Genomic DNA, 288,358 nt, shown 5'->3' on the forward strand with positions numbered 1-288,358 from the left:
GATGGATGGACAGCCTGGGTCTGGTGACAGCAGCAACATTAACAACAACAGCAGGGTATCATCTCTTGGGCAAAGGCTGTGGCAGGCTGAGAACAAAAATAAGTTCAAGGAAGCTTAAAAAACATGTCCCTGGAGGTTGTTGTTGCAGCTCAAGTCCTTATGTCTGTAGCCATGGGCCACATAACAGAGCTGTGGGAGCGATCACCCCTTAAGAGAGCTGCCGCTCACCTGCTCGTCTGGGGCAGCTGCTCCCTTACGCCTGCACTGGGGCTACCTCTGCCTCCAAACATCCCTCCTGCGTAAATGACCAGAGAGACCATATTGATACCTATGTATTTTGCTACTGAACTCTGCACAGGTAAAGCAGGAGAGCTCCTCCTGTGGTGATGTAACGGTGCCGGCAGAAAAAAGTCCTTGTGCTGGAAGTTATTCGTTTTTTGGTTAAAAAAACCCCTAAGCTGCTGTTGGATGGAGGGATGTACAGCAGCAACACCACTATATTGCTGCTCTGGCTTAACTGTGTTGGCCACAGGAAAAGTACAGCACACCTCCTGTGCAACCATGAGCTGTGCTGGTGAAGCTTTCATGCACCAGGCACTGGGGAAAAACTGTGAATTGCAGAGCCGTCAGACTCCCTGCGTGACCACCGTGTACTTGCATTGCCTGGGCTGGGGCCAAGCAAAGCCATGAGGAAAGAGCTGCTGCCACTGCTCACGGCTGCATGAACTCTGCCGCTTGCTACCTGTCGCCACGGCAAGGGCAGCTGCAGCCATTGCACTCTCACTTTAATTAAAGCCTCTCGTGCACATACTCCTGGGAGAATAGTTGCAAAGCTGATTACATTTTGAAATCAGCCCCGTGGAGAAGGAGGGGGTACTTCAGTTGTCTGTAGGGGTCGGCGTTCAGAAGATCTCGCGTTGTCACGGAAAGTTAGAGGGTTAGTCGCAGCCTTGTGATGTACCTGTAACCCCACCTCCCCTTGTTAGTATAAAAGGAATTAACTGCGCAATAAAAGGCGGAAGTTGGCGCTCACACTGCGTGTGTTATCTGTCTCTTTCCCTGGTCCGGGCCGACCAGTGATCTAAGCGTGGCACCTTGATATGTAGCGAATGCTACAGTTGTCCCTTCATCATTTGTTCCCCTCTTTGTGTTAACTGCAACCAAAAAGAGAAAGAAAACAGTAAGGTAGAAACAATAAGCAAAATGCATAAACCTAAAATCCGTCCTTTGCTCCCCAAACAGTTCTGCACCAAGAATGCAAAAAAGCCACCAAAATGCCCAAGGCTGCAGGTGAAGGTCCTTGCTCTGAGGGCATTGCAGTCAAGTGCACACCCTGCGAGAGGGAGGAACTGTTCATGTCACTTGTGCGGTGACAGCAAGTGCAGTGCCGCAGCACATTTGCTGAAGGAGTAACACTCTTGCTGTTGTGTTTTATGAGGCAATGAAGCACTTCCCAAGAGGGTAAGCTACAGGGTAAAACCCCATGTTGTAGCTGTGTTCTTGCTGGTATTAACTACAAGCAAGTGGGACCATGGTGTGGCAGCCATTGCACCAGGGCACATGCAGCTATCTCAAAAACAAAGGGCATTTCTGACTGGGTTTTTTTCCAAGCATATTGCAGGTGTGTGATATACTCAAGAGTTCAGACGCTCCAGGATAGATATGCTGACTACTGCAAATCCTGAGTGCAGCCACATTGCTCTGGGCTGTTCAGCCTCACGTTATCAACTTTTTTAAATGAAGGGAAAAATCTTTAGAAAATACAGAGTTTTCCTCACAGCCTCACTTTAGCCTTCTACAAGACCAGTGGAGATTTCCTTTACAATGAAAGGGAGAAATGTCTATCTCTTTCCAGTATCTATGCTGCCTGACAACAGCCAAAGACACCTCTGTGGGAAATAGTTGCGTGGAGCAATTTGGACATCCAGGAGCAGGCGGGAGCCAAACCGCTGCTGTGGTAGTCTCCTGGGGGTGCAGCATTTTCCTCGAGAGGCCTCCAAGGACTCTTGATAACACTCTGAGGCAGAGCCTGGAAGCACCTCTCAGCCAGGCCAAGGGAAGTCCTCCAGCCTCTGTGAAGCCTATGACCATCTCGTTTCCATAATGAGGAAACCCTCTTCAGGAAAACCTCTGATCTCACTGTGGAGAGTAATACTCATTATGTAGACCTTGCTACAAAGGATGAAGAACTCTGTATGGGATTAGGATGGGTACACTTGTAATAAGAAACCCTGGTCCTATTGAGCAAGTGCCTTGGGTCTGCTTTTGGGTGCTCAGCCAGGAGGTCCAGCCAGCAGAGTGCTGGAGGCTGGACATTTGCAGCCCTTCAGAAAACTCCCAGGGCTGAGAACCAATGTACTGACCACCTGTGCTCACCCCTCGACAGTGGGCTGCTTGCTTATTTCTCTTCTTGTCTGCCTTATGGATTATGGCACAACGAAAGCTGCAGTGAATTAAAATCTATCTAACAGCTTGGTCTGCAAACAGGGCGGGCTGGGGAGGTCTGGCTGGTCCCCAAAGCATCACATGATATTCAGGTCCAGCTTTAATTATTTTTAATTCGCAAGAGCAAGTGTTTCTAGTTTAACCACGTAAAAAGCCTCTGAATTACGTTTACAAATCAAATAGGTACCAAAAGGAATTCCTGCTGGGCTTTTACAAGAAAGCTTTCTGCTGCTCCTTGCTAAAGGCAGTCATCTCTCCATCTTTGCAGGACTTGTAACCTCAAAGCTCAAAAAAAACCCAACCAACTCTTAGTCATATTTTTGTCCCTGAAAGAGTTTGTTACTGAAAGCCATTATCCTGCTTTTTCCCTTTTACCAGGAAAAGTTTGTGATTTCAGACCGCAGCTGGTAGCCCCTGTACTTCTCTGGGCTCAGCCCCTTTCTTCTCTTTTCTTTTGTGTATGAGTTTCTTCCAGTTTACCAGCTCCATCGAATAAATAGATGACTGTTATGATTATGCTCCATGCTGAGTTAAATGTTACTAACACTGTTAAAGGATTGCTATAGAACAAAATGCCCCCTGGGTGAAAATACAGTAGTTAAATGCAGAAAACATGGGTCTCTCCACGCAGTCAAAACACAATTTAAAGCAGCCGGGTTTCAAAAGTGCTTTAGTTGGGCAAACATAATGCATACTTTTGTTATCAAAATATATCTAGATAGATATTGCTCTTTGAAATCACACGGGGTCACTGCTGGAAGATGGAGGTAATGAAAACTACTCTGTCTAGGATTTCACATTGGGCTTTGTTTCCTCTCTAACTGAGGGAGAGGTTAGAGAAATGCTGATGCTGAGGGTACTGGGCTACCTCTGAAAGTCCTTCAGCTTTTCTTTGGCGTTTGCTAGCCCAAGGATATAAGGCATTGGAAGTCAGGCACAGCATTTGCTTCAGGGCCTGCTAAGTCTCAAGACACAGGATTATAAAGTTAAGATGTTATTGAGCCCTAAAAGCAGGTTGGTTTTGAAAGTAACATTTATTAATTATGATTTTCTTCTCTCCTTGGGATACTTACACTTGGATTCGTGGTACCATGATACCAACTTTTCAGAAAGAAAAAAATGGAAGGAAGTGTTTAACAGTGCTTTAACACTGTAGAGTTTTAAGATCTCTTTTTTTGGGTGGGGCGGAATTGTTCTTTGACAGATGTGTGTGTTTTGCAAAAATCTAGTAGGAACATGTAGATATTGGAAAAAAACATGCCATTTCCAACTGTTAATGTCCCATCTGCCTCCCTAAGACTCCAGGCCCTCTGCAGTTTCTTATCTCATCTCAGTCTTGATGTGGCTTTTTATATTATTGGCCCTGCAGGGCTGAAAACAAGCGCCACTGGTAAATAACTATATGTACCACAAAAGTGCAGCTTCTGGACCAACCTCCCCATCTGTACCTTGGGCCAAGGGCCAGGTGCTGGGAGATGGGACAATTCCCTGAAGGACTCGGATTTATTGGTTTTCTATACACCTGCGTGCAAGTGGTTGCAGAATTTCCTTGCCACGGTAATGCAAGTGCACATGTTGTCAAATGATTTGAAGGATGGATAATAACTTCCTAATTGCCTTTTTAAGGGAAGTGCATAAGTTTTGCAACGCCTGCTAACAAGCTGTAGAGAAGTAGCATGGAAATCAGCATCCCCCTGCCTCCGTTGAGCCTAGCAAATGCTATTCAGAGCAGTTTGTTTTAATTTTAGTGGATAGAATTGCTTTAAAAGCTTATACTCTCTATAGTATTATGAAACATATGCCCTGAAAAGCATGTTATTTAATCTGTTTTCTTGTTTGTGTACAATTTAACGCAAAAGGGAAAAAAAAGGAAAAAAGGAAATGCAGAGGTTTTCTGCTGTCCTCTCCTTAGCAGCTTTTTGAGGAGGGTTGAAATGTGAAAGCAAGGGACATGGCATTGCTGCTGCGGTAGAGATGGCAACTGGGGGGATGCACTTTGGACGAGCAGGGAGGAAACGTGAAGGTGAGGAGCTGAGCTCTGCCCAGCTCTGCATGAGGAAGGAGAATTAGTGCTGCCAGTTAACACAAACAACAGAGGGGTTGTGCTTTTTTGGTGTTTCACAAGCATTCCAGGCGTTTCAGGGTATGGCAACAACCTTACGGGGAAAACGCTGTCTGGTACCACTGACAGCAGCAGTATGGGCAGAGCTGGGTCTCCTCACACCTGAGTGATGGGCTCGGTCCAAAATCTCAACCAGGAAGTTGCAAAACTTGGGAAAAAATCTGCTTTTTTAGACCAAACTAAACTGCAGGATTGTTTCTATTCCTAACCCACCCGCAGAACAAATGGCTCAATAAGCCCTTTCTGTACCACTTCATGAAAAGAAATCCAGGGCAATTTCTGCCAGAAGGAGACACTCATTTTTGGGGGGTGAGGTGCTCACCTACAGAAAGCACAGCTTCCTTTCTTGATTCAGCTGCAGGCTTTCTGCCTGGTGTACGGCTTTTGGCCTCATCCTGCACTTCTCCCACAGGCTGAACTGAAATGGTAACATTCACACAGGGCTCTGGGGAGCACCCTCAGCTCTGCGTTGAGGCATGGCTGCTGAAACATCGCCAGGGTGATGTTTCTGGGTTTAAAATACCCTTGCTCACAGGAAGGGCAGCTTCATTTTCCCACCTTTTGCCAGCAAAAAGACAGTGATTCCCAGAAGGGCTCTGATGGGACCCCGAGTGATTCCCGGTGCTAAGGCAGCCCTGCCTGGGGCAGTGGGGTCCCTGCTCTTGCTGGGGCAGGCGGCTGGGTGGATGCTGCAGGGAAGCCAAATCCCTTGGAAAGCTTCAGAAATACTGTAAGCAACAGATGGGGTTAATTTTCCTCTTGCTCCTCACTGTGCTTTCCACTAGACTTTTTCCAAAGGCAGAGCATAAATTATCTCACAGTCCATATTGCTAGAAAGGATGTATCTGATCGCTGTCTCTAGATGCACCAAATCCTTCCAGTAATTGTATAGCTAGACGAAGATGAATTAAGTTTGGACACAAAAAGAAAATACATTAAAGAAAGGCTGAGAGAGTTGGGGTTGTTCAGCCTGGAGAAGAGAAGGTTCTGGGGAGACCTTATAGCAGCAGCCTGCCAGTACTTAAAGAGGGCCTGTAAGAAAGATGAGGACAGACTTTTTAGTAGGGCCTGTTGTGATAGGACAAGGGGTAATGGTTTTAAACTAAAAGAAGGTAGATTTAGATTAGATGTAAAGAAGAAATTCTTCCCTGTGAGGGTGGTGAGGCACTGGCACAGGTTGCCCAGAGAGGCTGTGGATGCCCCATCCCTGGAAGCGTTCAAGGCCAGGTTGGATGGGGCTTGGAGCAACCTGGTCTAGTGGAAGGTGCGCCTGCCCATGGTGGGGGGGGTGGAACTAGGTCATCTTTAAAGTTCCTTCCAACCCAAACTATTCTGTGATTCTATGATTCAGGAAAGAAAATAGATTAAAGCCCTGTCGGTGGGGGTATTTTCCCAGGGAGGGTGAGGGGATGAAGGAAGGTGAAGAGGGAAAAGAGTGTATGCAGCTTCTGGACAAGTATTATACAGAAAAATTTCCCGTGCCATCATTGGTCTCTTCAGCAGCCAGCTCTTTGCCAAGGTGCAACCCAAGCCTCCAGGGCAGGACTTAACCTGGATGAAGCCCAGAGACCCAGCAGGTTCCCCACCACTGGCCTTAACCTCATCCAAGCCAAGCAGTTCTCCATCTTAAAAAAGCACAGAAAAATGAGAACCCAAACTTCTGCTGACCTCCAGACCTTTGTGGCAAGTTCCTGGTGGTGCAAGCAGGCACAGGTCCAGGCCCTTGGACATTTCTGGTCACTGCAGGACTTTCCCTTGGGTGCAGAGCAAACACCCTCCCAGGTTTCCTAATGCAAGCTGTGCTTTTGCACAGGGACAAACTGGTGCATCCCCTGCCCTTCTGGGCTCCCCAAAGCCCTCACACATCTCTGGCTGCTATTTGCATGGAAAAAAACCAATGCAGTGTGATAGTGGTGTAGATTTTTTGAGGGTCACTTCAGGTTCAGGAGAAGGGAAGGAAAGAGACTTTTCAGTCTGGACATGGGAGTCCTGGCACCCCTCACACCGCAGCTGCCCAGGGCAGGCACACACCCTGCCCTTTCCCCAGGAAGGAGATTTTTTTGGTGAGGTTTCTCCAGGACCATGCAGTTCCTCTGCTCTTTCAGCCCACAGTGGCTTTGCAGGGGGCAAAGACAAGGAGCTGCCTCCAGCTCCCCATGGGTCTGGGGACACAAGCACTTCTCAGCCCATCCTGGCATGTTGCCCTCCCGGCAAGGGGAATTCCTGGCTGTATTATGTCACCAACATACTGTAAAAATAAAATAAAAAAAGGCAAAAAGCAGTGTTTCCCACAGATTTCCCTGGCTGCATGATGTAGTTGTGATCAAAATACCTGAGGCAGCATTTTCAGAGCTTCACGTAAGCACGTAGGCTAATTAAAGGATTTTTCTTGGCACAAAGGACCCTCCTCTGGAAGTGGCTGAAGGAAATAGGACAAACCCAGACATCAGGAACGGCAGTGCTTCAGCTCAAGCCTCCTAAATCCCTTATCAGTTGTCACTCGGATGATCCATCTGCCACAAGTAACCATACTCTGAAAAACCTTTCTTGGCAAAATTACTGATAGCAAAATACCTCTTTAATCTACTGGGCAATGCTGGTCTTCATCATGCTGCCAGGGCGTCCCCAGATAGTGATGGTGCCCAGGATGATGTGAGGTGCGTAAGAGTAATGGCAGCTCTGGTGAGGGAATGCAAAAAAAAAAATCCAAATTTTAGGAAATATTTCCCTGGAGATGCAGAGTGCTGCCCAGCGGAATAGGGATTTCCCTGTGGAGCAGGGCTTGGACTACAACTTCCTACCATGAGAGGCCAAAATAAAACAGATTCCTAATTTTTTGAGAGCATGATGAAGGACCCACTCCTCGGGCAGAGGTTTTCCTTCAATAAATGAGTCTGAGAACAGACCCAAAAAAACAAAACAAAAAAGGGAAAAAGAAGGGAGCAGCCAGACTTAAAAGCAATATTGGGGGTATGTTGCATTGCAGTCACACACTGCCATGTTCTGGGTTCTTGATCTACATCCTGGTTGTTTTATGGCCAGTAACTCCAGAAGTACCTCAGCTAGAAAATAATAATCATGATGATTAAAAAAAAAAAGCAGCCCAGAAATCAGCTAGCGCCTTCCTAAATGAATACAGCTGACAGCAATCAAATTATGGGAAAGAGAAAGTACTTGATTTGCCTTAATTGCTTTTTGATATTTTTTAGGGAAACAAACACTTTGAAAACTTGATGGTCTTTTACTCAGTAGATGAATAAATAAAAAGAAGCCTGGCTTGTTCCTAGATAAACAGACCGTGTTCCTAAATTAAGCAATGCACCTGAGGAGAAGCAAATTAAAGTGCTGGTAGTTTAATAACAGAAGTCATACAACTTTTTAAGAGTTGTGGAAGAAACTTGTGGATTGCCCCCAAGTGAAGGCAGCCTGTGGAGTGACAGGAAAACAAGGGGTTGATCTTTTCACTGTTACTGTTAGTGTTAGCAGCATTGTTGAAGCAGCGTCCCTTCTCAGGTTGGGAGAAAGAGACGGATGGTTGTGGAAACAGAGTGAAAACAGGGGTGTAAAAAGAGGTGAGGGTGAGTGTCTGGAGCTGCCTGTCTCCACAAATGCTGAGCGTAAAAACTTCAATTTTAGGGTAGTCTCAATCTGCATGCGTAGCCCAGCCTTTCTTTATTTTATTTGTGCCAAATCCCAAGGTGATGGTCAGAAGCAGGTCCAGGATCTGCTTTGGTACCAACCTTGTCACCTTCTCTGAGCAAGCATGTATGGAAGAAACAAGGAGGGGCCGGTGGTGGATGCTTCCTGGAGGGGAACTTCTGGCTGCAGAGGTGGTTGGGGCTTTTTGGCAGAGGGGTGGGAGGTGGCACAAGAGGTGGGAGAGCTGTTCTGTGCCCACTGGGTTTCATTTTATGGCTTGAACAGGAGCTGTCTGTCAGTTTTCCTCCCAGGCCAACGGCCAAAACAAGCAGTGAGCCTCTGTCCTAGTAGTCTGATAGATGATCAGTTCAGTCTGTAATTCTTACACGGCCCTTAAGGCAATTCTCTCTGGCCTGTGAATACAAGATATAGCCACACTTGGTGCCAAAATGAGATGTCAAGTTACTCTTCCCTTTTGAGTGAGATGAGAAATACTCCTCGGACATTATTGCATTCATCTCGGAGGCCTGCCTGCAAATCCCCTGGGTTTTTCCACCAGGGAATAAACCCAATGGTTGTTCATTGAGCAGACTTTCAAACATGGGCATGTACTCTGGGCTTTTATCTGCACACTAGGAATTTGCAAGAGGAAGCCAGCCACTGCCTCCTCATGGGTGACCTCCCATCCCTACCAGCAGCGTGGTGAGCCCAGGGCAGCATCTGTGGCACAAGCACATCTTGTGCCCTGCTGGGTCCCTGTGCATCCTGCTGAATCCCACTGCATCCTGCTGCATCCCACTGCATCCTGCTGCATCCTGCTGCATCCTGCTGCCCTGTCACCAAAGGAGAGCTCATTCACTCTTGCCAGCTGTGCTGGTCCAGGGGAAGGATACTGCCTTCGTAACCAGCCTTCCCTGACTCCTATAGAGATGGCACCTAAATGTAAGCAGTGTGGTTTATTCAGTTTATGCCTTTTGACTGAATGTATGCCACAGAGGTAATTTAGGCCAGGGAAGTGTCTTGGTCCCCAGTCAGTCTATAAACATGTCTCCATTTTGGTTGCAAAAGACCAGAGAAAGGGATGCTGAATGCCAACATTTATGGAGCCCTACCAAGGAGAAGAAAAGAAAGAAAATGCCTTACTAAAAATAAGCAGCATTGTGGCATCTTTGTATTTTTTTAATGCTAGAAACAAAATTAATTCCCCCCACTCTTTCTCTGCTGGTTTGTGTGTTGTTTCTTTATTGGGTCTAAAGCCCGGCTGCTTACCTTGCACTGCCTGGGAAAAGCTCTAGAAAAGGCCAGACCTGCATGGGAAACTGTTAATCACAAGAGGGAGCAGACAAGTTTGCTTTTGTGGGATCGTTTGTTTTGGAGGTTTGTCACAGCCTGATGACACACACCAGCACCCACCATGCCCAGGCACCACCCAGTACCCATTGAACTCCTGCACCCTGTGAGGACCCCAGGGATACTTGGTACCCGGGGGTACCCCCCGAGCTGGGGACAGCTTTCCCAGAAACCCACCCCACCTTGAAAACTGGGGGGAAAAAGTAGTAATTAGGTATAGGGTTAGCTAGCAGTGTGTGTGCTTTTTTGGGAGGCATGAAAAACAATTTTCAATATAGCAGGGGTGTTTTTCCAGGTTAACAGAGGTTTAAAAATACCCTGACCTTTTAAAATGTCTTCATAAACCTGTCTCAAATGTGTTTCTTAAGGATAAGCCTCACATAAATCTGAAGCAAATATAATTGAAAATATGCCAGATTATAGTTCTCCCTTTCTTCTTCAGTTTTGTAAGGGACAAAATATGATTTTCCTAAATGGAGACCCTTGAAGCTGAGTTTTTGTCTCAAGGCACCTTGTTACAGGTTTAAAGTCTCCACATTGCTTTCAAATAAATGATACAGTTTTTGCTTTTAATTAACTTTTTTTTTCCTCCCCCTGTGCAGAAGCTCTTTCTGTTTGTAGCTAACAAGTGGCTGAAAACAAAGGCCAGTGCCGGCAATAGAGGGATACAAGGGCTTTTTTGGACTTCAAGCAGTTGATTAAAAAAACCCCAAAACTATGCGGTGGTAATACATCCACTTATATTTCTCCTTTTTTTTTCCTGCTCCCAACAAACAACAGAAAATGTAAATTGCTTCTCTCTTCAGAGAACACCAAATTACCTCCAAGAAGTGTTCAAGAGCTGATTATTTAAACCTGAAGAAGTCTGCGTGCTTCATCCTGCTTGCTTCGAAAAATAAAAGTTTTCTCCTCTTCAAAACCCAGCTGGTGGGCTCCAATGGCTCCCAAGAGAAGAGCAGTCCCTGGCCTTGCCTGGCTGGAGGTGGTGACCTCTGGGCTGCGCTGGAGATGCCAGCTGTGGACCCATCCTTGAGGATGGAGGAGGATGATGAGCTGAATAGCTGTCCCTGGCACAGGGCTGCCAGGCAGGAGAAACCCCGCACTCAGAGAGCAGAGGTGGAGGAGACAAGGGGATGGACTTAATTTTCTTTTTTTTAAGCAGCATTTCCCTCCATCCCGTGGTGCACCTATGTCTGTAAAATTATTTATGCGGTAAAGCATGTCCTGGTGCACACAGCCTTAGGAGAACTCATGTCCCAGAGCTGTGCCTTGTCAGCCACCCTCCCACTTACAAAAATGTGATATTTTGTATTTTATTTTTATAATGGACCTCCAGGACAAAGAACGAATCTCGGCCGCAGTACGTGAGATGAAATTGTGGTAGTGCTACGCAGAGAAGTAAAATTGGCTGGAACAAGATCCCAGTGAACGGTTATATCAGACCCTGGCAAGGGGGTGGTTGCCAGTGGGCTACAACAGCAGCCAACTGAATGCAAGAAAACCATATGGGGTATTGCTTTAGAAAAGCCAGCATCTCTTTTTCTCTCTTTAGCACCGAATAATCCAAGAGCCTGGCTTTCTTGTGCCATGGGCCTTAGGATACCACTTAAAGCAACACTCAATGGGCAGAAAATGCTGTTGCCTGGATTTGACAGTTGCACACACAACCAGTACGTTTGGATATAAATGTATTAATTCACTTTTAACCTTCAAAATTCAGACAACTTCAGATGAACTGCAGCTCTTGGTACCTTTGTTGATCTTGATCATTTCCATGGGCACCTGGGGAGAGGAGCCTTTGCCTGCAATGCCTCCTGTGGTGTCATTGTTTGCCCTCGGTTTCCAGATGACGCCAACCCAATCTTTCTATTTCCGTCATCTTACGTGCAGCTGAAGATTGAATCTCTTTCAGCTATAATGGTTTTATTGAGTTCTTGGGAGTTTAGCAAAACAAACCAGCTATAAAGTTAATTGTGTCTGCAAAATGACAGGGATCTCACAAACTGCAAACACCCAGCCCACTCGGGATAAAATTGGTTCATGCAGCTCTAACAGTACACACAGCTGATTTGAAAGAATTTGTCGGAAATGTGGGTTTTTAGTAAATATCACCCCCACATTTTCATCAGCAATTTGATTTAAAAAAAAAAAAAAGCTTTGCATTTTCAGGTTTTCACAGTGAAAAGTTCAATATCGCCCTTCTCACTTCTAAGTTTTGAAGCATTTCCAAGTAAAGAATAGGAGGAGAGCAGCAGCAGCTGTCGCTGAACCCCCTTCAGTGGGTAGTTGTGCAGGATGCAAAGGAGGTATCCTACTTAAACGAGAGGCGTCTCTGCTGTTTTCATTAACAAAAGGGTCCTGGAAGCCACACTCATCTTTTGTTTCCAGGCATGTAAATGGTGAGCAATATCTCTGTTGTGGTTTGGGTTTCTGAAGGTCCAAGTGCCTCTTTGTGGCCTCCATGTTTTGGGGAGGAAAGCGGGGAAGGGCGGAAAGGTGGGAACGGCATTCACACAAGCCTGGCTGCAGCGATAGTTCGGTGCCTTCATGCACATAAAATGGGCCATCTGGGAGTAAACTGGAGACTTTAAAACCTACAGCTTTTGGAAAACGTGATGAACAAGCACAAGCAACATACCACTGGGAACTTTGGGCCAGGAAATACTAACCTTAGCTACAGCAGTGCCTTGTCAGGTTTTAGCACCCAAAGGGCTACAGGGCCAGAGGGGCCCCTTGCTCCAGCTCTGAGTCAACATTGCCTCTGGAAACCCACTCCCTGCCCTGGCTTGGGGGCAACTGCCCAGGTAATAAAGAGGAGTCAAAGTCCTGGGGCATCTCCCTGCAGAGGAAAGCAGGCACTCCACCTGGTTTGAGCAGCTTTTATTTGCCTTGTGCCAGCTCTTCGTTGACACCTTTTCCAGTCTCTCAAAAAGCTCTTTCAAGCATTTTGTGTTCACTAAGAGACTATTTCCATGCATGGGCTATGCAGGCTGCAGCAACACCAATGATTACGCTAAATGTTGAAGTCTTTAATCCGCTTTTAACAAGGTTCTTGTTTAGTCATACCTCTCAGGAGGCTACATCACAGGCGAGTGTTATGCAAGACAAGCTGATGAAACAGGACTTTGAGAGCTGAACCAGCTAAAGTCCTTCCAGCAGCAGAGCTGGCTGCAGGACCTGGCTGTCTTTGCCCGCCCTGGCTAGGATATGCTAAACCTCCTCTTGGAAGGATTTATGTAGTGCTGCACTTCATGTATCAAGGGAGACATTATTGCACAGAGCAAACAGCCATACTTAAAACCACATGGAAGCTGCTGCTCAAAATAGAGATAATTTCTCATGCAGCTATATAGAAAAGCCTTCCTTAAAAGTTAGTCCTTTCTTTTAACTGCTCTTTTTCCATGTAAATAAAACACAGTCCTCACAACACAGTTACCATTTTCAACAGTGGCTTCTAATTCTAGATTTTGGGATTTTGGGGTGGCTGGCCCCCCCAGAAAACCCCAGAAAATTTTGAATCACATAAAGCACCAGAGATCCCTCTGAATGTGTGATGCACTACAGGGTTTCACAGCCCAGGACAACTGGAAAACACTTGCCTTGATCTGGGTGTCCAGAACCAGAGACATTTGTAAATCTTTCCCTATTGTGAACCTCTGAAGTCAGGGCAAAAGCATTTCGCTGTTGTTTTGGAAGATACATGGGCTGTGACCATGCAGTGCCTCCTTCAGCATGAAGGAGCCTCAGCGAGCGGCACACATGGTGATCGATGGAGTTATTGCTAATGGCGAAGGTGCCCATCACTCCTGGTGCAGCGGCCCTGGGCACAGGTGCTTCAAGGGGCCGCTTCTGATGGCAGCAGCGAACTCCCCGTAGGGTCTTCAACTGCAGGAAGCGCAGCCATACCAGGGGCTTTCCGATGGCCAGGATGCGTATTGGAACGCATGGGAGAACAACATGGAGACATTTATGCAATAGCTCAGGGGATTCTTGACGAACAGGAAGAGTTTCCATGCCATGTTACCTGTTGCTTGTCTTCCACGTCACTAACAGCCCGAAGTTGTCCTGGACACTGCAAACAAATGTGCGGTCTCAGTCTAATGAGCAGTCCCGTGTGCATGGGAGGACACGGGATTCTCCCCTGTTCTGGCTCCTGCCCTGGTTTTTGACACAGGGAGGATCCCAGGGACTGGTACTGGGACCTGCCATGGTCACAGGTACTGGCTAGGGACTGGCACACAGCCAGCATACTCATGTTTGCAAAGCGAGTGCCAACCTACCTCCATGTGAGTCAGCACAGCTGCGTTGCTTGACGTCAGCTGGGCATCAGTCCCTGTTATCGTGCTTGGCTGCAGACAACAAGCCAAATTCAGTCGTTGTGTAGGTCTAGTGAAGTGTAAGGTCAGTACAAGTAAGCCTGCCAGCAGGCAGAGAGGGAGATGTGCAGAACTACTTTGCAAAACCAAAGTGGTTGGAAAGCTCTGAAGGTCCCCTTGTCTCTCCATCTACCTTCCAAGTGGCATCTAGCAGTGCCTTTCCTTCCCCACTTTGCTACATCTGCATAACCCTGTCTCTAGCGGCTTTCACAGTGTCTTTGACACATACCTGCTACCACTCCACCACAGTGCACGGCCTATTGTATCAGCATCATTTTTTCTGAACTGCCACGTGCACTCTGTTACAAAAGCACACTGCTGAATCTAATACTGGACTGAAAAATGCCCAAGGCACTGATCAGTCTGAATCAAGAACTAGCTGCTGCAAAAACACAAGGCTTTCTTTTTTTTTTTAAGTTTAGGTTTTGATGCAGATTTTATGATTAGGGCAGGAATTGTCACTCCCAGATGATTCAACCACATGCAGTTCTGATGAAGTTTATTTTTTTAAGCTGAACAACTCCACATACTGCAACTGGTATTTGTGCAAAACCCTTCTATGCAGCACCTTTAATGGCTAAACCTCCCCAAATCCTCCATATCTGCTGTACGCCGATCGGGTGATCAGCCTACAATGTTTGGGATGTATAAGCCTGGAGCAGAGCCAAATGTGAGCATGACATTAGGAAGCTGGCCCAAAACGAAACGTAGTGGCACTCGTTGATTAAGTGGGCAGAGCCTGCAGGAGATGTACTGGGAGCAAGCACAGGCTGTGGCCCTTGGCAGGATTGGGTGAGAATAAATGACAAGTCAAGGTTCAATGCAAGGTAGTTGAGAAAACTGGATAATGGAAGCAAAAGCAGTCTCTGGTTGAATAATTTGAAAGAGTCTGAGGAAATTTTACTAGGTAAAGGATGTGCTCTCCCCATCAAGGAAGCACTTAAATCAATACAGGGTACCACTGGATTTTGCCACAGTGAGAAGTCAGCACTGTCACCAACTTTCCAGTTTATGAAAAGCATAAAAGATCATTTAATGGCCATCAGGGGTTCCACAGCTGGCGCAAGAGATTGGCAAACAGGTGCATGACTGTCTGAGCACACAGTGATGTATAGCTAGAAAATCTTGTAGAAAATACCGGAGTGTTGTTTTGTTCCTGTTTTGACATTTGTATGCCCAGTTCCAATGCGCTGGCATATATGGGAGATACAATTTCTGAGATTAGAGTGCTAACCTGACAGAAGAGTTCTGGCTGTTTCTGAAAGAGCTTTATGCATCCAAGAGAAATTTATAAAATAGATAAGTCACTGGGAAGTCAGTTCCCATAAATAAGAGTAAGAAATATGGAACGCTATGATGCTTAATTCACAACTCTCTTCTCAGTCAGTAATTTCAGCTGGAGTACTTCAGCTGGCAATGTTGAGCAGATGCAGAAGTGCTTGCAGAGTTCAGTGCAAATATTTGAAAGAGTGTACAGGGGGCTGTTGTTGGTAATAGACTGAAACCGGGCATTGTTTTAATTGCCTTGTGGAATCTTTTAATAAACAGTTGCATGCTTTTTGAGCATTGGCCTCATGAATTTAAAGCTTTGTTTTCCTTGATATGACAACTGCTCAACTGCAGCAACAAGAATAACTTTAGAAGTTTATTTCTATTTTATTGAAATCAATGTATACAGATTAAAAAAGCCATTAGTATTTGTTTAGTTAAAATGTTTCAAATATTAATAGCAGCTTCAAAGTGTTGACAAGCCCTAAAGCCCAGCAAGTAACATGCTTTGATGTGTTTGTCTTCCGGCAGCTGAAGAGAGAACTTCTATTTTGAAATGAAAAGAATTAGTTTGCTTAATATTTTATTTCCAAATGTGAAATCTGTTTAGGCTTTTTTCTCTGAACTGTGGTTTAAATTACATTTTATTTATATTTTTTACAATTTATCTCCCAGATTGAAACGGAGACATCTTGCTTACTGACATCCTACTGACCTGGTTCTGTGCCCCTGGGTATCTCGTTTTGGCACATGGAGGCCTCAGTGTGGCACATCTTCCTATCTACTCGAGAGCACGCAATCAATCCTGCTGAGGTCACTGCTCCATTAAGGTCAGCGGGATTATTTGGTTTATTTAAGATTAAACTCATACATGTTTGCAGGATTGCTGCCATAATAAGGTATGTTATCCTTTAGTATGAAGGGAGCATTTATACTTCATGCATTTCAAAATGTATCGGTAAGGATTTTTTTTTTTGCAACAAAATACAGCAGTTGTTGAGGCCTGATTCCCAGCTGGGGTAAGTCAGCTTGAAGAAATTGAAGGAGCTACGATCGTTGTAGCAGCTGAGGATCTGTAACTACAGTCATGGTGAGTTTCCCTAAATATATGACACAGATGTCCTACTCTCACCCTCACAGTGGCAACTTAACACAACTATCTGGCAGTGCATGTGTATCTCTCAGTCCCAAAGGAACACTTTTATCCCTTACCTAGAAAAACAGTCTTTGAAACACTGAAAGCACAACAACTAAACCGAATCTTGCATCACAAAGGCATGGCTAGTAAGGAATTTAGGTTCTTTTTGATGAGCGTATCACCAAATACAGCTCTGAGATGAAGCCCAGTGATGTTCCAGCCCTTTCTGCTGCCAGGACCGGACACATCTCATGAATGCCTGCAGGACACCAAACACGTTGTGGAAAGATGCAGAGGAGTCAATGAGCGCAAGCGATCCCCACCTGCCTGCTGGGGCTGCTGCAGTAACTGAGAGTGAGCACACATGCATGACATCCATGGGAAGCTCCTGCTATGACTCCACGACACTCTTAGACTGAATTTAAGGTCTTGCAAACCTATGAACTCTGCCTACCTGGTATCTGATACTGTGTCCTGCGAGATCCTGCTTTACAAGCAGAGGAATATTTCTAACCAGATGGCAACATTTACACATTTCAAAGTGTCATCCGATTTCCCCTTTGACATTAAAAGACACTGCAGCTCCACACAGGTGAGTTGTTTACAACGGCAATCTCTGCACAGTTTGTGTTAAATACAGCCAGCTAACCTTGCAAAAAATTACCTGCAAAGTCATCCCAACAGAGACTGAGAAGGCTGGTAGAGAAAGTAGAGATGTCTAAACTCAGAGCTGTCTCACCCAACTAGAAACACTTGCAAAGGAGGTTTCTACACCTGAGCTGAGTCCTGCAGGCTCCCTTTCCAGAGAGCAAAAACCAACAAGTGCTCCGAGGGTGTGGAACTCTGCCTTGCTTTAGAGGCATGTGTCAGGACACACACCCCCGTGGCTCCTGGCTTGCGTTGGCACCGACAGCGCATATAGATACCCTCCTACCTTCGTGGAAACCAAGTGCTCACTTACTGCCCCATTTCTATCATAATTAATACAAAGCAGGGAAACGTCAAGATGTGTTCAGCCAGTAAAAAATGAGTCAATAGGTGTGCTTTCTTCCCCTAAAATCTACACACATAAACCCATGCTCCTCTTTAACTAGAGGCTAAAAGAAAGAAATTGTGCTTCAGGCACACTTCTTTTTAATCACGTGCTTAAAGCCGTTCACAGGAGACTGAAAGAGTGAGTCCCTTCGCGTCTTTGCCCTGTCCCTAGTCATTTCTAATCCCCAAATGCAGTTAGTTACATGTAGATGTGTCATGTTTCATGAGGGTAACGTATTTACAGGGTCACAGCTCTTATTTAGATCGCTTTCTTCTCTTCCTTTCATTGGCATTTTACAGTTTCATATTATCAATTCTGTCTTTGGGAAAGAGGCCAGTGTATAAATCTTGAAAAAAAAGATCCCGAGTGGATTAGCAAGTGTCACAATGGCGGGCACTGTGGCGTAATGGGCTGAGGCAATCGATGCGGGAGGCAGGTTGCCTGGCACAGAGCGTGGCATGAACAAGTTCTGGCCTTACACAAGTGATGGCAAGCAAGGTAAAGGCCATCTGAAAACTTGTGATGAGGAAATGAAGAAGTGCAGCAGCTACTTCATACACGGTCATGGTGACTAGGTATGAAAGATCCAAGCAGCCTTCCAAAGCTAAACCCCCTGGGATCCATGCGGTTGGCACAGCACAGCCACATGTTCATGTACCCGAGGCACTTTGTGGTGTGCAACCATGTAAGGTCGGCTCAGGCATAACCCCAGAAAGTAGTGCAGCTCCCTACTTTCCGGACTGGAGCTAGCCTGTCTTAGAGCGGGCTCAAGTACCTCTGCATGGCATTGCACCCTCGCAGCTGGTCATGCCCCTTCTTGATCACCACGGACTTGATTTAACCTGGCTGAAAAAACGGTGAAGGTGCCTAACAAAACTCCACCCTGCCTGCCCTCCATGACTCACTAGCAAGCAGGACTGCCTCCTTCAGCAAAACCAGCCTACGCGCGGTAGTGCTTCAGCACGGAAGATCACAGACCCTCCTAGGTCAAACTCTATAGCGGACACCATGCACCAGCTCTTTGCCACCAAATCATTCCTCACAAACAAGCAGCAGCTTTTCTTCAGAACTTGAACAGCCTGATAGAAGGCCATGAACAGCCAAATGCTAGCTGCTCCAAGTGAAGGGCTGATTTACCATTAATGCCAGACTGGGAATTCACTTTGCAATATGGATGGCCATTTATTTATTGTTTTATCATGACACATAAAATGCTAAGGCTGCAACATCAAAATATGGTGTCACTTATAAAATACCAGTATTATTAATGCAGTGGTAAGATACTGTTAACATTTACAGAGACATGTATAATAATTCGATAGTCTTGCCTAATGGTTTGCTCCAGTGACAAAACAACCTGGCAAGCAGATGATGGATGGAATACAGTGCCTATTTATTATCATGGTTTTTCCTCCTTGATTACTGAATGGCCAGAATGATATCAATAATTGTTGCTGAATCTAATCCTTTTGAATATGGCAGATAGGTCCTTTACTTTTACAGTATGTGTCAGAATAAAAGAGAAGCATCTGAAAAACAAAGAGACAGCATTTCCTTACAAAATGAGATGAAAAAATAAAACAATATACATGGAAATTTCAAGTGTTTCTTTTTATATTTAAAGCTCTTATTTCAATATACTGTATTTAAACATTCTTAAATAATCATACTGTACCTTTGATTTTCTGTTTCATCTTTGGAAACATATAGAGTAATCTCACTATAAATGTGTGCAAATAGAAAATATATAAATATATTTAAAGCCCATGTCATAAAAAGGTGGTCTCGGAATTGTCATTTTTACAATAATCAGCTGGGGTCCCTTTCATTTTGTCCTGCAAGTTATTTGAGCTCTGTTCTTTTAAGCCTTTGAAGTCCACATGCAAAGAAGAGCCAAGCACACACATACTGTCCTGTGTTTCATTTTGTAAACTGCTGGATGACACCTGTAAAACAGTCCCAATGCGACTGAACAGCGGAGTTGATGTGATCCACTTCAACAAACTGAAGTCTGCTTGGTTGACTGCTGAGCTCCATGGGAATGTTGCTCCCACAGGCAATGACTCCATCCCTGAAGTAACTTCATGAAATCCTGTGGACGTTTCCAGACTACTTGCTGATGAGGGGAGTTTGTTTTCCCCATACAACACAGCACCCTCAGGAGAGGCAGCCACTGTCTGATCTGTTGTATGTTCTGCCTTTGGGTGCTCTTGGAAAAGTGACTCACTTGTCTGAGATGTTGGCAAAGTTGTGCTTTGGTTACAAGCCTTATAGCAATCACTAGCATTTGAGCCAAGGCTTGGTGAGAAGCTGTCTGCAAAGGATTGTGTCTGACGTATTGTTTCCTTTACATTCAACTTGGTCAGAAGCTGGGTGCGATTCTGTGGGGATAGTTTACTCAACTGGCGTCCAAGCTGCAGCTGGGTTGGGAATAGTGTTCCCTGAAGGGTTCTGTACAGAAATCTGCAAGAGGAGAATGTGCACGTGAAAAGAACTGAAAGAACGAAGTAGCCAAGATATTATTAAGAGAAAATATCCAAGACAAAAGTAAAACACAGAAAAATAAGAGAGGTTTATGTGCCTGCCTTATGTTTGACACAAGAAAGCTTGCAGAGGAAAAGCTCTGAATGCTGTGCTAATATTTTGATTAATAACAAGCAGCGTAATAGAGCTGCAGCTTTAGCCAGTGATCCACCTTGTGATTACACGTGGTCTTTCATTCTTCCTGATAAGGAATCAAAGGCAACGGGAATCAATCTGCAGAGCAGGCCTCTTACATCCATAATAGGCAAGTAAGTCCACAATACACTATCAGAATTTCTGTACTGTGCATGCTATGGGAGGATGGGTTGAATCTGGAAGCATCACAGAAAACCTCACAGGGTAGCAAATATCTGCATGGCCATGAGGTTTGACCAACAGTCTACAATCATCCCTCTCCTGTGGTCTATGGACAGGACCTGTGGTCTGTTCCTGTGGTCAGGAGCACAGAAGAGGTTAGGCAACCTGACTTCATATAATTAGCTGCTGAAAAAAATTGACTTGGCTGGTAAGGCAAAAAGAAAAGGGGGAGTGGAAAAAAAAATGCTTCTTGCCCTCCCAGCCATAGCCATAAAGTGCTTTCATATATGAGAAAAGACATGAGAGAAGATAGAATACCTGGGCAGCAATGCAACAACTGGTGATATAATGCAAGTGAAATAGAACATAGGGTCTCCCATCAGCCTTTCCATAGTCCAGTAGGGATTGGATGGAGGATGGCATACTGGGCAGGAAGCATTGTAAACCAGAGCCACAAAGAAAAATAAAAGGATACTGAAGATGCAAGATGACCAGTGGAGAAAAGTCTAAAACAGAAAACCAACAAAAGAATAATGACTCTTTATATTCTGAGAAATTTGTTGTGATTCTGAATTAAAACTTCTAAATTTCTTGAGCCAAATCCATGCACAGGAAAGAGTTTGGAGCCTCGTATTTTCAAAAATTCTTATTATAGATACAACACTACAAAGCTGTTAGCAGATCACAGTTTAAAACCTTTTTCATGTTTGCTTAAAATGCTTGCTAAATATAGAATGTGCTGAGGAAACGAAACAACCATCTTCTGATTTCGAAGAACGGCACTGAGAAAAGAATTATGCATATACCAATAAGTTTCTCTGTAGGCTGTGGGTACCTTACCCAAGTTTTGGTTTCAATAGCCAAATGTAGCATGATGGTGAAAAGAGCTATTGTGGTGATGGGAGTTCCCCAGGAGAAGATATCCACATCCGAATCATAGTAAGTCTGTAAAGAAAGAGACCGAATTTAGCCAAAGCTGTGCTGCCAGTTCTCTTCAAAATGCTTGAAATAGAATGGCTTTTAACTAAACACTTACAAAATAGGGGATGAAGAAGCAAACCAGGCTTTGATACATAGCATCAATCATGTTCATCCAAAACATGTGTGGTTGGTACTCCTGTGGCATAAAAAAAAAACATCAAGAAAATCAGGGCCTAATGAAAATGCTATTTGCTGGGATAGGTATTTTGAGGGGGATACTCCAATGGGCACTTTTAAGGGCTTTTGCAAATAGCTTCACAGCTTTGCCCATCAGTTAGATACCCTCGGGGATGAAGTATGAAGAGTCCACTTGCAAGTCACTCTGTTCTGGGAGGACACCTCTGCTGCTTTTTTTTTTTCCTGGCAGAGGGTGTAATTTGAATCTGACACTCAGGTCAGCAAACATTTGTGAAGGTGCCCGACTTTGTGCACTACAGTTAGACCACTGATTTCAGGAGGAGCAATCTGAGGTGTAAGTACATGAGTAAATGGGTTTTACATCATGTACATACAAGTACAGGGTAGTTATTCACAAGAGAGAAAACAGAAAATGCACACATACTTAGAAAAGAAGATCCACGACAATGACATTTAGCAGTAATTCATGCAGCAATGTATGCTATGATATAAATTTGTATATAAAACCTATATATACACACACACATATATCTCTGTGTGTGTGCACAAAATTGCTTGCTAAGAAACAACATTAAACTAACATTTTGTTTTAAAGAAATATACAACTGCAGGGGTATGGATAGTCATATAAAAGACCTAGATATAATGAAAAAGAGTTTGTAAATGGCAAAATATTTATTTAATTTTGGGATAGAGGCTATATCTCCAACCACTGGGTTCATCAGGGCTCCTTCCCTCAATGGAGAATATCACTGCAGCCTAAAAATGGGAATTGAAAGCTGCTTAGAAAGAATTATGGTGTTCCTTGGCCTACTGAAATAACATGTGGTTAAGCACTGGAACAGGTTGCTCAGAGGGACTGTAGAATCTCCACTGTTGGAGACATTCAAAACTGGACTAGATAAAGACTTGAGTAACCTCATCTAGCTTTGAAGCTGTTTTGACCAGGCATCTGGATCAGATGGCCGCCAGAGCCATCTAAATTATTCTATAATTCTGTAGGCTTTGAATCAGTGATACCTTTTTGAAAGAGATCCTACCTGAAGCAGGATTTTTGGCAAGTTTTTAAAATGCCTTTTTAGGTAACTATTCAGAGAATACGCTCACTAGATTTCAAACAAACTTAGAATGGTTCCTGGGCTTGCCTATGAGAAATAATTGAGCTGTGAACCCAGGAGACTTCTCTCCTCAGTTTGCTAGCTGAAGACAGGCAGACAATTTCCTAATAAGCTTAAGCCATTACAAGGTTATTACCACCTTAAAAATGTGCAAGAAAGGAAGGCATTAATGTTACAGATCTTTAAAGTGGAACAGAAGAAATAGAGCAAAATGGAAAAAAACAGCTGGGTGAAAAAGAGAGAATTTGGACTAAAGCACTAAAAATAAGTTGCACTAAAATTCTCCTTCCGTCTTTCCAGGACAGTGTCTAGCAACGTCACTAGATGTGTGGGGTACCAAATGCAGGTGTACAGTTAGAGGCAAAACCCACTCACTGTCTCCTCTCAGAGGGCACAATGTCAAATACTTTTAAGAGAGGCCTTTGCCTTGGAAGCAATGTCTCAATATGGATAGTTTTGCCAAGCAGAAAGATTTTCCCACAGTACACGGTAGGTGTAATTACCAGAAATGGTTTGGCTCGAATCCCTCCTGCAATTCCTTCTGTTTTCATTGTACAATTCAAGCAGATGGGGACAAGGTGTTTTCAATAGACATTTCAGCTGAACCTGTCATCTGCTGGTGACTATCTCCCTCAAAGTCCAAGTCTATCAACCTCCATGCTTACTCCTAAAGCCATCTTTCTCTTCTGCCTGTTTGTAAAGGGCTGGGACCTGAAGTTTTGAGTACATACTATGAGGTTATTCTGTGAAAGTCTGCACTAGTCGACAAGGTATAATCTGCTTTACTTTTGTGGTTATTTGTGAGCCTGGACCATGAGGGAGGAGTTCAGCTTAGGCTGACTTAAAGCATTCAGCTTCTCTCCTGTTACATAGTTCAAAATACAGCTGGGTGGGTTTTTTTTGTTGTTTGTTATAAATGTACTTTTGGCATTTAATACTTTGACTCAGATGAGAAATATCACAAAATAATAATAGTGACTTCTCAGACTGTTTTTATCAGTCAGCCACCCTTCGGGAGCAGGGTTGGTTTTCAGCTGAAACTAAAGATGTGTAGGAAAAAATTACAAAAAGCAAGAAGTTTTTACCTCCATATTCTGTCCGCTTTTATAAAGCTGAGGTACAGTAATTAGCACTTCAGCTGGTACATCCTTATCCAGCACACCAGTAATCAGTTGTGGAAGAGAAGAGAAGAGTAAATTAAAGAAGATGAGATACCACTGATCAACCATCGATGAGCCAGAGAACCCGCAGTAAAACTGGTACCAGAAGAGAAGGGCCACAAACATCTGAAACAGACCAAGCAATGCTGTAAATATGACAATATAAGCAGGATCATCATCCCATTGTGTTCTGAAACCATTCTGCTTCCAGTTCTGTAAGGACTTGTCTATGAATGCTAAACATGTGAGCAATCCTTCTAAGGATACCTAGTCTTTAACTCGCTGTTCCTGATGCCTGGACCACTTAGCTAAGCTGCAAACATTTGGCACACCTGCAAGTCTTTGTACTGCTGGAATCTCAGACCTCAGGTGTCAGGGATGACTTCACACAAATTTACTCTCAGTTCAAGTGAAACCCTGAGATGCAATTTAACTAACCGCAAAAAGCTCTCCCAACCATCATTGACCTCTATGTATATGAGTACTTGCATTACTATCATAAGAATAAGCATTTCCATAATAATATCCTCTGCTGGCTTGAGATGTTTTGGGAGGCTCTGCTGGTCTACAATAGGTAAATGCACAACTTTTTTGCAAGACCAACATGAGACTAGCAGCAGCAAGGGAAGTGAAACTGTAAGGTCTAGCCAAGTTGTCTTAACTAGTCTATCTCTGTGCTTTGAAATTCAGCAAATTTGCAGTGTTCTAAAGATTTCTTAGTCTCCCTTACACTTCAGCTGTATAAAGAAATCAGCTGCATACACAGCTGCAGTGGGATTGTTCATGTAGTTGGGTTGGAATCACCCAAAAAGGAACAAACCACACAACTCGTTTCTTCTACAGTCTCTGCAGCATGGAGAATCCAGAGGTTCTTAGGGCTCAGGAGAGGTGCTGATCTCACCTGGTGAGGGGGGATTTGAGGCCTAGAAAAAGATGGGCAGCTTCCTAGGGAAGGAAATATATTCCCAGGCTTGGTCCTCCTAAAATTGCAATTTATATTATTCTTTGTAAAGTGATTAACACTAAACAGAAGGCAGCCAGAAAAACCTTGGCAACTGTCCCTATAGCGTTTTCCCCATTTTAACCACAAAGAAGGGAAATGATGTGACCTCTCCTTTCACTTTCTCTTCTTTTTGTATTCTGTTCTCAAAAGCTTTCAGTCAGCTGAAGTATGTTGACCCTTCATCATTTTTAGATATATAGAGGAAAATACAGATCTGTTCTATCTGTATGCCAAAATGTGGTTGAAATTTAAACATAGGAGAACAAAAAAGCTATGGTCTGCTTAGTGAAAACTGCTATAAGGAGAGTAAGCCTATCTTGTGAAGGGGAATTGCCACAGAATAAGGGGGTCAGTCCTGCTGTACATAACTGTATACATATATGTGTATATATATAGATGTATTGTACATATATGTTCAGGCAATGTTTGCATTCTATGTTGAAGTGGCTTGTATATCAGCAGCAACATACGTCTTGCTGTTTGTGAGCCCATACTATAAACTAACCTATTAAAAGTTAAATGGCAGTATTTTTTTAAGGATCACCTCTAGAAATGTTTCTGTAAATACATTTCAGGAAAAATATCTTCCTCTGGCCAAAACAAGACTGAGTTACCAGAGCTTACCCTCTTCAGTACAGTTGGCTGGGAGATGGCAGTTTCATTTCAAAACTGAAGAGATTTTGAAATTTATTTCCTTTCCACACCAAAAAACTAACAAAGCTTCCTGAGTGTTTTCTCAAAATGGAATTGCAATAAGATGTGAATTTAGATACTTTTCTCTCACTCATTTGAAATAAACAAAATCCAGCTAATCCTGGACCTAAGAAATTTTCCTCTCTAGAGCCTTGCTATAATTCACCTGTCTTGGAAAACAGTCTGGCTCTGACAAAAATGAGTAGTTTGATGGAAATACAGTCAGCTGAAAATTTTCCTACCACCTCTAGTATGGGTCTCAGCAGCGCTGTCAAAGAAAGCTGTACAAATAAATGACATTTCAGTAACCAAGCTTAAATCAGACTTTTTTCCCCTGAAATTTTATTTGGATTAAACAAGTGTTTAATTTAATTTCAAATATAATGCCCCCTCTTGCTTCTGTGAATTACCCCCCTGAAAAAGTAAAACCAAACTTACATAAAAATTGAATTAGATTTTAAATAAAAAAGGTTTCCTTTTTTTCCCCCAGAGAAGACTGTTTTATGTATGTGGCCCCAGACAGAATTTCTCAGTGAATGAAGTATATGTCAAAAAATGTCCAGTGCTGTCTTGCAGAGATAATGCATAAAGGGGAAGAAGCAGTGCATGCTTGTGCAGGTAGAGTTTTGTTTACATGAAATCCCTTTTCATCAAGCTCTGATATTTCCACTCATGTTATGTCTTAGTTGATATTTTACTTGTATTCCTATTATCTTCACCAAGCCAAACATTTTCTTCGATAAGTCATCTGAATTTACAAATGGCTTCTGCAGCAATGTGGAGTTTAGACTTTGAGTTAGAGAGGTTCTAGTGAAGAATGGAAAATTTCGTAATATGAGCAAATGAGGAAAAAACCACTTGAGGAAACAGAAAACTTACGGAACATCTGCAGGGTAGCTATCTTGACTCTCTGCAGAGAATCATCTAGAACAGTCTCCTTGCAAAAGGATCAGGTGCTCACATCTTTCATTTTTGAATATTCTTTCCTTAAGGGCAGGCACTGTGTCAGACATATTCGTGTCTATATGCTGGATACCCCACTACAGTTTTAGAGTCAGTAGCAACAAGTATTGCTCAGAAAGCTCTCAAGGCTGCCAAAGCAGAGCCAACACAAAGAGATTTTTTCAGTTATATTCTAGCCTTGAGGCAGCAGCTTCTGAAAATGTCTTACTAAAAATGGCATAAGAAATAATACACATAATCAAGGGTAGTTGTACCAAAAGAAATGGAAGATTTTACAAGAGCTGAACAAAAATGTAGATGTATAAACAACATCTCTGGCTGCTGATTGCCGGAATGTCTTATGTGTATTACTTCTTTTTTTAATTTATTTTAATATAAGATGGCTCTGCATACACTTCTTGGAAGTTCAGATTCAATACTGTCAAGTCAGAGCATATCTTGGAAACATACAGCACTGGGGGTGGGAGTACAGATATTCAGCATCATTCAGGATCCAGCCTGCAAACTCAGGTATTTGAACACCAGCACATGTTTCACTGTTGTGCTTCAACAGGTGGTTCTCCACTCAGTGCAGCACTATTTAAATCTGCTTGCTATTTCAGGCTCAGGCAGCAGTTCAGACTGTCCAAGTTCCTTCTTTCTTTTGTGTCTGGAAGGGTGCTTGCATGCAGCTTCTGATCAGACCACAGAAGGTATTTTAACATGCTTGTCTGTCCTGGTTTCAGCTGGGATAGAGTTAACTAGTAGCTGGTACGGTGCTATGTTTTGAGTTCAGTATGCGAAGAATGTTGATAAAGCTGATGTTTTCAGTTGTTGCTCAGTAGTGTTTAGACTCAAGTCAAGGATTTTTCAGCTTCTCATGCCCAGCCAGGGCACCTGACCCAAACTGGCCAACGGGGTATTCCATACCATGTGACGTCATGCCCAGTATATAAACTGGGGGGAGTGGGGGCAGGGAATTGCCGCTCGGGGACTAACTGGGTGTTGGTCGGCGGGTGGTGAGCAATTGCCCTGCGCATCATTTGTACATTCCAATCCTTTTATTACTACTGTTGTCATTTTATTAGTGTTATCATTATCATTATTAGTTTCTTCTTTTCTGTTCTATTAAACCGTTCTTATCTCAACCCAGGAGTTTTACTTCTTTTTCACAATTTTCTCCCCCATCCCACTGGATGGGGGGGAAGTGAGTGAGCGGCTGCGTGGTGCTTAGTTGCTGGCTGGGGTTAAACCACGACAGTCCATTCTGGCGCCCAACATGGGGCACGAAAGGTTGAGATAACGACAAACCTGACCAGAGCTTGTTAAAACAAATTTGTTCTAAGCATTCATTATGTTGATTTATGTGTTCTTAGAGTAGTTGCTCTGGTTTTTAAAGCTCTGTTATGTATCACCTCGCTTGCTGTATGCAGTTCCTCTTCTGCTGCTTATCATCTGTGGGAGGTGGATTAAGGTTTTTGCTTTGATGTATGGTATAACACTGGTTTATGGTATGATAAAGTCATCGGCTGTGGGATTAATCCAGTGTTTGCACTTAGCATTGTCACCTTTATACTGCGGGAGCTATCTGTGGGAAACTATTAATAATTATACCATTTACCTTTCCTCCATGGAAAACCAGTCTATGGGTGGGGTACCTTTTTTCCCCTCTCCTTTCTCCTTCAGTCCAGTTACAATGGTGTTTGAGAATTTTGAAAAATTTGAATACTCCTGGGATGTTGGGACTAGCACGGTCCTAGCCCTACTGTTAGGAATTAGCATGCTTCTGAATGTGGTTCAGCTCTCGTTTAAGGTTAAACAACTATTTAAGAAGATCATCCAGAGATCTGCCCCAAGGCTGGGTAATTATGGGTGGCAGGGTGTGTGGGGTAGTATGGGCAAGTACCTAGAAAAGTGGGTACCTCCAATGTTTTGGAAATTCACCCCTGAACAAGTGCAGGATCCAGAAGAACTAGTAAAATATTTGGAAAAGGTATGCTGTCACCCCGGCAGCTCCAGAGAGATACAAAGCACTGCAACGTGCTGGGGCCTGGCCCATGCCTATCGAGCCCTGTTCGACACCACTCAGTACCCTCAAGGGGAAGAGAAGGTCTCTGAACCTAAACAAAACGATGAGCACTGCAGCCACCCAAACCTCGGCAACAGGCGCTGCGGCCTCTCCAGCCCCGACAACGAGCATTGCAGGCACCCAGACCTTGGCGACAGGCACCGTGACCCCTCCAGCCCTGGCGACGAGAACTCGGGCTACCCAAACCTCAGCAACAGGCACTGCAGCCCCTCCAGCCCTGGCAACGAGCACAGCAGCTACCCAAACCTCAGCAGCGGGCACTGCGGTCCCTCCAGCCCCAGCGATGAGCACTCCTGCTACCCAAACCTCGGCGACAGACACTGCAGTTATCCAAAACCTGGCGAGCGATACTGCAACTGAACCAGCGGACCAACCTGCACCAGTATCAGTTGCCCCTGTACAGAAAAAGAAATATACAAAAAAATCAGTTCGCTTAGCGAAGGATGAAGATGAGCCAGGGCCATCACGGGAACCGGAGGAGGAGGCAGAACCAGAGGTAATAACCCAGTCCCTATCCTTGAGTGAGCTGTGGGATTTGCAAAAAGATTTTGGCCACTGTATAGGTGAGCATACTGTCACCTGGCTCCTCTGATGCTGGGACAATGGGGCTAATAGCTTGGAATTAGAAGGTAGGGAAGCCAAGCAGCTGGGATCGCTTGCCAGGGAAGGTGGAATTGACAAGGCAATTGGAAAAGGGACACAAGCCATCAGCCTCTGGAGGCGACTCCTGCCAAGTGTGAAGGAAAGGTACCCCTTTAAGGAAGATGTTATATGTCAATCAAGCAAGTGGACCACCATGGAAAAAGGTATTCAATATCTGAGGGAATTATCTGTGCTAGAGACGATTCATCATGACCCGGACAACCCACAATTACCCAAAGATCCAGACGAAGTCCAGTGCACACGACCCATGTGGCGGAAGTTTGTACGGAGCGCACCATCGTCCTATGCCAACTCACTGGCAATAATGGCCTGGAAAGACGAAAAGGCACCGACAATGGATGAAGTGGCTCGCCAACTCCGTCAATACGAAGAAAATCTCTCCTCCTCCCTACAAGCCTGCATTTCAGCTGTGGAGAAGCTGTCCGAGGATTTCCAGCAATTCAAAGAGGATATGTCCTACTGCACACTTGCAAGGACCAATGTCTCAGCTATTAGGAGTGAGCATTCTTTTGCCCAAGAGAGAGAATATAGAAGGTACACACTGCGAGGTCCCCTGTGGTTTTACCTATGTGATCAGGGAGAGGACATGAGGAAATGGGACGGAAAACCTACCTCAGTCCTAAATGCACGGGTACGTGAGCTGCGAGGAAAAACCACCACAAAAGGGGATTTACCAGGAAAAATGCCGCTCCAGTTTCCAAACAGAGTAGAAGGGCTGATCTTTTTTCTGATCCTCTTGAAGGGAATTCTGAGCCAATTTTACGAGAAGTGAATACTGGATACTCTGACCAGAATTAGAGGGGTCCTGCCTCCAGCCAGGTGGAGGAAAGGGATAACCGGGTCTATTGGACTGTGTGGATTCGATGGCCTGGCACGTCAGACCCACAGGAGTATAAGGCTCTAGTAGACACTGGCGCACAGTGCACTCTAATGCCATCAAGTTACAAAGGGACAGAATCCATTTGTATTTCTGGTGTGACAGGGGGATCCCAAGAGTTAACTGTATTGGAAGCTGAAGTAAGCCTAACTGGAAATGAATGGCAGAAACACCTCATTGTGACTGGTCCAGAGGCTCCGTGTATCCTTGGCATAGACTATCTCAGGAGAGGGTATGTTAAGGCCCCAAAGGGGTATCGATGGGCTTTTGGTATAGCTGCCTTGGAGATGGAGGGCACTGAACAGCTGTCTACCCTGCCTGGTCTCTCTCAAGACCCTTCAATTGTGGGGTTGCTCAAGGTTGAAGAACAACAAGTGCCAATTGCTACCACGATGGTGCACCGGCGGCAATATCGCACAACCAAGACTCTCTGATTCCCACCCACAAGTTGATTTGCCAACTGGAGAGCCAAGGAGTGATCAGCAAAACTCACTCACCCTTTAAAGTCCCATATGGCCAGTGAGAAAGTCTAATGGGAAGTGGAGACTAACAGTTGACTATCGCGGCCTGAATGAAGTTACGCCACTGTTGAGTGCTGCCGTTCCAGATATGCTAGAACTTCAATACGAACTAGAGTCAAAGGCAGCCAAGTGGTATGCCACAATTGACATTGCTAATGCGTTTTTCTCAATCCCTCTGGCAGCAGAGTGTCATCCACAATTTGCCTTTACTTGGAGGGGTGTCCAGTACACTTGGAATCGATTGCCCCAGGGGTGGAAACACAGCCCCACCGTTTGCCATGGACTAATCCAGACTGCACTGGAAAAAGGTGAAGCTCCGGAACACCTGCATTACATTGATGACATCATCGTATGGGGCAACACAGCAGAAGAAGTTTTTGAGAAAGGGAAGAAAAGAATCCAAATCCTTCTGGAAGCCGGTTTTGCCATAAAAGAAAGTAAGGTCAAGGGACCTGCACAGGAGATCCAGTTTTTGGGAATAAAATGGCAAGATGGACGTCGTCAGATCCCAATGGATGTGATTAATAAAATAGCAGCTATGTCTCCCCCGACTAATAAAAAGGACACACAGGCCTTCCTAGGTGTCGTGGGGTTTTGGAGAATGCATATTCCAAGTTACAGTTTGATTGTAAGCCCTCTCTATCAAGTGACCCGGAAGAAGAATGATTTTAAATGGGGCCCTGAACAACAACAAGCCTTTGAACAAATTAAAAGGGAGATTGTTCATGCTGTAGCCCTTGGACCAGTCCGGACAGGACAAGATGTTAAAAATGTGCTCTATACTGCAGCTGGGGAGAATGGCCCTACCTGGAGCCTCTGGCAGAAAGCACCTGGGGAGACCCGAGGCCGACCCCTGGGGTTCTGGAGTCGAGGATATCGAGGATCCGAGGCTCGCTATACCCCAACTGAAAAAGAGATATTGGCAGCGTATGAAGGAGTTCGAGCCGCCTCAGAAGTGGTTGGTACTGAGACACAGCTCCTCTTAGCACCCCGACTGCCAGTGCTAGGCTGGATGTTCAAAGGGAGGGTCTCCTCTACACATCACGCGACTGACGCCACGTGGAGTAAGTGGATCGCATTGATCACACAACAGGCTCGCATAGGAAACCCCAGTCGCCCAGGAATTTTAGAAGTGATTATGGACTGGCCAGAAGGCAAAGATTTTGGAATGTTGCCAGAGGAGGAGGTGGCACATGCTGAAGAAGCCCCGCTGTATAATAAACTGCCAGAAAATGAGAGGCAATATGCCCTGTTCACTGATGGATCCTGTCGCATTGCGGGAAAACATCGAAGGTGGAAAGCTGCTGTATGGAGTCCTACACGACAAGTTGCAGAAACTGCTGAAGGAGAGGGTGAATAGAGTCAGTTTGCAGAGGTGAAAGCCATCCAGCTAGTGTTAGATATTGCTGAAAGAGAAAAGTGGCCAGTGCTCTATCTCTATACTGACTCATGGATGGTGGCAAATGCCCTGTGGGGGTGGTTACAGCAATGGAAGCAGAGCAACTGGCAGCGCAGAGGTAAACCCATTTGGGCTGCTGCACTGTGGCAAGATATTGCGATCTGGCTAGAGATTCTGGTTGTAAAAGTACGTCATGTAGATGCTCACATACCCAAGGGTTGGGCCACTGAAGAACATCGAAACAACGAACAGGTGTATCAGGCTGCCAAGATTGAAGTGGCTCAGGTGGACCTGGACTGGCAACATAAGGGTGAGCTTTTTATGGCTCAGTGGGCCCATGATACTTCAGGCCATCAGGGAAGAGATTCAACATATAGATGGGCTCGAGACCGAGGGGTGGACCTGACCATGGACACTATAGCGCAGGTTATCCATGAATGTGAAACATGTGCTGCAATTAAGCAAGCCAAGCGGTTAAAGTCCCTGTGGTATGGAGAGCGATGGCTGAAATATAAATATGGGGAAGCCTGGCAGATTGACTATATCACACTCCCACAAACTTGCCAAGGCAAGCACTATGTGCTTACAATGGTGGAAGCAACCACCAATGGTGGATGGCTGGAAACATATTCTGTACCCCATGCCACTGCCCGGAACACTATCCTGGGCCTTGAGAAGCAGGTCTTGTGGCGACATGGCACCCCAGAAAGAATTGAGTCAGACAATGGGACTCATTTCCGAAACAACCTCATAGACACCTGGGCCAAAGAGCATGGCATTGAGTGGGTGTATCATATCCCCTATCATGCACCAGCCTCTGGGAAAATTGAGCGATACAATGGACTTTTAAAAGCTACATTGAAAGCAATGGGGGGCGGAACTTTCAAACATTGGGATACACATTTAGCAAAAGCCACCTGGTTAGTCAACACCAGAGGATCTGCCAATCGGAGTGGCCCTGCCCAATCAGAATTTCTACATACTGTAGAAGGGGATAAAGTCCCTGTAGTGCACATGAAAAATATGTTAGGGAAAACAGTCTGGGTTACTCCTGCCTCAGGCAAAGGTAAACCCATTCGTGGGATTGCTTTTGCTCAAGGGCCTGGCTGCACTTGGTGGGTGATGTGAAAAGATGGAGAAGTCCGATGTGTGCCTCAAGGGGATTTAATTTAATTTTTATTTAATTTAATTTAATATCATACAGAATTAAACTGTATGATATTAGTTGCTATATAACCCTGCTACTGTATGTTATCATTACTATAATTGTTATATGCTATATCCATAGTACCATAGTAAGAATCACTTAGATCAAGCAAGAAAGAACTGTGATAAAACTAAGCAAAGTGCAGTAGTGATGGAACCAGAACTGACTCCAGCATGTAACAATCCAACGGTGTACACCATCCGCCTGCTGCGTCAAATGTCACCTGCTCGTCACACTGCACTGAAGCCCAATTCTGCTCTACCGACTGAGAGGACTTTGCACCATCCCTCCTGCCCAGACAGACTGGTATAACAGATGGAGCCCAGAGTTGGAAACTAAATGAACTCAACAAACATTTCATGAACATAACCCATGAACTAAAGGAATGATATCTCTGTGTGTGTATACATACATATATATATATAATTGTTCATATGTCTCAAAGGGATGGAAAGGTGATGATGATTGATCAGGATTTTACTAAAGGTACGGGAACTGAGCATGACGTCAATGGTATAGAATAAGGGGTGGATACTGTCCTGGTTTCAGCTGGGATAGAGTTAACTGTCTTCCTAGCAGCTGGTACGGTGCTATGTTTTGAGTTCAGTATGTGAAGAATGTTGATAACACTGATGTTTTCAGTTGTTGCTCAGTAGTGTTTAGACTATAGTCAAGGATTTTTCAGCTTCTCATGCCCAGCCAGTGAGAAAGCTGGAGGGGCACAAGAAGTTGGCACAGGACACAGCCAGGGCACCTGACCCAAACTGGCCAACGGGGTATTCCAGACCACGTGACGTCCCATCTAATATAGGAACTGGGAAGTGGGGGCGGGGAATCGTTGCTCGGGGACTGGCTGGGTGTCGGTTGGCGGGTGGTGAGCAATTGACCTGTGCATCATTTGTACATTCCAATCCTTTTATTACTACTGTTGTCATTTTATTAGTGTTATCATTATCATTATTAGTTTCTTCTTTTCTGTTCTATTAAACCGTTCTTATCTCAACCCAGGAGTTTTACTTCTTTTTCCCGATTTTCTCCCCCATCCCACTGGATGGGGGGAAGTGAGTGAGCGGCTGTGTGGTGCTTAGTTGCTGGCTGGGGTTAAACTACGACATTGTCTTAACACAAAGACGCTTTATTAATTCTTTAGCTCCCTTAGGTATTCCTACGATGTTCAAAATTTTGAGCAAATGATGGTCTTCTCCTGATAAAATACCTACTTTCAGACTGAGATCAGATGGGGATTAGTCAGGCCAAGAGGAATTTGCATTAAAAAGTTGCCACTGATTAAAAACATTGAGGATTAGATTAAATCTGGAAAGCAACTTTTACAAAATTGAGAGCTACTTTTTTTCTGATATTGAGGATAAAATCCAGTCCCCTGCTCACAGTTCACACATTGCCCTCTGGAGCAAACAGAGGTCTGAGAGCTCTGGCTCTCCTCTTTTTCCTGCTTCTTCATATCCCTTGCTCCCAAGGTGATTTGTAGGTGTCACAAGTGAGCAGATCTCTGTGCCTGCCGGTGACTCCCACCCAGCTGATGGAATTCTTGGTTGTCTTGTTAGGCAGTTTTCGATTGTATTGGGTGTGTGTGGCAAGGTTTTGGTAGCGGGGGGGGGGGTTACAGGGGTGGCTTCAGTGAGAAGCTGCTGGAAGCTTCCCCTATGTCCAACAGAGCCAATACCAGCCGGCTCTAAGATGGACCCGCTGCCAGCCAAGGCTGAGCCCATCAGCGATAGTGGTAGTGCCTCTGGGATAACATATTTAAGAAGGCAAAAAAGTTGCAGGAGACACGGAAACGGCAGCCGGAGAGAGGAGTGAGAACATGTAAGAGAAACAGCCCTGCAGACACCCAGGTCAGTGCAGAAGGAGGGGAGGAGATGCTCCAGGTGCTGGAGCAGAGATTCCCCTGCAGCCCGTGGTGAAGTCCATGGTGAGGCAGGCTGTGTCCCTGCAGCCCATGGAGGTCCATGGTGGAGCAGATCTCCACCTGCAGCCCGGGAAGGACCCCACGCCGGAGCAGGTGGGTTCCCAAAGGAGGCTGTGACCCTGTGGGAACCCCGCGCTGGAGCAGGCTCCTGGCAGGACCTGTGGATCTGTGGAGAGAGGAGCCCACGCTGGAGCAGGTTTTCTGGCAGGACTTGTGACCCTGCGGGGGCACCCACGCTGGAGCAGTCTGGGCCTGAAGGACTGCAGCCCGTGGGAGGGACCCACACTGGAGCAGTTCGTGAAGAACTGCAGCCTGTGGGAAGGATTCACACCTTGGAGAAGTTTGTGGAGAACTACCTCCTGTGGGAGGGACCCCACACTGGAGCAGGGGAAGAGTGTGATGAGTTTTGCCCCTGAGGAGGATGAAGTGGCAGAGACAATGTGTGATGAACTGACCGTAAACCCTATTCCCCGTCCCCCTGCACCACCGTGGGAGGGTAGGTAGAGAATCTGGGAGTGAAGTTGTGCCTGGGAAGAAGGGAGGGGTGGAGGAAAGGTGTTTTGAGATTTGGTTTTATTTCTCATTACCCTACTCTGGTTGATTTGTAAAAAATTGAGTTAATTTTCCCAAGTTAAGTCTGGTTTTGCCCGTGATGGTAATTGGTGAGTGATCTCTCTTGTCCTTATTTGGACCCACGAGCCCTTTGTTGTATTTTTCTCTCCCCTGTCCAGCTGAGGCAGGGGAGTGATAGAATGGCTTTGGTGGGCACCTGGCGTTCAGCCAGGTCAACCCCCCACATCAATCAATAATTTTTGCACTCCAAGATCAATGCAAAGGGCCTTTGTTAGGGCCAAGGAGTCAAGCGGCTACTGGCTCATTGCCCACTACTGGACCAAGTCCCATTTCATACACCAGGGAGGAAATGCAGACCCATAGTTTGTTCTTTACCATGGTGTGCTTCCTTTCTAATGAACTCTTTTGGTTAGTTGGGAGTAAGATGAATGAAGAAAAAACCTTCCCAATCTCTGCATCTGAGACACAGAGAGGACTCAAATTATCTCAGGTGACTAGGGAATATGTACAGTGATTCATAAACAATGACGAGATAGAGTCAGGAAGAGAAAACAACACTCAACAGCTACTTTGGGCCAATGCTGGATGGCTTTGGCATTAGACTCCTGTGTCTAGCCAGCTGAATTCTGCAAAACTGCTCTATAAAGAAACTTTTCTTAAGCAGTGCTTGTTATTTCTGTTACCTAATTTGCACATTCAGCATCATGCTGTAGCTGTTACGGAGCAGGTCCTGTATTTCTGCAAATGGCAGCCAGCTGCCTTTCAACTCTGCAAATTTCTTTGCAGCTTATTTATAAACCATTTGAAGGCTGACCTAATACTCACTTAGCACAAAATAAACCCTGGAAACATGTGGTGGCATAAAGCTGCCAAGTCAAACACTTACTGCATTTTTGTAGAAGAAATACAGCACCATGTTGGCGAGTCGGGAATAACACCAGTGGCCATGAACAAGCAAGAGCTTCTCCAAATGCCGGAACCTTGGGATTGCAAAGTCACTTGCCATCACCGCCTTTAATGAAAGAAAAGTTGGAATCATTATTGTAAAGTGTCACTTTCAACACCAACAGTGAATCTAGTCATCTTCTCAACTCATACAGTCAATGGAAATTGTACCGATGAAGAATGAAATCCATTACAGTGAATCTGAAATGCAACTATTCCTGCACTGATTTGGAATACCCGTGAGCAAACCCAGCAGCTTGGCAGAACATGCAAGGTGACCCGGTCCTCACCCAAAGGAGATTACAGTCTGCATTCCAGATGGTGACAAGCAGCAGCAAAAAGTGAGAGGTGGGAGAATGGCTGGCAATTGCAGTTGCATGAGCATGAAGGCTCAGGGCCTGCGTGTGAACATCTTGGTGGCTGTAACATCTTTCTCTGTAAAAACTACAGGGTACTTACAGGGCAAAATGAATTTCCAGAGAATAAATAAGAAAAGCACAATTAAGTGGTTGCGTCATAATTACTGGACTTTGAAAGGCAAAACAATGAAAATATTAGTTTTAATTACATTTGCAATCCTGGCTTATAAAGTTTACTGAGCTGCCTGAGATATCAGTATTTTGAGGGATTTTTAAAAATGCATGTTTCCGAAAACTGCCTATGAAAATATCACACTAGATGAGACTCCTCTGGGACTGTGCAGGCTGACAAATCACCCAGTTTCTCTCTACTTCTGACTAAAATTCAGGGTACTGTACATCTAGATGAGACCTTCTTGTAAATGATGGTGTTATCACAGTTGTTTCATGGTTTTCCTTATTCTTAGGATCACACTAAGATTTCATTTAATATTATTTTACATTTCCTTTTCTATTTTGGTATCACCTTTCTTCTCACAGTTCAGCAAAAACATGAGGAAAGGTGAAAACCTCCAAAGGAGCATTGTCTTCTTTACACTCTGCAGGGTGTATTTTGGCTGTATTTTAAAATGAGAGACATCTTTCCTTTTAATTTTTCATAATTCCCTTTCTTGGTAAATCATCAAAAGGGCTCAATTTTCCCAAGTAAGTGCTTGTAGAAGCTATTAAAATAAACTCTAAAACAGTATGCAAGAGAAGGTGTAATAATGTAATTTAAGCAGTAGATGTATATAAGCACTGGGATATTTTTTAATATGTTGACACATCCTAGGATTTCTCAGGTACTGAGATATACTTGTTATAACCTCCCTGCACAGGATAGTCTGACTTGTCTTGCAGACATACAGCTACCTTGCAGTTTGAGGGGAATAGGGCTGTGTTATGTCTGCTTTCTTGTCCTTCACCCCGTCTCAGACTATTCCAACGTTAAAACAAAACGGTTAGCTTCTTTTCATTTGTGCTTCTAACATAGTACTTCACAACACATTGTGATAAGTGTAGGGTTTTTTTTTTTTATTCCATTTTGATTACAGTGAGGAACACAGCAAGGAAGATAGTGTTATCCAATTACATTTGCATGTTTATTTCACCTCAAAATATCCCCTTGATTTTCACATTTTTATTTTTTTCCTCCATTTTTTTTACAGGAAAAAGTGATTCATGCTCCACATGCTTCCACAGAATGTGGAAAGAAAATAAATCAGAAAGTATTGCTGGTTTAGACATCTAAATGCTCAATGCCTTTTGAGTACCTGCATGTGTAAGATTCTGACACTTGTTTACGGTAAAGAGACCTGCACAGTTCCTTAGGACCTTGCAGCAAAGGAAGGGATCTATAAACATTTTCCACTCTGTTGAACTTTTATTTAGAAAATACCAGGTAGTTTAATGGGTTAATGATCAAATAGCTTTCAGATTTGAATACACCTGCAAAAGCCAGGGGCATTTGAGGACTGGTTACTGGAAGTGTATGAGCTCAACTGAAAGTGACATAATTGGGAGAGGAGTAAAAAAAGTGCTATGAGCACTATATGCCTGCATTAGGAAAAAGAGTGATCTGAATTAATACATAGATGATAGGAGCTGGTAAGTTCATAAGAGATGGTAAGACCTAAGGAGTTTGGGGCAGACTTTTTTGAACTGATAGGCTTGGAGGGGACCCCACAAAAACAGTCTCCTCTGGGCTTGAGCCTGGACTGCCTGCAGAGTGATACTGCAGAAGTTATGCAAAGCTCTTGGAGCCTGGTGAAGGCTGTGGAACAACAAATACACTTGGTATCAGCTTAATCCAAGACTTTCTTTTCTCCTGCCCTGTCTGGCCATCAAAGTCACACTCCTAGGGTCTATGGCTGGGATGCCATATGCACAATAAATATCTGAATATTTTTGTGGTAGCTTCTTTCCAGTCTAATTTACAGCTGCTAACAGTTTGGAGAAGCATTTTTAAAGGATTGCAGGCCTGCAATCTGTCTGTTTGAAGAGCACCGATGGACATCCATTTGTCCTGGAGATTACTTTGACTGAACCTACTGGATGATTACAAGAAGGAGAACAAGTGTAATAGTTCTGCTGGGTCAGGCTGAAGCCCATCTTCCCTAGTATCCTGCCTCCAACAATGGCCAAGAGAGCATGCCTTCAGAAGAGTATATGAATAAATAAGAAAAAAATCTACTGACTTTTCTCCAGAGTACTGTCCTAGCTTCTGGTGATCTGCATGTCAGAACATGCACAAAGTTGACATCTGATTTCATAGCTCAGTTAAATTTTTGTTTCATAAATTTGTGTGTTGACCCAAATAAATTACAGCATTCATGAAATCCCATGCAATAATACTCTATAACCAACTTGCACACTGTGTGAAGGAGGCCCTTCTTCCCTTTCAAGCAAAACATCCAGCCAGTGTTGCAAAAAATGCAAGTGGGTCAGAGAACCACACACCGGTAAGTAAGTTAAGGAGCATGCTCATCTACTCAGGTCCTCAGGATGGAAACACTTGCCATCTTCTCTGAAAAGCTCTTTGACATATACTCAGCTACTCCATTATCTCCCACAATCAGTCTGCACCTACCCCAAATACAAGGTAGGTTATGAAAATGAGGTATCTTCCTCATTCTCTGTGTCTTACTGCTACGTCTGATGCTAACAATGCAACTGAACTGCACTAGCAGTAGAGTAATAGGTTATACGGTAGGTAATACATCCTATACATATACATTCTCTCTTCAGGGGATGGGAGAAGTTCCTCTCATACAGTCGTAAATACAGTAATGACAGGCTGAACACATCCAAAAGACTACAGGGCAAGTGCCCTTATCTTGCTGTTCCCTGTGGCAGGCAATGGGGAGAAAACCAAGGCTTGGAAGAGTGTGTAGAGAGCAAAGGGCTGCAATTTTCTCTTTCTTCACTGTTCTTCCGTCTGACTAGGCTGAGTGAGTGAGATGTGTGGGTGGCTGGGCTAGGGGTCACCACCATACCACGCAAATAAGCTGCATCAGCTGGATGGGCTTGTGCAGCTACTCCACAGGAGAAGTATACCCAAGCAATCCAGGAGAGAGGAGAATAAAAGCCAGAATAAGGCAAACCTTTATTTCCTAAATAATGCATAGCTGAGCTTTTTTCATCCTTTAAAACAGTATTTAATAAATGACTTCTTAAAACATATTGCGTAGAGGGATCTGATAAGTTGAATTTTCTGAGAAGGTAGCGTGTTTAAACTCACCACAGATCTGAGAACAAACACAAGCTCAAACTCAAGTTGAAAGCATCCTTACAACACACAACTGGCACTCCTGAGCACAACTTGACACTTCTCCTTTATTTGTGTTGGCTATCCAAAGGCAGCTTGGTCAAGCTGACATATGGGAAATACCTATTTCACCCTTTCATGGGAGTGGTTTTCAGTGAACGAGCAACATTACCTGCATGCCTTCTTGACCAGAGATCCCCACACCAACATCTGCCACTTGGATCATGCTGACATCATTAGCACCATCACCTAAAGTTGACAAGATACAGTTTTATTGTCACTAGTAGACCAGGAACAGTTAGCAGCAGCAAAGCAAAGGAAAGCCCATTGTTACCGAGTGTTGGCTGAGTATAGTAAAGGAGATGTGTACTGAGTGTTGGGTGAGTATAGCAAGGGAGATGTGGGGTAGGAAAGGATCCATCTTTGGAATATAAAGTTCAAAGCTTGGCAAAGCTGCCAAGACATTCATATCTTTGTAGACTTTTTTTATCATGGAAAAGTAAAAATAAAGCAAACCCCTTTTTTTTAAGAAAGACCTAAGATTCCAAGTATCTGGCCTGAAGTGCACAAACGCTAAAACACTGGAAGGCTGAGAAAGAGCTTCCCCATACTTCTGCTTCCTGATTAACTCTCTGCCTGCAATTAGGTATGACTAAGAATGAAATGTGCAAGGAGGTCTAAAGCCAAGGAGAATGTCTACAGAGTAAAAAATACAATAAAGTTAAAAAGCAGATGAATTCTTGACTCAGGTTGACCAGTCCGAGAACTTTAATACACCCATCACAGGCAGATTTAACTGGAATGGTTGCACAGTCACCATCCCTTGCTCTGCTTCCAATCGTGATACCACAAATGATAGGTGCCATAGAAAGGATACAAGAATGGGACATGTATCTACTTCTTAACCTTTTAAATTGCACCGAGTGTGCTAGTGGAAAATGAAACTGTATTAGCCGATGACAATACACTTGGTTTTAACCTTCAGTGGCTACAGCATACATTCACACCTCACTCCAGTTTCCCTGCTGTTGGCACATATAAGAGTGCTATCTGCTTACCTGACAAAGCTGATGTTTTTGTGACCGTGCGACACAACCCCAAGTTAGCTCATGTTGATTAAAAGGGAGGATGTATACAGCTAGGCTTTTAAGGCAGAGCAGGAGCTTGAGTTCAACTCACAGGCTTGAGATGCTCAGAAAGAATGAAAACACAAGCAGCCCAGTCTCCACTAGTGCTTTTAAGCATTCTGGATAATTCACACTAACCACCCATACATTTTTGACAACATACACAAACAATTATGTCCACAGTCAGTCAGACAAAGATTCAGTAGGAGGAAGGCAGATTTGAGCTGATATAATATAGTGAGCATGAGCACTACTATAATCAGCACACATTTGGTGATGTGGACGTCACAGGAGTCTGGCAATTATTATATGTACTTAGGGTTTCTCATGGGGTATGTCCAACCCACATGTGTTGCTGCTATGATTAACCAAGACAGGTAGATGAAAGTGTGTTTGTGACAAAATATGCTGCAATCATGTCTTGTAATGCAACGTAAGCCTAAGCTTGAGATAGGGAAAGAACAGCTGGTTGACTTTTCCTATGTAAAAACCATGCAAACATTGAAGAGGCTGCCACGTTTAAAACAGGGTGACTGACAAAATCTCCCCTTTGCCAACTAAGCGATTAGCTGGGAAGAAGTGAAAGCAGTGGCACAATGCCAGTCATAAACCCATTCTCTATACTGACAAGGCCAACTCATATCCGCTGTATGGCTGACTTGTGATGAAAAACGCAGAACCTTGAGTTTAAACATGATTGGATGAAACAACACCGAGCACAATGTTGTTCTGTGTAATACAGTGATTGGAAACTGGTGTTCTGCACAGCATCAGCTAGCCCAATTCTTCACAGCTGTGTTCGGACATGCCAAAACCTCATAGCATACCTGGGTCCTGATTACCTAACTTCTGTAGGAAGAAATCCCAAATACTACTCCAGAGTTCTATCTTGATTTTGAGTAAGTATGTTAGAGTAAATATGTTAGAGTTGTCCAACACATTTTCAGGCAAAACTGGAAGGCTACTTGAGTTGTGAGGCAGCTGGAAGGGTCCCATTGCAAGTCAAAAAATCAAAATTCTCAAGGCACAGTATATATCAAAGCAGGCTAGTTTAAACTGAGATATTTACCTATTGCCAAGGTCATTGCTTTGAGTTTGTCTCTGACTAGTTTCACAACCATGCTCTTTTGGAGTGGGGTAGAGCGACAACACAGTACTGAACGGCATCGCTTTGCTAGTGCAAGAAATTTGTCTTCTAGTGTAGGTTCCAGGGCATAAGCTAGAGTCCTTCCATCAATCACTAGGCCCAAGCTGGAAAGCACAGGGGAAGAGGGTGGATAGAGAGGGGTGAACCCAACAGTCATGTTTCCAGCAGCTTCGTCTATTGTGGTGTTTGAAAATTTAGACTCTACACATTGCAGACACTGTTCCAGCAAGACAGCACATGTCTCCTGAAAAAAAAATTCAAAATAAATATGCTTGAGAGAAAAGAACATGTATTCAAACATTTGTGTTTGCTGTATACTTAGGCATAAGGAATATGGGGAATGTGTTACATTTGCTGCACTGTTAAAGTTTTAATTTCTAATAATCTTTTCTATTTGCTCTAAACACTTAATTCTTGCAGAAGATATGACAGCAATGAGGTCTCATAAGACTTAAAATCTAATTCCTCTTTAACACGCAGTATTGTATGCTAAACTAATTTCTTTTAGCTCCTCAGAATAACAGTGCTGGGAAATGATATAATCAGTATCAGTACCAAGTTAAGTATGGTGATGAACACCATGTACACGCCTACAACTCAGATCAAATAGTTATGCATTGTTAAAGGCCAATTAAAGGTTATTTAAGCTGAATTCTCTCTCTAGCCATACTCAACTAAAAGATGTAATATATGAACTTTTAAAATGAAATGTCGTTGGTTTTACAGCAAAGTATGACAAAAAAAGAAAGATCATGGAAAATCAATTTACCAGTTCAGTTGATACACTCAAGAACGGAAAATGCTGTTATCTTTTCTTCCTTTTTGAAAGAAATTGGAGCTGGATACTGCTGGCCTACCTCTCCTCTGCTGATCTGAAGTCCAATTTTATCAACCCATTAAAGGACTATAGCACTATCAGTCTGGTTCCTTGTATGTTAGACCGTATCAGTAAACTCTTTGTGACTGCTTGCAACAAGTTGAGCACAGGAAAGATCAGTAATTCAGAAGAATTAGAAAAGGTCTGTTAGGAAGCAAGGCATTACTTTAGATGTGGTTTTTGAACTCTCAGTGTTAGCATCGAAATTTAAGTATTGCTTCTACCGCCAGAGAAAAAGCCACCTGAGAAAACATGAATGACTGCGTTATCTAAATACTACATTTCAGTGGTGTAAAATAAAGCACAAATTCTCAATAGGTAATCAATTGTTTTCTTCCTCAACACATGTTTAATAACAGGTTGCTTTTGGAGACCCACTAGTGCCAATAAGCAAAACTAGGGATGTTTTGAGAATGCATACCAAAGAAAGGCATTTATGCTGCTATGGCATATTTTCATTCATGGAGCCCACTACACACAGTTACATATCTTCAGTAAGTTTATGATACATGACACTATGACTTTGAAGCATAATTCACTGAAAAGTATTCAAAGACATGTCCTACCTGAATATTATGGAGGAAGCAGGAAAAGAAGAAACAAAAGAGAGGGAAAGGAAAAAAAGCCATCAAACTTTTAATTGTACAAGTTGAAAATAAAGCAAAGCTAGTTCACAAGTAAACTTGTGTATTGGATCTGCTTACTGGTGATTCAGCATTCAAAGTGATGATTTCTTCATCATGATCTAGTAGCTTGCAGGCATATGCAATATTAACAGCTGTTTCTTGCTTGTCTCCAGTAAGAACCCAAATCTGCAACCCAGCTTTGCGCAGGTTTGCAATGGTTTCTGGAACACCATCCTGCAAACGGTCTTCAATGCCAGTTGCACCTAAACACATAGAAAAAGCAAAGTATTCCACATTAAATGAACACTTAGGGTTCACCTGAAATTGTAAGCTTGGATTTTTCAAAAAACCCCAGAAGTTTTATTGGGAATTAGCTAAACTACCAATGGTTGCAAGACTCGGGCAGCCTTTTTGGGGTATTGAAAAAGACGAGCGGAAAGTAGATGGGGTAAACATCTGCATCAACAGCCAACAACAAATCCAGAATTCAAAACTTCAACAGCAATCTGATGACACTTCTAGTCTCAGAAGTTCACAATGCTGATGTATCTTTGCTTATTGTGTCCCCTTTGTATCTTCACCGTTTCTTCTGAATCTTGCTAGAGAAGATATTGTTGCTTCTAGGAGATCGTTTCATTTCTTAAGGGTCTTAACTGCCTTTCCTCAACTAGAAGATGTTGCATCACTAGAGATTTCTCCCTTTTGAAGGGGAACGACAGCAGGACTGCAGCTTGGCAACAGCACATTAGGCTGCAGACATAAACCTTTTCCTGCCTTGTTGCTGCTTTTTGCTCTTGCAGAAAGACACTGGTTGCCAAATGAGATATAGCAGAGAATAAATCATAAATCTGTTGGCCATGATCTGAAAGTAAAATGTGGCTTTTTCACGCTTTCAATGTATCTTTCTACCTCTTTATAGGAGACTGAGTATCTTTTCTATGCTTTCATAAATCAATAGAGAGAGACAAGATTTTCAAATACTGTAGCAAAAGCCACTCGGGACCAAGTTCAGTGTCACCACTGATACATCAGGGCTCCACTGAGTTTCAGAGAGGCTTCAATGTGAGGAAATGTGAGCCCTCACTACTAGAGAATGAGGAGGTGACATGCAAGTTACCTGAACAACAGGGAAAGCAAAGTAAACTTTCCTCAGTTATTTATTATTCCTATGGTTGTTCCTTGAAAAAAACATTTTAGCAATAGAAGTCCACGTGAAGTCTGAATACCAGTCAAGTAGGTGGAAATACATTCTTAGGGCAATGTCAGGAAAGCTATTACTATCCAAAAAGTGTACAAAGGAAATGATATTCCTTTTCCAGACTCACTTTTTTATTCCCATTACCTAATCATAACTGATAACTGCAAGATACAAACCATGGCATGAGGTTCTTGGAGAACGACTGAATGGGTGCTTTACTGCTGGCTAGAGCTCACTTATTTGTCCAGCAGTTCAATTTCACTTTTTTTTTTTTCTCCCCCGGGAGTGCAGCCAGAGCCAACAGGCACAACCATGGTGGAATCTTCCTGATTAATGTAGTCCAAATTAGTCACCTCATGCTCTCCTTTAAGTCAGAGGAGAGAAACAGATGCTTCAAGGGCATCATTCATCTAATCCTAAAGTGGGTATCTAAGACAGACCAAATGAACTGCACTTTCTTTTTTTGTCTCTCTATTGGTTATATGGGGACCCTTAGAGATCTGTAGTAGATAAATCAGAAGCTGGGTGAGGTGGATCTCATCTCCCAGAGACAGGCACGTTGGCAGCTATTGAAGGTTGTTATCTCCAATAGTGTTATGGCTGTCCCAGTTTCTTTGCCAGAGAAAGCAGTTGGATGCTTGGAGTAATAGTGAATATATATACATTTTAGGATCTCAGTGCTTTCAGCATCTCAACTCAGCAGAGGAAGAATATGACTTAGTTCTTGGAATACATTTTATGTACACTGATTTGAACTGCATCATTATGAAGTACTGCAATCTCCTTCCACAGAATACACAGGCCCTGAGTGCATGTGCTGAACCTGATGTATATGAGAGTTGATGCCTCTCACAAATGCAGTTTATGAGCTTTGCTTTATGGGTGTCTCTGGTGCCCCTGGAGTCATGAAAGTCTCTGACATGTTGAAGTGGCACTAAGCTAATGAAATTCTGTAGACAGTTTGGGCCAACTCCTCCTCCTATTTAGAGCAGCAGTTCCCATTTATGATACTGTGTCAAATTCATCCCTGGTATTACTCCACTCATTTCACTACTGATAAAATGATGGCAGGAGCAAGGAAAACAGGGTATATCTCTTCTGTTAATTATAACCCATTCCTTTGTGGTGCTGCACGTGACAGCCATGACAAAGTCCAAAAGAAGCCAATTTCTGTACTGTCAGAAACCATTTAAGGGAAAGAACAGATTTCATTGCCAAGCTTTCAGAATTTTTAATACATTTTAATTTCATGTCCAGCTCTCATTTCATTACCTAGCAGATGCAGATTCTTCTCTATCCGCAGTGCTGACTGAAACAGAAGTTCTTCACGATTTTCAATAGAGGATTCTGCTTCTAAATGACTTTTTAACCAACAGGCATACTCTTCCTTGCTGAGTACCTATTAAAAAGAGTATGTGAGGACACAGTCAACGTGATGCAGAGGCATTCATACTTTATTGAATAAAATGAAAAAGAAGTTATGAATCAAGAACAACAAATTAATAAATGCCTTCAGTAATCTTTGTTGAGACTCTCCTTAAAAGCGAACTAAGAGTTTGCATTTACTTACTCTTTTTGCAATACAGAGGGTCCGCAGCCCATCTACAGCGTACAGATTAAGGTAATTCTGGGTTTTGCTTTGGATTTTTTTTTGATGTTTGCCCCGAGGGTCATCTAGATAAGAGTAAAAAAAGAAATTAGTGATTGAAAACTAACAGCAGCTGAATGGCCTCAGAGAATAAAAACTTGTCTACAGTACTCATTGTACCAACACTTTATAACTGATACTTTTAAAGAGCTGCTGATGTCTCCTGGGAAACTCAAGTAAAACATTCCTTTTAGGAAAAAAAAAATAATCTTGTCTTTTTGTTCTATCTTTTCTGTCTTCTCTCTTTAAAAGTCATTATGAAAGTACATTAGAAAGACCTTCTTTTTCTTACTCCTTAAGTATTTGTTTGGCCTGAATGCTTTAAGAAATCATGATAATCTTCACAGCAAACAATAATGTCAGAAAGAGAAGTATGATTTCAAATACACTACTAACAAATGCTTCTTCAAATCTCATCATGTGCAGAAAAAACACTTAAACATAGCACTTCATTTTCCCCCAAGGTTAATATCTCAGAAGAACCAGAAACAGTTCTCTGCTTTGTATGTCTAAGTGTATGAAGGTGCTTCTGTTACTGCTGTACTGATACTACCTATTGGCCTGAGTCAATGCAAGAAGTTCTGGGTATGACTGTGATTTCATTTAGAAGACAATTTACACTTGTGAAGACCTCACAGCTAGTTTCTGCAGCAGCACAACTTCCACTTAGCTTTACTCTTCACTTAAAGCCATGTGTAAGAACTCAAAATCAGGACTTAGCATCTGTTCCTTTTCTCTTTTTAGCTGGGATTGGTTCAGTGTGCTCACACTGTGTTCAAAAGGAGTAATGAATATGATGGTAACACATTTTGTTCCATCTCTTTACCTGAAATGATGTCTTCAAAAGTTAAAAACAGGTGATACGCATCTTTTTATCATCTAGGATCAAGACAGGTTCATGTACAATGTACTGTAGTAGCAATCTTAAATAATATGAATTGCAAGGTTAGTACTAAAGTAAATGTACAAGCTGGTAAGTTTTTAGATTGGAACCATTGAGTAAGAATGACCAGTACCTTATGGCAGGTTTTCCTATTCCCTGATGTTATATAATTTTTTTTTCTAAAGTCTGCATGTTTTTTGGGAGTGTAGAATAATTTCAGAATTATAATTTTGTAGTTGGAGCTGTTCCTTAATGCAATATTTGTGTTACTAGTACTTGCACAGTAACCAGTCAGAAAGTCAGGTGAACACCACTCATCACCAGAAGTCTGACCACCTGAAGAGACCTACTACGTATGATCTCAGTTCACCATTGGATGTGCTCACATCTCTCAACTGACCATACTGAGAAACTACAGGCACTATACCCTTATATTAAGCACTTAATCCAGGTATCTAAATTAGATGACACAGATAGCTTACTGTTTATACTTTTTGCTGCCCATTTTCCCAGTGTGCATTTATACCCAATGTGATCTTGCTATGTGTGACCACGTATATACATGTCTATTTGTCTGTCTATAAACTCACAGAGCATTCAGCACTTTCATATTTGTACAGCAGCACCATGTCTAACCAGGCGTTCAGAGGCTCCAGCACAAACATGTACAAGTATTGATGTTGTAGGAAGGAAGGAGCTGGGAGCTTGGAATCCCAATATTCTGGTTTTTGTTCCTGTTATCTCAACCATGTATCAGCACATTTTACTCACTGTGTAGCTATTTTCTCACCTTTAAAGACTGTCCTATCCTCTCTAGGTCTATAAAACTGGGAGTGTACAGACCCAGTTGTTCCTAAAGGAATCCATAAAGACAGTGGTATTTCAAGCATTCCTTCATTTTAGTTCTATCTCTGATTAAGGTCATGTGGTCAATACTGGTAGGGATATTCTGGTGGGCCTGTCCACCTATGTATTAATGCTACCTATGCTATCACTATAGATTTCCTCAAAGCATCAGTACAGATATGTTATTCCAGAAGAATATCCCTATAAATATGATTTGCAACTGGAAAGCCCCTTCTTGCACTATAGCTTGTGGCTCCAACAAAAACACCATGAGGTTCCTTCAGAAGCTATTAAACCAGCTCACAACAAGATTCAGCTGCAAAATGAAGTAGAAATGTGCATATACTAAACTGGCAACCTAACAGTTTCATTTAGCTTCCTTTCTATTTGTGCATGATAATCTTTTTGGCATATGTGACTCGCCTGTGTAATATAAGAAATTTTTTTCTGGGACAAATACTGCAGCAAACCTTCTTGTAGGCTTCTTGTATTAGGGAGTCAGCTTTTTTAACTTTAGAAGAATAAAGTAGGCAAGCACTCTTCCTAATTTATTGTTTTATATTACTATTCCAGAGAGAAGTGCCATATTTCTTGCATATCCCCCACAAAACTGTGTTATGGGAGTGGCTATTTGTCACCCACGGATTTCAAATGGTGCAAACTTGAATAGGTGCTTAAACACACCAAGAGTCATTCCTATCACTTTAAGTGTTGTTAATCACTTCAGATCTGTCTGAGTGCCACGGGCACTAATGCAGTGATCACAATGTTATATGCTTATTCCACCTTCAAGGAACAAAGACAGTATTTCTCTACAAGTAGAGATGCGCACACCATTTTCCACATGAATTCTCAATTCCCGCGTGGAAAAAACTGTATCTCCCTCCTCCACCAGCACATCAATGAGAGCTAAACCCCTTCTAGCTCTTCATGTGCCTCATCAGTCTTGCCCTGAGATTCATCTTGTGCTCAGAAGTTAAAAGGAAGAAAGGAATCTCTTGCAGACAAAACACAGTTGTGGAAATTCTTTTTAGCTGGGATGCAGTGTCTATGCTGAGCAGTGTGACCATGTGCACCATGGAAGTGAAAATCAGCAAATAAGTCTTCTCCAGAGGAATGATAGAGTGCTAGTCGTGTTCTGCTTGCTTCACTTCCTTCCATAATCACAAGCTGCAGAAAGCCAGCCCAGTCATTGTTTTCTCAATGACTTATGTTCACAGTTCCTGTGTGAGTTGGTTATTGACTCAAACAGTGACTTTATTTATGAACATGGTGACTCTTGAGATAAAGTAAAAACAATACACTCTTGGGAATAATTTCAAGGCTTTTGGAAATATCTGTAAAGCTATCAGAAAACATCACATTTCACAGTCTCAACTAGATATACAGGCAGAACAAATTGAGTCAATTCAGAAACTTTTTAAGTTTTGAAGCTTATGGCGATTTCTGATTTTCTACAAGACACAACTGAAGCTACAACATAATACATTTGCTTCTGGCGCTTCCTCATGTCATATTCTAAAATGCTCTTCCTCTCAAACAAACAGGACACTTGTGTCTGATAAGACCCAGTCATGCAATGTGATGTTAGAGTTGGGAGATTAGGGACACAGTGTTGCCTTAGTCTTTCAGTCTAAGAGCACAAGTACCACAAAGTCTCAAGATGCACGCTTGACTGGTGTACAATTTACATGTCCCTGAGGCACTAAGATAACAAAGAGCAAGCACTGGGATTAGCTGTCATGTCGATTCACTTATTGGTCAATTCCTTGAAATGATAAATGCCTGAATTCTTGTAGTATTACATCTCCTCTCACAGTCATGTTCCACCATCACCAGAGAACAGGATGAAACCACCAACAGGTCCCGCAGTATAGATAATAGCCACAGCACAAAATTCCTGAGGCTCCCTCTACCTGGGGAATACCTCCCTGTAATGGGAAAAAGATGCCATTCCCTCAGGAATTGAAAACATATCCACTGACATTAGGATACTGCAGGCAGAGATCACGAATTCAGTTCCAGGAGTGAAGCCACTCACAAGAAATGTCAAACTTTTTCAGACAGATCTGTTGAAAGGTACAGAATTACTGAAGCCAGCAGTGGCTTAGAGGGCTAGCTAGAAAACAAGGGAAACTGCTTATGAGGTTCTAGCGGCTGCACTTTATATTGCTTGCAAAAGCAAAATATACTAAAACTCATAGTTCAATTTGGGCTAAAAAAATTAAAAAAAAAAAAAAGGCACAATTTCAAAGCCACTTTCAATTTGCCTGCCTGTAGAGATGGTGGAATGGCTGTATTTGTCCAGCTACAGAATCTGTTCACTGCCAGCGCCGATCCTCAGGAACTTCACTCCCCCTTCGCTGATATATACCACCTTTTGTAATGTTGCTGTTTGGTTTCTAACTGGCCTTGTTGGTTTTACCTAGGTGGGTCCTAGATCTGCCTGGAATTTGCCTGAAAATTCCTTGATCCGTTGAGTCTACTGTGAACAGACACAGCAGCTCCAAACATAGTCTGTTATATGGTGACAAAATATTTGAGACTTGGCATAAAATAACCTTTTTTTTTAATGCTCAGTTCTCATTCTGAGAACTCATTTCCAAACATTATTTTCTAGGTAGGTTATTAGAAATTCTCAGTACTACAAATTCTCTGTTAGTACTTTGGAGGGAAACAAGTTTCCACAGATGCTCTACACACCTTCTGTGATATCAGATCTTTACTAGAAAATTATTCATGAATACTTTGTTGTTAGTTAAGGACAAGTTGTTCTTAATTTTTTTGGCTCAGCTTTGATTTATATGGCTGTAAACAGAAAACTAATGCCTACATTTTTCTGTATTTCATTAAACTAAAATTACATAGTATAAGCCTTTCACAATTGTTTACTCCAACTAATGTCAAAGTAACCACAAAGTCAATGCATTAGTGAAACATGGGAAGTACCTCTAGCACTTTTGGGCTCTGTCCATTTATACTGGCATAACCTTTAAACACTGGATTAAATTCAGTGTTGAAAATATGGTAAATTAGATGCAAACTGATTCATGCAAACTGAAACCTGTGTGTCTCGTCTAACTTCTGAAAGCTTACAGGGTTCTTCTTGAATCCAACTGATTACAATTAGCAGCTATTTAAAGTTGTCCCTGTTTCATAGACATCTGGGTGCTGGAGAAGTTCTCCATGCTTTTAGGGAAGTACCCCATGTTCACAGCTACATGTCTGTTCCCTGCTAGTCAACTACATATTTGAAGCCAAGATTTCTTGTCTGAACAGCATCTCTCCTTCTTTTGCCACAACCTTTCTGTTTTGATGGCTGACCGATTCACAGTGGCCTTTAGCGTCATAGCCAAACCAACATAAATGCGTTGATTTATGCAAACGTGTTGCAGCAAAAGGACATAAAAATTCACAAATGAAACAGAGAGGGGAGCTGCAATAGGAAGTACTTGGGTTTCATATAAAATACTCAAATAGCTAAGCACTGCGAGGCAGTTTTTCATGAAGAAATGTAAATTGCTTTGGCAGAGTTTCAAGAAATTCCTTCAAAATAAAGTTTGCTAGTAGAAGATCTTATACAGAAATTAATTTAACTCATTCTTGCAAGGTGAGGAACCAGTCATTTGTTATGGAAAATTTGCTATAATAACAAAGTATTATAAAAGAAGAGAGACGACTGCCATTCTACCATTCCCTATATTCACAACAAAAGCAGGCAGGTCTACTTGCTAGAGAAGGCAATAAGATATGATGAGTTTTTCAGCAGTTAACCAGAACTGCCTCCCTCCCACCCCCAATCCCACAAAGGTAAGTAAGAGATGTACCTGAAGAGCAGGGTAGAAGAAGATCCATAATAACTGAATCTGCTCCTTTAGTGTAAACATTTATTTCATCTGTGAGAGGATGTCTGACGACTACCGACATCCTCTTCCTGACAGAATCAAAGCCCAATGTATGTAATACTTCAAAGCTTAATGTTCCCAGGTGAGGTAGCTCCACTGATACCTGGTCAGACAGCCTTCCAACCAGAGAACAGTTATATGCCCTTGCTGCATAGACGAGAGCAGCTTCATCTGGACTCTCTGCTTCATAACGGAGTTCGCCTTCCCCAGGTCCACTCCCCACAGCTGTTCGGCCTTGCTGGGTGCTGTAGCCATTGTTATTCATCTGCGCAGAGTATGTCAGCTTCTCTTCCAGTTTTAATAAAGTGCTATCCGTAGATGTAGATGAAAGCACACTTAAACCAAATCTGTGCATTGATTTGCTTGTAGCTAGACTAGATGAACTGCTGCTGTTAGATCCAGAGGTCAAGCGACTTGGAGTGAATCTTCGTATGAAGTCTTCTATGGTTTTTACTGGAGATTTTAGTTCAAATCGATCTCTAACCTTGAGAAGTAAAAAACAAACCAATGAACAAAAACCAAAGAAAAGCTGTACAGGAATTCTGACATTGATATTCAGTCTAAGCAGCTCCAACTAAAGAGGAGTATTTCTTTGAGAACAAAAAATAATGGCATTTGTATTTTGAGAAAGGAAAGTAAATGGACAAAACTGACTCAACAGCAAAAAACTTAGCAGAACTTTAGAATTGTGCCTCCGTGTGAAAGCACGTATGTTTGTATTAAAAACATTTTTTCTTTTTTCACCTCCTCAGATATGACTAATGGATAGACTATCAAAGTTGCACCATCACCAGTAGTGCATACTAAAACCTATCGTTAGTAGGAAACATTGGCATTCTTTGTGCATATTCAGTGAAGGTAGTAAAAGAAAGTTGATGGAAGAGCTTTCTATCGAGAATGTGGTATCAGAAAAGTTTTATGAGAATATGCCAATGTCAACAACATTCTCAATAGGAACATGTTGAAATAAATAATTTCCGCTCTCTTCTCTTTCAGCATCAAAGCATTTTGCTTCAGTTTTATCACTCATCTCTGTTTACTTAAATCTTTTTACAGATATAGTGCTATTAATAGTAATAGCATACTCATAGTGATATATATTAAATTACTGTATAACAGTGTAGCATTCCTGAAACAGCAGAACTGAGCATTCTCCAAATGTTTCCCTGGCACAAAACCATGTCATTTTGCAGACTAGTTCACTTTTTATTCCAATCTGGAACAGAAACAACTCCCAGAATTTTCTCCAGAATGGAAATTCCAGCTGCTGGCTAGCTTTAATACTACATTCCATTATATTTTTGTTTTACAGATCATCTTGGGATTGCATTTTTGAAATTCTCATTCATCAATGACACTGGCTTAGGCCGATTTAAGCAGTAATGATCATTATTTCTTATAATGAGCTTAAGATGCATCTTTTACATAATTTGAAAGTTTTAAGCGATGCTTTTCAAGTATATTCTCATTTTGAACTTTTTAAAAATGTCTCAGCCTTTTCTTAATTTAATCCATATGTTCAAAATATCCACAGACAGCTTATATTCTTTTCTGGAAAGTCTTGCACATTTGCAAATTAGTTCCCACACATACACGCATATTTACATTTATTAAATTGTCAATGAAAGCATATTTTACCTTGAAGGTAAGTGAAATAGTTGACATACTCCATTTAACTAATGGTTAACTAAACCCACTCAATCACACAGCAGTTCTAAGAGTTGTCTTATAACTAGTCTACTTGTTTCTCACTAGAACAGGAGGTTTTCATTTCTCCAATTTACAAGATAAATTAGCATCAATGCAAAAGGGGCTTAAACTCTGTTTTGCTGTTTCTTTAACCCACCTTCTGTCGGGGCTGATTTGGTGCAGTTACCACAACTGTATTACATATAGTCAAAGCGATGAAGAAGTCAAAAATGTCACATAGTTCTGGACTCAGATGGGATAATGGCTGTTCGTGGCTCCTCATGACCTCCAGATGCTTTGCACATTCATTCACCTTTTCCAACAAGCTTGGGTCAGGTGTGATGTCCTTCTCCTAGTAATAAATAGCAGTGATTAATATCTGTGATTCTGCAAATTTCCAAAGCAGCATGAAGCAATCAAAGCATCCAAAGCAGCGCCAATATCAAGAGTTTTATGGTGGCCTTACACCACAGAATGGAGGTGGAGAGGGCTTTAAGAAACTCATTCTAGACAATAAACAGTTAACAATGAGTCTACCAAAAGAAATGGAAAGGTGAGTAACTGTTACCAACTATTTCATTAGAGATATTTATAGTGGCAATATTAATCTACTTTGGGTGCAGTGGATGGGAGAAGAGTTACATACTAATATTCCTCCCTCTCTCCTGTCTAGTTCAAGACATTCATTATCTATTACTAAAGGGTGGTACACTACAGAGACCAAAACAGTGGAAAAATTAGACAATGACATTCAAAGCTCGGCCTTACATCAGTACAATAAAATTAAACCATCTTGGATTATTTATTAGAGAACATCAACCATCCACACATTTGAAGGTAATTCATGTGTTTTTTTACACTGAAACACAGAGCACTTTCCACTCTATTTCATCAGTACTTTCCACTTACTTAATCTATTGCTTGTCAGAGCAAGCTCTGGTACTTCTTAAGATAGGAGGATGCAAGGATACAAAAGATTAAAAGATAAACTGATCTAAGGCTCTTTCTTCAATAGAATTTTATCTGCTGATGCTCAGCAGCTGATGAATCTGAGAAACCACAGAACTCCATGTGTAAAAACTGCAGCTTGGAATTGTACCAAAACAGCTTGCTCTTGACTGAAATCAAGAAGTTCCACCAGTGTAAACAGCATCTTTGTGCCTCTATTTGCAATTTGTTTTAAGGGTGAATTTGTGTCAACAGTGCAACAACACAAAATCCCTAGATAGACAAGACTTGGCTTCTCTGCTCTTTTATTATCAATCGGCTCATGTGAAACTTCCGCTGAATTACAATAGTATAAAATAAACTAGACAAAGTAAAGTTGTAAGGACATAAATTCACCAACATTTTGAAGTAAAGTTTTTTATTTTTTTTTAAATAAAACACATGAAATCCACTGATAACCTTCAATCACACTAAAATTATGCTACGGTGTATGTCAACAGTGTCTAAGAATTGGAATACACATTGTCCAGCCCAGCACTTGTTAGTTTTAAAATCCTCTGACAAAAAAGAAAAGAAGAGGCAGATGCAGAGCAATTAGAATCTTTGACCTCAAACCTTATGCTACTTTCAGCTTCTGTAGATAAACAGAAGGCATACATTTTCTTTTCAAAATCAAGGTATAAATAAAACAAAGGTTTTGGGTTGTCTTTACCTTTAGCTTGTTCCCACAAGAAGATATTTAGATAAGATCTATGCCAACACTTGATTATTTTTGTACACACAGCTGTGACTACAGAAGAAAAAATGCCATGATGCAGTCTATAAGAGGTACACAATGTGCTATAGATTTCTCTACTTTTCCCTTTTCAGGACATTGTTCTATTAAAAGATACAAGACACTGTGCATTAGTTCTCATGACTTACCATTGGGCTACTGAACGCAGTGTGCTTCGAGAGTATGCTTGCTCTTTTTGCTTCAGCTCTGCTACCTGTGCGCCGGTGGGTTTTGGTGCTCTGGCTTCTGTGGATTACTTTGATGCTCTGATGGCTGCAGATACTATCACGCTGGGATAGAGTTCCTCCTTTTGGGGCTGCCTCGTCTTCCTCAGAATCAGGTTCTTGGTACATCGCTAAGCGTTTGGCTATCAGTAAAAATACAGAGGGAGAAATGTTGCATATGTTAAATGTGGCTGAGAGAGGGAGAGGGACATGGTGAGTTTGTTAAAGTGATCTGGTTTTAATATTATACTGTGCTTTCATGGTAATAATGAATGATTCCATTATCAGGAGATAGATAACAAAGTCTCATCTTAATTGAATGGTAGTATCTAACAGAGGATGCAGATAACATAATTAGAAATGTAATGCAATACACTGCCTCCCTCATCATGACGCTCTCTCTGAAAGGCAGTTAGACTCTGCAGTAACTCACTACATTCCTGAAGACTATTCTGCAGTTCAGCCTGATGAAATCAACCAAATAATTTGGTCTTCACTTGCAGTCTGAGAAGGAAATACACAATCCAGGAAATTTTCTTGTCATTTCCAACAGAATACAGAAATTTCACAGAAAAGTATGCAGAATACAGACATTTCACAGCAAAAATGTCACATCTACCCAGCACCAGTTAACTGACATCTGAAATGTTCTCAGAATGACACATCTACAGAGCACTGCTGCCTGTATTTTATATACAGAGATGAGGTACAGACAGCATAAAAGCCTTGCTCAAGGTCAGGGCCATCTGCTGCAGAGTGGAGACATGAACCCAGATTCCTGACTCCTAGCCTAGTGCTAAAACCACCCTGGAGTCCATCACCTCCTCTCTGGACAGCATGATAGGCAGGACAATGCAGCATGCAGTATCGAAACCAGGGTACCCTCACCTGCTGCAACACTTGTTTCTATCAGTATTTGCTGCAGTGAGCAATACCTAGTTTACACAGAATGAAAGAGTTTTTCCAAATGATATATTTTAGATAAATGCTTCCCCAGTCAAGAATCCAATTACAACAACTAATGTTAGAAACCAATCCTGGCAGTTTGATATACTGAAGTTAAAAAGGAAAGGGAAAGAAGAGGTGTGAAACAGCTGTGGAATCCAGCCCTTCTAATGGCAGGCTCTAACTGATGTATAACATATTATTTCACTCCTAAAGACCCTGGGCATTTAAGAACCTGGGTTATTCATTAGGCAGGCAGATGCCACTCTAACAAGTATCTATTTATTCCTTCATTAGGTATTCATTGAAAGGCTTTTCTTTATACTCTCAAAATAATCCACACTATCCAGATATACAATACAAGTTACATACTTGTGGCTTGGCTTTGTTTCGGTTCTCTGGTGTTACAGATCAGATTTTCCTAATGTCAAATGATAAATCACTAGCATGTAAGTTAATCACTCAGGCATTTAAAAAAAAAAAAAATAAAAGAAGATGATTTTTCTTCCAAAATGCTTCCTGAGAAAAATCTTGCATTACATATAGTTAGTTTAGCATGGGATCACTTTTAACGTAACTAGCTTTACGATCAAAGAAAAACCCATCCTTGCCATCCGCTGCAATTTTCAAAGATGTTTTAGCTGTCAGAAAAGTCAGAGGAATTGAAATCAGACCACACACAGTACATGGTGATAGCTCTATCAGTACAGTATCATACATCAGAGGTTTTTTCAACTCCCCTTGGAACACGTATAGGCTCTGTCTGAAATGTGGGAGCTGGGAGAGTTTCCCAGTTCTGGCTGTGAATGCACACCTGGTCCTTGGTCCAGCTGCATGCCCAGGTATGCAACATCCTGTGCTGCACTCTGGCTCCTGCTGGAAGAAAATTCAGGCCATGGAGGTAGAAAGTGCCACAGTGCATTTGGAGACACGGAGAAGAGACTGCAGGGCACACTGCAGATCACTTCTGCCCAATAGCTAGAATACAGACATTACTATGCAGCAAGAATTAAGAATTTTGAAGAAATAATGAAACCTGGTTCAATCGTTATGTTACGGCTAAGGTTCACAACGCTTCAGCTGTGCAAAGCGTGCTTCTTTGGGAACACGCTGTTCTCTCCACCCACTCAGCTCTCTCCGATTCAGAACCTTTTCCTGTGAACATTATAACCTGAAAGACATTGTTGCGGGATGCTTTTCAGTTTCAGCAGTGAAAATTGATGGCCTTGATCTTTTGTCTGATAGAGGGGGTTTTGTTAAGGGCAAAGACACAAACAACTTTGAGAAACACAGCAATGCAATTCATGAAAGTCAAACTGCACTATCCTCTAGTTCATTTTATATTTATGGCACAAAGAAGAAACAATAATTAATACTTATTCTATGAACTCTCTTCCATCTTTCAGAAGACACCAGTAAGCTATAAATAAAACTCCTGTAGTAGCTGCTAAGTATTTGAAGAGACATTCTTTTATTTTAAAAAAGCTTTTATTTCATTATTTTTTGTTTTTGCTTATTTTTGTTTTACCTTCCATGCTACCTATGTTCTATGATGAGGCATCCATTTTGCAGGCTGGCAGAGACACTGCTGCCACACAGCTAGATATTCCGCTAACTAGAAAAGTGGGATCAGGAAACCCTAAATAACTTCCCTTCAAGCAGAATAAAACTGCAGACCCCTAAACCAGAATAACTCAGCTGTCAGTGTGTGTGCCCCGATTTCACCATGGAATAACTCAATTTCGCCCCAAACCATTGAATAAGGCTGTTACTGAACTATCATGAAGTAAATCTAGATGTGCAGTACTTACCACACCACCTTATTTCCTTACTATGAGTGCAAGCTTATTTCACTTTGAAGTGCACTCTGGTGTCTGCATAAAGAGTCAGTAGAGCAGCTAGCATGCTATAAATTTGTACAAGTGTGCTAACATAATCTTAATTTACTTTGCAAAAACTTCCCCACAAGGACAAGTCTTGAGACTAGAAAACACGAAGATTTTCCTTCCTCTCCTCTCTTGGCATCCCCAGGGGCTTACAATGAATAACCTTAAGTCCTTCATTAAGAACTCTTTACTCCACTTAGAAATGGAGATCATTCCTACTTTTCTGGAGATTTTCCAGAGCAATTCTGAGTGTAGGTATATGCTTAGAAAAAAGTAATACCTGTGTCTAAACATTAGTTATTCTGTCTTCTATAAGACTTAAAACAGGGCACTCACAATGTACTGAGTTCCACATCTGCTGGCACTGGTTCTTTCCTCAGTTACCAATTAAAATTCTTCAAAAGGCAATAACAAATGCAAAGAGAAACTACAGACAAGCTACACAGAGGGCTTGAAGCACCCAGTTCTGCTAAAGGTTTTGATCTTTCTGGGGAAGGCCCCCATGGACTATCCTGATTTCTGAAGATCGTCCAATTGTAAAGGTGGCAGATGAGAAGTCCCTTTGGAAGCAACAGCTGAATTTACAGAAAGGTTTTACTGATTTTTATGCCTTTTTTTTTTAAAAAATAAATCCAATTCTCCAACATGGCTGGAATGTGCAGTCTGTGTTCTCTTGACTACATACAAAAAGAGTAAGAAAGTCCCACTACGAAGCAGCCCCCCAAACTAAGAAAGAGATTTTTTTAATATAATGCACTTTCCTATGAAAAGTAGTTGCTGGCTATTCTTCAGCAAGAAAAAATAGAAAGCAGAAATAAACTCCTTTCTCAGATCTAGTGATTAAGAAACTTTGCTAGGCAAGAGCAAATCACTGAGGTTTTAATCATCTGCCTTCACCACCATAAACATCTCTTAGTTTTATGTTGTCTAGATTTTTTTTCACAGTCATTGGAAGGAAGAGGGACGAATGCAAAGAATGAAAAATTCAAATTTTTCAGATTTGTGTGGTTGCATTCGTGGAGATTCAACTCGTGTTTTGTCAAAAGTTCCATCCAATGGATGGCTAAAACTAGAAAAACAGACATCACACCCCGTAGGCAAGAGTGCAATTAATTTGGCATTTGGAAAACAACTAGGACAAATGTCAGGCCAAGAGCATCTGGTTGTAGCTACATCATATAATGACTTTCAGAAGCATAGTCAGCTTTTGGGCACCTACTATCTCTGGGATTAGCAGACTTGGGGCATGGCCGGTTCCAAGAATTATTAGAAGCTGGCTACTAGCCTGAAGGGAAGAGCTATGGTATCGCAACGTAATTTTACATATAAGGAAACAATTCCTTTTTTTTGTTTGTTTTTGGTGCTAACATTCTTTTGGGCTAGGAGGAAGTACTGATTGGAAGAATAATTCTGGGATTTAACCAGAGTATAGTGTCAATGGGTATTTCATAAATGCCCAGGACATTTATGAATGGGACAATCATTCTTCTACTTGGAGTGGTCCATGACATACCCTGCTCCTGAATTAACATTCTGCGAATCAAGAATATTTGAAGGAGATAACAGAACAGATTTAAGAACGCAGGTCACATAGACATGAGGTGGGAATTCTCTGACTATCTTTGATACAAATACCTAAAATTAGGTAACAACAATCCCATCCCTATCAACATAGTCTCCACAAGGTCCAAAGAGGCAGTGCGAATTCCCGAAGTTTGATCCCAATCACTGCATAATCCATCACCAAAATATTACAGGTGACCTCAACAATGACGAATACTTGATAGACCTTGCATCGTGGAACTGCTGCTGAGTACACTTACACTTTCCCTCACCGCCTTCACAAGCATTCCTGGATTCATCTTCAGTGCTAGGCTCTCACACAGCAGTACCCATGAGTAATACTTTGTACTACCTCCAGTTGGCCAAGAGATTCTGACTCGTGCTGGTGCAATTTATTGGCCTCTATTATTCATGTTTTTGTCACCTCTTGTCTAGACTAAAACTCCTGGGCATAGCGCCATAAGCCTCATAAGAAACTTAGAGCTAATAGAGAATTCTGGAGGAAAATGTTTTCTCCAGCAAATTAATGAAAACTGCCCCTTGTTCCCTACACTACCTAAAAAAAGTATTAAGTCTTGTTCAGGGTTTCAGTTTTTATTTTAGAAGCATTTAATTGCTTCAAGCCTGCTTAAGGTCCACATAAGCCTCTGTGATGAAAACCATGATTACATGTCCACATCTGATGCAAAACAGAACTCTCCATCGTAATCATAAAGCTCACCTTTCACATGGGGAATTTACATGGCTTTGTGGAACAAACTTCCAAAGAAAATAAGGACAATCCCACCACTCAATAAAAAGACATGCTGCCTCAAATATGCCAAACCTAACACAGCGTAGCGTATGGCTTTTAAGCAGCCCCCAAACCCAAACAAATTGTGCACTGCATGCACAGCGAGAGGAAAAAGGGGAAAGACCAAGCTATGCATAAGGAAAGTCACACGCATTGCTTAATGCACTAGTGGAAGGAACTCAGATATTATGATGACAAATGCAGTATAACAATCCCTGCAGAACAGAAAAGAATGGGATAAATGCTTATAACTGCGAACAAATTTTAGGGAGAAAAGCTTGTAATGCAGCATAGAGAACATTTGTGAAGGCTATGCACAATCTGTTGATTTGAGTGATTAACAGATATGCAGCAGTCCTAGATTGTCCAGAAAAAATGCTTCAACAGAAAATTAAAGTTCCAAAGTGAGGAAATTTCAGACCTTAATCTGCCACTGTAGGCATAACTTCCCCACTCTGTCTGTTTGCATGGCTGAGCCCCAGAATATAGGGCCTCTAGACGACTTCAGAGGAAAATTTGCCAAAACTTCTTAGCATGGGAAAAAGTGTGGTACATCTTAGCCTTGTTCTTGGATACGGCTGAATGGAGCTGTTCTGACTGAAATTTCGCCCCCAGAATTCATGCCTGAGGCAAACATCTGGCATGGAAAACTTGGAACCAAATAGTTAAAAGTTTTGTAAAACTATCCGTAACTGAAAACAGGATCTTATCATGAGAAGGGTCAAGCAACTGGAATAACAGGCACTGCTACCCAGCCACAGCAGAGTAACAAACTCAGGCCAAAGAGCTCAGAACAAGGATTCTTCTAGTGTGAGCTATCTGCTTTTACAGTAGAAAATGACCTGTTATCTTCAGCTTTTGAATCTTGACTCGTGTACAACAATTTTATATTCATTTTTTCATCTAAAGTGCTACTCAAGTTTGATTCCAAGTAACAAACCACTATGTCTGAAAAATTATTCAGATAAGTGAAGAAAGACATAGACCATCTTTGAAATAGATAAGGCAGATGCATTTTCTTCCATATACGGTATATGGTTTTCTTCCATATATGGCAGCCTCAGATCACTTGCCAAGTGAAAGATTTTAGAATTTTCTAATTCATGAAATCTTCAGCAAAACTTGAGGTGCAGAGCAGGATGGTATCAGTTATAACATATGCCCCAAAACCTCGGAGGGGAATTCAGATACTCTGGTATAAGACATAGAAAAGCGGCTGACAAATCATTTGCAAGTAAGCACACAGCAATGAAATGTTGCTGATGCACTCCCTAAACCCAGAAAGAGCTGTGATAGACATTTTACCACACATCAACAAGTAGGTTTCAGTAGCAGAAAAGATAAGAGATGGTTAGAAAATCAGACTGGAGAACAGACCTAACAAAAGACTTGAATGAAGAATAGTTTTTACTGTGTTATTAATCCTGATTATAGGGAACAAAATAAATAGAAACTATCACCATTATATGTAGAATGACAGAGAAAGACCTATTTTCTGTAGAGGAGAAAAGAAAAAGAATAAAATACTGTGTATAAAATATTGTATATAAATTTTGTGTCAATTTACGAATTACATTTCTCAGAAATTTTATACTGACTAAAATTACAACAAAGCCCAACCACAGCCATACATGAAAAGAATGACAGAAAAAAAAAAGAGTTTATTTTATGTATTTGACACTTTTGTTTGTAGTGAAATTCACTCTGCTTTCATTAACATTTATATTGCAATCTGAACTCATAAAAGGAAAGCATGCACAAACTTAGATTTCTGTTAAATACATTACATTTGAAGAAAAAATATCTGAAACTCAATACTCAAATTCCAGAGCCTGAGTTCAGCCTACATATTAGCTGATGATACCAAGCTCATAAAAATACCCTTTCTGCACAGTTTTAGTTGGCAGTAGCATCATCATTCCTGCAAACAACACAGTATACTCTGAAATTAGTGTAAACAAGCAAAAGATCAATGGCAATGAAGAAGAAAAAACAAATGAATAATCAGACTGTCACAAGCAGAATTAGGACTCCAGAAACACACTCTCGATTCTAATTCTTCTCTCTTTCTTACCTATAGTACAGAGGTAGGAAGTCACAGCTTCTCCCTGTTTAAGTTCTTCTTTCTGTAACACTGGGATAATAACACTACCCAAACACCCAGTTTCTTGAAAAAGAGTGCCTTAAATGTAAGGTCTCAGTACTACTTTAAAGTAGAAGAAAAAAAGAACAACCCTTGCATAATCCCAAACTTCAAAGTATCTTTTTCCAATTTGGAATCTTATGAACTCTCTAAAGCATGTTTTAGATTTTCCAGTCTATTTTGATTATTTCTCTTACCCTGTATCTTATTCATAAGCTGACCTTCTGTAATGGTCTTTGAGAAAACTTTCTAATCAGTGATCTTTGTATGTTATGTAGATTAAGAAACTTATTTTTTGCAAACAGGAATGCAATTCTGTAGCTATCAATATTTTCCCCCACACAGCCAATGATTTGAAGAGTTAAGATCTGTTATGTAAAAAATGGTAACAACAAAATGTTAGAGGAAAATAGCACAAATTACAAAAAAATCACAAAACAGGAAATCACTTCATAATTTTAAAAGGTTGATGAGATGACACAGGGATGACAACCATCACATGCCCTTGTGACAAAGAGTGACTTTTTAGTGTTTCCAGAACCTGATACCTGGGGACATTCTCTCAACTGCAATGTTCACATAGCAGTGAAGATACCTTAACACAGACACCTGTCACACAGGAGCACTGAAAAGAATCTGACAAAGGTAACATAAAATATGCTATTAGATCAGATTATGTTTCTTGCTAATCTGAAAACCAGCATGTTTGTTTACATTTATTTTGCAGCACAAAAGGATAATGTCATTCGAGGTATTCAATCAGACACTAGTCTGGCTGTATGCTTAAAACCGACATTTTACATAGTATATTTCAAACACACCAAACAATTGTGATACCAGTAGCACTTTTCAATTTGCTTAAATTAGCCATGTGCTCAAGTGCTTTACTATAGCATCAGCTAAAGCCAGGAGCTTTCACTGTCTTGACAACATACTGTAGATGTTACAGAACACTTTGATAAGACTGTCATTGCTAGCTGAACACAGCCATCAAATTATGCTAATCTAAAAACAGCTATTATGGAGTTTGCTGAGTGGATACATGCAATTTCTTTTGTTTTTCTTCTTGATTTAAGATTACAGTAATTTTTATATCTACTTCAGATTGTCCACAGTACAATTGTTAGACAGAAAAAAAAGATCATGAGCTCACCATTATCATCATGGGAATACTCTATTCCAGAAACAGTGCATCTTCGGAAAACCATCTTGTTTTCAGTAAGTGTCCCAGTCTTGTCTGAAAAGATAAACTGCACCTGACCTAAGTCTTCTGTGATATTTAACGCTCGGCACTGCAGCTGAGAGTCTGTTTCTTCATCATAAAAATCTTTATCTTGATGAATAAAGTATACTTGGCAGATTTTAACTATTTCAATGGATACATACAAAGAAATTGGAATCATAACCTAGAATACACAAAAGGAAAGAGAATTAGGAGAAAACAGAAACAAGGATACAATGACTTAGTAAAATCTAGTTAACTTGGTACTAGACTAGAGCATAGAGAGGCTATGTACTTTAAGAATTTACCGTAAAGTTATTATCATGTTTGAAAAGAGTTTATGTACTGTGTTAGGTGAGGAAAACCTATGGTGAATTGCAGAGCTGAAATGCATTAATGTGTCTAGAAGGGTAATTATCAAAGCTAGGACAGAAGCAAATCTTTTTTAGGCTAATAAGGCGAGCTTGAAACTAACTGGGAAAGGAAAATAAAAAAAAAAACAACCCCAAAATAGACGGTATAGTCAGAACCCTGTAAATGTGAAAGAATAGGATATATTTATTCTGCATAAATAATAGACTGTTTGCAAATTCACTTTGCAGGAATACGAGAAACAAAATCAGAAGCGTTCACCTCTCCACAGGTACAATCTTTGTGGCCTTGGCTTTTGCACTGCAGATTATTTGAATGCAGAACACATTTTATAATTGCTGAAGAAAGAGATGTGAGAAGAAGTTTCTCCAGAAAAGATTTTCAACTGTTTCTTCAGGATTGTCAAAACTCCGTGAAATACCTAATTTGTACCTGAATTTTTCTCTGCATATGTTTTTCAGAACAGAAATTCCTGACTGCATACATTATTTAGCTTGCTGAATTAGATATGAGGGATAAATTATAGCATGTAGGTAAGTGGCAAATGTGGTTATTTAAACAAAAGCTACAGTTAAAGTTTAGTGTTTAAAGAATTCTGTGGTGAATTTTTTTAACCAATATCATAACCCAATACCTCAGAGTAAAAAGTAATTTAACATCCTTTTTCATTCCTTTTTTTAAAGGAGTTGCTGCCTCCATGTCCCACTGGGCATACTTCCACATGTCCCAGTGACATGAGTCTCTGTTACTTCTCTTAACTTACTGCCACCTTCACCATTCAATACATTTCTCTTGAGGACCAAAAAACCTTTAACAGAGTTTGTTATCTAGCTGAGATATGGAGGTGTTAAGAGCCGTATCTTTGGAAAGTGGTTAAAAGAGTATACAACTCATGTTCATACCAGGACACTGTACCCAAAGTGGCACCCACAGTCTTTGAGGTGTTGTTCCACCGTGGGTGGATATGAAGCATAAAGCTTGTTTCCTCCCAGCATCCTATCTCTTCCTACTTGTTTAAAATGAAATAAAATACCTGAGTCTTTTGGGGAAGGTTCTTGGACGATTATCTTCTCCAACACCAAGGGAGCTCTGACAGCTTACTCTATGCATCAGTTAGTTTATTTTTTTAGAGAAGTTATCATCTTTTTACCACCAGATAGACCACTTTGTTTATTTAATTTAGCTTTCTGGTTATATATTATCACAGTCCCTATAGATAAAATTTAATTTTAAAGAGACTAAATTTACTCCTTTTTAGTGCTTGTTTAGCTGCTTACATGACTTAGTGGTAGAAGGGGTACTACACATACTGCACATTTATAGCTTTATTACAGCAAACTATGAACAGGTGACAGCATGTACAACTTGATTACCTGGAAAACTATGATCACTGTCAGAAATAAATATACTGAAGCTAAAACAGGAGACAAGTATTTGCCATCAGGCCCTGGAACGTCAAAGAATGGTTTCTTCTTCTCAGCATATTGCCATACCCATAGGCCATGACCTGCAGAAGAGTTGAAAGAGAGAAAAATGCAAATTAAGTCCAAGGAAAAATGCTTACGGTATGAATTTGTTCTTAGAGTTGAGTTAGCTGGGAAAGTGGTATTTGTTTTCAACTATTCTGCATGACTTTTGAAAAAGGCCCTAAACCCATAGTTTTTTCTGCCTTTGGATTTGGGGTTTGAGAAAGGGGTTTGTCTGGCCTCAGGGACAGCATGCAAGTGTCATTTCGCATAACTTTATCCAAATAAAGTGAGCTGGCTAGTCTAAATTAGTAGTTTAGGCTCTTTCTGTAATCAGCAGAGAAAACCATATTTCTTCAGAAAGTCATTCATTTCAATAATATTTGATGTGTTAAAATGAAAGAACTCCATTGATTGCACTGGGTATATCACTAGCCAGCTATTACTAAACTAAACTAGTTTCAGCTAGATAAAGTCAGAAGAGACTTTAATCTTACTGTGTGAATCTTCACCACCATGCCTACAGAACTAATGAAATAATAGTATCAGCAGAGTCAACAGCATGGAAGCTGAGGAACTAAGAACAGAAAAAATTCTAAGCCTTGCTCAGAATGTTTTTTTTCATTGATTGTGCTGATAACTAAATAAAGATAAAGTGGGGTTTCTTTTTGGTTTGGGTTTTTTTTGGGAAAATGACATTCTTGTTAAAGAGATGGAAAGTTGCCTTTTTAAGTACAGTGCTAGTATTTGCAGTCCTAAAAGTCCTAAAATGGTATGCCTAATGTTTTTAAGGTTAAAAACAAGGAAGAATTCCCCCACAATAAGAAGCATTCAAACTATCTTCACTATATGTCAGAAATCAGAAAAAAAGGACAAAGGTCTACTTTAAAAGTAATCTTTCGTAAGCCACATCTAACAAAGTCCTTTACATCTTGATACATAAACTCAGCCTCGAACTCTTAGAAAATAAAAATACTTAAGTCAAGTGAGAAAATTATTTTGTCCCTATACTACCAATATGAGCATATCACCATACTGATGTCTTTATTGATGTCTGTATTTTTATTCTTGAGAGCAAAAATTGGAAGCCCCACACTAAGAATGACCTACATCAAGACTTGTTCTGTAAATATCCTGACTCAGATTTTCAAAAGAATTAGTTAAGTGTCATACTTCCACTTTCTTGACAGAAGGTACCAAAATTGCCTGACTCTCACAGAACACAGCTTTGCAGGTCTTGAAGCACCAGGCCCCTCTGCTTTCCAAAGGCTCAAGAAAATTTCTTTCCAGCTCTTTTTGGTTGTTACCACCTCCAGCAGTTTGCTCTGTCCCTCTGCTGGTGGTTTCTAGCCTTGTAGCAGAAGTGACAGAAGGGAAGGCGCATGTGTCACCTACTGTGTGCCACCTCCTCCTGTTTACATTCATGCATCTCAGGAGTTTCAGCTAAACTGAAGCCACTGCAGTGCACACCCTGCTGCTGCTGCTCTAGGGGCAACACCTCAGATGCAGTGGCAGAGGGGACAGCTGCAGGCAGTGACTCCTTGCAATTAAGCCTTCCATGGCACTTCAGCCCTGAGGACTGGGCTCCCGATCACTGAGACACTATAAAAGAGTGTCATGAACTCAGTGGAAACAAGTATGCGGCTGATTCACAGCTGGAAATACTCATCTTTAAGCAGCATTTAACAATACCTGGAAAAAGGCACACAGAGACTTATTAAAATGGCATAAGATTGTTATTAAACTACACCATGGTTGTTAGGAAACATTCTGGTGTGTATGCCATATGACTCACACACAAACATTACAGAACACACAAACATTAAGGATATGGAATTCATATGCCATATATAAAGAATCATTTTGGGTGCCAAACATAAAACTCAATTCTTTCTCACAAATGAACAGAAAAAAAGCCTGAAGAGTATTAACCTGAACCTTAGCATTTCCTTAAACACTCCATGAAGTCTAGAGAGTATTCTGCTTGGATTTATACAGATTTAGACTTTCATTTATTTCTTCTATGTCAAAGCTGCAGCCTTAGGGACAGTGCATCAATGTTGTGCACTGTGCCCTTGATTTATTAAATAGTACTGGGGAATAGTGTAGCGTTTGCTACATATCAAGGTGCCACGCTTAGATCACTGGTCGGCCCGGACCAGGGAAAGAGACAGATAACACACACAGTGTGAGCGCCAACTTCCGCCTTTTATTGCGCAGTTAATTCCTTTTATACTAACAAGGGGAGGTGGGGTTACAGGTACATCACAAGGCTGCGACTAACCCTCTAACTTTCTGTGACATCGCGAGATCTTCCGAATGCCGAACCCTACAAATAGCACTGTGCTAATTATGTTTTTTCTCTCCTCATAAACTACTTTGTTGACTGATTAATGGCATGTTACACTCCACCACCTGTAATTTTGAGGGGACTACATAGAAAATGGCTTCTTTTGGACTTGACATTTTTGGATGCTATCAAGGGTAGTAGAATCTAAGCCTTCAGATCCCTGGTACTAATACCATATATTTGATTGATACTAAGAAGCTGTTTAGATGACCTTATGTATCAAGACATCTTGATTTCAAAGAAGAAAACACAACAAAAACTAGACAGTATGGAGGCAGCTTTATGGATTTCATCTTTTGGCAGGCACATATGTTTTTGATAAAGCTAAGTGCATGAATCCCAAGACAGTCTGATACTTAAGTTTCTACTTTGAAAGAGCACTTACCGATGGCAGAAAACAGACACATGATTAGAAGTATGAGGACACACCAAAGGACGTCGGCATTCATCTGCCTTTCAAGCTTACTGCGTTTGTAACGGGGTCCATTATTATTTAACAAAGCTTTGGTCTCATGCCCTGCAGAAGCAATTACATCAAATTATGTCATATAGATTTTTGTTATTATTTTAAGAAAACCTTAAAAAGGCAGTATGCCTCGTCAGACAGAAAACCAGCTTTTACCTGCATAGATTACTATTCCTGCAACCTCTTCTGTATTTCTAATGGTACATCCACGTAACAAAAGATTTTCTTTGAACAGTCCATCCTTTTTTCCACTTTTATGTACACTGCAGAAAATTTAAAAACAGAACAAAGCATGGCATGACAAAACATTAAGCTTGTTAAATCATAGTACTCTGTAATATAACAAGCCCAGGAAACATCTTCAAAGTTTAAGAAGTTTTGTCAACCTGATAGTGAAATAGTTCCTTAGATCTTCCTCCTGGGAAGATTCTCTGCCACACTTTGAAAACTGAGAATACCTATCCAAGAATCCAAGACATGTAGCAGCCCAGCTGGAGCAGTACCAGTTGCTGTTGGATATACAAATGTACTGGACAAATGCTCACTAGAGGTATGCAGGCCAAATCTACAGCATGTGTGCAGCCTATCTAATGCTTTGAAATGCATTGGACTTTCTGCGCATGTGCAAATTGACTGTGCAGTCACAGTTAACCCAGTCCACCTAAGAGCAGCTGTGTAGTGCATACGATCAACCCACTAGTCACATGTTCTTACCAAATAAATCCTAGAAAGAAATACGGTAAAATTGGGAAAGGACTGTGTTTCAGAAGCAGTGATACTAAGGAAGATGTGCCAGGGATATTATGCATCAGTTCAGTGAAAAAGAAAGGAAAAAAATACCATGTGTTCATCAGTAAGAACAAGAGAAATTCCTTTCAGAAGTGTCTCACTGACTCTCTAAGAAAGACGAAATGGTCTGTGCCCTGATGAATCTTGTTGAGTAGCACCAAAACACATGAGAACAACGGAACAAAGTAAGTTTCCACTACAAGCTGTTGTCTGCTGTGTATGGACTGACTCAAATTTCAGCTGACAGAGAAATACAGAAAACAGCCTTATGAGAATTAACAGGCATCAGGGAAATGCTAAACAATAATAACAACAATTTAAAAACAACATTAGAATGTTTTATTAGGCAAAAAAGACAACCCAAATAATAATTTCAAACCTTTTCTAAATAAATAAAATTTAATTTAATCAGCTGTAGCATCCCAATGCCTGAGAGAATATTAAAGCAAAGTCTGAAACGTTTAAATGCTCTGCCTTCACTTTCAGAGCATCAAAACTATCGCACTTCCAAAGTCTAAAAAACAGACTGCAATAAGAAACTGGTAAAAGCTGGGAGTTCAAGAGAAATCCTGGAAAAGCACATGCACTATACTAAAACTAACATTGTGCGGTTGCAACATCAAATTTTATGGCTACCTGGATTTGAGCATTTAAAATCCTGTGTCCCCTGAAATCTGCAAACTGGCTTAAAATTGTGCCTTTTACAAAGGTGGAGTTGTTCTTCTTTGCCTCCTATTTTCTAAGCCTTCACAGCTGGGTTATATCTTCGTGCTTTTCTGATTGTTAAAATCTTTTCTTTTTCTAAATGAGGACCAGAATTCTAACTTTAGCGCATGCTTCTAGGATCTCAGGCCTGAAGAACTATATCAAATATCCTGAGATCTGCAAGAAGAAAAGGTTCATATTGGTGAATCCTTTGTACTCTTCCCCAGTCTAGTAGGACTACTTGCAGATTATGCTGTTACGCTGGTTATGCTATGTAGCCTCTAGTCAATGCTCTTAGTTAAGAGTAGAATACGACTTCTTACTATCTTAGCTTATACAACAGCTCCAAAGCAATGGTGCAACATCGGAAGTTAACCTGTACGTTCCAAGACCCCAATCTACTGCCCTCACCCACAGGCTGAGCCTTCTCACTACAACTCATCCTTACATGCGTTTGGTACCGCTTTTTACTTTTCCATGTCTAAATGAAGTCAATCAACTCACCTGCTGCTCACCAGACCTTTAGAAAACATGGATGAACTCAAAATCTAGGAGAAAGAAGCTGGCAGGGGCTGGAGGAAACTCACTGTTTCCTTCATGTCTGCACTCACTCCCAGTGACTCACTAACAGAACATACATGTAAGGCAATTGGGCACTGATGATAAAAGGGAGAAAAAATTAGAGATATAAAGGTCTGGATTAAAAAATAATGAAAACTAGAGTTGAATAAAACCACTCACTTTGATAAAAAAACCTGCCAAGTCTATAACTTTATGTCCAGGTGGAGAGATGGCTTAGATCCCATTTCTAGCCCTGCAGAGTTATAAACTCTAAGCTTCTTACAGAGGCTGAACAGTCTGTTTTTCCCCTTTCTGGATTCAGGCCAGTATAACTTTGGAGGCAAAGAAGGAAACTTTTCTCTGTCAGTATTTAAAACAGTGGCTGGCTGAAGCCACTCAGACGCCTGGAACGCGAAGGCTAGCCCACGAGGAAACGCACTGACAAGTGCAGGTGCAATGTTCTTTTTCTCCGCAATTTCTCACACGGATGACACCGCAGATATGCACTATCTAAACATCTAAAACATACATGCACCACGAATTAGGAGAAATGGGCGGACAAGATGCAGTTAGCTACTACTTCGCTACAGCACTCTGAAAGTGTTTGTGTAGAAATAAGCCTCCTGGTTCAATACAGCAAAGCAAAAATAAGTCCGATGGTAGCTCACTTCAGCCTTTTATTATATTTTTCCTTGTTACGTGTTTGCCAGCATTAAGCAACAATGTGACGTATCAAAACTGTATTCAAAAGAGTATTTTCTTTCACTGTCTGGTTTCTCAAGTGTCTTACAAAGCAAATTATAGAGCTAGCATTACTTTCCAAGGCTTGACACTCCCAAAGAAAATATTCAACAATCTTAAACATAGTCTCAGTGCACATCATCAGTCAGAATCTTCCTGACTCTCAATTCTGATGCAACTTAGTCTAGGTTATTGGGGTTTTTTTCCCCCCAGGATAAGTGGTGTCACTACAGCACATTAAAGAGACATCACTGTATAGATTTTAAAATTTGTTTTCTTAAATAAATTGTAACATGATTTTGTATTTATTTGGTTTTGTTATCTTATGAAGAGCTTTGAAATAGAAATACAGTCATGTATTCATATTATTATTATTATTATTATAATTCCTTGCTATACTTATTTTGGTAGGATCAGATAAAGCTTTCTATTCTTGTCCAATAGTAAAATTTTTATTTTTAGGGAAAAGCTGAAAAGCCAGAATGCCAACTACTACTCCTCCTTTTCCCTTGTCCATACACACACAAAAAACCTAGAAACAAGATTTTAAAGCAATTTTTTTTTAATTTTTGGAACCTAGCATGGGATTTTTGAATGTTTGCCATGCATACTGTACATAATCTGCCTAGACCCATACAGGCAGGGGGCATGTTAGGTTTTATTCTATTCTTTTTACACAGAAGAATTCTTATAGGGGAAATAAAAATGAGGAAATATGCTTGGGATATCTGAGGATACAGAAACTGCAAAACAGTATTAAAGCAAGCACCTGAGTAGAACCAGTAGTCTGCCTGTCTGTCTGCACATCCAGAGTGTGTTCAATGCAGACTGTGCCAAAGTAACGGAAGAAGTCATATGTAGTAATGTGTACACTACACTTTTGCAGATATAGAAACATAGAATCATAGGGCCAGGCCCCTCAATGCATTTTGCAATATTTTTGTGATTTTTTTTATTACCATGTCTCCTTTTACCCTCACCTGCCTGTGCTACATTGGTTACCTGTAGTGATCACATTTCAGAATAACTGTGGGGAACAGAAGTTTTACATGTTTACAACACACACACACACAAATATTTCTATTACCCAAAAGATTTGTCAGCCCAGACATTAGAACCAAAGGAGCTCTTCATATTTCAAACACAGAAAAATAGTCCTAATCAAAACCGGAAATCTACCAAGTGGTCAAAACTTCAAGTACACTTTGACAGTAATGTCTCAGCACAGCTTTTACATATGGATCTCTTGGAAGTCTATTATTTCATACCATCCCCATTTAAATATCTCAGTAACATTTCTTTTCAGTTGAGCTAGTATCAGCTGGGAGCGACCTGAACCTTTCTTTCAAGCAGTGACTGCTGGTAAGATTTTGAACAAGAGTTAAGATTTGAGTTTGACGTGGCAATGACATGTTTCAATTCATATGTGCTAATTACTATTCATCTTGCTAATGTATGATTTGAAATAGACCCATGATTTCATGATACTAATGAAGGAAATCTAAAAAGAGGGGAGAAAAAGCCTTCTTCCGTGATAAATTAGGAGACTGAGAGTTTATTTGTTGAGGGGTTGGTTCCTGCTCTTTACTTCAAACACCCCGTGGTCCTTTAGTTGTAAACTTCTTGCAGCATAGCTGATGAGACCTGGAAATCACCTGATGCTTTCTGCCAGATTCAAAACTGATGTCTTGGCTTTTTGCTGTGCCAAAATATATTCACATCATTTGTGAAACACTGAAGTATAAAGAAGATTAAATAGAATCAATATTGAACAACAGTCTTCCAAAAAGTACTACCATGTTTTCTGCTACATAATCCAAACGGTTCTGTAACTTACAAGCTACAGACATTTTCCACATGGAGTATGTAAGTAAATATATAATGAAAGACAAATTTATGGATACCTTCTACAGTATTCAACCTCTGCTCAATATTTTGGGGACTAAGATTCACACACATGAAGTGTGCTAGAAAAGCTGCCAAGCCTTGCATTTCCATATTGGGAAATGTCATTTCTGCAGTAGAGCAGGCTCTCGATTAATGTAGACACTCACACACCCTCTTGCAGTAATGTCTAATACTAAACTTTTATCTTTAAATGAACTGTAGGGCTTTGTGCTGCTAAATAAAGGAACACATTTACCCACACTACAACCTGATGTAGTTTCAAAAAAACTGTCCTGATTTACACCAGTTGACAGTACATCCTACACAATCTGTGACATCTGAGAGTAGTAAGTGAGGTGGTAACTATAAAAAACTCCCCAAGCTCCAGTAATTTACCTTGTGCCATTTACGCAATTCAATACTGCTTATCACTCCTAATTACTGTGGGTGATAAATCATTGTGTTCTAAACAGAATTAGTGTCTGTTTAAACTCTCTTCATTAAAATTTAGACAAAAATCAAATAACCTGGGGTCGCACTCTGCATGTGGTTACAGACTGTAGAAAAATAAGTCATGCAAGAGTGCATCTCCTAAGTCACCACTATCGGCACGACTACACACCACAGTCCTGGCTATGTTAGAAGCAAAGTGCTTTGCACATACTAAAACATTTGCTTCTGAGCAGGACTGATTGGCCAGAGATGAGCACCCTGTTAATGCAGTTCTCTTTGTTCAGAATTAAGTCAAAAGGCCATAGGTGATTCTGCATGGTAATAATGTACAAGCACACCCATCGTGTGAGCCAATTGTTTTATTTTGTCTGAATGAGAGGAAAGGAATACTGTCATAGCTGTAGTTTTGCCTTCTGATTTTCCTCAATGACACTTACATTAAAAGAAACATCAAACAGACCCATCTTCATAACAGCAGTTTACAACAGATTGTGTTTGTTTGTTGGCTCTTGGACCGGTCTTCTATTTCCTGCCACTTCTAGATGGGCTTTTTTGATCCATGGAGGGAAGGAAAGGGAGAACGGTGTCTGTAACTGCACTGCTTCATGCATTCATTTCTGGAGTGTAAACTCGTCAAAGCTAACAACTAAATCCATCCTAAGGAATGGAAACGTGAGGCTCCCATCTCACCCTGAAGTGAGGATCCTCTAAAAGAGCCTTAAATATGCAGCTGCAACTTACAGAACACAGCCCCAAAGAAACCAGCATTTAATTTATCCTGTATTAGAGAAAAGGAGTGTATACTGAAGGATATCATATGAAATACTCACATGTAACCTTGAAACCTACTTAAGTCATTGTTTGGCTTCTCGCATTCAATGACACTGGTGAACTTCAAGGGGTCAAATTCTGAGTCCTGGAATAATAAAAGTGTTAATTACTTAGGGCAAAGACTTGAAAATTATAGCCAAAATCACTTTCTTTTCTAGCTTTCATCATGTATTAAGGTCCATTTTTTTTCAAAGGCAATTAAATGAATGACACTGTCCACTGGCACTGAAAATCAAAGGGACCTGGGCACCAAAATTCCTTAGATACCTTCCAAAATCTCCCTTACAAGGATGACTTTTCTGTTCTGCAAGTGGAAGAATGTGAGTTTCTAAAAGCATTAGATAAAAGATGCCAAGCTGAGAAGTCAAATGAATTTGGTCTGGAATGGAAAAATGAAATTTAGCTGGGAAGGCTCAAAATATTCAATAGTATCACTATACTTCATGTTCAGTGAAGCTACTGAAATTCTAGGACAACATAAGTCAATACACTGCCAATTATGAAATAGCTAATATGAGCTTTTGAAATATGAGCAAGCCTTAATTGCTTTATGCCAACACAGATAAATTAATCTACTGCAGTAAATTACACACATATAGCAGAATAACTTTTTCCTAATTAACACTTAAAAACCTTCTTGGTTCTCTAGCTCATTAGTCTGAAGCTGGTATTTTTGCTGACTATGTATGTTTGCCCGTAGTTAGGACCTTGTTGTGTCTGAGGAAAAACATCCCATCACAGCATAATTACTTGATTTTCTTAAATAAAAATCAAGGCTCTCCCTCCTTTGTCAGACCAAACAAACAGTGCACTGAAGTCAGAGATACCCAGTCTTGGTGCTGCTAAGAAGGCTGTTTGTCTCCATCAATGAGGACTACCTTTAGAAAACTGCTTTGCACACCATTTGAATGAAAGAACCAATTGTGAATTATCATATTATTAAGTTTCAGCGCTGCAAATGTTATGTTTTATAATGGTTTTGCTGAGCAGCTGTAGACTCCAACCACTACTTTTTAGAACACACTATGGGAATAGCCAACCGAGAATCAGTAACCAAAGGACAGACACAATCTTATTGCCAGCTTCTCTGAAACACACAGGTGTGTCTGGTTTTTTTATACTGACTCTACTCAGAAGAGGTGAAAGAAACTAGATATTAAATAAGAGATAAAAGAAACTAGGGGATATGTCAGCATCACCATCAACGCCCTCCTTCATTTTTCTGCCAGTTACACCTGGAAGAAAGACAGACTTACAGTATATAGGAGACAATTCAAACCACCCACACCTGACACTTTTGGGAACCTTTCCTGTATTTTTGAGAAACAAGAGATGATAAAGAGAACTGCAAAGAGGGGCTGTCACTTAGAGACAGCTACAGCCCACTGGAGGAAAAAAATCAGTTTTATATGCAGAATTCAGCTTGTAAACAAAGGGGGAGAAAAAGGACTACAGCAAAGGACAGCTCCGAGCAAAGAAGAAGATTGCTCTGCTGAGAATCAGACTCCCTAAATTAGGTCAAATTTGGCAGTCAAGTACCTGAGCCTCAGCAAGAAACCCAGATGATCTCAGCACCAAATACTGTTGGTATTTAAGCTCATTAGATATTTCTCCTGGTTAGCCTTAAACTTCTCTAGGCGACTGAAGTTTGATGCTGGAAATGCTTGGACGTACTCAGTTCTTCAGAAGCACCTAAGACATCATTAGGCTGTAGAATGGGGCAGATATGGTAAAGCCACACGGTCACCCCCTTTGACCCTCGTTCCTCAGCTGCTCACTTCAGACAGGCACAGACACCAGCAGTCACAAGGAAGGAATCACTGGCTAGAACAGACATCACGAAGCTTTCTGGCCTTGGCATCTGAAATCTGTTACTACAGCTCCTAAACTATACACACTCTGCCTGTGTCCTTGCCTCCAGCAGTCAAAGGTTCACGTTACAGAGACACTACACTAGTAGCCAGTGCTACCTGGCAGCTGGCTTTACTTAAGCTTGTTGGAGAAGGTGAAGTTCTCCCAAGTCATGCCAAAACTTGTTGTGCTGGGAAACCTTGTGCTGTCTACAGAACACCTGCTCTGCTGCCTCAGAAGATGATCATTTTCTTCCTTGCCCTGGTATGTTCCTTGGCAAAAAAAAAAAAAAAAAAAAAAAAAAGTACAGGGAAAATAATCTGTAAACATTGTCCAAGGTGTTTCGATAGTATACTGTCTGTCTGCCCAAGGATTGTGCTAAAGAAGAGTCACCACTGTAGCTTGAATTGCATTTGTAAATTGGAGGGAAAAGACTGGAAAGGGAAACATTACTTGCCTTTTTATTATAACATACTATATATAATACAGTTAATTTAGCACAAATTTTCATTCAGTGGTCTTAAAAAAAGAAAAGAAAGAAATCTTAACATCTTTGATGAATGCCCCTGAGGGAACCCTAGAGACACCTAATAATAAACTCCATTGTAATCAAATGCAGGTTTTCTATGGCTGCTGAACTCAGCAGAGAGAGCATGGTTTCTAGTGCTGTACAGACACATTAACTTCTAGAGCAATTCGAAGTTTGCAGACTGAATCCCATTTCTGCTAAGAAAGCCTGCCAGCAAAGCCAGCGACTTTACAATTAAGAAAAAAATCTACTTAAAATCTAGAGCTAAAGTCTTCGCAAAAAGAAAGATCTTGTCAAATAAGAGAGGACTAAACCTACCCAACCTCCCCATCACTACCATGCAACATAGTCTTTCTCCCTCCTTCGTTTTTTGGATTCTTTTCATTTATGAACTAAAAGTCCTTTATTGTTGAAGCTAACCGTCTGTGTATTTGTGTTCTGTTACAAGTAACTTGAAATACGTGATTATGGTCTTTAACCAGATAATATCTGGGAGGAGAGAAAATCCAATTAGAATAGTAGTTTACGTAAGGAAATGAAGCTGCTGAATTCTGATTTATGGCAAGAGCTCTTTGGTTTATTAATAAATCAAATAACTCCATCTCTTTCCAGTAAAAAGGAAGAGTAGATACACACTGTATATTACAGCTGATGACACTGTTTTGATGTGAAAATGTCTTTTGGTAAATGAATGAACAAATAGGTTAAACACTGCCTGCGTGTAACTGCTTTCAGTGGTTATAAAGAAGCACAAAGTTAACATAAGATTTCACAATGATCGAAGTTTTGTTCCTTTTTATGCTGAAACCTAACTTCCGCAGCAAATGAAACATGAACTGTGATGATGGTCTCATGTAACATGTTTAGCTGCAGCCAAATAGATGTTCAAGCCCAAAGTGTTGCTTTTACAGTGCATAAATCGTGATTTGTGCTGTTTTCTGGGTAAAAGTCCATGAAAAAATTACATTCTCCACTACTCCCTTTAATTTTTCTCTTACAGTGAATTTCTGCATCACTGTTAAGACACAGAAAACACGATCAAAATATAGTCAAAAATAGCACTTACCCAGACCTTTGTGCAGCAGTTATCTGATGTGCCTGATTTTCAGTGTCTTACTTTCCCCATACAGAACTGCTGGGCATTAAAGCTGTCCCAGCCTCAAGAGGGATTAAAAGCTCCATGCCTAGACAGACTGCAATCTCTGTTAGGCTTTCCAGTGCCTAATTTCCCTGAAAACTTGACTTATTTGGTGCTCTCATGGTCTCCCAGCGCACATCAACAAGGCCAGGTCACTCACAAAAAGCAGCTGGAGGCATTTTTTTTTATTTTCTGAAGTTATGTGTCATATTTATCACAAGGTACCTCTGCATGTGTCCCAAACCTGTGCCTTGTGCACCACTAACTTTAACAAATGACCTTCTGGTTGATACAAACTTGGGAGAGATTCACTGATTGCAAGTAAGTTCCCCTGAGTATTTCACAAAACTGTTGGATGGCAAAGGCCAGGACTAAATTCTGTTCACTTCAGTCAAATTTTTCTGTTAAACAACCTGTTCTCTTGCTACAGTGTACATTTACCTGCAAAATACCTTGCTTACGCTTAAGGCAGATGTCTTGCTACGACGTAGTGCCTAATTTGGAGCACAGACTGGTCATTGTAAGAGACATTACAGAAAAACTGTGCTTGAAAGGATACTTGAAGGTCACTTGGAGAAACAAGAAATCTAAAAGAAGGGCCAGAAATGATTTTACTAGTTTCAGTGAGTGCTGACTTTGAAAAAAGTCAACATGAGCACCACATATGTCAAAGTCTAAGCAAAGTCAAGCACATTCAATTATTTTAACAGATAAAAAGAAACAGCAACCATAACTCACAAGTTTTTACTCCTGCATTAACACTCTAAGGCTGCACACAATCATATTGCCACTTGTGCTTCTCTCCCTTCAGGCCAATCAATCTTGAATTCTCTTTGAAACAGTGAAAGAGCACCAGTATGAGATATGGATGATATTTAGCAGTCAAGAAATGCAGATTTGCTTCCATGAGGCTGAAAATAGAACTAAATCCTTGTTTCCCTTTGTCTTGAGCAAATGGGACTAGTGTAAACCCCTCTGCCCATGCTATTCACACTATCTTAGCACTTGCAGTCTCTAAAAGATTAGGACTTTCATTCTTTTCCTCATGTTAGGTCTTGCCCCTGCTTTTTTGACACAGTAAGCATGGATATAAGCATGATCCATACGGGCGCCAGTTTGGTTCTCTGCTGGTCTTTCAGATGGATGCCGTTCTTCCTGTTGGGTTTGAATTTCACATCACCATCACAGTATCACAGCAATGCCACTCTGCAACAAGGCTCCCATGTTGTACTGTCTGCACACTGGCAATAGAATGCAAGTTACTTCAGAGAGTAAAACCACAAAATTTATCTCACTGCCTTTGCTCTGGAGAATGTAGGCAATGGTTGGATGGTTGGTAAACACTGCCTGAAAAACCGAATGACCACAGACCTGCACACAGGGGATGAGAAGGTAAAACTGGTGGCATGCCTTATCCAGTGCTGCCTGGCCTATCAAGACACCAGGAACCTGTTGCTGTGACCACCATGGCACAACAAGGTTCTTTTTCAGTGGGTAAGTCATAACAAGGTCTTAAAAGATATGAAACCTCTGTTTCAGTCATTTCTTCCCATATGGTTTGAGAGTTTCAGAAATACAGAAATAAAGAAGTACATCACTTTGTCAACCATGAATGCATAGAATAATTCAGATATATCCCCACATCGGGGTTGCTCACACCCTGCATTCAGAAGCCTTCAGTGACTAAAAGTTATCCACTTCACCCTAGCAGTAAGAATTCTTTCTTACCAATATAATATTAGAAACAGGTCTTGAAGGTTTCTGCATGTATGAAATGATACACAAGAAACATCGGAGGAGTGAAGACTACTTCTTGCTTCACTCTTCTGCCCTATCATGTCATAACAAAATGAAAAAAAGAAAAAAAAAAACAAGAGAAAAAAAAAGAAGGGATTTAATTCAATCATAAGAAACTGACTTTCCTCAAATACCTGACTTCACCTTTTCATTTTGCCAAAATAGCCTTAGTTCACTGCCTTCCTCTGAAAAAACTGCTGACTTTTTAGGAACTCATAGGTATTTCTGAAAGCTTGAAACTTATCAAATGACACACAGTGATACTTATATTAGGTATTTTATGTACTCGGTGATTCCATAGAATGTTTTTCATTTCTTCAGGAGTCTTCTTGCTAGGAAAATGTTTAACATCCTATCCATAAATCCTACTCCTTCCAGTTTTTTAAAACTTCAGGAAATTCATTCTTACTCTAAATGCAGCAATGAGAAGGCTTATTTTCCTTATGTAAGCAGACTTAGTCAGATTGCAAACACCTGCTAAATATGGATTCCTTCAAAGCTGAATTTCAAATTAAAGTTAAATTGCAGATGTAAAGGGTTTTGTGACTAGGCTTTAACAATGCTCTACCTATTAAACCTGATAATGAGTTTCATTTAAAACAATAACTTAGGTCTCCAGTAATTGGACTGTGTCTCTGGTGGAAGCACAAATGTACACAGGAGAAAAAACCATAATGGAAAGGTGTTTTCTTTAAAATTTTTCTTGAAATAAACTACTGTCCCTTATCTCTAAGGTGACGATTGATGTATCACCATCTGAAAAACTTATATCCTAAAAAGGCAAAGCGTTGAGGGGAAAAAATGTTACAATACTTCTACAGAGTTGGAAACCAACAGGTAGAGGGATGAAGGAACTACAGAGATCTGTCAAAAAAAAGAAGACTGAATTTAGCTCTCTCCAACATGACTTTGGAGCTTAAGCTGCAAGATCATTCTGAATCTCTACAGTGAAATGCCAACCTTTTTGACTCTGCTGGTAACCTCATGAAACTGTCATAGTTCAGGAAGCAAAGCATGCTGCTCTGCCAGATGAGTTAGTCTGACAATTACAGTGTTCAAACAACATATTCCCCTTCATTAAATGCGTGTCGTATGGGTGATTTAATGGCCTGCTAGTGATATTAATAATGCATAGTTATTAACATGTTTTCATTTATTCATCTGCCCTACTTTACTGCTGCAGAAACCTGAGTTTCATGTTCAGTCCTTCCTTCCAATAGGACAGCATGAGTATCCCAGGCTGCCTTTAGGTGACAGGGACAGTTACCCGCTTATTGCATTGTGTTTACTGGCTATGCTGGGGATTTTATCCAGACTTCTCCCTGCCGTACAATTGCTGGATGAAGGCTCTGGGATTTGTTTCGGCATGTATGTCTGGAGGAAACAAAAAGGGAGAACTGGAGTCATGGGGACAACTCAGAGGAAATCTTTAATAGACAAAACCCTGCCTCAGCCAGAAAAATAACTTTCCAGTTTAAAAGCTTTTAAGTGCAATAAGAAGGCATCCTCCTAATGCATTGGTCCATCCTATTATTCCTTTATATAGCAGTACCCTGCATTTACCATAGAAAATGAGACTGACCTTTTATTAATGTGCAACTGGAATTGCATATTGATTTTATGTATCCAAAGCATGCAGACTGTTTGTATATGAAAAGAGTGAAATGTTTTAATGTATAAACTGCATTAGTCTCTCTGGCAGAATTTATCTGTGCAACTAATTCACAAGTAAAGGAAGAAACAGTTTATCTATGCTATTTAGAAACTAAACAGATCCAGCCATACATCAGAGTTTAATAGCTTTGTTTTCCACACTGACAACTACTACTATAATTGGATTTTTTTCAGTACTGTTTGTTTAAATGGAACAGAGATGTTCAGTATTCAGAAACACTGGAACAGCTGAACAAGCCAAATACATGTTAGGGGGCTGATCTTCCTCTGGCTGACCTAAGTAAAAGTTTTCCCCTTTGTAGAAAATAATATGAGGGAACAGCGCAATACCCAGCCTGCAGGAAAAGAAATGTGTTGCTTGCAATACCTAGGAAGACCTCACTAATTCTATGACAGCCAGCTGAAGCAACTGCTGTTAGTCAGTCAATCATGGGACAAAAATACAAAAAAAAAAAAAAAAAAAAAAAGTTAGCAACGCTGAAAATACACATATGCAAGTTCTAATGTCCCTTGGGATGATGGCCATCCTTAGCAAAGCACTGAAAATTACAGTGGTGTGAGTGAACTCGTTCGTGGACTATAGTAGCGCTGGAGAGTGGTAAGGGAACAGAGTATGTCAAGGCTGAAATATGGACCCAAACCTGGACAATTAAAAAAGTGGTATCTGCCTGTTCCAAAAGTCAGTCACTGAAATAAGTGAATGGGTTCATATTCTGTAAGAACCAACCTCAGCATTGGCTCAGTGCTTTAAATAAACCACAAACCAAGCCTCTCAAGGCCTCACAAAACTCTGCATACAACCCGCACTGCTCCTCCAGAGGCTTTTCGCTTCATGCGCACAGACACGTGGTAAGATGCAACCCTCCCCACTCTCCAGTGCTTTCTCCTTTCTGGAGAGATTTCTAGCAGTCTTTCGGCTGCATTTTGTAACTGCTGGCAGAAAACTTCACTTGATTAGTGGCAGTAACATTGCACAGTCATTTTAATTTGGTAGCACAACAGCTCAGGTCAGCTTCCGAATATACCTTAGCCTACTCCTGCTCTAGTCCGGGCTGCTGGCCAGTCTGACTTCTTGTGGGATGAAGTTCTGCCAGAAGAAATGGGAATGGGAAGACCTAAGACCCTTCAACCAGAAAAGGGAAACGCCAAGCACCTCTCTGACACCATCCCACAAACACAAACCAGAACATCAGAGTCCTGACAGGAGAGAGAGTGGCTGGTAATGAAAGGTTTTCCTTATGAATGGTAAAACCTAACAGAAGCAGCTGTAGTCTCGGGATGCAGTAAAACACAGCAAAGCTTGATGAGCCCACCTCAATGTGAAGATGGGGAATCTGGATAAAAACAGCTTTACCTTGCAAGGCATTACATTACATTTAAGAAACATTTCTAGGATGTGAGGGAAACTTGTAACATACAGCAAACCACCCAAGGAACTGAGAGACTCCAGCCACTGCCAGCTGCAGGAGAGCACAGAGGGAGAGCAGCAGTCCTAATGAAAAGGCACCTTTTATTCTATATACTACTGGGCAGCATTCATATCAGCATGATCACAGGTTTGTCAGCCTTTCCACGTGCATCTCCAGCGTGAGAAGGCTATATAACCAAGTAAAAACTCCCCGAGCTGGACACTCGCACACCGTCTTCACTTGGAATTGTATCTCGAATCAACATCCACCATCATGTGCCTGCCCTACTAAGGCTTCTAAGGCAAACGCAGCATTTGTCTGCACCTTCTCCGCTTAAGCCCAGCTGTTTCTGTACGTCCCTCATAGCTTTGTGGAGAGGGTGGAGGGGCAGCTGTGAAGGTTAACAGTCAGTCTGAGGTCAGCAGGGCTGTGGTTGGCGTGCACGGTGCATGGGGGAAGTTGTGATGGCTGCAGAACACTCTGGCTAAGAGCTTCGCTCTCAGGTCTGTCGAGTCTCATCTACTACCTATTTTACTGAACAAGTTCCTTTTCAATCAGCAGGCTAAAGACTCCGGTGGCAAAGTGAAAAACATCTTTTAAAAAACTCAAGGAATTCAAGGGTGATTTTTTTCAGACACCAGATGATTGCATAGATCTTATGAAAAGAAATTCATGATGGCCTTGCCACTTCCAAAACTGGACAGCAGAGCTGGGAAATGGGCTGAGGGGGACGAACACATATCGTTGAGGTAGGGATTGAAGTTTGCTTCCCTGTTCCACGCTCTAGCCAGCCTCATGCTTCAGGCACGCACAATGGTTACAAAGTTCCTGCATAGTCTTGTCTTCAGTAATCTGTATGCTTTGTTCAGTTAAGTGTAGAATTAAAACATACACGAATACGACCTGTTGAATCAGGACACAGAACAGCAGAGTCTACTACTCTTGTGCAGGCTTCCCTCACCAGCTTTATTATCCTCTTGGGCAGATGTCATCTACCTGGGATTTCTGCAAGGCCTTTGATACGTTCCTCCACAACATTCTTGCCGCTAAATCAGGGAGATACGGGTTTGGTGGATGGACTGTTAGATGGATAAGGAATTGGCTGGATGGCCATGTCCAAAGAGTTACAGTCAATGGTTCGATGTCCAAGTGGAAAACAGTAATGAGTGGTGTCCCTCAAGGGTCTGTACTGGGACCGGTACTATTCATGAGTGATGTAGACAGTGGGATTGAGTGCACCCTCAGCAAGTCTGCAGATGACACCAAACTGAGTGATGCAGTTGATACACTTGAGGGAAGGGATGCCATCCAGGGGGACCCTGAGACAGTCTTGAAGAATGGACCTATGTGAACTTCATGAAGTTCAACAAGCCCAAATGCAAGGTCCTGTACTTGGGTCCGGGCAATCCCCAGTATCAATACAGACTGGGGGATGAATGGCTTGAGAGCAGCCCTGTGGAGTAGGACTTGGGGATACCGGTGGATGAAAAATTGGATATGTGCCCGCAATGTGCGCTTGCAGCCCAGACAGCCAACCGTATCCTTGGCTGTATCAAAAGAACCATGACCAGTAGATTGAGGAAGGTGATTCTCTCCCTCTACTCTGCTCTTGCGAGACCCCACCTGAAGTACTGCATCCAGCCCTGGGGTCCCTGGTATAAGAAAGATATGGACTTGGTTAGAATGGGTCCAGAGGAGGGTCATGAAAATGATCCGAGGGCTGTAACATCTCTCCTGTGAAGAAAGGTTGAGAGAGTTGAGGTTCAGCCTGGAGAAGAGAAGGCTCCGGGAAGACCTTCTAGCAGCCTTCCAGTACCTAAAGGGGGCCTACAGGCAACCTGGAGAGGGACTTTTTACCAAGGCCTGCACTGACAGGACAAGGGGCAACAGTCTTAAACTGAAAGAGAGTAGATTTAGATTGGATATAAGGATTAATTTTTTACTACGAGGGTGGTAAGACACTTGAACAGGTTGCCCAGAAAAGTTGTCGATGCCCCATCACTGAAGTGTTCAAAGTCAGGTTGGATGGGGCTTTCAACACCCTGATCTAATGAAAGGTGTCCCTGCCTATGGCAGGGGTGTTGGATTAGATGGTCTTTAAAGGTTCCCTTCCATTCTATTCTATGATTACATGATTCTTATGCAAATATTCATTATTATAAGCATTCAATAAATATGAGATGTGGAAGTGCAACCAATGAGAACAAATGTCAGCAATAAGACCAACAGGGAGAACATCATTTAATAAAATAGTTTGTGTAATTTTTCTTCCATGTCATTATCAGTTATCTACTTTAAACAAAGACAGCTGAAACAGCTTCTGGTGGAGCACCAGGAGATACTCCATTGCTTTTTGTTTCTTAACAGCTGACATGACCCACCTCCATGTAGTTAATAGCCGTACAAAGTCATTTTTATCCCCTCCTGTTACACTGCAGCAGCCTGTAAGTCAGATCCCTGTGATCTCAGCCATGCAGGCCACATTGCTATACAGGTATAGGAGAATACTAAGCCATCTGGGGCATGGTTTTGAATCTGGTATTTAATCAAGTCAGGCCAAAAATATAATGAGCAAACAAGCTTGGAAAAGTTAAGTAGAGGCTGGTAAATGCTTATGACAAATTATATGTGCTTTCTAACCATGCTGTATCTTAAACTTCAAATTCTCTTTCTCTTAGAAGCCAAAAGGCTAAGTGTTTCCTGCTTTGATGTAAACCAGCCCATTTGTCATTAAGAAAGCTGAATTAGTGTATTAGCACTGTTGTCTATAAATCTCCATGGACTACTGATGTTTTTAATTCAAAACCAAATGGAAGTATAAGGGCTATAGTTCTGTGTGGATAACAGTATCTCCTCCAGACACGTACCTACAGGACAATCATAGCTTTCTCTCTCACAAGCACATACACATATATGAAGTGTCTGACCATCACAGAGCCATAGCAGAACTTGAAAGTATGAACCCGAGTATAACCAATGAATGGAAATTTTCATGAGTTTATTGAAATAACAGTTTTGAGACATACGGGCAGCCACTTCCCATGTAAGTAACATTTTAATGCAAATTTCTACTGGCTTCCATGGCCTTCCTTATCAGTACTAAAATGTGTAAAAGACTTGGAGGGGGGCAGGTGAAGAAAAGAGAAGTGGGATGAGGGTTCACATCCTGGATGCTGAGATAAATACAGGAGTTCCTCATTCTGATGCTCTGCGTTTTCTGGCAGAAAAGCAGACCCCTTCTCTACCTCAGTGCTCCCAAAGCAAAGTGAGACCATACCATCATAGCTGGGGTTACACGTGGCTTAATACTGTGAACCCTCCCACTCTGGAAAAGAAGGCCCTTCCATCCTTTCCTAACCACTGATACTGCCAACTGGGGTTATGGTATCAGAGACAAGTGTAGCGTGACATGTTTCCAGCTCAGAAATCCTGGCCCTGAAATCAGGAGTTCTCAGCACTATATTACAAAACCTCATTTCTGAGAACAGATATTCCCGATATTTCCTGTTCCCAGCTGACAGGCCAATGTATGGCTAAGGAATAAACAGTTCCAGAAATAAACTTTTGTTCAGTAAAACTGAATTAGGCTAGGAGATCAGAAAAGTCATGACAAAAAAAAGAAAAAAAAATTAATTGGAAAATCCCTTCTTAACTTGCTTTAAATGTAAATGTTTACTTCTCTGTAACAGGAAAGCAGTATAGCATTTTTTTTTTCTCTACGGACCTGAAATGCTCTCTTGTTTCCTAATGCATTTCAGAAAAACAGCACAACAGAAAGATGCTGGACTATTGATACAGAGAATGAAATGTCCTGCCTGTCTAGAGATCAGACACAGCACAAGCACTGGCATAATACATTTCCTTACATGGATTTACCACTGTTCCACCGGTGCTGGAAGGATTACCCTAGGGATGGGAGGTCCTTCACAGCCAAGACATTCAAACTTAGATTCATCAATTTAGCCCCTTTAATCTATATTTAAACACAAAACCAAACAGCCAAAGCCAATGGCAAAAGTCAAGTACTCAGCACTCTTCAGAACTGGACCCCTCCTCTGTCCCTTCCCACCTCCCCGCCCCCACGCTTAGATTAAGATAACCAAAATTTTCTCTTACAGTTATTCAAATTCTTTGTCCCTCTAATGAAGCTCTCTCGACAGTCAAACTTGCGGCCTGGACACCTGCACAATGGAAACTAGAAAGAGTTTATAACCTTGCTTAAAGCTGACCAAGGAGGAAGTGAACCCTCATTCTTGAGTTTTTTATTTCCCTGTATCTCCCAGTGTGAGACTGCTGACTAAATGCCATGGTAAAATGATAGAGTGAAAAATTGTTTTCAGCCTTTCTTTAGGACTTCTAGCTCGCATAAGAGTTTGCCACAGCACTGACTTGGGTCCTGCTCTGCACCAGGCTGTTCTGCACGCAGCTTCTGTATGTTTGTTTCTCTGTTAGAGAGACAGTAGTTGCTTCCTCTTTAAATAGACATGTCCACGGTTTCTACACAAGTCATCTCTGAACGTGGTACTATCCAAAAAAAGATACAACAATATAGGTGTAGAGCTTTTTGTAACGATTCAACGCTCATCAAAGAAATCTACTGAATGTTCAAGGCATGACTTCAGACAAAGGTCTTCACAGGGTGTGACGAGCTTGCATTTTGCACTGACAAACACAAGTCTTCTTACAAGACTTGCTTCCCTAAAATCTTCAGTTAAACTCTAGAACTAAAAAAATAGTTTTTAATTTAATATTCTGGTAGTGTATACGGAAAAGCATTGTTTTATTTTGCTTGTTTGATAGGTTTTTTTAACTCTCTTTTCCCTCAGGGAAATCTAATTTTGGCAACATGTGTGGGATGGAGCACTAATCTGCTGTTTTAACATGTGCGTATCTGGAATTTTCGAGCCACTTTCCTAGCCTTGTGAACCTTCTAAAAATACTGCAAAAAAGAAAGGCACAAGGGATAAGCCCCAAAAGATGCTAGAGAGACATTCACTGTTCTTGTGGCCTGATTCTACCTTGTTGAAGTGCAGTTTAAACAACACTAAATATGCTGACTAGTTCACATCTACTTGATTATAATAGTGCAGTATTCCCACTAATTTCAGGGTGTGATAGCCTGAGAGTATTAGTGGGACAAGGAGCAACAGGGAGAGTATAGCTATGCCCATTTATGTGTTGCTTTAGAAGACTCCATCAGACTCTTTGAGATGAGAAGCTCCTATCAGCGGATGAGTTGAAATCTAGTCCGCCTGGGAGTTGTGGTCATTTAACTTCAGCTCTTCTCTCAAACTGGGCTAGTTTAACTGATGCAGATGGCTGTACAAGAAATCTTAGCTCAATTTAGGCTAAACCAAAATTTGAAAATTGCTTTCTTTTTTTTTTTTACTTTTTTGAGGGAGAAAATGTGAATGCAAAAGGAACACCTACATTAAGATACCATGGCTGCCCTCTGAGCTGTTTTCATGCAGTTAGCATGAGATGCCCTTCCCAAAGTATCTCATACATAGAGCAGCCTGCAGCCACCAACCGTCAGGCTTACAGTGCAGCCCTTCCAGAAAGCTGTCTTGTCTTCTCTTCTGGTTCAGTTTCTGCCTAGGACTCACAGGGCAAGAAAGAGATGGTATAAATGGCTTAATGCTTGGAACAGGAAGCTGTGGGACTGTTCCTCTAAGTCCAGCTGTACCCAGTATGCTTCCAGCACTGTGCAAGAACAGGTAGGGCTGGAATGCAAGCTGGATCTGTCAATTCAGCCCAGCTTCCAGGCTGGGACAGATGAGCAAATGTGCCTGCAGTAAGCAAAGGCTCTGAGTTTATACATATTCCAGAAGGGTTCACATACGGACTTGTGAGGAAATCAGACTAATGAGTTATTTTGATGCTAGTCTCCATTCAGATGAACCCTCCCAAACAGGCAGACACCAAATTCAGACGTGCTTTTTAGACAAAGTAAATAAGGAGCCACAAAGTCACTTGCAAGACTTACCTAAAGCTGTTTAATCATGCTAGTACAAGCTTGTTTTGAACAAAGGTCTACTCTTAGGAGAAAATGATAGGGGCAAAAAATCTATCCTATACACCCACCAGCTCTCAGAGGGATACATGCACCTTCTCACAGGGGATGGCAGCTGCTACATTTAGCTTAGCTTTCAGCTGAACTGAAGCTTTCCACATAAACATCCAGGACATGGCCAGTGGTTAATAAACCATAAGCCGCTCCAGAATCCACAGAGAGTCTTTGTGGATTTTGTTAAAAGGCATACTGAGTAAAAACAGTGGAGTATTTTGTTTGTTTCATACTACAAGGCAGCAAGAAAATGTAAATGTTTTTCATGAGTCTAGATTCATACTATCAAAATATCCTAAATCAAGTTTATGAAACCTGAAAGGGAGTTTTGAGCTTTCACAGCCCAAGTTATATCTGCTTATCCGCTCTCTGAAGAGCGGCTGACACTGAAAACATTCCATAAGCAACTGCAGAGGGTGTGGTGGCACAGCAGCCTGCAGAGTAGCACAGAAAACACATTGATTCCTTCTGCCTACTGTGTCTCCTATTAGATCCAGCACACCAGAAATGGCTGCTGTGACTCGGCAGCAGCGAGGGTGGGTTACAAATTAGAATGAAACTGGTGGAATACCAAGAAACACTTGTTTTTTCCAAGTGATGCTTACTGGTCACTGCTAACACTGTTAGATCACTCACAGTGGGATTTAGCACAGTGCTTTCTCCCAGCTGCATTCGCCAGCGTGTCACGCTGCACACATGGATCTGATCCATGTTTCAGTGTGAAGACAGTCCACTATCCTTTTGACTTTAAAGACAGAGCATGCAGAAGTACATTTCTGACTATTTTAAACATTTCTAGCACATCCTGTTGCTGTAGTAGCTGGATAACAAGACCACAGTATTTAAAGTCTCAGAGGAAAAAATGTCAAGGCCTTTGAAAAATCTCCTGTTTCCTTTTTTTCCTTTTTAATCTACTCACTGAGTGATTTCTTTTTTTCTTGACTGACTGTTGTGAGCGTACAACAACAAGTTACACATTAAAACTGGTATGTTCAGACGTACAAGCCACAGAGGAATATATCTGTGACTTCTCACAGCTTGTCTAAGGATAGGTTGTAGAATCGTGTACAGAAGGCACAGGTTTGTGTCAGATAGATCACATTCGTTAACAAACACAGAAAGCTAAGAAGCATTATGTTCCCAGTCTACTATAAATTGCTCAGACAAATGAAAGCAGCACTAAAATAAGCAATATTTCTGGTCACTTGCACTATAAAGGAACAGAGTTTCTTGGAATTCACAAGCAGAGAGGTCCAATCCAAGCCCACAAATGCTGATCTTGGATCTTCTGAGCATATGTTTAGAGTATAATAATGCCTGCAAAGCACTGGAGACAACGATACAGAACTGCTTCTATAATTGCTCATTGCTGCTTCAAGAGTCGGGCTAAAAAGAGATCAGAATGGTACTTTTCTGAATAAAGATTTGGAAGAAGGAAACTATAAGACCTTTTACTCTCCGAGACTATGGACCTTATATGCTGTTAATGCTGAAGAGAGACACAGAAAGATCGTTCAGAGCATGCTAGCAGAATGGCTGCCCTTCCAGAGGACTGGTCTATTCAATGTAACAGCGCTGGGCTTGCTGACCTGTGGAGAGGATTTGGAGAGAGTGCTGTGGTTGCAAGAGGACTGCCTAGCACACACCCCACTTCAGTGACTCCAAATTGGCAACCACGCTCTCTATGGCAAGCAGCTCAGCGCAGACCTGTGGGACTGTAAATTGCATGGGTGGGCACAGGGCAGGGACAGAATAAGGAAAGCATAAAAGTGGCTTAAAACAACTGTTCTTACCCCCACCCCCGCTCATTTCCCATGCCCAGCAGAGTGATGGGTATAGAAACAGCTATCCTGCATTGATCTGCTTCACAGGCATGTGCTCAGAAGTTATCAGTTCACATAAGAAACACAGAAATGCTGAGCTTTGTAACACAGCTTCTTTTAAATGTTTGAGATACTGCTACAGAGACATTATTCAAAGACAGCTATGAGCAGCTGATATTTTAAGAAGAAGATTCAAAAAAATCTGTGTTTCTTGTCCTATGATAAGCCACATGACCAGGCATGTCATTCTGTAAGGGGGGTGGGGGAAGAGTTTAGCAGTGTGGGAAAGAGAGGGTCAGGACTACATAATCTGTTTGTTTTCCTGCTTGAACAACAGGGCTGCAGAATGACACAGAACCAAACAGCTATAAACATAACTGAGAGTTGTTCTACTGAGTACAATGGTAATATAAAAATGTAAAAGCATTCTTGTCCAATGCATACACAGGTTGGGATGCAGGTCCTATAAGAGATTTGGGAGTGAACTTCTCTGGGGTTTGGTAACAGGATGGTCAGCATTTGGTGCAAGAAAAGTTTGGTCTTCCAAAGTATTTTATGAGATCTAACAATAAGCTCTCTCCAGTTGTGGAAACCTAAGACATACCCAGATAAGAACTGAACTGCAGTCCAAAAAACGGGCATCACCTTGCTATTCCATGCTACTTGGCTGTGGCCCTGCTATTCATTCAACATTTCCCAAGCAGCTCGCTCTATCCCACTGCTGAATGTCTCTCAGCAGGGCAACACCTTCAAGAACCAGTAAGAATCTATCCCTACTAGTCTGAAGTGAGGAAGCTAATGCTGCTGCATGAATCAACAGCATGCTCAGACAAGTTTTGGCCAGGACTTTAATGAGGATGGCAAGTATTCTGTGGGATAACTTACGGGATGCTGTTACAGAGAGGCTCTGTGATGCTGCAGCTGCTGAGGACTTGGTACTTGCAGGTGTGCACTTTGCCTACAACTTAGTTGACACAGGAACCCTGGCTTGGATATTTCCTGCTTTCTCAGCTATTTTAAGAGAGGGGAGGTAGTCACATGTGGTTCCCTTACAAGCTCTCTTTCAATACTTGACTTCTTGGGGCCCAGTCCTGTTTTCATTGGAATGAATGAGCTTTCTGTCACTGACCCCAGTTTAACCTCTGACAATTTATTATGGACCTCACTGCTATTGTAGCTAGGCATCTTGTGATCTAAAATTTACTTTTAAAAATTATTTATCCACATATTTTGGAGCAAACTTCTGAGATAGAAAAGTTCCATAATCATCTTGTAATAAAGAGAACTAAGATATGGAAGGAGGTTGGGCTGGAAATGCAAAGTGTGTTAGGTGTCTACAAAGCTGACTGTAAGTATCTATATGATAACTGATTTGCTCAGTAAAGGTGGCTATACTGAGCAGGTCACGCCACGTGTACCCTGAAGTGCTGAGCTGCTTCGCACATAAACCTAGCTTTAATTCCCTAGGTAGGCACTGTTTCCTCAGACTTCTTTCCTAACAGGGCCCAGTTCAGTCTCTGATAACCTTTAACCTGTTTGAGGAGGAAATGGCACTGCCACTCACTTCCACACAACAGTCTAAAAGTTATAGGTCTTCCCAACTGTACAAAACCCAGACTTGAAGTCTTTAGCTGCCTGGTTTGGATCAGCAATTTAAACCTCAGTAAGTATGTCAAACATGAGATTGCAGGGGTACTTCCTCCAGGTTTTCCTGCTGTATTAATGCATGCATGTGTTCACTGGTTAAAGACAGAAGAGTGACTCCACAACTGATGGCTCAGGCACACATCTAGGCATCACAGCTCCCAGGAGCAGGAGAGTCTGTAGTGACAGCAGGTCCCCTCTCATCCCATCAGCTTCCAGGAATCACACTCCCAGTGCTGAATTGTGACTCTGCTGCCAGGAAGCTATGGATCCTGATGCAGTATAAGGGACTCCTCTGAGCAGCAAGGCTCTTGAAAGCCAGTCTTGTGATGATCTGTACTTGGACATATCAGTTCTTTTCACTGTGTTTACCAACACCTCCTACTGTGTGTCAGATGGTCTTGGATCACAGAACTCCAACCATCTGCTGTGGATGAGTAGAGGAACTGATGCCGTCCTGGGTCTTCCTTTGATATAGAGCTGGGACATGCCCTTAGCTTATAACTGTACCCACAAACACAAAAGCATCCCTGTATTCAGTAGCTTATATGCAATCTATATTTTTTGTCCTACATAATGTGCCTGAGCTCATGTAGGAAGTCTACGCTGGCAGAGAACTGCAATACATCGTCTGAGTACCTCCCTGGAGCTCTACCCACCGGGAGAAATTTCTTCTCAGTGGGAACAGGATGGGATGTTTGAGAAGCGATTCAATTAGCTTCTTTGAAACAGTCCGAGTTTTTGAAGCATTTGACCTGTAGCTGATTAAGCTTCTTGTTGTGGTGGTAGCTGCCGTGTCATGTCTAAATTCTATGTGGAAATGGCTGATGATTAAACAAGTCTTTATCTCACATTTTTACAAGCTATTCAGAGAAAGGCTCTATCTACCATGAAGAATTATTTGGAAGGCACATCATTGATTTTTATCCTGTCAGTTGGAATGCAACTTCATTAATGCTGATCTACCTCTGTACAACTATAGGCTTCTGTAGTTACCTTTAATGACAGTGGTTCAGGGCAGCAGCTCTCATTATTTGCAAAATCTCTCAAATGAGAAGAGCTACTAGGAAAATAGATGTAGCTGAGTTCTAGAAAATAATTTCTTTTTTTCCTGACAAAATACAGGAAACTGGGGTTAGCTGGCAAGAGGGGTGGGAGAGGAGGGCAGAGAAATGAATACTATTTCAGTAAGATTATTAAAGCAAGTAAAACTTCAGGTAATTTCCTCTAATTCTGCTGACAGTAACTGATCTGGGTTTTGTTTTGTTTCAAAATAGTGCTGTTGGGGAGAGATAAGCACAGTGAGAGAGCAGTAAAAAAACCCAGTTTTTCAGCACAGACACCTCCAGAATGCGTATGCTGTCCCTTTAAGTCTTACAAGCTTTAATGCTCCAAGTGCTGGAGGAATATTCTGCAACACAGAGTTTCAGGCAAAATTCCTAATTGAAACTGATCCGGTTTGCAGGCAGGAAAAGTAGTTGTTTATATTTAAATATCTTCTCACTGGGCAGTTAAAATGTGTTTTCAAAAATCAAGCTACAATAGAAGCCATTAAAAACCCCCAACATTTTCCAACCGCACACAATTGCCCCAAATAATTCCTATTCAAATTCAGGGGAAAATTATGGTAAAACTTCTGATACTATGATGAGGTCAGCTGTTGGCAAGTGCTAGTATTTTAATGACAACCATAACAGTAATTCATTAGCACTACTAGAACAAGCAGATTTAGCTGGTGTGGAGTGGATTGGTGAACATTTTACTTACCTGAAACAAATTCTTATCTTAAATGAGAGTTACAAATGGTGACTTACCAGCTCTAAGAACCTCCTCACCACCTGTCTTTGTTTTAAGTTAGTTTCACCATCCAGGTTAGCTGTTTCTATATGGCACAGTCCATCAGGATCACTTGAGGAGAGCAGCAATATGTCAGCAGGTATAATTTCATTACAGCGAAGCTGCACAAAGTCTCCAACTTTAACTTCTTTCCAGTACCTGCTTATATATTTCTTCTCATTTCTGGAAAAAAAAGACATTTACAGGACATATATAAAAAAAAAAATTGCACAGACTGGGGTGCTTCTGATAAGATCTGGTTTGATTTGTAACAGGAGTACCGTCCCTTTGGAAGGTCCTCAGGTACTCTCAAGTTACTTTGGGGGAAGGCAATGTAGAGTGCCAGGAGGCCACTTCCCGCTGACTCAGAACCAGGTCTGAGTCCCCAGGACACTCTTTTAAGGCCCAGAGGACAACATGTTGATGTTAGACCTAGCTAAGCAGGGTTAAGCAGGAGTTTCACGTACTCTTCTTTCCCTCCCTCCATGCTCCAAGCCATCTGTCTGACCCCATGAAGGAGAGGGGGCTGCTGTTCGTAGCGGGTGAAAAGGAGTCACTTTCAGGGCAAAGGGAGAACTGAGAACAAGCTTGGGTGCAGGACACCTGCTTGGCACGGCTCCTGAACATGCTCCATCACAAACCATCCTCTGATGCACCCACAAATAACTTCCCCTTGTTCCCTCTTTCCAACAGGGACAAACTTTACATAGTGCTGCATGTGGTATTTGGATGAAGGAGCCAAAAGTCCCTAACTGAAAGGAATTTTCACTATTCATCACTAAACCTAAAATTACAAGGACGTGTCATGTGGAAAAACACAGTCCCAACTCCTCTACTGGGAAAAGACACTCATTTCTTTTAAATATTTCTGCTGTATTTTAGTTCTAGCCATAGCGCTGTCTGTTACATAGCTAATTTCTGCTTAGTTAACGCTGAGCCTTTTATTTTGGAGTATACTTCAAAGACTTACCCACATGAAACACTGATGTGTATGTTGTTCATTTAGATACAGCCACTAAACCTCTCTAGTTCTAAAGGTCATGCTAGTTTGATATTTTTTTCTTTTTTAACTTTTTCTTGAGAGCAACAGAAAAAAGAAACAGGTGATTGCTTAATTAATTCTAGCCAAAATTTAAGGTTTTATTTTCATGACACCCACAGACTCGTGCTTTTTTGGCATTTGTGTAAATTGCTTTCTTCTGTTGTGTTTTTGAAAGAAATTAATTTCAAAACAGCCACAATGTTTACTTGGTAAAATACCTTCTGAAAATGGGAAACTGCTATTCTGACACTTTTCTAAGCTGTCAGAAGGCCTTTTGCCATGTAAGCATCGAGATGGCTGTCAGCACTGTCACTGTCACCAGAGACAGGCTCCTGTGACAGCACTTTAACCGGCAGAATGGGATTCTGATGGGGGGTGGGGAGTGGTGGTGGCTATTTCATGTTCTTGAAAGTATATTATTTTAAAATACATCACTTTCAGTAGTAATGTGAATACATTTATAACCAAGTGGAAACACGCAAGACCTGCCAATGTTACTTTGGAGTTACTGATAGTCATGCCATGTCTAATTCATCCTTATCATGCCTTCACTGGTGTTACAGGAATTAGTAACTTAACTGGCTTTTATTCATGTATTTAGCCTAAATCCTGAACAATAATGTGTCAGGTAGCACAACAAGGATGTATCAGATCAGGTTTTACCTCCCAGAATTTCTTCATTGTTCTTTCCGAACATCCAGTTAATAAAGAGAGCAATGAAAATTATGGCTGTGATTTCTATTTTGATAAAGCCTGAAAAGGATTAATAAGAGCCAAGTATAAAACATGATAGTGCAACAAAAGCAGCTAATATGCATCCTAGGTGCTAAAATTACCCATTCCCTTCACATTCAGGCCAAACCCAACATTTAACTTTTCCTGCTAATAAGTATGAATTACTTTGAAACCCAGTGTGCCTTAATGTAGTACAAATCACTGCACCGCAGACCTGAAGGGTTTGTGAGCCATGCAATCTGTATCTCCAAATCCCTTCACAAGTGGCCATTGCTCTTCATCCTTTTTAATTTAACTGTGAAACTGCATGATGTTCAAATGCATGTACAATGAGTAGCAGTATAGAAGTATTATCAGGCTAAAAATAGTAAGTAGTCCCATACTATGCTATAAGCACTACAATTTTTTATTTAACTTCTATTGTTTGAAAAGCATTGCTATTTTAGCATTTCCTCATCGCTCACATGCTTAGCAACTGCCACAACTATATACACTGTGGCAGGAAGGGTGGGTATCGAGCAACACAAGGCCAGATGGCTCTGCTGCCACAAATGAAGTTGTTCAGCCTGGAGAAGAGAAGGCTGCCAGGAGATTTTCTTGCGGCCTTTCAATATACTAAGGGGGCTTATAAGAAAGACAGAGACATTTACCAGGGCCTAAAATGACAGGACAAGGGGTAATGGCTTTAAACTGAAAGAGGGTAGGTTTAGATGAGACATAAGGAATAAATTTTTTATAATGAGGGTGTTGGGATACTGTGACAGGTTGCCCAGAGAAGTTGTGGATGCACCATCATTGGAAGTGTTCAAGGCCAGGTTGGACAGGGCTTTGAGCAACCTTGTGTAGTGAAGGATGTCCCTACCCATGGCATAGGGATTGGACTAGGTAGTCTTTAAAGGTCCCTTCCAGCGCAAAGCATTCTGTGATTCAGTGGATCTATGAATGCAAGACCTCCTGCACATGCACCAGGGCCCCAGGGCAGAGCCCCCTTCATCAGACACACGGGAAAAATTTGGCCCAGTATTCCACTTGATCAGCTCTCTGCTAACAAGGGCTAGTAGTGGATGTAAAATTACAGTCTGCATGGAAAATTACTTTCTAATCCTCTTCAGCCAGGGTTGCTCTATGCCTTCTGGCACAGCTCTGAACTCAGACTTGTCTCATTGCAGCCAGTGAGTGGTCACTGCAAGTATTCTCTGCAGAGTATGGCATGATACTGTCTTCAGATGGAGCAGTTCAGATGCATACATCAGTCCTTTAGGAGCATTCCTTTAACATGCTTAGCCTTGAACACGCAGGTTAGCTCACCCCCAGACAACTGTCATACTGCTAGCCACTAAAAACACACCAAGTGACCCTGTTGATACAGTTACAATTTCACCACTGACTTCTGCAGAGACACAACTTCATCATCCAAGTTTTATATCACCTACTAACTGTTTATTCTTGCTGTTATATTGTGCCAGTAAATTGCAGAAGTTATATGGTATAGAGTAAGGAATGCCAGACTTCTTATAAGAGAAAGGCTGCCTTTAAAATTTATGCCTCTCCTTTCTGTTTGTAAGGTGTGGCATACAAGAATGCTTGATTTAAATTTTATTTGAAGTTCAGGGATTTGAACAGTTTTGCCTCAATGTGTCCTCACAGACATTATTCTTCCAGTCCCTCTTCAGAAGGGGCCCCTTCCACATCTCTAATGATGTACATTGCATTGGCCTGCTGTGATAGAAAACCTGAATTAAACACAGTATATCTATGGGTAGGCATGTGTGCATCATTACATGTTTGGTATTGTTTTCAAATGGTTCAGTACACTTTTCAACTTCAGAGCAAACATAACATTTAAGCAGATGCTTCAGCTGAGCAATTCACAGTAATGGCCAGAGCTTGGAGGATACCAACAGTTCGACACACAGGACTTGAATGAATACCAGATCCCAGGGACCACCTCCTTGCACCTGCAGGCATTTAGATAATCTAGACCACACCCTATGCACTCTTACAGAACATCCACAAACTGTAGCAATGTGGGTAATTGTTACTCACATGGTGGATGAAAAGCTGGACGTGAGCTGGCAATGTGCACTCACAGCCCAGAAAGACAACCGTATCCTGGGCTGCATCAGAAGTAGCATGGCCAGCACGTCGAGGGAGGTGATTCTGCCCCTCTGCTCTGCTCTGGTGACACCCCACCCGCAGTCCTGCGTTCAGCTCTGGGGGTCCCAGCATAAGAAAGACATGGACCTGCTCAAATAGGTCCAGAGGAGGGCCATGAAGATGATCAGGGGGCTGGAGCACCTCTCCTATGAGGACAGGCTGAGAGAGTTGAGGTTGTTTAGCCTGCAGAAGAGAAGGCTCTGGGGAGACCTTATAGCAGCCTTCCAGTACTTAAAGGGGGCCTGCAGGAAACATGGGGAGGGACTTCTTTTTACAAGGGCCTGTAGTGATAGGACAAGGGGTAACGGCTTTAAACTGAAAGAGGGTGGATTTCGATTAGATATAAGGAAGAAATTCTTCACTGTGAGGGTGGTGAGGCACTGGAACAGGTTGCCCAGAGAGGCTGTGGATGCCCCATCCCTGGCAGTGTTCAAGGCCAGGTTGGATGGGGCTTGGAGCAACCTGGTCTAGTGGAAGGGGTCCCTGCCCATGGCAGGCAGGCTGGAACTAGATGACCTTTGAAAGTCCCTTCCAACCCAAACCATTCTTATGATTCTATGATACTCATCCAACAGTCAGCACGATTTTTCCTGGCAGAGTCCTGTCTCTCCATTTACCTTGTAGGTGCTTCTGAAAGGCCTTCCCGTCTCTGTTCCTTAGTGTCCTAAAATCATCTGCAAATTTTGCTGTCTTTCCTTTCATAATCACCCAGCTGAGAGAGAAATGTTTCAAACACAGATGCCTTGCTCTATTTCTCTGAGACCTTGCCATTTATTCTTGCTTTGTCCTGACTCCATCACTACTGTGTGGTCAATGACGGTCCTCTGCAGTCTCAGCACAGGGCTTCAGGCGCTGCTTGCAAGGGACTCTTCAGCAAAAGTTTTCAGCAAGTTTAAGTAAATATCACCCAACCTCCTGGAATATTTTGTTGAAGGGCTCGAAGAATTCTGGCAGGAACACAGAACTGGGAAGCAGCATCTCAGTTAGTGGGTTGTGGTGGGTTGACCCTGGCTGGACACCAGGTGCCCACCAAAGCTGCTCTATCACTCACCCCCTCAGCTGGACAGGGGAGAGAAAATATAACAAAAGGCTCATGACTCAAGATAAGGACAGGGAGACATCACTCAACCAATTACTGTCACGGGTAAAACAGACTTGACTTGGGGAAAATTTAATTTAATTTATTACCAATCAGATCAGAGTAGGATAATGAGAAATAAACCCAAATTGTAAAAACACCTTCCCCCCACCCCTCCCTCCTTCCCAGGCTCAATTTCACTCCCAATCCTCCTCCCCCACAGTGGCACAGGGGGACAGGGAATGGGGGTTGGGGTCAGTTAATCACACGTTGTCTCTGCTGCTCCTTCCTCCTCAGTGGGAAGACTCCTCACTCATCCCCTGCTCCACTGTGGGGTCCCTCCCTCAGGAGACAGTCCTCCATGAACTTCTCCAATGTGAGTCCTTCCCACAGGCTACAGCTCTTCACAAACTGCTCCAGCATGGGTCCCTCCCACGGGCAGCAGTCCTTCAGGAGCACACTGCTCCAGCGTGGGTCCCCCACAGGCTCAGAAGTGCTGCCAGAAAACCTGCTCCAGCGTGGGCTCCTCTCTCCACAGATCCACAGGTCCTGCCAGGAGCCTGCTCCAGCGTGGGCTTCCCACAGGGTCACAGCCTCCTTCGGGCACCCACCTGCTCTGGTGTGGGCTCCTCCATGGTCTGCAGGTGGAGATCTGCTCCACCGTGGACCTCCATGGGCTGCAGGGGGACAGCCTGCCTCACCATGGTCTTCACCATGGGCTGCAGGGGAATCTCTGCTCTGGCGCCTGGAGCATCTCCTCCCCTCCTTCTGCACTGACCTGGGGGTCTGCAGGGCTGTTTCTCACATATTCTCACTCCCCTCTCCAGCTGCAGTTGCTGCTTGTTTTTTTTTCTCTTTCTTAAATACAGTATCCCAGAGGCACTACCACTATTGCTGATGGGCTCGGCCTTGGCCAGCGGTGGGTCCGTCTTGGAGCCGGCTGGCATTGGCTCTGTCAGACATGGGAGAAGTTTCTGGCAGCTTCTCACAGAAGCCACCCCTGTAGCCCCCTACTACCAAAACCTTGCTGTGCAAACACGATCCAGCCCCGTCCCATGATCGCAGGAAACACTGACATAGATATTTAGCCCAGAAGCTAACACCCCACAACTCTAGTTCTACCTGCCCTCACTTATCACAAGCCTGAAGAGATATTTTAGTACTGATAATAAACTTAAGGCTGATGCTGCAAGAAACCAAAGCTGCGAACCATGATGAACCACAGGAAGAGGTCAGAGATACTAATTCTTATCTTTCAAACCTGGAGAGTTAGATAAAAGTCTTCCAAATCAATACGCTCTCATGAACTACTGATTTTCTGCCAACAGAATAGACAGATGCTGTTGTTACTCTCTAGTTAAATCACCATGATGAACTATTAATTTCAAACAGCTATGCCCAGCTACTGTAACATGTTGTGTTGGGCTCACATATTAAAAATATCCATCCTCCTGCATACAACCTAATCTTTATCAACACATTTGCATGCAAGGAATGTGTCTGTCAACTGTGGTTTAAACCCATAGTCACGTAAATCCTCATGCTCCTCTCTGCCACAATCAGAAGCAGAACTTGCCAGTGCTTTCACTTCTCTGAGCATATCTTTACAGGTAGACATTAACTGAAATCTAAAGACGGATGGCTAAAAAGTCAGCTGGTGCAGCTGCATCAACATCAACGCCATTGTCAGCCAACAGCAAATGTGGCTCTAGTCAAACTCCTCTAAAGGTTAATGCTCTTTTGCAACAATGAAGTGCAATTATCCCAGCATATGGGTTTTCAAACATACAAGGGAAAGTCTGCAACAACCTTTCAAGTGTGTGAACATAGAGAAAATGACTTTAATTACTATTAAAAATTTGTAGAAGTCTACCTACTGCATACATTTGGCCCATGCTCTGTTTTGAAGCAGAATAGCCTGCAGGTTTGTGCTGAATTTGAGATTGGCTTTGGTTAACAGCAAAAACTAAACAAAACGAAAAATATTGGTGATTATTTTTTCTTTAAATGTCAGTTTTAAATTTAGAAACACAGAAACTCAGAAATTACAGTTTCTTTTCCTATTAACCATGCTTTTCCTTCTTCTGGTCCCCTTTCAGCATGAGCTGATAAAGATCATGCCCATAATTTTGCTTTTCTGGCCATGTAGACATCTGTTTATATCTACAAGAGGCTGAAGATTTCAAACTGTCTCTACTTAAACATTACAAAAATAATTGTTTCCTTCTTTTGAATAGCTTGTAACTGTTTTGGTATAATAAGGAATTGTTCAAAATTACTTAAAGGGTGATAACAAAACTACACACACATTGAGAGGAATCTTTTCTCTTTTTGTTTTTTAAAGTCTGGGGAGAATATCATAAGAAAGAGAATTGTGAAGGAAATGTGAAGGCCATGAAGCTATAATCTGTTCCACTTGTGCAAGGCCTGCATGCTAAAAATTATATACGTTAAATTGAGAAGATGGGACTACTAGGTAATCATTTCTTACTTTCTATACTTCTCCACTGACAAAAATTACAGTTAATGAGTGGGAATGACTGATGCATATTTGCTCCACCAATTCCAGTGACTGGTTAGGGCACCTGTGCTTATATGTAACACTGCCCTAGCTTAGTCCCACCATAAGCTCCTATATTCATCTCAGCAGGGCTTGTAAAATACATTTAGCAGAAGACAGAGGATGTTCTCTTTTACCTTTTGGGGTGTTCAGTCTGGCTTACACAGCATACCACTTTCTACACAGGTTGCAGCTGCAACCCAGAGGTTTTTAAGCCTCTCAAAACATCCAAATGAAATGTTTCCCAGTCCAAGCCCATCCGCTGACCTGCTTTTGAAGTAACAATCGTCTTCACTTCAAAAGAAATCAGACTCCTTTGCCTTCCCTGTCAGCTGAGGTTGGTCATTGAACCAGTAGGCTTTAAAAGAAACACAGCAAGAAATTAAGTCTGTGAAAGAGGAAAAACCCTCCACAAAAGACAGGTCACAGACTTGTTGTGTATGTACAAGGAGCTGTTCTTGAGGTCAGCCAGGTCCTTCCTTTCCATCTCAGGAGGCAGAAACAGAGTGGGGTAGCACAAAAGAACGTATCAGGTACATCTCTGCTCCCACTGACTTGAAAACATGTTCAAATCAGTTGGCTTCAGGTGCCATGGTAAGTCTCCTGGTTAGGACCAAGCTAACTAAAAAAACTTGAGGCTAATTGGCAGGGCCTGAGCAGAGCAGCAACTCCTGAAGGAGAACCTCAAAACTGTAATGCAAACACAGAAGTGTCACGTCAGGCCAAACTATCTTTAGGGAAGATCCAGCATCTAGCTGTTTCTCAACAGGTGTTCAAGCTCATACAGTTTTCCCAAACTGTCTGTTCTTTCCCTCGCCTGGGCTGGAGCCCTCGCCTTCAATCCTCTACCTTTCCTCCCAACACTCCTGCAGACATGGAGAGGGTTTGCACTAACTGAGCCCACAGCACTCTGTTAACACTCCAGTGGCCAGCAGAGATTTTGCATAACTCATCACAGGCTACAAAAGAAGAGCTGGTGGACAGCACTGAAATACGTGGACAAAACTCCTGTGTTATAACCAGTACCAATTATGATTTGAAAACTACAGGTATAGCAGATCTCAGAGTTTAAAAACAAGAGCTATCTCTGAGACCAAGGCATATATTACACAGAGTCTGAACATGCTAAATATCTATGGAAACACGTTGAGAACCATTTGGGTACAATTACAATGTTGTGGCAGAATGAAGGAAAAACATGTAGCGTAAGTTAATGCCAAAGGAGGTTACATAATGCCCAGAATATGTCTCCATTCCACCACAAACGATAACATCTGTTTCTATGAAAATAAATCATGAAGAGGCTCTGAATCTGATATTAATCAGACAAAACAGATTAACAGAGTGTGTTCTTGAGAAATGCTGAAAAGAACAAAATCTCTCTATGACCGAAGTTTCTAAATAGACCCCTTAATCTTCACATTATTTTAAGGGGACTTAAAAATTTTCTTGTTTTTGTGGACTTCAAATATTCTTTTTTTCTTTTTTTGAGTATTACCAAGTGCAAATTATGTTACAATTGCTAGAAACAAGTATGTGTGTATAGCAATGACAAGGCATAAAGGTGCCTTTTATTAAATTCATGCTTTCTGAAAACTGTTAATTTTTCTGTTACAAGTCAAACTTGTTGTGAAAAAAATGTACCCAGGAAACCTCAGTGATTCAGGTTTATAATGTGGAAGTAATAATTTAACTTCTCTTGGCAGTGTTATCTCCATTATACCTCATGTTGAAAGAAACTTCTCTATTGTTCACTATAATGAAACATTTGCTACCCGGAATAAATGATTTTTCAGCCAAGAAACTTGTTGTGATAACAACATGAAACATAAAAGCAGAACATGTAATGAAACTTTACACAAACTGAAGAAAGAAAAAGCTGTCTTCTAGAACTTGATTTTAGAACTCTTTTCAGAGAGACATCTAGTATTAATTTTTTTTTTAAGTGGTATGATTCTCGACACTCCTATGTTTCCTGCCAAAAATGCTAATAAACTCCTATCACTCTTCCAATAAACAGGTATACTGGGAGAAAAGACTATGAGTTGCTTATACTTAGCAGGATGGATAGGTGATGGTTAGTATTGAGGCTTCCTAAATGGGTATCACACAAGGAAGTGGAAGAAGTGGAAGAACAGCCTGGATGTAATTTGCATCCAGTCCTATGGACATTAAAACTCAAGAGTCAGTCACCTCCATACTAAAGCCACAAAGCTTTTAATAGTTTGAGGTGTGAGAATTTCTCTTCTGAACAAAGTAATGCAAGAAGTGCTCGTCTTCCAATGGTGTCTTCTGAGCATCACCAAACAGAACCCTTGCACTTAACAACACTGCTTACTGGTACCTAGAGCATAAAAACACAGATGCAAAGAAGACAGCTACCTCAGCAGAGAGCCCACAGCCAGGTAAGGTTCTCATCCTGAAGTTCAGAGCCATCACAGATACTAAGATTGAATATTTACATTACAGTGCTGCTCCAAGCCACTGCAGAAAGACTCAGCGGAGCTTGGTGCTCTGCAAACATGGAAGGAGAAACAATGCCCTGCCTGAAGGGAACCCACTCAAATAATAGATACCTAATAACACAAATCTCCCTATCTGTGCATGCTTCCTAAACAATCAAAGAAAAAGCAGGAACTCTTGAAGGGAGATATTAGGTGCCAAATTTTACTAAGGCATGAGCTCTACGTAGAAGCCTTCCAGGGTTCTTGTCCTCTAAACCAATAATTAACGGCATGAGGACACTTTAGGAAAACTGAGTGCCCAAAATTCAGGCGTGAGCTAGATGCATAAATCCAGTGGACTAAATCCTCAATTCAGTGCTCTCCCACTGCATTTAAGCCAGTGCAATCAGGTGACCATTCCAAGGGAGCTCTTTGTATCTTAACAGTACATCTTAAAAGGTAAATTTAGCATGGCCCTGCAGAGTTAATTAGGAAAATCCCATTCTTTAACAGATTCAGACACTTCAATTGAAATTTTTTTCCTTCTCATTCTTCTAGTTCTACACACCTGCCTCATTTGATCTCAGGACTACCAGACCCAGGCCATAAAAATGCATTAATATATTCACTACATGTACACAAAAAGCCATTTGTAAAGAACAACTAAAGAAAGGTGCTTCCTAAGTGCAACAGTTTTTATTTGAAAAATCCTTCCAGTTCTTTTAGCTAAACATGTTAACAGTTGAAAGAATTTTTATCAGGTAAGGTATCTACTGCTAATTATATGCACAGCCCTGATGGAGTTGTTCACTGATACTCGGTTTGGGAGACTGTTTTTCTCCACATAACTGTGCCATACAAACACATCTCCTTTAAAGCTCTAAACCTCACATGTTATCTAATCACTGCACAAAAGCACTCTAGAAGTTAATGTAGTTCAGCTATTTTATGTTAACAAGACAATTAGTGAAAAGAACATTAATAATTTACAACTTTCACATTTTACAGGCAAAAATCAACGTCTCAGACTGAAGTATAAGTGTTCGATCTTCTCCAGTTCTTCCTGAAAATTTACATTTTCCTTCCATTTTTGTTCTTGTCTGGGTAACATCCAACCATGACATCCATCTCATCTGGATGTTCTCATCTGTTCTTATCTGGACAATCTAAAGTTCAGGTTGAGGATAGGAAAAACATTTACCTATCTGAATACCAACTGAGATCTCAGTGGGTCTCAGAGTGCAATGCTCGCACTTGGAACAACCGAGATGACGTTTTGAATGCTGTTGTCTCTAAATTTCTTCTGGCTGCAATTCCAGAAATTAGTTTTAGCTCATACACCTGACTTTGCTACTTCCAGTGCCACACAAAACTAAACTGCTTAAAGAACTGGTAATGATTTAAAAAAAAAAGTAGAAAAAAAATCTTTTGGCTGTAATATTACTGGAAGAATCTTGCAGAAGAAAACAAAGCTGGATGCTACTATATATTTGCAGAACATGTTAACAGTTCTTTCTACTCTGAAAGTAAGGTGCGAAACTGTGTAATATGTGGGTAACTGATTTGCAAGGATATTGGAAGCATGTTTTGTTGTACTTATTTGTGAATTCTGATGAATTTTAGTTAAGTCTAGAGTTACTAAGGAATTACTTTCCTCTCTGTCTGGGGACATGCATTCAATGGAGATTGCATAAACAGGGAAACCTCAAACTCAGGCACACTCAGGCACACCTCTGTTGACACTGAGAGGTACAAAGGGAGATTTAAGGTGCTATCCTGGATGAAACTGTAGTCTGTCTCCACATCTATCCAGTTAGATGCTTGCACCAAACATCCCCAGGCAGGTACAGAAAAGTGGGCAGTTTTACATGGCAGTCATGCATGCCTACTGGCTAGCTGGCAAAGCAAATTGGACACATCCATGTGCTTTTGTGATGGTGATAGAAGAAAGGTTTGGCAGGATTTGCATGCAAACATTGACCTTACCTTGACTGCCAACTTGCGAATAAAAAGAGGCCCCAGAATATTCAAGAGTTGGCCAAAATGTGTATCACAGTAGCATCTGGCAAACTTTTGTTGATCAGATGCTGTATGCTGCTTTTAGAGCCCTGTCACTGGTATGACTGGCTGCCTTGCTCCCTGATACAAATTCCCAGTGAGGTGAGATAACGCTTCACTTGTGAGCCACTGCTCGGACCCCATCACATTTACGTCTTCCTAACTGTCTATGGCTCAGCAGAAGGGCAGTCAGCAATTTGGGGGTAACTGGGTTCTCAGAAGTTTCTTCCTAATCTGGAGGAACAGAAGGGTCAGCTAAGGACCTGAAACATGAACATAAAGATCTTTCTATTTGAAGCCTTTTTTTTGTATTTATTATCTGTTCTTTGTTGCTATTTCTCCATGCAGTTTCTTAAACACAAGAGCTATGAGAAGGACATCTCTATCACAGTAACTGAGCCAAACAGAGAAGAGCTGGAGGTTGCTGCAGTGTTCTCACTAGTGCTTGTACTGGTAGCCAGAGTGGAAGAATTGCCTGACATTTTTAATTTAGATCTACAAAGTCACTTTGTGAGAAGCAGTATCAGTATAAACCCCTGGGGAGCCCCTGATCTCAAGCATAAACATCTATCTCCAACATCAGTACATCCCCAAGAGTGAAGGAGCAGTAAAAGGCATTACAACTCAGAAGAATCCTAATTCTTCCATGTAGCTGGCAGGAGAACAGGCCTTAACTTGTACTTCAGGCTCATCTGAAAAGCAGAGTTGAAGTTATAAACATAGTGACTTATCTTAGGCTTTACGTAGCCGATTTCTCTATATTTATCTGCTCTCACAGGTTATGTAGCCTGTCTTTATGTTTCTGGATCACTGCTTGCCCCAACAAGACAAGAATACTAATGCGAGGAAAAGCAAACAGCCTCAGGCTTTATCTTAGTACTAAGAGATGTTTAAATTACCATACTGTTCTCAGAACGAAATAAAAATCTGAAAATCTCTAAAATTCTGGTATAAAATAGTAACAAAGTGTTTCCCAAGAATGCTTTCTTAATGAAGATCAGTAAGACTAAACTTGGACCTGGGAGTACTTCCCAATATTCATGACTGAGCATAACACGCTGGGTTGGATCCTGCATTAGACTGAAACCAGGGTGTGCATAAGGCTCAATTTGCTATGCCCTAGGTCCTGATGCAGTTTGAATTCAGCCTTATATACGGCTGTTTTACAGAAAATCACAAAATATAAAAATGTTCCTCACTTCCATCAGTGAAGAATTAGAAGACCAAACTCAATGCAAATCACATGCAGTGATATGAATCTTTGAAGGTTTGAGTCAAAACAAGTATGTCTACAGATGCAAATTTTATAATCAAAATTCTCAGTGAAAGTAAATAATAGAGATCCATATTGAAGAAGTGAGAACCACAAAATGCAAAATTCTACTATTAAAAGGAAATGTAGGATGCCTTTAGTAAGATTTGAGTAGTTCAGATTCAACAACTTGACTACTGTTGGTACCTACATATAAAAAATTCAGGATAACAATTCATTTAATGTTTTCAATGTCAATTTGACTATACTGAAAGCTACTGTTTTCACAAACTGTTGCTTCCCCTGAATTCAAGATGTTAGTCTTCATCTCATTAATATTCCAAACTTACTGGAGCCAGTCAATGAGTGTAGTTGCATATGAAATACTAAGCTAGAATAATACTTTTGTTTCCACAGAGATAAATGCAATCCTTTCCTGTCTCACTGATTTACAATCGAAATTACTACAAATTATAGTCAGCCCAATGGAATTATGAGATCCAGTCCGCTAATGCAGCCAGTACATCTCAACCTGTTAACATAGTTATTCAAAGACCTTGTAATTGAAGAGCTCTGCAGGGAAGCAAGTCATCTTTGCCACTTGTCCTCAACTACCAAACTATCATCAATAAAAAGGGCAATTTATAAAGAACGACACACCATTAATATAAATTTGGATAGCCTGTTTCCATCAGTTTACTAGACAACACGTTTTCACAACAAAGTATATATTTCCATAATAATTTCCATAATAATTATCCACACTTTTTAAAAATCATTGAGGCAGTTATAACCTGAATATTTTCAAGAGCTTGTCGGTTGTCAGATGTGGACATATTTGTACATATTTAAACAAAAACATGCACACTTACAAATTTAAACTCTTCTTCACTATTGCCCTATTACAAAGAAAATAGTGTCATTTGTGAAAACTGTTTTGTGCAAACTCTTTTTTAATTTATTTTGAAGAATTTAAAATGTAAGCAGGCCAACTAATAGGAATGGATATTGTGCTTTGATTCTTTTTACATGAAAGGTTTACCTCATCAAGCTCAGTCTTTCTTGGTAATTACTAAATAAATTATTTGCAAATTTTATTCTCACAATTAGAAAAAAATGTTCATGCATGATTTTCACTTACTTGTTCACTGAACTCCCAAACGAGGCTACAAATCTTGGCCCGAATTCAGCAAGGTACCTAAATATATGTCTAAACTCAGGCGGAAAAGCACTCTTTCTGGCCAAATTCCAGAAAGAAAACTTCTCTGTAGTTCACATGCATACCTTCCTTGGGGGAAAAATGATAAAACATTGAAAATCAATACTCTAGAAAAAAATAAATGTCAAGGTCTTTACTGCAGCCGAAAGAAGAAAGTGACTGGATGCAAACAACTCCACTTTTGAAATGCCCAGAAACTAAGCTCAGAGAAAGCAATTACAAAAAGACTATTTATTGAAAGGGTTTGAATCATGGAGGGGGAACAAACAGCCTAAAAGAGCTTGTGAGATCTGAAACACCTCAGCAAGTGGCAGGCCACTCTGGTCGTGGGCAGAAAAAGCAGCACTCAGCAGACTGGCATATACTGAGACTAAAACATTTGTGTCACAAGCTCTGGGCAGAAGCTAGCTTAGAAAGACAGGAACATCAGTTTTAAAACTGAACTTCAATCTGATCTCTCAATGTGCTATTCCAAAGTAAATGAATCTAGTCCCACAGATAAAAATTGCAGACCTAACAAATTAATTTTTTACCCTGAACTCTTCTTCCAAAAGTCTGTAAGAAATTTAAATAGAAATTAAAGAAAAAATGAATTGCAGCTTTTTACAGAGCACACAGGTCTTCCAATTAGCTGAACATTAACACAAAGTTCAATTCCTAAACTTCCTTTGCAGACTTTTCTCTCTCCCTTGTACATCACCATTTTCATCTCTATTACTCAAACCCGTAACTGAGGGTTATTTTTCATTCCTCCTCTCTCCATCATAAAAACCCACATCTTAAATGTGTGTCTTTCTTTCCCTCCTTCATGCCAAACTCTTATCAAGATACTCATTCCCTGTCTTGCCTCCATCATTTTTCCACACTGGTTTAGCTACAATCACTTTCCTTCTCTATCCTCAGCAATTAATGACTTTGAACCCAATGGCTCCTCTTTGCTACATCCAGTCAAAAGCTAAATCCTCTCCAAAGCACCTTCCTCCTCTCTATCTAGCTTCTGCTACACCTCTGTAAATGGTGATCTTTTTTGTTGGCATCTCATGATTGATTATGTATCTTTTTTTAGGACTCCTCTAACGGATAAAACACTTTTGCAGACATTAAATGGATTGCATTTAGTTCCATAACTCTGAGGTTAACTAAGGAGAATTCTTTGTAAGGAAGACACCCCAGCTTGTAATACTCCTAAATCTGAAAGTCATGGTTGCAATCCCCCTGTGATGTGGGCCTTACTCATGAAAGGAAAATAATCTGCAGGCACTAATTTAGACCAAGCTGCTTTGTAAACGCATAGTACAAATCCTGAAAACGCTTTCCCGACTATCCTCAAAACAATCAATTTCTTCTGTAAACATATGTCAAGACTTACTTGTGTCACCAGGACAGAAATTCAGTCTAGATGCCTTCCAACATATAGCAAGCAGGTCACTCCATCATCATGCTGCCAGTTTGTGTGCTGCTTACAGCTTGGTCTGTCTATGGAGATAAAAGTCATGCACCACTGGCACTTTGAGAAACCCCTGAGCTACTCTGCTAGTTGAGCTGTGGTACTAGTGCACAAGAATGGTATGACAAAGATGTAGAAATTCTTCAAGGTTAAACTAAATATTGTAATTTTTTTTTTTTTAGCGTAATCCAAACAAATGTGTTTCCTTGACATTTTTAGACTTATATTCATCTATTCTGCATAAAAATAAGCAGAATGTTTTATGGAGAACAGGAAGGCATCTTCAGTCATTTTTTGTTTAAGATGAGAAAAAAACCTGCTATTGGCCCAAACCCTTGAGAACTCTATGTACAAAGCATCATTTTCCTTCATCTTTTCAAACAACAGGACGCATCAGAAACAGTGATGTGATCTTAATCGGAGAGGCAATGCTGTAGGCAGCTCCAAACTCTTCCTGTGACTACAGAGCATGCCTTCAAAAAACCCAACCTGATAAATTCTAAAAATAAATGGAAACCACTGTGTTCTGCAAGGGTAAAAGTGTTTACTTTTTAGTAAACTTTTTACACAGTTTACTATGACATATTAATGATGTGAATATTTAGTCTCTGGAGACTGTCAAATGAACCATGAGAAAGGGTGGCATTCGCTAGCAAACAGGTTTCTACAGCCTATGCTACTGCTCATATGCTACTCAATTGCAGCTGGCAACCCACTGGAGAAGACCAGGCCACTGTTTGTAACACACAGTTCATCTGCCTTAGTCTGAGGCAGAACCAACTGAGACTCCAGCAAGAAACTCTATTGAGCACTTTGTGCAATGGAGCTACATTTGGGAAAAGTACCTGTGGAATCAAACCAGCTTAGTTACAATGCAACTAATTTTCAATTCAGACTAAAACAGGGCTTCTAACCCTAAGCATTTGCCAGTCTAGAAATTCATTCTTGACAAGGAATATGAAAAATTTATCTCCATTCTTACCATCTTTGTATCAGTAAGCAGATCCCTTCCAGGCTGGGTTTACAACCTTTTAGGAGAACCCCGATTTTACACATATGTCTCAGACACTGATGAAGATACAGACAGCAGAAGAGTCTACTGGATGGGGACAGAGAGCTGAAAAGAAGTACATAAGATATGAGAAGAGGTACATGAGAGACATACATACAGAAAAGGAAAGTGTGAGGTATACATGGAGAAAAGCTTGTAAAGATTAAAAGCAGAGAAAGGGAACTAATGGCTGTTTGAAAACATAGAGCAAGGGCTGTTAAGGAAAACTTCCTTTAACTGAAGCCAGAGAACAGAAGTTCGGTTTTTGGAAAAATTCAGTCTGCAATTTGAAAATGGGGAGAAACTAAGGCTGAGTGGTAATAAAAGGTTGCTGTTTCTGTGACCACTTTTGCTGGGGACTCCTAAGCTTTATTGCTAAGACTGCAAAATAGGGCAGAACTGTGCAGTTCTGTCTTCTGAATCTGCCACATTAGTTTTGAGACCCTACCAGTTTGTGGGCCACAGCGGTCTTTGGAGATGTAGACCGTGAAATAAATTCACATGCTGAATATATGTTGAGGGCTGCACTCTTGAAGTGACTTTCAGCAAAGCGGACAGGAGACACTAAAGAGAATCTCAATGGACTGTTAACATTCAGCTTCATACAAGGGGCATACTAGTTTTCAGAGAGAGGCTACAGCAAAGTTGTATTTTTATTGTCAGTGTTGCAAAGATCCACCCCAGGACAGCGAGACTTGCTCAGTTTCTCCCAAGAAACCTAGGGAGGGAAAACAAATTTCCTTCTTTAGGTCTTTCACAGCCAGCCTTAATTCACTTGTAAGCATCTGGAGTTCTGTACATCTAACGACATAAAACTAAAGGAACCAGTAATATTTTTGTATGTACAATATGTACAATACATCCTATTACACTTTGTTATCAATCACACTTTGCTTCCACATCAGTTCATTTGGGAAACATTACAGAAACTGTACAGATCCATTTTTCCTGCTTTGATTTAGAATTAATTAGAACTTCTCGGGTTTTGTTTTTTGTGTTTTGTTTTTTTTTTTAAATCAATCTGGAAACTGAGGATGGTGAGACTGAAAAGTCTTCCTGAAGGATAAAGGTCACACGATATAATCCATAGATTGGGATTTTATGGTTAGCATGGTTTATCAATAGACCCTTTCTATTTCTTATTAGAGTGAATTTTATGTAAGGAAATCCAGCAATTGAAAACTAAAGAGCAGACTGTATCATTCTAACTGGTCAACCCAGATACAGTAGTCTTTGTGTCTCCTTCAACTCTTAACAGAGAGGTAAGTGAAGCATGGCAGCAAATGGGAAAGCAGGAATCCAGCAGGATCCTGATTTTCAGTAAAAGTATTTTATCTTTTCACATGCATGTACTGATAGTTATCTTTGAGTCAGAAAGCCTCAAATGATTTAATCTTGCAGTGGACTGAGTATTCTGCACTCAGTTTAAGGTCGTTAAACTTCAACACTGAGCTCAGCAGAGCTGTATCTGCTGACAGCTACCACTAAAGTTATGTAGTATTTAGCTACTCAGGACTCAGGTGCCCGGGGCTCAGGCTGGACTCAGTATTTCCCCAGCAAAACATTACAAGACATTTAAAGCCATGGAAGCCCCGACTGGACTTCAAAACCTGTTTTATCAAGTGATTATTTATTTGAGCTAGCATGCACAGTACAGCTTCAAAATGAAAAGTTTTAAGTATCAGTGTGGGAGTCAGGCAATCCCAGGTTTACCACAGACTGTGAATCTGTCCAGCAAGGCACTGAAACTGAGAGCCTTAGCCAAATTCCAGCATGCACCAGCTACAAATTTACCCAAATGCTAAGTGTCAAACTAGTGACAGACTGCTGGTTAGAACTGACCGGTCAGCCTAAACCAAAGTAAGTGGTTGTGTCTGGCATGAGGTCACCACCATCATCATCTGAAATCCAGAGAAAATGACCAAAGATGACTCCTTGTTTTTTAAAAGGAAAAAAGTATGAAATAGTAGAAAACAAAGTTGCCAGATCATAAAACACTGAAATAAAGTATTTTAAAATCATGTAATCCCACTTTTAAGAAATCTGCAGGAGTAGGTAGTTGGTTTGCATATTCTCCCTAAGTGTCAGACCTCCCTATCTCAAAAAAGCTGGGACATTTTAATGATGTTGCCATCATTTTGCTTTCAATGGAAACTTGTCTTAAGGCCTGAGGATAGACATAATGTCCATATTTCAATAGAAGATGGAATACCGTCTCTAAGTATCACTAAATCTATTGCTCCTGGTCTAACACAACCTATTGCATATGGATTAGAAAATACAAAAAGGTGTTTCTCTAATGTTAATCAATTACTTTGAGCAAAGCTAAGAAATAAGCCAAAGTTAAAGTCCAACAATAATGTCTACTATCTATGGAGGTGAATTCTCCAATTGTTTTATGGTAAAAACCTATGGGTTCTTTTCATGCAAAGACAAGCACTTCTTTCTTCAAGCAGAATCACATGCTTTTATATTTTTCTAAAATAGCTTAGTGGAAAAACGAGAAAATATGTAACTGTCTGGGGACCGTGACTATTTTAACTGCTGATGTGCCTCATTCAACTCTATGCCTAAAGTAGATCACTTACCAAGGTCACTGCATATGTCTTTGTATGGAGGAATAACTCTCTGGAAATTAAACCACTGATTGTATTGTACTGATTATTACTTGATAGTATTTAGCCAATTTTTAACTAAAAAAAAATATTCTATTGCAGTCTATGAGAAATTCTGGAATTTATGGAAAGATGTGGACTGTTATGGTGGTTTCTTAATTGAAGTGACATGATGAGAGACATGAGTCTGGATTGTTTCACCAGTGTAACTGGGGATTATACAGATACACTCAAAATCCTCACTTTTTTGTTTTATCTTTAAAAAAGAATTGGGTACTATAAGTTTCAAAACTTGCAATCACATTTTTAGGGTGATGGTGTAATATGTGAAAAAAATACATTGAGCGCCAGAATGAATAACAATGACAAAGGAATCACAGACCTCTCAAAGTGTTACGTGTCAAAAGTCTCACTGATGATAATTGCAGATTCTTGACTGGCCTCTCTGGCAATAAGCAGCTGCAGAAAAACACCTACAAGGACGTAATTCTAAATGTGATTGCATTTCTAAAAGCCTAAAAGTACAAGAAGAAAAAAGAGTACATAAAAGTCTGACTGTAAGTGCTGTCATCAATATAGTATTTCACGAAAGCTTTCTGGAAATGTTACTTTTAATAGTATCAGGTGTAAAGAGCAGTGTAATATGGCTTATAAATTACTGGAAGGGCTGTTGACATAGGTTAATAATAAACGACAGCAGATGAGGTAGCGAGAGTCACAGAGGAGCGCTTGATTAACTTCAGTTTTAGTCACCATCAAAGTTAATGATCTGTAGGCACTGGTATGCACCATGGTAAACTAGACACATCAAGTACATAGAGTACAGAACTTACTGAAGTAAGTTATCTCATATCTGCTTTATTACACAGGCATAGCCATGTTAAATTAAACTGATGGTTTTATTAGCACTAGCCTGTATTCAGTCAGTTTTTAAGACAGCTCCTCATTTCAGACAGAGATTCCTAATTCAGTGCTTGTGGCAAGACACAAGATACTCAAGTTAAGTGTAAGACTTCTAATCACTGTAAGCAGCACTGAAGAACCCCTCTCCTGAAAACCCTCTGGAAATTATGTGTATGAAGAAGAAACGAAGTGAGCTACTAAATACAACACATAAGCATTGGCTTGTACAGCGTGGGTGGAAAAGGGCTGTGATATCCTCTGGTCAAGTCACAGATCTAGGTGACAGAGATTAGGACGTGACAACACACTGAAGCACAAGTCCCACTCATGCTAGATGAGAGTGTGGATGGCAATGCTATCTTGAAACGCAACAGCTGAAGGGCAGCACAATTTGTAGCTAAACACAGAGATGATCCCATTATCTAGCAGGGATTTCTACTCCTCTTACCACTCTGAAGTTTGAAATATTGCCAGGGACCTCAACAGTGGAACGAAAGGGATGAGAATCTGGGCAGAGTTCAGAGAACACAAACATGGAAAGGTCTTTATGAGGAAATATAAAAATAACTATGTTGTACCGAGCATTCAAATCATCTGCAGAGATGTGATAACCTTACAAATAGTGGGAGCTGTTACGTCAAAGAGGGAAAGCATATTTAGTGTGGTACAAAGGGGTGCAGACAGAGCAAAAGAATGAAAATCTATCACGTGTTTTACATCTGGGCAGCAAACACTAACATAGACTACTAGACTGGGACTACTAGACCAGGGCTACTGTTGTGCCCAAGCAGCACAACATGCACACATGTTGATAGAAACATGTGTGTAGATCGAGTATTTTATTCACACTTGAGGAAGGGAAGGGGTGGATAGCCCCGTGGCTCATCCTGAGCACTAGCACAGCAGAGGCAGTGGTACTTCATGTTTTCCCTGCACTGCTCTAGGAAGACACTGCAGCGGCTTCGCCTGTTCTGAGTACTGCAGGGCCAAGTTGAATGGTTACCCTCTGCAGCTCACCACAGACGGCTCACCACTGTCTTCCTGTAACAGGTAACTGATCACTCCAATTACTGGCACAACTGCTGGTGTGGCTGCTTCTTAGGCCAGGTCAGTTAAAAAAAAAAAAAAAGCAGCCCACTATTAGAAGTGCTGGAGCTCATCTGGATCAGTTTGACTGAACTTAGCTAGGAAGAGACCTTAAAAGCAGTTAAGCTGAGCAGTTGAGGGGGTGGAAGAGGGTCCTGGGGATAACCACAGCTGCACAGCTCAACTGCAGCTAGAACAGGATGTGTAACCACACTGCTGTCCCCTGGTCTATGTTGGAGAGGGTGTTTCTGCTGTAGAAAAGCAGTTCTTTCTCCAAGCCTGTTCAAGCCCTCTCGGCAGAGAAAGCATCACAGTTGCCAATAATTGCGGCAGCCTGTCCCCTGCCCACTAAGCTAGGACCACAAACTATCTGATACTCCTACTGCTATCAGCAAATATGAAATGTTCCTTATTGTTACTAGTCTGCACAGGATTTTAAAAAAAAATTAATTAAAAAAATCAACCTCAAATAAGAAACTACCGTGTTTATGATCCTCTGCCTCATTCAGTATTTTACCTTAACCAAGTATGAAATTAGGAAAACAGAAACAACCTCCCTGACCCCTTCACATTCTCCAAGACTTATCTTTCTGGGGGTTTACTTGGCACATAGCTTAAAAATAAGGTATTAAACAGAACTGCTGACTGAAGATGTCTGTCACGCACAAGTGTCCTGTGAAACTGCTAGTACAAACCCAAACCTGACCAGAGTGTGTCCCACTACAGCTACTGTCTCTGAAAGCCATGACCTTTCAGTGATCCAGCTTTGTCCCTAATGCGCTGCAATACCTTCAGAATGGTTTGTTAGGAGGATAAATGAGTTTAATGAGTAGTTCCATTCTGGGAGACTGGCTCTGCCAGTATATTCTGGGTTGTGTGGTTCATTTCTTAAACTATAATATTCCCTAGGAAAAGAAGGACAATTCTTGGCTGCAAGGTGGATACCGAAAGGTGGTTTTCCTAAATAATAAATTAGGTCAGTCTTTAAATAAGTCATCTCCTTCTCCCTGGATAAATATTTACTCCTTCCAAACTAATATTAGGTTTATGTGTCTCCCAACAACTTTGTTCTGTTCTGGTTTTCATTAGGACTTCTGGAGTCAGCCATGACAGGAATCTATAAGATAGCTTCAGGGGATTAAAAAACAAGAAACACCCAAAGAACAAAAAAAAACCCTTGGGCTTCTAGTTTTCAACAGAACCAGCCTCAGTTAACTCAGCACCTAGGCACAGAACACATTTAAGGTAAGTTACTTCCCCAACAAAAATAACTACTGGAACAAACTAAAACCAAGAATCTCCAAATGGAACCTAACTACTGCAAGGCAGGAGTTTGCATTTTCAAAAACAACTGATAATTTCTTAGAAATTGAGTATTAAAGAGGCCTTACCCTTCCAAAGCCCAGGGCTCCAAAAGGCTGGTGTGTCAAAGGCAGGGAGAGAAGCACTATATCCACGGCACAAGCCCATGTTGTATATGGCATTGTCACCTGGGCTCAGCCCAGAGCCCAGAGAACAGGTGTCAAACTATTAGAGAAGGGCAACAGGGATTAATTGAGAAAGAAAAATTAAAAGGAGGGCTATTCCACACTAAGCAGTGAATCTTAAAGATGCCTGATGGCAGACAGATCACCATTTTCAGAAGTTTGATGTTTTCCTGGTTTACAACAATTTTTGTTTCAAACTATTGTTCCCTAATGATTTTAGAATTTAAATGTATTTCATCCAGAATGAAGAACAGCTTCAAGGTTTTCAGTGATCAAATTATAGGAAAAAAAGATCATTTTGTGTCCATCCAAAAGCTTTTGGTTTCATTTTGAGCTTTTAAAATGATCTAAAGTTAAATGAAAGAAACATTCCTTTTCACCTACCTCTGCTTGGTTTTGTTGGCATACACAACAATGCCCAGAGACTGGCTTGATTGCTTTGATGAGAGCAAACATGACAGAATTGCTATTTAATCACGAGGGAAGTCCTTGGACAAGACCAAGTAGGTATAAAACTGTCCATGAAAAACTAAGTCTGGAAAGAATGGGATTTCTAAGGACTGGAGAAAGGTACACTAGGGCACCCTTCTCATCGCAGTAGTCTGGAGAAGCAGCACAGGTACTAAGCAAGTGTGCTTATTTTCAATATGCTGAGCACCAGCAACTTGAAAATGCACCATCATACAGTCAGTTAAAAGAGCACATAGCATCTTATCATCAGGCATTGCTGTAATTCACAGCTCCCCCCTCTAAAGAAGAAAGGCTAACAACAACCAGAGGAATGGAAATATGATCTTTTACTCTTGAATTTTAGGACAAACAAGAATTTTCTAACCTCTATATATTCTGTCTTAATATTGGCAACTGTAAGAGCAAATAGGCCTGCTATCAGTAAGCCTTACACGCAACAAAAGCCAAGCAACAGCAACGTAAGTCAGGTTAAGTTTCCAGCGGCTTTTATGATGAGAGTTTTGAATGTAGGGTCTCTTGTTCTGGATCAAGTACAAAGCTGTACTTGTTTATCCATTCTGCTGTAGAGTGTGTGCTTAGCTGAAGAAGAACAATCAGCTTGAGGAAACATTCCTAAAAAAAAATAAATGGGTTTCATTTTTTTATTATTCAAAAAAGGGGAGAAAAACAAACATGAAATTTCAGTATACGCCCAAGAGTTTTTTTCCAAGAGCACTTGTATTTGTTATTACATCAGTAAGTATGCTTTGCTGGCCACATCAAAGCTCTTTAATTTATCTGTGATCAATGTTGGGTAAGTTTATAAGAAAACACCTTTTTTTTCCATCAGCTAAAAAGAGTAAGCAGGGAAAAATATATCCTAGACATCAAACTAATCAAATAGTCTTGTTTTTGGTCTCTAGCAGCTCCTTAAAAGTGATTTTGGAGAACAAAGCGGTCTGCTTTGAAACTACTTACAATGAGAAATATTTGCCATTTTTTCCTTTCAGGAAAGTCCCAGTGCTTTATCCTAAACTTACTGAAGTCACCGAGGTTTTTTGTAGTGACTTCCGTGTCCTTTAGAAGAGGTCTCTGGTGCCTTCAGATTTCTGCCAAGCAAAAGGCTCTGAACTAACCCCTACGCTCCTATACTAGAATGGGTGGGAATGGATCTGATTCTCACTGTGCTCAGAATATCTTGCACAAGTTTGACACTGCAAATTTCCCCCTATATTAATAACTGATTTGCATGAGAACTAAAGGCAAAATATAGCCCTCAGTGAGTAGTGAAAAACAGAATACTGTGCTAAAGTAATAGAGCAACATGTAATCTACGGTCTGAAAATATGACAAATAGATTAATCTTATTTAGTCTAACTGTCCACATTACTTCTGATTCTTACACCTTTACCATGCAAAAAGAGGGAACTAATTTTGCATCTACTAGAAATAATGGGACTTGTGCTATTTAGTCCAAGTAGGAGAAGACCCTAGATTCTTTTGATGCTATTCATAATTTGGGTTGTCAAGAATGGATTGACATTTAAATGAAGAACTTTGCTTTGTAAACTGAATAGATAATGTACAAGTACGTAGGAGGAAAATCTAAACAAATCTTGAGCTTGTGGTATACCGTGAGTGACTGGGATAATCTGGGTTTCTATACCATGGGTCAATTTAATTAATTAAAGAAAGAGAAGGATGAGAAGTGACCTGATCAAAATTTGTTAAGAGCTACTCAGGGCAAGGCTTTCTGAGAGAGGTGATCAGGAAAGGAAAGAACAAGATTCACTGCCTGAGAACTAAATCTAAACAAAGTTTAGATGGAAAATGGTGTGCAAGTTTTTCATTGTACCATCAGGACGATTTCAAAAGGGATGTGGTGGATTTGCATTCAGATGAAATCTTTAAGACAAGATTTTGTGCATCAAACAGCAACATGATGCAGAATCTTTTAAAGAAGTTGCATACTGTGCCATGAAGACAACGTAATAATCAGACAAAAATTATCTTCGTATTACTAACTGTAATCTATTTTCCATGGTGCCTTTAAATTTTTTAGGCTTTGATCAAAGCATAATTTTTTGTACCTGGAGTGCCCATCAATGCTAGCAACACTATGCTCTGGCATGAAGGTCCCGAAACTACGTGTAAATGACCTTCTTATTTCTAGTGACAGATCAGAAATAAGAAGCTGCTAATTTGTAGGAGAATGTCTTTCGAAATTCAGCTTCCTCACATCTTTTTTTTCCCCTCTTAATTACGAAAGCAATAGTGAAATTAGGCATTTGTAGATTGTGATTCTTAGAATTACTGGGATGTCTCTGCAATCTGAAAGGTTAGAGCAGCTTGCTTTCAAAACACCTGCCATGTTATTACTGGAAATAGTGTATTTCTACAGCAATTCACACCCTAATCACTTCCCATCTGAGGAATGTCTGACTATCACTGTTATTCCTCAAAAGCTGTAATAAGATTGAAGCACAGTGTGAAAACAAAACTTTTACAGATAGTTGGAACACTTCCATTTTCTGTTTGTTTGTTTGGTGTCTTTCCCCCACCCCAAGAGAAAGTAATTAAGTATTCTTTGGAGGAAAGAGGCTTTACTCATCATCTTTACCTGCTGAGTAAGGATCTCTCTATTTGAGGCATGCTGCACAGCCCTCCTCAAAGAAAACATGCACCTCAGCCCTTCCTACAAGTCTGCTCAGGTTGTATTTACAGAATAAACTTACAGCTTGTCACCCTGAAGAAACTCCAAAAACCTCTTTTGTTCATCATTGCACGGTCTGGAAGTAAACAATGGGGCGACAGCATTAAGTTTGATAACAGAATGGTTGAGTACATTGGGGTTTTTTTCAGTAGGGTGCACTAAATTAGATTTTGCCCACTTGTTATATTTGTAATGTTCCAAAATTGCACAAAAAGGTGCTGGAGCAACAACTCAGCTGAGATGGATCAAAATAGCTGAACTGGATAGGTTCAAATAAGCAGACTGTCTCATAGTCTTTGCAGTCTGAAGCAGGCTTCAGTCCCATACACTAGACATCAGAAAATCTACCATTTCACTTTGCGTAAGTGACAGCAGAGTTTTTTGAGATTTGTCTTATTTTTTACGTGCAAGAATTTTTCTAGTGAAGTACAGATCCAGCATTTTAAACCTACTGACATTAAGCTTGTTTTTACCTTTCACAGAACCTACATGTAATGCCTCCCGCATCTCCTGGGATTTGTAGATGCAGGTGGAAAACTACTGCTGGGTGCATTTCAGGAGAAAATATCCAAGAGCACATAGGCAGACTGTCAGAGCTGGGGAAGGGAACAGGCTCCAACACTGCTGAGTCCCAGCATTCACTCCTATACCTGAATTGCTATAGTCCACAGCTCTTCTATAGGCCTGGTAGGAAAGATGTCCTTCATTTTTAAAGTTTAAATCTTGTACATGTCGCTCGTTTTTCTGGGTCAGTGAATAACATGCATACTCAGTTCTGAAAAAGAAAATTGCTTATTTTCCCATCTTATTTATAAACTTACCCTCCTTTCCCTGCCTTGTCCCATGAAGAGCAAACAGAAGCAGAAAACTGAAGGCTTGGAAAAAGGCAAAATGATGTGCCACTATAACCAAAAGAATCTAGAGAAAGTCACACTGGATGCAAATTTTCCATTTCTGTATTTCTTCACAAAACAATATATCTCTATCAGCTCTTCAGCAATCTCTCTTTCCCTTGTACATAAAGCACAACTGTATTGCTCGAAATGGCCTAATGTTCACAAAATTTAATTATAGAGGTACAGAAGACAGCAGGGGCAATGGGCAGACTCTTAGAAGTATGTGAAATTTTCAGACATTTCCCCATTTTATGGAGGATACCATTCTGCAGAGATGTCAATGCTATTGAAAATGGAAAAGCATTTAAAAAGCCTATATATCTGATAAGGGAATGTTTCCTGTAGCATCATCAAAGTCTTCACCAGGAAGACTTTAGCATTGACTATTTATAAATTTCAACTTCTTAATTACGGATAACCATAAATAGCATTTTGATATCCCAGTTTATATAAGAAAACCTGAGTACTATTCAGGACATGTAAGAAGGTCTCCCAAGTCATTTTTTAAAAGGATACCATAAAGAGTTAACCTAACATTTTTCTTGTGATCTGAGTGGACACAGATACACCCACAGCTTTTGAAAGCTTGTGTTTCTTGGGTGAGAGCGGTGGCAGAGGTACAGGGGCGGAAAGGCTCCACCCACTGGCAACACTAGGTTGACATTAGAGGGCTCCCTTGGCCCCATGCTGGCCCAGGGCTGGGCATCTGGCTTGCTGCTGGGTTTTCTAGCAGCAATCACACTTGACAGGAAAAGCAAAGTCTCTCAGAAATGAAGCATGGCAATTGTTAGAAAAACAGCAGATGCACCAATAAAATTACAGGGGGTTTTGACAAAACTGAGCCTATAATGGAGCACAGGATTTTGTGCTGATGAGCAGCTTAGTGATACACAGAGCATGATGAGAAGAGCTGCTTCCGAGAGAGCAAATCCCTGGCTTGTATAAAGCAACAGAACAGCAGTAATTATGCCTAAAACTCGGTAACATTTAGGCTAAAATTCGTAACAAAGTTTGATATTTACAACAAAGTCAAACAAGCAGGTGACAGGTCTGTTAGTATGATTCAATTTTCTTACCATCAGTACAAAGGTAAAATACTTTCCTGGTTAAGACCACCTTTACGCACATCCACATTCACCCTCCTGGTGAGACCAGGTTTTCATTTCACCTTATTTCAGCTATCCAGATGTGAGGGATCTCATCTGCTCTACTTGCCTAGAGGTCTCCACAGCAGATGGCAAGGGGGGCGTGAGGGCACTTCTGGTAGGTGATTCTTCCCAGCAGAAGATGGATGGGACCAACAGCTCTCTGGAGATGCCTATCTTTCTGCCAGGCTAGTGAGGAGGTCTAAGAGTTTGGTGGGACTGAATGCTTAATATCCAAACAGCTGAAGCCAAGCAAGACAAATCTCATGCTGCTCTTAGATGGTTTCGGAGAACACCAAGCAACTTCAGCAGTTTAAAGGAAGTTTGGCTGGTAGATACAGAAGGTAATTAATGCCTTACTCTCACCCATTCTGGGAATCCCAGCTTTCCGTCTGATCAGATATTCATGTGGAAGTCCGTTATTTTGCTGCATAGAATCACAGAATTACCTATAGCAAAAAGCTGTGAGACTGTTGTACGAGAAAAGTTTCTCACCTTCTGAAACATTTTCAGAATAAACCTGCTAGAGACAGTTTCAGTATTAGCCTTTTTTGCTTTGAAGTCTTTTTTTATTTGACCTTTGGAACAAATATTTCACAGGATTATTTGTAACTAAGGAACATGATGAAGAACTTGAAATATTCTTTCTGCCCATAATTTGTTATTGTACATATATTTTTATTCTGCGTTGTTCCTTTACGTCTAAATTCTTGCACCTCTACCAGCTTGCAATTGTTACTATACAGTAACATTTTTTCAGTAAGGAGGCATTTCTGAAAGAGGTTATTTCTGCACATGGCACCTCCAAATGTTCTGCTTTGTCTTAACTAAATGCCCACCTTTTTTCTGGGGTGCTTGACAATGCCCCTTTAAATGTTGGGGTTTTTTATTTCAGAGTTTCCCTGAGAATCATGGGAGAAGTAGAGTAATTATAATCCATTTACCACAGTGGTATTGGGACTAATCAGGTCGTTACAGATGGTATATACAGATTTCTTTATAACTGGGACTGTAGTTTTTCCATAACCTATTTAAAGAGATTTTGAAATCAGATCACTAATAACCCCCAAATCCAAGGAAAAAAGTAAGAAATCAAGCTTTTCCACATCAGAGAGCTGCTTTGAAAATCCCTGAAATGAGAAAATCAGGACACTGAACTCCATTCAGTTTTAAGGGGAATCAAATCACAACAAAGACCTATCTCAAACCTCAAAAACCCTGCAAGATAAATCATGCTGTTCCCATTTTGTAGACTATGACTTTGACTCATAGAAAGGGCTCTGCAACTTGCTCAAGATCCCGCTGAAGACCCTAGTGGAGATCTGCTGACTCCCCGTAAGTGTGTTTAAGATTCAATGCCATCCTCTTTCCCAAAATGCTTGAAGGCCTTTCAGCAATTCAACAAGACACTAGACCAAACAAGAAAAGAAAAAAGGGGGGAGGAAGGAACACGACTCTAGCGTAGATGGGATATTAATAGTGCTCTAGATAAACAGGAATAATACGGTAAGCACATCTTCATTCACCAACTCCCTTAAAGCCCTGACCTGGGGAGGATATAGCTTGCCTTGGGACTGCTGACTTTCTCTTACAGGTGATGTTCCCATCTTGCTGCAGGGAGAGTTCATATGCTTGTGAAGCAAAATTAGTCTGTCATGATATAGCAAACTGTCCATCAAAAAAAGAAATCAAGGGCTGGATGTAAATCAAAACCATCACAGAGCCCTAGTCTACTCCCACGGTTAATTTCAAGGCCCAGTTATAAGCACTAACAGTTCATTTTTCTGACATTAGAGGTCAGAACCACATTTGTCTTTTGCTTTAGTTTTTAATTTATCTTAACATTGGTCTTATCTTAAGTGGCCTTCTAATAATCAAATTTTGCCTATTTTTCTCCAACTGTCTTTCCCATAGCTGACCTCTACAGTACTAACTAAAAAGCCATCAGTTTATCAATCTTGCAGACACAATGTTTTGTCCACAGCAGCTGGTAAGAAGCACTCTTTTTCTGAAAACATGCAAGCAGAAAATAAGAATGCTGATGCAAAAAATAACTTGTTTTGGCAAGTTCAAGTATTTTGTGTGTGTGTGTGTGTGTATCTGCAAGGTGTTGGTAGCAAAGCTAATTTCTACTTCATCCTAAATATTGTAGAAGAATAACCAAAACAAAACACAAAACCTCCAAATACCAGTGCTTGCCAAGTGGAAAAAAAACCCATAACACACCAGTAGAAGAAAAATATTTACTTCCCAGCATCTAAAATTGTTATGGGCATTAGAGAGCATTTAGGAAAATGCCTTTTAAAAAACCACTGAAGTGTTATTTTAATAATTTGAAACAGGAGACAGAGCCAGTGCTACTGATGCATGAAGTCTGGCTCTGTTCTTCCCTCTCCTAGCACACTGAACTAACCACTGCTTGTACCACCCTTGCAGCCTGATCTTTTTGTCAACCATCAGCCCTCTCTGTGCCAGGAGAGGTAAAGTGCCTCTCCTGGAAATGTAAAACCAGGACCAAAGTCTAAACTGGCCAAAGCGTAATCCCAAGTCATGGTGAAAAGACCGTATTTCTACTTTATTGGCTATTGTGCATTGCCTGCTTTCAGTACCATGAAAACACTGTGGTTATTTTGGCCATCAGTTTCTGGACTCTTTGGAGGCCTGCAGAAAAAGACCTACCTCTGCTTTTGTAATGGCTGCCCATTTGGTGGCTGTTTGCTGTCTATTATTCAGAGGTTTCTTGATAAACAGCACAGCTAGGCAAAATAAGACAGCTCTCCCAGCATACAAACTGCTAACTTACTAAGTGTGAAGTCACACTTTCTCTTGACAAGACAGCAAAACTGTCACCCTGGCCATTTTCTTCTTGTAGCCACCCTGTTGTAAAGTGAACCAACTGTTGTTTACAAAATGCCCTCTGCTTCCTTACAGAGAAACAGCTATGACTCCACTCATATACATTTTAAGACTATTAAGCTCCCAATCATCTTTTTAATACTTTCCCAGTTGAAGGACTGAACATTTGATGGTGCCATCTACAGCTGTAAGCATTTTAACCTCAATATTTCTTCTTGATTAGAACGTGTATGTAAACCAGGCTCAGAGAGTCCTCCGAGGTGCAAAATAATCTCAAAACTCAAGTTGGAGACATTTGAAACAACTGCTGTAAAGCCAACTTTTCTCTCAAAGCAGTATGACCGTAACAAAGCATTACATGCCTCATGCAGACTAGCTAACAAGCCTTGCAGAGCAGCTCGGAGACACTCATCTGAGTAATGCTACGTTGGGCTCTGCCCATACCAACACACCAGCCTGCCGCAGTGCCAACACAGACCTCCTTGCTGGGCAGCATAAATGTGCCTTTGAGTTCCCTACACAAATCACCAGGGATTGCCCTTACGACAGGGACAGATGCGGACAGACGTCAAGTAGGAAAGCCAGTGAAGTTTAAGGCCATGGGAGGTGATCCCGTACATCATACTGAGAGTGTCAGATTGACCAAAGGAAGGTCTGACTTGCAAAAAGGATCTTATTTTAGAAAGCCAGGGGAAAACTCATGACTCAAAGAGAGTTCTGCTGACTTCAAGCAGTGTAAACATTACTCTGGAACATGAACTGCCTACACTGCTGTGGTACTGACAGGTTACTTTTTTGAAACTTTGGAAAACTCCTAAGAATGTTGTGCTCCCTTCCTAAGGATTCAAAAGCAGCTTTTTCACTTCATTTAAGTTCTCAGTAAAAACGGATTCAGATGGGAGAAATACGGTAGAAGGATAACAACTTGCAGTAGCACTTGTTTACATCTGTTTCACATGAGTATCTTAAGCCTATATCCAGCTTGTTTAATTTGCTTTTCAACCCTGAATCATGAGTCTTCTGGTAATTTGATCTGTGCTGATGTGGTAAATCACACCTACTATATACATGTCTGTTAAAAAAAAAAGTAAAAAGTGTTTTCACAGGGTTCCATTTTTCACAATTTACTTCCTCATCCAAAGTTACTCTGGAAACACTGCTGCATTAACTGCCAGTAATGAGAATCATGGTTTACCATGCATTTGGTCTCAGTTAAACTGAAATAACCCCCCAAAATTAAGCGTAGTCATGCAATTTGCATCTGCACTTACTGACCATTCTTACTGGCTTTTTTCAGTCTAAGGGCAATAAATTAGAGCAGGGTGCAGGGTCCCAAACTCCCACCTGCTGTGCCCCATCCACAAACAGAAAACTGTTAGTCATGTGAACTTGGCCATGTTTGAGCTGACAAGCCCTGCTAAGAGACAGCACAGCAGTAATGGCCTATATTGCTTCCAGAGCAGCAAGCACCTCTGCGTGGTGCTCTGAAGGTATTTAGATATACCAGCTGGGACAGTACTGCTGCATGCTGAATGTGTGCCATGTAAACACACTTTGTACAGCTGAGAGTTTTAAGGACTGGCATTCATGTAACCAACTGCATAGGAAATCACAGTAAAAAAAAAAAATCTCTCTTTTTTTCTGGTCTTTGCCTCTTATTTGAGTTATACTTGGGCAAAAAGATGAACAGACTAAACTTTTTAAATACAAAGCACATGGTTTCTCACTGTGTACTGCATACCACCTTAGAGCTCCCACTAAGTATGTAGCACAGTAATAAAAGTTACAAGGAACACTGACTGGGGACCCTTACTTTGTAGACGATATTTTCATATTGTGTATGACCTCTGTGGACCAAACTGCTGTGGAATCTAACTGTAACTAAGGAGTTACAAAACCAGGTCAGAAAAGAGTTAGACGTGGATGAGAAGACATCCCACAGAAGTGTTGGACATCTGGATGTATACTCAGTAATTGGAAAAGTCAGAATTCTGCTCCCAGATGATCAGCAATCGGGGTCTGCAGGTTGTTTGAATACTGCTCGACTAGCTGGGGCAATGCACCATTGGTCTTAGCCACTTCTGTAGATGTGGTTGTGTTTCTAAACTTTCTTCCAGTGGTAAAGAACAGGTACTATATTTTTCTTGCTTAAAACTTTTTGATAGGGTGCAGCACCATCAACTCAGGTATGCTTTCTGTAAATGTGGATAGTGGTTAAAATACAAAACAAAAAAACAAACCCAAAAACCTTCCTAGAAGTTGCCAGATAGGACAGCTGAAGGGAATGTTATTATGACTAAGAGGCTGGATTCACTGCACAAACCAGCTATTTCTAGTGATAAAGCATAAAGGTTAAACAACGGAGGACAAGATTGCCAGATGTAAAATGGAAAGTTTCCAATTTAGGAGCAGCAGAGGAAGAACATGAATTAATAAGCAAGGAGCAAATTAGCATTATAAAAATCCTCCAAGCCAAACCAAATGCCATTGAAAATAAACTCAGGCACTCTCCTCCTCCTCTTCTGCTCCCTGCATTCCAAGGAGGATTGAATTTAGAATAACCATGGGGAATTTTAGAGAAATCTTACACTAAAATGCTAAACAAAGGCTTTAAAAGGTAGAGACATTGTATGTGCTTCAAAAACACTATTTCTTTCTTTATCATGCTAGATTCTTCTTCAGTACTTCTGTTTGAAAAAGAAATAAATGTTTTGGACTTAAGTTTTCTTATGAGTTTTATCTTTAGTGACATTGGTAATGATCAGACTGATTCTTTAACAGTGTTGAAACTGGGGTAGTAACAGATAATTTCTACCTGGCTTATTAACCGGAAGAAAAACCAAACATAAAACAACCCCAAACTAAAAAACACATCAACAACCAAACACTTGGCAAATACACAAAATCCACTGGTTGTTGACTTTTCATCCTAGACTACATTTCAGTGCTAGCTTTGTTAGCTCTACATATAGCGATACACTGTCAGGCTGGGGATCCTATGCTGCAATATTCTTTGGCAGATGGGTCTTACTGGTCTTAACACACATTTTTCTGGCATGAGCTGGCACTCCAGGAAGAAAAGCTATTTCACTGCTAATAAGTCATGTTTATTATATAACATGGTAGCACTTGAAAAATAGAGTCCACTGTGGTATTCCTCAAATTGAAGGGATATCATGGATTGTTCAGCCCATGACAAGGGCTATTATGGACTTTAAATTGGACTCCTGGAAAATGGGTGCCACAGATTAAACATCAGCACTACTAGACTGATGGCTGGCTCAGCTGTGGTACAGCTTTTCTGTTGAACTTGCATTTTGGAAAGCTCCCACAGGATCTGACAGAAATAGGAGCTCCCCCACACAGCCATGATCCCATCACAAAAAGCAGACAAGCACAGCGAACTGCACTGAAAATAAATGAGACGTATGTAAGAAAAACCTGGTAGGAGACAGTACATTTAAGCCTGAACAATAAGGAAGAGCAGAGTGTCAAATGCTGCAATCAGATGAACAGAATTTAGGACTTTCAAGATGGCAAACAGTGGCATGACATCTTATGGTGCTACACCTCTTACACAGCTACATGGTATGTCTGCATGTGCCTATGCTCCCATATGGACAGGCACTAAAACTCCAGCATAGAAATTGGCAACCATAGGTAAATCAGTGATACTCAAAATTAGCAGAATAATTTCACCATTGATCCCTCTGATTCAATCCCTGATCACCTAGCAATATCGCTTGCAGGTTTTAACATCTGATCCTACTGGACATAAAACATAAGCCCAATAGCCATATGTGATATTTGTGAGACGCCTGACAGTGAAGTCCCCCTTTCACTCCTGTAACAGCCATGATTATGTCAAACACACAACTGCCCTCTGCATTTTAAGAGACACAGCTTGCAAAGTGGTTTTAGATGACCTAATATTTAGGTACATCCACACAAACTGAAGAAAGCAGAATTAGGAACTTCCTACCTTATGTTTCAACACTCCTCCCCAAAAGCTGCACCTGAGGTTAAAGAGCAAATAACATCCCAAAATACCAAGATTCCTCACATTATGTGGGCAGCCTGAAAAACTCCACAGAAATGCAAATGTAATCAGTTATTCGAAGAGGAAAATTATTTACTGCTAACAACTCATCTTTCACATTGTTTCTCAGCACTGAGATAAATTATATAAATACATTTCACAAGTACGAACAATATGTTAATGGCTAATGCTGGAGGCAGAATGCAGCAGGAGATGAAAAAGTGTATACTGTGTTATCCCCTTCGCCTAGCAAGTGAACATACATGCATCTGTGATTCTCAAAGCGTAGTTCTTAAATAAATCATTAAATATATTAAGCAGGACAAGCTACTCTTCTACAGTCCAAAAATCATATGAAGCATTAACAGGAATTAAAATCTATCCCCTCTGAGTTTACTAACAGCATTCATTGTACCTGAACTTAGCTGTATAAGCAAGTCATCTCGTTCAGCTTCACCTGTATCATCACTGGAGAGAGGTAAGGACCTCCTGATTCAAACTAACTTAAGGTAAGCATCTCAAATAAAATGGAAGGATTTCCTCCTCCCCTGCAAACCATTCAATGCACTCCACTGATTGTGGCACAAGTGTAGATGACTTGGTTAGACTGGACACATACCTTTTAGCTAAAAGAAACATGAAATAAATCTCACCTCATGTGCCAGAAAGAACCTGACAAACTCCTTCAGGAAATACCCTTGTCAGGCCAGAGAGAACCTAATTAGCACTTGAGAAGGTTTCCTGCCAGCCAGATAAAATCAGCGGTTCACTGCTGTTTACAGGGAAGACAACTAATGACATATACAGAAGAGTTAAGATGCAAATCAACCTGTCTATCAGGAGATAGGCACCGCTATCCAAGCATCTCTGGTAAAATATGAACATATGATAGTGAAGGAAGGAAGATCAAAATGCTCCCAAGTGTAGAGATAAAAACAATGTATGTCTTTATTCTGGTAAACTGTGTAAGATCAAGCTTTTTCTTCACAGCTTTGCAGGTGTACAGAAGAGGGAAGTATAGCAAGGGGAAGCTGACAATGAGAACATGGGAATACTACAAAGGGAGTGTCGTTGTTTCAGCTGGAAAATATAGAAAGCATCTGAACCTCCAAATATAACTGTGGGGCCACACAAAAATAATGTGCTACAACTGCAAGATCAGATTTAGGTATATTAGATTTGATCTTTTATAATCTACTTTTGCCCAAAATAGATTACATCTTTCTAATGCACTTCATGAACTTCCTGCACCTTTAAGGGTTTGGCTGCTAAATCTGCCTGCTAAAATTTGTCCACTGGCATCTCTTCTGAAGCATCTTACTCCATGTCTGGATTTTGAGAGATCCTGAACATGCTCACAGTTGTATTTAGGTGACTGCTGTTCAGCACTTCATGTGTTGGCCTCAATATTTTGGGAGATTTCACAACTTGCCCAATGACTTGTTACTGAACGAACAAAATCAGCTAACGTAGCTGAAACAGGCATATTGTTACTGGAAGACAGGAAGGTGAACAGACAAGGGGCAAGCATATAGTTATATGGCTGTACAACTTAGAAAAAGCCTAGCAAGCATAAGATAACATACAAAGGTAAAAGAGCTATAGTTACAAATGCTGTCACTTCATAATGGAGTTTCTCTCCAAAAGGTCAAAACTAAAACCTCCACTGAAACTACAGAAATACCAAATATTCTGCAATAGTGTTCACACCCTCCGTGTTAATATAATAGCAGCACAGATACATAAGAACTGGAGTGAAGTTGTCTGTCAAACATTTAAACTCTTCCTTGAAGTAGGTCAGTATTTCCAGGCAACCAGAACATAAAAACAAAACAAGTGACCTCCATGCCTATTATAACAAATCTCCAGCAGAGTCTGGTTTTATGAAATGACTGGGCATGATGCAAATGTTGGCCGCTGCACTGGAGAGACTGGCCTGTTTGTTGCTCTAGAGAAACTGTGATCAGACAAGAATAAAATTGTAAGAAAATAGCAGAGGAGATGGCAGATGTTCCCTACCCCTAAAATGCATGCCTTGGCCCTGAAAACGCATGCCTTGCCCGTGAAAACGCATGCCTTGCCAGTTCAAGACTATCCTTTGACCAACATGGCCTTAAGGATGTAGGCTGACCATGGCAGGGATCTCCACCTGCAACAGTCTCAAAACAGAATAAAACATTGCTCCTCTTGGAGCAAAGAACTAGCTGGTAGTTTGCCAGCTCATAAGGGTTAGATATCCTCAGCAGTTCACAGGACAGAACACTCTATTAGCTGGGTGGCTAGCAGCTTTCTATGGACAGGCTGTGTAGCTATATCCTAGAAATAGTAAAAGAGAGGAAGTTGATCCCTTCAGCTCACATCTTGCAAGCACTGTTAGTTTGAATCCTCCTCAATCCCACTTCCTATACAGGCAGCAAAGATTAAACCAAGTGGTTCAGAAACATGCAGGTCATCTTCCTCAAACTAAATCCGAGGCCTGCTTTATCAAATCTTTCAGAATCAAAGACATATTTTATATGTACGTACATTTCCTCAGTTGAGCTCAATATTAGGGCCACTCAAGCTCCTGGGACAGGATGTCACTGCCATTTGCACCGCCTCTCTCCTCCACGCCACCACAACCACCTACCTGAGAAAAGCTATAAGCTAGCATCTTTCACACATTTGTGTTGTGGCTGCTTTTGGGTGTGGGTCAGCTTTGGTGCTTGACTTACATCAGAGGAAGCTGCTACCCATACCTACGCAAATTTATCAGGAAGAGGCTTTTAGCACTGAGTTGGCTCCTCACTTTATGATTATGCCGTTCACTGAAATGCACACTCCCTGGCCCCGTGCGTAGAGACTCCCACTGTCTTGCTTCACATCCTGGTGAGACAAGGTGAGGCAGAGTGTATTGCTGCAGGGTACCAGCAGGGTTCAGATCATGTATCTGCTGCGGATCCCTTCTGGGTACAAATATGACTGGCCACTAACACAGTTGCCTTAGTGCCAACTCCCAAGTGAAAAAAACACTGAGGCTGAAGGTAAGCTGGGGAAACTAGTTCGCCTTCCCAACTATGTGATGTGAAACCAATTGTTCTGCTTTTCATGAACTTAATTGCTCTCAATATATGTGGTTGCTAAAACCAAGCCTGCACAGCGTAAATCCTGCAAATTGGGAACAACCCGGAAGCCATGCATTTGGCTTGCCAGCTACTTTGCCCTTACTGTGTATATACACAAAAGCTCCACATACCCAAAAAGCCTAGTGTTGCGGGGGAGAGGAGAGGCACCTCTTAGACGCCTCTTGGGCAGAGTGACTACCCTGCAAATGGGGAGCATGCTGGATTACAGGGCAAGGGGAGATTTGGCACTCAGATGTCTCCTGCTTCTGCATCAAGGTAGGCAGCCTGTCCATCCATAAGGGTTGTGTAAGCCTGGATGAGGTGTCTGAGCAAGTCCTGCCCAGTCAGTGGCAGGGACCCTCCTTCCTTCTCTATTTTCATCTTCCTTATCAGCCAACATTAGTCAGAAGGAGGAGGGAAAACCACAAGAAGCCGTTTAAGTCTTCTTCATTCCCTGGTGTCCTCCAACATTCCCATAGTAAAATTAAGGCCTCCCAGGCAAGGCTTGAGAGCACTACTCTAGTAAGTACTTCTGGAGGAATGCCCTGGCTAAGTTATGCCATGCTAGCTAATAAGCAGTTCCATAAAACATTGATGTATAGCACGGTTGTCAGGGTTTTCAATTTTGGTTTCCAGTTCTGCTGACTAGATGACACATGGAAGGTGGAATCTGGAATCACAGTATCAGGCAGAATTGAACAATACATGCAATTCTTTCCTCTTGTATAGCTCCTTTGGAAATGTTCTCTGACAGAATCAGGTGGATCTGCTATTCTTTTGGCCACCTCTAGAAATAACCATGGTCTCAAGATAATACTGACACACGAGAGCAAGTAGAACTGCACCCAGGGTGGCCACCTATACTTCAGGGCTGTGGTCTGCTTAACACAAGCTATGGTGTCTCTCCAGGGTGCAGCATGTATCTGCAAAAATTAATCTGGGGACATCATTAGGTCCTTCAGTGGAGATTAACAGCATCTTCTTTGGCAGTTAGCCAGAGGCATGTGAAACAGCCTACAACTGCTCTCATGACATCCTATACAAATGAAAGAGCTTAGTAATAAGAGGCAAGCATCTTTCTTTTCCAGTAGTGAAGCTCAGCCACTTTGAAAATTTGCCCTACAATGAATAGCAAATAAACTGCATACATACAGTTGGATAGACAGATGGGTTCTCCTGTGCATTGCAGCTGGCTACATCTCAGAAGATTAGCACAGACATCCCTTGCTACTAGGATAAACTCTACAGCCAAATGAAATTGCTCCTTATCAGTCTAACAGAAGAGCCTCTACCACAGCTCCCACTGAGTTTACTCACTGCAAACCTGGCTCAAACTGAAGCAAAGGACAAAGACACAGTAAGATGATCAGAGCTGCACCTCTCTGAAACTCAGGGAGGGAACACTGACTTCACCAACAGATTCAAACCGCTACTTTCTGCTTTCAGCTTTCTGTGCACCAAGCTCACTCACAGAGGAAACTGAGTAATCCCAGGTAGTTTCCTTTTGAATCACATCTAGTGACATTTGTGTTCTGGAAGGGATGAGACAGGCTTATTTCTTCTGGTGAGCAATGTCTTACCCTGCCAGCATGTTTTGGGACAAGAAACTACTCTGGTCTATTCAAGACTCCCAACTCCGCAGAGACTGGTGTTGCCAGCAAAAGAAGGCACCTAAGAAGTGAAGTGGTTGCAGGGCAAGTCATCATATGGCTATTTTAGAGGCCATGGGATCTGCCGTGCACTTATGAGGATTTGGTAACACTGCTGTATCTTTCTTCTCCAAGGCTGGAATTGCTTTCACTAGTGGGTTGACAGAGGGGATGAAGAAGGGAGTGTATTTTGGAAACTGTATGAAACATGTTGCCCACATCAAATGCTCTTCTTTCTTCCTCTTCAGTTTTGCAGAAAGATATTAACATTTAATGTAAAACAGCCTGCTTTGATAGCTGCCTGAGTGCCCCATTAAACATTTTTCACACCTCAGGGGCGACAAATATCCGGTCGTAAATTCCAATTTGTCATGGATTTTCTAAGTCACAGGTTGACAGAAGAAGCAGTTATCACTCTCTGATCAGTATGCAGAGACCATTAGCAATACTCTTCAATGGACACAGCAAGTTACAGAGTAGATTTAAAAAGCAAAGCTCTTTGGTTTTGAACATAAGGCTCCTAGAAAAATGTTAGCAGAGATTATTTCACCAACACAGCACTGAGTCAGTAACAAAATGTAATTCCCTGCTGGATGAGTGCCATTATTTGTTGTGATTGTAGTTATCACTATTCATCTTCTATTTACATACCATGTAAGTGTATACCATACTTTGTAACAGCACACCAAAAACAAAGCCCCTGCTTAGAAGAGTTTTAACACTTCTGCTCCAGTGACAAATTTAGTTCTATCAAATATTTAACAGTGGCAGCAACGAGTGCATCCTAGAATTATTTGGAGCAAACATTTACATGTGCAATCCACAACTCCAGCCAGAGCTGGTGACCACTGAAGGACAGTAACTGCAGAGAAAAAATCACCCTCCCATCCTCCAAGTCCAAGACAATAATGCAGAAAAGTAACTAGCCAAACAAGATCTCACCGTTAAGATTGCAAATTTGCAATCTCTGGTCTTCAACCTCCATCCCTGGTGATGGAAATGAGGAAGAGGAAGAAAGAGGAGACTAGAATGATCACAGGTTTGCAAAGGTTATGCATACAAAACAATTTTCTGCAGGCTGGGCTCTAACACCTTTGTAACTTCCCTCCTTTTAAACCAACTAAGAAAGAGGTTTGGCTGTGATACTGCATTCCTAACTTAAGCACCTGCACAGAATCTAAATTCTAGGTGGCCTGTGAAGCTGTCCTCCCAAAGTAAATGCCTGATTTCCTCTGTATTGCCAAAGGGGAGAGGTGCCCTTAAAGGCCTCCAGAGAGAGGCCCTGTTAACTTCTCTTAGCTAAGCAACCTTCCCTCTTCGCCTGTCAAGACCGTGACTGCTCTTACAGGTGGACCTGCAAACTCCATCACAGAGCAACACAAGTCTGCAATTCTCCAGCCTGTTTCATTCCTCGACATATGCTGCCAATTCAAGCTCAACAGCTTCTTTCAATTTACTCAAAGAATCAGGTCTTTTCCCTTTCCAGCATCTGACTCTAGAAAGCAATATCTTTTGAGAGACTCTCCAAAACATCCAGAATTTCTAAACAAAAGCTGTCTTCTTTCTGCGAAAGCAAGCTGCATCTCTCTTCAGCTTTTTACTTCAGGTTGCATCATCCTTTGCTGTTCTATCGTCTGGTAAGTGTTGCCAGCTATGAGCCACTGAGTCATTGATTCAGCAGTGGCTGTAAGAGAATGGGTCATCTGAGTCCACACCACTGTGCAGGCAGGAGGAAGGCGGCCTAGTCTGCGCACCAGCTGTCAAGCAGCCAGCATAGCAGGAGAACAGTATTTTCCCCCAGATTATATTACTGACATGATCAGCCTGCATAGGCTGTTCCAGAGGACCTCACAGTGGACACTGCTTGCATGCTGTTGACCCTCCTCCTGATGAGCTGGCCTGAGTAGCAGTAGGCTCTGCCTACTCCTGCTTTTTCTCTGTCCTGTAGATCTTGCCTTGCACCGTTAATTGCTGCTTGTATCTAACAGAGGCTGGGTACTTCAGCAGCCAGGAAAAAAGCACATGGAGGATATATGACAGAACACAACACACAGGATCTGATTTGAATCTTTACTTGGTCACTAGACATGATATAACATGAGATAGAGGGCTTTTCTTTGCTACTGTGAAGCAAGAGTCCCTGTCTCAAGTTGCTGACTGTTATAATTCGCTGTCATTTGCTGTAGTCTGTTTCAATGCTGCAGTCCATGTTTGAGGTGGCTCTCTTGCAGCTGCGTGGGAGGCTGGCAGGAAAAGGAGCCCACCACAGCGCAAAAGACCACCCTGGCAGTTGGATACACCCTGTCTTGCAGAAGGCCTCTTTGAGAGCTACGAAGTACTGACCAGCAAGAGCAGAGCCACTGCTCCTGGCAGCCCTAGGGGAGCACGTGACTGCAGCTATGTTCATTAACCTGCCCTACCTACAGAAGCATCTCTATCGAGGACAGCATTTCCATCAAAGTCTGCCTCTACAGCACCACAAGGAAGTGACAGAGCGGGGCAGGGGGAGAGAGAGAGTCTGGCTTGGTCAAAAGGTGGTAAAACTGATGAAGAGATAGCATAAAACAGGTGTGGGGAGAAAAACTGTCATTTAATACTTCCTTATGTGACATTTATACTTCAACATTTTTCCAGAAACAAAGAGACTAAGGAAACAAAGTAAAAGCCAGGTCCAATTGCTTGTGTTTCTCCTGGCATGACACCTTTCTGAGAAAATAGCTTTTCTGAACTTATGCCCACCAACTTTCATGACCTTGATACAAATCTCTCAATCTCGGTTCCCTGTCACTTGAGTTAGTGAGAACCTTAGTTTTTATTTCCAAAAATAGTAAGTTTCTAGTCCCATCTCGCCCACTGGGGCTGGAGGATGTTAAAAAATGTGACTTGGTGAAGTTCAAAAAAGGCTAACAAAGAAGATAAAGTGGGCACATTAAAAACATATAACTAAATTATTTTAACCTCCTGTTTTGTTTTTATTTTTTAATTGTGGGAGGGAAGCTTTTCCTAGGGACTGTTGGAAGGTGGAAATAGGTGAGCGGGGACAAGGCTTCTGCAGTGGGCTATAAGGACACGTTGTTTAGCTCTGCTCCCAGTTGGAAAGTTGTGCCTGAATAGGTGATAGACCTCCTAAGCTTCTATGTTCACTGCCCCACAGGGATTAAGCTGACATGTGCCTTTGATGCAAACGCAAAGGCAAACTACTCCCAAATTAATCTGTGTCACTCAACAGTAATCTAAACTCCGCCATAAAAAGGAACAATTCTGACTTTTACTCTGGAACAGCACAAGCATTACAAAGGGCAATGCACTTAGCTGGGACTCCCAAAAGAGCACAAATGATATTAACACCAAAGGTACACCTTTTCTCATAGTTGTGTCTACTTTTATTTGGCAGCAGAGAGGGAGACGGAAGATTGCAGGGGGTAGAAATATGGCGGAATTAATATCCCAGTACTGGAATTCATTAATATTTTGAACAGCTTCTGCAACAGGTACTTCTTTCTTTTCAACCTAGGAGGCATGAGAGCTTAGTTCTAACCTGATTTTGTTTGGTAAACCACATGCTGATGCCATATAAGAAATGGTGTGTAGATCAGGTTTTGCACTTCATATTCGGCAAACAGTTTGTGTTTGGAAACTGTGTTTCAGTTACTGTGTTTGGTAAAGGTTTGTCCTCATTAGCAGTATTTTACTTTACTGCAAGAATAGTCCCTTACTAGCCCTCCTGCCACCCATCTCCCTCAGCGCCAGAAGTGTTCAGAGTTAAGGACAACTACGGGCAAGCACGGTGCTAGGCACAGCCTTAGTTTAGTGATGCCAACATGTGTGATTTGGCTAGGTTATCTTCAGTTTAGTTTATAGAAATAAGGCCATTTTAATTGTGTTCCCATGCAAGCATATCTGCTGGTGGGGGAATATCCCAGGGTGAGATTTCTTGTGAGATATGAGTTTGTAAAATAACAAGCTGAGTCTGCTGATGTTGAAAACACAGCCTATTCTGAGGTCTTTTTAGCATTATTTTTTTTCGCATTGCAATAGGAGAGTTGCTCTCTGCCTCAATGCTTACGTCACCCTGCAGAACCCCTCCCAGACAGAGGAATCAGAGTGTAAGCTTCTTGGCACGTGTTTCATTTCTGTTAGACTTAGAAGCGTCAGAAACAGAACTAAAACCTGCTCTCTCAGAAAATATATTCTTCTCTCAGTCCCCAGAAAACCTTAGCCCTAGCTACTATGAGATGACTACCTGGCACTGAGAGAAAAGCAAAACAAGAATTCTGTAAAGCTGGATTCTGAGCACATAAATCTTGGTGCAAAAGTCATTTCAGTCTGATTTACGGATACCAAGGCTATGCTCTAAATGTATAGCCCAGATAATTTAAAAAAAAAAAATTCTGAAGGAAATAAACGACGTAACGCTCCATCCATGAGCATTGGGAAATAGCAAACTCACAGGGAATCATGACACTTGAGACTATAAATAAAAAGCATTCACTTAAAAGTAAATGTTCAGTGGAAAGACTGCCTCATTCTTTAGAAAAGCAATTAGCTTAGGCTAATTCGCACGTCATGAAACCTCACAGACTTAACTCAAATGCAGAAGCCTTCAGCCTCTATCCTTCCTTCATTCAGTGAAGATTTAATAGCAGATTACTTGAGTGAGGTCTCATATTGCTATAACCAAATTAATGCCTGAAGCTATACACTGGTGTAACTGACTGCTCACACTGGGAATTGTACACATAAAGGCTTGCGAATCAAACACTGCTTGTGATGCTTACATTCACTTTGCCATGCACTGTCCTTCTTTTAAAGCATAAAACACTAACAAGCCCGGAGCATATGTGTAGACCTATAAAAAACATTGCTTACTCATAAATCAGTGATTTACTGTGGGACTCCACCGATCAGAGCGGATCTGAAGGCACGAGACTGTAGGAACTCCTGCAGTTCTGAGTAAGGAGATGGCAGACACCAGCTCCAGGGGCAACTGAAGTTTCTTCGCACTTGGAGTGGAAACGAAAGCCCTCCACAACAGACCTGCTCGCTGCCCTGCTTCCATACCTCCGCTCGCCCGAGTCCTTGTGCCTGATAGGGCCCCACCGCCAGCTGCCACCACGGTGCTCCCCGTCCCCAGCACCCACCCGTCCCGCCTCACCTGCTGTACACCAGGCACTCCATGTGGTTGATCTCCTTGTCGGAGCGGTAGCGGCTGTAATCCTCCCACAGGTCCTTGATGGCAGTGACCGCCAAGATGAAGAGCACGGGGGCCAAGGCCAGCTCCGGCTGGAAGGCGCTGACGGCCGGCAAGAAGTTGAGGAGCGCGATGAACACGAAGTAGACGTTGGCCAGGCGGTGGAACTGCTCAAAGAGGTTCTTGGGCAGGAAGGAGAGCACCGTGTACTTGGTGGTCTTGAGGCGGTTGCTGGCCAGGACCGTCCTCTTGGACTTCTCTGCCTCAGCCTCAGGTAACAGCAAGCTGGAACGCACCAGCCGCGTCTTACTCTCCTTCTTCCTCCGCCTCCTCTTCCTCTGCCTCTCCTTCCCCTCCGGCAGCACCTGGGGCGCTCCCTCTCCTCCTGCCGTGCCCCGGGACATCGCTGCCGCCCTCCCCGCCGCGCTCGCCCGGGCAGCGCGGGCAGCTCCCACCACCAGGCACGGCCCTAAGTTATCATCCTCCGCCGCCCGCCACGGCTCTCCTTTCCTCTTCCCTCCGGGGGGGGAGGAGGGCTCTCTCAAACCCTCTCCTAGCCGCTCTGCCGGGACCTCGCTCGCTTTCTCCTCCTCCTCCTCGGCCTGGGAGGGGACGTGGGCAGGCGGCGAGCCGAGCCCTCCTCCCGCGGGCCTCGCCCCGTCCCGCTGGCGGCCCGGGCTGCGGGCCGGCCCAGGGCGCGGGGCATGCGGCGGCCGCCGTCCCGTCCGCCATGGCGCGGCCCGCCGGCGGGGCGCGGGGGCGCGGGCGGGGGCGCGGGCGGCAAACGGCGGGCGGGAAACGGCGGCCGGCGCTTCCGCGCGCCGCCTGCCCCAACGGCCGCGCCGCTCCGCTCCGCTCCGCTCCGCTCGCGCTCCGCTCCCCGCGCCGGGCAGCCGGCACCCTCGGGGACGGGCCCCCGCCGCGGGATAGAGACCCGCGGGTGACATTTTATCGGCTGCTTTTGGCTTCACGTTACGTGTGGGGAGGAGGAGGTTTGGGTGTAGGACGCAAAAAATCGCCGCCGAAGTGTTCGCAGCTCGGCACCGGGCCTGCATCTAAGGTCTCCGAGCGGCGGCCGGCGGGCGTTTATCAGCCGACTCATGTCAAAACACTCCACTTTCTGACTGAAACCGTGCGCCGCGATTGTAGCCGTGTCTGCACATAGCACGGGCGATAGAGCGCGATGTCCCCGGACTCCCCGCTTCTGTGTGGTGCGCCAGTTCCAGTCAGTGGCGGATGCGGCGCTTGGGACAACCCCAAATGGGGCAACCAAAAATGAGTTTTCTGGCATTAGGTGCCGCCGGCCCCACGCACGTCCAGGCGGCGGTGTGCTATGACGTGTTTTATGTGCATTTTTGTATTCCCTTGTGGTAGGTCTTTCCAGCCAGGGATGGAAAATGCCTACCTCTCGCTCTGAGGTCTGCACTCCACACGTTCTGCAGAGAGACGCAGTTGCGGGTGAAGACGGAAGGCGTGATCGATCGACTTGAAATACAGAAGAGAGAATAATCCAGATCGAAAGACTTCGTCTAAAGTCACAAGCAAATAAATGAATGCAGATGTTTAAAGAACAAATAATATGACAATAATGAAGACTATTGCTACCGAGCATGACATGAGACTTTGCAGCATCACTTCATGTTGGGAGTTAAGAGCAGACCCTTTGAATATGGGATTCCTCGAGCAGCATAAAAGGCTGCCACAGGTCACTCCAGGCTGTCTCTGAACTGTAGCACAGAAGTATTTTGTGGTGTGACCCTTGGTCCTGATCCTGTGATATCCCAATGTGGGATCATATTGAGTACAATAGCAAGCCCCTGATACTTGTCAGCAGGTTTCTTGTTATCGCAGAAAATAGGCATAAAGTACACACATCTAGTCTTGATATGAGGTCAGGACAGGACTGGGGCATCATCTGGGGAGAGTACCTGGGTCCCACAGTTCCAATGCTGCCACGACAAAATCCCTGAAAACCAAGAAGTGAAAGCCACTACCTCCGAGTCTCACAGCCTGTATAGTGCAGTGTTGTGTCTTCATCCTTCCTTCCCCCATTTGCAATATGTTTGTAGTTGCTTTTAAAAGTGTGTAGGTAATTATGAACCTCTTTCAGGCCCTGAGGCACTAGGGGAGTGCTAGTTCAGCATGTGGCCTGATATTGGTGTTGTGTGAAGCCGCAAACCCTTTACCAATGCTGCTGTCAACTCTTCTGATGCTACTGCAAACTTAGCAGGGATTTCCTGGGTTTCCCAGCTCTTGGAATATGGAAACAACAAGGTTTTACTTTGTGCAAGGGGACAAGGGAGAATTGGCCTGAGTTTCTTTGCTAAGTCTGCTCCTTTGTTGGTAAGGAAAAAAGTACAAAGTTATCCTGTACAGAAAAAGGAGACAAATTAAAAAAGCCTCCCAATTTTAGTTTTCTGTGTTCATTTTTTGCCTCGGTTAACCAGTTCCCGACTTGCTTACACTTGGGGTTAACTTCAAGGGTAAGCTGGAATGAACAAAAATCTTTTCCCTGTGCTTCGGCAATGCTGAAATGGGATAAGGAGGACAGAGTATCACTCTGCAATGTTCCCAGAAATGAAGCTTCAATCACCCAAGGGCTCCTTGCAGGCAGCTGTGGATACTCCAAAAAGAGGATTGCTGAACTTTTTGCCACTTGCCTGCAGGCCTCTGCGATCCACTGTTTGTGGGGCTCTGGTTCTCCCCTGGTCCCCAGGAGCTCAAGCACCATTCAAGTTTCATCTTTTCTCTGGATGGCCCTCTAGCCTGTTTACACAACGGTTGGTGGTTAGAGGAGAAGCAACAGTAATCTTTGCTCTTTTCTGATGTCAAAGCACATCAGCTCTCAGAACAAACTATTCATATATTTATCAGTGCCAGGTGACTCATGAGTGGCTTGAGCACAGCATGTCTGAGCAGAAAGATGGTGCAGACACCAATGCTGCGGTGTAGTGTGAGCTTGTGCTGGGAGGGGAGGCAAGCCAGTGGCTGAGCCACTGAGAAACAGGCAAGTCCAACCACGCGCTGATGCCATATAAGAAATGGTGTGTAGATCAGGTTTTGCACTTGATATTCGGCAAACAGTAACTGAAAGTGAATTAAGGATTGGATATGTAGTAAACATTAAACTTTCAATCACAGTGCTCAAGGCAAGGTAAGAAAAGACAAATGCTCCCATAACCCTTAAGGTACTTGTTTAAGTAAAACACCTGTGTATTGGCAAGTTTGGAGAGCCTAACCTGGGATGAATTGTGCTTACACTTAGCGATGTTGGCTGAACCTGTAACACCAGATATCCCCAAATTGTCAGTTACAACCCCACAACTATGAGAAATGGTCTATAAGTCAGTGGGCTATATTTTAAAACCTTTTTTACTTGCATTCTGTTTTGGAGTGCTCAGGGTTCACATTAACGAGCTTTCTTCCACAAAGGAGTAACAGGAGAGAAACTTAGTTTAAAGATATTAAACAGAAGCTGAAAGTTCTTACGTAATCCCCAGCTCACATAGCTGAGTTTTACAAATAGATACAGAAGCAGAAAGATAAAAAACAGTTGGGTGGGAGCCTTTGAAGACTCCTGTGTTTGCTAAATCCTTAATTTTAAAACAGTTTAAAGCCTTTGTATTTGAGCATACCAGAGCCAAGGGCCACCCTTGCAAAGCTTTACTATAAAAAAAGAGTATAAAGTGTGCAACACCCCACTGGTCAAGAGCTGAAAAACTCTTGTCCTCATATCATTGACTGGGACTTTCTCTGTTGCTAGTAAACTGCTTTTTTATTAATATAGGCAAGCTAGAGTGTCACAAGGCAGTGAAAATTTTTCTACTGACTATAACAACCTCTCAGTCACATGAGGAATCCTAAGTCCTGGGATATTTATATTAAAACCTGAAGACATGTAATCAATGATAAATAAAAAAGAGTTAGCCTTATTTTAGAAAGCCTGTAAAATCTAGTGTTTGCCTAGCTTTGCTAGCCAAAGATTTTGGCAATGTAGACATTCCCAAGAATTTACTCTTTCCTTTCCCTTTCTAAGCAAAGCTGTGCACATAACGTTTAAGAAAGCATACATGTTTGTATCTGAACTCGTATCTGAGCTCTCCCTGCCCACGCAGTCCAAGTATGTGAGGTTGAAAATAAGAGGCAGGCAGCAAATTCAGCTTTCAATCTGTACAAAATACACGTGCACAAGTCTGGCCCTAGCTTTTGGGTTGCAAAATGACAAGTCTGTTGCTTTTGTTTTTAACTGCAGTACACCTGCATCTCCTTTTTATGGGGTCTTCTGGAGAAAAGGGAGTGAAGTAGATTGGTTTTAAATTAGTCCAGATGACGCATGGTCCCTACAAGGTATCACCCTCTAGAAACATGAGCTAAGTGGAAAAGCCTGAGGAGCCAAGAGCCAAGGACTAGATTTACTGGATAACCTGAACTAAAATGTGGGCCCATTACTATTTTTCAGGGCCATTGGAGCAAAGCACTAAACCTGGGGAATATCTGGGGATTACTCCGTGCCCTGATTGAGCAATCCCTGCCATGCATTGATGTTTCCTTCCTGTGCAGAGCTCTTCCTTCGTTGTCACATGGCTGCTTCTGACCTTCCTCCATCTTGCTGGCCAAACTGCTCTGCATTTTGCTGGGTATCTGCTCTCTGATTTCTCCTGCCATTAACCTGAATCCAGCATCTGATGCCTAATATCTCTTGAATTTCAGGCTCTCTGCAGAGCCCTTCCCGATGCCTAACTCTTTTCTTCAACTACAGATTTTCTTCAGCAAGGACTAAAGTTGAAAAAGGGAGAGGTTCTAAGCATCAGATATGCTGATAATATGCCTAATGAGCTCATCTTTGATAGCCTAGGCCATTAAAAGCTGAGTCTTTAGGTATGATACTGCTTTTAAGGCTAGAAGGAACTATGGGATTGTCTGGCCCAAGACAATGTATTAACTTGGCCTCTTAGATGCCACACACCCTACAGCTTGAAATCATTATTGAGTTCTTATTATGTGAGCAGGCTGGTTGCTTAGAGATCATATATCCATTTTTTTCCTCTTCTCAGAGCCATCAACTCTGATTATATTTGAAGTATTTTCTATGGTTTGGGGTTTTGTGGGTATATGAGAGTCATAACATCGACCAAAAAATGCCTTTGGCCTGATGGCTGCATGGAACAGTTTGAAAATGACATCCACCTGAACCCTAAGGATGAAAACCCCATAGGCAAGGAGAAAGGATCCCAACTATATTACTGATATAACAACTCATGATTTGACTTGTCATGGTTTTTGAATGCTTGGAGTTATCATTATTCCATTTTAACAATTAACTTCTTCCTATCATCAGAAGGTGAAGCAAATATAATTTTGACACATTGTCTAATTTACTAGGCCACTTTTGTAATATTTTTATGATCCTAAAATAAAGATTTCTCACTTTGGATATTGTCAGAAACATCTATCAAATTACCCCTGATTCTCATAAAGAATCACCATTGTTCCAAAGGACTTATTTTAATATTAATGCACTTAATATTATGGAACCACCCAGAGGCCTCAGTCAGAATCTGTGACTTTAAGAACTATAAAAATAGCTGTAAAGACATGGTACCACACATCAGACAAAATCTGTTCTGCCCTTTGCAGATGAGACATCCCATCTGGCTCTCCATAAGGGGGACAGGCATACATGTGTTGAACTAGCAGAAAGAAGGCAAGAGGCTTTCGGTGTGAACAGCCTGCTAAAAATGCCAGAATTGGATAAGGAGGGACAACAGCCAAAATGGCATAATCCTCATTTCCTTCCATTCTGCAGGAGATATATATATACACACAGGCACGCGCATGCACGCACAGAGGTATATGTATGTATGTACCACAAGCAGCCTCCACATCCCATTCCTTCATTTCTTAACAGTCAGAGAGGGGAGATTTGGGCCCCAAGGTGAGCAGGAGCCATGTGTGAAAGATAAAGAGGGACATTCAGTGTTGCAGCATTAAGGGAAGTGGATCTTGTGCAGGGTCTGAGCAGCCCTGCTAGACCTTCTCAGTGCAATGGTAAGACATTATTGAGGAACAGCTTCTGCCCTTTGGAAGCGAGACCTATTGTACGGGGACTAGTAAGTCTCTCACATTCTGCATGCATTTCACTGAAATGTTTTTCCCATCTATCATGCCCTGAGGGCACCTGCATCTCGCATGTTGCTAGCTATGTGTTGCAGGATCTCCTGCTCCACCACACCAGGAGCCCAACCCAGCTGCTCAGCCTGATCTGTGATTCACAAAAAGGCTGTGTCTGCCATGTGGGGTACTGGAGTGGGAAGGAGGCTACAGCACTCTGGAATACATGCCTTTGATCAGTGCCTTGTGTGGAAAGAAGCCTTCCCAGAAAGCAGAGAGGTGCCACGTCCTTTCTTCCACCACCTCAACGGCCACGTCCGCTTTATGACCCTGTTTGCATACACGCCCCTGGCAAATAAGCCGACTGCCCCTGTGGAGGCACAGGGACTGGTGACAAAGGATCTAGAAATCTGTACTACTGTATAGTAAACTAGATAAGAAATTAGTCAAGGTGTAGCAGAGGCTGGAAAGTAAAGAAATGAAGCATTCAGGTAGCTGTAGTCAGCTTATAGGCATGACACTTGTGGAAAATACCACTCCACAGATACTTAATGACCAGTAATATTTGAGTTGTAAGGACTAACCATATAGAGTCATTGATGAGCATTTAGAGCTTTCAAATCTGGAACTCTCCTCTAATGATCTCAAGTAACAGAAAAAGTGCCATCACATTTGATCTAGAGTGACCTGCACTTCTAGGGCACCAAGAACATTCTAAAGTGGGTCAGTAGGTAAACAGGTCAGGTGAAGCCCATGCTCAAAAGCACTTACCACTTTCCACTGACTGTAGAAGTCATAAGTGACTAGTGCAGAGCAAGGTGTTTCCCTGGTGGTATCCAAAGCTGGCTGAGGTAAATTTCCCCCTAATGTCTTGCCCAAGCCAGTCCAGATCACAGAACAACTAGGTCTCCACTGTGAAAGACAAGGTTAAACCAGATAAGGCATGTACAATAGGAGATGCATGCAGGAGGAACCCCAGCCATGTCATGATCCTGTGGCCACTCAGCTGTGCCTGGCACACGTCCTAAAAAATACAATACACAGTAGCAAGTTGCTCCCTTCTGCAGCGGGAAAGCAGAGACAGCTCCTTACCCACTTAACCTCCCCATCTGCAGAAATACTTTTTTTTTGCATTAACGCTTAATGTCTAAGATGTTTACTGGGGAACATCCATAAGCATTGCTTCAGTCCATCAGCTAACATACTGATTCACAGAGACAATGCAGAAGAGGAAATGCAGGAAAGTCTATGTAATTAACTGCAGGAGTAAAAGCAGACATGCTATTTATAGGAACTGCAGTTTGGGAGGACACAAAAGTTAATAGCCTTACTGCAGTGCTGCCAACTCTTGCTATTTTGTGGTGAGTCTTACAATATTTGTTGCTGTTCTTAAAACTTCGTATCCTTGTATAATGGGATCTTGCAACAATCTTAGCTCACTAAGGCAAGAAACTGAGGTTGGAAAAAGCTAGAAAGTGGGAACCCCAGAAGCAGAAAATAAATAGGAGAATATAAAAAGACATAAGTTTATGTTTTTTAAAACACTGTAATTCTTAAAACAATTCTGTGAGTTTTTTTAATCCTAGTAATTTTTAACACGAAGTGCTTGGCAATGATTCTACTCATATAGAAGCTGCTGTAGGATTTTCTGTACACATGGAGTCAAAAAATCAGATTCATATATCTCTGAAAAGAAAATACTGTCTCAGGATATTGTTCCTGAATGCCAAATTGAGTGTCTCTTAAAATTAAGAGATATTTAATGAGCCATCATGTTTATGTTTTGCTATATCTTGGTTTCTTAAAAACTTCTCCCCAAAAGGCTAATTAGAGCTGCTTGAATGAGTTTTTACAAGGATTTGTCTGAGGGGAGCTATGCCTTCACTGGAGAATTAACAAAGGGAAGTTGGGGCTCTTCTGCTATTTGGTCATTAGTCAGGATTGCTTGAAGAGAAAGTTGTGCAAACCAATATTACCACATGGTTTGTTTGCTGACTAGTCACTACGGTCAGATTCGCCTTTGGATTTTTTGACTCTGCAGGGTGAAAACAAGGCTCCCATTCAGCTGAGATGTTGGGTACGCAGAGAAAAGAGGTGGCTGCAGGCTCTTTCTCCTTCTGGGAAGGCGACTGCTGCTTTCAGTCTGCTGCAGGTCTAGGGCAGCACTGATTGATTGTCTCCTGCCTAGCACTGACTCAGAATGGCCAGGCTTAGTAGAAAATGGTGTAAATGGCCTGTAAACAGCAAGATTTGAAAAGAAAAGGAAGTAAAAACCTCAACAGCAGGAGAGTGAAAGGGTGACTTTCCTGCCTTTGGGGAACTCATCTGTAAGTAGAACCGATTGGAAGAAATTCTGGTGCCTTGAGCCTGACTGCTTTGTCTGAAACCTAACAGCCTGAAGAGCTTTTGCCTGAAATTAAGGCAGCATTCCCTGTGGTACCTGCTGGGTTTGTCAGGAGACTCGTGATGCTGCTTATAGGGAAGTTTGCCCAGTCTGCTCTTCCACTTGCCCCAGTGGCAAGGTCTGGGATCCCTGACTCCACAGCATCCATCCCTGGTAGCTGGGGCCCTTCTAGCTGCTCAGGCAGCTTGCAGGCTTCTTAAAGTGTCTGCTCGTATTAGCACAGAAACTGTCAAATTTGGTATTTTAGTAACTTGCATCCTGAAAAATACTCCAAGGAGTGGTTTGGGACCAATTCAGACTATCTACAAAATAATATGACAAAAAGTAGAAAATTCCTTGTAATAGAGCAACACAAGCTCCTGACTACTTCTGCTTTTAATATCTATGCCCAAATTCAGTGCTGAATGCCAAGATCCAACTATACAGTTGCTTGCTACTCCCTCAAAAATTCCGAGCACAGACTGCTAAAAGACCACATACTTTAAGAACACTGTGATATATGTCAAACTTACTGTCTGTGTTTATATTATATGCCACTGATCATAAGAAATAAGTCATACTTTTGGCCTACTAAAGCTGATAAATGTCAGTGGAGACCTGCTTTTAATAACAGTATCTAACAAAGTGTTTCTGCAATGCTAAATAGACCTGATCTGGCTTTTACTGAAGTCAGTTCAAGAGATCTCATGAATTTCCCAATAGTTTAGAAATCTATAAAGATTCAGACACTCGTTATTTGGGGTTTTTTCTGGTGTAATAGTGAAATTGGTATTCTCTAGGTATACTGATTCATCTTACCATTCTGTAGACCTCTCTATTGTGTAGCAAGCAATAGCTAGTCAAGGTTGTCTGGCAGTGGAGTGTGTATCAGCATCAGATACAGCTAGGTACCAGTGGGGAATGTATGTCACAGAAACAGCTGAAAGATGATTTCTAATTCAGCATTCACTAATGCAATAAATAGAAGCTTGTACATCAAAGACTGTATATTAAAATGGGAGGGGAGGCTTTTTACAATCGACTAGCTTTTCCCTTGTTTGGAGAAACAGAAAATGAGTGCTGGCATTCTTCTGATCTGGAAGTAACTCTCAGTGGTGGAAAAAATAGGTATTTTTTCCTTCCCTCTTGTCCAGAAGCTGAAACTTCCAATCAGTTCCCCATGAACAGTACTTTCATGGTGCTGTGCTGGCCTATTGCCTCAGGAAATTGCTACTCCTACTTTGTCAGCAGTGTCGGTGATCCATAATTCTTTCCTTACTCCAGTCTTCCCTGCTGGCCTTAGTTTAAACAGGTTCTTATTGTCTGTGCTTTTATATTATCAGGTAACAGTGCTAATCCCTGCATGACTGAGAGTGACCATAAATAGGCTATATATACTCTACAGCACCCACCATATGTACAGAATATAAACACATATACATTCACCCATTGTGTGTATACACATAGTCTGTACATACACACACTGGATCTATCTCTGCTTAGTATATAACAATGTAGTACAGTGTGTAGGAATGATATGGTAATCTAAGAGATTTCAGTAGGTCATTGCTTGCCTCTATTAAATCAATTAATTACATTCATTAAGCCACAGCAGTAATTTCACACTGCAACTCAAGCTCCTGTATGCCTTGCAAGAAAAGCACTGGACCTGAGATAAGTAATGTTTTAAATAAATAATACGTGGGAAACCAGAAGGAATGCCAGTGAAAGGGTGGTGTATCAACAGTAGTTAGAAGAAATCTGAAGAGCAGCCAGCATAATAAATTTAAAGGGTGGAGGAGAACTGCAATGGCAACACAATGTTTTGATCAAAATAAAGCAATTTTTGCATGTAATGAAGGACTAGCCCATGATTTTTTAGAGACCCATGCATTCAACAACTACAGGCTGCCTTTCAAGTTTAGAAGCTAATATATCTTCATATTAAGAAAGGATATATCTTATAATTCTCTTTCAACAAAGCACCAGACAGCTAACACAGCAATGAAAAAGAGAGACTTCTTTTTTAAACAAAAAAATCTCACAAGTTTATATGGCTGGAATTAGAAGTCCAGCCAGTAAACTGTGGTGAGTACTGTTTATTCTTAATACGTTGATTTTCTTTCCACTATTACTCACTCTGCTTGGTTGCAACACAAAAACCTCTCCACTCTTCTGCTCTCTGACCCTCCTTGCCTGGTCTTCTGACTCCCTCTCTCCTAGCCCAGACCTTGGCCAGACCAGCCTGACAAACTGGTGCAAGGTATGTACATCAATCAGGGGAGTGCTGAAGTGTGATCTGCAACCAGCATAGCTGTGCCAGCAGAAACCCCTAGTATGGATTAAGACAGATCAGCAAAAGTGCTCTTTTACAGGATGACTTTCTTTTTTTTCTCAAGAAGGCTGCAACAAACTCTATCAGCATAAGTGGAGTTTTCCCAGTCTAATCTGCAACTGGAGTATAAACACTTTGCTGAAGTGCAGCCTATCAATACCAAGCTAACTCATACAGCATTCATAGCATAAATTTGGCTTTCTGCACTCCAGATGTCAATGTTAATGAGAATATCTCCTAAACTTAAACCATGGCCTTGGCTCTCTCTGCCCACTTCCTCACTCATCATCCTGCTTTGCCCTGTATCATTCCTCTTAAACATATCCAAGACTGTGTATTTCACCTGACCACCATTTATTCTGTGTAGTCTGTTCTTCACTGTTACATCCTCTACACACTTTCTACTACCTCATGCTGCCTTCAGAAAATTATCTTCCTATTACTGAGATATGAGCATTTTTGTATCAGACTGCTAATGCAAGGCATACAAAAAATGAATCTTTTTGCTCCCTAAGCCCCTCTAAAGTACAGAAGAAAAATAGTACATTTGGGTCTTTTTTATTTGCCCTCTGATATTTGGAGCGTTGGGACTCATTTTCAGGCAATCAGGACTAAGTTCCTGCTTTAGTTTTTACATGAAAACTGAGATTCTCAATAATGCAACCTGAGTATCTGTGGGTTTAAGGATTATTATTTTTTATCACCTGTCTTTTGCTGAACAAACCAGTTCAAATCCTACGATACTTCTTTGTTCTCTGCCTAAAACCAGTGAAAAACACCTAACCCCCTCCCCAGCTCCCAGAGTTCAGGCGATGTCAATGTGGGGAGAGGGTGGCAAGAGGAAGCACCCAGACCTAAGCTGTGGTTCCACCACCAGTGGCTGTTTATACTGAAATGATCAACAACTTAGGCAATGCCATCAGACCTGAATGGTCACCCTTCAACTTCAGTGCTAAGACTCCATTCACCACAGGGCAGCTAATTTGGGAAGGAAAAGATGTCTCCCCCTATGAAAGGGACAGAGGAGCTTCTAGTTCTGCTGTGCATACAGAGTGACACTGGGGGAGTTACACCTGTGCTGGTATACTAAGGCATTAACATCACTCCTGAGTAAATACCTAAGAACCCAGAAAGTAAAGGATGCTTCATGAAGGTGCTTCAGGTATCGCCATGGTCACTGATTGCAGGGACTGAGATCCTGTCTTTTAGCATGTGTGCATAAAGCCTTGAGGTTCTTCTGGGAGACTGGGAACTTATGTGAGAATATGTTATTTAAATATCAAGTGACTCAGTTTGACTGATAAAACAGATAGAGCGACTATGCAGATGGTACGGAGTTCAGTCGAATTGTTCCCCCCCACCTCAAGCTTCTCTGTGGGTAAGGGGCCCATATGCAATCCTTGGGGCAGAACTCTGTCTTCTTTGACTCTTCCATTCTTAAAAGAAAAGCAGAAGCAAACCTTGGGCACAAGCACCAGCATATACTCTCCTGGAATGCTTAATTTTTAGCTCAACTTTTGGTCTCCAATATTGTTTTGGTCTGTGCCACCTACCAGTCTTTCAGGCAACGTCTGGCCAATGGTTTGGAGCATAATGTGTACTAGGTATTTGGGAGGGGATTGTGAAGGAGGTAGCTTAGCTCTTCAAATGTGAACAGTACTATCCTAATAGCCTACAGAGATTGGGACCTGGCCCATTTGATTTATTAGTATACAAGCAGCCTCTGAGGCTGAAATTTTGTCCTTTCACACTTCCATTTAACCCATTATTTTTATCTCTTCCCTTTATATTATCTTCTCTACCTGACTAGCTTTCTTTGTCCCCACAGTGAACGAAGAAAGTAATTTTTCTTACCTGCAGACAACATTCACCCTATTTCCCATGTCCATGCAACACACAGGAAAATTAGGTAGTGCGCTAGCCCCTAGCTGATACCTGCTCCTCAAAGGATGAAGAAAGCTCAGGAAGCACTGGCTGATGTCTTGTTGGACAAACCAGTTCTTAAATCTCTTTGCAGATGGAATATTCTCTGCAGCTCATTGACCATCACATGAAAAAGCCACTGCTGTGCTTCATTTTCACATCATCAACAAATTGATGGCACAGCTGGGAACTCTTATAATCTCTCTGCTCCAGATGTTTCTCTCCACTTTCTTCCCACTATATAAAATCGTCTTCTTTTTTTTCCCTAGTGGTGGTTTTAATCACCTTACAGAAAACATTAGGTGGGATTTGTTGATTGCCCCACAAATTAAGGAGTCCAAAAGACCCCAAGAGAGCGTCAAAATAAAGCTTTGAGTTGGTATTTAATTAGCATTTATCAACAAAAAGATTTTAAAGCAAATATTAGTACAAGCTTACTAATAAAGGGAAGTGTTTGTGTAATGTCACTTCCACTCATTTTCACCTTGAAATATTTTAGGTGTTGATGACCTGGAAAAGTGAACAAGCGGTGAGTACTGTACAGACTGTGGGCAGTAGGAAAAACTGTTTGTCTAAATTCAGTGTTGTGACAACTTCGTGATAGAGACATCAGGCTCTGGTGTCCTTGGAGTGTAGGTGGGTGGGTGAGTCACTTATTGCTCTCCAGACATGCCGTAAGTAGGTGGCTGTACTCTGTTGTCAGAGTATGGTCCTTCAATTTTTATTCAGTGAGAGACATCACCATTTAAAAATGGATTTATTTTGGCTCACACTTGAATACCCAGTGTCATTTTTCATTCTGAGCAGTGAGCCGCTTAAAAACAATACACGTTAGACCTGCCTACTGCCGTTTACCAGTCCCATAGTCTCAAACCACTTCGTCTGCTTCAATGCAGTGCAAGGTGTCCGATGTGGACGGTATGGCTGGAAGCAAAACTGCAGCCAAAAGCTACCATGGAAAAGTGCTGTACTATAAATGTCTTTTATTGCTGGTCATGCTACCTATGACAGAAGCCATACATAGGAAAAGGCGTAGGAAAAATGTGTAAGCAACATGATGGGTAATGCACTTATCTTATTCAAGACATCATTTCCTCAGAAGACTGGGAAAATGTGCAGATGCAAGAAATGTGGTATTGCTGCTATCTAAATGGGAGTTTAACACTGGGTTCCCTGAAATGGTTTTGGTTAATCGTGAAAATCTGTCAGAATTATTGGCACATAATATTGCAGAGAAACTTCAGACTTTATAGTTGCCTCCAGTGAACTGCTGCAGAGCCTGTAGTGTTTTGCTAAGGAGCAAACACTGCCCACTAACAACCATGGGGCTGAAAGGGCCGTTACAGAGCTATTCCAGAAGGGTTTGTTAACTGAGGGTCTTCCCTTACCGTTGTTAAAAATGAAACATTCATCCACACTAACATAGTTTTGCTACATACCCAAATTCTTAATTTTCTGACAGGCTGGACAAAGCTCTTAGGAGAAAGCCCTAGAAATGTCTGAATCATTAATGTCCAAACCAGCCAACCACAATATGACAATTTGAAAGACCTATAGTCAAGCTGAAAGATACTTGTTCAAAACTGTCATTCCTCTTTCTGAGAGTCCTCCCTCCTCACTGTCCTGTGGTCTTAGGAAACAGCGCGGACCCCAAAAGCAGCACCAATTCTGCAGCCCTAGCAAGTTTCAGCTTCAGAAACTGGTTATCTTGTTTTGGGTTAATTTTTTTTCTCTTCTTGGAGAATGAAGAGCTTGTATTAAATTTACTTTTCCCTCCCTATTATGTTCAATAGAGAACTTTCCTTTGATATGCCCATGCACAGACTCATTTTTGTATTTCAGCCAGCACAGCCTGGTCTAAGTGCTGCTTGGCCTTGATCCAAAACAGAAGGGCCTTTCCCTGTTCCCTAGATATCCAGCTCCGCTGTGCTGGTATCCTGGCCCCCAAGTGCTGTAGGCATGGCCACCAGCTCTGAACACATTTGGCCTTCCCCAAGCAGTCTTTTTTTCTCTTCCATTTCTTCCTCCCAGCTCCCGTGTTTTACCATCTACCACAATCACTTCACTCATCCTCATCAATCCAACCCAAGCCATGAGTCAGTTTGCTTCTCCCTGAAGGCTGCAGGGATCCAGCTTCCTTTTTTCTCTCACAGTCCCTGTTTCTCTTGAACTCAGTGAGTTCACTTTGTTCCCCCTCTCCTGAAGAAAAAGCTCCCAAGAGCTTGTACCTATACACCTCTTCTTCATAAAGCAGCTAGTTCAACTAACAGCCTTAAAAACCACAGTTAAATGGTTTTGTCTTTAAGAGATATGGACAAATTTGAGTTTGGTACAAGTAGTCACAGCACCATTAATGCTAATATATTTATACCAGGGACAAAATTAGTCTAAATTGTCTGTTTTCCATTTAAAATAACTATCCAGAATAGAAGATATGCACTCTGTCCAGCAACACAGTTCATTCATCATCATTGCCTGTGTCTGTTGTGGCGGGCTGTTCTTTTTAAAGATTTCAGTAATAAAAAATTTTTCCATTTCTACTAATACGCCATTGTTTGCAAGTTTGGACAATTCAGCATACTTCTGATAGGTTTTTAAGGATTAGCTCTTGCATACTGCATGCTTATTTTAGCACAAGATAGACTGCGTACACATATTTCTTAAGTTATAATTGAATTTGCTGCTAGCAATAAATCCCTACAAATACACATTATTTTGAAAACCAGTAATATAGAGAATAATAATTTATAGTGAATATTTAAAGTTTCACTGCAGTTTTCTGTCAAAGGCTAAAGGTGAACATAAATGGCATTTGGAATAGAATTAGCAAATGACATTAGACTAGGAAGTGAAAGTGCAGCTTCCTTATCTTTCTAGCATCCAGTGTGGCAGATCTCATGATAAAAATGCCTCATTTTCTGAGATTCCTTTTCCAACATTTCCTTCACTTGAAAAAAATGCAGGTGATTTTTAAAAATCAATTTAGTGACCAAGTGAGTTATATGCACACAGAATTAAAAAAAATGAAATTCTTGCTCAATTTATAGCCTGCCTCAATTTCAAGAACAAGCTTTGCAAGCTACCTGCCTGTCTCAAGGACAGCAGGATATAGCACGGCCTTTGCCAAGAAATGGAGTCTTCTGGGTCATGTTTGGATAATTACAGTCAAGGAATTTTCCAATAAGTCTGCTTTTAACCTCTGCCTGCTCTGTAGGTCAAATGGGGACTGCCTTTCAAGCTCTGAACCTGACCCCACCTGCACACAGCAGTGGATGAGGTTTTGTAGAATGTTCTTTCTTTTCACCATGGATCACTCCGAGGATGTATGTCCTTGCTCTGTCACTAGTGACAGGGTCTACCTAGGACTGGGTCATCTCCCTGCTTCACCCACTTACCCACTTCATCGAGTTTCCTAATTAGCTCCTTAGGTATTGCCTGACATGGGGACCACCTCTCAGTGTGGGTGAGTGTAACAGCATGTTGCATAAAGGGTCCTTAATCTTCTTTGGCACCTCTAGTTTGTATTTCAGTACCACATTACACCAACCTGAGAGATTAATATAAAAACATAGTTGCTGCTAGAGCATGTAGGTGCTCATGCTCATACACGGCACTCATCTGGGACATTTGTTCTGCTCCTTCCCCCCCCAGTCTCTTGTCCCTGTTCCTTTGCTGTAGGTCACCTGCCCCAAAGCAGAGATGGCTGAGCAGTGCATGCGAGCTTCAGCGTGAAGCCTGGTCATGTAACTCAGCCCCCAGTTGTGCAGCCGCCTTTGTCTTGATACGTCAGGGGAACCCCTGGTGCTTTATTCTGCTAACCAGCCTCAGCAGAGGAGTGGTGACAAGCACTGGGGGCAAAGTGGAGTGGGAGCACCCCAGGTAGCTATGTCTAGCTGTTACATGAGCTGGTACCTAAGCCCTATGAAATAGTTTTTAGCTGTGTTTGTAGGCTGGAGGCAGCATGTGGAGCAGCAGACCTTCAGAGCTTCAGGCAGCTACAATAGCAAATCAGTTTCTGGTGCACTCAAACCAGTGGTTTGTCACCTGTAAACATAAGGTGAAAACAGACAGTAGAGCACAGAAGCCAGCTGAGCACCCAGCAGAAGTCTGGAGAGAATCACAACTCACACCTCACACAGTGATCCAGAGAAGCCACCACAAGTACTTCAGACAAAAAGATTCTGCTTTTTTTCCCCTTTTGCACCTCTTGCATGCACATGGACCACTGGCTTCAAAGTAGTACTAGTAATAATGTAACGGACGTGGCAATTTAGCAAACAACAGTGAGAACAGAGAAATGTATAGCAGTGGTGGTCCAAACAATGATAGGGAAAAACCCATTCAGACAGCTACTTTTGTAGAGAAATGCCACCAGGAGATATGTACATATGAATCTGATCCATTGACAAGAGTGGGCAGAGCTAAGAATTCCTCCAATATATCACCCAGGATCTGCTTTGATAATGCAGGAATATAGCTGGTTTTGTGCAAGATGTTGGCTGCGATGTGGGGGCATACAAAGGAGAATAGAATCACAGAATGGTTTGGGTTGGAAAGGACCTTAAAGACCATCTAGTTCCAAACCCCTGCCATGGGCAGGCACACCTTCCACTAGACCAGGTGGCTCAAAGCCCCATCCAACCTGGCCTTGAACACTGCCAGGGATGGGGCATCCAGCCTCTCTGGGCAACCTGTTCCAGTGCCTCACCACCCTCACAGTGAAGAATTTCTTCCTTACATCTAATCTAAACCTATCCTCTTTGAGTTTAAAGCCATTATCCCTTGTCCTATCACTACATGCCCATGTAAAAAGTCCCTCTCCAGCTTTCTTGTAGGCCCCCTTTAGGTACTGGAAGGCCGCTATAGGGTGTCCTTGGAGCCTTCTCTTCTCCAGGTTGAACAACCCCAATTCTCTCAGCCTGTCTTCATAGGAGAGGTGCTCCAGAATGAAACATTTAAAATTCAAGGCTGTCTATATAAAGGCAGTATAGCATGAATGGCCTCATTTGGAGCAGTTTCCCATAATGAGGTTTGGGAGGAAAAGCTGTCAGACAGCTAATAACTACTTATAACCTCGTGTTGATTTGAATTCCTTTAGTTTGGTATAAACAGTAGAATATTGATCACGCTGGTCTTAAAATATGTGTGATGGGACATTATTAGCATTCCCCCTTCCTTCAAATATTTTATGTCCACACCTGAAACACTAGAAGGAAAAAGTGTCATTCAAGGAACAAACTGTTGCACTTAGGAAGCCCTCAAGTTCTCATATTCTCACTGGGCATGGCTAGGGCAAAGAAATCAGCATCTTTCTTTTCTTCTACCGTGGCTGTAATTCCTCCTGCCCAAGGTACGGAGGCTGTGCTGCAACACACCTCCGCTTCTGTCAGACACCTCTACCACAAAGTCAGTGGATGCTGACACAAGCTATTTTGTTATCATTAAAGTCCATATAGCTTTGCCAGCTTGGCAATAATCTGCGATTTAGAACGATAAGTAGGCCAGAGTGCCTTGATATTTACAGCCTCAGCACAGTAGCTATTTTCCTTTAATTACAAAATCGCTATGGCTACATTAAATGCCAGATGCTTCTTGTTACCTTGCAGTTCCAGTTCACTTCAGTTAATGCCTTGACTAGCACATCTTGACTGAAGCACCTTTTTCCTTCTGCCCTTTCTTTTCCCAGCTTAAGTATTTCCTTGCAGTGGTCATCTGTTCATAATCCAGACAAATGCAAAACAAATAAACCAGAATGGAGGCATAGTGGGCTTCGATATAAGGGGATGTTAGTTATATCCAAGGGGCTTTCCAAACAGAAAAGGTCACTTCCCTTCTCTCAGTGGCCACCATCTGCTGGGAGGCAGGTGCTCACTTCAGTGCGTCCACATTCTTATCAAACTGAGTTGTATTTTTTTAAACTTCAGAGCATGGTGATAGCGAGCATGACACCTGCGTAGAGGGGTGGAAAGCAGGAGGGGAGGCCAGCTGCTGTGTTCTTCTTGCCCTTCTGTGCTCCTTGGCTGGTGGATATTGAGGGTTGTAAACACAGAGCACATGGATGGTTTCTGAAAAAAAAAAACAAAAACAAAAACAAAGAAAAACCAACCCCAAAGCAACCAAACAAAAAAAAGCCACAACAGAAAGTAACTTCTCCAAGTCAGTGCAAGCTAATTATAGCAACTCTGTGCCAAACTGTCATAAGCCCCACAGTGAGCAGACACTGCTTCAGGGAGAAGGACCTGTGGTAAGTGTTTCTGTCTTGCAGCTATTTCCCTGGCTCACAGTCCATAAGCGTATGCTGTTATGATTGAAGCCAGGAAAAAAAAAAATCTCTTTCCTGTCTGGCTTTTACATTATGTGAATCTCAGTGGCAACCCAGAGCTAACCTCATAAGCCCCTGGGGAGGTCAGGCTGACGAGGTCAGAGAATGATGAGCATTCATGTTTGCTATAATTGTGATTTATTTCCCATGTAAAATTCACTCATCTCAATAAAGATGCATGAACTATTGTTGAGCCTACATAAACTGTTTCATACTCATCAATAAAATGGGTTTGAGGGCATGCTGGGGATGTAGCTTCTCTGGTGCTAGTTCAGTATGCTGCTAATGCAGTATTCAGTTCCTGCTAATGTACACTATGAGATTGTGTCTAATTGAATTTGCAAAAACATAAAGTGCCATTTAATGGGAACTCATATATGGTTAGAAGAATGTGTAACCCAGATGCCTCTGTAATTCTTTTTGATGTCATTAATTTGATTTGCTGAATTGTTATTTACAGACTCTAGTTCCATCTAAACCAGAATAAACCTCAGAGAAGGAACCACAGTAAGTACTTTCAGGAGTTTGTTGGTTTTCTGTGCAGTAGCACTGAAGAATACTGATGTCTCTTCATATCTTGTCTTCAGCCTTGTAACTTCATTAATATCGTTACACAGAAATATCACAGCACTGACAAATGGAAAACAAAGCAAAACCAAGAATACCCAGAGAGATTACTGAGATTGGTTTTGTTCACTTAGGTATCACTGTAGTCCAACGAGTGTCAGAATCAGTAATAATGAAGTCAAGAGAATTTAGGTCTCAATGTATCACAAGTGTAACAGAAAAGTAGTGTCCATGTATCATAGCTTGGTCTTCTGACAGTCCATTTTTAATTATTTTGTGTAACTCACTGCATGTGTGATCATCCAAATTGCCACAAGATCAAGCAGACAACAGAACCCAGCCCAATCTTTTATGCAGTCAGTCAATTTGATGTATAGAACAAGGGTGCCATTTTTACATCCCCAAACTGCAGAGCTAACCTCAATTTTGAAAACTTTCTCTGGTATTTTGCTTTCTGTATTTTATTCCCCTGGAGGCAATGTAGCTTAAACCCTCCCAGCCTGACTGGATCCCATTCAGCTGGATTAATCTCAAATCTGACAGTTATTAATGAACTTGAACTTGGAAAGCAGTTTAGTCACAAAATGGGCTCAGGCAGCAGCAAACTCACCCTCATGTACAGCAAACAAGTCAAATGAGCAGAGAAAAAATGCTGAGGATGCACTTGGGTTAGTTATAAACACTGATGCATTGAAATTATAGAAACGCTCCTCAGAGATTCTGGGGCAATTTCTCCTCTTGCATTCAATGGTGTCTGCCATCACTGGAAAAGGGGGTGTTAAAATGCATTTGTAGAGCAAAACAGTTGGTCCTGAGGAAATGACACCCACACAGGGCACATGGCAGGGAATTTTACTTTGGACTAGTTCTAGCTTTGTTCCACGGTCTGAATGCCTGTTAGTGGTATGACAAGAAAAGCATGGTTGGTAGGGATGGCCAGGAGATTAGCTCCAAAAGCACACTTTGGATCTGAAGTGCTAAAGCAAGTGCACCCCTGAGGCCCTGTGAGCAAGGTGCTGCCCAGAAATTAAATGTTTACATGGGAAGCTCAGCTGTGGCACTGGAGCTTCCCAGGAATTAGAAGTGGGACAGATGCCTTGGTTTGAAGTCAACATGTAAATAACAGGCACGAAAAGCAGCCAGAGAATGTGCAAGAGAACAGAAGATGGTAACAAACCAAGTCTTAGCTGAAAAGGGGGTAGGTTACTCAGAAATAATTAAAAATGCATGTGCAAAAGCTAAATGCAAAGGAAATATTCTCCTGAACACTTTTTTCCCCTCAAAAAGAGATTCTATTTTAGAAAAACCCTGCAAAAAGAAATTAAATGGGAAAGGCTCCACCTACCCTTCATAAACATATAGCACCTTTTTTTTACACAGGATATCTGAGTGCAGAATTTGTTAACATAGATTATGTTGTACATTTTTTGTCTGGTTTGCCCCTCATTAAGCAGTAAGCACTGGGGAAAGAAATGAGCCTTATCTGCTTTGCTACCCGCCTAACCATTATCAGCTGGCATCAGGTAAAGAAATGAGCCTGAAAGAGTGAAGGATAGATGCAGATGCTGGAATCCAGCGAGGTCAAAGGACTCACACGGATGAAAGGAATGAGAAATTTTCTTAACACTTGTTTTCAAACGAACAGCTCTAGCAGCGGAACAAGCAGCAAAGCATGCTTTGCCTAGGGACTTGTGTCTCGTGGCTGGATTCTCAGGTTTCTAATAAAGTAAAAGGAGTGATCTGAGTTTTTTGCTCTCAGGTGAGCTATTCATAAAGTCTCTCTATCATGTGTGATTTCTTGTGATTGATGGATTGAGCTAGTGCTAGGGGCCTTCCCTTGATGGGTGTGTTTTTAATGATCTCTCCCTTTACATGGTAGCCTATTCCCATAAAAACTGGTTGGGTCTTAGTATCACTGTGGGTTTGATCTTCATATCAAATCTGATTGAAATTAACTAAGTGGTTCAAGAATTAGTGTGGGGGGGTAGAGGGTGGTAAGGAACAAGGGGATACACAGGAGCAAACACTCAGATACAAGAAGACTGCAGAAGTCTTGTGTCCTTTAGAAACCAGGCTGAAAAAAAAAAAAGATAGGAACAAGCTCTGAAAGAACATTATTGCTAGATTCTTGGCATTCTTCTCTTTCATTTTAATTCAGTTAATAGAAGTTGAATGAAAAATTAAGAGTACCGCCTAAAAAAAGTGCAGCTGCTGCGTGTCATCAGATTTGAGTGTTTTGAATTAAGTTGTTTGTTCTGGAGTTTGATAAAGAAGCTGAGTTTAACTGCCTGTCCCTTTGGGATTCTCACGGAAATCTGAAGATGCACCTTTTAAGGATATGTTTTAAACAAAAGGAGAAGGAGGCTGCTGTCATGGTATTGGGAACTGAAGAAGAAAATACCTGCTTGACTGAGCTGCCCTTTTCATCCAGAGTAGTGTGAGACAAATGCACTGAATCAAAGCCCGAGCTCCAGATGCCATGTACAGTTAGAGATGGCTTCCGGCCAATGGGTTTCCAAAGCAAACAAGGAAGAGCAAATTTGTGTAGCTTGAAGTGAAGCCACACAGGGAGGCAGTGAACAGGGTGGTTCCCTTCAGCATGGAAGGGAATGTTAAGTGCTTTAATACAATGTTCGTTTAGCCAGAAGAGAGCCTGAAAGAAAGAATATAATTTTCAACTCTGATCTTAAGCTCTCTCTACATAACCAAGTAGGTAGTTCAATAGCATTTTGGCTGGGTGATATAATACTGTGTATGTGCCTTCCTTTAAGGCATGTCTCCGTGACTTTGAGTGGTTTCCGATATTGATAAGCAAGCTAGCACTAAAGTAGATAGGAAGTAAACTCTAGGTCAAACTACCTGGGGCTAAACAGACTCAAATGCATTTGGCAATAAGCTGTCAATGGCAAGATCTGCAGATCCATGCAGTTGGCCATATCGAGTGATAAAAGAAGATAACTTTTATGTCCAGGTAAGTGTATGGAGATTGCACGTAGAAAAACTCTGGAAATAGAGTGAGTGGAAATACCCATTGGTGTAAGATGCTTTCCACGGCTAGTATAGTGAAGGAATAATGGTGTTGAAAATAAACACCATCTAAGAGAAGATTTTCTGTTGTTCAGCCTGCTTGCTCTGTGTGCTTATCAACTTCAGGAGTTTTCTTTTATGAACGCTAAAACCAGTTCCTGCCTTGTTGGCTTCTTCAGCGACAGGATTGCTGACTGCCCTCTTAGTCTGACTGCCACAGAAGCACCTGGTTCTGGTTCACCGCTTAGAAACCTCAGTCCTTGTTGTTTGTGGATTTACTGCTGAGGGGTCTGGTTACAAAGCAGTCCGTCTGGGAAATTTCTAAATGGGATTGCACCTTGACAGGATCTCAGATCGAAAATGATGGTTTTAGTTTGTTATAGCAGAGGTCTGGGTAGCAGGGAAACTCAGTACAGTACGACAATTTGATATCTGAGACTGTGATTCATTCAGAAACCATAGCTCCATTCTGTACCCTCCTCCGCCTGGTTATTCATTGAGCTAAAAAGAAAAAAACCAAACCACAGAAACTTAATGAGAAACAAATGTTGCTGCTGAGTTGGTCTGCAGTGGGAAGCCAAACTGTAGAAAATGCTTCATTACTGTTTTGGTCACTTTTTTTTAATGATACATAAATGATTCTGAGTTTTCTTCTAGTCCAGAAGTTCGGGAACACCATCACAGCACTGACCTGTGTCCCACATGCAGGCTTGAGTGAGAAAACATGCAATTGAAGGCAACAGCATAGTCTCTGGGATCAGAGTGAGATCCTTCCAGTGGCAGAGGCGAGCATCTTTGAACACATAGTGGAAAGGATACATATTACTTGTCAGACATAGCAGCATTGCTCCTGCAAAGCAGGTATGTATGGTTCTCTGGTAATTGTTTGCTGTGACTGCATGGGGAAAGGGGGAATCCAGAAAAGTGCCAAAGCGATGTGGGCTGTTTCACTGTATTGAGTACCTGTGCTCCCTACAGAAGTGTAGAGGATTGATCTTGGGGACTGAAACAACTGCCACAGGAAATGAGATGCCTCTTAAACCCAGGCAATAAGGGCACCTTCTCTCGGGTTTTGGCAGCTCTCTTGAATCCCCAGAAGGATTCAAGTGTCAGTCACTGGGTAAAATAGCCAATGCCATTTGACTGGGGCTTGGAGAGGGATTACTGAGCTGCCTAACATGGCTCTGGAGAAAAGGATTGGAGCATTTTAAGTTGTGTTGAGCCCCAGATTTCAGTTCACAACCTTTCCCTTACCCTAAAAAGTACCAAAACAGCAAACCCACTCCAAATCAATGTTTTAATTTTTTTTCTTTTGTTTTGGCTAGACTTGACATATAGATTCTAATCATGCACACAGTAAAAACAATGTCCACTGATTCTTCCTGGTGCATATACATATATACATGTATTCCCAGTACTTATATATCTAAGTCTTCAGCACTGTTTGAGGAAACAATTATTTCTGAAACCAAAAGTTAGTGCATCAATTTGCCATTCTGCCTGTGTGGGCATTGGTTCTTTACTTTGCTAAAATCAAAGAATATCTTTAAACTACAGATGTCGCTCATGTTTTTATTCCCACTCTTCTCCTGATGCTGCTTAGTACATAAAGTTTTAACTTGTACACATTGGTGCCATCTGATCTCCAAAGTGTCTGTATGGTTTATTTCTATGGCTCTGTCTGCTTAGAGATTGCTTTTTTATGGTGCAGAATTTGAGACTGCATTCTGTTACAACTCAGGATGAACCCATTTTAGACAGGGTATATGTGTATATATATAAAAAATATATTATGTGTATGTGTGTCTGTGTATGTGTGTGTGTGTATTTAAAACAGTCATCAGTTTTCAAGAGTGGAAATATAACCTGAGCATTGCAAGTGTGGATTCACTGTATTTCTTCCAACACAATTATCTGAAGATGCAGAGACCTGTTATAGTAAAAAAGCAGCCACATAACACTTTAGGAGCCTAGTAGGTTAAAGTATATTTCTGATTAATTTGTCACTTAAGCTGCCCTGACTGTTCACTGTGAATTGGGGATTTAATAGCAGCTCCCAGCTGAAATGAGTGGTGTTTGCTTGGCTGAGCATCTTAGCTTTGAAAATTTTAAATGTGGATGTATCCCTGATGGCCTTTTGGGATCTCCAAGGAACAAACCCAACTGTCCTTGCAAGGCATCCCTGCTCAGGGGAAGGCAGACAGGTGATGGCACCTGGTGATCAAAGATGCCAAAGTCATCCGGGAGCTCTACAGATACCACTTTGGGAGCTCATTCACAGATACAGCCTGGAGCAGATTGCAAGTGAGTGCCATCTGTGTAATCTCAAAGATGTAAGCAAAGCTGAAGCCAGCTAGATGAGAACATCTAGCTTTTCTAATACATCACAGCCTTAACCACAATATGGAAGTTTGTGCAGTCTGTCCTTGCCAGATTGTCAACCTCAAGTGACAGCTGTCCAAGCAAAGGCTTGCAGCACTGTCTGATGTGCTGCAAAGAATCCCATACTTCTGCATCCACCTTCACCAGCCAACAAAGGGGCAGGAGTCCAAAACCCAGATTTCTTTAAAAAAAAAAAAAAAAATCCCCGCAGATCCAGAACCTTAACATCCAGGCACAGACTAATGGCAGAACTGGGGGAGAAAAGGGGAAAAGGGAACTGATGCCATCATTCTCTCCAACTCCATGTCCAGCTGCTCCAGGTAGTGGTCCTCGCTCAGCTGTCACTCGTCATTCAGCAGCAGCAGACTGCATTGGAGTGAAGCCTTCCCTACCATTTCTGTTCAGCACTGCTGCGGTGTTGCCCCTAGGAGGAAGTGGTCCTGCTGGGTGAGCTATCTCAGAAGAAGCACTGGGGCCCTTGCCTTGTTTTTCGCTGTGTACTGCCTCAGATAGGCCACACAAAACCTAAACTGAGCAGTCTTTCCCCTAAACCAGTAAGACACTTTCTAGAGAGATCACCAGAATGACGTCTCTCCCAGAACAGAGCTAGCACATTAACACCTTGGTCTGGTATAAGGCTGTTCACAAGTACATTTGGAAGAGTTTTGCTAAAAACCATGATCACCTATGTTTCACTGACGGAAGGTACTGAATCAGAGAGAAGCTAAGGTTTGACCTATGTTGTACACTGATAAAGCCACGGACAGAACCCAGACTCCCCCCTTCAAGATCCAAACCTGTGCTTCACCCACTGAGGACCCCACTGTCTCCATGAAGCTATGGTCCACTTTGGGCACTGAAAGCTAGTTATATTGGAAAACGTGCATTTTTCAGATTTTTCTGCTCCCTGAAAAAAAAGTAACAGCACACAGGCTCCACCATGGCCTTCTAAAATAGCTCTGTAGGGTAAGCACCGTAGCTGATACTACATGCATTTTGAACCCATGACCCTCTGTGTTTCTTCAGCTTCTTCTTTGGATTCTGGGTGGTGAAGGAGCTGAGAGAAGGAGATTTACACAGCCCAGAACTATATAAAAATATCTGTTCAAGCCTGTAGTGAGAGCATCTGGGCTAGGCAGAAATGTGAAGGCATGCCTGACAGCAAATGTACACTGTATAGTGCCACACGGAGAAGAGCAGCCAAGATTACCCCAAGTGATGTCTCTCTGGCATAGCACAGCACCATGCAAAAACCTTACTCACTTCATGCTGGCTGTGTTGTGCCTAAGGATCTCTGTGCTAAACTTCACTGTGCAACATAAGCACGCACAGAGCTACCAGCTTCCCCTGGTACGCCCGCAGCGCTCATCCACATATACACACTTACCTGCAGCTAAGTATCATCATTCATCATAGTCAAGCTGTATGGCTTGTTCTGGGAGTGCAGGCATAAGTCCAAGCACTGCTTACGCTTGGGTGGTTTGCTCTGTGGTGAGGACAAAGGCAGCCCTTGGAGCACATCTAGTCTTTCTCAGGAGGAGAGGAAAGTCACCCTGCAATTCACTGGGAAAAAGCATCTCAGCTGATGCAGGAAAGAGGGATGCAACTCCTTAAGTCTTAGTAATTCCCCGGGCAAAGAAAGCACCACTGACAATGCCATAAACCGTGCAGGAAGGCTGTAGGTTGCTCAGTAAACTTAGATTATTTCTGCACTCACCCTCACCTTCAAATCATCGGTGTCCCTAGGGCTCTGAGGTCCCCTAATGTTTACAACAATCTGGTTGTAAAGCATCAAAACCTTTTTTCCTTTAAATTGTTATAAGCTGCAACCTCTTATGAATAAATAGCTCCTTCACAGAAGTGTTTCAATGGAGAAGCATGTTTTACTCTTATTTTCATCAGCACATGCCTGTCAGGACTACTGAATAAAAACCTTGACGTTTTCTCAAGTGGTTCTCTAAGAAAACTTGATGCTGAGAAAATCAAACCGTATTTCTTCTTTGTTTACACTGATGGCACTGACTTTTCATGGAGGGGCAATGAGTTAATCTGAGGAGAACTTTGCATTTATGGGACAATAGGTCAGGATGTCACAGAACACTCTTCCTCTGCAGCCCCATGACAACAACTGGATAGGAGGAGATAGTTCTGCCCGCCAGCCCTCCTGCTCCCAAATGGTTAGATGGCAGTGTGACTTCTTTTCAGCCTTTGAATGGTTTGGAAGAGAAATTTCAGGCTTTTCATTCTGCCCATGCTGAATGTAAAGACTTGCACAACAAGCAGTGTCCTTCTGGAGAAGGATCTACAGAAGCAAATGGGCACCATGATTAGGATGACTCAGGGTGGCTTTAAATGTCCTGCACCCTGGCTTGTGTTGTCTGTGCATGCTGCTGGCTGTTAGCAGTACACCGAGAAGGATTTCCTGCTCCACTGGGGAAGTGCCTGAGACACTCACTGGGCACGTGCAGCCGCGGGGTGCTGCCGGGGTTGCTGGCACGTTAAAAGTGCTTCAGCTTGCCCTGAAATGCTGGCAGCAGCCACGGCCTTCCCTCCCAGGACCTCATCCTAGCCACTGTTTGTTTAAGCCTGTTTCGGGCTGAACTTTGGACCCCTCCTAGGCTGGTAGCATTTCTTGAGACAGGGAAGTCCTCGCTGAACGCGCTAGTCCACTCCTCAGGCTGTCGGGCGTCTAACTGGTGGGGTTTGGTAGGGCTGGCTTTGGTGGGAGCACTGTGTCTTGTTGCCCAGCATGCAGAGGAAGCTTGTTCCTCGCTAAGCGCATATTTTGGGCCTGAGCTGCGGCTGGTCAGAAAATGTAGAGTCGACAGACTGTTGGTAGGCCCGTGCTCTGGCGAGCGGGGTGGAGATAGCCACCTCTGACAGGTGGCTTCCACCAGTTTCACAGGAGACTGCTAAAGCTCTCCCTGAGCTATGCAGCCCAGTGGCCACAGCACGAGGGAGGTAATAAATTGCTCTGTCAGCTGGGGAAGAGCGGGCAGTACTTTGCAGGAGAAAAGCAACAATTGCTCTCTGGACACTTGCTCTGTTTCCTTTCCTTCAGCTGTGGGAATGCCATCCTGAGCAAGGGAAATACAAACTGGTGCAGAAACAAAGGGCAATTTGCTTTCCCTTTGGCCTTTACAGCAGTGACTGTAAGCTCATCCACACCCCGTGCTGAGCTCATGGGTGCATGAGAAGACTACAGCTGTATGGTTGCATGCTCGTTGGCTCCCTTAGCTCTTGAAGTAGGCTACAGGCAAAGTGACTTTTGCGATCTGCATGGGTGCAAAGCGCAGTGCTGCTGCTTGCTGTTTTAATGCCCACCCTTCCTGATTCCTCTGTTTTTTCACCACCCTCTGAGGAGGATGGTTGGACATGTCCCACAGTGTCATACATCAGAGGCACTGGAAGGGAACCTCACCCAGCATGATGACAGGGATGCTCCCAACTTTGTGTCCGCAGCCATACCCTGGACCACCTAAAACAAGGCTTCTTCTAAATCACTGGGGAGAGATAAACACCTTAGGGAGCAGCGAACCTTCACACCAGTCTTAGACATGGATTGCAGAGGAATCCTTCTCTGCTGTGCCTTGTCTCTCCCTGCTGGCTGTGGAGGGATGCCAGCTGACTGCTTTAGAGAAGGCAGCAACTTCTAGAGGATAAATTTGGATGAAGCCGATCCCCTCCTGAGAGCATAAGCTCACTTAGCTGTTGTCTGGTCCTTATGTTTTAGTAATGTCCTTCTTCCCTCTCTCGCTGAAGAGCACGTGGCTCTCCTACTCTTTCTTGGTGGTTGCTCAAAGACTTTCCTCACGCTGGGTGGCTGCTTGAAAAATTGTCCAGCTGAGGGCAAGAAGGGGAGGTGCAAGGCTAGCTAAAAGGAGAGGGAAAGAGCTTGTGCCCAGGAGAGTGGCACAGGAAAGCAGAACAAGAGTCATTCTCCACAGAAATATTTATTTATCCTAAGTCAGTATGCAAACACAAGGCACAGCTGTTGGCTTTAATTACAGAGACTGTGATTTGGTAGCAGACTCCATTCTTAATCCTTGAATGGAGTATTTTACAATCTTTTACTGTCTTACAGTCTTGCTAAGGATCTTTGAACTTTATTCCAGGGGAACCAGTTCAAAAGGCAGGCAGTTTAATCACAAACACTTTTTAAATTTTAAGCTGAACAATATAAGTGCAAATATCCTACTAAGAAAAATGTCAAGTGAGTCCCCAAGGTATTAATATGCAAGTGCAAATGAAACCGGTAATAAGTATCAGGCAGACTTTATTTAGGTCTAGAGACTGAACTTGCAGTAAATAACAGATCAGATAAAATTATCTACAGTTCAAAGAACAGTTTCACTAGAAATGAAACAAAACCCCAATAAAATAATCAGACCATAGAGTGACACAGCATGAGCTGCTTAATTGTCAAGTGTTTTAGTTAGGATTTTAGGGCCTGAGTGTTTATGATAATCAGCTCCATTAGAGCTGCTGCTTTTAATATTTTTTTAAAAAGCAACAAAGGAGTTGTTTCGGTCTACCAGGCACCTGATGTGGATTGCTTATATACAGCCACAGATGTTTATTTAAAAGCACATGTGAAAAGCCTCCATGGATTAAAATAAAAGTTGAAGAGGAACTGGAAGGTGCTTGCATGAGGGAGGGCTTGGCCATGCAGGGGGTTGTGTTTTAGGGGAGCTGGATCTAGCAGCATCGATCAGGGATGGTCCTGTTCTTTTTTACAGCTAACTGGTGCCTCCAGCTTTTTTAGCAGACCCCAGCTTGCCTGTGCCCTGTGCTTTGCCATGGTGCACCTTAGTGCAAGGAAACAACCTGAGACCTCCATTTATCACGAGCAGGGAACAGAAAGTGGTGTGAATTGGGAGTGAATGTGGAGGCTGAGCAGTTTCCCACATAGATGGAACAACAGGGCTTTCAAGTAGCATCCCTCCAATCCTCCCTGCCCCTCACTGCTGTGCCTCTGCAGGGGTGAGGAACCACCCTGCCTTCCTGCCCCACCACTTTGCCCACTTCATATGCCCTGCTCAAAAGGCACCAATTTTATTGAGTTTTCCAGATAAAGCCTCTCTTTCCTTACAAAACCTTTTTGCCTAAATTAAGGACCGTGCTGCATGAAAAAGGCAAGAAAAAAAGGAATCTTATAGAGGAACTGGGACCCAATGCAGAGCATAGAAGACAAGAGCAAGTCTGCTGCCAAGCATTTCTTGGTACTGGCCAAGTTCTTGCAAACCCTGACAAAATAAGCATATGCCAGCCTGCGTGTGGTTTGGTTTGTAAAAAGCAGGAGGGCTCTGATTCTGCACATGTTCATGTATGTGAGCAACTTCTTGCATCTATGGAGTGCTGGTGAAACTACCTACAATTGAAAAATGCCTTTAACGTGTAGAAACTGAACCTTTTTATAGTCAGATTGCCTTTGTTATCTGCTGGGAAATCTTAATGCATTAGTTTGTCCCTGCTCTCTCAGAAAAGGCTGCATAGCTGCTCAAGCAGTCTCTGCCGGCTTTCCCACAGCTCTTCTTGCTCTACTTTCATGTGCTAATGTACTATGGGGGGTTGTGACAGGGGCTAAGGGGTAAAGTTGCTCTTCCTAAAATTCCACATCTGAGGTAAGAGGAGCCTGCAGACCCCCGCATGGCACAGGTACCAGCCCTCTGTGGCAGGGGGAGGGTGGAGAGCTCTCCCCTCTCTCCGGACAGGCAGTCATGTGCTTCATTCACTGCTGGACACCATCTGGACCAAAGCCTGTGTCTCACCCTCGCTGAACCTCTCCATCCCTGCTGTCCTCAGCTGTCCCTGCAACATGGATTCGCTTGCCTTTCTGAGAAGTCTGTGGACACACAAGCACAGCTCAGTGGCAGACTGGGGAAGTGTCCACAGCATGGCAAGGGTGATGGGGATGGTGAGAGAGGTACTTGGTGCGTTACTGGCAAGATTTAACTGGCAAGACTGTTGTCACTTACATGCAAAACAGAAAGTCCACAACCAGGGCAGGGCTGGGCTCCACTATGGTTTTTATATGAGCACACACAGACATTGTGGGTGCCCTATAAGGCCCATGGTAATAGAAAATGTTTTTGAGGTGTGATTCAGCAGCCTGTAGAGTCTGATAACCCATAACCTCAAGTGCCCGGTGCCTGTAAAATGAACCTCTGGTCACTGGGCACAAGGGGCACCACTCTATCCCTGCTCCCAGCCCTGGGGCTGGGATGGCTCCTGCCATCCACCAAAGAAGCATGTTAGCTGGGACCCAGCCCAGCCTGGGGATGGGGACTGGGGGAGACCTTGCTCCCAGCTCACCTTCCTGGAGGGGCACTGGAGTGCCACGGGGAGGGGAAGTGTTGCTGCTTTCTCCTCATTCACACCTCTTGCTGCTCACTTTGTGACCAGATTTTTTGTATTTACTTTTCAAAATGACTCTTTCATTCCCCCCTGTTGCAGACAACTGGAAGCCATGCATTTTGTTGCTGTGGGCAGAGGTAGGCACTCCTGTGGTGCTAACCCAGGCCCTTCAAGTCTGGATGCAAGTCAGGTCCTATAGCTGGGTTCACCCCAGATGTTCAGAACGAGTCCTAGCATTCGCTTCAGGTAGTTGGATTAAATTAGTGGATAATTTAATAGGAGTGCTAAATCCTTATGGTAACAAGTCATGTGCAGCTTTATCTTGTAATACTTTTATAGCAAGTTTAGAGCTCCTAAAAGCAGTTATGTTGTTTCCACGCCACTGTAATAAAATTTCTGTTCCCTGTGGCTATTACAAGGCAGAATATTCAGGATTTCTTCCAGGTTGATCTCCAGGTTTGTGTATTTCGGCAAGTTATTATAAGGGGTAGATTTACCAGGAAACCTGGTGGCTGGGTGATAGTGTGACCTGAGCATCTGGGGATGAAGAAGCAAGCATAGAGTTCTGGGACTGGGAGAAAAATAGTGTCCTACCTGTGGTGAAGGATAAACCATCTGGGCAAACGGACCTTCATTTTTCTCTGAGGTGAAAGAAAAAAAACCTACTCTGAAACACTCTTCCAGTAGGAGGATGACAGAGAGAATTTCTGATACAGCCTCCTTTTCCTTCTCTGCCAGCAGCTTCATTTAGAAGGCTGCCCCTGTGATATCTGTCTGTTCTAATGATTAGGCACTTACAGGCTAAGTAGTGCAAATTTTTACATTTCAGACTTCTAATGCATCCAGAAATGTAATAGAAAAATGTTCTTTTTAATGCCTTATCTCAGGTAGAAGTGGAGAAAACCTGAAATTAATTCTTAAACTCTAATTTTATGGCTTAGCATAGCCCAGATAAACCATCCATCTCTGACCATATTATATAAAACGCTTAGGTCTCCCAGGACAACTCAAGTGCCCACACCCTGTCAGTTCTCATGTGCTTAAGAAATACTTAAAACTGAGTCTTTCACTGGTATTTGTGGCAGATATACTTCTATGCGTTGAACTCTGTGTGACTGTGTGGGTGATGCTACTCATAGATTCATAAAGATCAGCTAAGGTAATGGTTCTCCAGTTATCAGACTTACCCCTGGTAATCTTCAGCTGCTCCTCTCTTGTTGTGTAGAATAAGTGAAGCTCATTCCTTTTTCTGTATATTCTTTTCATGGCTGTAACTGTGGAAACTTATTTTTTTGTAAGGGTTTGTTTCTTACTTCCATAGGAGACCATAGTGAGAGTGTGTGAGTTCAACTACATATTTACTTGTTCAAAAACCTCAATTTGAAGAGAACCACATAGTCCTACATATTTACCTTTGCACTAGGTTGTATCTTAATATTTTACCCAAGCAATGTCTTTAAGCAAACACTGCCCTCAAGGCAGTGATATAAGCAACTTGATTCGTTTGATCTACAAATTAAAGATGTTTTGTGCAAGGAGATGTTATGTGCCAAGCACTTCTTTTTCTTAGAGATTATGTATATTCTCTCATTGTCTATTGATACATTAACAATATAGTCAGAACTGAAACAATATGGGTAGATGCTTTCTTTAAAAATACAGAGGAGCCGTTAGCAATGATGTGGGTGTTTTATAATGCTCTCCTAGTTATTTCCAGCATTAGGCATGAACACTGCTCTGAAATCTGCATAACTTTATGCCCTACTACGACATGATGCCAAAGCATCAACATTTCTAGAAATTTAAGAGAACAACTAAGTCTTGGGGAGAGGCTTGCTTCATGTGTGCTTGCCTTGCTTAGAGAATTAGATGGGTTATTTGCCTCATGCAGTGAGGGCCACATCTTCCCTCTGCAACTGTCTGCTTCAGTGGGAGTCTTGCCTGGGGAAGGGCTTCTGAGTTTTTCTGGTCAGAAGGAAGTTATTCCTTTTATTGGATCAGAAAAGCATGCAGTTCTGTGTGCAGCAATTAAATATGCCTCTCACTGTGCAAGAGACAAACCATCACTTTAGATTAGTTCTCTTTAGATGTTTTTCCCTTTGCCATTAGAGTAATTTAACCTTATCCCTGCCTGAGAATCCTGATTTGCTCTACACCAGGGGAGCGGATATGTGTGTACTTACTGAGTATGTGTCATATGCTAGCCTGCCACAGAGCATTAGTGAGCAATGCTTTTACATAGACTGCAGGCCCCTTTTTGCTATCAAAAGGTAAAACATGTGTATGTAGGAGGAGGGAAAAGATATATAAATTACAAAAATTTTGTATCTCTGAAATGTGGTTTTACAGCTGTCAGAGTACATGTAATGTTTGCAGCCTATTATTGCCATATACGAAATGGTTCCATAGCCTGAGGAAGAACAGACTTGAGCTGCAGAAAAGGCACCCACGTTTGTATTCATGCTCTTTCTACACCAGCGCTGCACTTCAGAGACCAGAGAAATTTCAGAGGATGGGTAAAAGAGGATGAACACAGTTTCCCAGCAAGTTGTGGAAACAGGGTGAATGATGACAGTCAAATTAACCAGGTCCAAACTAACTTATACTCAAGAAAATGTCTTGATGTATTGCTCTATATTTTGAAGGCCTTCTAAAGAAACCGAACACTGGTCCATTGGTCTTGTTGTGGATTCTGGCAATTGCAAAGTCTGGTTTTCCCTTGTCTGACATGCACAAGAGGGTCAGATTGGAAAGAAGACGATGTATCAATTTCAAGGAAATTTTTGTCCAGCAGCTCTCCTGTCTAAATAAGGTGGTCATTACCCAATGTTTTGAAAAATTTGGTGGTATGGTCATCAGCTGTTCACCTGCTGACATCCTTACATTTGAGGTCCTAGTGAACTCATGTTTCTTGCTTTTTATTTTAAGTCACCATATATGAATCTTGAATTTTAGGTTTCAGACTCACAGTTCCTGTTGTGATGGTTTGTTATGAACTAAAGGTCATTTCTTCAGTGACTTAGACTTAAAAATAATCCTTCTGTTTTGAGAACACTTCTGGTTCCACTGGTTTTCCCCTTTTGAGGCAGAATGATCTTGTCACAGCTGGAGTTGATGGTAGGCCATAGGAACTCTCTCTCAAACCAGTGGACAGGAGAAAGAAGAAACCTCCTGGAAGCACAACTGCTGTAATTCAGTAAGTGCTAACCTCTTATTGCATATGTTGACAGTTCCTGACCACTTGAAGGTCAAGGAATCAATTGCTACAGAAAATTGTTGACAATTTAAGCTAATGAATAAATTTAGGGTCATGATCCCTTCAACTGCACTGCTTGGGGAATTAATTTTACCAAATGCATAATTTTCTCAGCTTCACTGAAGAAGTGACATAGAAATTGGATTGCCATCCATCAGCAGAAGAGAAACACAGACTACATGAAACTACAATCACTGGTGTCAAAGACACCCAGTAAAGTTTCACCCCAACCTCTCAGTATGTTTCTGGTAAAAAGAAAATGTGAAACAGAAGAGTAGATAATGACAGTATCAGCCTTAGAAAATAGTTCTCACCAAGTGCCAAGGTTTCATTTTAGTCATGATTCTGACCCAAACTCCATCCTACCTACACACAGAAGATTGTCCCTTGAGTCAAATTATGCTTCAACCTATGCAGCATGCAAGGCTGTCCAGGAGAGCCAGTGACACTCAACTTTCAGTCTTGCAGCTAACCCAGCTGCCTTGCAATTGGGTGTGTGGCAACTTGAGCTGGATTTAGTAGTGTGCATCTTCCCATCTGTCCTAGGTTGTCCCACTTAGATGTAATGAAGCCATATTGTAAAGCAGAATTTTTCCATCTGTGGTCAAGGTATCTCTGTGAGCCTGCAAACTGCTTCTTAGAGGAACTGTCAAAGCAGACTAAGCCAGCCTATGTAAGTATGCTTACATTCAATTTATGAGACTCTGAAACCTCCCACCTGAAAACACTTAAGTGTCCACAAATCAAACTTGAAAACTTTCATTATAAAGAAATTACCATCTTTATGTCGTGTACTCCCTCAGTCATCTTTAGTAGCCCCCTCAGCAACTCCACCTGCTCCTTATTTTCTTTAGCCTAAAACAGCATGAGCCCAAACTCAGAGTGTAATACACACTTTACACATCAGGATTACAGCACAAGGCAGACATGGACAAAAAAAATGTTCATCAGTGCAAAAATAAATGACATATCTACATGGAGGCAGAGAATTCAGGTAGATCAAATCAATCTTTTCCTCAAACAGTCTTGAAATCTGTCAAAATATGATGCATGCAATAAAGATAAAATCAAATGCTTCCTTCCTTCCTGGTGTGGCTGCCTGTGTTTTTGCAATTCAAAGTTAGCCTCCAAACTACAGAAAGTTACTTTCAGTTCTCCAGCAGCATAATTGTTAGTGCTCTCCACATTCCCTTACAGTAACTAGTTGAAAACCATGTACCAAAGTGATTTCCACAATGTGGTTTTCTCCTGGCAGAGTGTGGGTTTGCTTGTTTTTCTGGGAGAGAATATTTCCATCTACTGATGATAATTACCAGGCATTACTAGGCAGCTGCAGTATCTGGCTTCAGAGGCCACTGACTTCTGGGGCGGGGATGCCTCCTGCTTTATATATGTGTACATACGTATGTATGTATATATGCATATTTCAACAGTGTGAGGATGTGGTTTAATGATGTGTTAAAACTCAAACGTGTCTAGTACTTGGTGAAAAATGCCTTTAACCTACAATACAAAATGCCAGTTGTGTATAAACTCCTTCTGCCAGTTTCAAATGCGTTCAAAGCATTTTGATGGATTAACTTTCTGTCAGTAGACTTTATACTGGATCAGTATTGCCAGTCCAAATCCAAACATCCACAGTTACTGCAACAGTTTTTGCTGTTCTTTCTTGCTCCTGCTCATTGCCACGCAGGATTGTGCCCTCCAGCTGTTGCAGTTTTTGAGCCCTGTGCTTCCACTTTCTTTTTGCTGTTTGCCTCCACTGGGCTTTCATTAGCTATGGCTGTCTGCAATGAACCTGGCTTTGCAGCTGATGTCTGCAATGTGCCTTTCCTTGGTTGCTTTTCTTTGAATGAGACCTCCTGTCTTGTATTAGACTTCTGGACCACTGAAAGACTTTGGATTTTCCAAAGTACCTAATGCAACAGCACCTTATTGCCAATGCAAGGCATCCCACACCATATACACAACAGTCTTATCTTCCTGATCCAGTCTTGCCCAGTGGAGTCCAGACTGGATAGAGATAGAGGTACTAGTATTAGTCCTCCCAGGGCTCTGGGTAGGAAGGCTGTTTTGCAGCACAATGCCACTTTCTGAACCCTTGTTGCAGAGATGCTTCAGCAGGGGCAGTGAGGGAATGGCACAGAGACAAGGCCAGCTCTCCTTAGAGGACCTGAAAGAGGGCTGACGTTGTCAGTGGCCAGTCTGGCACCAGGGCAGGGCAAGCTTGCCTGTACTACAGCAAGCCTGACTGCAGCCTGAATGACGAGGAAGGGCTGGTGCCTGAGCACAGTGGTGGTTCAGGAAGAGAGCCAGTCCACCTGATCCCCCAAAAAGGGGAGATCCAAGGGTAAGGTCCAGAGCCCCGAGGGAGAGAAGGCCCTTGGGGAGAATGGTTGGGTGTCACCTCACCTCCCAAGTGTCCACAGGAAGGTCCTAAAACTGAGGACAGAGCTACCAGCCCAGGTAAGAGGCTCATTTCCCATGTTTTCTCTGCCCTCTTTTGAACATTTTTCTTCAAGTGCAGTGTAGCACTGGTATCTCTGCTACTTCTTCAACTGCTCTGGTCTACACAGCTTCTGATCTCTGGCCAGAGCCAAGAAGTTCACAACAATGCTCTCCTGCCCCCAAACAGGTACACCTGTACCTCCTTACCTGTCTGGAGGGTTTGCCTGGGCCCATTCCGGTTGTTGATCTCCAACATCTCCTGGGAAAGTCTGCCTGGCCCTCTAGGCTCAGGATCCTGGGAAATCCAGCTGGTCCCTGGAGCCAGAGATGTTCCTTTGGCTGGAGTTGCGAGAGGCACATAGCAGCAATTAAAACACCTGAATGCAGACATACGTGTGTGTATGTATACATACAGGCACAGCAGTGATGATGGTTTGATCAGAAAAAGGGTTTGATGAAGTGCAACTAGCCTGTGCCTCTACTTAACACTTCCTGATCCTCACCAATCATTCATCCAGCCTCAGTTTGTGTATCACAGGTCATACAGTTGCACTGCAGCTCAGCACAGTGCCGTATTACTCCCTGTACTGGCCCTGAGATGGACAGGCTTCCCTACTAAGGTGTCCTCCTGCCCAGCTGTCCAGAGTCTTGGTCCCAGACAGCCAGTCTGGAGACCAGCTCTGCCCGTGCTGGGAATCAGACTGTCCCAAAGCATCCAGAGGCAGCTGGTGCATGTCATCCCCATCTGTCTCTCACATGTGCCCAGGTGGTGAATCAGAGCCATAGTGAGACCTTTGCAGAAAGACAGCTGCCAACAGAGCTAGCCCAGCCAGCAGAGAGATGTTAGCGGCAGTTGTCCTAAAATAGCCCTAAAATCCCCTAAAATAAGGGAGGAACACAGCTGGGGGGAGGATGGTGACTGCTTTAATTTTCTTGCTTGAGGAGAATAGAAACCTGTAGTTGAAACCAGACAGCAAGGCCCAGGTGTGCACCTCATCCTGGAGGCTGGCTGCTCTGTGGTGGCCCAGCAGCAAGTTTACTGGGGGAAGCAGGAGCTGCCTGGTTGGCCACAGGGAGCATGTTCTGGGTGAATGCTATTCACAGCGCAGAGCAGAGGTTTCTGCTCTTGCTGTTGTATGCCATACTTGTGAAGTGGGATGGGCATTGGAAGATACTTCAGGTGGTGGAGGCATAACACAGTGCGTAGGAAAGTCAGCCCCTGTCTCTTCAGCACCTGATATACCCCATACCTTTAATCATCATCTCCAGTATCTGCTTACACAGAGTCAAGGCCTTTTCTGCTCCTCATATGTCCCCGCCAGCGAGCAGGCTGGGGGCGCATGAGGAATTCGGAGGGGACACAGCTGGGACAGCTGACCCCAACTGACCCAAGGGATAGTCCAGACCATAGGACGTCATGCTTAGCAGGTAAAGCTGGGGGAAGAAGAAGGAAGGGGGGGGACGTTAGGAGTGATGTCGTTTGTCTTCCCAAGTCACAGCATGACGGAGTCCTGCTTTCCTGGAGATGGCTGAACACCTACCTGCCCATGGGAAGCAGTGAATGAATTCCTTGGTTTGTTTTGCTTGTATGTGCAGCTTTTGCTTTACCTATTAAACTGTCTTAATCTCAACCCACGAGTTTTCTCACTTTTACACTTCAGATTCTCTTCCCCATCCCAGCAGAGGGGAGCAACCGAGCAGCTGGGCGGTGCTGAGCTGCTGGCTGGGGTTAAACCATGACAGACTGTTATTGCTTCCTTCTCATTTCTGCACATTTCAAGTTACAACCACAGCCCCAATGAGTGTCCTATAAGGTAATTAGCCAGCGTTCCCCAAACCTCAGTGGTACCTGCAGGTACAGAGCCAGCTGGTCCCACCTGTCAAATTTCCACCAGCTGTCTTCTCTTCCTGGTGTCATAGATATTGTTTGGGACTATTGTTCACATGAAGGGGATCCAGGTAAGACAGTGGGGATTAAATTCGTGTCTGACCATCCATCTTGTCTGATGATCAAGTATGCACTCAGAACCACGCAGACACTGCAAAAGTCATTGTCGCATCAGAGCTCTGCCCGTGTATGAGGCTGCAGGAGAGCAGGCTAGATGCAGTGTGGGACAGCAAGTGGCACAGCTCTGCCTCATACTGGTGTAAAAGGACAAGGTTGCATGATCTCGCTAATCTGGCAGTGACCTTTTGCAAACCAGCCACATCACTGCAGCTTGAGCCAGCTCTGCTGAGGGATCCAGTAACATACAGCCCTGGCCTGAGTCAGGGGACCTGCAGAATTAGATCTGCAATTTATTGGAGTTTTGTGTGTGTGTGTAATGCCTGAATGGTAATATGAACATTACTTTTTTCCTTTCAAAAATAGAAGGATTTTCCCCCCAGTTGCATCCCTTAGCATTCTGCTGTCTCATTAGTGTTAAATGTGCTTCTTATTCATTATGCAATGGAGCGATGCTGCTGTAATTTATCACTAATCCACACAAGTTTTCTGGAGTAGAGACACGCCCTTCCTATGTATTTATTACCTAATTGAACAGAGAATTGTGAACAACTGCATATCTGAATATGACGCAGCTCACCTGTTTCCTCAGCCTCAGAGGAGTTCATTGTCACCTTTAACTCTTCCCTGATCCTGAGTTTTAACTTTCAGCCAAGCTCAAAGAAAATATGCAAAATCCTGCTTTTACTCACCATTGCTTGTGACAGCATCAGGTACTACACCAGGAACATCTGTTGCTTCTCTGTTTCTTCAGGTGGAGATGGATCACCACCTAGACAGCTGTCTGCTAAAGGGGCAGGAGGACCCTGCTTGTGCTCTTCCAAAGAGCGGACTGCCCTGTTGCAGTCACAGTAGCCACCTGTGGCTATTACAGTCCTACAGAAAGGATGGATAACTAGTTTCTTAGTATTCATTTCCATATTCCCTTCCCGTGCTCTTTGCCAGCTGATTTCTCTACCTTTTTTTTTTTTTTGCCACTGTTATCTAAATTCAAAGTAAATTTATCTCCTTTCTCTGCCGGGTGTAGATTAGATACCATTTGGAGAATATACCTTTGGAGTTGTACAGGTGAAATATCATTTATTCCACACCATTCAACACTCTATTGACCAGGGCATAAGGGTTTGGCTTTCCTGCAACTACTGAAGTTACAAATATTGGAATGAATAGACAAATGGACTTCTGGGATATGTTACAATCAGTGTCCTGTTCTTTCTTCATAAACGTCCCCCCTCCATCTTCCTCAGGTCCTAAATAAACCCCTATTTCTGCAGCTACAAGAACGAAGGTGAAAAAATTTCTAAGACCCATTTATTCCACTCAGAGGGAGAGGAGGTAGCAGGCCTATTGCCAACCATTTCAATCTTGTCTGAATGACTAAAAGATACAAATAAACTGGAGCTTTGCTCTCCATCACTTGCCTTCCTTTCTCTGGATGACACTATTCATTCCTTCAGATCTACTTGTCCTCTGTAGCAGTTTTGCCTTCAAATGGGGTTATAATACTAAATGGATGGTTGGGGAAATGGCTTACAGCTGGATCATAAGACAAGGATGTTTAATGCATCATGCCCAGTGTCTGAGGTAGAAGGCAAATATAAGGCCCAACTAAAAATGAGATTACCTAGCAACAAAGTATGGTCATAGCTGGCGTAGTCTGTTTGTCAGGTTACAAATCCTGATCTGTAATTCACTGAACAGTCCTAAGAAGTTTCATGAAGATGAAAGTAATAGAATTGTAGAGGAAGTCTTCAAAACACAAAATGTAATAAAGGGGATTTTCCTGCACAGAAGTTAAGCTAATGAGTTTGAATTTGGACAATTTGTATTTCAGAGTGACACCTAATTCTGTATCAGGATCCCACTGCCTGTCTTGTGAGGTCAACAGAAACCTGGTTTGTGAACCTGTATCCCTATGGATCTGTCTGAAGGCTCCAGCTGAACACGGCAGAACTGCCCCTCATGGGCTGGAGGGTTTGTGCTACAGTCTGATACATTTCAAATACACCTCAGCTGAATCCCACTGGTTCCGAAGTCCCCTCAGTAATATTTCCATTAAAAGGAAACAACAACGTGAAGCTCAAGCTCCTATACCTATAGCTCAATTTTTTACCCTTCAACTCTGACTCAAGTGGGGACAGTTAACCAGGTGGCTTTTGTGAAGATGGGGAAAGGAGAAGCTACCCAGAATATTCAAAGCCCTCCAATGGGGATGTGAAGTATTAGGGGAAAAGAACCAGAGAAGCACCAGATAGTGAGGGTGGGGGTGGTTTTATAGAAGTATCAGCAGCTTTCCTGCAACAGCATGACAATATACCCTTACCACCATGTAGCATTCGCTACATATCAAGGTGCCACGCTTAGATCACTGGTCGGCCCGGACCAGGGAAAGAGACAGATAACACACGCAGTGTGAGCGCCAACTTCCGCCTTTTATTGCGCAGTTAATTCCTTTTATACTAACAAGGGGAGGTGGGGTTACAGGTACATCACAAGGCTGCGACTAATCCTCTAACTTTCCGTGACAACGCGAGATCTTCCGAACGCCGACCCCTACACCACCACCCCACCAGCAATAAACTAGACCTCACAGATAAAGGGCTGGTAGTGTTCCTCTCCTTCTTCTACTTATAATCCAAAACTACAACTGGATGTTTCTATTTATGGTATTCCAGGATTACACACAAAAAATAATAAGTAGAAAAGTAGAAGAAAGATGGACAGAGGACAAGAGTTCAGGTTATTCAGTAGGGTGATCCAGGTTGCCAAGACAAAACAGATATTTGTTGACATTTTGTCCCTAACACCCTGTCCTTTCTACTCATTCTTATCCTGGCTATAACTAATAGTTGTCTGTCTAGAGATCTCTTGAGATGTTGTCACATGATTATTTTGCTATAAAACACCCCTGGGATATAGAATGGGTATTCAAGAACTGCTTAGGTTGTGGGAAGATTTCTTCAAGCAGTTCTTTGGAAACTGAAGAACATCCTACATAACTCCAGCTGTGAAGGACTTTTGACCATGATAGCAAGGTTGCATCTACCCATGCAAGAAATCAATCAATTTAAGGAATCTTGCAGAAACATAAGGAATTGGTATTGGTCATGTTGCTTTTTGAAGCTCTCTTCCCTCTGTCACTCATTACAGAGGGAATCTGGGGACTAGCTGTCCTTATTTCCATGCCTAAAATTAGCTGGAGTAAGCTCCCGTTGGATACGGTGTGGTTGATTCAATGCTAAATCAGTTTTTCTGGACTTTATTTGTTTTCCTCCTCCAGGACCAAGCCCACTGTTACTGCCTTTGCCCTTCCCCTCCCCATGTACCCTGCATGGGGATAGGTGTGCATGTTTTATTCATATCCTGGTGTTATCATTCCGCCAGTACCATTCCTCCCGCTTGTTTTTTTCTCCTGCCCTCAAGTCAGTGTACAATATCAAGTACGTCTGTTGTTTATTGATTTATGCAGTGCTCTGAGACTCCTCTACAGAAGCCTTTTACAAGCAGGGAACACTTCATTTATAACTAAAATACTGGGACCTCTCAGCTGGAACGCAACAGCCATATGACAGCACTGGTAACACAACTCAACAGCTCTCTGAGAGAAACTGAAGAATACCATACCTAATTGAAGCAACAAGGGATTGTTAACTACTGTGGGAAGAATGTAATTGCTTATGCTGGAAACTGGCCAAGACACTAGGTTTAATGTTTCTACTCTTACAAAACACATGCTGAGACCTTTAAATGGCTACCGCTAATTATAATTACCCCAAATAACACTGCTTAAACCACCTTTTACTATCACATCACACCATCAACTTTATTATTATTAATGCATCCTTCAGACTGCTCTTTTTGCAGTCTGCTACACAACAAAGTAATTCACAGAATGCTAATAAAGCTCTACCCAAACTGCTTTAAATCAGTGGATTGGGCATGAAAAAAGTCCAAAATGAATACCACTCCCAGTTTCAGGTGAGTTTTATTTGTAGCAAAATTTAAAACTATCAGTAAATATAACTTGAAAAGAAAAATAGTGCAAATGAATAGTTGGATTTGGCTTGTGAACTTAGCTCTGCTGTCCTGAGTCTGTAAAGAAAGAAAACAGATAGAAATCTCTCCCTACTATGTTGTACAGTGGCTGAAAAGATTCCTGTAAACTTTGGAGGATAAGGTAGCATAGCTTGTGTCCATCTGAATTTTATCCATCAATTCCTTCCTACTCACGTCGGAAGAAATGTATCCATATTTGCCCCAGGGAGGCTCATAGCCAGAGAAGACTTTGCACCTTAACATTTGAGCTTCACGAATGCATTTAGACTTACATGACTAAAATAGTTGTGGTTTCATTAACTACCAGTCAGGTTCAACTGAGGAAAATTTGACTCATAATGTCTAAGTTTGAAAGATTATCACTAATGGCACACAGCAGATGCCTTTAAATGTGTTTTCTTTTTCTACTTCTCCATTAACCATCATTTAATGCTGTATTGCATATCTTTAGATTTAAGTAAAAAAATATAGCTCTTCAGGTCTAAAATCTCTATTGGTTATTTTAAATAGCAGCCTATGCAGGAAATAGCTGTCCAGAAGCATAGGAAATGCAGACAGACGTGTTCAAACATATACTGTCACCATATTCAGATCCACAGCTCCCATGACTTCTACCCAAAGCTTCAGTGGCTGATACCTTTGGCATTGGGCTCCAGAGCTGGCGAGGTGGGGATTCTGCCAGACCCGGGGATGGAAGGGCAAATCCCACTGTCCTGTTGTGCTGCGGAGCCCTCACCACCGCTTGCACGATAGCAATTCCAGCTTTTAAAGCTTTTCAAACAGCCAGGAGGGGGGGACCCTCAAGTAACATCATTTTGGCCACAGGCAGTGCTTCAGATCACATGGCAGCTGGCGCAGAGCAGAGGGACAACAGTAGATATCCACAGTTAGTGACACTGCTCTGGGTATGGTCTCTTCAACTTGGATTTGATGTCTCGGCTGATTTGGGGCTTCTGTGAAAAAGATGTTCAACATGAAGCATGCAAGCATGCATATTGGCTTTAATGGGACCACTCCTGTGCCTGAAGTTTAGTGTGTCTGTAACTACTTGAAGGAATGAGGCCATAAGTTTTGATTTTACAAGGACGTCAGTTAGGGCTTCTGCTAACCCAGCAGGCGGGAGGGAGGTCTGGGTGCTGACAGCCCTTCCAGTGACTCACTGCAGCATCTTTAACAAGTCGCTTCCCCCCCAGCATAGAGGCTGTCTGTAGAAGGAGCATAATAGAGATTCACACTCTCACACTTGGAAAGCAACACCCAGAAAGAGTTACCAGCTTTTTTTCCTGAGGGCACTGTCACAGCAAATCAGGTGATCTAATAGCAAGAGTTCTAACAAATTAGATTATCTCTCCCTACAAGTGTTGTCTCTCTCATATCTTTGACTGATCATGCCTACAACGGTACTAGAAATACTCATAAGAGATTATCCTGAGATATGGGGAAAATTTAGGCCCCATCCCACCCTCTTGCTCTATTGTTCTCAAGATACCAGCGAGAAACATCAATGTGTGCAAGTAGCATCTTCCCCCTGAATGGGTCTAAGCCTATCATATTATCTCATGTACTCACAGACTTTCTAAGACATGGGTTTGCTTTATGATTGTGTTTTTATAAATTATTTCCTTAATTTCTGCAGAGCTGAGAGAGCTCTGTGATGAATAATAGTCCTGTATTTGCAGAATTTATATTACTAGTAGTTAGAAGGATTGATGTTCCAGTCTGCTGAAGATTTTGAAATCTGATTTGCTTCTGAAGAGGAATAAACTTGTTTTAAAGCTTCACAAAGGAAGACTCTGGAAAAAATACATTAGATAAATACAGAGAGTTCAACAGAGTGCAATATTTTATGTCAGTGCTTACTTGTTTTTCTACATTAAAATATATAATAGAAGGTAAACATAATTGGAGAGGAAATTCATTTGCGTGGTTAATGAGGCATTTTTATTTATGAATACAATAAACAAATAAAATAAAATGTTGCATAGTCTGAGAACGTATGGCCCCATGAAAGTTTCTTTATCCAGTTCTCTTGGGGAAGATGCTTAAGCCAGTAAATAATCTCAGCCTCAAACACAAAGTTATTCACAAGCCTGCATCAGTTTATGGAAATGAGAGGCTGTTAAAACCCTGTTCTTTTGACTGTTAAGCTGAGCTTGACCTGGAATTCCCCAAGGTGCCACAAACATTAGAACCCCATCTTTTCAGCCTGGGTTTCAGGCTGTGTAGGTAGCCAGTAGCTCTGCCAGCACTGGCACACTGCCAGGGGATGCTGCAGGGTGACGGGGACAGTGTGACAGCAGGAGGGGGCTCTTGGTGTCTGTGGAGGTTGTTATCATGCCTACCACAAAACACCCAACTTCTGCAGTATGTGGTCGTGTGAAAGATGCATTGGAGAAGCCATGTGGCTGACACTTTGAAATGCATGTAACGTATCCAGGAAAAGGGTGAGGTTTTGGAAGAATACAGATGTTTGGCCACCAATTTGTGCTGCTGCATGTGGGTGAAATACTTTTGGAGGGAGCCATGAAGTTCAGTGCTTGATGCTGATATGGAGCTCCCCAGGGAGAGCTGAAGTTCCTCCAGCGCTGAGTCATGCTGCCCCAGCTGGTGGAGCTTGTTTCTCAACTGACATGCTAGCAATTTAATATTGTTTTTCAGTTGGATTTGTCGGGTATTAGGAACTTACGCTAAAAATGTCTTTAAACACATGTTGCAAAGCTTCTATTATTGGTACTGCACCAATTGGGATTAGGGTGCTTTAATGGCTACTTACTGAGAAGAGTAGATTAGGAAAGCTCACCTGGGTGCAAGAAGTCCCTAGGAAGCAGGTTGTCGTCCTAGTAAATATCAACCATTTCAAGCTAAATTAACACTGAGACGTTAATTCCTTATTGTTCAGTATATGTTTTATTTTATCTAAATAACTATCTAGAAAATATCAGAAATAATTTGCTCCATAATACAACACCAGAAGGCATCGGACAATCCTCAGACGCCTACTGCAACAAGAAAATGGAATAAGAAACAAAATTAAGACAGCTGATACAGTAAAAGTCACACAATATGAAGTGTACAATGTCTCTGTGTATAAACTAAGATATTTACTTACTGACTGAGTAGATTACACTCAACTACAAAAATCATAAATAATTAGGGAGATAAATCCTGGATTAGTTTCATGCAATAATAGCTACAGAAATAAGGGGATGAAGATTTTTCATCTGAAGTGGCTTTTTGTTGTTCAAAATGAATCACTAACCCGACACCTTCCACCAATGTAAGAAGAAGAAGAAAATGTAAAAGTTCAGAGGACTTGTCTTTAAAAAGCTATTTGCAGTATTAAAGTCCTTTCAGTCTCCGGGGGGGGGGGGGGGGGGGATTGGCATCATTATGAAGTGCCAGACAGAGGGTACATACCCAAGAAGCACACAGAGCCCGGAGGCCATATCACAGATACCTTTCCTCCCAGAGGGATGTTTCTTCAAGCTGAGGAATCCCGATAACCAAATTAATATAATTGAACCATTCCAAACCCACAAGATTTGTAAGGATTTCTCCTACCCCTTTTCCACCCCATTTTTATGTTTGAAGTTTTGCAGGCAGGATCTTTACATATCAAGCTAATTCCTCATGTGGAAGTAATTTGGGTAGTGGGATAAATGATTTGTCTGTGTAGAGATGTGTGACTTGCAATGAGCTAACTATCTTCTCAGCAAAGGCTCACATAGAGGCAATTTCTCTACTGTGAGGAAAAATACATTTTGACTAGATAGCTTTATTGCTGTATAACTGGGAGGGGGACAAGGCACCATAGGTCTATTTGACAGGTGTAGTGGAAATCAGCCCCACAGATGAGGGCAGAAGCTGCGACACTTTGAAGTGCTGACTTTGTCTGACTGCATCTGGGTACATAGTCCCTGTGCCTCAGCATCGCTGCAATTTCTCAGCAGGAGAGCCAGCTTCGGCAATCTCTCCCTGTATATGCAGTCGCCTTTTCTTGCAGCGGAAACACAGCTGAAGTTGCATTCCTTTATTCCACTGACTGCAGTGTTACTATGTATATTGTAAATCTCTCATCCGTATCTTGTCCGGAGGCTTTCTTCTCTCACTTTCCCTTTGTGGAAGAGTGATCTCTGTTCTTCTGCTGCTGCCTCCTGCATGCCATGGCTGGTCCTAGATCTCAAGGGTTTTGGATATGAACTGTATTTCTTCCAGGCTTTCATCTGGAAATCACCCAGCAAACTTCTTTTTGCTAACCTGTTTTCAGCTGTTATTCATTCATGTTTCCATTTTGCTGCTCCCAATAACTTTGGAGGTCGATACATGGTTTGTAACATTACCTCAATATCTGCTATTAAAGAATTAGAAGGCAAAGATTGCAGACCTCTTTAAAACAAGTAGGTCCATGGACCCTTCAGCCAATGTCTCAGCATGGCAAAATCAGCTGCAAATGCCTTTTGCTTGCAACTCCACTGGTTGCAAATGGTGCTGGCACCTGGGGCTAGCTGGCAGCCCAGTGACCCAAGAGACCCCAGAGATCTCTCGTCCCACAAAGCCGAGTCTCAAGATGCTGTGTGGGGAGCTAGCAAGAAAGGATATGCTTTGCATAGAGTCTGGATGGGACCCTGTGGTGGCTCTGACAGATACTTGGTTTTGGTGGTGTCCCTGAAGGGGAGCAGAAGTTACCCGGGCAGTGCAGCATATACGCACTGCCTGACCCGAGACACAGGAGAGGTAAGGGTGGGGGCAGGAATGAGGACCAGGGAAAGGACAACACTGGGTGCCTGTAGCTTTATTCCCTCAGCTACTCAAGAAAACAGGAGGTGGTCCTTGGGCCAAAATACTCTCCAGTTATTTCCCTTCATGTTAGGGGAAGACAACCATTACACAGAAAAGGGCTGGATAGGATCTCTGCTCCTCTAAGTCCCTCCAGTGAATTCTCCTCTGTACCTTTGCTTCATGAATAAGCTGATGTTGTAAGGAAACCCATCTGTCTGTGTCATCGGTTTCTTATCCAGGCAGAAAACTTAATCCAAATTCAGCGATTGTTGTGTTTATACAACAATAATATGGAACATGGTTATATTTTTATATCTGAGGGTAAGACAGAGCATGCCAATTAGCTTATGCTATGTTTGGGTTGGGTTGGAATATGCAAGCATCTCTCGGGCAAAAATTTTGCAAAATTCCTTGGCACAGAAATTCCAGTGCTCTCAGTGAAATGTAGGTGCCAGGTAGAGCGGATCTTGCTTTCTTCAGACGGTTAGAAAGAGCAGATGCAACATGTTCGTATTAATAAGACCAGGTAGTTTCTGCACAGCTATGTCAAGAATGACTCCTGTTTTTCACAGCAGTTTTATTCCAGCTAGTGGCTGGCACCAATAAGGGACAGAACTTTCTGCCTAAATTGCTCCTGTTTGGTTACATAGCTTGCATTACAACTACACGTAAAGTTTTTTCTTTTTTTTAATAGATCTGATCTAGCAGGAAGTCTGCCCACTTACACTTTAGAGATATTGACAGTGTCTTTTTCATCAAATCATAGATTCAATATCAGTAGGTACCAGTACAATAACCTAGACTGTCTTTTTGTATAAAAGACAAGTCAAAAAACCTCAGATACTCTTTCCTTACGAGACCCCAAGCATCTGTTGTATCCACAAAATATTTTTTAGAAACAAATTAAATTAAGGATCACACATGATGAAGAATCCATCAGAGCACCTGTTAATTTGTTCCATAGTTAATTCTCTTAATGCTTAAAAATGTGCCTTATTTACAACTTGAATTTATCTAGCTCCTCGATATCAGCATGTTTTTTAACTCCTGGACTACAGGGTAGTTGTCTACAGGAAATCTTTTTCCTATATGGGTTCTTGTAGATCATGATCAACACCTTTTGGTCTCTTAAATAAAGTTAATAAATAGAGCTCTTTGAGCATCTCACTAAGTTTTATAGACAACAAATTGCTTTTGTGGCCTTCTTCTGAGCCTTTTCCCATTTTTCAACATCGTCCTCCCAATGCATCTATCAAGCCTAGACACACTGGCTACATCTAGAATAGTAAATCAAACAGGAAACATTTCTGGGTGCTTGAACTTGATTGCCCCGGTGTTAAATTGTTAGCAGAGGCTCTGGTGTGGTTTTGGCCTGAATCAATGAGACAGATCGGCTTAGACCAGACAGTGTCTGAGCACAGTTTGGGGTTAGGACAAGCCAACAGCCATTCCCAACAGGCAGCTCATCTGCAACCACTGTGGTTTAGAAATTAAGATAGTTTATGGGCATGGATATGGACTATTTCATGCCAGCCATCCTCAGTGCTGGTGGGTAGCACAGGATGCTTGGAACTTACTGGCAGAGACACTGGCAGTCAGTAGTCTGGGGTGGCCTTACAATGCTGTATTTTGAGAGGGGAACACCACCTTCTTGTTCCTTTTTGTTATTTGATGTTCCCTCCTCCAGAGCTACGCTCCTCGCCAACCTGCTGCCCTTGAAGCTTGTAGTGATTTTATTACCTACCATGTTCCCCAAAATATTATCATTGTCCAAGGATCCCAGGATATTGGATTTTTTCTTTTACAATAGGAGGGTAGCAGGGATAAAATTTGTATTTCTAAAGGCATATTTTTGAATTTGACTATGTATGATATTTTTTCTGAGCACCCTTTATGAATGTGGGCGAGCTTTCCCACATAAACATTCTGCTCTCATCACAATATATCACCATTTTTACTAGAAATTATTTTAGAATTCCTTCCAGAAAGTAGTACTAATAAAAAAGATAATGAATAGCTTTGTGCCAAGAAAAGATCTTTCTGGGAACTCCTAGGAATCCTAATATTTTAGTAGGGGAATGTTTTGCCCTTTGCCATTAATGTTTGGGTCATATCAGATACCTTACTGGTAACCCTATCCTTTGGCTACACTGGTTTCATATAGCCTTGTTGTTTTAAACCGGGGTGCTGTACACTTTCTCCACAAAGGCCTCAAAAAAGTCTTTTTGGTCAATCTGTCAGTGAGAAGGAGAAAAAATAAAACCTTTCACAGAGTACAGTAAATAAGGGCAATGGAGATAAGCAGAATCCAGCCAGCTCTGGATTTCAGCCCTCCGGAAACTTTGTCACTGGGAGAAAAGTATGTGAATTGAAAATCCTCCTACATTTGTAGAGAGGTACTTTCAGTGATAATGCAAACATGTTTGGCTCTCTCCCAATTGCAGAAAAATTAAATTCCCAGCCTGAAGTAGAACTATTTTTTTCTCTGGTAATTTCAAGATCCAAGCTACATTTTCATCATTCATCATCATGTGGAAGGTGCTTGTGTGTCATCTTCACAGTATCACATAGCTGGTTAAGTCAATGCATATTTCACATCATCTCCTGATAGTTTTCAAGCAAGGAGTTAGGATCTTCTGAGGTTCTTAATGGCTGTAAAATTTGTTCATCTCAACAATGAATTAACTCAGCCATGGGTTTCTGCATCTCTGCTAGTGTCAGACCACAGAATGACCTGTGGGATCAAGATCAAGAGGGGTATGTTTGGGGACAAAGGTGGTGGCTTAAATTAAACTATTTTTACTTTACAGTTGGATTACAATAAGCTTATGCTGCTTTTGGCCATCTGAGAGGTGGCAAGTTTTTAAGATGCACTAATTTGATTGATTACAAACCTATCAACATACCATAAGGTACCTTAGTGCAATGTCTCAGTACATATCTAATCTGGATTGTTGTCTACTTCAGAGGATAATCATGTCTTAATCAAGATTTCAGTGAAGTTAAAAAAAAAAATCTACAGTAGCATTAATGCTATGGTTGTGCAACTCAGTTGTTTCTCAGATGTCGGGTCATGACCCCTTGGAGTGCATATAGAGGGGAAGGGTTCAAATGGCAAGGCAGCAAAGTGTTAAAAAGAGGATGGCTAAGTGACAGTGGTGCAGCACCTCCAGTGTAAGGGATCAGAGATCCTTAAATTTCTTTTGCTGCCAGGAGAAGCCCTGTTCCTCCAGGATGGGGAGGGATTACACCTGTGATCAGTGAGGAGGGATGGTCTGCTGAGCTGCAGTAGATACAAGGCCATTGTTGGAATGTCAACAAGACCTCCAAAGCAGGGGGACTGTGGTGCTAGTCTGACAGATCCTGAGCTCAGCTGGATTTTAGAAGCCTTGTCATAGATACCAGACATGTCTTTCTGCCTTGGAAATTATTTCTTCCACAGGTCCCAAAAAGAAAGAATGAAACCATGTCTGCAAATAAGTTTACAAATGCCAGAAAGCACATGAAATTTTGACACACCTTCATCAGAGCTCACCTCTGGGTCTCCTTATCTCACCCTGCAGGACTTTTCTGTCCTCTTCCTCATTCTTCTTCTTTCTTTTTCTCCCCCCTCAGCTTGGCAAGCTCTTGATACCAAAGGTTGCTGGTTTTTTTTTCCTTTCCATTCCCCACCTATCCTGCCTGCTCTCTCCTCCTATTCCCCTCTCCCTAAAAGGCTGCAGAAAAGCTCTGCAGCAGAGGTAGTGTGGTTTAAAGGTACAGAGCCCCAGTGAAAGAGGCTGGAAATTTATGCTCTGAAATTTGTGAGAATCTTTTGCATGTCTTGCCCTTTGCACCTCCAGTAGGCGAGGGGTGTTTCATAAGGCCGCACGGCTTGGCTATGTCCCAAGGACAGAACAAGGAGCCAAGTTAAGGCTTCAGGAGATCGTTTTCAGGCTGGTGGAATGTTCCCGCAGAAGGGCTCGAACTAGGCCAGGTTTTAAAATTACTTCTGCATGAACTAGGGGGTCAGGCAGGCTCTGGAAAATTTGCAGAAGAGATTGGCATTGCTAGGTGTGCTGAGCTTTTACAAATCTGGAAGTTTAGATAAAACTAATTCATCTCTTCTGCTTTTGTGACCGACCTTGTCTATGGTCTACTGGGACTTTTTATCAATAGTGGAGTACCTCAGGTTTAGCGTGCATATCTGCAAACACCCAGGAGGGCACGCAAAACCCTATCTGAGAGCTTCTAAAATATCACTGTGTCTCACTGTCTGCAAAGTTGCAACCCCCTTCAGCTGAATCGAGGGAAGTTGTGCTCACACCATGTCAGCAGGGGTTGGCCTTTTTTTGATATTACTGGTTTTTTTTCCTATTCAGGGAGTGGGAAGAGGAAACTGGATTGTCACAGTGAAGGGTGATTTACCACTCCTGTGGCCCTATGACTGATCTGCCCCTGTGGATGGCTTGGATGGCGTCCCTGAGGGGCTGCAGCTCTGCAGTGCCAGTGCTACTCCTGCAAAAGCAAAGCCTGTGGGCAGTTATGATGGGGAGGTGGAGTCATTTTAACAATTAAATAGCACCGTCTGCAGGCTCCGCACCCCTCACGGTCCCGCACCAGCACAGCAAGTGTGCAAAGGACTTGATCCTCTGTACCTGTGGACCCTGCCTTTGGCTGCTGCCCACTACAGCACATGCAATGTATCTGCTGATCCACTGGCTCTCCTGGTGGTGGTCCAGCTGGATGTGCCAGCATGCGCAGCTGCAGGTACAGGCACGGTGTCTTTCAGGCTGCACCAGCGGGTACTGCTCTGTGTAGGCAGGGAACATGGCCCTGGAGTGGTCACCTTGAGGTAGGCTGAGCCAGGAGGGTGTTTGGCTAAGACCTCACAGATGAAGCACAGTTCAAGGTGTCATTTTTACAGGAGAAATCTTCATCTTTGGTTATAGCTGCTTATTGGCAAACATCAGCAAGGGTTTTTTTGGCTTCCTTTGCCCACTAGTCCAGGGAGAGCAGGAACAGCCCATTGTGCCATCGCAGTGTGGAGGCTGTCTGACCTGCCCCTTCCAGGAAAACTACCACCAGGAAAGATGTGTCCAGCTGGAAGTAGGGCTCACCCCATGACTGTGAACATGCTCACTCTTAGACTCACTTTTCCATTAAAAGGAAGAAAAAAAAAAAGAAAAAATCCTGCTTCTGCACTTCACAGGTAAGAGACAGAGCCAGCAGGAAAGAGAGAAAGTGAGCGAGACACAAAGTGATGTCTTAACATTGATAACTTTCCCTTTAAATCAAAAACTTCTTTTATTTTTAAGCCTTCTGCTGCTGGCACATTAAAATCTCTGCTGAATCCCTGACTACTCTTAAATCATCAGCACTAGGTTGTGAAAATTTTTCTGCTGATACTTTTCTTTTACTAATAATATCTCTGCTGTCTTATAGGAATCCTGCTAAAAGAACCATGACTGATTTTTTTTTTTTCTCCTTTTTTAATGCTGAAGGTCTACCTCTTTATTTTCAATAAAGCATTTTCCTGAAATCCACCTGGGGAATTTTATCTGCCACCCAGCTGCATCTTTCCAACAAACAGGCAGAACGAAGGCAAGTTTAGTACCTCCTCCGGGTGTAATAATGCCAATAGTTCCCTAAAAAATCCCAAACAACGAACCCAACAAAACCAAACACTTTAAAGAAGTTGAGTACTTCAGAAAAAGCTGGCTGAAATGAGCCTCTGTGGAAGAAGAAAAACACCTACTGCTCAAGGTGAAAGACACTTTGCACTTGGCCACCGCTGTGCTGTGCCCCCTCGCCACAACTTAGCTTGCCCCCAGAGCAGTGACCGTCTTCTCCTCTGTTTGTAGGAGGGTGTTTTGGCCAGATCACAGCTGGAGTTCACTGCTGTTGCTGGGAGACTTCTCCAGATGTTCACGGAAGGCCTGCAGCAGAGTTGGCAGTAAGATCTTTGTCCCTTGTAGGCTGGCCCAGTGACCACCATCACCCAGCCTGCCCTCCTGCCCGCTCAGGCCACCCAGGACTCCCACAGGGGACCCGGGCTTACAACAGTGCCGCTGGCTGCAGCGAGGGTGGCTCTGATGCTCTGTGCCCAGATCTCTACACCGTCATTGTCCCAGTGACACTACCCTGTGATCGAGGTCACAACACTCTGGGTCTTTCCTATGAGGCCCTTAACAATGCCTTTTTCAAGGGTGGTGCGATGTATAGTGGGTGTGTTGCTGCCAGGAGAGACAACTGAACATTAGTTGCTCTCTTGGGAGTGCCCTGTGGCTTCAGGCGCTCCCAGGATTTCCCAGCTCAGCTATGTGCAACTGCAACCCTTTTGTTCAGATCAATACCTAAGCCACAAAATCATCCTTCTCTAGTATGCTGGGAATTGTATGCTCTGAGGATGCATTACCATCCAAGCTTGTGACCTTGTACAGTCAGACAAATCAGAATTATTACTGTATGTAATGAAAATATCTCAGAGCAAGCTCTGTCTTTGTTGACCTTCTTGCATGAAAATTAAATGAAGGATTTATAGCAAAAGCTGAAAAATAATTTGAACACAATATTGTCATCCCAGTTTGCCTGAAGAGTGAAGGAAGTATTAATGTCTTGTACAGGGCTCTGGTGTGAACTTCTGTGGGACACAGGATTAAGCCATGGCCACCAAGGTTCAAGTAAGAGGAACTCCAAGAGAAAGAGGGATGCTATGCTGGTGCTGAAATGCTGCCATGCTGCTAAGGGGAGGCTTAAAACAGCAGACCAGAACAATCTAGCCTGTGTGCCTTCACCATACAAAAAGGAAGGAAGAGACTCGAACCCCCTAATCACTCCTAAGATGGGTCCTGGGAGGAGTTGCGTGACAGGTACCTGAGAAAGCAGGAGTGAGACTTGATATTTGGTCTTTTCCAGCCTCATTCAGTCATTGCACTGGCCAATGTGTAATGCAGCCAACGCTTTTCACTAAGGGTTGGACTAAAAGCTGTACAACTAAAAAGCTGGAGCCCAGGCGTGCATGCCACGGCTCCTTCTTGCTGTGTGAAAGCTGGTCAACAAGTGTATGAATGCTAAAGAGGGGCAAAGCTTGCCCATGACACAGCAGTCACGTCCTCATCCAGGGATGGCTGTTTGCTTGACCGCCTAGTGGGAGTGCAACAGTCTTTCTGAGTGCCCCGTGGAGCAGCAGGCAGCCCTCACCCTTATCTGCCTGCGATTTCTGATCATGAGTGTGATGGCAGCTGTAGATCATCATGCTGTGTACAATCACCTGGTAGCAATCTCTTCCACAGGTTTTTACAGCCTAAATGTACTAGGCAAGAGGGAATAACCTGGATTTTACTCTGCTGGATGTGGTGTGATTACACCAGGGATTCAAATGCTTTTTGGTTACTACCCAGCAGCTCCTGCAGAAATTATAGTTCTCCCCTGGGCAGCTGTTTGCCCTTATTGGCAGGCAGGGATTCCTCCAGCCTTGTATTCCTCATCATGTCGCGCTCACCAGCCTTCATTGTTTGAAGCCTGGATGGATTCATTGGGGACTATCCTTCTGGAGACCATCACCAGCTTTGTGGAGCTGGAGCAGGGATGCTGCAGCAAGCTCTGAGCCGGCAAGGTTGTTTCCCTGGGGAAATAGCTGTGATTCCTGCTGCCCTCCTGCTGGATGCTGCTGCTCAGTGCAAGCGCGGTATTACCTGCCAGCACCCTGTCCCATGCATTCGTATTGTTAATGGGAAGACTGCAAGTAGTGGCTTGATGTAGCCAGAGCATGGTGACCTATTCCCTCCTTCTCCCACCTGGGATGCCTGGGCTTCTTTTGCTGGGCTGAAACCTTCTAACTCATTTCCCAGGGCAGTGCATGCCTGTGAGGGCTGCACTGGGAATTAAGAGATGAGTTTCCACTGCGCAGTCTGGGTACACAAACAAGCCATTTCTGTTTCCTTGTTTGTTCATCAGAAATGAGGATTTGCCCTCTGCGCACAATACAGATCATCGCTTGAGCTCTGCAGCAGGTTCTTTCAGCCCGTAATGGATTATGTTTTTTCATGCACCAGTCTAGGCAGACACAAGCCAGCTCAGGTCCAGTAGGTGACAGCAATGGTGGAGAGAGCTCCCAGAAGGTCTTAAGGGCTTGGAGTTAGCTCCACTATAACCTGGCTTTCCATCTTCCAGAGCAGAGCTGGCTCAGGCCCAGACAGTTTGCAGACCACACAGCCAGCCTTGGTCCCTCTGCACCCATCTGTGCCTATATATAGCCACAGAATAGCATTAATATGCTATATAATATAGCCATGTGAATGGAGAGTCTAGCGCTTGGGTCACCACCCTCCCCGCAATGAACACGTGTTATGGAAAGGTCTCATGCTGGAAATAAACTTTGCTAGTGAATCTAATCAACATTTCTAATCCGAGTCAACAAAGTATGCTTTGTTTATCAAAAATTTGCATAACAGTCTGTTTTCCAGTTAAGATCCTCCACAGTGTGCCCTAAGTAGCTGAAGAGAAAAAGGTTCACTCCTCAAAAAGGAATATTTTATTGCTTGCAACTTCATTAAATGCTGCTGGAAAAGATTCTTGCCCATTTTGAAGTAAAAATATCATGACCAGAGTGTGATAGAAATGGAAACAGTACTGGGTTGCAGAAGGGTTAAACCAAGATGAGAGGATTGTGCAATATGCTGTTGTGGAAAACCAGCAAACTTTACTTTTAGTTGCAGCTCACCAAATGATTGGCAGTGAAATAGAGCAGAGGTTTTTCTAAAATGGACCTCAATTTATGCTGAATATTCAAAAGGCAGAGCTGTGAAATTCAAGCACCTCCAAAATGTATGGTTGGATTCTGCCTTCAGAAATGCCTAATCACAGATTCTTCTTCCTTTGTAGTTTATGGACTGTGATGGTGCTTTAGACCTTGCCAGATATAATATTGCAGGAGTGTAGAATTACATGTCCTGTGACTTGAAAGACCGAGAAGGCTGAAAATATTAGCATTTATTTCCTGTTGCACCTGAAGTAATACAAGCCTCTGCATTCATGGAGCTGGAGCAGGAACAGGGAGGGACTCAAACCCCTAAACCCAATATGAGATTTGGGAAAAAAAAAAAAAAAAAAGAGGAGGCACCATTTCAGTGCTGTGCTTGTCTTTGCTACTCTTCAGAATTTCTTGTTAACTATGAGTTAGATAGAAAAGAGAGGATTAAGGTACCTAAACCAGGGTCAATTTGCTCTAGAGCAGACTCCCCTCCCTTAGCAGCAGCCCAGCTGTGGAAAGGTCTAAAGCCGATTCTAGCTTTGGGTCTGCACATGCAGTGGTCTTTTTGAGTTGCTGGTTTGAGGTGCCCACCAGCCCCAGGGAATGCCTGCTTCTGGATTTCACTCACCAGGAACAAGGTACCAAGAAGTTAGAAATAGCAGCTCTTGCTCAGTGGATGCAGAAGTCTTAACTGGGTCTGGCCTTCAACTCTTGTTCTGGGCTGTGAAAGGCCAGAACAAATAAAATGACAGCAAAACAAATTATAGCTAAAGAGGAATTTAGCAGGTGTGGAAGGCAAGTACCAGAAAATTCAGGCATGTGAGCTGAATGGTCTGTGAATAAATGTCATCCACATTCTTCACTATATTTGGCATGTTTAAATGGTGTCAGGATATCAGGTAGTCTTTTCCTTACAGAATTAGGACAAAAAGACCTGAATATCTACTGGGAATTAGCTAAAGTTAGTCATGTTGCTTAATGCACAACAGGAAAGTTCAGTAGGATTTTAATGACAGAGTGATAGAAAAACTCATTTAGAAAAAAGAAAGTGACTGAGTTACAGACAAAAAGCAAAGAAGCCAGACAGCAGCAGCAGAAGGCAGGATGCCAGGGCAAAATACAGTGGCAGATACTAAGGTTACAAAAGGCAGGAGTGATAAATCCATTGTTGTAAGACATGTATGTACAGGAGAAGGGAACACATAAGTTGCTCTCCTGCCACCTGTTTCATTGAGCGTCACAAAAAGAAATGCAGTATTTAAGGTACTCACTTAAGGTATTCACAGAGGTATTTAAATTTGTAACTACTATTTCGGCAATGTTGATTTTAACAGGTTTAGGGCACTTTGCAGAAGGCTGAAACTCACTTACTTACTTTTGAGGACAGAGACACAAGCCAGGCTATGTAATCCATGGCCAGTGAGCAAGTACAAAGGCTGGACACCATATGTAAGTGTGAAGAAAGAAGTGACACTTTACACACAGAGTGTATGAGTCTGAAGCCCCACTGAAAGCACACAGGTTTAAGCACTCTGTGAAAGAGATGAAATTCAGGTATCGCTGTCTGAGGTGCAGTTTGCAAAGAGGTCACAGAGCCATCAGCCCCACGTGACAGCTTTGCTCACACACCTCACTGGTGCCCCTGCCCCATTGCCTGCAGAGCAAGACCAAAGAATCAGAAGGGGAGATGCATTTTTGCTGTCAATACGGACACAGTGATGGCTCTGGTGTGATCAAGGACAGCTTTTCCTTGCCTGCAAAGACTCAGGTACAAATATTCACATTTTCACTAGAAGAGCAAATTGGAAGTACTGGACTTGAAAAGTTCCTGCATGAAGAGGCAAGATATGAGCATGGCTGGCACAGAGAGGTACACCATTTTGGGGAAGGAAGCTAGAACTAACGGTCAGATGCTACTGTGTGTTTCTAGCTGCTCCCTGAAGAAACAGCGGAGTTGAGGATGAAGGACAGCAAGTGGGTAAGGATACTAGAATCTGAGAGACACCATCTGGAAGCCAGCAAAACAGCAGCGGCTTCTAAAAGGCAACTCCCAATTAGGCAAGACTGCCTGGACGACTGGAAAAAAAAAAAAAAAGACATAAAGGAAGACATGGCTATCAGGGTGGACAGTTTGAGTCCCACCTAGGGAAGGCTGCTTTTCATTAGCTGCTACTGGTGACACAAATAGCAGCCTCATGGGAAGAATAAGACTGGAGGAGAGGGCTGCAGCTGACTTTCTTATGAGTCCTATGAATACTGAATGCAAAGAAGGAACAAGTAGGATTTTGAAAACAAACTTTTGGCAGAAGAAATGTTAGATTCATGTGATGTGAGGCTTCTCTGAAAGAGGAGCTGGTGTGGGCTGGAGACACTCCAATTTACCCAGAGGGGAAATAACCTTCTGCTAGCAGGATTAGAGGGAAAGGCTTTAAAGTGAAGAAAGGGGAGGAAGATATATCCTCAAAAGACAAATGAGAAGAGGAAAATAAAACACCAGAGGTAGTGTTGCATACAGAAGGAAAGGAAATTTGCTCTTGAAAACAGTCTGTTTAGGGTCTAAGCTGTCCTCCTTTCAGCAAGGCCCAAGGGGATGCAGTGTCAGATAAGCAGATTACTGCACAGAGCCAAGCTTTTTAGGTCCAAGCAAATGGTTCAGACATCTCCTAGGTTGGTACTGATAAAACATTTTTCTCATTAAGTCAGTGTAGTTTAGAAATCATTCCTATAAACATCTTTTAACATATCATAACATAGATTAATTGGCTTGCTTGCTTTCTGAACTCAGCATAGAATTCAGGGACTGGGAGTTACGGATAAACATTTTATGCCGAGGGTAAGACACTCCCTGGTCAGACCTCTGGCACACTGTTAGGTTCACCTTGAGAGCATGGACTTCTGCAGCACGGACCTTGGACAGGAGACTTCAGTCTCTTATCTTGGAAAGTTTTGTTTTCAGAAGATTTGCTGAAAATCTGCATTTCTCAAACACAACGTTCTTTTCTACCAACATTTTTTTAAGGTGAAGATGTCTGTCTCACACAAGGGAGGCTGAAAAATGTCTCTCAGAAGGGCTGAATGATAGAAATTCAAACCAGATGAAAACAAATCCCAGCTAGATCTCCAGCTCCCCTTCGTTTCTCAGAGGGTTCCTCCTGCATTGCTGCACCTGCTGCTTGTGGATAGTCCTTGGAAAACAAGCTCTTACCCACTTAAAGGGAGGCATTTCCTTGCCCGTTTTGTGAGCCAGGAGGCAATCCTGATTATACCCTCCAAGACTGCAAGTATGCTGTCATGGTTTTGGCTATAGAGTTAATTTTCTTCCTAGTAGCTGGTATAGTGTTCTGTTTTGGATTCAGTATGAGAATAATGTTGATAACACACTGATGTTTTCAGTTGTTGCTGAGCAGTGTTTAGACTAAAAGTCAAGGATTTTTCAGCTCTAGATGCCCAGCCAGCAAGAAGGCTGGAGGGGGGCACAAGAAGTTGGGAGGGGACACAGCCGGGACAGCTGAGCCAAACTGGCCAAAGGGGTATTCCATACCATGTGATGTCATGCCCAGTATATAAACTGGGGGGAGTTGGCCTGGGGGGGGATCACTGCTCGGGAACTAAGTCAGCATTGGTTGGTGAGTGGTGAGCAATTGCATTGTGCATCACTTGTTTTGTATATTCTAATTATTTTATTATTTTTATTGCCATTTATTATTATTAGTAGTAGTAGTATTAATAATTTTCTTCCTTTTCTGTCCTATTAAACAGTCTTTATCTCAACCCATGAGTTTTAGGTTTTTTTGATTCTCTCCCCCATCCCACTGGGTGGGGGGAATGAGTGAGTGGCTGTGTGGGCCTTAGTTGCCGGTTGGAGTTAAACCACAACACATGCTTGAGATGTTGTTTAAAGCACAGATCAGGCTCATTTACTCTGTCAGATGAGGCCCATTTATTTGGTGTGGGGTCTTTCACAGTTAGCTGTGTTTCATAATGAGCTAGCTGTATGGGATGACAGATCCTAGGGCAGGTATATCAAGCTGGGCTTGTTCTGGCAACACTGTTGATGTTGGCAAGCAGAAGAGGAACCATTAAAATATTTGGGCAGTGCAGGCTTGCTGCTCTGAGGCTGTTTCTGTAGCACTTATGGTACATTTAGCACAATTTGGGAAGCAGTGCACTAAAGGAATGTGAAACGAAATTCTGTATGCAGTGAAGTCATGAATAGTTAATGCAGTTGGATGGAGAACGGTAATTCTGTTTCATGGAGGAGTTTGATATTTGCTTTCTTTCATATTTGGAATCAAAACTAAACATCCTGCAATTCTCCATGTAGTGTTACAAGGAGATCAGGTTCTGGCTGACCCACGTGGCGAGTCATTTGGAAAACATCGACCCTGATGATCCTGCTGCCAGGAGCTGCAAGACTTCACATCCTAAGGACTGTCAACTTACATTTGCTTGGCTGCTTAAACGTTAAAAAAACCCATAAGAATAGTCCATCTCACCCAGTATTCTGCCTCTTTTGTGGTCCACAGTAGATGCCTGGGAAGATAAGAACAAGGCAAATGTATCCTCAATACTCTCCCAGGCTCCAATAATCTAAGAATTAGGAACTCTGTGAGCCAGAAATGGCATTTTTGCTCCAAGTAGTCCTCAGTGCATTTGTCCTGAGGCACTTAGCATCTGCAGCATCTTGTGGCAAGGATTTCTGTAGCTGAACAGCAGCTGGTGTGACCAACCATTTACCTCTGCTTGTCTTGAACCTGGTACTGCCTGCAATGCTGGAATAGCAACTGGAATAGCTGACAGAAGAGGAGAAGATCTTCTGGTATCTGACACACATGCTTCAGAGGCCATCTCAGAGTCTGGTGTGTGTCTTCTCCTGTTTGCATAGTTCAGGCAGTCTATGGTTTGTTTCTGAGTATGAAAAGGAGAGTATTGTAATTTGAATCTATAAGCCATCATTCAAGGAAAATTTAGAACATGTATTGGTTTTACTGCTTTTACATTCTCATGGTTCAGGAAACAAAAGTAAAACCATAGTAAGGTGAAAGAGAAGAAAGGAAGAGAAAAGAAGAGGAGAGTAAAGAAAGGAAAAGAGAAAGAAAAGGGGAAGGGAAGGGAAGGGAAAAAAACCAGCCTACAGCAATCTGCATTAAAAGTGTTCAAACAACAATTTACATAAACCTATCCTGTTGACAGTATACATGGAGCATTGAATGGTTATCTGAATCTTTCAAGTGATTTTTTATTATTTTTATCAGGTCACTTATCAGTTCCTGTGACACTAGAAGCTACATGGAAGATTTTTACCTGAATATAAACTTGTGCCCTTTGGTTAATGCACAGACAAGACTACACAGGAAAACACTGGGGGAGGCTGGGTGAAATCCTGGCTCCACTGGAAGCATGGGGAATGGTCCAGGCTGGGCTGGTGCAGAGGAAGAAGGTCAAGAGACCATCTCTTCCATGTCACAGTTAGCAGGAGGTCACTGTTGTTCCCCTGAGTCATTCCAAAATCATGATCTGCCCCTTCCAAAGTAATGGGACTGGCTCTGCAAGTTTTTAAAAACGATTTTTGGTCTATTGTTTTTTTTCGTGAGCAAGTGTTTTCTGGACTTCTAGGGTTTGCTTGCTTCACATTTTTGAGCTTTGATCTGCAGTTCCAAGTCCTAGAAAAGGACACCCTGTCCAAATAGGACCCCAAAGCCTCCATATCTCTCTGGCAGATCTAACCTTAAGATAGGCAGAGAATATTATAATGTTTATGATAAAGCTGAATTTGATCTCTGCTGTGTGCTCTGTCTGTGCTCAGAAGGAGCAGATATGCATTCCCTTGGGCACATGGTCCAGGAGTGATGTTGGTAATCCTCTGGTTCACTGAGCCCAGTGTCCTGCAGGCAGTGGGAGGGGAGGCTCTGCTTGCTCACAGAGGTCAGACATATGGACACCTCTTCAATGCAACATGCCGAATCTGGCTTTTGGGCAGAGGGCGTGCATGACTCCAGAACAATGACACTTAACCAGCAGATTTCTAAAAATGAGATGTTGCAGCTATTTCTAATCCCCATTGTGGTCTTTTGAGAAATTTTAACCACACAGAAAATGAACCAGCATCTTGCTGCAAAGTCCCATTACAAATCAGTAATCTACATCAGGAACAGCAGGAACGTGCCCAAACCTTTCCTGAGAACACAAACACAAAATTAGAACTGATGTTCTACCACATTTTATCTTACCTCTTCACAACTGGTCCATTTTCCTATAATGGCTGAGTATAGAAAAAATAAAAAGTTTGATTGCAGGAACAGATTGGTGGAGTGGGGAGAGAGGTTATTGAACTGCTTGTTAGTTGTTACTTTTTTGACTGAAGTGGATGTAAAAGTTTATCTGCAGCAAAAGGTCTCACAGCAGGAACATGGTTGTGAAAATCACTCGTACCAATTTATTACTGAAATTCTTGTTGCAGCATAATTTTTCTGCTCTAAGTGAAGGAAGAAAAACAAGTTCCTACATTCACCACAGACTCATAGATATTTGGGAATGTGCTTTGTAGTTGTTGTTTTTTTAATAAAACTATAACCAGCGCAGTGCTGCAAAATAAAACAAATCATAGAATCATAGAATGGTTTAGGTTGGAAGTGACATTAAAGATGACCTAGTTCCAACCCCCCTGCCATGGGCAGGGACACCTCCCACTAGACCAGGTTGCTCCAAGCCCCAGCCAACCTGACCTTGAACACTGCCAGGGATGGGGCATCCACAGCCTCTGTGGGCAGCTTGTTCCAGTGCCTCACCACCCTCACAGTGAAGAATTTCTTCCTTACATCTAATCTAAACCTATCCTCTTTGAGTTTAAAGCCATTACCCCTCGTCCTATCACTACATGCCCATGTAAAAAGTCCCTCTCCAGCTTTCTTGTAGGTTTCCTTTAGGTACTGGAAGGCCGCTATAGGGTCTCCTCGGAACGTTCTCTTCTGAAGGCTGAACGACCACAACTCTCTCAGCCTGTCTTCATAGGAGACGTGCTCCAGCCCTCTGATAATCTTTGTGACCCTTGTCTGGACTCGCTCCAACAGGTCCATATCCTCCTTATGTTGGGACCCGCAGAGCTGAACGCAGTACTGCAGGTGGGGTCTCACCAGAGCGGAGTAGAGGGGCAGAATCACCTCCCTTGACCTGCTGGTTACACTTCTTTTGATGCAGCCCAGGATATGGTTGGCTTTCTGGGCTGCAAGCTCACATTGCCAGGTCACATTGAGCTTCTCACCAACAAACACCCCTAAGTGCTTCTCTGCAGGGCTTCTCTCAATCCACTTAGCCCCTAGCCGGTATTTGTGATTCAGATTGCCCCAACCCATGTGCAGGACCTTGCACTTGGCCTTGTTGAATTTCATGAGCTTCACATGTGCCCACATCTCAAGCCTGTCAAGGTCCCTCTGGATGGCATCCCTTCCCTCCAGTGTGTCGACTGCAGCACACAGTTTAGTGTCATCAGCAAACTTGCTGAGGGTGCACTTGATCCCACTGTCCATGTCACTGACAAAGATGATAATGTAATAAAAATGTAATAAAAAAAGACAGTAATACAGGGAAGTGTATTCTGGACAATAAAATGGAGAGCTTGCTAATAACTATTACAAGGAAAATCGTGTCAATAAAATAGTTCATTACTTTACCTCTGAGTTGACAGGGAAATCTTGATTAAATGACAATTTCCTATTTAAGCAAGGAAAGGAATAAATCAATACCGTTGACTAAATACACTTTTTTTGTTGGAAAAGAAAAAAATGTGTCAGATGTTATCTCTAAATAGACTGCAGACAATGCCCATGCAGCCACAGCAATAACGACAGCTGTAAAAAGAGACATCTCTTTTGCAATGAGTTATTTTTCTGGGTGCCGATTGCTGTCTTTTTGAAGAGGCTAGATGGTTGCACACACTGATTTAGGAGAGCTCATTAATGTACTGCCCTCATCCTTTTCTCTTGTCAGCTTCCCCCCCATCATTGTTCTCTTCAAATTGAACGATACTCCAATGAATTTACCCTCTGCGTGCTGTAGTATGCATCTGTAATTTGAGTACATAGCTGGGGGGAATATCCTGGTAGGCTGAAAAGCCCTGCCATACTAGCCTTTTGATGAATGTTTCAGTAGTGTTGGCTTAGGGTATAGATATGAAAGCATAAATCATTATTACTTGTGAAGCTGGGGAAACCATATTTCCAAGGATATTTTTAGGGCTCCAAAAAGTGGGGCTTTCCTTTTGCTTTGTCTTGGTTTTGGACATGGAAACCAATTATGCTACTGCTTTTGCGTGAAACAGAAAAAGGTGGAAAATATGGCTTAGCTACAATAGCTCTGCCACATAGGCTGAAGGGGAGCTGGAAACTGGGGAGACCCCAGTTGGAAAGTGCCCAGGCAGGTGACCCAACTGGGAATCTCCAGTTCCTTGTCTTGGCAAGGTAGGCAGGAGACAGAGGGACAAGCAAATAAGCTGGCAGGACTCAGCACTGTGCCTTTCTGCTTGGCAAGAAATGTGCCAGCAGAGCCCTTGCTCGATTCCTCAGACTTCAACCATCTTCTTGAAATGCTTTTGGGTGTTTAAGAGCCTCAGTTATTCCCTGCTCACAGGAGGGAGTCTAGGTTTCCTTCAGCTAGGTGAGATCAGCCCTGAGCTGCTCTTCAGACAGAGCAGGAATAATGCAGTTGAGGAGGCATATATTAGAGACAGATTAATGACATCATATAAAATAAATCAGTGGTGGAAAGGATGGTTTGCTGTATCTATTAGAAAAATTACAGGGAGTGTAACTGAGATTTCAAAATAAAGTAATCTGAAAAGAAAGCAATCAATATATGATTTATTGGTGGCCTCTCACCTAAAAAACTATAAATAGAAATATTGAAAGGGGAATGGCAACAGGAGCTGGTGGAGCTAGCAGAAGCCTAAGGATCAGCAGTGCTGTGGAAGGGTAAAAACTCTTTAGCAAAGCCCTCAGGTAATACCCATGGGCTCCATGGAAGACAATAGGATTTAGAAAATGTCAATGAGATTAAAAGCAAATGCTCAGCCACTTTTGTAAAGAGAAGAGGGTGCTCAAGGTTAAGCATATACCTGCAAGGTTTTGCTCGACTGAGGCTTTAAATCTCTCCCCTGTGTTGTTCCTTTTCCAAAGCCTATAAATGTAACAGATCAAGAGAGTATTCACCAGTTCCTTTAGATGGATTAACTCAGGCTGAACTTCAAGGCTGATCCTTCACCATGACACAGGGATCTCTAGAGGCCCTTGAATGCTTACACTGTAGCAAACCAGCAATGACTATACTCTTTTTTTTTTTTTTTTTTTTTTTTGTCATCCCCTTCTAATGTATTTAAAAAAAGCCCTGCCTCTTCTCATCCCTTCCCCCTCAGGATCCTCGAAGCACTGGCCTTTTAAAAGAGGGGCAGTTAATTATCAGTGGTCATTTAACCTCCTGCTGAGCCCTTAGCTTAGCTTCTTAGCTTCTGTGTCTGTATGTTGTCTGTAACTCAGTACTTTAATGAAATAATCAAAATAGATCATTAGTAACACCAGTAATAGCAAAAGCACTGCAGTGAAATCTTCATTAGTACTATTTCTCTAATAATCTCAGAGCAGAGATACTTTAGGTGGAGAATGATCCTGCTTCCATGGAAATCAGTGGCAAGCCCACAGGCAGTTGCTAGTCTGGTTTATGGAAACAGGATCCTACTTCTTTTAGGAACGAGTGGAGCACTGTTATGGGGTACCTCCTGAAGGCAGGAAAGCCTGTTACACAGCACATATCTGCTGGCAAATCTCTACCAAGAAAGCAGGTAAATTTCCATTTTTAGTGATTGTTTTGAATGTCTGTTGGCAGAAGGAGTGAATGGGGAAAATACTTGTCCCACCTCCTTCTGTTATGCATTCTCAGTGGTTTTACTGCTTAGCTGCTATGTGGACAAAATCAGAGTGCTGCATCTCACCCATCTGTTGAGGTGAGGCTGTGGAAAGTTTCTGGTTTTGATAGGAGAGACTGCCCAAAGCAGTAACGAGACCCAGGGATTCATACACAGCGCAGCACTGCAAATTCACCCTTGTTAGGAAACCCGGGTTAATTCTCCCTTCTTCTTCCTCTTATGCTGTGTGTGATGCTTCTGCTGAAAGTCCTTTCAGGAGGAGCAGTGCAGTGACCAGGATTAACTGGTATTTAAACTGAATTTATGTGAACTGAATGAGCAAAGGTGGGAAGAATTAAGATCACACACTCTCTGGCTCTAAAAGCTGTATTCTGTGTCATGGCTTGGTTTGGAAATGCATTTTTCATATGGCTAATTGAAAGAAATCTTCTATTAATTTCTGTTCTTAGATGGAGAGGCTTGCATTATGCCATGATTATCAGGGGAAAAACTATAGTAGCTCAGAATGGTATGCATCATATTCATCAGAAATGTGGATTACAGAAATAATTAATCTCTTGGTTCTCCTTGCATTATGATTTATATTTTTTATTCCTTGTCAGTACATATATTTTTTTAGCTTGGAAATTATGTCTTTGTGGAAGAATATGTCTACATTTTTAGGAAAAGCAACTTCTGTTGCTGAGGATAAAACCAGCAATTTTCTCCACTTTCATAATAATACTGAGAAAAGAAACAATTCTGAAAGCAGCACATTGTGTCAACTTACAAGTTTACTTAAAGGATTGTTTTTGTTTAAAAAGAAAATAAGTTGTAAAGTAACTTTGACAGAAGCCCTTTTCCCCAAAATCTTATTTTTCCAGAAGTGCTGATCAGCCCCTTCATCTCTGTAAACAAGATGAGGCCTCTCAGAAGCCTTTTTAGGCTTTTGAGATTCATTCGACAGAGTTACCTAATAGCAGTACTGATGTGCTACGAGCCAGTGCTGAAGCAGATAACTTGAAAGGCATGAAAAGAGAAAAAAAAGGCAAGCATAAAATACATTAGAAATTACAAAGCAAAGATCTAGGGAGGGGGTTGTGGCTTCACATTGACTGGAGCTCCAGGGTACAGCCCTTATGGATTTTCCCCTGTGGCAGGGTTACAGACCACAGGGAAGGGAGATGGTGATGGACTACCTAACTTGACTCTGTTAGGGCTTTTGGTAGTCACTTGAATTTCTCATACTCAGTGGCAGAGCCCACGGGCCGGATCATTTATTCTGGCCTGTAGCCTGTGGCTGTGGACGTAAATTGGAGGCTGCGTGATCTGCATGTGCTCCCGATGCCCACCTTCCCAAAAACCCTTGGAGAGGCACCTCTGCAGATGGTTGTGGGCTGAGGACACAGGCACCTGGTGGGTTTATGTTGGGTGATGTGGTGGTGAGGGGGCTGTAGTTTCTGGTTCCTGGAGGCAGACACTGTATGCCACAGTCATGGGATCAAAAGCAGACCTTTCAGCCCTTCACTTGACCTCCTCCAAAAGCAGGGAGGAGCAGCACTCACCCCTGGAAGGATTCACGGATCCGGAGAGAGATGCCCGGAACAGGCCAGGTAAATCCCTCTCTGAAAACACCCGCTTTGCCAAAGCCACCTGATGTGGCTGTCTAGGATTTAGACCTTTAAGCACAAATCCCCAGTACACGGGAGAGGGTCTGCCCTTGAGCTGAGTTTATTGAATATTTCCCATCAAGGTCTAAAGATGTGAGAATGAGAGGCAAGCTGGCGGACACCATCCCATTGAGGGGTGGCAGTGGGTAGGGGAAGGGGGATACCAAATGCTCTGGAAGTTGGGACCATACCTCAGAGTGCTTACGGTGAACTGAGCAATGCAACAATTTGGTGTGAAATACACAGGATGCTACTCGATAAGGAAAGGTGAAAAGTTCTGCACCTCCATAGGCATAATCAACTCACTTCCAAAACAAAAGACAAAGCACAGCCAGCTGCAGGAAAGGAAACGACATTTCAATTAAATGCTGCTACTTGGGCAAGCTTCTCACCAGCATCACACTGCTGTGGAAAATGCAAACCTTCTTCTGGGAGCATAAGCAGGTGATACTATACGTAAAACAAGTGAGGTGATTTTCCCTTGTTCCAGTCAGAAGAGCTGTTTCAGAAAACAGGCTGCATCCTGGTTTTGTATGGCTTTTCAAGAAAACTGAGGGTAAAAGTGAAACATAACTGATGTATGTAGTGTGTGAAGAAAGGCTGAAGGAACCTGAGTGTTTGTCAGTCTAAGGAAGCCTGAATGGGGAGGTCAAGACAGCCTCCAACCATGTGAATGTAGCTGCAAAAAAAAAAAAAGAAAGAAATAACTGTGGACTGGACAAAAAAATAGTAGGGTTAAACATCGGCAGAGGAGATGATTGATTTTTTTTTTAAAAAAATATTGTAACAGTCATGCTAAAGAGTATGCCTTTTAGGGAGATACAGATTGTCCATCAAAAGATGCCTTAAAACCCAAATTAAATAAAAGTCTGTCAGGAATGATAATGGAGTCTCAGCATGAGATTAGGACAATGTTAGTGTTAACATGTTAGATGTGAGCAACTAGGTCATCAACTTCTGTGGCTTTTTGTATGGTCTGCAGAAAGATATAGGTCATCTATATCATCTATAGGTCATCTATATATAGAAGTCAGGACATCTAATTTGTACCTATAGCTCTCTATTAACTACATAATGAACTAGGTGAGACTGGGCCCCTTTCTCAGTTGCTTATATTATGTGCTTAAATTTAGGCACCAGTGTGTCCACAACAATAGCACAAAAACAAGAGAAATTTTCAGGCACGGTTTTACACTCCAGACTCGGTACTGTTTGTACTCGGTACTGGAGTGACTGCACCAGGAAAGCCAGCAGCATTAGCCTGTTAAAGAATCTGGTTTCATAAGCAGCAGAAGAAACATAAATGAGGGATGTGCAGGAAAGGGAATGCAAGTCGAAGTCCCCCAGCTGGAAAGGGCTCTGGGGGTGGGAAGCAACCCGCACGTGGAGCCAGGCTGACCTGCCGAGTCCCCTGAAAGAGGGAATCCAAGATAATCCCAGGGAATCTGGTAGAAAAATCAGATTAAATTTAACTGCAGCCACCAAGAAACATTTCCAGTGCAGCATGTCTGCAGCCTCAGAGAACCCAGTCACCTGTAAACCCCAACACTTAATCCCTTTCTCACTGAAATTAAATTCAGCTTAGCTTTATTTTCTGAAAAATGGAGAAATTATGATCTGCTTCTAGACAAGACTTTTACTGGTATTTAGTCATCAAAGCATTTTCTACCAAGGGGATTCCCCTCAACTCCAGCAGCTTTAGGCCACCAGTGGAGCCTCATCAACACAAATCTGGTGGTAGATGAGTAAATCAGCAGTTTGCCTTGATGGGGCTCCTTCCTCTTTGCTTGGCAGGAAGAAAACGCAGCAGTGTAAATCAGGTTTTCCCAACCTCTTCCTTGATAAAATCCTTCTGAGGACAGAGCATGATTCCCTGGTTCAAAGACCACACTTGTTGTCATGAACCTGTCTCATGACCAAGTCAGGACATGGTCAAGGTAAGACATAGTAGGAATGCATTTTAAATATAATGCAGGATGGACTGTGGACTGAGCTTCAGGTGTGTTTAGCTCAGCTCATCCCTGTGCACGGCTGTCTCTCATCTGCCTCAGCAGTGTCCCTCAGCTGCGTACAATGTGGCTGCTAGCTTCAATGATCCTCACCTCAGCCCTGTTAGCACTCGCCATAAGAACAAGTATTTTATTAAAAATTTCCTCCCTGGATAGCCTTTCTTCAGATGCTTTCACTATTGATCCAGTCAAACAGAGGAGATCAAAAAAGAGCAAAAGGACACACAGTGCTTCTGTTTTTAAGACACTTTAAGCCTATTTTTGTAACTTTCAAAATTAATTTTATAAATCATCTGCTGAATTTCGTGTGAAAGCTTGTTCTCCTTTTGTTGACCTATACTTGTCTGAAAAGTCAGTTTAAAATGAGAAAGGAGGGGAAAAAGTACTAATTTTTCTTTGTGCACTTTATAAAATCCTTTGAAAAAAGTGCCTGCCACAGGCACCTGCTTTGGTGATTTAAGGCAGCCTATTGGTTCACCTTTGACTGATGATGATCCTGACTTGGCACCTGACCCACCCAAACCAGTGCACCGGGATTACAGGGTGTCATGGGCACTGTGGTGAGCCACAACGTGGTGTGCATGGGATGGCAGCTGCCTGCCCTCCCCACCTCTGCTGGAACATAGCAGAGCTGCTCATCTCCTGATCTGGCCAAGGGGGCTTGGGTCTTAACTCATGCCCCAGAGCTGGCCCTCCTGATGTTACAATATTTCTGTCCAAAACACTACCAGACCTTTTACAGCCTGGCTAATGTATTACCAAGAACCACTTGCTCTTGACAAGGCTTTGATTTGACCAATGTTTCCTTAACAACCTGGTATGATGTCACTGACAGACGACCACAGACTAGATAACCAAGGAAGACAGATCCAAGAGGTTGTTTCTAAACTAGGAAGTGCTACAGATTATGTCAGCATTGACATTCACCATAGTATATAGTATTCCCTGCTTTTTGGAGGGGCAAAGGCAAGGGCGGGTGACAAATATTTATCAAATGGGCATCCATTCCTTCAGATGAGGTCTTAAAGTGTAGGCTGTTCCTGTCATTTGTTATTTTTGAATGATGAGAAAATATGCAGTAGTCTTACGCTTGTAATAAGAACTTCTATTTCTTTTCCCATTTTAATTTTCTACTATTTTCTGCTATTTAATTCTGCTCCTACTAGTCAGATTGGTCTAACAATGTGTAATGTAACAGTAGCTCACTAATTTGCAGTAATGATTAGAAACTCTTTTGAAAATAATTAAATTTGCAAATTAACAAGTAGATAAGCAAATGGAAATGTGCAATCAGTCAAAAGGTGTGATCAGCTCATTTATGTTGTCATCCCTGATTTGCTATTAATGACAATGCTATGTTTTCTTGCTGCTGTACTAAGGCAATTCTTCATGGTATGCTAGCTAGCCCATGCGCTGTAGCTAGGAGAAATGATGCTATTAATAGAAGACTGCAGTACCTTCCATTAAATCTTAGCTGAGAGGTGGGGAGAGGCTGCCAACTTCTGTTGCAGATTATAAAGTGTGCAGTCTAGCAAGTGCATATTAGCTAGATGCAAGTGCAAATATATTGCTATCTATGCCAAGCCCATTAAAATGTACAGACATTTACTTTTTTGCCATTTCTGCTGCCATAACAGAGACATAAACATGAGTCATTTGGTGAAGCCATAGCAATGGTAAGGACTTCTATCCACACTGTCACCGTGATCTGTGGTAATAATTGTCATTAAACAAACATAACTGTAGATTTCCATCTTTGAACAATAGCAGCATCTTAAATATGCTTCATCTAACATTATAAATGAAGGCAGAGCATGACCAAAATGGACTGCCTATACAGTGGGACATCTCCTTTCATGCAGAGATACGGCCAGCACCGACAAGCCCCTGTGTGGCAGCAAGGCCTGCCAGAGACGGCCACCCAGGAGGTCGCAACTTGGCAGTGCCGGACCACCACGGCAGCAGTGTCCACCCGCTCTCTGCTGCCAGCCACGGGTGCTCTCTCGCCATGCTGGCTGCACAAGCTGCCTTCAGCTGGGGGCATCGGTGTTCCTGGAGTCAGTTTCTCCAGCACTGGATTTGTACAGCCGTGGGGGCATTGCACCAAATGGGAGTTGAACAACAGCAGCTGCAGGGCTGGTCTCATTTATCACAGCTGGAAGTTTCTGGAAGTGCTCAGGGACTCAGCGGTACCCTGGTAACTCACCTTGCCATCATCTTCTTAAGGTCTGAGCAGGTTTTGAAGGTGGTTAAATGATTTCAAAATAGCCTATGGTAGCTATTTTTTACTGAAACACAAAGGTGAGAGAATACACGGGACAAAAGATTTGCGAAAACTTCAGAACTTATTTATTTATGCCTTTTGGTTTTGGGAGCAGCTCTGTTGTGCTAGGTGCTGCACAACCTCATAGAACACATAAAGCCTCTTTTGCAAGCAGCTTCTATTTTTGTACCTGTTGTGGTTTCAGCCCAGCCAGTAACAAAGCACCATGCAGCCACTTGCTCACTCCTCCCCTCCCCCAGCCACGGTGGGATGAGGAGAAAATATAAAGGCAGGTTCGTGGGTCGAGACAAGGACAGGGAGGGATCACTCACCACTTATGGGCATGGGCAAAAGACAGGCTCAACTTGGGGAAGAAACAAAATCAATTTCATTTACTACCAACCAAATCAGAACAAGGATAATGAGAAGTAAACCCCAACCTCAGAACACCTTCCCACCATCCCTCCCTCCTGCCCGGCTCAACCCCCCTCCCGGTTCTCTCTCCCTCCTCCCCCCGGCAATGGGGGTTGGGGTCAGCTCGCCACCCCTTGTCTCTGCCGCTCCTTCCTCCTCAGGGGAGGAGGACTCCGCACTCAGCCCCTGCTCCGACATGGGGTCCTTCCCATGGGCTGCAGTCCTTCAGGCACAGCCTGCTCCAGTGTGGGTCCCCCACGGGGTCACAAGTCCTGCCAGAAAACCTGCTCCAGCGTGGGCTCCTCTCTCCATGGGGCCACAGGTCCTGCCAGGAGCCTGCTCCAGCGCGGGCTTCCCACGGGGTCACAGCCTCCTTCGGGCATCCCCCTGCTCCGGCGTGGGGTCCTCCCCGTGCTGCAGGTGGAGATCTGCTCCACCGTGGACCTCCCTGGGCTGCAGGGACACAGCCTGCCTCACCATGGACTTCCTCACGGGCTGCAGGGGAATCTCTGCTCCGGTGCCTGGAGCATCTCCTCCTCCTCCTTCCTCACTGACCTCGGTACCCGCAGAGGGATTCCTCTCACATTCCAATCCCCCTACTCACTGCAGGTTCCCCTTCTTAAATCTGTTCTCCCAGAGGCACTACCGCCGTCGCTGATGGGCTTGGCCTTGGCTGGCGGTGGGTCCGTCTTGGAGCTGAGGAAGCTTCTAGCAGTTTCTCACAGGAGCCACCCCTGTGCCCCCCTCCTCTGCTACCAAAAAACCCCACCACACAAACCCATAATAATACCATAGAAGTTGATTCAGGTAATCTGTAAAACACAGGTGTTTATTATCTAATATTTTTTTTTTCTGACTAAAATATTAGATCTATTATTCAGAAAACAACCACAGTATTGGTTTATGGGTTAATCCATTACCAGGGTTGAAATGATTTGTTCCTTTAGCAACTATTGTCATGGTTTTTTACCTGGGATGCTCTACTCCTTCTGAAAAAATGAAGCTGACCTCACAGGGCAACATGCCAAAAAAAGTTTGCTTGTGTTTTAAGAAAGTGCAGATAAATTAGTGCTAGGTTCCTTCTAGGGTTTGAAGATGGAGACAGACTGCCAGACAATGTAGGGTATAGAAATGTAGGACCATCCTTCACAGCCATCGTCCACTATAATTCTCAGTGTCAGTACTCTACTGTCACACTGCTTATCCCTGGATACCATTCCCTGCCATGGAAACTTATCACAGAAGCAACAGGTACTGGATAACCTGCTCTGACTTTGAACTTCTCCCTGATTTGAGCAGGGGTTGGACCAGATGACCTCCATAAGCCCTTTCTAACCTAAATTATTCTATGATATTGTGATTAATAGCCTCCCCTCTGCCTGGAAGCAGTAAGTCTGTAATCACATGTGCAGACATGTAAGCTACCGCATTCAGCGCTGGAGTTGGCTTTTGCAGCTGCACCTGCTGACTGCATTTATTTTTCACCGAGATCCTGAAGAGTTAAAAAGCAGAGAGTTAAAAAGCTCACAAAAATGCAGCTGTCCAGAGTCCATCCATTGGAAAGCGGATAGGTCTCATTAATGAGAAAACATATTGGAAACTTCTAGCTCTTAACATAATAAAACCTGTCAGTTCTACCATTAGGACCAGCCAAGGGAGGATCTCTCTCCTAGCCGCACTGCTGGGAGGTTCAGTTGTTGACTGTGGGATGGGTCCCAGTGAAGTTCTTGGTGAAAGGGTGTGCTGGAGAGCCTACTGAGAGGAACCTCCAAAACCCTCTTCACTCTTGTAGTCAGGATAGGATTCAAACCCAGTCAACAGAGATAAAAACGTTCCTTTTTTTTTTTTCTTTTTTTTTCTTTTTTTTTCTTTTTTTTTTCTTTTTTAATAATTGAGTTTGCTTCCTGGAACTGCTGATTGCAACATTGTTTTAATACATTAATAAAACCTGTGAGACTTTGGGCTTGATCACTTTGCGGAGGAAGTGGAGGAAGCCTTTAAACCTCTGCCCCTAAATGGAAGAATAAAAAAATTGTTGGGTACTCACAGCTCTGCAATTTTAAATAAGGTTAGTATTTTGCTAGCTGCTTATTCCTAATCTTTGCATACGAAAAAGGTTAATGGGACCATTGCAAGATCAAATGTTTATATGGCAGTGAATTAACCTTTACTACTAACTCAGTTTCTTGCAAATGTAAACTGTATTCAGTATGGATACCTGCTAACTACACTATGGCAATATGGACAACAGTTCAAGCCTTCATTAACTGAGTGTTAAATTACAGTGATAATCACGTATTTTTCAATCATTTCAATCCTTCTATATTGCTCATTACAATGCAAGCATAAATGACACATTTGAACTTCAAAAAACTTGAGTGAGAAAGAAGAATTACCATTTAAACCCACTCTGTGAAGTTGACCTTGATATAATTTTATTCTGCTTTGTGGTAAGAGTATTATAACTATCTGGGGAGACAGAGATTTTCAGCTTAAAAATATGATTTAGATGTGGCATCTTTATTTCTTATCTAGACCTTCCTTTTTCTTCAGATTGTCTCCAGAATGTATGCTACAAGGACAATGACTGATGGAGACTTTTCTACCTCTTTCCTGCTTCTGCCTGACTCTGAAGGATAAAGTGGCAGCTTTGTACTTTATTACTGCTAAAATGAAGCTCTAGAATAGGATCAGCCACCTTCTGATTCATCAGAAGGATCATCTGACATCTGAAGAGTATTGAACGTGGATGGGAAGCCTCCTGTGCTGCTGTGGCCTTTGCAGGGACACACAACCAGAGAACTTGGATGCAGTTGGCCCTCCTCTATGCTTCACTAAACTCCAATTGCTGCGCTTGTGCCCTGCAGTCACCAGGAACCAAGAAGCCTGTATGTGCTGATCAAAGCTGGAGGCTGCTCTTAGCTATATCAGGTTTGTGAGATTACAACCTTTTAATTCTTTGTGCATGTGCTGCATCATTAGGGATTGCTCTTTTAGAGCAAGAGTCCTAGAGTCAACGGTTTTCCATAGGTTTGTCTTCTTCTGGAACTTCAGCCCATTGCTTTTCTTTATATCTTCATTAAAATGTGTACTTGCTGTAAAGTTGGGGAGGAGAAGAAGAAGAACCAGGCAGGTTTACGTGAGAAATACTTAAAGAATGACCTTTCCAAGGGCTTTGTTCCACAGTGCCTCCACCCAGGCTCCATTTCCGGCAGCCATGCTCAAAGTATTACCCCAGCAGATAGTCCTAGAGACCAGATGTTGCTGAAGATGTGGTGGAACTAGACAGGAGGAATATGTTTCCTTGTCTGTTTGAAAGGAATTTCTGGTGAGGCTAAACTGAAATGTACAAGTCACAAATCAGCTTACAACAGCTTTGCAGTTAATTGCTAAATAGCATTATCCTGAGGTGAATGTGGACTTACTAGTTAGTGTCTGTTTACAGATTCTGGATTATCAGTGTTATGTTTTTAACTATTTTATATTGCAGAAAAAAAAAATATTACCTTCCTTTACATATATAACATGAAGGAGAAAACAAAAACAAAGCCAAAAGCCAGAATAGGGATTTGTTCACTTCTGAAAAAATGACATGAGAAAGAAGAAAATGAGTAAACTCTATCATGCTCTTCGGCTAAAGAATAGACGCAGAAAAGTAAGTACAACACATGAAATTTTAAAGCTTTTGTGAAACTTCAGTCAGGTACTATATTCTACAACTTCCAAAGTTATTCAAGAAGCTTTATTTCAGCTACATTTGTTCATTTCCAAGTGTTAGGACATATCTTTAGCAGATGAAAACTGCCACAGCATAAAGCACCTAGGGAGCATACCTAGGAGGGTAAACCAAAGAACCTTCTTGTGTACTTATACAGTTCATCATTCTCAGCTCTGCATCTGATGTCAGGGCAAATATTTAGTTTTGGGTTGTACTAACTTACAATATTGGGATTTCTCCAGAGGAAAGGTGTTTCTCAGCAAAGATACCAAACCCAGTTCCTGAGTGAGCTTAAAGAAAATCTTTCCCTTGTGTTTCCTTAATGTGCTCAGAAGACTCTGCCTTTGCAAGAGACTTATGACTTAGAATCTTTTTTTGGCTGTAAACTAGTTGCAACCTTGAAAAAGTTGAGTTTCCACAGCAGAAGGCCCACTGAGGATTTTTGTGCTCTTTAGGGGTAACACATGCCTCATTATCCCACAATAACCCAATAAATGTTGCAAACACTCTAGTGAACATATTTTCAATCTTTCAAGCAGAAGCTGATAAGAAAGGTCATATTCCTTAGCTCTCAGAATTGTTTGTTCCCACTGTTTTGACCCCCTGCAAAAGTGTTGTCTTCTATATGTCCTTCATCATTAATGCAGAGTTCCATCACACCACAAAACCAGCCAGCTAAAGATGTTATTCCAAGGCTTTAATTAGCCATGAACATAACTTAGGCCTAAGCTAAGGATTATGTCAAAGGTACCGCTAGTCATTTTAAATATGACTCCATTCTCTTTGAGAAGCTCTGAGGTACTTAAGGTGGCTAAGGTGATGCACTTATTTTATGTCAAACTTTCTAATGAATAAGGTTGTAGACCTAAATATGTTGCATTGCTAGCAGGGGGCAGGACATCACCTGGTGTGTATTAGCCAACATCTGATGATGGGTGAGGTCATATCATCATGGGGATGGAAATCAGAGGGTGCGATATGTCTCAGCAGGTGACTGAGTGGGCACTGCTGTGTGAGCATACAGCAGTGGGGAACCACCCAGGACACTAAAGGAATACAACTTGACCTGATTACCTGTGGCGTGCATTTAGAAAAAGGAGCCTACACTGGGCTTGGAATTCTTAAAAAAGTGTTCTTCCACTCATCTGACTTACTCACGTTTGGCTCAGGCAGCTACTCTTTATATATCCTTCACGTTGTCCAGCTACATAATTATCTTAGGACTGTTGTATTTGTATCATTTGGTAAAGATAAATCTCTGAGTCATCATCATATTAGAGGGAGACAAGTCCATATTATTTCTATGGTTGCTTTTAAGGGTTTGAGAATGACCAGAGATAACTGGCCAGCCAACAAGTCTGGCTATTCCCTATCACCTGCTGAGATAGGTTTATAATCCTTCATTTAATATGGGTCCGTACTGGTAAGGCTACACAGAAAAGTTTCTTGAATGCTTTCCAAGGGATAGTCATGGGCACTTAACCACAGAACAAAGACTTGGTCAGCAAGATATTCCCTCACCTTCATTTTAAAAACATATGTCAAATGTAACTTCAGATTTCATTAACTTTTGTAGATATTAAATTACTCTGTATATAAGGAGATTTGCAGTGGGAAAGCAATCTATTTTAGCTGACTTTCTGATGTTGGAACATCTGATTCTAGAGCTCCTTCTTTCCTAACAACTCCACAAAAGAAAGCTGGAAAGCACAGAAGATACCAATACTGTAAGAAGAAAGAGTCCTAGCATATCCCTCTTCTCCTCTCTCCTTACTTACCAGTCCCTCTCACCACTTCTGATGATATCCAGAAAAGAGATGCACTGGATTTTCCTATCTGTCCAGGATAGGTGAAATCTGGTTAAATCTGTCCTTTTTTGTAATTCTTCTAACCCTTCTGATTTGGAAGAAGCAGTTTGCAACAGTTGCTAGCATCTTGCAGGAGAAATAAGAGGATTTATAACTACTAAGATACCAACTGAGAATTCCTTCAGATAGTTCCCTGCCCTTTTTATTATCTATATCTTGAGCTTGACCTTTTTGCAGGAAAATAGCTGAAGATCTTTCTCTAGCATTTCTTTCAGAAAGCTATCTTTTTGGTTTTTTAATTTTTTTTTTTTTTTTCAAAACTATGTCTTCCCTCCCCAAGATCTGCTGCAAACATTTTTAATGGACTTAGGGCCAGATCTAGAAAGCATGAGTATTTAAGGGGATATAAACCCCCAGAATCTTCATAAGTAAGAATGGCTCCATAGCTACCTCAGATCTGCTGAAACTCATTGGACATCTTCCTCTTTGACTTCAAAGCCAAAGCCCCCCAGACCTGAGCATTTCAGGTTTGAATATGCTCTCCTAGCTAGAGTGCATCTGTTCATCTCTCCTGCTTAAGCCCTACCAGGAGCCAGGCACTTGGCAGAGCATAAGTCCTCTGTGGGACTTTGCGTGGTACCATGCACGCACACATAAAATCTGACCCTCCACAGAAAGCCTCAGTGGCTACTTTGCATTTAAAGAGTAGGCAGAGGAAGAGGAGTCATTGCTTACCTTGCATATAAGATATAACCATTTGCCATTACAGCCCTTGCCCATTCCCAGCCCACAGTAGTCAAATTCCTGACATCGTGCCTCAGCCAGGCTGGCTATAAGGTTTTCTAACCATGACCATTTAGTGTTTCTAGTTAGACCCTTACAGAGATGTTCATGCCTGCAGACAGTTCTGATACCTAGGGGATTCTAAGGTGGGATTTTCTTAGAATTATAATGGAGCTCAGTTTGTAGCCCACAGGAATGAGACCTGGGTACATAAATTCCTTAGGTAACTGAAGGTAGCCTGTGAAAGGAGGACCATACAAAATGCAAAGAAAAGGGATTGCCGATTCATATATCCTGATTTCCTTCACTCTCTACAAATGTGCTCGTGTGTTTTCCTGCCAAATTAGTCATCAATAAAAAAGTAATATATTAGAGGTCATACACACACAGCTTCACATGGTGATGTGTATAATCCTTTTATCATGATATTTTACTAGGAAAATTAAAAAGTGAGATGTCTGATGAGGTAAACTTAATCGATTCTTAGACAGAAAGATCTCTTGATTAAGTTTATATTGTTTCGCAGTTAATGTGATATGCCAGGATAGCAGCATCCTTGACTTAAAAAGTAATAACAGTAACTCATGGTAAGTGCTTATTATTATGGAAGGATCAAGGGTAGGCTGCATGGTACTCAGTAGGTTTGAGGAACTTCTTTAGGAGGATAGAACATAACAATTTATAGGGAAAGATAGGAATAAAGGAACCATTTCTTCACTAGTAACAGCCAAGCATAAGGAATGAGTGAATTCAACATTCATGTGATTTCAGCAACAGTGGGTAATTTGTGGGATTGTAGGATGAGGCTGAAAATGAGCTAGGGGAGGTGACCTAGTCCAATCTCCTGCTCAAAGCAAGGGTGAGCTATGGGATCAGACCAGGCTGCTCAGGTATTTCTCCAGCTGGGTCTTGAAAACCTCCAGGGAGGAAGGCTGTGCAACCTCTCTGGAGAACTTGCTCCACTGTCCGACTGTCCTCATGGGGGAAAAGCTTTTCCTTGTATCCAGTCTGAAACTCTCTTGTTTCACTTATGCACATTTGTATCTCATTTTCCCACACCCCCATGATTGTGAGGAGCCCAGCTCCATCTCCTCAATGATGCTTCATAGGCACTGGGTGTCTGTTAGGTCCCCTGAAGCTGTCTCTTCTCCAGGCTGAACCAGCCCAGCTCCCCCTGCCTCTGCTCACATGCCAAGGGCCCCAGCCCCCACTGCCTTCGGGACCTTCCAAAAGGTCCCCCCAGTTTGTCCGTCTTTCCAGGGCCCAAAACTCGATGCAGTATCTAGATATGGCTTGATGAGTGCCACGTAGAGAGGGATGATCCTCTCCCTTGGTCTATGTGCCATGCCTCTATTCATACACACAGGTGCTGTTGGCCTCCTTTGCTGCCAGGGCACACCATGGGCTCACATTCAGCTTGCTGCCTGCCACCACCCCAGGGCCTTTCCCACAGAGCTGCTCCCCAGCCCCTCCATCTTTTTCTGAAGTAAAAGCTTAGATGATGATTTTATATTAGGCCCCTACCTTGCAGATGTTTATCTTTTCCACTGTCTTGGGTGGAATAGAAACTGTCATCCTAACATGCATTCCTCATAAAAGGTTAATTTAGTACCCTTGACTTTACTGGGATGACTCATGAGTCACAAGTTACTCATGTGCATAAATGTTTTCAAGATCACGCCTGGAGCATGTACCTGGGTTTGGAGGAATTTTGATTGACAAATTTATTCTGTTCTCTTTTCTTTAAATATTCATTTGTTAACTTAAAAATCTACTTATTCATACATTACTCATTAAAATATGAATAAAGTTAGTTATAAAAGGTCTAACCTAAAAAAAACCCCACCTGCTTCTTTCTCAGTTCTTTTGCAAGCTCTTTGGAAAAGTGTTATTGCCATTATATATGAGAGATGCTAATGATTAACAAGGTTCATTATTAGTGGTGTATGCTGATATTTTAGCACTTTGAAGATGAAAAATCTTGGCTTTTCATAAAAATGATTAAACTGTTATCTCTACCCACTTCAAAATACTTTATAAAAGATCATTTATTAGTAATAAAGGATTAAGCGGCCTGGGAATGATGCAAGGACATCTTAAATTTCATTGTTTAATAAAGCAAAGTGTGAATTCTCAGATTTCTGTTTTTCACCTTGTTTTTTTTTCTTTAATTTCTATCAAGGTGTCTCTATAATTCACTTCAGCTGGTAGCTAATTCACTTCCTTTATTGCATCTTCACAAGTGCATCCTCCCACCAAGCACTGCAAGAACTTAATATGCTGGGTCATCTTTGTGAAAACCTTTCTGAGTTTGATGATTCCTAGATTTATTGAAGCAAAATTTGCTGACAGAGAATAATTCCAGCTTTGAGATTAATTTACCCAGAGAACCTTTGCATTAGTAAAGAAAAGTGATGGGACCTGCTTTTTTGCCAGAGAGCTGCCTTTGACAGGAGACATATTTTACCTCCAAGAATGAAGTCCAAGTACAGGATGAGCTTCATTCTTGTTTGATGGCAAAAAAAGGACCATTTACTTCCTTTTCTCCCCTCTTCCTCTTCTCAAAGAGTTTAACTGAAAATGATCAGACTGAGGAAGGAAAGGGACTTTTACTGAATCACTGAGCATGGAAAAAATGCCCAGTGGTAACTTAACAGAGAAGTTAGCCAGAGGTAGAAACCCTGCAGATATTGGAAGTTACCCATTCCTTCCTTCCTTCCTTCCTTCCTTCCTTCCTTCCTTCCTTCCTTCCTTCCTTCCTTCCTTCCTTCCTTCCTTCCTTCCTTCCTTCCTTCCTTCCTTCCTTCCTTCCTTCCTTCCTCTTTTTGTCCTTCTATTCCTGCACTATGCCAGTTGCTGGACAAGGCAAGTTGCTCCTCAGTCATGCACTGAAATTCAACCAGTTTGAGAGCTGGAATGGATCATTATTTTGGTGCAGTCTGTTCCAGAGAGCATAAGGGGAAGGAAAATGTTGGGAAGAGAAAGAAGAAAAAGAAAGGAAGTTCAAGGCTAAGGAAAAATTTCTGAAAGTAGAGAGAACTGAAATAAATGGTAAGATTTTTCTATGTGTTTTATAGAAGAGGTACAGAAAGTGACTGGTATGATTCTATGTCAATTAAATATAGTCATATCTTACCCATGATTGGACAGTGAATGATAACTAATAATCTATATTAGAATTAAAATCTAAATCTTTAGGCCTTTTCTTATAGGTAAAATGCATTGCAAAGAGTGGTAGTGGTATGACTACGAAGCCTATTCGCAGACCATGACTGTCCAGTTAGCTCTATAAGCACCTGCCTGTCAGCAACACTGTTAACAGTGAGAACATAAATTACTAGCTCTGATGTCCTGCACTGGGTACAATGTGGTTAACCAACACACTTTGGAGTGCAATGTCTGATGTTTCTGAATGTGGCAAAAAAAATCAGTTATTGCTCTTCTCAATGCTCTTTTGTTTGGGAAGGAGGGTTAGCATGTTTTCAGGGTGTGAGCAGAGAAGGTCCTCCCATTTGTAATCTTGACTATGAGTCTGAGACATAGATACCTCATTGTACAGGCATGTTTCTTCTCTGGCTGTGCTTGAGCTGAAGACAGTGTGATAGGGTGCCCACAGCAATGGCAGCACCAGAAAACAGGCTTTGCCTCCCTGTATGGAAAGCAAAGCCTTGGGGCTTATGACTAGAGAGGAGTAACAGTGCTACATATAACTCTGGGGCTCCCGCCTTCCCCTGGTGCTGTGGAAGAAAAGCTGAAACCCATGTGGAATTTCACATGGGCTTTGCTGTTATTTGAGGTCTTTCTGTTAGAATTAAAAGGGTGGTCATTAAAATTTCATTATGCACTTCCAAGAAAAATGTTCTCTGTTTAGTAAAATAATTAAAAGCCTGCATGGTCTCTGCAGGAAGCGGCTATGGAGGGATGAATCAGAGTGCTGTAGAGGAAATGTGCTTGCTTTAATCAGCATTACACCAACCAAGTGGGATCCCTGCAAGAGAACTGCTAAAAATCTATCATTCAATAGAGCTGCACCATTTCCAGACCCTTGGAGAGAGCTCAGTGCTACTTTGCATTTCAGACACACTGTGGCTGGGTCAGACCAGAGTAAATCTAAACTATATCCCTCCCCAGGGTGCTTATATCATTCTAAATAAATAAAAACTCCCCACAACAGAATATAATATATCAGAAAACCACCCCCCTGTCAGCCTTCAAGGTATTTCTGTCAGCCTCTGTGCTATTTTAAGCTCCTATATAGGTGGCAAATGCTCGGCTTGGCACTGAATCTCAGTGACACAAATGCAGCATTTCGTCAGCAAACGCTGGTGAAAGACAGGGCAAGGGATCTACGGCACTCTCTTGTCTGTATAGAGAAAGGGTTTATTTTTAGGTTCTTTATCCATTCACCCCTACAGCCCTCTCTGCTCTTTCGAATACAGACAGGCTACTCTGGGTATAAGATTGCATGTAGTAGGCACTAAAATTGCACTGATGGCTACTAGGAGACTCAAGACAGCAACAGGTGCCACCATGAGTAGCAATTTAGAAGAGTCTAAAAATGTATGAAAGTGGAAGAAGAGGTTTGTTTTCTAACCAAAGTCTCCCAATAGCTTCTGAATATAGTGCTGAGGCTATCTAGATTATACCCTGGCAAACTGCAATATTCAGCTGCCTGCTTTCTAATTTTGCCTATTTCTATATTCAAATTAATGACAGACAACATATTCCAGAGCTTGTTGCATCTAACTGCAGTCATTCACCACAAAAGCTGCTTCTAAATGTCCTGTGGATGCTACTGTGACAGCATATAACCTAATGAAATTCTTGTATAAAAGCCTTAAAACATGGGTGTAGAGAAGAGAAATACAGGAGACAAATTCCTAACACTCCTTTTAGGAAAAAAAAATTGCTTCTGAAAGCTGATCAGAAGCTGCTGTAAGAGGCATTTAACTTGCTTAACTTGCAGAAAATCTACACCTTCTTTCTGCAGGATGGGAAACATTCTGCTCTTTTTCATAAGCATGCCTTGCTTCGTCTACAAATTGGACATGAACCTGCAATGATCTTTGCTTCTGATCCAGCAATTGCTCTTAAGCAATCTAATGCTTTAATTTTGGTTCCACATAGGAGCAGTCCCATTAAAGTCTCCATAAAGTAAAATGAATCCTTAAGTGCAGCAGCGCTCAACACTGTCATAACCAGACCCAGGAAGGTGATGTTTCAGATTCCAGGTAAGAGGTTGGGAAAGATTTCAATGTGTGTTTTCTTGTGTGGTGGCATCTTTCTATTTATTATGTTGGGTGCCAAGGCATGCTCCCTTCTGCACTTTCCTCAGTACGCTTTGCAAGGTTTACATTTCCTGAGGGTCTTTTTTCTAGCCATGTTCTCCTGTCACAGCCTACAATTTTTGTTTTGAGCTTAGCAGGAAAATGCACAGTAATTGGACTGCGGCAGCACATGATGAAGATTTTAGGTCTGCTTTACCTGTCACCAAGACCTCTGCATGACCCGGCTTCCGCAATCTCTGCCTTCCACACTGCTACTGGCTCTTGTGGGATGTTAATCATATATTGTCTCCCTGGCTCTAATCAGGAAGGTCCAAAAAAGAATTACCCATTCCAGTCATTGCTGGAAACTGTGGGTATAATATGGCCTATACAATGACAGAAGTATTACTTTTAAAGAAATGTCCATGGACAGACTCAGGGAGGGCATTTTCCTTACAGATTTTATAGCAAAGTCTATGATATTTGCTGCATGGATTTTTGTGTTCAGTTTGACGGAAAGGGGTGGACATTTTCCAGAAAGTACATTGGTTTAATATATGGAGCACTTATTTATTATTAGCTATTGGGAACATTAAATTAGGCAACTATTTTCCATGCTGCCCCTGGCTATGTTCCCACTACTGGCATAAGATATGATAGCAAAATGCCACCTCTCTTAGCTATAGAGGAGAGTTAGTTGCTTGCATGCAGAGCAGAAGAATTAAACAGCTTTGGATGTAAAGTTCCTTATCCATTTTTCAACAGTGCCACTTTTAATGGCTTTGCAATTGTTCAAACAAATTAAGTTGTAAGGCTCATTTCTAATCTCAAGAACACATATGCATTTTTCAAAACTTTGTGCTTAAGCAGGAGCTTTACAATTTCACAGAAATACCCCATTCATCTTGATAGTCCAGTATCTGTGACCCAGGGTAACTGCTTTTCTGCTTTCTCTGAGGCATCTCAAGACCAGGTGGTATGTCTTTTTTGTACCTGGGATATTCACATAACATTACTCTGAGCTGCAGAACTGTGCGTGCATTAGGCACGCTCGCCCAGAAGGCAAGCAACTAGAAAGAGAAGGATTTTAGATGGTTACTAGGTATATGATTCTATGTACACAATTCTAGAGACCTGATAAATATCCAGAGATTTTACAAATATCAGCTAATTTTCTGAAGAATAAGTAGACATCTTTCTTCATCCACTTTCTCTGAACAATTTCCGTTACCTAAGACCCTTTACTGGCCATAGTAGAGCTTGTCCTCCTACAGTGAATTCACAAGATTTGGTCTTTCTGGACAAACTGTTACTGTAGGCTGTCTCTTGAGGAAGTAAAAATTTTGAATTCAGTGATTTAAAAGCCCACAAATGTTTGCTGGAGTTATGCCTCACTTCTAGCCATTTTCCTTATCTCACTGCCTGATTCTCCTGACAGCCCTCTTGTACTCTTGCAGTGAACACTCTTTTATGTAGATCAAAATACAGTATTCATAAATTACTCCAGAATAACTCCATTTCTGCATGTGTTTTTCTGCCTGATGCAGCCAAAAGCTTTAACATATACTCAAGACTGTGTCATTCATGACAGGAGCCTGGCTTATTATTCAGCCAGCGTGTTCTAGCCACAAGGTATTATTTCAGTCAGTGTTCTTAATCAGTGGAAAGTCTGAAATAAATTAACCAGTCTAAACTTATTTAAGACACCAGTACCAACCTTAAGAATATTTATGAATTCTTAAGATCTTCTTTTCTCCAGAATAAATATTTGTTATTTGCAAGTGCTTTCTAAAATTATCTCTGTCACAGGTATTTGGCTTGGTTTTGGTGTGAAACCCTTTTTTTCTTGCCATCAAGGATAAAAATGCAGGGAAGGGAATATATTCCCTAATCATAATTTGTTATTCCTTTTTATTGTTAATCACACTTTTTTTAGCTTTTTAAGAAGTATCCCAATGTAGAGTCAATGAGGCATTTATATCATAGGGTGCCCATCTCAGTGTGTGAGTAATGAATAAAGTGAACAGTGTGCAAAGACACCAGAGGCTGATTATTTTTACATAAATAATTAGGTGAATATTTGTGGAAATGGAGTGAATTAGCAAAAATCAGCCTAATTTGCCAGGTTCTATCACTGTAAAATAGGGGGCTACTTTTACTGGGAAAAATTGTTCATAAAATTTCTTACTGCCTAAGCTCTGCTTCTCACAATCTGACTTAAAATAGGTTTACATTTGAAGATGACTGTGCTGGAAACCAAATTGCTCAGGTTCTTTACAGAAAATACAAAAGACTAATGTAATATTATAACCTTTTGCCTCTCCTGCCCAATCAGTATGGCACATCAAAAATGCTTATCACTGAGGGGTTTTAGCAGTAAACCACAACTGCTAGTGACTCCAAAATAAAAAGTGCATGGAGGCTGATAATTCTTTCTCGCTCTGACCTTTCAGACTTTCATATTTGTTTCCATTTCTTATCAGAAAACCAGTAAACATCTGGAGTGTTTTCAAAACATTACTTGTGCTGAAATGTCTTTTTTTAGATCAAGTAAGTCAGATTCATAGATTTAAAACAATGTTTTATTTTCTCTTTCTGTGCCCACTTTGACCTCAGAATCTTCCCATTGAAAACTTTTCAAATTAAGATCTCCCTACGAAAGTTTTAGTTTACCTGAAACAGCAAAAAATACTTTGTCAGAAATGTCCTATGTGCTTACTAGAACACCTGTGTAAAAGGGATAATATCCTATAGTTTATAGGTGAGACAGACACAATGGTGTATCTATGTTTAAGAGATGAAAATGAACATTCAGAAGTCTGTGTTTTTTCTTTCTATAGCTTACCTCAGCGTACACATTAATGGCATTTTTTTAATATAATAAATTTCTTCACAGGAAATATTACAGGGAGCTAAGAAAACCTCGCTTTTGTCTTTGCCATATCTCCCTCTTCTTTGTGTCCATTATTAATATGCGTGACAAATTACAACATTCTCTTTCCCCCACCCTACAAAAAATCCCCCTACTTCAGAAATCCATTCAGACTTGAATAGAAAGAGTAGTTTAAAGCATGGGAGAAAAACAGTTAGGTGATCTGAAACTTTCGGAGTATAAAGATATTTCCTGAGTACATATATTTTCTAAAAGTTTGCTAAGGCATTATGGAGAAGAATAAAAATTTTGCTTCATTTTCCTTCAGAATATAGATCATATTGAATGCTGCCATTCTTTAAAGACACAAACAAAAAGCAATTATGTGAAAGTAAAGTAAGTGTATGGTCAGAGTCGAATAGTTCACTGATCTGGACATTAAAAATATCTATGTGCACATAAGCTTGACAACTGATCAGGGCATATCATTGGCACACAACTCCCTGCATTTCGAGTATTATATAGCCATAGCTTCATCTCACGGACTGGAATGGCATTATTACATGAATACATCACTACCAGTCAAGTGAAAGAACATTACTGATCCACATCATTTCTGTCCCTCATTACTCATTCTTAACCTAGGTCATTGAGGTGGAGTGATTACAGAATACTGTCTTTCTAGACTGACCTGTGGTGGCTCTTATAAATTACTCGTCTGATTTTCTTATGTTGATGGTTTGCTTTTTTTTTTTGTGAATTCTATTTCCAACCTTATTTTATTTCAAAAGATTTTTTTTATCTAATTTTGTCATCATGGCAAATATTGTAGGTGATTACAGAGACATATTGTATCTAAAAGACCAAGAAAAAAACACCATTAAAAAAGAACCACTTTCCCTTTGATCATGAACCCATAGAAACCTGCTGACTTCTTTCAGACATTATAGCTCTTTTAATTAACTTAGCACTGGCTTTGCTATATACAGAACTAAACCACTGCAAGAATGTTAAGGCGATAATAAACATCTCATTTAAATCCACTAAAGAGAGAAAAAAGTAATTTACAGCTAGATCTCTGTCCTTAGTTTACCCTTTTGTGTCAAACATTTGGAGAACATTTGGGAACTGACACAGTTTTTCTTAGGACAGAGAGGAGTCCCTCTGGAGGAAGCAGGCTTACTTATTGAGTGAGATGAGAAATACCAGTTCTTTGCTGCCTAAAATCTGTCTAAGAAGCTGGGATCAGTATCAGCTGGCAAGATTTCCTGCTTTTTCATTTCCTTCTTTTAGTAAATTCAAACCCCAGTTTTAGAATTATAGCAACCTTCTATTTTTTTAATTAATTTCTCAGGTTTTTCAGCATTTAAACATCAATGCACTGATGACTTTTAATCTATGGTTTTTCAAAAGGAGAATAAATTGACTCAACTAAATTCCTTCTGACTGAAAAAGTGATATTATCTCTATCTATGGTACTGAGGAAAAAATCGTCTCATTATTTAAACAAGTTTGGTGTTTATCTATTGGCAAAGAAGAAGGGAGGAGTTTAGAGAGGGCTTAGGAAAGAGCACTGAAAATTATCCAGAAATCTAGAAAGCCTGCTTTCCACAGCAAATGAATTAAGAAGTTAAGTTTATTTATTTTTTAAAGAGTAGTTTGAGAGATGTTTTGATCAAGCATGGTAAGTGCCTCCATGAAAAGCGATCACTGGTGCTGTAGAGATCATTCATCCACTGAACCAATGGCAAGAGGCTGAAACTAATCAAGTTCCAAATGGAAAGAAATGGGAATTTCTGGCCATGGTTGTACCAAAGCACAAATGAACGTGATAGAATCCAGCTTGCCTAATATCTGTAAAACACAAACAGATACGGTTCTCAAAATTATCCTCTAACTTCGTCAGATTTTGCAGCCATGATGCAGGCAAGTAGACAATTAGATGAGCCATTCATGTTCTGACAATATCTCCTACCACAGGACTGTCACTCCAATTCATTTTTTCATCTCACATGATAATATTTAAATTTAAACTGCACACTCAGAAAGAACTTGATAATCAAACATGACCTTTAAAATGCATTAGATTTTTTTTCCTTTCATAACTTTATTTTGATTTTTCAGTGGAATTTCTATGCCTTGGCAGGCTAAATTAAGCTTAATATTCTATCCTTGAACACTGATTTGTAATTACAAAGTCCTACAGAGTGCACCTAGACTCAGCTGCAGGTGCATACAGCAGTGTCCCTCCCAAATCCCATCTTCCATTCATCCCAATCAAGGATCGTTTCATTTCACACCGCTTCACTTTGGCTGGCTAACCTGGACCTAGGAGCTTGGAAACACTGAGTGCTCTAGTTAGGGCATAGCCATTGCAATTAGAGAATGGAAAATTCCCCTGCAAGTGCACAAGCATACTTACGCGGTGTCTGCTGTGTAGAAGAAGCTGGGATCTTCCTGAAAAAGATGTGTTTTCCACTGAGGGCTGAAGATCCTTTTGGGACTGATGCTGCTAGATGCTGGCTACAGAGAGACATCTCTTTGGCAGGCACTAGGCAATGCCCCTTTGGGGAAGCAGCGCGAGGGATAAGGTGGCAGCTTAGGACACAACATTTGTTACACAGCTCTTTCAAAGTTTGAACTCTGTCAAGATTTTATGTAAAACCTTCTCTTGATTATGAGTCACACTAATCTACTCAGGGGACAACAGCAATCCTGTATGATTTGGGACTACTTTCAGCTAACCAAAGTGGTTTCAGTTTCATATTGAACCAGTCCAAAGAGGTCTGAAAAGATTTGCAACAAGATGTGCCATGTAAATTTCAACAATGAATAAATCAGAGGTGATTGTGAGCTGTTTCTGGGTATTCTGTGAACAGGAAAAAGAGCTAAATTAATCAAGTGCACTATTCATTGCAAAATTACTTTTTCAGTCTTAATCATGAAGCATTGTACAAAGATGAACTGTCTGCTCTTAAACCTTCTGGTCCTTAACACCAGCTGTTTTCCAGGAATGGGGCAGGGTGTTACTTTACCCTCACCCCTCTGCTACCACCCCCAGTAGTCTTACTGCAGAACTGTTGTGCTTTCTGATGCTGTGTTAATAGCCTTCATTGTTGCTGGCCTAAAAGTACTGCTGTACTTGGTGCTTTCGTGTCTTCCATCTTGCTTGCCATAGCTCCAAACTGCTTGCTGAGGTGGAGGACGAACCGAGTTAATCCAAGCTCCACAATGAAACATATACAGAGGGACTCTACTATTAAATTTATTTGGACTTCTTTCTCTTGCTGCTTGCTGTTGTTTCAAAACAGGCGAAATTGTGATGTTGATGGTGATTATGGGCTTTTGTATGAACAACATGTTTTCTTGTTCAAAACTCAAAAGGAAGATAGCTGTTTTCAAAATTTGATGAGAGTACCATGATTATTTCACTCCAGCAGCTTCATTCCATTGAAACAATGATGAAACTGTCAAAACACTGGCTCAGAGTCCTTCTTGCTTGTATATGTTCACTCACAGAGTTTAATGTACAAGAGAATAAAGGAATGTGATTAACTGAGTGTCTCTAGGTGTCTGTAACCATTTACAATCATGAGAAAAATAGAGAAAAAAAAGTAGATTCGATCCTATGTGCTTTGTAGGAGTTTGGTATCATGCTGGACACCTGTTAACATCTTCAGTTCTGTGACTAGGCTAATACACCAGCTTTCAAGTCCAAGTATCAACCTGTGCTTCCAAACTGTTATTGAATGAATTTGCTATCTTCCTCCATTTCAATGGATCATTTGATCCACACAAACACATTACAAACCCAAAAGTTTTTTGCTTATAAATTTGCTAGGATAAGAAAGTTGTACACGTCCTATTTCTGCATAGGCAGCTTGGTTTGTACAATACTCCAGCATACTTCGTTGACTTCAATCCAGTTCATAGTCCATTGGGTATGAAATAAAACCAGAAGAAAATTGGCATTTACTGTCACCTTTTCTCTTCAGGGGCCAATGGAGTATCCTAAATATCTCTGAAGACCCAATAACACATTAAAAGGCCATTCATCATAGGCATGAAATCACTGAAGGCTTTACACAGAAGACTTCAGTAACATAGAGATTGTCTCTGCAGTATGTACTTTTTGTTCTTGATGATAAAAAAAAGCACTGGAAAAACTGTGGATTTTACTTGAGGAAAGCAAGAACAGAAAGGAGGAGCAGTAGGTTGCTTCTCCTGCAACACTAATGTTTGGTCTCGGTGGGAGAGGGTTCCAGGGTTGGGACTGTTTTGGCATCCTGAGAATGACAGCAATATTCTCTGGCTGTTAACACAGATTAAAAGAGGAGAGGAAGAAAAAGAGCCGTTACTAAGAAGATGCAGCCAATAACAGGGAATGCATTTCTATTCTATACACCTTGTTATTTAGAGTTTTGCTTCCAACTTGCTTCTGGCAACTACAAAATACATAATAAAATTAATAACAGTTCATTGCCACCAGCTGCTCACAAGAAACAGATGTAATTGTGGAGCCATTTAGTCAGCATTTCTTCCTTCCCATTTATACCTCATCTCGAGCAGGGGATATTTGAATAATGAATTGTGTATTTGACTGTGAAGAGGACAAATACAAATCAAATTATTCTCCTTAACTACTGCATTTCACTAAGAAGTAGTTGCACAGTTAAGCATAGGAGATTTAGGAGAAGCACGCTCGTGAGGAAAATTCAGCTTTGGCTTTATTCGTTTGGGGCATTTCCTCTCAGTAAGGTACAGCATGAGATACACGCCTGTATGCACAGGGAGGACAGTCCCTTGCCCTGCCATGAGTTAACTGCATTGGCACTCCATTTTGGGGATACTCCTGGATTTTGCTACCTTCCTAAATCTTTCCTTTTCTCTTTACAGCAGAAAGACAATTAAAACACCCATACCTGGGACCCCTCTGCCAAGGCTTGTCTCTAGAAATTCTCATTTGAAATGTTGTGGATTCCCTTGCCTGAAACGTGATGTAACCCTGGCATACTTCCACTGCAGAAACATTTTCATGTTCCTAAAGGAAAATCATGTGAGTTTCTAAGCTTATTAAAAACATGATTTACATGTGCGGTATCATTCAGGGTAAAAAATTTCCCCTTGTCCAAAAGCATATAATTCTGTCTGAATGTAGGAGCCAGCGAACAAGGAATTTTTCCATTGACCATTGACGATTGTATAGGACAGCTAAAAGGCCTTGGTAGACTAAGCCTTGGATAAACTCTTTGCAAGATTTCAGAACTCCTGTATGACACAACTGTCAGAAAATTGATAGGTTATTCAGGTAGTGAATCACACCTTAAATGAAAAACAGGCTGGAAGCGTTCATAATTTAGAGGAAACTCATAAGCCCCAAAAGAGAAAAGAGAAACTATTTTAGGTACATTTTTACTTCAAATTAAGTGGTCATATAGTGGCTAGAGCTATGCCTGCAACTTACGCATAAAAAAAATCTAAAAAATTAAATGAAGTAATAATAGCAAAAATGACAGTAATACATTTAGACAGCCTCATTTAGAGAACCAGGGGATTGGAAACAAATGGTTACAGCTAGAGATAAACATAGTCCAGGTGAAAGATTATGGTAATAAGGAAATATGAAACAGCAGGATAGGAAAGAGCTATAAGCAGTAGCACCAAAGGCTCCTCTTCTGCAGCCCCCCATCCCCTGGCTGGTCAAGGAGATGCCTGAGAAGGTGCAAGGTGCAGCAGGTCGTCATCATGGTGCTCCCACGATGGAATCCCCTGAGGCTGAGCACAGGGTGGTTCATCCCCTGCCCTGCCACCTGCTGCTATGCTACATGAGGGACCTCAGGCCCCTCCCCTGCACCCCTTCTGCCTTGGCCACCTGCTTCCATGGAGCTTTTGGGAATTATTAATCAGACTTGATTTGTTTGAAATCAACAAAAAGGTTCAGACAATGTTTGGGAGACAGGAGAGACACAGGCATGCAGGCAGTGATCAAATACATCTAATTTCCTTGGGAATGCAGGTAAAAAATTAATGCCCCAAGGAAGAATTTCATTTAAAAGCTGGTTTTCTTTTATGTGCTCTGTGGTTCTTTGAGCTTCTCAGTCTTGGTTAAGTTTCAAGGGTGAAGGAGTAGCAGAGAGTTTCTTTTCTCTGGAGCATGGTGAACTGAATGGATCCAGTCCCCTGTTTGCTGATGAAGGTGTTAAGCATTGTCATCTTCCATTGCATTTCAGTAATGGCTATAGGTTTATGCAAAAAGAAGGCACTACTTTGCCTTTTTTTGTCTTTTTTTTCTTCCTGTGTTTTACATCCCACTTTCCCGAGGAAACAAAAGTTACGCAGATCTGTGTGTCCATGCACATTTCCCTCATTTGAGGGAGGGATCTGCATCTCAAATGTAGTTATGTTCCTATGAGTTTTATAAAAAATCCATAGCTAGGAAAGTAAGAGTTGTGAGGCTCCAGACATTCACAGGTTCATCTTACAGTGACTCACATACCTCATTCTTTCATTATTTTGCCACTTTCTTAAGAGACTTAAGCTGACTCCTGCCAAGAAAGACACTTTTTCAAAATTTGCCAACATCTGCATTTCAGGGGTGGGTAACGCCAGACATTTTTGAGAATCTCACAGTTTAGTGGGCCAGAGACACCCTTCTCCACTCTGTAATAATGATTTCAACAACTGGGAGAGAGTGTTGTGTCAAGCCAGTGTTATACTAGTCATGGTCAGATTTAGCATTAAGCAAGATTGAGAGATAAAATGACTTGTTTAGTTGAAAACACAAATTTGCCACTATGGAATAAAGTTATAAATAATATAGCAAAGTTATTGAGTTTATGCTTAATATAACAAACTTCCTGTGCTGCTCCAACATTGTCATGGCTTTGCAGGTCAGCCCAAACCAGCCTCTGCAACCTGCCCTGGGCTTGGCATGTGCTGGGTTGCTCCCAGAGCTGGGTCTTTCCTACTCCTGGCTGAGGCTGAGTGATCAGGCTAGAATAGCCTTCCCCTTAGAGTTTTTTTTGTGTCTTTTCTTATGACCAGGCATAATCCTGAGTTCATGTTCTTCCCCCTTCTTAGGGCTGCAGTTCTGATTCACATTTCTATCATACACTTGAAGTAGCAGAGGCCTGGCTTTAGGTATCAGGCTGTTTTGTTCTGTTTACTGGGTCCTTAAAACATGACAGATAGATACAGCAATCCATAGATAGATAGACAGACAGAAAGATTGATCCACTTTTTCATGAGATATGAAATGTACAAGATTTATAACATTTTTCTTATTACAGTCATGACTTTACATATGACAGTAAACCTAAAGGATGACAGATATGAGCATGGGTTATTTGGATGGCACAGCATTCCCATATACTTTGTGTAATAGTATAACAGAGGTTAACCACTCTGCAACTGAAGTAGTTTTAGGTCTTTGTGATGTAATATGAATGCACAACACTTCTAACTACTACAGACACTTTTATACTTGTGGGCTTTAACAGGTACAGACCTCTGATACTCTGCATAATAGTATGATATCTGCTTGAGCATTAATTCTGCTCCTCACTGTGGTTTGGACAAGACGGTACGGCCAGGCTGATATTTAATTGGATTTTAAACATATAATTTAGCCACAGTAGATGACATTTTCCCTGAAAACTGACTAGAGAGGTTTAAGCTGTAAAATCTTTGAAAAGCATAGACTTTGCAAATTATAGTCTTATACAACCATATAAGGGATATCTATAAATGCAGCTCATTACCAAATCCCTACAGGAAATAGAAACAATGGCCACTGAGTATGTTTGCACAGGATAGGGTACTTTGGATGAAATGGCTTTCTAGCACGCGGTATGCTGTGATGTTATTAGCTGTTGACTCCTTTGGCTGATTATGGCAACTTTCATGTCATTGCTGAGCTTCTCTGAAGGAGAAGATTTTAGGTACATGCATAAATATTAGGATATCATAGTATAGTTCATTTAAATAATCAGTCATCTAGCTGATAGCTGACTGATGATATATTTGAATTATAGAGAAACAGATTCAGGGTAACTCCTGGCTTGTTAGCTGGGGTGCTCACCAGTTAATGTAAGTAAGTGACTGAATATCACATTATCAGAATGGTTGGACATACTTTACCTGTCTGCTGGAGTGGGCCTCTCAGGCCATACAGGCACTAGGAAGCCAATGCATGTATCCCATGTAGGCTTCAGTTTCAAGCAGGTGTTGAGGCTAATGTTCAACCTGACCATAACAGCAATGTCTCAATCCATGCAAAACTTTGACATCCCTGGTCTTTCAAGTACCTAAGCAATTAAGTAGGTTTTTCGTAAATGCCACTCTTAAATGTAGGGGTCTATATTTAGATCACTACTGATGTTAAAAACTTTGTTGCTGACCTTTAGCAACTAAATCAAAAAGTAAAAGAATATAAAGGTGTGGAATATGAATTCAAGAATTTCATTGAAATTTATGAAAAATGTGGGCTTGAATGAGAGGACCTACATGAATATCAAATCATAGAATTTCAAGAAGTGTACAATTACTGAGCTATCTGAATGATGAATAATTATATCATTATAAATACCCACTGGCCAATGCATTGGCTTGTAGAAGTGTTGCTGCATGATGAAATATGCAAGTGGATCGAAATGCTGTTGCTTGGAGGGACATCATGCATAGGTAGATGGGGACACAGAATACAGGTTTCTTTGTCTCGATGGAGCAATTTCAAACCCTCCACCAGCCTATCAATAGACTGGTGGAAACAAAAGCCTGAGAGACACTTGGTTCTCACCTACGCTGTGCTGTAAAAGGTGCAGCACTAACTGGGTGCCCAGCTCCTTCACTGTCTCCTCACAGCACCTATCCTCAGCGTGACACCTGTCCCCGGGCAACTCTGAAGCAGCACTGCGGGCCAGCACAGCTGTTTGTTAGCACTTAGGTGGGGCTAGCAGACCCAAATCATAAGTTACTTGCTAAAAATGACAATTTCAGCCCTCTTTTGAAGGAAGGCAGCCAGGTAAACTGTTACTGTGGAATGTGCTATATCTGCACTTAGCATGGTGCGCTACAGTGACTATTTTGATTTAGGTTTCCCAGCTTGAAAACACAGGCATTGTCTGGTGGTGCAACAGGCATGGAAATTTCACGAGCAGGGAAACAGCAGGTTTACACGTTTCACACTGACACTGGCTCAGTGCATGCTCTCACTTGAGAAAAGGCCTGAGAGAGAGAGGTAGGAAATCCAGATGTAGCACAACAAAGAGGCAGCAAGCTTTTCCAGGACTGGAAACTGGCATTTTCTGAATGATATGAAATAAAAAGATCTTATCACACCTTTTCCAGTGACATAGAGCACGTAATTACAGACGGTCCATAGGGTACTCCTATGTGGCTTATCTCCCCTAGTGCTGTAATTGGGGGTGCTCCAGGGGACACCTGTGCCTGCAGGTCCCCAAAGTTGGCCCTTCGGGTCCACACATGTGAGCCCCATCTTCTTTCTAGACCTGAATTCACACAGTAGCAGATCTGGCTTTCTCCAGCTCATTTTGTGGTTAATGATAGTGTGGCAGAGTGATTTATGCAACCAAACCTATTAAAAAATAAAACAGCCTGTGAGAACATGGTACTAGATAGTCTAGCATACCTGTGAATATGCACCATGACCAGGGAGTATATTAATGTAATTGTCTTATTACGGTAACATTTTTTCACTTGTTTACTAATTGGTATTTAAATTTGTGGGAAGTTTACAAGGACCTTAATCTAAGTGCTCATAATACCCCTCCTAAAAGCTTCAAATGACAAAAGGAAAGAGAAACCCACCATTGCCAGGGCAGAATGGTTCCTTCTATATTACAGCTGCGCAGCTGAGCAGAAGATTGATTGGGAAAATTGCTCAAGGCCAGACATGAGTGCTATGGCTGTGAGTTGTTGTAACAGAAGTCTTGTGAATTCCTGTCCAATGCAGCCACATCCTTAGACAGTCGGCAATAGCGTACAAATGTATACAGCAATTCCAAATATCATCCAGGGCAGCATGTGTGCACAGGAATAGTAACACTATGGAATCTGTGGAGATACTTGTGAGAAAACCAGATTTAGAAAAAAGAAAATCCTTTGCTTTTTGTATTCTTCATTTTTATAGGTCAGGGTTTATTTGTTTTCTTTTTTTCTTAGTTTGTGATTTCCCTGGAGTACTGTCTTTTCGTCTTTCCTCTCTGCAACAGAACATTTAGTTTTTGATAGTCTCCAGTATGTGGTTCCACCAATAAATGTTTTTACTCTCGATGACTGAAAAGTGTCCAACAGCAACCCATTGATCCTGTTTGTGCATGAGAAACTTCAGAATACTGATCTTTCATGGCACAAGTAGTTATTATGAAAAGTAAATACTGCACCTAATTTGTCCTTAACTTTTTGTAGCATCTGTGCCCAGTTGCAACTTCTGGAAAAATATTGGCATCTATAGATTAAAACCTAACAGTCTCAGGGAAATTTAGAAAGGAGGCTGATGAGATTCTTACAGACCAAAGAAGTGCTGTAAAGGGTCAGTAGCTTTTAGCTCTGTTTTCCATCACTGTCTTTAGTATTCCTGTCAGCAAAATACCATTTAGCATTTCTCTTCTCTTACATGTCTCACTTATTTGCCAGCATTTTTAGTGATGCAAGTCTTGATGGTACCTGTGAGAGGAGAACAATTTGAAGACTGGTGCAGAGAGTACAGTTGTAAATGATGTTCATGCTTTCCATTAGGCTGCCTTTAGTTCTGTCAGTAAACATCAGGTGTGGAGGAAGATAGCATGCTTTAGAAAATATACAAAAAGAGCTGCATCAAGGTTACACCCTACTGTGCTGTTCAAGCAGCGAAGGGTATTGTCAGTAGGGGCTGCTACCTATGGAAACGGATTGAGCTCCTTGGAGAAGAAATTACATGCTGCAAAAACGTAGGAATGAGTGCTTCCTTCTATTTTTGCTGTCTCTGGGGCCTTCGTGCACACTCCAAAACAGTTATAACAATAAGTATCTTGAGTCCCAGTACATCTCGCAGAGAAGTGTAATGGAGCTGGCTGTTTAAAAGCTTGCCTGGCCTTTAATTAGCTCTGTCGCAGAGCCAAGCACACCCTGCCCCAGGAAGGCACAGCCCTGTACGTGTTTGGAGAACACAGCTTCCCACCCCTCTGGCTGCTGGTCTGGGGACCACCTGCTTACACATCCCCCCCGCCGGCCCCCGAGACATCTGTCCCAGGGCAGCACTGAGGCAGACCGCACCGTAGGTGGTACTGAGGAGGGCGGCACAGACCGCCTCGGGAGCATGGTCAGGGGCTTCTCCCATCTCCTCTGACTTGGCAGCTGAACGCTGGGCACATCTTTTGCTTAAGAGTTCCGGGGAACAAGTTCCAAAGGTCTTTGGACTGAAAAAAGCAAACACCTGTAGATGTCTCTCTTCACTTGGTCAGAGGAAATTTATCTCTGCTCCTCCAATGCACTTGCCTAGCGAGCATGTTCTGTGCTCCTCTCCAGCAGAAGCAAGCACAGCTATAAAGCGTTCAGAAATACCGTTTTGCAGGTTAGGTTAATTCATACAATCCTAACTATTCAATTTCTGCTGCCATTTTTGGAGTGATGAATTCACAAAATACAGCATTAATCATCAGGCAGCTACATTTAAACCATGTACTAGCTACATGCTCTAAGGGGAATTGACAGCTGACATGTACCGAAAGTGTTACTTAGCATGGTCTGAAATTGAGGGAATTATGTGACAAAATTAAATGCTTGCATGCTTCCAGGCAGCAGCTATGATTTTAGTAAGGAAAAAAGAAATACAATTACTGCACAAAGATTTACTGTAGGAAAGTTTGATCGGGATTTTATACCTAAAATATACTACTTCAAACTATGTCACCAGGTATGCACGTAAACACATTCATCTTGATGGATGTCACAACTTGCTTAACACAACCAATAACACAATGCCTTACAGCAGCAGTATCTTTGGGGGAAAAAAACCCGACCACCCAGCTTATTCTTTTAACAGACAGCCATTTAAAAATACTTCTTTGTAAAATCAAGTTTAATTAAGCATACAGGATTCACTTAACAGGATTTTTCTTCCTTCATAAAGATTTTGAAGACAATTTTATCACTGTAATTTGGTAGCTCTGATTTTTAACTTTTTTTTAACCTGTAAAGGCATTAATTTGTCTGATTCTACTGAACAGAATCTGCAGCAATCCTGTGCTCTGTTGCATGACAAGTATATTTTGTAAGTAAAAATTGTCTGTTTCTTTAAAAGGAATTCCTGTAGGTGGACTCCCCAGTAACTGAGCTGAGAAAGTAGAGGAATTCAGTACGTATCAGTCTGTTTTGCTTTCCAAACTGCCAGGTTAGCAAGGATCAGGTGGTGGTGTAATGCCTTATGCATACTCAAAATATCTTTCCAGCAGGGGGATGTAGAATTCCAGGTTTTTATGTGTTGCAAGACTGGTGGGACAATTATTTTCCTGTGTCATGAACATCGGAATGAATCTATTTCTAAGAAGAACAAAGTAGGAGCAAAAAACCCAAGCAAGCTGGTCTGAAGAGTTCCCAAACCTGAGGAACTGTTAAATTGCTTCCCTGTTTGTAATCTGAATAAATGATGGCATGAACGCTTTTGAATCACTTGCCAGATCACTGCCTGGGAAATGACTGGGGCAAGTATTCCTGAATCTATTTAGAGTAAGTTACGGATAAAAAGTGAGATAGCATACAGGTGATTTAGAAACTATTTGGCCAGTACGTTGCTGACTGAAACAATGCAAACTGGATCTGTCATTGCTCTGGAGCATGTTTTTCCCTGGTGCAAATCAAGTTAAAAATAAGGTAACATTAAAAAAAAGAGTTGACTAAATGTCCTAGAACTTTTAAACCAACAAATATAATTTGCCTTGTTAAAGTAGTTCAGTGCCAGTCACAGGGGGAAACCTGAGTCCAGTCCAAAGAAAATAAATTTCTTTGGATTTTTGAAAGACAAATTGAACATTAGTGCCTGCCATCGAATCTCATCTGGACAACTACAGCCTGCTCCTGTGGAGCCAGCCTGGATCCCCTCTCTCCAAGAGGGCCATGGCATCTCCCCACCTCAGGAAGTTGCAGCTACGTCATGGAGAGGGCACTCTCCTGCCTGCTTTTCTGGTCTGATCACAGAGATGAAGGCTGACTTGTCTTTTAGGACTGAGGCGCTAAATCTGATTAAATCAATGATGAGATCATCCGGAGCAGCTCAAGGCAGGTGGGAACTGAGCCATGGGCTGTCCCAGCAAACTGTGAACAGGAGCTCCTCACCTGCTGCCTATGAAGGACCTGAACTTCATCTTGGGTAGCAAATGTCTTCTGTTCACCAGCCTTCATTCGTCCATTCCTAGCTGGCGTAAACCAACCACATTACATTGAATCACACAGGCTTCAAGAGTACACATCTGTGAAGCTGGCATCTGCCCAGAGCAGGGAGCATAGGTACAGCCTTTTAAATCCTTTTTGTTTCCACCTGAGCCACTAAACCTGGAAAAGAAACAGACTGGGTTAGTTCTTCTCAAACTCCCAGTTCCCAGACTGAATTTCCTCTTCCTCACACTTCCCTCCTTTCAGTCCCTCACCTACCACGTTTCCTTCACCCAGAGATACCTGGCACGTGAAAAGATGCTTTTGCAGCATGCAAGTTAGAATTTGTCCTTTTGCTTGAAAGTTGCTTACCGTTCTTGTTGTATGTCAATTGAGGAAGGAAATATTTCCCATTTAATCATAGAAAATTGCATTCAGAGCTACAGAATCATCATGAAAAACAAAGTGGCTGGTTAAGCGAATTAAGGGTTTCTAAATTAAAAAAAGAAACAAGCTGTTGTCAATATACCAAAGTAAATTCTTGCCAGACCTTTGAGTTATCCAATAATAAGGCTCTTTCAGGGGGTCTAGTCCTGCTTGCATTGAATGCAGTGGCAGAACTCCCAATGACACCAGGAGGAGCAGAATCCAGTCAATAATCTGCAAACTGCTGGTTCAGTAAGAGTCATAGTAATTATGCAGATGGCCATATAAAGAAGTTCAGCTGAAACTCTTCTTGTGTTAAAAAAAAAAAAAAAACAAAGAAAAAGATAAATATGGAAGAGAAATGCTGTTGTAATAGAAAATTACTGAAGGCTTAGTTTTCAGAGATAGAAGGTGATAAATCATTTGACATTATAAAATGTGGTGGACAAATTGTAACAGAATTACATAACAGATATTAAGATGGGCATAAAGAACAGGTCTGTATGAAATTATACCTTTATTTTGGTATTAAGGTAGAATCTTACGGATTTAATTACATGCTGAGTTTTGCACTGCTGGAAGCAACTGATTTCAGTAGGGCTGTGAAGAGTATAAATTAGTATATTACTGACTTATTCAGATTTGTGTTCCTTGAAATAGGAAGCTGGATTCAAAAGAAGGGGAATAAAAAGAGGGAAATGCGTGTAGATCTTAGGGCTAGAATGAACCATTTTAAATTGCTGCAGGGGAATTTCAAGTTAAATTGGGGAATAGTTTGTCTCCAGAGGCTGTGAAATCTTTATTAGTAGCGGTCTTTAAGAGTAGGTGTTAGATAAACATTTTTCAGGAACGTCAAAAAAAGAAGCTGATCCTGACTTGGGAAGGGAAGGCAGACTAGAGGATCTCTTGAAATCCCTTCCAGACATCTTTTCTAGGATTCTCTCTCTTCCCCTCCCCCCCCCCCCAACCTCATGATTTCCTCTAATCTACAGGTCACATCATTTTACTCACTGCTGCTGTACAGAATGTAATGACTCATATTTGGCTTCTGGTTTGGTTTTAAAAGCGTTATAAAATAAAGATTTCCTTCATCACATTCATTACAGCAGTGCCTAATGACCAACAAAGAATGGTGCCACTGCACTAAGTGTTATACTCGGCGAGCATTAGAGGATCAGCGCCTCTGAGGCTTTTGGACTAAAAAGCCTTTGGTAGTTTGTTCAAGTGGTGAATCACCCTCATGCCACACAGTCTATGCAATGTCATTCTGCTCCATTTGGCAAGCTCTGTTGTACTTCCTATTTTCTTCCTCTGAAAGTAGTTATGCTGTAATAAAATCAGTGCTTTTAGTCAGTGGTGCAGGTTTGACTCTGTTCCCTAAGCATATCCCACCGGGACTGAGATGCCTATGTTGAGAGGTTCCTTACCTCTTCCCTAGATGAAAGGAAAGGGGGAGGTACCTTCAGGTGATGGTTTAAGGCTTCTGAGGTCTGTATCACCTTGCAGAAGTGATTCCCCTCCCCCCGCCCTCCGTTGAGGATGTAGGGAAATTCAGGTGTCAAAATCCCTAACCTAGGAATTTCATCTTGGTGCTAGGTTTCTAGATGGATTTAGTCTTTAAATTTCCTCTGTAAGATGTCTTCTCCACTTCTTTAACAGGTTCTGTGGCTTCTTTCTTCAGAGGTGATGTTTCTATTCTCAATCTTTTATCAGCAATGTCATGTGCAGATCTTGTTTTTACCATGTCCATCGTGACGACTCCACCAACAGATGCTTCTGCTGCAACTATGTTTAATCATCATCCTTCCACTCATATTCACTCTTTGCACATCCTTTTTGGGTCTGGTAAAATTAAACAGCAGGCAGGAGCATGGACTCTACCACCATACAGGTGTAAGATGCCAAGAAGAGATTTTTCTGCCAATGTGTCCTTATCCTCATGTTAATGCCAGCAATGTGCCATCAGTTGGGCATTTTCTTAGACTATAAAAAAAGTTGTGTTGGTCTTTCACTATTGTTTTGATATTCAGAGTTTGCTTTGAAGGACTGGGCTCACTGTAGGAGATGGTTCACATCTAGTACAGTACCTCTATCAGATTCGATGCTGTGCTTGGATGTTTCCTTTTAATATCCTCCCTCTAATGTTTTGAAGAAGGGTTCCCAATCTAGGCTCACCTTTTCTGAAATTATCCATTTTCCCACTTGTGGTACAATACTGTGAAACTCATTGCATAGACTCACAGAAATTAGTCTGCCATGAAACATGAGAGAATTGTTTCATCGTATTATTTTGCCTGCTTCCTACAAGTATACACACTGTGCCGTACAGCACTGGTCAGTCACCTGCAAGTTGATTCCGAATCAACCTGAAAAAATCTGGAAACGGCTTGGAAACCATGCTGTTTACCATTTACCACAGCAGTTGAAAGAGAACTGTGAAACATCATGGCCCCAAAGAAAATAAAATTAAACCTCTACTGGTAGAGAGGCAGTGGGAGTAAAATACTCACAGCAGATCAGCTGGTTTTAATAAATACCAGTGAAACTGAAGTGGGCTTCTGTTGCTACTAATGGACATCCTGTCAAAGCTTGGCCAATGCACCCTGTGTTGATATGGTTTCACTGCTCTTAATGCCTGAGCTTGCAGTAAACATAGTGCAGTAATACCCATCCATGCTGAAACCACGCCCTCAAATGCACCATAGAGCCTTCTAATGATAAAGATAATGAGCCATTGAAATTGAGTGGCTGGAAATTGTGAAGCTTCTTTTGTTGAAGGTCTTTAAATGGAAGCTGAATAAAAAGCTATCTGGAATGATGTAGTTACAGATGATCTTACCTTTGGGCAGATAGGCAAAGTAATTGACCTCTTGATGTCCTGGCCAGGTGCATTTTTTAACTTTATAATCTTGCATTTTCACTGGTAACAAACCTTGCTAATCTGTTTTTCTGAGGCTCTTATACTGCCTCAGTGCAATGTTGATGCATCAATCTTCAGAGTTACATCTGAGCAGTAGTAATGCCTGCTATTAGGTTTGCTTGCAAAGGTCATTTCTAAAATGACATTATTCTAAGATTGTTCTGAATGTAGCAAGTCACCTCCCTTCTTGCTGCTAGGTTTTGTAGATCTTTGGCTATCCTTTCATCTATCGAAAGCCTTAAAATATGAAGAGCTATTGTCAAGGATAGCAGCTCCATACTTTTTGAATTAATAGGGAAAATGTAGCTCTACTGTATAGAATTTTGCAGGCTGGTTAGGTGTGCAGACTGCATGTAAAGAATTCCTTGCCTTTTAAATTCTGCATATCCCTCTCTCCAGCCTACTTACAGAATTTTACTGGTGGCTTCATTTGGTTTTGTAATAGGGATGAAGGATAAAACTATCATTAGAGTATGACTCTACCAGATTTAGCTTTACCAAGATCCAAAGCACTTGTTCAGCTGGGTTTCTGATTGCTGTTATAATTAATTAAAATGTTATTTGGTTGGCAGTCTGGAAAATGCTTCTATAGAAAAATTCAGACAGAATAGATTCACGTTTTCCTCCTGGACTCTGCTTTCTTTGGGTGTAGTAATCCATACATAGACCTTGATGTGGCAGAGAATTCCTGCTGATTTCCTTGGGAAGAATGGCAAGTCTGAGAACATTTTATGATGATATGTTAGAAATAAGTTCCATGCAAATAGACAGTGTTTGGATGGTCTGGATGGGGCCCTGCTCTAGGTAATGAGACCCAGGACCCTCCTATGCATTTCTTTCTGTGAGAGTGTATCTTCTGTTTAGCCAAACAAGCCTGAATTTATGCTTCGCTATGTCTTCTCATTAGGCAAGATATTCATTATATTATATGATTTAGATGTAGCCTCTGAATAAAGAGAATGTATTCCTATCTCAGACTTGCTCTTTCCTTGGGCATTTTAAATAACTGTTAATATACAAATTTAAAATTTAAGTTAATATGGTATTTAGGATGTAACACTCCTTTGTGGTTTAACCTGTCATTATGTCTGCTTATTCCACTACATTATAAGCTTACTCAGAGTAGAAGAGAAAAACATCTTGTCTTCCTGACAAGGCGAAGGAGAAGAAGAAAATGACTACACAAAGGAGATAGTGGGTCCCATTCTGCCTCTGTTACACTGTATTTGCATCACTGTTATTCCAGGCATTTCAGCAAAGTTATTCTGAATTTGCATCTGTGTCACCAAGGGCAGGATTTGGCCCACACTGTGTAAAGGCTGCACCCGGTTGTTATGGAAACGGGAGTTCTAAAAATTGTGGGAAAAAAGAACACTAGGTTGTTGTGATAAATGATGCATTAAAAGTGACTGCTTTCTGGTAGTTTCATAGTTTTAATTGATGCCTTTTTGTGTGGAATCCATTTTTATTGATGGATGCTATTAGCCAAGATGCCGTTGTAGCGGCTTTAACATTCCAGTGGCCAAATATCACACGGGAGATGACCGGGTTAGATTTTATATCAAGATGAGTGATTGTTTAGCTTAAACTTATATGACAAACTTATGTTCTGTGCATTCCAACTGATGTCTGCACCAGCTGTCACGCAGCAGCAGGAATCAACCTAAAGCTAATGTTATCACAGTGACAAGAAGGAAACCACATTTTTAACATCTGAAGCATTCTATATACTGAAACAGGCTGGGGGGGGGGGGGGGGGGGAGGGGGGGGGGAGTTCCTGTGAGTTCCTTTACTTGTATCTCCAGGCAAGGATGTTGAAACAAACAACAGGTATAACATTTCCTGATGATCTTCTCTCTGGTCTGTGCTGGGCTGAACTTTAAGGTCTGTAAATCCATCCCAGCCAGCTCTCTGAGTTTACAAATCATCAGGTTGGATTTGCTTGATTGGCTCCACGGGCTCCTCCCTGACAAATTCACCTGCTAGTGGTCGTGTCCTTGGGAGGAGAGACCTGGCTCTCATCCTTCTGGAGAGTTATGGGTGGCAACGATTAAGAAGCAAGTATAGAAATGAAACACTGGGAGGCTAAAGGCAGCAGTGAAATAAAGGTGAATTCTGGTTTTAGTGATACAGCATATTATTATGCATATAAAATGGGATGCAATTCTGGTCCAGTTTACAGTCATTGAAGTTCAGGCATCTGCATATGGGTGTCGATATGTGCCTTAGCTTCCAGAACAGCCAATGGTGCCCAAGTGAATGGTGTGGGACTTCTTTATCTAAATGTGTCACCTGCTGCCATATGAGATATTTTGGGGTATCAAAGTAGTACTACTAGGACTGCTGGGAGGTCTGACCATTTTTGAAATAGTAGCTGGATATACTTAATATAGCACCAATATTTATGCAGCTGATTCTTCCCATTATGTAGACTGGACAATTACATAGCTCAGATATTCAGCTGACACCAGTGTTAGTCTTGTTTTGTTTAAGCTGTAGTGATCTGTTGTCCATTGACTGTAATGACAACTTAAAAACCAACTCACATGTAGACACCTATACTGTAGACACCTTACTGTCTAAAATCTGGTGCTGAATTTTGTACTTGATGATTACTGTTTTCCAGCCATAGCCCTAACACCAAGTGAAACAAGGGAAGGCAAGGGGTTTGGTTTTTTTGCTTTTAGAGTCATTTCCCATTAGCTCAATTGAAATCAGAATAAAATTTCTACTGATTTCAGACAAAATGCATGTGGTTTAGAAATATAGCTCATTAATGATAATGTCTGGGTGACTGTGATTCCCAGTATTCCATAGTCTTGTTTTGTTTAAGCTGTTTCAACATAAAGTATCTAAAGTGATATCTAGATTCTTTCCATTTTCATTGGAGGGAGAGAAAGACACCTCCACAGGGTCTCTTTCCCATTATTGACTGATGAGCCTGACTCATGAGATGTTGTTTATGTCCAGAATAGTTTCTAGGTGACCAGACTTAGGTGAGATTAATTGCCCTGAATGATTGCAAATAATTGGTACAACAGCTACTTGGGTGCCCCAGTAACACCAGTCTGTAGGCAAGTGGGAGTGGACAAGATCAGCGCCATGCTTACACCTGCAGAAACAACTTTAAAATATTGACAGGAATTTCTGTGGACAGCTTTTATCACAGATATATAAATGTGGAAATTAATTGATAAACTAACTTTTCAGATAAAATCACTGTTGCGGCTCTGATACATATTGATGACTAGAAAAGGGACATGAACCTTCTGTGAGGCTGGATTAGGTTCTGTGTTGGTGTCCTGCAGTGAGTGTGAACAGCAAATTTCAGAATGTGTATTGATCAACAGGAAAAAAATAGTCACCAAGACTCAAATTCAGCAGGATACTTGAGCATACAGATTGTTTTTTACTGGAATTTCTCCTGTGCTGAATATGAGGCACTTGCTAATCAGAGCCCAGGTTGCTACAAACTATAATCTGCAACATTACTCATAATGTTTTTCTGTATTTCAATTGCTCTACTTACCTCGTTCCCTGGAGGTCATAGCAAAACATTGCTGAGATAAAAGGAAAGTTATCTCTAGTAAATTCTCAGTGCACCTTAAGCACTGTCTTAGAGAAAGTTTCTTCTTGGAATCCAGTATTTGAACATCCCTTAGAAGGCTATCGTGTCTGGGGCCAAGCTCCGGGGGTTCATGGGTGAAGCTGCCACCCCACCTGTGCCATTGCTCTTTGCCAGAAATTACTGCCCCATTGAAGGAACTGCAGAAACCAGCATGTCCCAATTCCTCTGCTCCTGCAGTTCCCCAGTGCAGTCAGGGGAAAGTAGCCTGCACACCACCTCGTCCCATAATACCGTGGTCTGTACATTATGCCCAGCTGGGACAAAATGGCTGGGAAAGCCACAGCAGCTCAGGTGGGAATGTGAGTGTGACCAGCATGTGGGAGTGGAGTAGCAGAAACATGTTGTTAATATATCAACCAACACCTTTGAATTAAACTGTGGGTTCTGAGCAGGTTTGGGTTTTTTTTCCCTGAGACAATGTGTGCATGCACACATATTCAGGGAAATAACTCATATCTTAGAAGGCAACAATAATGAAAACTACATTCCAGCAAAAATAATGGCTGGGGGCTGCTATAGGATTACCATTTTTAGCTCTTAAACAGTGACAGTACTTTCTGTACTGTAGAATGGTGAAGGTAAAATGTAAGTCCTGCTCAGATTAAGTTGCTTGGAAGAAAATACATAAATCTGTAGCTTTAATGAAAAGAAAAAGCAGAAGTCGTTACAGTCAAAAAACCACTTACAGGGTCTTTTTATTTATTCTGGTCAAACTATAGGCTGTAGATTGAAGAACAAGTTAAATCTCATGGGAAGCTAGCACTGGTCTTGGCTACACTAAAGCTGCTTTCCAATTTGCAGAACAGGTGATGGCTTAGCTTATTTTTAACCCATGGAACTTCAAAAGAGGATGAAATTAAACAGAACCCAGAGAGCGTACATAAAGGAACAGAAGACTGCTACACATTCCTCCTGTCCTCACACTCAGTTGCACACATTCTGATAAAATCTGAGGTAGCATGCTTACCATCTGATGAGTTAGTGGGAACCTGCAGGTGTAGGTCAAGAGAGGAGAGACAGAAAAATGAGCAAGACTGGACTTATTGTCGTGGTTTCAGCCCAGCCAGGAACAAAGCACCATGCAGACGCTTGCTCACTCCTCCCCCCCAGCCATGGTGGGATGAGGAGAAAATACGAAGAAAGGCTTGTGGTTTGAGACAAGGACAGGGAGGGATCACTCACCACTTATGGTCACGGGCAAAAGACAGGCTCAACTTGGGGAAGGAACAAAATCAATTTAACTTACTACCAACCAAATCAGAACAAGGATAATGAGAAGTAAACCCCAACCTCAGAACACCTTCCCCCCACCCCTCCCTCCTGCCCGGCTCAACCCCCCTCCCGGTTCTCTCTCCCTCCTCCCCCCGGCAATGGGGGTTGGGGTCAGCTCGCCACCCCTTGTCTCTGCCGCTCCTTCCTCCTCAGGGGAGGAGGACTCCGCACTCGGGCCCTGCTCCAACGTGGGGTGTCTCCCGCGGGAGACAGTCCTCCACCAACTTCTCCAGCATGAGTCCTTCCCACAGGCTACAGTTCTTCACGAGCTGCTCCAACACGGGTCCCTTCCATGGGCTGCAGTCCTTCAGTCACAGCCTGCTCCAGTGCGGGTCCCCCATGGAGTCCCGGCCATCTTGGGGGGCATCCACCCCCTGCTCCGGCGTGGGCTCCTCTCCCCGGGCTGCAGGTGGGCATCTGCTCCCCCGCTCCCCTCCATGGGCTGGGGGGGGACAGCCTGCTGCCTCACCGCGGGCTGCGGGGGCATCCCCTCCTGCCCCGCTCCTCCTCCCCTCCTTCCTCCCTGAACTCGGTACCCGCAGAGGGGTTCCTCTCCCATCCCAATCCCCGACTCACCGCAGGTTTCCCCTCTGAAATCCGTTCTCCCAGAGGCACTACCACTGTCACTGATGGGGTCGGCCTGGGCCAGAGGTGGGTTCAACTTGGAGCCGGGGAAGCTTCCAGCAGCTTCTCACAGGAGCTGGCCCTGTGGCACCCTCCCACGCTACCAAAAAAATGGTGCCACACAAACCCATAACACTTAGTTAAACAGCAACCTGCGAGCCCCTCAGCAGCAGCAGTTCAGCTGAAGTTTTGTTTTTCAAAGATCTTTGCTCTCAAGGCAAGAAGGAATCCAGGTAGTCTGGAGTAGTTAGAAAAGTCATAATGTTCCCTTCTCCTTTGGCAAACAGTCAGAAAGGAAAAATGGGCCTGGAATGGAGAGTAGACGTCAACCTTTCCTCTGTTCTCTCTCTAATGGGAGGCAATGACTGGGGCAACAGCATGAAATACTGCCTTGGCACACAGGGCAAGCATCTGAGCTGGTGAAGATTCCCCTGTTGGGAGCACAGGGACAAGTTCATTCATCAAATTGCATAGAAAAGAATATACATTATTTGTTTTTATGTTTGCAGAGTTGTTAAAAATTCATGGCCCCATTCTCCAAGAAATTAATCAGGCATGAACTGAATGGACTGAAAAGTGTACTTTATGTTGCACATGTGTATCTGGAGGGGAAATGAAAAGTGGTCATGGCTTATGAACTAAAACTAACTTTGGTGTGACCAACATACTACAATGCTGCATCCGTTTCCTTGGAAGTTTATGTGAAGATTAAGCAAATAGAAGAGTCTTTTTAAAAGCCCTTGCTGTCCCCTGAGGGATGTTGTCAACAAATATCAGGTTTAGCTGACCTGTTGCTTCACAGCCTGGTTTAGAGCCACAGAGCAGACTGGGGGTTTGAGGATGAGAGAATGGATACGCTTATTTATTGTTCTTTGTCTGTGGTCTGCAAAGATGCACAAATAGGAAATGGAGCTAGATGATTACTGAGTCCCTCAAAGGATGTCCATTTACACCTGCTGATGGATTTTGTGTCTCTGGAATGAAAATGGTTGAGTAAGAACAAAGAATGATGATAGAAGCTGATGTAACCTCCTCTTCCTTGCAAAGAACATGTATTGTGATACAGAAATCAAAAAATTAACAGCACACGAAAAGGTACTTTCTATAAGGGAGTATATTGTGGCCATTTAGCAAAGTTAATAATTGAAATTATTAAAATACATAAAAGAAGAAAATTAAATATATTAAATTTGTGCCATTTCAAATTAGTTTTAAATTTCAAGAGGACATAATGGGACCAAATATTTTGCTGCCACAAATAAAATAATATCAAGTGTTACTAAAATAGCTGGAAATTTGTATATCTTACTAAGTTATGTCTTCTTCAGTAAATTTTTGGTCAATGAAAATATTATGAGCATTAAATATTAAAAATGTCAAACTACATAAAAGCCTTAGATTGATACTTTCAAAAATAAATATAGAAGCACAAATTATTTTGAAAATTAAGAAGTAGTAAGGTTCTACTTTCAGTTATTTCAGTGAAAACAATCTAAAAATTTAATTCATTTTGCTGTTTGTTAGTTACCAATGACATAATAGTCACAAACTTGTTTGGAATGTAATTGCTCCTTTGTTGACTTTTGACTACATTTTTTATTCATATTTTATTCATAGACTCTTTAGATTTGTTCTGATTGTGTTCTTTTCATTTATAGTAAAGGTTTTCCTGCATCTGAAGCTACTTCAGAATAGATATTTTGTATAAATTTCCCTTAGCTGTCTTTTTGTTCCACACTAGTAGCCTCCTCTTATTAATTTTCTTAAACCACCTAATGGCTGATTTACTAATCTGAAAGGATATCCTGTTCCAACCTTCTCCAATCTTCTGAAAAATAGTCTTAAGGCTTGGCTTCACCTAGAGGAAAATGGAGTTTTGGAGCAATCATGACTGACTCTTCTTCACTCAGAACTCATGTTTCTGAAAGATTTTAATCACAAGCTGTTTGGCCCCAGGTATCAGGATGAGAAAGTTGTCCACCTGATAGCTGGCATACATCCTCTCTTCTTGAAAGAAAGAACACAGCATTTCTGTGAACAGTTGTGTAGATACAGGCAGTCCAGAGAGGGAGTACTCTATTAAAATTATCTGTGGTTGTAGGAAAAGCTAAGAGAATCTCTGAATAACATGCTGATTACCAGGTAACAGGGCTTCTTCCTCAGAGTTTTCATTCTTAAAGATTTAATTCTATGTTTAAGAAGGTCTTGAGGACAATATTGTAGTATTGGAGCCCAGCATTTCCACCAGAAAGGTCCATCTCCCTGTGGCATAGCAACGCTCTGAAATCTACATCACCTTGTTTCTTTCTGCATCACAAAGTGGCTCTGCTTTTTCTCCCACAGAACTATTTTATTATTCACATATGTCAGAGACTGACCATTGGATCCATCATCTCCTGCCAGTCAGGATTTCAATGATCATGTTTGTTTAATTTAACTTATTCTGAGCCATAGTTAGAGAGTACCATCCAAGATTTACAGTTTTGTGCTATTTTCTCCAGACCTGATGGAGAACATTATCCTCCTCCAGACCCCAGATCAGACGAAAAGGGTGAAATATCCAGGGAGAAACTGGTGGACTGGCAGAAGGCAATGCAGGCAGGTATCCTCACTGCTTCATAGGAAAAATAATAGCTGCTTTATGTCCTGTGCTGGGACTTCTGGAAGGTGGAAAGAAAGTGATGGAAATAGTGTCAATGAGATTTTGTGTCTGGAATTGAAGGGAGAAAAGAGGGGAGAAAAGGTGTAAGGGAGCTTTGAAATCCATGCCCCCAGCACCAATGCAGCTGGGTGCCACCACAAGGAGCTTCCTCGCAGCCAGCCCAGCTGTGCCAGCAGGAATTTCGCCCACAGAGGTGCTGGGAGCCAGGGTCCCCCTGCCCTACCTTCTCCATCTGTAGCGGCTGCCCTGGGAGGAGGGATGTGCTTTCCTTCAAATGTGCTGCCAAAACACTTTTTATTACTTTTAGTCATTTTCAAGAGAAAAAGTGGGGTGCTGGGAAGAAAAACTGTGCTCGGGGGGAGCTGGTTCAAGTGTCCCAGGCCAGCTCCGGTCCCAAGGGGAGCCCTGGCACCACTGCCTTGGGTGTGGGAAGGCAAAACCTCTGGGCAGCTTTATGGAGAGGGGCCTCCATGGTGAGCCAAATCGTTTTCCTCCTCCCGTTGCCATGGGGATGGGAAATGCTTCTCTGCAGAGACAGAAGTGCACCAGGGACCGGGGGAAGAAAGATCTGAGATTGCTCCTCTTTCCCAGACACAGCACATGCTCCTCTAAAAGGAAGTTAGAAGTTTGTTTCCCACATATTCCTTAAACACTAGGCAAAAACATCTTTAGGATTGTATGTTTCTTCTCCCAGATATCCATCCTGCTAACCAATAATTTCTACAGCTGGTGATGGGAGAATGACTTATGGCATGGTGCAGTATCAGAGTTACACTGCTTTGTTGATGTATTGATGCAATATATAATGGAGGCAATATCCTGCAGTGATACATTGATTCAAAACGTGGTTGTAACCAGCAGCATTATGGAACAGCCCTGCCTAGATTTTTTTCTTTCTTTTTTATGTCTGTCAGATGAAAACATTTGGGTGATGCCATTATGGCATTGCTGGTCTCCTCAAAAAGAAAAGGCCCTCATTTCTTTGAGAGTCACGCTTGGACTGCTGCCCCTTTCCGCTGGTGCCCAGGAGGTGTTGGATGCTGTCCCCACCAAGGGCAACCGCATGGGGTAGACAGGCTCTGGCCACCACCTGCTTCACAGCTGGATGGACCAGGTAGCATTTGCAGCCCGGTTAGTGGGGGGCTGCCAATTCCTTTGAAAGACAAGAGGCTGCCTGACCCATCCTGTTGTAATGCCAGCATGGTCTGTGTTTACTCGCTCCTTCCTCTCCCTGTCAATGATGAGCAGTGTTTGTTTTCAAGTGGTTTTGCTTTGCTACATTCCCAGTGAGCTAAATGCATTGCAGCCACCAAAGTATATCGAGCAATAAGACTGCAATAAGAAAGCCTCCTAGGGAAGCCAGTGTACCACAGTGTCGAAATTAGACAACATATTGTACAACACAGCCTCAGATATTCAGATGAACATTTTTCCTCGAGGTCCCATAGGCACATTCAAGTTTGAGCAGTGAAGAGTACAAACAGCTGCAATCCTCAGGAGCCAGTGGGCACACTGCTGTCACCAGCTACTGAAGTGTAAGTCAGTGACTTTGGCGCACCTTGAGGAAAAAAGTCTACTACCCAAACAAAATATGATTTCTCATCAGGGAGTAGAGAAGTGGCTTGGAGGAGGAGCAGGATCTGACTGCAGAGTGCCACAAGGAGATTTGCAGAGGGGAATGAAGTGTTCAGGTATTTTTCTTTGAATGGTTTTTTTTTTGTCTGACTATAGGCACAGATGTGCTGGCATGCTCTGATGTAGACTATTGCCTGCTAAAAAATTCTAACAACTTCTTTTTGGGGAGAAAATAACAATGAGTTATATGCAACAACTGTTCAAAGCTTGTCATAAATCCAAAGACCCAACAAATAACTAGACTACCCATACATCTAAGTCCTCAGTGTGCCTCTCAGATATAGCGATTGCTTTGGAGCAGATGGAGAACTGAGAAGACACCCAAAGCTAAAGGGAGCACCTGGCATACGTTCTAGAGACTGCATAACAGTGCATCTTTGGACTTTGTACTTACAGCTTGTCAGGGAGCCTTACAGGATGCAACTAATGGCATTAATGAATTGCCCTTCTCATAAGGCACATTGTACAAAAGAAGAAGCCAAGAAGGAGGATCTGTTAGAAAACTTATTTATTTCTTGAGTAAGACACAAAGGCAAAAATCAAAACTGTGGTCTAGAAAAGGCCACATTCTGGCTGCTTACTGTGTGTACCTGGCAAGTGCTGCACCTACTGTCACTCCCAGTTTTGAGGGGGTGATAAGAAATCCATGTGGCTCTAAGCTGAGGGGTCTCCACACCAGAAGAAAGAGAAAGAGCATGCATTCCCTGTTTTCCATAAACTGAAAGTAAATCAAGGAACTGAATGCTCCTGTGGAGGGTGATAAAAAGATCTTTAGTAGCCTGGATTGCTAAGGAAACACAGAAAATAGAGCAAAGGAGATGAATTAGATATTATTAAGCACCTGAAATTTTCTTCAGTCAAAAGTGGTCTAGCATCCAGTTACCGAGCAGGAAACCACTTACAGTACTATGCACTTGTTGGAAATTTTCAGACTAGATGAGAAATTCTGGTGCAGATGTCACTATCTGTTTCTATTTCTGGCTATGTTGCTGTGCAATTAAACTAGAACTCTTTTTTGCTCATCTGAAGTATAGGGTAGCAATAAGTGAAGATAACCGTACAGTACTTACTTCTGTGAGGACATTAGCATTTGTAAAACATTTCCTTGCTGGAGTCTCAAAATATAATTTTATGTTAGATATCATCTTCTCAAATGAGACAAAGCTTAACAGCAAGAAACTGATTTGTGGCTTAAATTTCATCGTATCACCTTAAAAGCAGTGACAGAATCTGGCACATAATAGTGTATATCTTTTGCAGTATGTCTCGATGAAAGTTTCATGTTGATTAGTTAACTTGGGCAACTGGCCAGTGCTCTCTGCTAATTGTAGAAGACAGAACATTTATTTTGTAATAGACACTGGAAAAAAACCTCCAACTTAAATTAAAAGGTGTTAAATGACAGTAGGTCTGACTTGTGTTTTGAAAGAAGAGAAAGAAAAGAGGAAGCAGTACTGATGCTTCAACTTCAGAAGGCAGGTATCTTCCAATACATTTTACTTTGGTTTCCTCGGATTTCCAAAACGGAGATCAGGGTAAGAATTTATCACTTTTCTGAATGCTTCCTTTCTGGGGAATAGCCCTTAATGGTAGAGCACAGAAAAGAAACTTTGCTGCCAATATGTGCTGAAAACAATTTTTAACCAGACAAGAAATCATTGAAAGGTTTCTTTTTATACAGAAAAAACACTGAAGGTACTGCTTGCTTGCTGCATTTGTGTGAAGTAGGTCTTTGCTTGTACATTTTTTGCTTGTTTTGAATTACACCTCTCTGGAGCCCTATGTGCTGTGAATTCCTTTTCCACAGTAAATCCTGCTTAAAGTGGAGCAAACTTAGATATTCAGCTGTTAGAATTAAAGGTTCCTCTTTGTTCACCGGAGACTTTTCCTGGAGTCTTTGCTTCCTTTGAGCAAAAACTTGAAGATCAGATGCTAAATAGCAGGACTACCTAGATAAACATTGATACAGAGAATCTGCCCACATCCTTCACTAAGTGGTGTGCTGGAGTGTGGTGGTGGTGAAGAGCAGCATCTTCTGCCAGGAAGGCAGAAGGCTGCTCACTGAGGAGGATTTTTGCCTTTGCTATGGCTGCTTCCACCAAGATAATCAGCTAAAAGAGGCCATAAGACAACCATGGTTATGTCTCAGTCATTGACAGCCGTAACAGCTTGTATATACTATTAAGCAGTTTGTCGTACACCACAGTATGCACTGAAAATATTGTGATAGATGCAGCTACTACTGTATATGGAGCTGTCAGAAAATGGGAGATGCAGGGATTGTGCCTTCAAAAATACAGAAGTTCCCAGGCCTATTTCATCTAGCATGTTCCTTTTCAGTTGAGAAGCAGTGTAATTCTTACGAAATTGTTCAGTATTCTTCCCCTCATGGATATTTTCACCTTGCTTTTCCTCTATCTTAATAAGGGTAGAGTAATCTAGCTCAATAAATTCACGTTAGGTGTAATTGAAAGGTGTAATTGTGCACAAGTGGTCTTCAGAAAGTCAGAGTTTCAGTAAGGAACAAACAGTAAGGAGCAGAACCATGTAAAAGAAAGCTTGTTGAGGGGTGGGATGTTGCGGAAGAGGAGCACTGAGCTGTTGACTACAAGAAATGACCTGGATTCAGAACAGCAGTCCTCAGTGACAGAACTGAAGGTTTTTACATCCTAGGATAGACCTTTGAGGATGACATAATCCATCCCCATCCCAAGGCAGGACCAAATATGTGTACATTGTGTCTGATGAGTATTTGTCTAAATTACAAAAATGGAAATTCCACTGTCTCCTCAGGCCACTTTTTCTACTCCATTGCTCTCATTATCACTAGATACCTTTTTAGCAAACCTAAATAATATTTTTCTTACTGCTACTAAGGTGTCTTACTTCTTATCCTATCCATCACATCTCTATACAGAATATTCTCCTCCTGTTTGCGCAGTCCTTTAAATATACTCAGTGTGCTCCTCTGACTCTTCTCATCCTTAGGCTAAACAACTGTTTCTTCCATTTCTTCCTGCCAGTGTGGTTCTCTTGACTATGATCATTTTGTAATACCTTTCTAGACTCTTCCTATTTGATCTGTCTTATTCTTTAAGAATGCCTATGAAAACTGGATACCTTACTGATAAAGTATTTCCCAACGGAAAGTAGAGCAGATAGACATCAGCTGTTCAAAGCCAGGGAGCAAGAAGGACAGCTGCTCCTCAAGGGAAGGGGAGGCAGGAGCTGGACCATGGCCTCAGTCACACACAGGGGGAACTGAGCAGGTCTGGCAACAGTAATAAAGGTCAGGTTGCCAAACATGTCATGATGATGAGGCAGGTCCAAGATCAATCTGGGAAGTTAAGCCCACAGGTCAGGATCATCAAGGAACATGGCAAGGCACAGGCATGGCTGCAACAAAGCTTAGTGCAATATGCAGTATGTCTACTGATTCTGCTTTTTCTGTTATCTTTTCGTAAAAGGTGTTGGTTATCACCAGAATAGGATGACAGAAGACTTATTCATGCAAAAATAGCATACTTTGTTCCCAGGACTGATTTTTAGAGACCACCATTAGAAAAAGAATTATTCTGATTTAACCTTAGAATATGAAAACTATTTGACTTAAACTGAAAATCTCCAAGTCTGTTTCTCAAATGCAATGATTATACATATGCTTCCATACAATCATCCAAGGAGCTCATTGCCTCTCCCCAGCTTCCCTCGAGAACAAAATGCCCATAAATCATAGAATCATAGAATCATTTAGGTTGGAAAGGACATTTAAGATTGAGTCCAACCATTAAACTAGCACTGTCAAGTCCACCACTAAACCATGTCCCTAAGTGCCACATCTACACATCTTTTAAATACCTCCAGGGATGATGACTCCACCACTTCCCTCAACAGCCTGTTACAATGCTTGACAATCCTTTCAGTGAAAAAAACCTTTCATCCTTTCGGTGAAAAATTTTTCCTACTATCCAATCTAAACCTCCCCTGGTGCAACTTGATGCCATTTCCTCTTGTGCCATCGCTTGTTCCTTGGGAGAAGAGACCAACCCCCACCTCGCTACAACCTCCTTTCAGGTAGTATCTCTAGCAATAAGGTCTCCCCTCAGCCTCCTTTTCTGCAGACTAAACAACGCCAGTTCCCTCAGCTGCTCCTCACAGGACTTGTGCTCCAGGCTTCGTTGCCCTTGTCTGGACACGCTCCAGCACCTCCATGTCTTTCTTGTAGTGAGTAGTCCAAAACTGGACACAGTATTCAAAGTGCGGCCTCACCAGTGCTGAGTACAGGGGGACAGTCACCTCCCTAGTCCTGTTGGCCACAGTGTTTCTGATACAAGCCAGGATGCCATTGGCCTTCTTGGCCACCTGGACACACTGCTGGCTCATATTCAGCCAACTGTCAACCAGCATCCCCAGGTCCTTTTCTGCTGGGCAGCTTTCCAGCCCCTCTTCCCCAAGCCTGTAGCGCTGCGTGGGGTTGCTGTGACCCAAGTGCAGGACCCGGCACTTGGCCTTGTTGAACCTCATACAATTGACCTCGGCCCATTGATCCAACCTGTCCAGATCCCTCTGTAGAGCCTTCCTACCCTCAAGAAGATCGACCCTGCCTCCCAACTTGGTGTCGTCTGCAAACTTGCTGAGGGTACACTCAATGCCCTCTTCCAAATCATTGATAAAGATATTAAACAGAATGGGGCCCAACACTGAGCCTTGGGGAACACCACTTGTGACCAGCCACCAGCTGGATTTAACTCCATTCACCACAACTCTTTGGGCCCGGCCATCCAGCCAGTTTTTTACCCAGAGAAGAATACACCTGTCCAAGCCATGAGCCTCCAGTTTCTCCAGGAGAATGCTGTGGGAAAGTGTCAAAGGCTTTACTAAAGTCTAGGTAGACAACATCCACAGCCTTTCCCTCATCCACAAAGTGGGTCACCTTGCCATAGAAGGACATCAGGTTAGTCAAGCAGGACCTGCCTTTCGTAAACCCATGCTGACTGCACCTGATCACCTATGGGATCCAACAGCTACTACAGAGAAAGCAAACTATGAAGAAAGTAAACTTTTTACTAAGAAGTAAAGCTGCAGTTATCCAGGTACTCAAAGACATAGTTAATAATGGCTGGTCCCCAAAAATGTTAGTGCTGAATTTATTATCATGACTATCAGCTGAAAGTCCCTGAACCAAATAATTTTGCCTTGTCATTCTTTGTGTCTCTAAGTTAACAAAGACACTGAAATACAGCATTCATAGGTAAGTTGCAAGAATGAATTAAAATATGGACAAATGTTGTGCAGTTAGACCCTAAAAAGGACACTATGAGTCAACTTAATCACCTTTTGTAAATACCTGCGCTGGAACATAATACACTAGTGGAAAAGACATACGGAGAAACAAAGACTTGTTGCAGCTCATGGAATTCAAATGGATGTGATTAGAATGGTGGGGTACAATTACCGTAAAATGTTTTGCCAAGTGATATAGATATATTCTCAGTCTTTTGGACGTACATTCTAGTTCCAGCACAGATTCTCAGGCTCTGTGTGGGACCTGTGAGATTCTGTTGGCAGAGCAATGAAGGACATCAGGTTTGGTGTCCTGTAACTGTCCTTCTCCATGGTCCCATTTTAATCCATTGGTCTTCATTTTTTCCTGGCTTTAGTCAGTCAGTACAAATGTAAGCAGTGAAAATAACTAAATTTTCAAGTCTGGAATAGTAACACTTCTGGATATTTATTATTGCAGAGACTATAATTCTATCAGTGTCTATTTCACTCCAAGATTTATGAGATTTAATACGAAAGATGATTTATAAGGAGAGCTATTCCCACAGTGAAACCAATTTGTCCTAAATGTTCACCAGAGTCAGGAATTATTATGAAAAACAGCAGAAGATGATGTATTTTAGACTTCCAAGTCACAAGCAGAAGATAGGCAGGTGGTGTATGACTGCCAGAGGAAGCATGGATGTGCACGTAAGCCATTGTACTGTAGCTAACAGGAATATTGAATATGAATAAAAGAGCCCTGCAGACACCAAGGTGAGAGAAGAAGGAGGGATGGAGGTCCTCCAGGCACAGGTGCAGAGATTCCCCTGCAGCCCAAGGAGGGCCACGCTGGAGCATATATCCACACTGCAGCCTGTGGAGGACCCCACACTGCAGCAGGTGGATGTGCCCTTTATCTTGAGCCTGTCCTGTGATATAATTTCCACAGGTGTAGTAAAAATACTTTCAGTTATCAATTCTTTCCATACCTTTATATGTTCCTGTTAGTTCAGTGTGTTAAGCCAAATCACAGCAAAAAGACCTTTAGGAAAAGCTTAGTAGGATCAATTTCTCCTTGCAATATATCTCTACATTTTAGCCAACTTTCCAGTTCCCTCACATTGTGCTAAATGGTTGCTGTGTTTAATTATGGACATTGATACATTTCTCAGTATGAAATACACTTGTGACTTTTACCTTAGACTCTAATAAGTTCAGTTTGATAGCAGGAAAAAGAAAAACCCCAAACACTGACATCGTTAAGGTTAATAACCCAGTAGTTTACCAAAGAAGCACCATACCCTAATTTGAATTATCTAAATAGTTTCATTACAGGATGCTAGCTAAATCAAGCCCATTATTTCACAGTGACCCAGAGAAATGACTTTGCTCTTCTATTTATGAAGGTAAAACATCTGTACACTTTGAAACTTGCTTGTGACTCCTATCACTTTGTTAGGTAAATTATAAATGTACAAAATATTTAAAATAAAGGTGGATACTGAGACAGTCCAAGGGCATCAATGGAGCTTTACAATTAAGAAGAACAGAGCTCCCAGCTAGGGAATTCCTTCAAATGAATTCAATTTTGACTTAAGTGTACCCCCCTCTTACTGCAAAATTCTTGTAACACTGAATTTGGTGTAAAATTAATTTTGAAGTGGCATGGGAAAGCAGGTAAATGTAAGGATTTTTGAAATGCTGAGATCTTTTTACTGAAAAGTTAGAATGAATATTTCAAATGTCTTATGATGTGGGGTTTTTTCCCATTGAAATGCATGCAGATCTCTCCCACATGTTTTTGTGAATTTTGTCACAGAGGGAGGACAAAATTGTTGTCAGGGCAGAGTGCCTGCTCGGTGCTCAGTGTGCAACCCTGAGCCCAGGCAAAGGCAATGGGGAAGGGACGGCCACCTGAAAGCCTGGAAGGAGAAGTGAAGCTTATGGTGCATGGGGCTTCACGGTGAGAATGTCTGGATTCACCAGCATTTATACGCTTCTGGTTTAGCACATGGGAAATTACCTGCCTGTAGGGATCAGACAAAAAGTAAATTTACATGGGGGAGAAGTGAGGTGGTGAGATAGTTTTTAGGGAAGATAGAGAGGGCAAAAGAAGATGAAAATTACATGGGCTGAGCTATAGGGCCACAGCAATGTCCAATCGCTCTTCAGGTGAATAAACGACTCCTTTCATTGAGTATTTCTTGTAAAGGTTGGGCAAGTCCCATGCAAGGGGAGAAGCTAGGGGGAAGGTGGTGAGCAGAGAAGGGGGTGCAGGGACAGTAGGTGAGACAGGGTCATCCCCAGCGCACCACTGGGATGGTGCTGGAGATGATGCAAGGAAAATTCATTCTGTCTTCTTGTTACAGTGCCTTGTCCTTTCCTCAGAAACCATTTCTTAGGTGGCTCATACAGATGTTAAATACTGGCTGGAGCCTCAATGGCTCTGAAAGTGCAAAGCCACTTGTGTTAAAATTCAGCGGCTGAAGCAACTGTCAGAAAAACACCAGCACTTAAGTACACTGGGTCTGATATAAGCAGTACTGTAGCCTCCTTAAAAACATTCTTGTACAAAATAGGTCCTAATTATGCTCCACTCGCTGGATTTTACAGTGGGCTCCACCAATAGTCCTTGCACTAGACTGCAACAGCTTCACTCTATTTACAAAAATGTCACCTGCTGGGAGGGCATGTGAAAACCAAAGGCATTTAATGAAGGGTCTCTAGCAACCTCAAAACAATAAAGTTTTTGTCTGCTTTATATCACATTACACAATCTTCTTTATCATGCTTCTATTTGCATCAGGGATACACCAACCTGAAGAGTGGCCTACTTTCCCTGCAATATTTGCCTTGCTTTTAATTATAGCAATTATAGTGCCCTGATCGCTGGCATAGTCCCCAGAATGTTGACTTTTTTTCTTAATGTTATTGTTATATAGATTACACAGACTCTTTGCCAGCATGTTGCCCTCTAATTATCCAGCTGAAGATGTTGCCTGTGCCACAGACAAGCAGGAGAGCTTTGTATGGGAGATCTTTGAAGATTTCTCAGGAGGCTGCTGTGCAGCAATCATTATGCATAGACTCCTTCAGGAGACAGGTACGGCTATATGTTGCTCCTAAACACCCTCTTCTTTCTTATATTGTTCTTTCCTCACTTTCAGTGCAGCCTTTTTAGCAAAGTGTATAACACATAGCAGTCTGGAAAACATCAAATTGTTGGCACATCTCTCAGCCTATGCATCACGGAACAATTTTTTAATCTTTTTAGATAGATGCATTAGGAAGTTTTTTCTTTACAAAGTTATTTTATGTCTTTTTATTAACTAGCTTATTAACTTTTTTCTCTCTTTATTCTATCTTTATTAACTCATTTAACCTGAGAACTAACCTCAGCTAATTATATTATTATTCAACAACAGAATAAGTTGTATGCAGTTAAGATAATTAGGAGGGTTAACCAAGCTAAGCATGGTAAAACATGGTATGTAACATCAGAGAAGAAAGGAGTAATGCTCTTCTGCTTCATAAATTGACCCAACATTTCCTGGTTTCAGAGAAATTAATATTTGGGCTTAGAAAAACAGATAGTAGTAAAGATTACTTTTGCCAAAAACATACTAAAGAGGGAAAATAACCTGACATCACAAATATCATAGCAGTGATTGCATAGCTTGATTAATGAGAAACTGTTTCAAGAACTTCCCTCTGGTAGAAAATGCCATTGTTACTGCATCAGATTCCTCCTCCTTCCCCAGTGTCAATCCTTGTACCTGCTCTGTCCTGATTCCTTATTAAAGGATCTCTATTAAACAATGAGCCAGAGTTTTTTCGCTGAGAGCTGCATGAGACCTATGTTGTGTACCAGTCTGGACTGTCAGAAAGCCACTGGTGAGCCCAGACAGGGAGGGCACAGCTACTACTCTCTGATTTTACAGGGGCCTTTTTTTATTGTCCTTCTCTGAAGGAGACTCTACATATCTGTGTAAAAATCCTTGGTCTCCTACTTCAACAATATTACTGGGCAAGAAACAGTTAACTGAGAATGTTGTAATATACCCAAATGTAATTGAAAGATGTAGTAAATACATTATTGGAGCCAGATCAGAACTGCTGGTACCTCTACACCGTCTAACAATTTAGTTCCCCAGTTCACCCCTGGGTGAACTGATCCCATAATTGCTCATGCTGCAGAAATGTTAATTTGCTTACAGGAACTCTCTTTTGGAATGAGCTGATGTATGCCCATTAATAAAAACAAATGAAAACAAAAAACTGGGTTTACTTTTCAAGGAAGTCCAGCCCAGGGACTACTCCCAGCGGGCAGCAAAGAAAAGTCAGTCCCAGGCTTGGGTCTCCCTGCCCAACCTGCTTCAACCCTATCATAGCAATTTTTGCACCTCCAAATACCCACCTGCCCTCATACTGTGCCCCAGGACATGTATTGCATACCCAGTATTTCATGTTATAAAAATATCATCCTGGTGGGTTGAAACACAGCTCACATAATTTCAGAAATTTGGATCTGCAGTAAAGTGCACATAAAAAAAACCCTCTGCCTGACGGCTAAAATGATACCCCCCGCAGCCCGGGCGTGACCCTGGGCTATGTGCTTTATTACAACATGGACCCGGCTGCTCTGCTCCGGAGGGGACTCCAAGGCACTCTGCTCTGAGTCACTGCACACTACTTGGCCCGGACCTAAAGATCATTTCTGAGAGCAAACAAATTTTCTAGTGTAGGTGCAGCCAACAAGGAGTCCCAGCTGTAACCCTGTCCCTGTGCCAGCTCTAATTCTTACGTGAGATGAGCAAACCCTTTTTGTATAAAGCTATTCTTGTTCTGGCAGCCCCTGGGACAGATCTCAGGTGCACCAAAATATCTTGCTTGGGGAAGGCGGGTGGCCTAAAACTGCCAGGTCATGTAGAGCTCAGTACCTCCTGACAAAACCCTTCAGGTCCTTCCTCAAGAGACATCCATTGCTGTTTTCACCCCTTGCCCACCAGTGTCCAGGCTTTCACATTGAGATGAAGGGGCATTTGTGGTTAGTGCAAGCTGTCCCACCAAACCATCTGGTTTTATGACTTGCCAGGCTTCTGCCCCCTCTCCCTTCCTTTCATCGTAATTTGCTTTTATTGCTGTAAATGTATGCACATTTCTTTATGTGTACATGCCATGCAACATGTTTCCACTCATCGCTGCCCTGGCACAGCCAGTCCCTTGGTTTTAAGCAGTGATGTTATATAATAAACATTCAAATCCCATGAATGTGGCAGGAGGCTCCTGACATTTGTAATTATATTTCACAAGGCATGAAGTTCTGATTGTACTCCACTTCTGGTTTGTTGTTTGTTTTGTTTTTTTCTTTTTCAGCTGGAAAGGCAATTTTTTTTGGTTGATTTCATCCATTTAAAAGCCAAGGAGGTGTATTCCTTTGGGGTGCTGTGAAAGGTTGACCGCCTATGCAGACATAAACAGGGTGTGGGGATTAACAGGGGATTGACAGAACACAGCTCTCTGTAAATATAACAGAGCAAACATCAATTTTAAATAATGCTTTTCTTCACAAGGTGCTTGAATAGTGTCACAACACACACACACCAAACGGGGATAAATTCTGTTCCTATCACAGCTTTCTTGCAAGAAGGGAAAACAGAGTCTTTACAGATACAGACACCACTGTTAGCTCTACACATTAACTAACTGTAAAAATGCAATGAAGGTTATTGGTATAGCAGAGGCTTTTCCTGGTATTAAATGTTAAAATGTGTCAGAAATCCAAATTATTAAATCTCCATCTATACACACAAATTTGGTCTGCTTTAAATAGTGTGTGTGTGTGTGCATCATCTTTCAATTTAATGGTGATTTCCCTTTCCTTACTTAACCTGTTTATGAGTTATTTAAGCACCGCTGAAGTAAATAACTCTCAAGACAGTGCAAATGTCTTATTTCAGTTTCATTAATCCAGTTTAAACTTAGCCCATATTTGAAGTACTATGGTGCTCATTTTGGACAAAGTTTATGTATTTGAGTGAGATAGGCCAATTGCTCCTTTATTTATGGATATGATTTCATTTTCTACTAAAATAAAGTTATTTTAGACAAGCACTGGTAGCCAGACATACTTGACAATGTTATTTAAGATGGGAACATTTCAAAGAGATAGGAAAAGTCTGGAATATGCCTCTGACCTTTTCATTCCAGGAACATTCTTTCATGGAATAACTTGTAATTTCTGCCCCTTGATGGGGAACTTCACCACTGCCAGAGTCCCTGCTCCTCATCTGCCTTCTCACGAAGCTCAACTTATTTCAAAACAGTGCATTATTTATTCAAAGGCAGAGGGAGGCTGTTCAACAGTGTTGCTTTTGTATTTCTCTGCAATTCAGGGAGTTCTTCTTGGTTCAAATCCAGGTTCCCTAACCCCAGCTGGGAAGAGGTAGGAAACCTCTGGAGCCCTACATCAATGTCTCTCCATCAGTGATGCCTCTGACGGCTGCTGCCCACACACTAGGCTTTTTTACTAGACCAGAAAATCCAATAGATTAATGACCCTCTGACTCCAGGCATTGGCCTAGAGAGAGAAGAAAACTTTGTTAGCCTTGACTGGGCTAGCTGACCAGCTCCCATTTAACAGGTATATTATAAACAATAATTGATACTACTTGTACTTCATCTTGATTATTATTTTACTACTTTTTTCCCCTCTCTCAAACTCTAAGATCCTCCTTTTATTTCACTTTATGTTTTATACTTTTATAAAAGTAATAAGTTGCTTTCAGTCAGCACAATAGTTCTGGAGGAAGTGGGGGGGAAAAGAGAAAGGGACGAAAACTGGGAGAGTCCCAAGCACAACCTGGCTACGCAGCTGGGCAGCTCCAGCTCAGCATGCAAGAAGAAAACACAGCTCTTCATTGACATGGCACCCAAAAAAACAGAGAATAGGGTAGATTCTGAAGTGTCTTTCAAAGGAAAAATAGTATCTACTGAAAATCTTTGGAGAACCACCCCTAAGAATTGCTTTCCGCACTTCTGTCTAACATAATTTTGACAAGAGAGCAGCCCAAGACCATTCAAAGAGGCTCGTAACATCTTGTTCCTTCCTAACTTCCTCTGAAGTTTTAATGGATTCTCCAAAAAGGAATGAAAGTATAGGAAAAGAGATGGGGAAGGTTAGTTTCCAAATTACTTAGCATGTTCTTGTCTACATATTTCCTAGCTCTGGCCTGGCTTGTGGCTGTGCTACAGCAAATGCTCTGCAAGCTATTTGACACTCATGGTTCTGTTAGCTCCATGTTGAAACCCATCCTGCAGTATGCTTTCCCACCTGAATCAAAGATGAACTTTCTCTGCGGCAGGTTTCCATTTCAATGAAGCAGTAACTTCCATTTGGCATCTAATGATCCTGCTACTCTTGCTGCATGTCAGAGCCAAAGAAGAGAGAGGTTAAGAGGTCTGCCAGGGATGGCGGTGATTTGAGTCAAGCCTCTCAAGTTCCCGTGTTTTTTTAAGACAGCAAAGCATATTCCCAAACAGGATGTTTCCAAGCTGCCTCCCAACTGTGTGCAATGATTTTATTAAGAGAGCAAGTGTTTTTTAAAAGAGCAGTGGGTTTTGAGAGCAAAGCATACATCCAAACAGGATGTTTCCGAGCTGCCTCCCCACTGTGTGTAATGATTTCTTCCAGTCAGTAGCTGCTGGCATAAGACTGCTAAATGGTACCCAATTTCTATAAGCCCACTTTTTCTAAAGCCTCAATGTGGGCAGACTGTTTGAAGAACTACAGATAACATGTAGCTAAAAAGAACCTATAATGGTACAGGTTGCTGTAAAAATTATATTCCAGTTTTGAGATGGTTGCATTACTCATTAGTGACTTTTCTTAGGCCAGTAGCAGGAAAACTTTCACAGCCCTTCACATCATCATAAAATGCCTGTCCCCACAGGTTTTTAAAGCAGGCATTAAAATCCACTAAGGCAAGAATTTTTGTAATTCTTTTCTCCTGTTCATTTCTTAAGCATTTTGGAGTTCTTACTAATACCAGGCAAGGTATGGTCACCACTGTAGTATGAAGTTACTTCTGAAAATGATGAATGCCATGGCCATTTTCTGGGAAATAAAGATGTTCCTCATGCTTTTGATGGGAACATGCACTGTAACATAAGTAAATCTTGACTAAAAATAAGAGATTCTCTCTTTCTGGGCAGAGTTTGAAATAAGTCATGGAAAATAACTTTTTATGTGTGGCTTTCTTCTCCCCATTCAAATGAATGGTAAATTTATTGACATTGGTCATCTTTTACATTCTTCATACCTTCCCATCACCTCTCATAGTAAATAAGAGGACAATATAACCGTTCAGGGGAAATGTTAACAATTTAAGAGCTTTGCAATGCAGATATTATGAAGGGAGGGGACTTCTCCCTAGGGGAGTGATAAATATTAAGATTAGATTAGGAAGGCAGAATGATAGTGCTTCAGTTCACACCTCCTGCAGCCCACAATGCTTCATTTAATTTGCTTTTGTCACCAACTCCATTTATAAATGAAGAAGCCACATACCTCAATATTTATAGGTCAGACCTGCAGGTCTATTTAGTGACATTATGAATACTGTAAATAAAGTCATATCATAAACTACAAAGGAGACCAACAGTATAGCAGTGAAAACAGGGAGAATTTATTGCCATGCAGCAAAAAAATATTTTAGATTAGTTTTTCCTCTCACCTAAAATGGATGTGTTTAGAGGGCAAGAAAAGTACGATTAACATCCTCAGATGAAGCAGAGCTTTCTGTGGGCAGCCAGGAGTGATGAGATGAACCATTGCTGTGATTTGTTTTAACCATTTTTCTTCCTGTCTATCTTGTAAACATGCCCTGGAAATAAACAGTGCAATTCCATCCAGTTTTGCTAAAGGACATGGAAGGAAATCAGAGACAGATGACCAGAGCACCAAGCACTTGTGTGCTGCGATATAGCTCTTTCAGAACAGTTTCTTGCAAGTCCCTTAGCAGCTGACTATGAGCTCCTGTTTGAGGCCATTCAGTTTTGCTCCAGCACTTCCCAGGTTCACCCATCAGCTGCAGCAAGAGGGATAGTGCAATATGGGTGTTTCCCTGTCTCTGAGCTTTGTGTATCCACATGGTCTGAGCTACTCACTGTCAGTAACATGAACTACTTGATTTGAAGGAAAACTTGACAAGCCAAAATGGTCTGATTGACACTTCCCTTTCCAGATAGGAGTCTGTGGAGAAAGGGGACCAGCTGACTTCAGGCATCTCCTGAAATTTCCTTTTCAAAGCTCCTTAGGAGGAAACAACTCCCTGCAACAGCACAGCCAGTGTCTGAAGGAGGAAGAATAGCATTTGCTGTAGATTTTTCACTTGCAGCAGCCTTTGTCAAGTTGACATGAACACATGTAAGTCACACACCTGTCCCAGGTGTTTTTTGCTGAGGTAAAATGCTACAGTAATCATAATGATTATAATTTGCACTGCCTGGATTTCTGGGCCACTTTTATTTCTAGGGGTCCTTTGAATTCAGTATTGCTCTTAACCCTGATTTCATGTTTGGCTTCCCGTGAGAGCATTCCCTGTTGGTAACAGGTATGAAATGTTAGCAGGAGCAGCTCTATGGTACTTTATTCCAGATGTAGCATCACCCCCAAACCTTCCTATCACTTCATGAGCCTTCATGGATAGCCATGTAGTAGAATACCTGCGTCTTGCTGACTACTATAAAAAGAAGTGAGTGCCTTGGGAATCCCATCATTGTTTTTGCAGCAGTATTGTATGTTTTTAGAGCTGAGATTGCTTCTATTTTTTTGTATTCCCTTTATAGAATGGTATTTAATTGTCATGGGCAAGGTAGTACTTATATCACCCCAGAGAGTAATAGTTATTGTAGTTAGAAAACTATCATGCCTGGAAAGGATAAAAACTGAAACTTTGCTTCCGTATTATTTGTCCAAAAGTAATTAATTTTGGTGGGTTTGGACTCTACATTTTTGAATACTAACTGCTGCTGGCCATAGTTAGTTTCAGAGCATGTCGAGGTCTGGGAACACTTAAACATCAGATTTGTTTAATGAATGGCAAAGCCAAGCTGGATGTTGTCATCCTAATTGGTCACAGTGGAATCATGAGATGTTGTGGTTTTCAAAAGGAAACTCAAAGTTGGTGAAGTTTGGCTAAATGTGTGCAAGTAGGATGTGTCCTGTCTTTGTTTAAATAAGCAATGTATTGAGCATTAAATATGAGGTACTGAGTAGCCTTTAAGGAAGGCAGCCTTCAGTTTCCAAAGTGGAGCATGAATTTCATAGCTAATTATGTGTTATTTATAGAAAGATCCCTTAAATTTAAATTCATGTCTGGCTAAAAGAGGAAATTGTTTATGTTTGTGAAATACAACTTTGCAATAAGAGCTGCTGTGTGGTTATAGCAGAACTTTACTTGGAGTACTCAGCCAGCACATTTGAAAGATCCTTGAACTTTGTTGCAGACCTTGTCAGAACCGAGCCAAAAAAATCTACCAATCAGAAGCTATTGAAAGTTTCATTCTTTATTCTTGCATTCATTGGGCACAGAGCTGTATTTGAATACATTTGGCTTTGAGTATCTATGTAACTGAATGTAAATGTGAAGGTGCAAACAAAGGGGAAAATTAAATGTTTAGGTTGACATAAGGCAAAAATAATGAACATTAAGCAAAAGAAGAGGGAAGACAAACCAAAATTTTCAACAGTGAGTTCTCCTAAACCACAGAATTTTCTCTTAAGTGAACCTGGGAGGAGAACACACTGCTGAAGGCATCCAAAGCTAGGCTGGACCTGTGTATATCAATGCCCTAGTGTCTCAGAGGTAGATACTTCTTGATTGATACAGGTGTCTGGAGAGTTACAGGGAAAAGTAGAATAAGAAAACCAATTGTAACCAAATTTATTGGTTACAGTGCCAGAAAAGGGAGATCCGAAGAGAGATAGAACTCCCCATTTTGGTTTTAAAGAAGTTCCAAACATCTGCAACTCACATGAAGTCTATGTCAGGGCAACTTAGTCCCTAGTTGTCTGCTGCAGAATGTTTTCAGCAGTTGCAGGCTGGAATTTATGTTTTAGGAAATCCAAAGCAATCCCTTCCAAAGCAATAGAAAAGTGCACACAAGTTTTTATAAAACAGGATCAAGCTTTTCCTGCAGAAAGGCTGATATTAAAATCTATAGGATATATAAAAAGCTGAAAGTATTAACAAAGACATCATCAAGTAACAATCGAAGAAGGTTTTTTTTCTTAGAGCTAACAGCCATGCTCAGAAATTTGCCTTTTTCCATTAAATAATTGATTAATCTGAAAGGACTGAACCCCCTCTGTTTCTCTTAAAGCTGTGTTGAGATCATAAACCTTTGCTAGGAAATATGAACACAGGTGTTGCCAAAGTACATCAAAAGGTTGTGAACGACTTGCAAACATGGCCAGCAGTGTCATTTGAGTCTATGTCGGCATGAGCTTTGCCTTTCCAAAAATGAACTGAGTACCTTCTCCTCTGAGAAATGATTCTGCTGGCTCAGGAGTGCTTCCCAGTCCTGGATGGGGTTTCCTGGCCTCAGGACATGTGGATAAGATCCAGGTCCTCAAAGATCCTCACGTTTCTTGAGCTTGAGTTTTTACTAGGTGGAGCCCAGGTGTGGGGACAAGGAAAGACAGGGTCATGATCCTGCAGGTCCTCCAGTCTGCAGGGCTCCCCAAGACCACAACCCAGGGAGTGCCCCTGGAGCACGTTTGCCTAGGAGGTAAGAGTGATCACTGTGAATTATTCCTTCCTCCAATATAAAAATAGTGCATTTATTACTCAGTTTAGCAGAGATTTCAAACACAACAAATTTACGTATGCATGTACACCTGTAGAGAGCATGAGAGGTATTTAAATGTAGACTAGGGCCATTTGGACAATTGATGCACCATTGCATACTCTGACATTTCTTCATTTTCTTGTGTGCAAAGAACTGTATGAAAGAAGTAGCAAAACAGAAACCATTAACAAGTAATTTGATTAAAAATTACAGGCTATTAAAGGCTTACAGGTCAAAGTGCTAGATTCCAGTTATATCTGAACAAGAAGGCAGAAAGCTTTGTTCTACTGATTTGTCACTACTACAAAAGGAAAACTAGAAGAATGGAGTCAGGTAGGCATTAGATCTGCAGCACTGATATTCATAACTGACCTCATGATGAAAGACCACAAAATGTTATTGAATTTCACGACACTTTCAAAAATTCTATCATTATCTATTTACTGGTGTTAGTTAAAGGCCTCAGCAGAACTCAGCACACTTCTGTTGCATTTTATATAAAAGATGAAATTATAAGGAACAGTAGATATTCAAATTGATATAAAAACTATGTGATTTAAAACTCTCTAAAATACTGCAATAAACTGCTTGCAGGATTTCTCATGCTTCTTGTTCCATCAGCTCTCTGAACTGATGTCTGAAATAGTTAAATTAAAAATTATAGAATTCAAAACACCTCAAGACTCACATTGGTATTTGGACATTTTGTTCTGATGTTTGGACATACTGCACTGGTTTAATTAGCTATCTAACAGCAATCTCCACACTTTAAGAAAGGGAGCAGTTCACAAGAAACAGGCAAGAAGTTTGTGTGTGCACTTACGAAGTATTGTGAACATGTCTGGAAATTAATCTATGCACTCTCCCATCTCCCCTACAAATGATGTCTGTTCATACTATAGCCTTGAAACTACTTCCTTTACATTTGCCACATACTTCACTTCACCTGAATGAATACATCTTTCCATAACTGGTGACTCATTCATTTCACATATATATTGTTTTTAAAACATCAATTTCAGGGAAACACATAGGATTACTTCAAGCGGAACAACATTTCTCTGATTTTTCTATTAATGAATGACTGTGTAGTAACAATGTTAGTTCTACTGAAAGATAAGACAATACGTGAGTTAATTTTGTAGCAATTTCTTCAGCTTTTTTGCTTAATAATCGTGGAGAATTCTTTAACTTCTCATTTCTTTTGCCCAACACTACAACACAGCACACACTTCTTTTACTTCTGTTATGTCCTCATTTGACCCTTATCAATATACTTTTATCATTCAGATTTGATTCTCATTGACTTATGAGACTTTTGATAAACTTGAATATGCCCAAAGTTCTCAGTTTTTACTGAAGATGCTCTTATTTTTACAGTCCCTGTCCTTGTGGTGAGCATTCCCTGGAGAGATTTGTTTCGGGCAATTGGAAGGCTCAACATTAGGACATGTAAATGTTTAAATTATGGCTTGCAGATCAATGACAAGAAATAGGACATCTATTTCTGGTAACATTGTAGATTTATAGTTATGAGTCAAGGCTAATGCAAGGTGAACTCCTCCCTTTATGATCACTGCCACAAATGCATTAGCTCATCCGTGAATTTAAAAATTGACCTCCAGACAGTTAGTTGGCAATTTGGCACCTTGCTTTGATTGTATACAATTTAACAAAAGAACATCCAGCACTAATTCAACAGTAATATTGCTTCTGCCTTTCAGGAATGATTTATTCATTTGGATATGATACCCAAATTACATTTTCTTAAGGAAGAGTGTTTACTTTGTTTGCAGTTTATTGTATTACTTCTCAAGGACATGACAAAAGTAAAAGTGTTGCTGCTGATTATTAGGTTGAATGTAAGTATGTCCTGAATGATGGTCCTCTGTACAGAAAACCTGGGGGGTGGGGGGGTGGGGGGGAGGTCAGTTGTTGCACCATGCTTTCTGACACTTTACAGCCTACCTCATCTGGAAGCTACTGTCCCAACTATCACCTATGTAAAACAGTCAGGGGTCTTGAATACAAGCACTGCAAACCCCAAAGGATTCACCGGATCTTTGTGCTGCCTCATTCTTGCAGCTGTTGTGTGAGCATCTCGGCAATTCTAAGGGATAACCAGAACAAGGGGCTTTGCCTTGCCTATGTTGAGCTCCCTTTTATTGCTGTAACTGCAGTCTTGTGCTGTTGTAGTGTCATGGCTCTTGTTGACCTGTAAAGTGGCTTGGGTTTGTCCAATCCCTTTGGTAAACAGTTGCCCCAGCTACACTGATGTACAGAAATGCATTCTACTGTATTTCTTCTGTACACCAGATCCCATCCTTACTCTTGTCCTAGAGGAAAAGGCTTTCCACTCCTCACCATTGCCTGCAATGGTGGTGTAAGGCATGACTTATTATTATTTACAATGTTTTTATTGTCAGGGCATAACTAAGAATTTAGACTGTGGATCGTTGCACTTACTTATATTTTCACATTAACAATATGCTTATTGTTATTTTTAAATCACATAGCATAAGTAAGTGTTTATGTAACAGAGACTCACTACACTATTGACATTTCAGATGAACTATCTCCTTAGTTATTAACCCTCTTCTTGGCTTGCTTTTTCTGGCTGGGATTTTCACTGGGTTTAGCCACTTGCTGCCTAAATCCTGGGGGAATGCATGCCTATCTGGTTATTGCCACTAGGACTGTCTTGGATGTGGGCACCCAAGCATGAACTAACATTCATTCTTGTCATGCTTTGTAGCCATAGCCCTGCTGAATATATGGTGGAGAGCATTTCAAAAGGATATTCTCTGAAGGAGATGGTTACCAGCCCTACTAAGGAGGTCATGCAGCTGTAGGTCTAAGATGCAAATATCTCTGTAGCTGTGAATCTCACATCTACTCAGTGAGTGCACAGGTCTGCCGGCATTGTGTGTTGGGTCTGCATAGCCATCTGGACCTGAAACAACCAGCTGTGACTGCAGGTATACTTGATGCGAAAGGGTATCTTCTTGGATTTAGTTGTCTCCCTTTGTTTCTAGGTCAGGCAGATAAGTAGCCCTGTCAGGGGAAAAAAAAACCAGGTTAGCATTGCTATCTGACTCCAACAAATCAGCTGTCAGTGCTGCATGATATAAGGTGGTCAAGGAGGCGTGTTATCATTTAACCACAGGAAGTGATAGGGTTTCCAGAATAATAGCAAACAGTGCTCATGAGGTCTGCTGGGGCTATCACTGTGACGCGTGACTTGAGAGCCCAAGCTATAAATATGTCAGCTAGACATCTTTATGCTCATTAAGTAAGCTTTGATCAATCAAAGAAGGGAGTTAACAGACATCGGTGTAATATGGTTGATGCCTCATGTTTTAGTGTCTCACAATGCTAAGGTGATCCAGCAAGCTACTATTTACAGTGTGAGCGATCTGAGGCTTTCCTTCCACTGACTTCCACAGACAATCTTATTGGTGTCTGTGCCCACCAGTCTTTCACTCAGGCTCATTAGGCATTTGATGGGAGGTTAGCTAGCAAGACTGTTTAGCTACCAACTCAGTTGGATAACTAAACTAACAGCTGCAGAGTGGTGGTGGATAGGGTTTAGCTGGAAGCGTAGCAAGGTATTACTGCTCACACACCTCTTTGAATATCAGTCCATTCAATGACGCTCTCATTACAGGGAAAGCTAAACAGTGCAAGAGTTTTAGTCTGGAGCAGACATATTTCTGCAGGTTTCACAGTGCTGGTGCAGGCAACTAGCAAGGGGATATCTGAAAGGATGCTGCGCCCAGGACAGCAAGGCAATTCCTGTCCTGGAATTGCACTGTTGCTGTACATGTTCTCTTTCTCCAATGGCTGCATGTGAATAGTGAAAAACAAGAATGTTTTCACCTGGGTGCACTTTTGTTTCTGTGCTGCACTAATTAGCTCCTTTCCCACCAGTGCAAGGTGAAGGAAAGTCCCATAAGGATAGTGATAATATTTCATTTGAATCAGCTGAAAGACAGATTCAAATCACAGATAATGTTACCAACAAATTCCATAATATTAAAATTTTCAGAGAAGGATCACTGCGGGGTTTTTTTGTTTTTTGGTTTTTTTTTTGAGAGAGGATTAGTTCAGGGTGCTCTCTTTCCCTATCTTTCTCTCTTCTCAGTACTTTTCATTCTTTTCCTTTGGCTGAAAATCGGGGGGGGATTTCCATCTTGAAGGTAAGTAGCATTAGGGATCTTTCTCTTTCCCCTTTCTGCTCTCTGCCATTTCTCAGGATATCCTCTTTTACTCTGTAGCCTTCCAGTATCCAAAGCCTTCACCTCCCCATAATGTGCACAGTAAATCTGTCCTGTTCAAATCTTGACTAGGGATATGTGAAACAGCTGTCAGGCAGGGGAGCAAAGAAAGACTGTGGCTCACCTCAAACCCACACTATTACCTTAGCTAGGAATCTTATAAACTGTTTACATTTCCTCCCCCGTAAAAATTCTTCTAAGTCATTGCACAACAGAAGATGGGGAACTCAGATGCAAAAACTTTGCAACAGAAGTGCATTTGTGACACGCTGCCTTTGCCTTACGGTTCCACCAGCAAAAGGTAGAAAATGGACCAACAGTATCAGAGACTCTTCAAATATTATGGAATTAATATCTTGATTGCCTCTTCCACATTTTTAAAGCTAAGACCAATGTGAAAGAAAAAAACCACTACAATATTTCCATCTTTATTTTTGCTGCAGATGTCTTTTTATTCCCATACATTGTTCAGCTTTATATTGGCAATGCCACTTCTGTGGCCACAGCCCTTGTGCCAGGCACAAAGACAGCATTTCTGTCCTGTCCACCTCCTAAGGCAGAACGTACTCCTGGGTCCCTTTGGGAACTCTCTTGCACAGGTCTTGAGATTTCTGTATGAAATTGCACTGAGCTTCTTCCTTGCCTTTGGCAACCACAGTAACTGCTATGAAGGCTGAGGAGTGAGGGCAGTGCAGAGAACTCTCTTTCTTAGAGAAAGGGAAGATTTGACAATGAAATCCCAGGCTTGACTTTGGACTTTGGAATTGCAAGTCTGTGATCCTCAGGTTTGTTATTGATTTTGTGCCCTGATGCCCAAACAAATTAAAAACTCCCTTCTCTGAAACTTGTTGGAGAGGACCTTGAGCTGCTTTCAGGAATAGTGCCCTAAACGATGCTCTGAGTAGCCTCATGGTAAGAACATACTAGGGATAATTCCACCTCTCAGGCACTTACTATGTGCCAATGATAACCTGGATTTCCTAGAATACAGCTTCTGTGTTAAAAACTAACTGTAATGCTAAAAGCATTTATTCTTTGCAAATTTAGTTCAATTTTGTCTACTTGACATGGATGTTACATTTCCAGCCTCCATAATCAAGCATATATTAAAATTGCAATTGAGTTATTTTAACCTAGAAAGGGGTTTAGTAGACTATAAAAATTACTCTTCTCCTAAAGCAGGGCCAAAGATGACACTGTCTTTCATATTCAGGTAAAACTCCTGCTGAAATGAAAGGGAGTTTTACTTGTGTAAGGACTACAGTGTATGGTCAGGCACAGGCAAAATGGCGTCATTACTAGGCTGCTGGTTTAAAAAGGTGACCTGTCTGAATGGGAATTAAAGATTAAGTCCCCAAGCCCCCAGCTTATGTGGGATGCAAGAAGGCTGTGCTGGATAACACTCTTCTCACAGTGTTGGGGTTTTTTTTGTAAGGTAACTCATCAACTAATAGCTGGTTGTTAAATCATTTGACTTTCGTTTCACTGGGGACAGCACTAATTTATAAATTGTAGTGGCTGCATTTTTTAATTTGCCCAGCTGCTACCACGTATTATATTTGAAAAGCCTCTGGCACAAATGACACCAGCATGTTTCTCTTTCTAAGAGCATTAGGTAGGCAAAACTAAAGTTAGTATTTTAAGGAACATGTGCTAAACAATCTTTTCTCCCTCATTTATTCAAAGCTAAATCTTCTTTCATATTCTGCCATTTGTTCACTTTGAACAATTTCATCACAGCTACGTCTGAAGCTCTTGGTCGTTTTCTCAAGCATAATACATTTGCTAATCTCACCACTACTTTTAAGTAATGTTTATTGTAAAAAGCTACATTGGAGTAACAGTAGAAGTTGAATCTGTTTCACGGATCACAAGGCTGTAATACAGAGAGTATTAGAGTTATCCTTTTAATGACTCGCCTCACTGTGCTTGCTTGGACCAAGACCTCTTGTGTTAGAAGTGCTTGCTGTACAAAGAGGACAGGAACACAGAGCAGTCGAACCACTTCTTAAATAAGGTGGAGAAATGCTGTGTCATATGTCATCATTTTAGTAGGTAAATTCACTGTCCTCCCATAGCTTCATTTTCTTGCCTGCTGTATGTAGATCTGCTTGTAACACGTATGTGGACAAAAGAGTTATCAGAAAATATATCTAGATATTATTGCCCTTTAATCCTAGCAGGCTGCACTGCTATAAAATCAAATGTCTGTCTAATCAACTGAAACTAATTAAATAGCAGCTTTTAAAATCATATTGATTCAGCTTTACAGTTCCCCCACTTTTGTAACACGAAAATGCTAAGCTTAACTTTTTATATAACTACAGAAAAAAAAGTGCTTCCAAAAGCTATAATTAAGTCAAAATAAGAAAATCCAGCTAAGCCTTTTTTTCACTTTCAGAAGGCTGGAGGTGCAAGTATAGATGGAGAAGAGTGTTTTCTTCTCCCTCAGGAAATTTCATACCTAGCCTTCCCTCCACTGTTTGAAATAAAGTTTCATTGTAAAGTGTGATTAGATGGAGTCTGAAGTTGGCACAATGTTTAGGAAATCTTTAAGCCTGTTTTCCCTGGAACCAAAATCCATCTTAACTTTGATCACAGCTGTTGTTTCTTGAGAAGTAACTATCAAGGGATACTGCCAGCTAGCAGAGGCAACAGGGCCTGATTGAGCAAAATTTCATTTTAGACCCCCAACATTATAACAAACCCAGGACACCCTCTGGCTGCAATACAAGATTGCTGGGTTGACAGTGCAACACTGCAGAGGGCCCATGGTCAGAAGACTGCTTTCTACAGAAATGTGTGTTATTACCTTAAAACTGGAGTCAATAGATAGGGGCAGGCTGTGAATCTTATGCACAGAGGGCCAGCTACTTGCTAGCATGTGTAAACAGGGAAGCTCTGATGATGGTGGTGCAATAAAGGATGTAAATTGCATAGGGTGTTGCAAAGCAGCAACAGACACAGGATGGATTAATAGATCAATTGTCCCCTCACCCTAATAAAGTTTTGCTTCATTTTAATTGAAAGCAGCTTGACTCTGATTGACTTCATGAGTTTGTTTCCAAAGAGGTTACTTTTTCAAATAGCAAAAAATGCAGAGAAATATCAAAGTGTAAATCTCCACAGCTTGCAGTTTTAGAGGTGTAAATAACACATAAACATACAATATATATTAAACAATATACAATATAACATGATAAATAATGGTAAATGTAAAATGTATATTGTGTATTCTGTTAAATTATGTATGATTATGTAATTTATCACATATCATACCTCCTATATTATATTTAATATGTTCGTAATATGTTATATGTTACATTTCTGCATGCTGGAAGGAATCCTTCAGCACATTTTACAACCAGGCTCAATAAGGAAAGAACCCACCAAAATTCAGCCCAATGTGCAAACAAGAGGAGATGAAATTTTTTTCTCTAATATTTCCTTTACATGAGAAATGCTAGGAAGAGCTGATTTTGTTCTTAAAGAAAATCTTGTAGAAAGGATTAATAATCTTGTAGAAACAAACAAACAAACAAACAAACAAAAACCCCTCATAGCAAAGAAAATCTTGTAGGAAAGAAAATCTGGTAGCAAAGTTATATGGTAAAGACAGGGTGACATTCTAGCCAAGGGTGTTTATATGTAGCATATCTTGTGGGTGACGGTGTGTGAGCAGCGCACAGAGCACCTGGGCAGCCAACCCTCCCTCTGCCTCTGAATTCACGTGCCAGTGGGAGTGGGCTGCAACTACAGGGCTCCTTCTACACCTGATGGAGACAAGCTCACTTCCCTAAAGGTAAGCCAAAGCCAAAGTATAATATAGGCAATGTAAATTATTCTCTGAAAAAAAGCCTATTTCTCCCCTCTGGAGGGGACTGAACCCATGCGCAGCTGAAAACAAAGGCACTTTTGCAGGCATACGCTTCCCTGGCGCACTTCACAAATGTCCCTTTGGTGCTGTGTTAAAACAGGGGATTCATAGAAAATGCAATGCAGATAATGCATCAGAGCCTCTGGGCTACAGGAATACAGCTTGTGCTGCTTGGGATGCAGAGTGTCAAACCTCTTCCACAGTTAGGTACTTAATGCCTTTCCTTATAAAGTACAAGAGTGATCAGTCCTTTGTTTTAAAGCCCTGACAATGCTGCAGAATGTTAGCATTTCCTTCATACCTTTTTAAAGGTAAGATCTCCTTTTTACTGATTCCTTTTTAAATCAACATTTACTGGATATTGGAGAATTTAGTCCAAATTCAGTCTGTGCTTGAAGGGAGATGGATGTTTCAAGGAATGCCCCAGCTTCTATCTACTAATGCTGTGAAGGCTAAAGGGACTCTTTTTTTTTTTTTTAAGCCTTTCTGATTTATACCATATACTTACACACTCATTAAAGTGAAGTCTAAGACACAAGTCCTCCCCCATAGTGGATTGCTTTAACAATTAGCCTGTAGAGGCATCCACCCGTTCTCACTTGACCATGTCAGCATTTCATTTTGTATGGTAGTGGAGGAGCTACAACAGGCAGAATGGACACACACCCCACCCCACACACAACTGGGTGCCCCCAGCTGGCAGAGCTCTGGCTCTTTCCAGGGTCCACTCAAAAACCCAGCTCCTGAGCTCCAAGCCCCCTCACCAGCCTGCACTCGCCCACAGTTGCACACCCCCACACACCCCCACAGTCCACACTCCCCTGTTTCTTTGGTGCTGGCCCTGTGGCCCCAGCCCCACAGCAGGGCAGGTGCTCAGCCCTCCCTTGCATGAGCACAGGGGATGGGAAGCCCTTGCCTGGGAAAACCATCAGAAACAGATTTTAATGAGGAGACAGGAGAGGCTGAGCTGGCTGGCACAGGCATGCATGGACACATGGACTGACAAGCACTTGCTTACATGCCACCAACCCCTTTTGTCCTGTTTTCCCTCTGTTTTCCCATGCTTGTCCCTCTCCAGTACCCTTTGATCCCTCTCTTTTACCACCTTTGTTCCCTCCTCTAAACATCCCATCCAAAATGCTCATCCCTGATACAAAGTCTTGTTTCTGCACGCAGTTGCCCCCCATCTGTCAAATGACCCAGGCAGAACCTCTCCCATGGACTCATCTTGATGGGTCTTACCCAGCCCATGGAGTGACTGCTCCCCGGGACACCCAGGAGGGGCCAAGGCAGGGGACTCTACTGGCCCCCATGGGCTTAATGTGGTTCCTCCACAGACACCCTTGGGCCTCCTTGCTCCTTTTGCAAGTGTTTTTTATCACACAACCTAACCAACTTTTGGGTAGACCCAGCAGATGGTGGAAGCCTGCCACAGCCGTGTTTATTTTGGCAGGTCCTCAAGGAGTTTTATGCCTCATTAGTCTGCTCTCTGGAAGCAGGCAAGCAGGGACCTGGAGACTGAGACCCCTTCAAGGAGTGGGGAACATTTTGTGCATGCCAGTCATACGTAGATGTTTGAGTTAGACCCTAGAAAGCAGTAAGCTGGCTATGGTTTCACTGGGCAATCTGGACCAGTTTGGGATCCCTCTGGGTGCAGGAATGGGGGAAGTTCCACTGGAGCCAGGAGGCTGCATGGGAACAGGGAGGGCTGCCAGACGGAAAAACAAGGCTCCAGAAGAAGGCAGTTAAAAACATTAAAAAAGCATGTTTTTTTTGTATAACTGAGAGAAAAAAAAATTCCTTGGGCATTGTAAAACCCTGCTATCAGGAGGCAGGTTTTGATAACATTTCAGTATTGATTAATCAGTTGCTATGTTCATTTGAAACAAAGCCCATGGCTTGTTTAGGAAGTGGCAGCATTGCAGCTTAGTAGTGTCCAAAATACCATATCGCTATCAAGGCCAATTTAATGCTGATGTGATCAATAGAGTTCCTAGGGCTAGGAGTAGATGAGCAACATGGCTCATTACATGCTGCTCTAGTTCTCTATGGGAAAGAGGAAAAGCATGCAGTAGGGTGAGAGAAAAGGGATGTGGAAACTGTGGAGTCCTGAAAATCAGGCAGGTAGTTTTGGCTTGCTTTAGTGAGTCACCTGAAGTGACATCTCTCTGAAACAGCAACAGAAAACTGAGAGAGGTTTCTTTCTATATCCAACTTACTTAGGTGTGCCCCTTGACTGGAACATTGTTTTTAGGCTGTTGTCAGTGCTTGCTCACTTTCCCTTCTCTCTCTCTCCCTCTCTATTTATTTAAGCCACCAAACATACAAAATCTGAGTTTTCTTTACAAAAGTAAGTCTCTATGCAATGCCATAATTTCTGGTGGTAGCAATGTAAGCATCACTTTTCTACAGAACTGTTTCTGGATGTTGTCTGGTAAGTATTGCCTCCTTGTATGAAGCTTTAGAGTTAGACACAAAAAAACATGAGGAGGTTTGAAAGAGGAGTGTCACGATGCTCACAAACTGCAGTGCAGCCCAACCCCCTGGACGGCATGCCACTCGTGCCTGTGCCATGCAAGAGGAGAGGCAGAGATGCCAGAAGAGATACAGGCAGCAGGTTTTCTGCAGCAGGCCTGCAGTCAGCATGATCAGTGGTCAGTAGCCAGTAGGAAATACTAAGGAAAACGATGAAATCCTCGTCTTCTCTGGAGGTCAGGTATCTTTGCCAGCCCTGGATGGAAAGCACAGACTCCTGAAGGCAGTAGCTGTATTCTTTTGTTCAATGTATCAAAAGAGGTGGAGGGAGAGTGTGTGGCTCTCAGTTTTTCGGTTTAAAATGGGAGAACCTCTTCTTGTATATGGGTTTAATAATTGAACTAGCAATCTATACAGCAGACTAATAGAGTGCCCAGCAAGAAATTGGAAGCAATCCTTTCCTCCCTGCCTGAAAGATTTCAGCTTCATGTCCCATCAGCGTGGCCACCAAACAGTGACAGCATCACATTCCTGCATGTCCCTTCTTCCTCCAGTCTGGAATTTTTTCTTGCAGGTGGCACCACTATGGTAAAACAGATTGGGAATGGCTCTTCCTTCTCTCTCCATCCCTAGTACTATCCAAGAATAACCCATGTAGTCCTTACCTCTTCTTGCAATCACTAGGCTTTGTGACATTTTGAAGGCTAAAGTTTTGTTGAATCCTAGTACCTTCTAAGTTAGACAAGCAAAGATGATCAGAAGGATGGCTTAGGTCTTCTGGTCTTTATCAGAGGATGCTGGCACTTCCTGCACAGGTCCAAGGATATCATAAGTTGACTGCAAAGTGTTGAAGGGATTCACACAGCCAGAGTATTCCCTTCTGGGTTGCAGGTTCATACCCAGCCTGTCATTGCGGTGATGAAGAGGGATCTTCAGATGGCCATTGAGTGATTTATTTGGGAAGTGTTTGTTTATACATTCCTATCTGGCACATACATCATCAACAGTCATATTTCATGGTGATGGGAAAGACACTCTGTGTAATTATCTCAACCAGGCAGTCATTTCCTCCTTTTAGAGAAAAGATGAAGAGTTCTGAAGTCAAAAGCATGGCAGGCCCTCCTTCCCAGAAGCACTACTCCTTCCCATGGTGAAAATTTATGTAGTTCATGTGAGACTTTTCCTGTCTGAGAAAGCTAGCTGAAAAATGCATTTGGATTGCAATTTGTTTTCAATTGCCAAATACTCCAGCATGTGATGGTGGCAGTTCCATGCAATATAATAGGATATTTTTGTACCTTGTTAGAGATGTTCTGTTTAATAAATTTTTTTTGTCCATCCCATCTAACTCCTCAGCAATGTCACACACTGACCCAGAGACTCACTTGGTGACTTCAGGATCCTTTCTAGCAAGTTAGATCTACCAGGCTGGGGATGGGCACAGCACCAGGCTTTGCCTCCCCATTAACCCTTGTCTCCCCACTCTGAGCTGTACTGGAAGTTGTGACCATTCTTCCCATAGGCACCTCATGCCAAAGCAGTCCCACAGTCTCTGAAGCTCTGGGGCAGAGCCCCATATCAGCATCAGGGAGGTTGCCCTCAGGTGAATTATGCCAGGGGTGGCCAGTACTGCATGCCAGCCCCTGCTCCCTGTGATGCTGCCCCAGCATCTGTCAGCCCTCAGGATCCTTCCCCACGGGGGATCCCTGGCTGAAAAGGGGCTCAGCCTCCCTATTCCCACCATTCTCTGTATGTGACTGCTTTTTGAGTCTTTCTTCCTAACAGCAGCTCCTTTTCAGGCCATAAAGCATAAATATAGTTTAGAAGACCTGGGTCCTAGAGACTCCCGGGGCCTTCTGAACACTGCAGCCATGACACAGTATCCTGAAAGAGAAAGAATGCCCTGCAAAAGTTAACATCAAATTGAATTCAGGGATGTGTACAGGTGTATAAGGCCTCATCCTCTCAATAATTACTGTGGAAACTAACTTTCAATCAAACAACACAGTCATAGTTCAAGCCAAAGAAAATGAGCACAAATTAAAAAATGAACAGAGCTCAGCTAAAACTAGAATCAATACAGTAGCGAACTTAATGACCTGTTCATCTTAGTATCATGTAATTGAGCCCAAATGATATTTAAGCAGAAAGAAAACTGGCCTTATCATTTGTTAATAATTACTCATATTCCAGTAACAAGGCTACAGGAGTGTTCCCTTAAATTCATGTTGTGTGTTAGCATTAGTACCCTACTCCAAGTAAGGGTAGCTGATGAACTCCAGCCATGAGAGAAGAATCAAATACAAACTAAATATTTAATGGCTTCAGCAAATGCAGTGGAAGTAGATACATAAATCTACTGGATTATGTAGGGGAAAAAAAGAATCCCCAATGTCAGGAGAACTTAACTCAGCAGCAGCCTGATTTAAGGGTTTCCAGTCTCTTTTATTTTGGAGAGTTGCACAACAATGACATATCCAGTGCAGCAGCTTTTAAGCCCACATTTTTCAGTCAGTTTTCATGAAGCAAAAGTGTAAGTAACATTATACGAAGGTGCATTGCACTTATACAGTACAGTCTGCATGCTTTTGGTCTGCAAATAATTTCATATACAGGTTTTAAGACTCACAATATCTTTATTGTAATTAGCCAGTAATACACAAAATTATGAAGCATTGTGTGAAGCCGCAGAAGGGTATTTTCTTGCTTAATCAACAGTGATGTTCAATGAAACTAACCAAATAATAATGCATGAAATACAAAGGACTGATTAGGCAAAGAAATAAATGTTTTAATTTTTTAATAAAACTTATGCATCTGTCTGAGATGATCCTTTTCCTAATGACATCCTGCTTATTTCTGTCTTTGGAGGCTAGGAAGATAATGCTGAACCACGGTGCAATGGGAGAAATTACTTAAATTGTAGTAGAGTGGGGTTCCCCACCACCACTTTTTTTTTTTTTTTTTTTTTTTTGAGTGATAAACAGGTTTCAGTGTTTAGTTAGGACCAAACTGAAGCTCTCTGAAGTTAGCAAGCCTTTGGATTGATTCCAAAGAGGTTTCTGCCAGGGATTAATTCTGCAATTTCATTGTGTCACCAGTCGAGATTTCTTTCCAGTTTTGGAAGAATAACTGAAGTCTCAGCATATAGGGGCATGCTCAAAAGTAATCAAGATACAACCCTAGAGCTGGAAGGCACTGTTCCCTAGATGAGATGTAGCAACTGAACATGTTGGCCTTCAAAGCCCATTGGAACATAAAATAAAATCAATTATTTAAATCAACAAGAGGCTTAATGGAACTGTTAGTGGAATATCAGATTTCAGCTATCTGTGACATGCAACATTTTGCATTTTGAACCACATTAAAATTGTGTGGTAAGCAAAATAGATGTTGTGACACTAGATAATGGACAGCAAACTATTTTACTTCACAGTGCTACAGCCAAGGAAGATAGGTGGTTATCACACCCCAGCAGAGGAAAAACAAATTCTTGCAAGGAAAGCAACTTTTTCAGAAGTACTAATTCAATTGCTTGTGGTTATGCAAAGACACCATACCGGGGCACCAATATTTTCATTACACTGTGGATGGACCTCAACAATCAGTCATTGTATCTGCAGCACAATTTCTCTCTTTTAATCAGTCTTTCAAGGTCTCCTTTCTCTGTCACATAGATTAGATATAATTAAAAGATAATGCTGCACAAACCACGTGACTGCAGTTGCTTAAAACTATTATTCCATTAATATCTGTATTCCTTTTCCTCAGCCGGTCTTCATGAAATTCAATATATGGGAGACTGATTCAAAGGACATGCAGTTATCAACAGAATTATTCTTACCAAATCAGTTTTCTATTACACTTGCCTTTCAGTATGCTGGAATTATATACAATGTTCATTTCAAAAGGCTTCACATTTCTGTAAGTATTCTGACTTGAGGCATGAGGATAAGTCATTCTTACTTATCATTTGAACAATTCTCCATTTAGAATAACTTTGTTTATCTCTGCTTCATTTTATTATCCTGGATTTTCAATTTTATATAGTATGGACAACATCCAACAAGAGTGTTTTCCAGCATAGCTCTCAAATACAATCCTGTCTCTATTATGAAACACTTCTGTGGTAACTTCATTAGCTGAAAAAAATAATAATAGAGAAGTATTGAAGAACCTTCATATCTAAAACCTGGGGGGAAGAAGCTGCCAGCAAAATGGCTGCTCTGATTTTAGTCTGAGTGACAAGGTGGAAATGAATGAGAAACTGTATGTGGCATGTAATTTGGCTAAGTGAGACTCTGAAATGTTGGAGGCCACTATTCCCAGGAAAGAAAGCAGAAAAGGTTAGAGAAATTCACACCTTTTCTGAAGATATGCAGAGAATTGGCCGGTAGATTGGGTACTTGGAAAGATCATCTGAGCTGCTTGGGAGTTCAGGTCCAGTTCCCAGGGACCAAAGACATCATAATATGGCAGAGCAAGAAATCTGAATTTTACATTGCATTCTTGTAGCTTACACTCTGACAAATTATATGTGTTGGATGAATTATTAATAGTAGTAGTATTTCTAATTTGAGTTGGTAGTAATAGTTTTTGTTTTCTTTTGCCTTGTTTTAAGTACAACCAAGCTAGGCCTCTTCCTGGCATTTCCTGAGCATTTCCAGCTCCTCTCTTGACTGGTATCTTTGACCAAGGCTTTTCTTTCCTGTCTTGTCCAAAGGCATCAAAAACAGCTCCTTGTTCTAAGCTAGCTAGCACTGGATTGGAGAAAAACCATTATATTTTGCTTACATAATATGTAAAAAGTCTGTCATGGGTCTTTGTTCCAGGAACTTTTGATGGGTAGTGGCAATTATCAATAGCCTGGTCATAAGGGCTTTTGCTAGCAGTAGGTTATATATTAAATAATTATATTTAACTTTTTCTGCAGCACTAGGTTATGGAACAATATGTTGCAGTTTCTGCATTGGGACTACTAATTTGTTTATCAAAATCACCCAGTGTTTGTTCATCATACTGGACCTAGGAATGCTCTCTGACATATTTTTGTCCAGTATATCACATTTCTGTAGAAAGAATCTTTACGTGAATCAACATTTGCTGGTGGAGAAAATACCTCAGTTTTGAAAATTTCCAAGCTAGAGCTATTTCCACTTTTCTGTAGACACTTTAGACATCTGCAAAACCATTTGGTAACAGGGAGAAGCAGGTGTTTTGTGACTAGAGTTCTTCCAAATGACCACAATATAATTGCACCATCTATTTTTACTATATAACCTATGTAATCTCCAGAAGTGTAGGTGCTCTCATCAAGCACCCATGGTCCACAAATCACAGAGCTTTGAAACAGTAGTTTAGGTAAAGTGGCATAATTTGTAACTTCTAATTCTTTGTAGGAGCCTTGAATTTATAGTGGCATTCACAAAATAAGCAACCACAACAGGTTTTCATATCATAGACGACTAGAAAAGGTGTCAGAGTGAACCTTATTTGGGTTATAATGCTGCTGGCAGTACTGTGCAAAGATTTGCTGTAGAAAAGTTACATAGCAGTGGAAGGAAAAATACTGCACTTCTCCAAATCTTCCTATGTTCCTAGGAAAAGTTAACATTTCTTTTTTCAGGTGCTGGATATAAACACTGGATCTGAAATGATGGCCAGCTCAAATCACTGGAAATGTTGTCATTAACCAGGATGGAGCTCATGTTCAGAGTTTAAAACATAGGTCAGTCACTACCGAAATGCACAGCTTTTCTATCTAGCTTAGCTGGCTAGTTGCACGAATCACAACCTGTCAGACTGGTATTGCCCTAAAACCAGGGAGGACCTGGACATACCAAAGACTGACAGAAGTTCTGTGTCTTGATGCCCAGTGTGCTACTGGCCCCCCAAATCGTGCCTTAAATGGAAAAATATCTCTGTCTATGAACAAAGCTTGAAAAGAAACAGAAAAACATTAAAAGTTACAAAGGGAAGTACTGAAGATGCTTGGGCCTTGATTCGGCAAATCTGTGAGTGCTAGTACAGCGGACTGATGAATACATTGATGCTCTCTGCTCCTTTGTGGCCTGTAGGAGGTTCCTGTCCCAGCATGAAATGAAGGCTTCTGTGTTTGGAAACATAAGTGGGTTCTGTGGAGCTGGATTTTTGCTCTCCAAGGGTCCATCCCACAGATTCAGCCCCATGGGAAGAGATTCTCACTCTTGGTGCTTCTGGAAAATGCTTTCTTGCTTTCTTCTGGAAATAGCACAGAAGTGCTTCTGCTCATCTCCTCCATCATTTTTGTGGCTTTCGCCATCTGCAGCCTTTCCTCAGTGCCAGAGAGTAGGTATGAATTAAGACATCAGTCTATTGTGCTTATCAAAATGGAGGTGTTTTCCCCCCCAGAATTTCCATTCTTCCCTATCTAAACAGTCAAAGAAACAGTCTGCTTATTCAAATTGCAAAACATAAAGTAATGGGTCAGGGACCATCTTAACTTCGTCTGACAGCACCCAGCATGATGGGTTATGGTCTGTGGCTTGGATTTAGGCATTGACAGTAAATGTCATGGAAAGTTG

General features: G+C 41.9%; 1 protein-coding gene across 1 annotated transcript; it reads right to left on the minus strand.

Annotated features, from left to right (window-relative positions):
• Positions 1–18,550: 18,550 nt before the first annotated feature.
• On the minus strand, positions 18,551–140,685 carry ATP10A (ATPase phospholipid transporting 10A (putative)). Its single transcript, XM_075057284.1, has 21 exons — positions 140,097–140,685; positions 94,934–95,138; positions 75,187–75,272; positions 69,377–69,483; positions 69,140–69,271; positions 66,312–66,445; positions 64,498–64,750; positions 55,940–56,157; positions 54,225–54,419; positions 52,301–52,862; positions 46,667–46,770; positions 46,369–46,495; positions 43,977–44,161; positions 42,318–42,639; positions 40,294–40,370; positions 36,397–36,522; positions 23,539–23,739; positions 21,253–21,333; positions 21,057–21,161; positions 20,535–20,722; positions 18,551–19,838 (listed from the first exon to the last, which is right to left on the minus strand). Exons 1-21 carry the CDS (start codon positions 140,534–140,536, stop codon positions 19,145–19,147), a joined length of 4,542 nt encoding a protein of 1,513 aa, XP_074913385.1. The 5' UTR covers positions 140,537–140,685; the 3' UTR covers positions 18,551–19,144.
• Between the last annotated feature and the right edge of the window lie 147,673 nt (positions 140,686–288,358).

This window comes from Buteo buteo, chromosome 25 (genome assembly GCF_964188355.1).
Source record: "Buteo buteo chromosome 25, bButBut1.hap1.1, whole genome shotgun sequence".
In the NCBI taxonomy this organism is placed as follows: domain Eukaryota; kingdom Metazoa; phylum Chordata; class Aves; order Accipitriformes; family Accipitridae; genus Buteo; species Buteo buteo.

Excerpts from the sequence above, each read along its gene's own strand:
- ATP10A (XM_075057284.1), bottom strand. The coding sequence starts at position 140,536 with ATGTCCCGGGGCACGGCAGGAGGAGAGGGAGCGCCCCAGGTGCTGCCG. Across the intron at positions 56,158-64,497 it reads GTATTCCCATGATGATAATG|CCAAACGCTTAGCGATGTAC; the intron begins GTGAGCTCATGA and ends TTTTACTGATAG. Across the intron at positions 36,523-40,293 it reads CTGGTCAAGAAGGCATGCAG|GCGGTGATGGCAAGTGACTT; the intron begins GTAATGTTGCTC and ends CTTTCATTAAAG.